At 37.4% G+C, this 288,358-nt stretch overlaps 2 protein-coding genes and 3 long non-coding RNA genes across 15 annotated transcripts; 1 reads left to right on the top strand and 4 right to left on the bottom strand.

The window, feature by feature from the left end:
• Positions 1 to 95,599: 95,599 nt before the first annotated feature.
• Positions 95,600 to 97,944, bottom strand: LOC139197028 (uncharacterized). Its single transcript, XR_011581994.1, has 4 exons — positions 97,682 to 97,944; positions 97,368 to 97,505; positions 96,691 to 96,748; positions 95,600 to 95,794 (listed from the first exon to the last, which is right to left on the bottom strand). It is a non-coding gene; the product is annotated as an uncharacterized lncRNA (long non-coding RNA).
• A 4,148-nt stretch (positions 97,945 to 102,092) lies between these two features.
• On the bottom strand, positions 102,093 to 202,135 carry LOC139197027 (uncharacterized). 3 transcript variants are annotated; one of them, XR_011581992.1, is made up of 5 exons: positions 201,996 to 202,135; positions 201,682 to 201,819; positions 201,017 to 201,074; positions 103,200 to 103,257; positions 102,093 to 102,287 (listed from the first exon to the last, which is right to left on the bottom strand). It is a non-coding gene; the product is annotated as an uncharacterized lncRNA (long non-coding RNA). The 3 variants fall into 3 exon arrangements; XR_011581991.1 differs by lacking the exons at positions 102,093 to 102,287; positions 103,200 to 103,257 and adding an exon at positions 199,990 to 200,116; XR_011581993.1 differs by lacking the exons at positions 102,093 to 102,287; positions 103,200 to 103,257 and having other exon boundaries at positions 200,904 to 201,074.
• Positions 160,466 to 164,850, bottom strand: LOC139196673 (uncharacterized). Of its 7 annotated transcripts, none has more exons than XR_011581772.1 (5): positions 163,284 to 164,850; positions 161,558 to 163,112; positions 161,209 to 161,298; positions 160,858 to 161,041; positions 160,466 to 160,765 (listed from the first exon to the last, which is right to left on the bottom strand). XR_011581772.1 is itself a non-coding variant. In XM_070823044.1 (5 exons), exons 2-4 carry the CDS (start codon positions 162,101 to 162,103, stop codon positions 161,031 to 161,033), a joined length of 642 nt encoding a protein of 213 aa, XP_070679145.1. In that variant the 5' UTR covers positions 162,104 to 163,112; positions 163,284 to 164,850; the 3' UTR covers positions 160,466 to 160,765; positions 160,858 to 161,030. The 7 variants fall into 7 exon arrangements, 5 of the variants coding, with proteins under 5 accessions (XP_070679145.1, XP_070679143.1, XP_070679141.1 ...); XM_070823044.1 differs by having other exon boundaries at positions 161,209 to 161,293; XR_011581771.1 differs by having other exon boundaries at positions 160,858 to 161,298.
• Positions 202,136 to 202,210: 75 nt separating the features above from the next.
• Positions 202,211 to 204,379, top strand: LOC139197025 (uncharacterized). 3 transcript variants are annotated; one of them, XR_011581990.1, is made up of 4 exons: positions 202,211 to 202,289; positions 202,466 to 202,603; positions 203,223 to 203,280; positions 204,181 to 204,379. It is a non-coding gene; the product is annotated as an uncharacterized lncRNA (long non-coding RNA). The 3 variants fall into 3 exon arrangements; XR_011581989.1 differs by lacking the exon at positions 203,223 to 203,280; XR_011581988.1 differs by lacking the exon at positions 204,181 to 204,379 and having other exon boundaries at positions 203,223 to 203,688.
• Positions 204,380 to 211,092: 6,713 nt separating this feature from the next.
• LOC139196827 (uncharacterized) lies at positions 211,093 to 212,851 on the bottom strand. The gene is made up of 5 exons (XM_070823171.1): positions 212,747 to 212,851; positions 212,554 to 212,586; positions 211,934 to 212,217; positions 211,669 to 211,840; positions 211,093 to 211,404 (listed from the first exon to the last, which is right to left on the bottom strand). The coding sequence occupies exons 1-5, from the start codon at positions 212,849 to 212,851 to the stop codon at positions 211,093 to 211,095; spliced, it is 906 nt and encodes a 301-aa protein (XP_070679272.1).
• Positions 212,852 to 288,358: the final 75,507 nt, after the last annotated feature.

Here is a 288,358-nt window from a genome sequence, read left to right as displayed (position 1 = left end):
TATTACCTCTTCATCCTTCAGAACTTGAGTGAGTTTCTCATTTATATGAGCCTCTAAATTGATTTTATCAATGAGAGTATTTGTGGCATTTGCAGTGCCATTAAAAGACATAATTTCCTGCTCAACTTGATTCAGCTCATTTAGAATCTTTTCTTTTCTTTCTTTGATCGAACCAAAAACCACACAATTCCAATTTTTTGCAAGGAAGGAGAACTTACTACAACTCCATGCACCCTTCACAAAATTTTTAAAATCCGGATGTAAGTTCCATATGGCCTCAAATTTGAAAGTCATCTTCCGTTGCCGACACCTAGAACCAATAGTGTCCAATAAAAGAGGACTTTGATCTGAACCTAGAATGGGATGATTATAGAGAAAGTAGTTAGGATGCATTTCAAGCCAATAGGAATTAGCAACCACTCTATCTAGTCTCTAAAAAATAAGAGTATTATCCTTGTGTTTATTAGTCCAAGTGAAAGGAACACCGGAAGATTGTAAATTGATAAGGCCAGCATCATTTAGGAAATTAACAAATTTTGTCATATAGATATTTCCACTCTGATTTCCTCCCCATTTTTCCTGAGTACTGGTAATATAATTAAAATCACCAAGCACCATCCAGGGTTTATTACTGGGGTTAAGACCTAATAACTCATCCCACATATTCTTTTGTAGAGATTTCTGGGGATAGACAAAAACAAAGGTCACAAAGAAGTCAATATTCAAGCACACATCTTTTACTAAAGCATGGATAGATCTAGAAGAAACAGACATCATAGTAACATTCATCATGCCAAAGTTCCAACAAAGAAAGACTCCCCTGAATCTCCCTTCGGGGTTATAACCAAAAAACTGATCAAAACACCTACTAAGGCAACTAACAGGGGCTTTTTCCTCATCCGATTTAGTTTCAACAAAACAAAAGAAGTCTAATTTAGCCAAACTACAAAGATAATTAAAATTACTCTTAAACTCTGGTCTTCCCATTCCCTTGCAGTTCCACGCAATCCCCTTCATCAGTCTATCTCGTCAAGATACACAGATGGTCCAACCTCATCGGCCTTCTCTTCTAGGACTCAGCATTCCCACTGTTGGCCTTGCACTTGCAGACATTGCTTATGCTGCAAGCATCGTAGCAACAAAACTCTCAAAGTGCTCCCTAGCTTCAATATCACCACTTTGAAGGAAGATTTGTGAAAAACATGTTCATTTAAGCAACATCTATAAGCATGCAATTAACATTTAAAGGCGGAATCATGCTTGCATGCACTTAAAAACAAAACATTAACCATGAAATTCAAAGCCTAGTAGATTGGTGAACCAAGACTCAACTCAAATCAAAGTGAGTTCAGAAATTATACCTTTGTAGATTCCTCTTTGCATAAGCAAAGGCTAATCACCCAAAGAGAGGGCCTTCATTCCTTGCATCTTAGATCTATGGATTTGGATGGATGAAATGGTTCTCCAAGTTCCCAAAATTGAGAACCTCTAAGTCTCCACACCAAGGTAAGATTGATGAAGAAATGAGTGACCTTGGAGGAGAAAGATTACTAGCTAATCCCTCCAAGGGGGCCGGCCTCTTTAGAGAGAAAGGGAGAGACATGTTCTCTCCAATTTTCTCCAAAAGAAACCCTTAATGAATTTTGGCTATAAAGTTCTTTATATAGTCACTTCTTTAAGTGACCTAAAGCACCAAAAACTCTAATTCATATCAAATGGCCGGCCACAAAAGGGATTTGGGCTTTTGGGCCCTTGTGAATCTTTATTCATTAAATTGTCATACAACTTAAGTCAATGGGCTTGACGTTCGAAGCCCATTGGGCCTTAAGGTCCAAAACTATCCCGAGGTCTTTAATGAATTTGTTCGTTTGATTAATTAACATATTAATTAATCCTTACCATAAACAATTAAACCATTTAATTATTCTTACTCATCTCCATTGTTTCTTCAATCTCCATCTTACATGGTGTACGATCCATTAGGTTCCTTTTAGCGAGGCAGTGGGCGATTAAAACCATTTCAAATCGATTGTGAATTGAAACTTACTTTCAATTCTCCCTTTAGTGATTATACACGTTTAGGGCTTCCACAAACCATGAGTGACACCTAGCAGCATATCATGGTTACCCAAGCTAATCAGAAGAGGTGGAGAACCTATTCAGTTTAGGATTACAAATGCAATACGGTCTTTCTCTAATACAATACTCTTGACCACATTGTTTGGTTTGATAGTTTATTCATGTCTATGTTGGAAATGTGCCCTAAAACCAATCATATGATGATACTTTACGGACATTTCACATGTTAAACTAATCTAGTTTAATATCAAGGGCAAAGATTATTGTTTGAGCCGTCTCATATAAATGTTATATGCTTAAACGATAAGTCCAAGGAATATGTGATTGGGAGAATGCAATCTAAAGAAGTTAGATTCATGAGACCATTCTTTCGTAGACACATCCTAAACGTTCTTGATCATAGGATTGCCAATTGGGCATTGACAGTCCGTTAAGATCAGTACGTGCTGTGTCTTCTCTCAGGGAGAGTGACTAGTCTCGAGTCATTGGTGTGTGTGACATCAAGACAAGTACGTAGGTGCTCAATAGAGAATGAGTTCATTGAACACGATCAACGAAGAGTTCTCATATTCATGTCACATGAGAACTCATGGTTGGGATAATGCAAAGTAGTCCTTTGACCTGAGGCATCACGTTTGACTTGTGGTTAAGTCCTTGATCTTTGATTATGTCAAAGTCACCCCATCCGCGGGTGTCCACGGCATCGTTGGGGTTAAGCCACTTAGCTATGGAGGCAAGTGAATGCGCAACAAGGGATCTCTAACCTTCAAACCGTTTGGGGGAGAATACTCTATGATATGATTTAGAATCTCTGGCCAGAGTATGAATGAGATTTAGGAAAGTCGTTCCAAATCACATTCAAGGTAATCGTATAAGCACACGAATCACATTGGATAGTAGACATGAATAAACTATCAAACCAAACAATGTGGTCAAGAGTATTGTATTAGAGAAAGACTGTATTGCATTTGTAATCCTAAACTGAATAGGTTCTCTACCTCTTCTGATTAGCTTGGGTAACCATGATATGCTGCTAGGTGTCACTCTTGGTTTGTGGAAGCCCTAAACATGTATAAACACTAAAGGGAGAATTGAAAGTAAGTTTCAATTCACAATCGATTTGAAAGAGTTCTAATTGCCCACTGCCTCGCTAAAAGGAACCTAATGGATCGTACACCGTGTAAGGTGGAGATTGAAGAAACAATGGAGATGAGTAAGAATAATTAAATGGTTTAATTATTTATGGCAAGGATTAATTAATATGTTAATTAATCAAACGAATAAGTTCGTTAAAGACTTCGGGATAGTTTTGGACCTTAAGGCCCAATGGGCTTCGAACGTCAAGCCCATTGACTTAAGTTGTATGACAATTTAATGAATAAAGATTCACAAAGGCCCAAAAGCCCAAATCCCTTATGTGGCCGGCCATGTGTGTTGAATTAGGGTTTTTGGTTCTTAAGTCATTTAAAGAAGTGACTATATAAAGAACTTTAGAGCCTAAAATTCATTATGGGTTCTTTTGGAGAAAATTGGAGAGAACATGTCTCTCATTTTCTCTCTAGGAGGCCGGCCCCCTTGGAGGGTGTATCTAGCAATTCTATTCCTCCAAGGTCACTCATTTCTATAGATCTAAGATGCAAGGAATGAAGGCCCTCTCTTTGGGTGATTAGCCTTTGCTTATGCAAAGAGGAATCTACAAAGGTATAAATTTCTCAACTCACTTTGATTTGAGTTGAGTCTTGGTTCACCAATCTACTAGGCTTTGAATTTCATGGGTAATGTTTTGTTTTTGAATGCATGCCAGCATGATTCCGCCTTTTAATTGTTAAATGCATGCTATAGATGTTATTCAAATGAACATGTTTTCACAAAATCATCCTTCAGTCTACTATCCAATGTGATTCGTGTGCTTATATGATTACCTTGAATGTGATTTGGAACGACTTCCTAAATCTCATTCATACTCTGGCCATAGATTCTTAATCATATCATAGAGTATTCTCCCTCAAATAGTTTGAAGGTTAGAGATCCCTTGTTGCGCATTCACTTGCCTCCATGGCTAAGTGGCTTAACCCCAACTATGCCGTGGACACCCTCCTTTTGGAGTGACCTTTGACATAATCAAAGATCAAGGACTTAACCACAAGACAACTATGATGCCTCAGGTCAAAGGACTACTTTGCATTATCCCAACCATGAGTTCTCATGTGACATGAATATGAGAACTCTTCGTTGATCGTGTTCAGTGAACTCATTCTCTATTGAGCACCTACGTACTTGTCTTGATGTCACACACACCAATGACTCGAGACTAGTCACTCTCCCTGAGAAAGACACAGCACGTACTGATCTTAACGGACTGTCAATGCCCAATTGGCAATCGTATGATCATGAACGTTTAGGATATGTATACGAAAGAATGGTCTCATGAATCTAACTTTTTTAGATTGCATTCTCCCAATCACATATTCCTTGGACTTATCGTTTAAGCATATAACATTTATATGAGACGGCTTAAAACAATAATCTTTGCCCTTTATATTTAAACTACATTAGTTTAACTTGTGAAATGTCCGTAAAGTATCATCATATGATTGGTTTTAGGGCACATTTCCAACACACTTCCCACATTTGACATAACAACATCCTGATTTTGTTTCAAAAAACACATGGCATCAAAGAAATTTTGACATGCCTTAACCTTGATATCCCCACATACCAGGGTGGGCATGTGCTGGTCGACACCCGAGGGTGACAAAGTCATTTAAAACTTGCATACAAATAAAATATATGCAATTAGAACGGTTAAACCATACCAAGAACGTGTTCAAAGCATACAACAACTAAGAATAATATGAAGGAATTATTAGGAAAATATACAAATAAAGGAATGATACATACATTGAGAAGACTCAAGGATACCTATGCCGTAAAGCCCTGACGCCTGGATCATGTACCTTGAATCCTAACTCATGAAGAGGGCGCAAAAACAGAAAACGTGAGTGGACCAGAGTTTATAATATTAGTACTAATAATAGGAAAACATTTTATTTTTGAACATAATAACCTCCTAATTTGAAAACATATATATAATACTACAGAGTAGGTTTTATGAAAACCCTAGCATGCAATGAAAAATGTTTGTAAAATCGATACGTGTAAAACCATGCTCAAAAATGCTAAAAACGTCGCCCGAAGGCAAATCCGTAAATCTCATCAGTAAAGTACTCAACTAGGGGTATCATAGTCACCCAAAGGCAGTACATGTCCATCACCTGAAGGTGAAGCTGAATGACCTGTCCATCACCCGAGGGTGAAGCTATATAACCTGTCCATCACCCGAAGGTGAAGTTGTATAAAATAGCATACATCCACACCAACACTAGCCATGGCTAGTGAAGCTGTCCGACACCGCTTTCAACGGTGAAGTTGGGGGTATATAATATATCATATCTCACTCCTCCATCATCTGTGTCCTATGGCCATAGACAATCCCCGTGGCGTGTAGATGTGCCGTATGACAACCCACTAGGTAAGTATCGAAAACATATCTCAAAACTCGTATCAAAGCTCGAACCATCTTCATAACCATAATAAATCCATATTCGTAAATCCACCATACTTGTGAATTTGTAATATAAATTATATTCAAAAACCATAGAAACCAATATATGCAAAACCAATAATTCATACTCTTTAGTAAAACATAATTTCGATAAATAGTAATTATAGAAGTCTGGAAAACATAATATAAAGCATATTCAATGCATCAAATTTGTAATGCATGCTAGGTTAATGATTTATAAAAATATAGTTAAGAAGGGGTCGACTCACATATTTTATTGCCCGAGAACCGCTCGATCTAGCGAGGATGACGTCGCTTCCCGCCAACGCGCCTGATGCGTAAAATAACTAAACACACAAATTAACCTTCTTGTTGACAATTGTAGTATGGATAAGTAGGGATCGTTCTTAAACCGGGGATTAGGAGGGATTGCTAAACACTCTAAACTGACTCAAATATGTAAAATAAAGTTTGAAACACTAAACTAGACTCAAAGAATGCAAATCTAAACTCTAAAACACTAAAACAAAACAAAAGACTCAAAACAGCACAAAGACATTCAAAACTGCCTTAAAAACACTTTTTGGGCAGTTTTGAACTCTAACACAAACTTGGACGAAATTGGGTTATAACTTGAATCAAAACACTTAAAAACACAAACTAAATTGATTTCTAACTAATCTAACACTTTAAAATAATGGGGGATTTGGTTTTGACGAATTTGAAAACAAAACAAAACAAATTTTAAACTAAGCAAAGTTTGAACAAATTTGAATAAAACTATGGATAAAAGGATAGCTAGGAGGTTCTTCTCCACACATGACACACTTGCATACAAAACGATTTCCAGTTGCTTTTCAATAAGCTATGAATTCTCAACGCCCCAGATTAACCGTGAATTGCACTAATTAACCCTCAAATATTCCAAAAGTTATTGAATTGGATGATTGCATACAACAACCCAAAGCATTCCCCACAAGTTCCCTACATGAATTGCATAATAGAGATACAAGTAAGAATCATTAAGTTCTATGAAAATCATAAGCATTGACGAAGCATTCGTTACTATGAATTGCATGAAACTTATGCCAAGAATTTACTTAAAGCGATTGTGACTAGCAACCTTCACTACTTGTGAATATAAGTTCATAACGATTAGGTGAAACTCCCTTATATTCTAGTGTCCAATTCATGCATGAAAATTAAGCGTGCACTCTCAACCTACATACACAAATCAGTTTTTATACGAACGGATAAGTAAATTGAATTCACAACTTACAAAACACAACTGGATGTAATCAAATCATATTGCAAGCATGAACATGGTTTCGAATCACCCCCTAACTAAGAGGGGTTTAGTTCCTCATACTCACAAAACAAAGATTATTGAATTGAAACATTGAAAGCAAAAGAAAGATTACACCTAAAACGTTCCAGCAATCCTCAATCGAATGACAAGCACGTCCAAGGGCTTTCCTCCTTCCTCTTTGCTGCGGCACAAGGGTTGGTGGTGAGTTTTTGGGGTTATGGATGGTGTAAAAGTATGGAATGGTGTTTAGGATGGTAGTATGGTGCGGCTAGAAGTGTTTCGGGTCAGAAACTATGGAGAATGGTGAAGTATGGATGCGTCTAGGAGTGGTGGATGATTTCTGGCGTGAATGGTTGATTGAATCGTCCTTTGTGGCTGCAACAAGGAATTTTATTTAAAGGATTTCAGGAAACAAAACCCTAGGTTATTTAGGTAATCAGAAATTCAGTCAAAAGCTTCTAGAAATAGGAAATCAAATCAGAAAACTAAAGGATATTGGCTAAGATATGCAGCAAGGGGACAAAACACAATAGGAATGTGTTTTAATGCAAGGAAATAGGAAATAACCCTCTCCCATGCACGGCAAGGAAGAGGAAAGGTCAAGGGAGGTGTGGCAAAGGTCCATAAGGGTTCTAAGGCCTTTGTTTTGTGTCTTAGAATGCATATGAAGTCTTCAAAGTGGCTGGAACATAGGACTTTTAGAATTAGGAAAGGTCAAACCAAAATAGGAAACCTTGGCTTAACTTTCCTACTTCAAATAGGAATCCTTGTTGGAGTAGGAATCCTTGTTCTTCTAGGAATCCTCATGTGAGTAGGAATCCATCTTCAATTAGGAATCCTTCGTTGATTAGGAATCCTTCGTCGATTAGGAATCCTTCGTTGATTAGGAATCCTAACTTCTTCAAATCTTCAATTACTTCCATTCCTTTTGCTCCAAGCATGTGATCATTATTCCAAGCCCAATTTTTCTCCGAAAGGCACCAAATTGCATAATTTGCCCTTAGAATTTGAAAACACACAAAAGTGACTTTAAACACTAAAATAACTAAGGAAACACAACGTAAATGCACGAGAACAAGCCAATTAAGTCGCATAAATATGCTCCTATCAGCGCCTAAACACAATTAGAGACCTTTTAGTAAAACTATACTAAAACGTTATAATTTGGGAAAATGGATGGTGGATTCGGATTTGGCATGTCGAGGAACCTCGGGTTTTTCCTCCATGCACCGTGGCGCGTGGCGATCGACCTTCCCAACTCACCGGAAAATCCAACAACTCCAAAAGTTCCCAAATTTTACAAGAATGAAGATCTCGATGAGAGAAACAACTTCCATACCTACGGCCAAGGACAATTTGGCCGGTAAAAGCCCCAATTTCACTAAAACTCGTCTGAAACCCTATAAAGGGTGTTTCTTGATTCGTCCTCAAATCAACTTTGACGCTCCAACCAATGATTGGGCATTGTTCCTGAGCTCAAGGGGAGGGTAATGGTTGTAGCGGTTAAAGGTTTACTTTCAGAAATGGCGGATTTCCACCGATCTCCCCCCACGATGTTGCCAACACCATCCCCACGAAAACAAGACCAAAAACCATCAGGTTTGGGGTGGAACTTGAAGAAGAATGGTCGTGGAGTCGTGTGCAGGTGGTGTGTAGAAATCGGGTCAGGTCGTTAGGGAGGAACCAAGTCAAGGGTGATCTGGTGCTCCTCCACTCTCTCATTTCCCATCCTTTCTTCTCTCCTCCATTGGACACTGTCTTCTCCTCTCCTGACTGGCCTTCCCCTATCCTTTATTTTACATCTCCACAAACCATTTCTCATTTCCTTTAATATGGGCCACACACGTGGCTTTCCAGATTTTGCTCCAAAAATCTGGAGCCTTCCATAAAATATTCAATTTACTAAAATGCCCCCGACTCTAAACGTTAATATCTCCTTCGTTATATAACTCCAAATCATGTTCCGTTTGCACCCACACGTTCGTAGAGACAAGTGCTATCTAATATATGCAAGAAAATGAGTCTTACATGACACGACAGTGCATTCAACAAAAGTCAATGTATTTGCCTAGAAAGGCATTTTCGTAAATTCACATTTTAAAATTATAAAAACTATAATTTTTAGGGACGGGTCGTTACAAATTTACTTAGCCTAACCTAAGATCACTAGCATAGTAAGACTCAAATCAAAAACTTAAATCAGACAAATCATCAAACACAACACAATAAGGGAAGACCTAATTATGAATGAATTTAACAACAAGACGAGACTTGAAGCTATCAGTGCCCCGATAGTCTAGAATCCCTACACTTACTTGCTGCACACGCTCCTTAGCTTTCCCAGGTCTCCTCCAGCCCTACACCAAGTCCGCCCTTACCACCTATTTTTGCTTCGGGCTAGCCACCACATCCTTATACGATTTATCTTCCCTAAAGCTTTCACCCGACTTTTTCTTATCCATTTTTCACCTCCACCTTGGAATTACCGTAGTCCAACCTTCCTCATTCAGGCCCCTATCCTCCACTCGTTGTCCCGACTCTTCATTCTCAGTAGATTCCTCATCCACAATTGTAGCATTTGGAAAACAGAGCATCGCATCCTTTTGTAAGCCAGCTTTGCCATCTTCATCCACGATCACATCCTCTGAGTAGATAGATGGCTCATCCTTAAAAAATTTATCAATCATAAAGCAGCCATCGTTTGCTTCCACTTCCAAACACACATGTCCTTCAACTCTTCTTCGCTCGCAATAGAAACAACTTTAAAGCGTTTTTCATAGCAATCAGGATTGGATAATCCATGGTTGACAATGAGCACTTGCTTGAGGGGAAAACGCAAATCCACCTCTAACAAAACCTTTACAAATAGGACATTCAACCCAGCATCACTTCATCCACTCTAATCACTCTCCCGATGGGTTGGGTAATATATTTGATGATCTTTTCCTGCTTATATTGCACTAGAACACGAGGTAATCTCGCTCAGACAATCAACTTGGTAATGACATCAGTATCCTTAAAGTTTGTTGTCCACCTTTCAAGATGGAAGACTTGGCCACGCACATACCACAACCTATTCTTGATGACAAACTTTAGATTATCTTCGTCAGTAAACTCGAGAGCAAACCATTTTTTGTCGAAGTGATCAAGGTAAAAAGTACTCTTCACCTCATTTTTCCATAAGAGTCTCAGCTTCCACTTAATCAAATGAGCATCAAGAGGTTGCCCAAATATCTTCCCCATAAAGAGCCTAGAAAGCTTGTGCTCAACATTGATAGATGAGCAAAGATGGGTATTACCCCTAGTCACACCACGCTTCATAGTGAAAGTGCTTATAGCTTTTTTAACAACCACCTGGTCTTGCCCAGGCTGAGGAACAGGAAAAGTGTTCTCCCAACTCGGGATATTACCCTCCGAGAAATTCTAGGCCTACGTGCATTGTTGGAAAAGGAAGCAGCCAACTAACGGTTTGTCATTATGCCAACACTAGGAAATAAGAGGATCGGAACCAGAGGGTTTTGTCGGGATAGCAATCACCCCAGGGGTTGGTATAAATAGCACCACTTCGAGGGAACCTAACTGTTGAACCCTACTAGCACAATGAAACTACGCAAGCAAACTAAAGCTAAATGACCTATAACATAGGTCATAATTACTAAAAACCACCAAAACCTAGGAAATAAATCCGCGTGCATAATGCTAAGACCTCAAAACTCTAGATGAAATAGTTTAGCTCCAATCAAATTAAAAGACTCCAGACTTGAAAAGATCAACCGTTTCTAGGGAGAGCAGACCCCAAGAGAAGTTAAACCATTCCAATACCCCAAGCAAAGCCAGTAATGATTTCGACTACAGACAAACACTTTCAACGTGAGGAAATAAGTTCTCCAGAGCACAGAATATAGAGAGTTGCGAAAAAAACTCAGCCAAAAAAGCAAGAAACACACAAACAGCCAATCACACATACCAATTAAGAAAAAGAAAATGCAGCAAGCAAAACTTAACCTAGTCGAGAAACCAAAAATCCATAACATAACATACCACTTCGCCAGGCACCACATAACCCTTCTAACACTTGGGACAAGATGATATATCAGTTCAAAGGTCTCCTTGGGGTTCCTTCCCCACTTCACTAACAACCAATTATCATACATTCTTACCCTATTCAAGTTCATGATTACCTTTTCCCAATTATCAAGAATCCAATTAGGTTTTCTATAAACTTACCCATCCCATAATCATCAAAACCCATCTTTGCCCTCAACTACTCAACCTCCTTCCACTTGATCTCGACATGGTATCTTGAAGATTAGCGTGATAGCGCTTGCAGCGCCTCGCACCTAGAAACCCTAGAGCCATGACTTTTGTAAGTCTCTTTGCCCATCAAAAAAGTAGACTAACGTAGCAAAACTACCCGCTGGTTCCCTTTCAAACAAAAAAGATTTGAGGAATAATGAGTTTGTCATGTATGTGCCCTGTCCCTTTGTTTGAGGCAAAGATTGGATCTAGTCGTTGGGATATTAGAGCTCACTTTTACTCTTTTAACGATAATTTATTTTCCACCTTTGCTCACTTCACCTCTACTTCATTTATATTCGATTAATCATCGGATGCTACGTGCAATCGCCCACAAACTACAAATGCTATATGCTAAATTTGTCATCATATTTTGAGAAATCCACGTTCTCAAAATTCAACAAACTAGAACTGCTTCCAAGTCACGCACAAAGAAATATCACTTTAAAAAGGAAATGGTTGGAATTCAATAATTAGCATTTTAATTTAAAAAAAATATAATAATGACATGTAATCTAAATAAATATAAAAAATGTTGTCGGGGATATTGTTTGAAGCAACTTAATCATATCTTAAAATAGAACCAATGTTTGATCTAAAAAGTGTTCAAAAAAATGCAGGCGATTTTAAATTTTCTCCATATTTATCCCATAATGTGGTTCTTAATCATAAATGTAACATCCCACATTGCCCAGGGATGTGGATCATGTAAACCTTATATGTATATTTCCATCTCTACCTAGCACGAGGCCTTTTGGAAGCTCATTGGCTTCGGGTTCCATCGGAACTCCGAAGTTAAGCGAGTTCGTGCGAGAGCAATCCCATAATGGGTAACCCACTGAGAAGTTCTCGTGTGAGTTCCCAAAAACAAAATCGTGAGGGCGTGGTCGGGATTCAAAGCAGACAATATCGTGCTACGGCGGAGTCGAGCCCGAAATGTGGTGGGGGCCTGGGCCGGGATGTGATAATAAAAGCTTACTTGCTACTTCTAAAAAATACTTATGTCCTAAGCACTATCATAAAAGAATGCTTTTTATTATAAGCATGTCGAAATTTTATTTAGAAGAGGACTTAAAATCATTTCACCCAAAAGTCCTTCTACCACCCCAAAATGATGTTTAAGTTTTTGTGTCTAATACAATAAAATGTTTTTACTTATTAAAAGTTTTTTTAGGACTTCCGGAACCAATACCAATCCCTTCTTATCGGAAAAATAAATTTCCAACTGCTACTTAGCTTGCTTCGAGTTATTAATACAGGATTGAATTGTTATTTTTCCCGCAAGAAAAATTTAGATGGATTTAACAAAAATGTTAGAACATTGTACGCCTCGATTTATTAACCAAGATAAAATTTTGCACGATTCTACATAAGATTGTTATATGATCTTATATTGAATTATTATTATTTTTTTTTTGACAAACAATATTATCTATACTAAGGAGAGAGGGTGGGTTAAGTCTCACAATAGGCTAGTAATAATGTGGTTCAAATTCGTCTTAGGCTAAGTTAGTCTAATAAAATAATATAAAAACACCAACAGCCAAAAAATAATAATATTCATGTGTATATTAATTACATTGCTTTGGTCTTACCGATTGCTACTGCTTCAATGGAGAGAGCCATTTCCGCTATGAATATTGTGAAGAGTCCATTGCGTAACCGAATGAGAGATCAATGGTTGAGTAATAGCATGGTGGTTTATATTGAGAGCAATGTTTTTTCTTCCGTTGATATGAAGCTATAATGGAGTGTTTTCAAAGTATGAGAACACATCATTGACTATTGTAACTTGTATTGTTATTTTTTAACAAAAGCTTGTATTATTATTTGTTCAATAAGTTATGAATAATGGAACTGTGGTTTAATTTTTAAGGTTATTATGTGTCTAAGAAATGTTTGTGAAATTTTACATGTGACCTTCGGAATAATTTTTCCTGAAACCGCCATTGGTAATGGTATTCCTTTTCACAACTAAAAGTCTCAAATGATTAATCACTTTAATTGTAATGGAGTCTTACATGATTAACCACATTATTTGTAATGGTTGGATTCAACATAAAGTCTCAGTTGTGGTGACAAATTACAACTGAAGTCTAAATCAAGTGATCCAAATATGGGCATCTCCTCACATGAAAATAATACCTTTTTTTTTTTTTTTTTCAAACTAGTGGTCAAATTAGTACTCCTAATCACATCAATTAGGTTAACACCCCATCACAAATTTATTTTTCTTTGTGCAAATTTGTCCCTTCAATTTCTAAAATTTTTCACTTTAGTTCTCAAACTCTTTTCGTCCCTAGTTGGTGTTTAAACTTTGAAAGAGTGCCCAATAATAATAATAAATAAATAAAATAAAAAATAAAAAAACTAGTGGCGTTCCATACAAAACTGAAATGCAACTGGTGAATTTTTTTAATGGTTAGAGTCTATCTCTTTGACCCATTATGTCATGGGTTTAAATCTTTCTTTTTAAGGCAAATTAATGAAAATGACTTGAAAACTTTGAATTTTAATGATAAGGACAAAATAAAGGGTAAAGTGAATAGTATTATGATTGACTTTTTAGTGTAAAAATGTGGTTTTTCGTTCAAGTGAACAGTACCAGGTGCTTTTCGTTAAAGTTCCCTTCTTTTTAGTGTAAATTAGTGTAGAATTTTGCTTATTCTAAGATAAAAACCAAAGTGAAATAATTGAGAGTTTCAGTGGGAAAGTTTATAATTAGTTGTAAAATATTCCATTAGGAACTAACTTATGCAACTTTTTTACTCCTTGTGCGCACATCTGCTTATTTCTAGTTTTTGAATCAAATATAGCAAACAATAATTGATAGACATAAATAAACAAATGTTTGCATAAAAGAAAAACAATGTGTGGAAATTATTTTTCTATCTAATTCCACACTAATGCTTTATTCTAATTTTTTTTCCCATATTATACTGGGTTTTTTTAGCAATTTCACTCACATTAATATATTTATGTTCATATATTACTCAATATAATAGGCCATCTCAAATGGACGGCCAAATGCCCAAATTAGCCCCCTTTTCTTCCCAAATTCCTCTCCATGAAGGCCAAGAGAAATCTTCCCAAAAAGATTCGGGGCGAAATCCTTGAGCACTTGGCCCTTTTGATGGCTACCAATCCATGGACTATGAAATAAAAAAATAAAAAAATAAAGCAGTCTGGACAACATAAGGCAGCGATTCGGTGCTGCGAGTTGCATGTTTTATCATGCAATCACAGCTTTGCATCCGCATGATTAGGTGACACACCCCGACCGGAGTCGAAGCATGCTGGCCGTCACCCAAAGATAACGTAACCAATAAGGAAAGTGAAGCATAAAAATATGGATAAATTTAAACCAAAACTAACATTTATTTAATTTAAAGTAGCGAGTGCGCAGTAGTGAGAAGAACCCATAAAATATCAGTGTTCAGAGCATAGATGACCTAAAAGTGTACAATCGAAACCAGATAAAGTACTTAATACACAACCGGGAAAAGTCCCCTACATTTATTTATGGATATGTCAGAACCGTTAGAGATTCCTCGTATACCACAGAGTAACATCTAACTAGGACTTGGAGGGGCGAAAAACAAAAGGGTGAGCGGGCAAAAACAAATGTTTATAAAACACATTTATTTTCTGAACATACTAACCCCTCAATGTAAAACACATTTATAATACACGTGAAAGACTGGCCCTGGTCCTGGACGAGCACTAACACCAAGTGCAGCAATGTATAATGAGCAGGTAAAATGTATATGAACATGCCATGATAGTATATAAATCTCAACCACATAATAACATTTCTAAAATTAAATAAAATATGGCTTGATAGGCATAAATCAATACAAAAGCACATGTGGAAACTATAAAACTTTATATATATATATATATATAAAATATATATAATATATAAAATAAATGCCCATTCACTGATATGTCGATGGATCATAGCCTCCTAGCCTTGTTAGTCCTCGTACCTTCTCAGGGTAAGTCTCACCTATATGTGAAATAACTGACGACGTCAGAATATTCCGTTAACTTTGACAGAATATTCTCCTTCTTCTCCAACGGTCATCCACCGCCGCCGGTGCTGCCGTCTTGTCATAGCCCGTCTCGAGATTCTATTTATCAAGGTTGTGAAATGACGAAATTGTCCTTGACGGATGCTAAGGTGTGTGTGTGTGACATATTATTGAATAATGCATATTTTCCTAGGTTTGGAAAATTTGAAATGGATTAAAAATTATTTGCAATTTGTGTGGTTAGGAAAAGAAGTTGGACTTGTTTTGGGATGGACCACATACACACACGGGATACCCTCACCCCGTGCCCTCTCTCTCTCTCCTCTTATCGGTTCACTCTTACTCTCTCCCTCTCGAAACTGTACAGACCAACACCAAAAACCCTTGACACTTCATGGATCGAAGTGGAGATTAGCACCATCGCGTTCGTGAGTGCCCTACGAACTCAAAGGTCCCATTTTCAGGTAAGGTTTTCCTCATTTTCACGTTGAAATCACAAGCACCGAGTTTCGCACTATTCATGAACTTTGTATTGGTTCGTTTTTAGGACAATCCAAGCTCATAATGAGCTCTAGGAAGTTCCCACGAAGCTTGGGGACGTTCGTTTGGAAGTTTTGGACGTCGGGAAACCCTAGTTTGAAGGTGGCCGATTTTGGTGAAATTTCCCAACGTGATTTCGAAGGATTGGGAGGTTTTTAAAGGTATAGCCTTCTTCCTCTCGGAATTTGTGAAGTTTTGGTGAAAATTTCATGGAAAATGGTTGAGAATCGAGCGAGAAAAGACCGATTACAGGTCTGCCCAGTTTCCGACGCCGGCGAGTTTTCCCGGCGACTGGAGGTAGGGGATTATTCGCGTGGAGGGCGCGTGGACCCGTGCCTATTCTGGCGTGTGGGGGCGCGTGCAACCTCGAATTTTTTTTCTAAAAATATGTCGACATCCGTGACGTCGAGTAGGTCACTGTGGTATATTCATATACCTAAATTGAGCACCGTATGAGAAGTTATTACGAATTGTCGGTTATGTGCTTTAATTAACATTTTTATAGTTGTTTCGCATATAGGTGATACCTATCCCGAGGACGAGCGCATCCAGGGTCGTCGCGGGGGTTACGACCCTTCGACTTATCAGTGAGGCGGCCGTATTTTCTGTATTTACCTATATACTATTGATTTTTCCCAGAAATTGAATTTAGAAGAAAGTATGTTTTTAAAATGCCATGCATGCATATTATGAATTATATGAATTAGCAATTGATGCATATATATATGAAATGGTGTTGTGGATGCACAAGTGAGTATCAGGTGAGTTTTATGTTATTCATATGATTTATTGTTGATGTGAATCGTGTTAAGAGCTCATAGCTTGCACCCCTGGTGTTAGTGCTTATAATATTCACCCGCACCGCACGCTCACCTTGGATCCAAGTAGGTGCATGTCGTACAGACCATGAGAGGGTTCCGACATGCTAGTCGTAAAGATCACTAGAGGTGGTTTCAACTGGTAGGTGACCTTATATTATGTGCACAGATGATTGATGAGAGAAGCACTAGAGAGTATTGTTACACCATTTTTGTCGTACAGACTACTTCAGGTAGTTCAGACTTATGTGCAGAGTAGTGCCGTACAGGTCACCGTGGTGACTCCGGTTGGTTTGGATATTGAGCTATGGAATTAACCGTACATGACCAACTGCAGGGTCTCCGGTTGATTCATTATGTCACCTGTTATATTGATGCATTCTTAATCTGTTATTGCATTTATGGCATGGCATATTTTCTGGGTTTTGATAAAGAATTGTGATTTGAGATATATGAAGATTATATGCATATTATGTTATTTTCTAGGAAAGTATACAGGTTTTACAGCGAGGGGTTAGAAATGTTTTAAATGAAATGTTTTTTGAAAAACTTTGGTTTTACTGACCCACTCAATTTTGTTTTGCGCCCCTCCAGGTTCTAGTTAGCAGCGTTGGTGGCCCACGAGGATTCCCACGGCATACTGACAGACTACATAAATGTAGGACTCACTTGCGGGTGTTGTAATTTAGTTATGGTCCTACTTGAATGCACCTAGTACTTATGCTCTGAATTTATGTGTTTCACACTTAAACTTACTCTAGCATGTTACTTGGTTATTATTGCTAGTATTTGGTTTTTGTTTGTTGATGCGAAAATTAACTTAACACTCAAATTAAACCCTCTTGTTGTCAAATTGTAGTATAAATGCAAGTAGGGATCATTCTAAACCGGGGATTAGGAGGGCATGCTAAAACCTCTAAACTGACTTAAAAACATATAAATAAAGTTAAAAACACTAAACTAGACTCAAAGAACTTAAAACAAACTCAAAGGACTCAAAACAAGCTAAAAACGCTCAAATCTGCCTAAAAACACAAATTGGGTAGATTTGGACTCTAACACACTTTTAGGACACCTAAAACACAAATCAAAACAGATTTTGACTAATAAAACACTTTAAAGTAAACGGGGTTTTGGTTTTGACGAATTTGAAAAAAAAACAAGTAAATTAAAGAACTAATGAAATCTGCATGATTTTAAGTAAATTGAATGGATGGAAGGTTAGCTAGGAGGTTCTTCTCCACACATGACATACTTGCACATAAACCAATTTTCAGTTGTTCTTTCGATCAATCATGAAACTCAACACCCCAGGTTAATTAAGTCCGATTAAATTAACCTTCAAGTTCTCCTTAAGTTATTGAATTGGATGGGAAATCGCATACAACAATTCAAGCATTCTTCAAAAGTTCTTTACGTGAATAACACAATAAAGATACAATCAAAGATCATTAAGCATTATGAAAACTATAAGTATTGACAAGGCATTCATTACTATGATGAGCATGAAACTGTTGGAAGTATGCCCACAAAGCCACTCATTTGATGTAATAGCTTTTTGGAATACTTAATGTATTAAACTTTTATATGTTTAATGGAGGGCAAATCTTATTGTTAATCACTATTTATTGTATCATGTGTTTAAGCAATAAGAGAATCCAAGGAATGTATTTGTTCTAAGAGATAAGTGATCTAAGTGAGTTAGATTATCGAGACCTTTCTCTTATGTTCATTCCTAAAACGTTCCTAGCCATAGGATTGCCAATTGGGCATTGACGATCCGCTAAGGTTAGTATGTGTTGTGTTGACTCAAGCGTGAGTATGACTAGTCTCAAGTCATTTGGTGTTGGACACTAAGACAAACACATAGGTGCTCGAAAGAGTAATCGAGTACACTGAACTACGATCAAAAGAGAGTTCGAACATACATGTCATGTATGAACTCTAAAGTTGCAATATGCAAAGTAGTCCTTTGACCTAAGGCATCATAGATGTCTAATGGTTAGGTCCTTGATCTTTGATCATGTCAAACGGCATTCCATCGGAATGTCCACGGCATTGTTGGGGTCAAGCTATCTAGTCATGTAGGCATATGAATGCACAACAAGGGATCTCTAACCTTCCAAGGTAGAAGGAGAATACTCTAAGATATGATTCTAAAGTCTTTGGCCAAAGCAAATGAATATGACTTAGGAAGTTTGTTCCAAATCATATTCAAGGGAATCATATAGGAAAGTATCACATTGGATAGTAGACATGAAACAAACTATCACTTAAACAATGATATTCTGCTAGGCGTCACTCATGGTTTGTGGAAGCCCTAATGATTAGCAAATACTAATCATCAAAGGGAGAATTGAAATGTGGTTTCAATTCACAATCGATCGTTAAGAGTAACATCGCCCACTGCCTCGCTAAATGGAACCTAATGGATCGTACACCGAGTAAGGATGTATGCGAAGAAATTAAATGAAATGGATAAGCAATTAAATGGTTTAATTGAAGAATGGTCAAGATTAATTAATTAGTTAATTAATTTTACGAAAGGTTCGTATTGGGCTTATATGTTGGTTTTGGGTTTCGGGGCCCAAAAGCGTTTTGGTCCAAAAGGCCCATTATGTTTAAGTTGTATGACAACTAAAACAAAATGAGCAACAAGCCCAACAACAATATGATGGCCGGCCATTAGGGTGGATGATGAAAGCTTGCTTAATTGCAAGTTTGCCACTCACCAAAGAAAAGGTTATAAAAGCAACTTTATAGCTATTTTTCTCTTTAGGGTTTTCTAGTTGAAATTGGGTGAAACATTTTCTCTCCATTTTCTTCCAAGAGGCCGGCCACTAAGGGAATGGACATCTAGCAATCTCTTCTTCCCTAAGTCATCCATATCATCTTCACAAGATACATCCTTGGTGAAGAGACTTAGAGACATCAAACTTTTGGTGTTTTGAAGAACTTATCCTCATTTCCTCAAATCTTCAAAGGAGCACTAAAGGGAGGAAAACACAAGGAGGATTCAAGGAGCTTGGAGGTGACTTGAAGGCCCTCCACTTGGGTGAATCCCTTGTGTAAACAAGGATGAGCTTCAAGGGTAAAGAAACTCTAAATCTTTACTTATCTTTAATGTTGTTAAAGAGTTTATTGGTTCACCATATACTAGGCTTTGAAAGTCATGAGTTTTATGAATTGTTTTTGGATGCATGTCTACTTTAAAGTGTTAATAGCTTGCATGTGTATTCAAATGTTCATACTTGTTCTTAGCTAGGACATAATTTTTCCTTCAGAAACTCCTGCCAAGAATTTATTTAACGCGATCGTTTATAAGCGACCTCCACTACTTGTGAATATAAGTTTGTAACTATTAGGTGAAACTCCCTTATACTCTAGCATCATATTCATGCATGCAAACTAAGTGTGCACTCTTAATAAACATACACGAATAAGTTATCAATCAAGCAGTTAAATAAATTGAATTCACAACTTATAAAATCACAACTGAAGGTAATCAAATCATATTGCAAGCATGAACATGGTTTCGAATTCCCCCCTAGCTAAGGGGGGTTTAGTTCCTCATAGTTGTCTTGTGGTTAAGTCCTTGATCTTTGACTATGTCAAAGTCACTCCATCAGAGGGTGTCCACGACATAGTTGGGGTTAAGCCAATTAGCCATGGATGCAAGTGAATGTGCAACAAGGGATCTCTAACCTTCAAACCGTTTGAAGGAGAATGCTCTATGATATGATTAAGAATCTCTGGCCAGAGTATGAATGAGATTTAGGAAGTCATTCCAAATCACATTCAAGGTAATCATATAAGTAAATGAATCACATTGGATAGTAAACATGAATAAACTATCAATCCAAACAATGTGGTTAAGAGTATTGTATTAGAGAAAGACCGTATTGCATTGTAATCCTAAACTGAATAGGTTCTCCACCTCTTTTGATTAGCTTGGGTAACCATGACATACTTCTAGGTGTCACTCATGGTTTGTGGAAGCCCTAAACATGTATAATCACTAAAGGGAGAATTGAAAGTAAGTTTCAATTCACAATCGATTTGAAAGAGTTCTAATCGCCCACTGCCTCGCTAAAAGGAACCTAATGGATCGTACATCGTGTAAGGTAAAGATTGAAGAAACAACGGAGATGAGTAAGAATAATTAAATGGTTTAATTATTTATGGCAAGGATTAATTAATATGTTAATTAATCAAACGAATAAAGTTCGTTAAAAGACCTAGGTTTAGTTTTGGGCCTTAAGGCCCAATGGGCTTTGAACGTCAAGCCCATTGACTTAAGTTGTATGACAACTTAATGACTAAATATTCACAAAGGCCCAAACAACCCAATAATACCCTATGGCCGGCCATATTGATAATGGAGTGGGTTTTGGACTTATAACAAGTTTGCCACTCCAATGAAGGTAGGTATAAATATGACTTTATAGCCTTTTCTTCATTAGGGTTTCTTTTGGGAGAAAAGATGAGAACGAAAGCTCTCTTTGCTCTCTAAGAGGCCGGCCACCCTAGAGGAACATAGCTAGCAATCTTACTTCCTCTAGGTCACTCATTTCTTCATCAATCCTTCCTTGGTGTGGAGACTTAGAGGTTCTCAACTTTGAGAACTTGGAGAAACCAATTCTTCCATCCAAATCCATGGAGCTAAGAAGCAAGGAATGAAGGCCCTATCTCTTGGGTGATTATCCTTTGCTTATGCAAAGACGAATCAACAAAGGTATAAATTTCTCAACTCACTTTGTTTTAAGTTGAGTCTTGTTTTGAGTGCATGCAAGCATGATTCCGCCTTTAATTTGTTAATTGCATGCTATAGATGTTGCTCAAATGAACATGTTTTTCACAAAATTTCCTTCATGGGGGTAATGGCTAACAAAGAAAGGATAGGAATAACAAACGTTCTTAAAGCGATAGCAAGCAAAGCAATGAAATAGACACTTGGAATTCTCTTTAGAATGTAGATTCAACTTTTACATACAAAGGGAAGATTCATGCTACACTTAGGGCCGAATTCAATGTTTTGGTCCCTTTTTTAACAAACAACACTTTAGAGCTCTTGCTCATACTCTTTTTTCTTTTCTCTACCCATGCCTTATTAAGGACTTTGGGACACACACACACAATAATCACTTCCCCCACACTTGTTTTTCTGCAGGAGTTCAACAAAAGGAAATCCTTCTAAATTATGCTTTACTATGCTTCAAGAACAAGGGTATGGATGGTCCTATTCTAGGCTAAGTGAGGCTAGTGTGGGTAACAAAGAACATAGGCTACACAAGGCTCAACTAGGTTAAACTTAAACACATAATGAACGGGATAGGCTTTTTGGCTCTTGGCTCACTAAACAACTTCATCTTGAATATGTGTTATGCAAATCAATAACATGCTTTGAATGAAATAGGCATAAGTTCTAGTATTTGGAACTAAATGATGAAACGCATTCTAAATAGCAACCAAGCAAAGAATAATGAGATCATGCAACGACTTTAGAAAACAACGATGCACAGATTATTAACTCTCCAAATAAACGTTTAGGCTCAAGTCTCACAAGGTTGTAGCGTTCATTTGAGTTTCTTCTTTCAAGCATGTTACAAAAACTGATTTTTTTTTCTTTATGATTGCATGTGAATTCATAAAATCTAACCACAACCAAGCATACACCAAAGAGTAAATCAAATTTTTTTCCAAGTTTATAACTCTCTTTAACAGTCATGTAATTAAAAACCAAATCCTCATCATTGTGTTGGAAGGTACCCTAAGACACAAATAAACATACAAAAACAACTCTTTTTGGGTTTTTCAAAACAATTTTTCAAATTTTTATGAGATTTTCGGATTTTTATATCAAAACACACTAAAACACTCCAAAACAGCTTAAAAAAACACTTAAAACAGCAAGGAACAACACTAGAAGTAATGGGTGATAAACTCCTACGAATTTCATGCAAAACAACTTGGTTACCCCCCCATACTTAAATCAAAACATTGTCCAATGTTTCAAGCATAAACTTACACAAAAACAAGCAAACAAACAAACAACGAATAAACATGACAAGTATGGCAATGTAAAAACCAGACTGAGTAGAGTTTAAGAACGCAAATCTGGTTTTGGAGATAGATGATCTTGTTGACTTTCCACAGCTTTGATCTCGAACTGGTTTGGAATTCTGAGCGAGGACTATGAGAGTTCCTTGGTTTCAAATCAAACTTCTTCTGCTGGGTTGATTTAATTGTGCAGTCTGCATTCTTCTCTGCTTGTTTCTTCTGCACGGCAGGCAGGCATGAAGTAGAGGTGTTGGTCTGTTTCTTTCTTCAATCTTTCCAAGTGCCCACCTCTTACTTTCTTTCTCTTTGTCCCTAGCTAAAGATGAATTGGCAAATTGTCTCCACATGCTTCGAGGTATCATTTTCACTTCCCTTATCTGTTCCCTAGGCAGATGTGGTAGACGAAGGGGAAGCATAAAATGATGAAGATGAGTACTCGAGAGCAAGGCTAGGTTAGCAATCAGGAAGGGGTTCCAGGCAGTCGGTTTCAGATCGGAAGATTGATAGCAAGTGCTGGCTGATTGCTCTCTTTCTCCTTGTCCCAAAATAATGACAAGGAGAAGGACATGGAGAAAGCATGATATGAGATACTCTTGCTTTCAACCTTCATGATATGAAATACTTTTTCTTTGGATGAGTCGTTTGCAGAGGTAAGGAATAAGGAACACTGAGTGACTTGAGAGGGTTTGTTGGAAAGGCATTCTCGGAGAAGAAGAAGAGTTATGTATATCTGCCTTGCAATGGAGGGTGAAGGGTGACATTTATAGGAATTAATAACCGGTACTATTCTTTCACTCTTGTCAGCAACCGTTGGATGATTTAATAGTGAACTTCACGTGCTTTCTACTTCACAAGAGATCTTCGACAGATTGCCAGTAATTTCCACAAGGCTGAGTGTGCATGTGACAGGCGCTGACACGTCTAGAAAAGCAAGTGCCTCTTCGATATCTGGAATCGGCGCTTTGAAAAACTGCCCGTGATTTCCGCAAAGCTGAGTTTACATGTGACAGATGCTGACACGTTTGGAAAAGCAGATGCCTCTCCGATTTCTGAGCTTGCCTCTTCGAGTTCTGAGTTCGCCTCTTCGATCTCTGAAATCCCGTCAAATGCAGAGGTTGCATGTGACAAGTGCGGAAAAATCTGGAAAAGAAGATTGGCCCCATGGTTTCTGAGCAAGCCCAGCTTTTGAGAAAGCTAGCGCCTCTTCGATTTTTGAGTTGGCTTCTTTGATTTCTGAGCACGCCTCTTCGATTTCTGAAATCCCGTTGAGTGCTGATTTTTATAGAGGTACGCAGGACATTCAAAGCACACTTGAATTTCTGCTTGTAGAAACTCCCTTCTTGCACTTCTACGATCTTGACTTGTCCAACCTCTTCTTTCTTTAACACCTTTGAAAATGTTTGGCCCATCCGACCGTCGTTTTGACTTGAACCTTGGTGAAGAGGTAGTCCCGCCTTCTCCAGACAACATATGGCGCCTATCCTTCATATCCTCTACTGGTCCCCTTACCGTTGGGAATTCAGTGATGAAGAATGATATGATAGCTGCGGTGGTGGCCAGGAACCTTGTCACTCCCAAAGATAACAGACTACTTACGAAACGGTCTGATGAGTTGGCTGTTAGGATTCTCTAGCTCTCAGTGTGCAGTTTGCAGGTTCTGTGTCTAATATGGCCCAACGCCTATTTGCTCGAACCCATCAAGTTGAATCGTTGGCGGTTGATGTGATGAGTCTCAAACAGGAGATGAGAGGGCTTAAGCATGAGAATAAATAGTTGCACAAGCTTGCACATAACTATGCTACAAACATGAAGAGGAAGATTAACCAGATGCAGGAATCTGATGGTCAGATTTTACTTGATCATCAGAGGTTTGTGGGTTTGTTCCAACAGCATTTGCCTTCGTCTTCTGGGGCTGTACCGCGTAATGAAACTCCAAATGATCAACCTCCGATGCCTCCTCCTTCTGGGGCTCCGCCGACTACTGAGACTTCTCCTAAGCAGCCTTTATGAAGGCTCCCTCTTGTATTTTTTTGCTTAATGTTCCTTTTTTTTTCATGAAAATGAATGTAAAAATACCTTGCATATCTGTCAGTGTTTCAAAAATAAACCCACACCAAAAACAATTAAACAAGCAACAAATAAAAATGATAATCATGGAAAAATAAAACTGCAGAAAAGGGAAGGTTTTTAGAAACGCAAAACTGCTTGTGGAGCGATTCAAAAAATTCCTTATTTGAATACATGGGTTGCCTCCCAAGAAGCGCTTGCTTTAACGTCTTCCAGCCGGACGAAACTTCCTTCTAAACTTGGATAGGGCCCATAGCATGGAATTGATCCTTGAATGGACGATGATACTTGACATGATTCGGCAATGGTTTAAATTCTAGTGTAGGTGCTTGAATCATCAAAATCAGCAAGTTATTATATAATAAAATTGAAGTTGGAGAAGATGACTTACTTGCTTGCCCCAACACAAACTCAATTACGAACACCACATCTTTGAAGGTTGCAAGGATATGGGACTTGGCCAGATTTGGTGTTTTGAGAGTTATGACTTGTCCCGTGTCATAAAATCCAACTTCTTTGGGAATTTTTGTCTCAAGTGTATCTTCTTTGATGAATTCTAGACATTCCCCATCCACTTCTTGCTCTTGATTCTTTGGAAAGGTTTCGAAGATGCCTTTCTCACCCGCTTCTTCCTTGGATTGCATGATCCTGCAAGGAATAAGGACATTTGGTGAAACGGGGTCTGGACAAATTGAATTTAGGCTTACCTTGGTTGTAGTGCACGGCATAGAGGGCATATGGGGCTGTGGCAATGGTGGTTCTTCCCTTGCCGTGGCCTTGTTATTCTCCTATTCTTCAAGCAGCAATTGTTCATCCATATTTTGGCTTGGTTTGGATGTCTTGGGTTTACCTCCAACCTCCATAGCACTTCCCAAAGTGATAGCATCATGGATTTCAAAATCTTCCTTCAAATTTTCAATAGTTGAGTTGGAGAATTCACTTTGCTCTTGAATTTGTGCCGTGAACTCCATAATTTGCCCAAATTGCTTTTCCAATTCGCCTGTCTTCTTGGCTTGATTTTTCACCTCTTTGTTTCGGTTTTCTACATCCTGGTTCAAAGAGGTGAGTAACTTATTAAACATATCATTATCCAAAGATGTACCTGAATTGAATTGGGCAGATTGTTGTGGTGGCTGTGATGGTTCATATGGCCAGTGATAGAACTCCTCTTCTTGCTGCCAATATCCATTTTGTTAGAATTGTTGTGGTTTTCCACACATGTAATCTGAATAATCTCTCCAATCCGAATGGTAAGCGTTGGAAAACATGTTGTCCCCTGATTGGCTATGGCCTTGATAACCCCAAGCATCTTCATTCGCAGCGAATTGAGAACATTGATGAGTTGGATATCCTTGCCCATAGGACACACCATCTGTAGGGACACTTTGCATTGTGGTGCTTTCGGCATATTGTGACAATTGAGAAGTAAGTTTCGCCAATTGAGCTTGAATGGTAGCAAAATCCATGTCTTACTTCTCTAGTACTTGAAATGAAGGAAACAAAACTAAATCAAATATTATAAGTAAAAATAAAAGACACAAATAGAAACAAAGTCAGTAACTAAAAAAAAAGGCATGAAAAAGAAACAACGGGGGATTAGCAAAGTTGCTAATCCCCGGCAACGACGCCAAAAATTTAATGCGAAAATTAACTTAAGACAGAAATTAAACCCTTTTGTTGTCAAATTGTAGTATAAATGCAAGTAGGGATCGTTCTAAACCGAGGATTATGAGGGCTTGCAAAAACCTCTAAACTGACTTAAAAACATATAAAGAAAGCTAAAAACACTAAACTAGACTCAAAGAACTTAAAACAAACTCAAATGACTCAAAACAAGCTAAAAACGCTCAAATCTGCCTAAAAACACAAACTAGGTAGATTTGGACTCTAACACACTTTTGGGACACCTAAAAACACAAATCAAAACAGATTTTGACTAATAAAACACTTTAAAGTAAAGGGGGTTTTGGTTTTGACGAATTTGAAAACAAAACAAGTAAATTAAAGAACTAATGAAATCTGCACGAATTTGAGTAAATTGAATGGATGGAAGGCTAGCTAGGAGGTTCTTCTCCACACATGACATACTTGCACATAAACAAATTTTCAGTTGTTCTTTCGATCAATCATGAAACTCAACACCCCAAGTTAATTAAGTCCGCTTAAATTAACCTTCAAGTTCTCCTTAAGTTATTGAATTGGATGGGAAAGCGCATACAACAATTCAAGCATTCTTCAAAAGTTCTTTACGTGAATAGCACAATAAAGATACAATCAAAGATCATTAAGCATTATGAAAACTATAAGTATTGACGAGGCATTCATTACTATGATGAGCATGAAACTCTTGCCAAGAATTTATTTAACGCAATCGTTTATAAGCGACCTCCACTACTTGTTGTTGGAAATGTGCCCTAAAGCCAATCATATGATGATACTTTACGGACATTTCACATGTTAAACTAATCTAGTTTAATATAAAGGGCAAAGATTATTGTTTGAGCCGTCTCATATAAATGTTATATGCTTAAACGATAAAGTCCAAGGAATATGTGATTGGGAGAATGTAATATAATGAAGTTAGATTCATGAGACCATTCTTTCCTAGACACATCCTAAATGTTCCTGATCATAGGATTGCCAATTGGGCATTGACAGTCCGTCAAGATCGGTACGTGCTATGTCTTCTCTCAGGGAGAGTGACTAGTCTCGAGTCATTGCTGTGTGTGACATCAAGACAAGTACGTAGGTGCTCAGTAGAGAATGAGTTCACTGAACGCGATCAACGAAGAGTTCTCATACTCATGTCACATGAGAACTCAAGGTTGGGATAATGCAAATTAGTCCTTTGACCTGAGGCATCACAGTTGTCTTGTGGTTAAGTACTTGATCTTTGATTATGTCAAAGTCTCCCCCTCGGGGTGTCCACGGCATCGTTGGGGTTAAGCCACTTAGTCATGGAGGCAAGTGAATGCGCAACAAGGGATCTCTAACCTTCAAACCGTTTGAGGGAGAATACTCTACGATATGATTTAGAATCTCTGGCCAGAGTATGAATGAGATTTGGGAATGCGTTCCGAATCACATTCAAGGAAATCATATAAGCACACGAATCACATTGGATAGTAGACATGAATAAATAAACTATCAAACCAAACAATGTGGTCAGGAGTATTAGATTAGAGAAAGACCGTATTGCATTTGTAATCCCAGACTGAATAGGTTTTCTCTACCTCTTCTGATTAGCTTGGGTAACCATGATATGCTGCAAGGTGTCACTCATGGTTTGTGGAAGCCCTAAACGTGTGTAATCACTAAAGGGAGAATTGAAAGTAAGTTTCAATTCACAATCGATGTAAAATGGTTTTAATCGCCCACTGCCTCGCTAAAAGGAACCTAATGGATCGCACACCGTGTAAGGAGGAGATTGAAGAAAAAATGGAGATGAGTAAGAATGATTAAATGGTTTAATCATTTATTTATGGCAAGGATTAATTAATATGTTAATTAATCAAACGAATAAGTTCGTTAAAGCCCTCGAGATAGTTTAGGACCTTAAGTCCCAATGGGCTTCGAACGTCAAGCCCATTAACTTAAGTTGTATGACAACTTAATGAATAATGATTCACAAAGGCCCAATTAGTCCAAAATATCCTAATGGCCGGCCATATTGTTTAGGGTAGTGAACTTGGACTTATTTACAAGTTTGCCACTCAAATGAATAAAGGTATAAATATGACTTTATAGCCAAAATTCATTAAGGGTTTGTTTTGGAGAAAATTGGAGAGAACATGTCTCTCCATTTCTCTCTAAAGAGGCCGGCCACCTTGGGGGGTGCATCTTGCAATCCCACTACTCCAAGGTCACTCATTTCTTCTCCAATCTCTCCTTGGTGAAGAGACTTAGAGGTTCTCAATTTTGGGAACTTGGAGAAACCTATTCATCCATCCAAATCCATAGATTTAAGATGCAAGGAATGAAGGCCCTCTCTTTGGGTGATTAGCCTTTGCTTATGCAAAGAGGAATCTACAAAGGTATAAATTTCAACTCACTTTGTTTTGAGTTGAGTTTTGGTTCACCAATCTACTAGGCTTTGAATTTCATGGGTAATGTTTTGTTTTTAAGTGCATGCAAGCATGATTCCGCCTTTAATTGTTAATTGCATGCTTATAGATGTTGCTTAAATGAACATGTTTTCACAAAATAATCCTTCAAGTGGTATCAGAGCCTAGGTCTAGTAGTTGGTGAATCCTTTTGGGTTTTGTAGTTCATAGTTTGTGATTTAAAAGTTGTAATATGTTACAAGCTTTATTCTTGTTTCTTTGAATGTAAATTTTGTTAGAAAATTTGCCATCTCAAATGTTGTGGATGTAGTTCATATGAGCATGAATATTGGAGCTAAAATTTGGTGCCATGACTTTGGGGATTTTCGGCCAAATCCAAAGGGTGGATTTTTGGGTTCTTGTTTGACTTGTTAAAAGTGTTTTCAAGTGACTTTTGGAACCCCTATGTACCCTAGTTTGGTTAGATGTTATTTCCCTAAAGCTTGAATGTTTTTGGAATGTTTTTGGGTGAAAAATGTTCATGGAAAATTTTGAGTTTTTTCATGAGTGTTCTTCATTGTTCTTGACATTTTTGCCAAGAACAAGAAGGTTTGTGTTTTGATTCAAAGTTTTGATTTATTTCATAAAGTTTATGTTTTATGTTTTTCAAATGATTTATTGCATAAGATATTTATTTGAATGGTGATGGAAATGGTGATGGAAATGGTGATGGGTGTGTAAGGATTAATTTCCTTTCACACACACCACTTGCACCACTTGTTGCTTTATGTCTAAAACTCACAAATCAACACACACATCACTCTATCCTCTTCCAAAACCGGCCACCCCCTAGTAGGGGTACTTTTGGGGCCTTTTATGCAAATACATAAAGTTTTGATACTTTTGTGTATTTGCACTTTGGCTTAAAAGTTTACGTTTTTACGTTTAGGTCCAAAAACGCTAAAGGACAAATTGTTTTGCTCCTTTAATGAAGTTTTTACATTGATTAAATTTTGGGTTCTAGTGTAATTACATGAAGTAGTGGACTTTTGTGTCTTTACAAAGTGACCCCAAAAGTTTTGCAATATAGCCCAAAAGTTGAGGTTAATTGCTTTATGGCCCAAAAGTTGTGGTTATTGCATATTGGCCCAAATTAGGTAGAGAACAAAATTGTTTTGTCTCTTTAAATGAGAATTGGATTTTCATTTTGTTTAGCTCCATTTAAATCAATTTTATGGATACAAAAACCAAATGAAAATGTTGCATTCAATTTAATTAGTTAAAGTGTTAATTAATTAAAGGGTGATTATGAACCTAAGCCTAATATAATTGAGCTATGTGAAAGGCCGTTTCAAATTTGTTTGAACCATGGGAATGTGTAGATTAGATTTTGGTTGTAATTTGATTTGATCAAATGTTGTAAAAGGGCATAAGCCCTTCTTTACTTTAAGGTAATTTGTTTTATGCAAATGTTGTAATGAGCATAAGCTCACCTTTACTTTGAAGTACTTCTTTCTTGCTTTATATGATATGCATGAAAATGAAGTAGTTGGATCCAACGCCCCTAAGCCAACACGCCTTAATGTGATTAAACGCGTAACTAAAATCAATCACCATTCCTAGACCGAGATTCAACACAAGGCTCGTGTTGAATCTAAACAAAGGTTCATAGTCATCCTAAGGCCCTAAGGCAACTATATAGTCCATCAAATGAATGCAAAGGTTATGTTAGTAGTATCATATACTCTTGCTTTAAAAACCATTTTATAAGCATAGTGGGAGTATTATATACAACTAAAAACAATCATATGGACCAATAGTTGTAATAGGACCAAAATTGTTTTAATAGAGATTAAAATGTATGTTTATATGTGATGAGACCTAAAACCCTCAACCAAACCATTATTAAGTTGATAAGCGTGAGAGTGCTTAGAACACTCTTTCGTAGGCCTTCCACCGTGGTGGGATCCAATCGTTTATGACTTGTACACCGGCTTCACCCTATCATGGGGGAGTACAAAGTGCATGCTTATACTCAGGAGGAATCCATAAACATATGATGAGGTGAGTGTAGGCAACGAGGATGGCCGACATCGTATCATCGTGAGGCTATTCTTGAACCCCTTCACGAACTAAGCATGGTGGGAATGACTTAACTAAGTTCAATGGAGCCAACATCATATCATTGTGAGGTGACATTCTCTATAGGCCAAATAAGATGGGTACTTGCATTAGTTGCAAATGAGTAAGTGTACTCTCTCATTATTATTAATGCTAGCCAACATCATATCATTGTGAGGTGGGCTTGGTAATAGTGAGCCTCCCATACCCTTGATAGACGCATATTTATGCGACTTAGTTAACTAGTTTTCTTGCATTTACGTTATTAGTTCTTAGTTATTTTAGTACTTTAAGCCATTTTCGTGTGTTTGTAGGTCCAAAGGGCTAAGGTAGCAAGAAAGTGCATTTTGGTGCATTTTGGAGCAGTTTTGAGCTTGGAATGGATTACATATGATATGAGCAAGATGGATGGACGAATTTGAAGACAAAAGAGGCTAAGAACATGCTAAAAATCTGGTGAAACAAATACAAGTTGCAAGAAGGGATAAATTTCTAGAAGGATTGGCCAAAACTTCACTCAAAACACATCAATGCCGTGGCTTTTACTTCCACCTCCACCAGAAATTTGAGTAATGATGCAATGCTTAACTCACCATGACATGTGAGTGGATGATGCAATGCTTAGCTCACCATGACATGTGAGTGGATGATGCAATGCTTAGCTAACCATGACATGTAAGTGGATGACTCAATACCTAACCCACCAACAATTCCCACTCTTTGCCATGCTCACCTACTCAATTCCACCAACATTTTGTGTTAAACAAGTCCATCCTCTTCCTATAAATACCATGGCATCAACCTCATTCAAATCATCCAGAAATTAACCATTCTCCAAGCCTTTCCTTGCCTCTCCTACATATCTAAACCCCTTCCCATCCATTCTTCCAAATAACCAACCCTTCAACATCATTCCAACCTTGTTGTTGCGGCAAAGAGAAGGAGAAAAGTCCTTAGACGCACTTGCTATCCAACTTGGATCGTTGGAACGTTTAGGTGCTTTCTTTCCTTTGTTTTTCAATGTTTAAATTTGTTTATCTTTGTTTTGTAATAATGAGGAACTAAACCCCCCCTTGGCTAGGGGGGGATTCGAAACCATGTTAATGCTTGCAATATGATTTGATTACTTTTAATTGCGTTTCATAAGTTATGAATTCGATTTACTTATCTATTTGATTGATAACATGTTTATGTATGTTGATTAGGGATGCATACTTAGTTTGCATGCATAAATATGATGCTAGAGTATAAGGGAATTTCACCTAATCGTTATGAACTTATATTCATGAGTAGTAAAAGTCGCTAGTCACGATTGTGTTAAGTAAATCCTTGGCATAAGTTTCATGCAAATCATAGTAACGAGTGCCTCGTCAATGCTTATGTTTTTCATAGAACTTAATGATTCTTGCTTGTATCTCTATTATGCAATTCATGTAGGGAACTTGTAGGGAATGTTTTGGGTTGTCGTATGCAATCATCCAACCCAATAACTTGTGGAAAAACTGAGGGTTAATTAGTGCAATTCACGGTTAATTTGGGGCGTTGAGAATTAATAAGTTATTGAAATGCAATTGGAAATCATTTTGTATGCAAGCAAGACATGTGTGGAGAAGAACCCCTTAGCTAGCCTTCCATTATCCATTCAACCCAAATTTGTTTAAAATCTATTTAAGTTTTTAGTTTATTCGTTTTTACTTTCAACTTCACCAAACTCAAATCCCCCTTTTACTTTCTTGTTTTAAAATCTTTTGTTTACATTTTTAACTTTGTTTTTATGTTTTTAAATTAGTTTTCAAGTGATTTAGCAATCCCTCCTAATCCCCGGTTTAGAACGATCCCTACTTACATCTATACTACAATTGTCAAAAAGAGGGTTAAATTTGTGTGCTTATATATTTCGCATCAAATTTTTGGCGCCGTTGCCGGGGATTAGCAACTTTGCTAATCCCTTTATTGTTTCTTTTTATTTCTTTTTTTTGTGTGTTTTAATTTTAGTTTTAATTTTATTTGATTTTGTTTATTTCAGGTACTAGTTTATGACTCGTAGTTCTCAACCAGTTCGTGCACATATATCGGAGTTTGACAACAATTTTGAACGAACTTTGAGAAGGAAAAGGAAAGTACCAGAACCTAGTCCACCTAGTTCTAGTTCTGAATCCGAATTTGAAGAAAAGGAGGAGACAGAAAAAGACATGGAAGTGGACAATCGAACAATCAAAGAACTTTCAGCCTCGGGATTGGACAATGCTGCGCCTCTATGCATCCAATACCCCGCAGCAGCCCAAGGAAAGACAGAAGAATTTGAATTGAAGTCAAGCTTGTTACACCACATTCCGAAGTACCATGGGTTGTCCATGGAAGATCCTAACAAACACTTGAAAGAATTTGAGGTGGTGTGTTCGAGCATGACCCCCGTCAATGTCGATGGGAGTATTTTGAAGATGAAAGCCTTCCCTTTTTCTCTCTTGGAAAAGGCGAAGGATTGGTTGTACGAATTGGCGCCCGGAACCGTCATATCATGGGAAAGCATGAAACGGGCCTTCTTGGAGAAGTTTTTCCCAACTTCTCGAGTCATCCTCCTACGGAAAAGGATAAGTGGAATTCAACAAGAGGAAGGTGAATCTTTTCCTACTTATTATGAACGTTTTAAATCTCTTGTTGCTTCTTGTCCACAGCATCAGATGAAGGAGGAACTTCTTTTGCAATACTTCTACGAGGGGCTACTACCTATCGAACGTCAAATGCTAGATGCCTCGGCAGGAGGAGCCTTGGTGGACAAGACCCCCACGGCAGCAAAGACTTTAATTTCCAACCGTGCGTTGAATGCTCAACAATACGAAGGCGTTGGACAAAGGAGTAACCCACGGCCACATCAAGTCAATGAGGTAAGTGCCATAACCGAACTTCAAAATCAAATGGCTAACCTTACTACTTTGCTTTCTCAGGTGGTGGAAGGTCCAAAAGTGAAAAACGTGGCAGCTTGTGGCGTGTGCTCCATGCAAGGCCACCTCACAGACAAGTGCCCACAGTTGATAGAAAATGGAGGGTGGGAGACCCTCAATGCCGTGGGATTTGGCAACCAATACCAACCAAGGAATGACCCCTTTTCCAATACTTACAATCCTGGTTGGCGTGATCATCCAAATTTCAAATGGCGAGAACCCCAACAAGGCCAACAACAAAGCGGATCTAGGCAACAACCCCCGGGTTTCTATCAAAAGCCGTTTGCACCAACTCAACCCCAAGCACAACCTGCCCAAAAGTCAGGTACTTCTAGTGATAATGATCAGATTTTGAATTTACTAACTTCTATGGCGCAAAGCATGCAAACTAGGGACAAGAAGGTGGATGAGTTGGAGAAGCAAGTGGGACAAATTGCCGAGTTTATGGGGCAGTTTCGTGAGCAAGGCAAGTTGCCTAGCTCAACCGTAGTGAATCCAAAGGGTGGATTTGAAACCGCCAAGGCCATCACATTGAGAAGTGGTAGGCAAGTTGGGGTTGATCCAAACTCATCAAAATCAAGTCAAATAGAGGATGAAAAGCTGCTGCAAGAAGAAAAACATGGAGCCCAACCCACGGCAAGGGTAGAACCACCCTTGCCACAACCACAACATGCCCCTAAACCATCTCAACCCGTCAAGGTAAGTCCAAATTTGAATTCTTCTAGTTCCTTTCCACTAAATATCCCTCATTTCTTTACTTTAAGGTAATTTGTTTTATGCAAATGTTGTAATGAGCATAAGCTCACCTTTACTTTGAAGTACTTCTTTCTTGCTTTATATGATATGCATGAAAATGAAGTAGTTGGGTCCAACGCCCCTAAGCCAACACGCCTTAATGTGATTAAACGCATAACTAAAATCAATCACCATTCCTAGACCGAGATTCAACACAAGGCTCGTGTTGAATCTAAACAAAGGTTCATAGTCATCCTAAGGCCCTAAGGCAACTATATAGTCCATCAAATGAATGCAAAGGTTATGTTAGTAGTATCATATACTCTTGCTTTAAAAACCATTTTATAAGCATAGTGGGAGTATTATATACAACTAAAAACAATCATATGGACCAATAGTTGTAATAGGACCAAAATTGTTTTAATAAAGATTAAAATGTATGTTTATATGTGATGAGACCTAAAACCCTCAACCAAACCATTATTAAGTTGATAAGCGTGAGAGTGCTTAGAACACTTTTTCGTAGGCCTTCCACCGTGGTGGGATCCAATCGTTTATGACTTGTACACCGGCTTCACCCTATCATGGGGGAGTACAAAGTGCATGCTTATACTCAGGAGGAATCCATAAACATATGATGAGGTGAGTGTAGGCAACGAGGATGGCCGACATCGTATCATCGTGAGGCTATTCTTGAACCCCTTCACGAACTAAGCATGGTGGGAATGACTTAACTAAGTTCAATGGAGCCAACATCATATCATTGTGAGGTGACATTCTCTAGAGGCCAAATAAGATGGGTACTTGCATTAGTTGCAAATGAGTAAGCGTACTCTCTCATTATTATTAATGCTAGCCAACATCATATCATTGTGAGGTGGGCTTGGTAATAGTGAGCCTCCCATACCCTACTAAGAGTTTCATCCAAAACTCTCGAATTCCAATGAGGGATATGGAATTTGCCAAAAATAGTGGGTGGTGCTATTTGATTTAAAGACCCGAATCAAATAGCTTAAAATCAATCAATTTATATTCGTTATGTATTTGTTTACCAATATATTTGCAAACCCTATCCAACACTTGACAAATAAAAGACGAAAGCTTTAGTTTCCGGACTTGGTACTACAAAACCATAGATTGTCTTTAATGGCTTGTAAATATACCCAAGTAGTCTTATCCTCACAATCTTCCTATTTGATAATGTATCATTAGAAGAATATGTTAGAAAAAGTCTATCATAAAGAGGACAACACTTTTAATGTCATAATTCTTCAATTACAAAATGTTGTATAAAGAAATAAGAGTTGTTTTGAACAACCCTTAATCAATGCAAACATTAGTGCTTGTTTCTTTGTTACATGAACAAGGAACTTTAGAAGAAAGCACAAAGGCATGGACACTTTATGTGCCATGATTCTTCACTTACAAATTGTTGTATGAAGAAATGAGAGTTGCCTTGAACAACTTTTGAAAGTTTGTAATTATGTTTAGAACATAATGGTTGGTTGACAAAAATAGTCCATCAACATGGACTTATGATGATTTTGAATCATTGAGTGTTGAAGTGTTAAACCACTTCTAGAAACGGAAACTAGGAAAGGACTTCACCTTTGTGTCCCCATCCAAATGGTTCACTAAGTTTATTGTAAATTATATAGTGAACAATAACCACACACTCTCCAAATCGTTTGATGTGTCTAACATAATTGAAATAAGTTTCAAGAGAGATAGTGGGAGTTTAGGGACCATGACTATTGTAGTCAAAGGAGAAGTCAAATGAAGAAAGCGAAATAAACTCCAAGGGAACAAACTTTCTTTATGAAAGGATGGACATTGGAAGGGGTATTTGCAAGAAATGTCTTGCAAGTGTCAAGAACACACCTTTCGAAGGTGTTGTAAATTGTTCTTGAAAAGTTCAAAACAGTTGGTTCTTCTACTTGAATGCTTGATTCCGTATTAGTAACTATGTTTTACAATCGTTGTAAAAGTGTGGCTAATAAGAAGTAGAAGATTAATGAGAGAAGAGAAAGTACTTCACATTCGAAACGTGAATAAAATGTAAATCTCTGCGAAAGCAGATGGTACTTACATCCTCATATGAACTACCAAAGAAATTGGAAAAACGTAGATTGTCTTTATATTCCAATTTTAAGGAACTAAATTCCGTCACTATGTGAAATGGATAAATGTTTTGTTTGACAAAACATTGTTCTTTATTAATGAATGATTAGATTATTGTAATCTAATTAATTATCTCTATAGTAGAGATAATATGGTAGTGTTAACTGTTTAGAAAATAATGATGCTTAAAACCCAAAAGGTTGCAAGGTAGTGACTAATCCCAACTAAAGTTGTGATACCTCTAAAACATAAATTACGAGTTGGTCATAGATGGACGCTTTGGATCGTTAGATCCGGATCCAATACCTTCTTGTTAAAATTGTATAGAGGCGAAATGTTTGAATCTTTATTCTTTTGGAAAGAAGAAAGAATCACAAAGTTGTTGAGGTTAATTCACTTAGATGTTAGTGGCACTTGTCCACAACATAATACTACTCATGTTGGATAACATTCACCGAAGATCACTCTCGGTTGGACTATAGTTTATTTTGAATAAACACAAGTCCGAATACTTTGCAAAATGTTTCAAAGAATTCAAGAAATGTAAGTAGATGAGTAAGACATCTAAAGTATTTACCTCCTTAGATTTGATCCAAGGAAAGGTAACACTTTAGATGAGTTTCCTTGAAAGATATCAAGGAAAATAGCATCATAAGATAATGTATTTCTCCATTAGGAGAAGAACGAACTCGAATAAGATTTAGTTCGTTAGATGTTATCTATTGCCCATATATAGGATATATACTTCTAAAACAATATGATTGTCAATGAGAAGATCTTCCAATATTTTCATGACTCCATAAGATGTAGTTGGAAAGAAAGACAAATCTTAAAACATGTTAAGATTTGGGGTTGTGTGCTAATAAACAATATTTGTTTGATAACAATCTTGTGGGATATCCTTAAATTAACTTTTGGATATCGCTTCTATAAACCAACTAACAAATGTTGTTTTGTTGGGTAGTTCATTGTAATCCTACAATGTGATTTGCCTAAGAGCAAATGAACGAGGGATAGAACTCAAAGAATGGTTCTTTGAGAGACAAGATAATAATCAACAAATATAACAACCTAGTTCCTATACCAAAAGCTCCAAGGTAGTCGAGAAGGATTTATAAACCGTCTCAGTTGAATGGTTTGAACTTTATGACTATGTCATAGAGTTGCACCTCTTAATTCGAAAGAAATAAGAATGAAAATCCTTATGACTACATTGAGTGTATATATGATATATACTCAAGAAAATGGTAAAGTACCATTTGACCCGAAATAATGAAACCTTCATAAGCTAATTGGTAGCTTAAGGTGACTACAATCAAAGAGAATGGTTGACTTTGAAGGAACCATTTTTGACGTAGTCTTAGTTTCAATTAATTCGAAGATTGCTAGCTACAATTAAATGGTGATTCAATGTTTGGACATAATATAGGTTTCCGAAACCATTATTAAGATAGTCTTGATAATATATGTCTAAAACTATGAATCACAAGACATGTAAGTTGTAGAGATCCATCCATCATGGATCTTAGCAAGCTAGTGGGAGCTATAAGCGTCTTATGAGAGAAAGGTCAAATCGTTTGATTTCTCATAAAGATGTAAATGAATCTTTTGTTTACTAGGTTTACAAAAGATTAGTGGGAGTTAATCATATTCCTAAATTTGTATATATATATATAAATATATATGTGATATATATGAATGTATATATGATATATTAATTTTGGAAATGAAAAGAATATTTCTTCGTTAAAGTTATGACTTTAAAACATTATATGAAGATAGAATGTATATGGGAGACATAGTCTATATACATGGGATGGAAATCTATAATGATAGATTTTAGGATATAATTTGATTATATCAATCCCTAATAATAGACAAGAGATGCTAGGAAGTTTCTCATATGATGATAAACTTCAATCAGGAGGACAACTTTAGTGAGACTAAGATGTTGCTCTTCTCAAAGAGAACGTACTCTTTGACTCCCAAAGAAATAATGCGTAAATAGAATCCTTTATGCATACACACAAAGGTGATTTATGTATTTCATATTGTATGAAAAACATTGATATGAGTTGTACCTAGAACGGTACAAGACGATATCAGTGCAAGCCCAGGATCAGAACCATGGCAACTGTCAAGTGAGTCCTTAAGTATTTAAGAAATACTAAAGGATAAATTCCTCAAAGATCGAGGAAGAATTAGAGTAACGTAATGGAAGCGTAAATGTATTAGATTATGAATCTAATCCATCATTGGATGTTTCTTCATTATGAATGAAGAGATAAACAAATATCTCTTTATTATGACTAAAGAGATATTTGGATGGAAACATTAAAGTAATGACTTTAGTGTGTTCCATTATGAATGCAAAATATATTGCCATATAGAAGCTTACAACAATGTTGTTTGGATGGGAAAGTTCATTTATGAACTCTCTATTCGGTTCCAACCAGAAAGTGTATGACACTAATGGGGCGATAGCTCAAGCCAGGGAATCAAGGTCTCATCAAGGTCCGAACTCATATGAGAGACTGAACCACATGATTAAGAATCATGTGGTGACGTCGTTATTCTCGAGATTGCTTCTATGGATAACATATAGATATCCATTGTCTAGGCCTACTACTCAGCCATTTATGAAATGACTAAAGAAGAGGTATCATCACTGATGAACAAGCTGATTGGCTCTAGTGCAAGTGGGAGATTGTTGGAAATGTGCCCTAAAGCCAATCATATGATGATACTTTACGGACATTTCACATGTTAAACTAATCTAGTTTAACTATAAAGGGCAAAGATTATTGTTTAAGCCGTCTCATATAAATGTTATATGCTTAAACGATAAAGTCCAAGGAATATGTGATTGGGAGAATGTAATCTAATGAAGTTAGATTCATGAGACCATTCTTTCATAGACACATCCTAAATGTTCCTGATCATAGGATTGCCAATTGGGCATTGACAGTCCGTCAAGATCGGTACGTGCTATGTCTTCTCTCAGGGAGAGTGACTAGTCTCGAGTCATTGCTGTGTGTGACATCAAGACAAGTACGTAGGTGCTCAGTAGAGAATGAGTTCACTGAACGCGATCAACGAAGAGTTCTCATACTCATGTCACATGAGAACTCAAGGTTGGGATAATGCAAATTAGTCCTTTGACCCGAGGCATCACAGTTATCTTGTGGTTAAGTACTTGATCTTTGATTATGTCAAAGTCTCCCCCTCGGGGTGTCCACGGCATCGTTGGGGTTAAGCCACTTAGTCATGGAGGCAAGTGAATGCACAACAAGGGATCTCTAACCTTCAAACCGTTTGAGGGAGAATACTCTATGATATGATTTAGAATCTCTGGCCAGAGTATGAATGAGATTTGGGAATGCGTTCCGAATCACATTCAAGGAAATCATATAAGCACACGAATCACATTGGATAGTAGACATGAATAAATAAACTATCAAACCAAACAATGTGGTCAGGAGTATTAGATTAGAGAAAGACCGTATTGCATTTGTAATCCCAGACTGAATAGGTTTTCTCTACCTCTTCTGATTAGCTTGGGTAACCATGATATGCTGCAAGGTGTCACTCATGGTTTGTGGAAGCCATAAACGTGTGTAATCACTAAAGGGAGAATTGAAAGTAAGTTTCAATTCACAATCGATGTAAAATGGTTTTAATCGCCCACTGCCTCGCTAAAAGGAACCTAATGGATCGCACACCGTGTAAGGAGGAGATTGAAGAAAAAATGGAGATGAGTAAGAATGATTAAATGGTTTAATCATTTATTTATGGCAAGGATTAATTAATATGTTAATTAATCAAACGAATAAGTTCGTTAAAGCCCTCGAGATAGTTTTGGACCTTAAGGCCCAATGGGCTTCGAACGTCAAGCCCATTAACTTAAGTTGTATGACAACTTAATGAATAATGATTCACAAAGGCCCAATTAGTCCAAAATATCCTAATGGCCGGCCATATTGTTTAGGGTAGTGAACTTGGACTTATTTACAAGTTTGCCACTCAAATGAATAAAGGTATAAATATGACTTTATAGCCAAAATTCATTAAGGGTTTGTTTTGGAGAAAATTGGAGAGAACATGTCTCTCCATTTCTCTCTAAAGAGGCCGGCCACCTTGGGGGGTGCATCTTGCAATCCCACTACTCCAAGGTCACTCATTTCTTCTCCAATCTCTCCTTGGTGAAGAGACTTAGAGGTTCTCAATTTTGGGAACTTGGAGAAACCTATTCATCCATCCAAATCCATAGATTTAAGATGCAAGGAATGAAGGCCCTCTCTTTGGGTGATTAGCCTTTGCTTATGCAAAGAGGAATCTACAAAGGTATAAATTTCAACTCACTTTGTTTTGAGTTGAGTTTTGGTTCACCAATCTACTAGGCTTTGAATTTCATGGGTAATGTTTTGTTTTTAAGTGCATGCAAGCATGATTCCGCCTTTAATTGTTAATTGCATGCTTATAGATGTTGCTTAAATGAATATAAGTTTGTAACTATTAGGTGAAACTCCCTTATACTCTAGCATCATATTCATGCATGCAAACTAAGTGTGTACTCTTAATAAACATACACGAATAAGTTATCAATCAAGCAGTTAAACAAATTGAATATACAACTTATAAAATCACAACTGAAGGTAATCAAATCATATTGAAGCATGTACATGGTTTCGAATTCCCCCCTAGCTAAGGGGGGTTTAGTTCCTCATACTCACAAAGCAAAGATAAACAACACCTAAAAACGCTCCAACAATCTAACTTGAATGGCAAGCACGTCCAAGGGTCCTCCTTCTTCTCTTTGTTGCGGCACAAGGTGTGGTTTTATGGATGAGTGGTAAATTATGGTGGTGGATGGATATAGGTGAGTTACGGTGAAGGGTCGATGGGTGGATTGTGTTCTCCCGGCCAAGGAATGAAAGTGTAAGTGTCTGGAGTTGTGAGATGTGAATGTAATGTCTTTTGATGGATCTTTTCTCTCTCCCTTGTTATGGTGAAGGGTGGATGTATTTATAGGCTAGGGAGAGGACCACCATCTAATTAAGGTGGTAGTGGTGTATGTTGTGGTAATGAGTGGATGTAATGGGTGTAGTGGATGGATGTTTGGTAATGAGTGGGATAGGAGCATATTTATGCAACTTAGTTAGCTTGTTTCTTGGCATTTACTTAGTTTAATTCTAGTTATTTTAGTACTTTAAGCTATTTTCGTGTGTTTGTATGTTAAAATAACAAATTTAGCAACAAAGTGCTATTTGGAGCATTTTGGAGCATTTTTGGGCCAAGATTGGATAGTGCAAGCGTGGAGACATGAGGATGGACGTTTTTGAAGATTTGAAGGCTAGAAATCAACATGTTTGTGTGCAAGTTTGTTGACCTACAATTACCAAACATCCATCCACTACACCCATTACATCCACTCATTACGAAACATTCACCCACTACACCTATTACATCCACTCATTACCACAACATACACCACTACCACCTTAATTAGATGGTAGTCCTCTCCCTAGCCTATAAATACATTCACCCTTCACCATAACAAGAGGAGGGGGGAAAAGATCCATCAAAAGACACTACATTCACATCTCACAACTCCTTACACTTACACTTTCATTCCTTGGCCGAGAGAACACAATCCACCCATCCACCCTTCACCATAACTCACCTATATTCATCCACCACCATAATTTACCACTCATCCATAAAACCACACCTTGTGCTGCAACAAAGAGAAGAAGGAGGACCCTTGGACGTCCTTGCCATTCAAGTTGGATTGTTGGAGCGTTTTCAGGTGTTTTCATTCTTTGTTTTCAATATCTAAATTTGTTTATCTTTGCTTTGTGAGTATGAGGAGCTAAACCGCCCTTAGCTAGGGGGGAATTCAAAGCCATGGACATACTTGCAATATGAATTGATTACCTTCAGTTGTGATTTCATAAGTTGTGAATTCAATTTGTTTAACTGCTTGATTGATAACTTATTCGTGTATGTTTATTAAGAGTGCACACTTAGTTTGCATGCATGAATATGATGCTAGAGTATAAGGGAGTTTCCCCTAATAGTTACAAACTTATATTCACAAGTAGTGGAGGTCGCTTATAAATGATCGTGTTAAATGAATTCTTGGCAGAAGTTTCATGCTCATCATAGTAACGAATGCCCCATCAATACTTATAGTTTTCATAATGCTTAATGATCTTTGATTGTATCTTTATTGTGCTGTTCACGTAAAGGACTTTTGAAGAATGCTTGAATTGTTGTATGCGCTTTCCCATCTAATTCAATAACTTAAGGAGAACTTGGAGGTTAATTTAAGCGGACTTAATTAACCTGGGGTGTTGAGTTTCATGATTTATCGAAAGAACAACTGAAAATTGGTTTATGTGCAAGTGTGTCATGTGTGGAGAAGAACCCTCTAGCTAGCCCATCATCCATAGTTTACCCAAATTCGTCCAAAATCTGTTTTAGTTTACAATCTGTTTGTTTTGTTTTCAAATTTGTCAAAATCAAATCCCCCTTTACTTTAAAGTGTTTTATTAGTCAAAATCTGTTTTGATTTGTGTTTTTAAGTGTCTTGAGTCAAGTTAGAACCTAATTTCGTCCAACACCATCCCTAGAGTCAGTTTAAAGTCTAATTCATTATTTTAAGCTGTTTGGAGTCTTTTAAACTAGTTTTGAGTCTTTTTAGTTTGTATTGCATCTTTTGAGTCTAGTTTGGTGTTTCAAACTTAATTTTACGTTTTTAAGTCAGTTCCAAGTGTTTTAGCAATCCCTCCTAATCCCCGGCCTAGAACGATCCCTACTTACATTCTTTACTACAATTGACAACAAGAGAGTTTAATTTGTGTGTTAAGATAATTTTCGCATCAAATTTTTGGCGCCGATGCCGGGGATTAGCAACTTTGCTAATCCCCCGTTGTTTATTTTTCATGCCTTTTGTTTTAGTTACTGACTTTGTTTCTATTTGTGTCTTTTATTTTTACTTATGATATTTGATTTAGTTTTGTTTCCTTGATTTCAGGTACTAGAGAAGTAAGACATGGACTTTGCTACCATTCAAGCTCAATTGGCGAAACTTACTTCTCAATTCTCACAATATGCCGAAGGGACCATAATGCAAAGTGTCCCTACATATGGTGTGTCCTATGGGCAAGGATATCCAACTTATCAATGTTCTCAATTCGCTGCGAATGAAGATGCTTAGGGTTATCAAGGCCATAGCCAATCATGGAACAACATGTTTTCCAACGCTTACAATTCGGATTGGAGAGATTATTCAGATTACATGTGGGGAGAACCTCAACAATTCCAACAAGATGGGTATTGGCAGCAAGAAGAGGAGTTCTATTCAAGACCTATGCAGCCACCACAACAATCTACCCAATTCAATTCAGGTACGTCTTTGGATAATGATATGTTTAATAAGTTACTCACCTCTTTGAACCAGGAAATAGAAAATGGAAACAAAGAGATGCAAATCAAGCCAAGAAGACGGGTGAATTGGAGAAGCAAATTGGGCAAATAATGGAGTTCATGGCACAAATTCAAGAGCAAAGTGAACTCTCCAACTCAACTATTGAAAATTTGAAGGAAGATTTTGAAATCCATGATGCTATCACTTTGGGAAGTGCTATGGAGGTTGAAGGTGAACCCAAGCCATCCAAACCAAGCCAAAACATGGATGAACAACTACTGCTCGAAGAAGAGGAGAATAACAAGGCCACGGCAACAGAAGAACCACCCTTGCTGCAGCCCCATATGCCCTCTATACCATCCACTACAACCAAGGTAAGCCTAAATTCAATTTGTCCTTACCCCGTTTCACCAAATGTCCTTATTCCTTGCAGGATCATGCAATCCAAGGAAGAAGCGGGTGAGAAAGGCATCTTCGAAACCTTTCCAAAGAATCAAGAGCAAGAAGTGGATGGGGAATGTCTAGAATTCATCAAAGAAGATACACTTGAGACAAAAATTCCCAAAGAAGTTGGATTTTATGACACGGGACAAGTCATAACTCTCAAAACACCAAATCTAGCCAAGTCCCATATCCCTGCAACCTTCAAAGATGTGGTGTTCGTAATTGAGTTTGTGTTGGAGCAAGCAAGTAAGCCATCTTCTCCAACTTCAATTTTATTATATACTAGAATTTCAACCATTGCCGGATCATGTCAAGTATCACCGTCCATTCAAGGATCAATTCCATGCTATGGGCCCTATCCAAGTTTAGAAGGAAGTTTCGTCCGGCTGAAAGACGTTAAAGCAAACACTTCTTGGGAGGCAACCCATGTATTCAAATAAGGAATTTTTTTGAATCGCTCTACAAGCAGTTTTGCGATTCTAAAAACCTTTCCTTTTCTGTAGTTTTATTTTGCCATGATTATCATTTTTATTTGTTGCTTGTTTAATTGTTTTTGGTGTGGGTTTATTTTTGAAACACTGACAGATATGCAAGGTATTTTTACATTCATTTTCATGAAAAAAAAGGAACATTAAGCAGAAAAATACAAGAAAGAGCCTTCACAAAGGCTGCTTAGGAGAAGTCTCAGTAGTCGGCGGAGCCCCAGAAGGAGGAGGCATCAGAGGTTGATCATTTGGAGCTTCATTATGCGGTACAGCCCCAGAAGACGAAGGCAAATGCTGTTGGAACAAACCGACAAACCTCTGATGATCAAGTAAAATCTGACCATCAGATTCCTGCATCTGGTCAATCTTCCTCTTCATGTTTGTAGCATAGTTATGTGCGAGCTTGTGCAACTGTTTATTCTTATGCTTGAGCCCTCTAATCTCCTGTTTGAGACTCATCACTTCAGCCGCCAACGATTTGAAGGAAGATTTGTGAAAACATGTTCATTTAAGCAATATCTATTAGCATGCAATTAACAATTAAAGGCGGAATCATGCTAGCATGCACTTAAAAAACAAAACATTAACCAAGAAATTCAAAGCCTAGTAGATTGGTGAACCAAGACTCAACTCAGATCAAAGTGAGTTGAGAAATTTATACCTTTGTAGATTCCTCTTTGCATAAGCAAAGGCTAATCACCCAAAGAGAGGGCCTTCATTCCTTGCATCTAAGATCTATAGATTTGGATGGATGAAAAGGTTTCTCCAAGTTCTCAAAATAGAGAACCTCTAAGTCTCCACACCAAGGTTAGATTGGAGAAGAAATGAGTGACCTTGGAGGAGTGACATTGCTAGCTAATCCCTCCAAGGGGGCCGGCCTCCTAGAGAGAAAAGGAGAGACATGTTCTCTCCAATTTTCTCCAAAAGAACCCTTAATGAATTTAGGCTATAAAGTCCTTTATATAGTCCCTTCAAATAAGTGACCTAAAGAACCAAAAAGCCATTCTCTCTAACATGGCCGGCCATAAGGGTTTTATTGGGCTTTTGGGCCTTTGTGAATTAAGTTGTCATACAACTTAAGTCAATGGGCTTGATGTTCGAAGCCCATTGGGCCTTGAGGCCCAAAACTAACCCGTGGTCTTTTACGAATTTATTCGTTTGATTAATTAACATATTAATTAATCCTTGCCATAAATAATTAAACCATTTAATTATTCTTACTCATCTCCATTGTTTCTTCAATCTCCACCTTACACGGTGTACGATCCATTAGGTTCCTTTTAGCGAGGCAGTGGGCCATTAAAACCATTTCAAATCGATTGTGAATTGAAACTTACTTTCAATTCTCCCTTTAGTGATTATACACATTTAGGGCTTCCACAAACCATGAGTGACACCAAGCAGCATATCATGGTTACCCAAGCTAATCAGAAGAGGTGGAGTGAAGGGAAATCTATGAGATTCATGTATGGGATTTCTAAATGACTATCATGCATATCCAAAACAATTATGATATACGAAAGCAGCGGAAGCATTTATAACATATTATCAAAGCTATAGTCATGCAAATCCCCTTCAAGGTTCATAGGTTTATATATAATGCATCAAAACAAATTATAGAATCAAGAACAAAGTGAAGGTTAGTCTTATACCTCTTGATCTAGACTTGAGACCAAGGATGGACCACCTCCAAGCCCTTTGCTCCTTGAAATCCTTGAGCCTAGCTTCCCTTCTTGCCTCCTCCACTTTGAAAGAATGAGTGCTCCTAGGTTCTCTTCAAGTTTCCAAAGTAGGAAACCTCTAAAGATCCTCACCCACTAGTGTAGTGAGAAGGATGAAGGAATAACCAAAAGGGTGAAAGATTGTTAGCTAAAACACCCCAATGGTGGCCGGCCCTATGATGTGTTAGAGAGCTTTTTTCTTTTGCCTCTTTGTTGTTTAAACACTTCAAAAAACCCTAATGAACTTTATCACTATAAAGTTCCTTATATAGACAAAAGAAAACCTAGTCAACACTTGACTAAATATCTCTCCTTCCCCACATAATATGGCCGGCCCTCTTTGTGTTGTTTGGGCTTTGGGCTTTCATTTATTTCAAGTCATCCAATGCTTGAATAAAAGCCCAATGGGTTTAGGCCCAATGGGCCCAATTAAACCCGAACGTTTCTTTAAGCCCAAAACGATCTTTATCGCTTTTATGATTTCTTTAGACTTTTCTAAATTAATCACAACACATAATTAATCCAATTAATTGTTTCCATCATCCATTAGTTACTCACCACAATAGTGTTTTGGTGAACAATCTTTTAGGTTCTAATTAGCAAGGCAGTGAGGTGATTGGCACCAATCCAATTTAATTCAATCACTTAGTGAATTAAAACTTCATTTTAATTCACCTTTCTTCTTTGACGACTACATTTAATCATCTAGAAGAACTCACAAGCTATGAGTGACATCTAACCATATGTCATAGCTACCCAAGCTAATGTAGAAGTTTATTCGAAGAACCTAGTCAGTTGGAATTACAATGTAATTCAATCCTTCTCTAATACAATACTCTCAATCACATCATTAGGGTATGGATATATCATGTCAAACCCCTAATGTGATTATTCCTTCATATATGATTCATTTGAGTCGTATAGGAACGCTTTCCATTCAATACGCTCGATACTTCGGCCGAAGATTCCCGAATCATATCTTAGAGTATTCTTCCTCTCTTATCGAGGATTGGAGATTCCTTGTTGCGCATACACTTGCCTTCATGACTAAGTGGCTTAACCCTAATTATGCCGTGGACACCCTCGAATGGGGAGACTTTGACATAATCAAAGATTAAGTACTTAACCACAAGACAACGACGATGCCTCAGGTCTAAGGATTACTTACATCTTTCCAACCATTAGAGTTACTTGCTTGACATGTGAGTAGACCTCCATGCAAGTACTCTCGTTCGATTGTGTTCAGTGAACTCATTCCCCTAATGAGCACCTACATACTTGTCTTAGTGTCACAACACGAATGGGATGAGACTTTCCATCCTTCCAATTGAAGCAGACATAGTATGTACCGGTCTACGCATTGTCAGTATCCCTCCGACAATCCAACGACCAGGAACCTTTTGGACACAATGGTTATGTGAAGAAGGTCTCTGTAGTCTAACATCATTAGATTACTTCTTCAATCGATCCATTGTCCATGGATACACTATTTAGGACATATGTCATTAATTGAGATAGTCCTAATTCGTGTCTTTGCCATTTGATGTATAAGAATCATCCATACATCGATTCATTTGTCCTGAAAGATTTCTTCCAAAGATTGACTTTCAGGGCATATTTCCAACAATCTCCCACTTGCACTAAAGTCAATCACTAGTGTATCTTATACATCTTGTCGAGAGAGTTTATGCTCGTAGGTTAACTTGGTTATGTATTAATCTCTTTTATATTTAAAAGGGATTTACTTATCAAATGTTTCCAAGACATTTGATGATGTCTCTTTAATGTGTTCGAATACTTTGATGATACCTTGATTCCATGGCTTGAGCTATCGCCCCATTACGTCGTAGTACTCTACTAACGACCTTATGGTTTGGATTCAATCATGGGTTCTAAAAGAACCCCTTTCATTCAAAACACCTTTTGAAGCAGTTTCTAAAACTATATATCTACATATATTTCGTTTGTATACTTTATACAAACTTTGCTCCAAGCTTGAGACCATTGTAGTACAATACTAACAATTCATTCATATGATTAGTACTTCATCCATTATGAAGTTCCATTTGTTAAAATGGCTTATTTTCACTTTGGTTAACAACCTAAGTGAATGCACGCTTCCAGAGTCCCACTCTGATGTTTCTTTCTTAAAGGCAATAATACTCTATCAGTTGCTTTGGTTCTGATCCTGGGATATAGTAATATCTTAAAGTGATAAACTCAGTGGTTTCTTCACCTTTGGATATCTACTTCACAAGTCAATACATGTGTCCCTTTTGTGATTTTATGACACATTCATTATAAGGGTTATGAAAGTGATTTCCTATCACATAGGAAAATGCTTTCTTAAATCTTCAACATTTGAGATTTAATTCCCATATAACATTATTGAGATAGCCTTGCTATATCAGTAAGTCCAATTTCAAGTCTGTACTTCAAAATTGACCGTGTCATGTTTTGTCATTTTTCGAGTAACATCTATGTTTCATCAAGTCTATCAAATAGACTTTATTCACATCTTGTTGCTCAAATTATGACATCACTCCCATTGGCCTTGTTGTAACTTAGCATTCATTCAAAATTAACAATTATATTTTCTTGATTTGAATGCATATTGCTCCCACTAATTTAAATGAATCATACATAGAAGAATTCCTTCTCAAGCAATTCCATGAAATGTGTGACTTGCTTTATCAAACCTATTCATTTAAATTATATGGTGTCATACACCATACTTTAAGTTTTAGTCATACTAAGACCTTTAATGTAGTCATATAAGAATTATCTAAGTCTTTAGTGGAAGCATGGCTCCTACTAAGGATATAGATACTCAACCATTCCTTCTAGGTGGTTGATATAATTCTTTATCAAAACTACATAGAGCAATATCGTTACATGAGATGTTGAATTTGGATTGTCTTGTTGTTAAACCATATGTTGTGACGCATTTTGAAACTTATTCCCTTTTGTTTCATCAACTTGTCCATATGCTTTGTTATTAGCATGTTCTCATAAAAGAGAATGATGGACAACTCCCAACATATAACCATTTTATGCTAGGTTGACGAAACCAACATTCAAAGACTATTCTTTAAATGTTACACAACATAGAATTTTAACATTTGAAGAGCTTGAGTCCTTTTAACAATTAAAATTACAAACTCTTAATAATAGTCAAGTACTATTATTCTTTAGACAACTATAAACCAATCACATTCAAGTTTATATCCATTTTCACACCTCCCACTATTTCTCATGACTTTAATGAGAAATGATTTCATACATTCAAAATGTATAAAAGTGGATTATATTGGTAGAAGACATTGTGTTGTAGCTTTGAAACATTTCAAGCTTATTTGTTTCAATCTTCACTAAGTTTAATGTCTTGTTATTTAAGTGACTAAAGTCTTTAAACTTTTTATAGATTTAGACACTTCTTTCTTGGTTTAATCACTAACACATTTGACATTTTAAAACAATTTTAAGAATGCCCAATTAATTGTTCAAAACTACTAATTGAATCAAGAGTGATCTTGATCATTGTGTTTCAAGTGATAACCATATAAGAAACGTTTTTCTTATTACTTATATCATTATAATGTGATCTTCCTTTTCTTCAAGAAATGATTCTCTAGACTTTTGTCAATTCATATAGAACTCATAAGTAGACAAATGGAACCAAATCTAAAGATTCATTGTATCCTTTTATGTCCTACATGTGAGATCTATCAATAATTGATAAATCTAAAGTTTGGTTTATCACATTACAATTAAGTGATATAACTCTTGTATCTCATCTAGGATACAACAAGACAATTTTCAATTCATAACACTTCTTTAAGGAAATAGTATATTAAAAAGGCATACTTCACATTACATTAATATGATAGTTCAAACATTCATAATGTTTAATACAAAAAGTATTAGCTCTATACATTTAGAGACTAATATAAATACCTTTATACATTTAGGCACTATATAGTGGTCTTCCATCACATGAAGCCACATAATAAGTTCTTATGAAAATAAGAAAGTTTAAAGACAATCTTTAATGCCTAACAAACTTCCTAAGTAGTGAGCAAAAAAACATAGTGGCCGAACCCTTCACCACCTTTTCTTTGCTTGTTCTTCTTCTACTTGGCTTCTCCACCTATATACAATTATACAAGTGATTAGCTCTTTATATCAAATATAAATATTTAGAAGATCTAACATTTAGAATTGAAGATAAGGACATAAACCATACCTTGTGGCTTGTCCTTAAGACTTGCAAGGTATAACTTGCAATTCCTTCTCCAATGCCCTTCCTTTCCACAGTGGTGGCAAGTCCCTTTGGGCTCCTTTGCCTTCTTTTTCCTCACTCCTCCTTTCGGCTTAGGAGTGGGTGACTTCTTCTCCTTCCCTTTGCCTTTGCCTTGCGGCATGGCCTTGGAAGAGGATGGCTTGTTGTAGGCTACTGCAACAGTCCCTACACCGCTCTCTTTCTTCATAGTCTTCTTAGCAGTTACTAACATGTTTAGTAACTCAGAGAGAGTACTATCCATCTTATTCATATTGTAGTTCATTACAAACTGAGCAAATGAATCAGAAAGAGAAGCCAATACGAAGTCTTGGGCCAATTCCCCGTCAAGTGGAGTACCAAGGTTCTCCAATTGTTCAATGAATCCTATCATCTTCAGTACATGTTGGTGTACTGGAGCCCCTTTGACCATCTTGGTCTTTACAAGTTCACAAACAGTGCTAAAGCGACGGTTGCGCGTTTCTTCGCCATATAACTTCGTAAGATGGAGTATTATGGAAAATGCACTATCCATGCCCTCGTGCTGTCTCTGTAGCTCCTCATTCATGGAAGCCAACAGATAGCACTTGGCTTGTATATCATCCTCAACGTGCTTGTCATACTTAGCACGTTCATCCTCAGTAGCCTCAGGGCTGAGAGGTATGTGAGGTGGAGGCTTATCTAGTACGTAAACAATCTTCTCCAATGTTAGGAGAATCTTGACATTACGATACCATGATGGGAAATTGTGCCCCTCTAGGCAATGTTTGTCGAGTATTTTCGCGAGTGTGCTTCCAACCATATCTATATACATAAACAAATAAAATAATTAGATTGATTGTTGTTTAAGTCAAACGATTCGGGTCTTTAAACCGAATGACACCACCTACCATTTTTGGCAAATTCCATATCCCCCATAATGGAATCCGGGAGATTTCAAAGAAAGCTCCTAGCGGGTTATGGGAGGCTCACTATTACCAAGCCCACCTCACGATGATACGATGTTTGGCTAGCAACAATAATAATGAGAGGGTACAATTACCCATTCACAACAACCTCTTGTGATTACCCATCTTTTTGGCCTCTAGAAAATAATACCTCACGATGATACGATGTTGGCATTATGTTTCTTAGTTAAGTTCTTTCCCACCATGCCGGTTTAGCTAGGGGTTCAAGCATGACCTCACGATGATACGATGTTGGCCATACTCGTTGCCTACCTTAACCTCATCAAATGTTTTAAATAAACTCCTCCTGAATATAAGCATGCACTTTGTCACTTCCCCATAATAGGGTGAAGGCGGTGTACAAGTCATAAACGCTTGGAGCCTACCACGGTGGAAGGCCACGAAAAAGTGTTCTAAGCACTCTTACGCTTTCAACTTAATATTTGTTTGGTTGAGGGATTTTAAGGTCTCATCAATTTTATTTATTTAATCACAATCAAATAAATAATGTCCTATTACAACTACTAGTCCAAAGTTAATGAAATTAGTAGCATATAATATCCCCACTATTCGTTTTCATAAAACAAATCAATATCAAAACATTTTTCAAAATATTGGAGATATATATAACTACTAATTGTATTCATTATAGTTTAGTAGCGTATGATACTCCCACTATTTGTTTTGAGAAAAACAAATCAATATCAAAAACGAATTTTTCAAATATTGGAAGTAACTACTACTACTAAGGTTTTTGCATTCCTTTGAAATTGGACTTTATAGTTATCTTAGGCTCTTGGATGACCATGGACTTATTAGGTTATTGCAACAACGAGCCATCATTGTTGAATATAAACTCGGGGAGGTTGTGTCAATTTAATTACATGCTTATCAATCCAATTAAAACCATTTTCATTGAGCCATTAGAAATGAAAGACAATCATTCATTGCTAATTTGGGCATTGGACCCTTTTAATCTTTAATCTCATGTCAAAACCCTCTTTTAGTTATGTCTCCTTTACCAATAGTTAAAGAAACTCTAGTCTAGCACTAGAGGGAATCCTCTAACGAATAGAGATTAAGAAGTAATAAGAATTACAAACCGATTTGTACAAATTCCTATAAATTACATATACTAAAAGGGGAGAGAAAGATTAACGTCAAACGTGACAAGGTCCAATTAAACAGTAATTAAAACACATTCCCAAGGTTCAAACAATTTGATTTTAGCGCCTTATCATATAGCTCAATTATCGTTTAAGGCATAAGTCCAAAGTCATCCATTTCATAACTACTTAAACACATTTAAATAATCATAAAGGAATGCAACATAAACATTTAGATTTAGTGCATATGGGCATAATAGTATTATGAGTTTAAACAACTAACAAAATTAAAATCAAATATTTTAACTTTCTAGTTAGTAGGGGCCTAAATGTAAATATGAAAAGTTAGGGGTAAAACCGTAAATATTTCAAAGTAAATATCAACTTTTCAAAGATTACAAAATAGCCCCACAAGTGGATAAATCCACTAGGGAGGCCGGCCACTTAATGGGGGAATGGGAAGTCTCACCCACATGCTTTAATTCAATGCAAAGTAGAAAAATCAAAATTTTGCTTGTCACTTGGTTTTGGCATTTAAAACTTAGGTGAAAAGGTTTGATGGAAATCTCCTAGTCAAGTCTAGGGTTTTATAAGTATATGATATGGTTATGGATGGTATGAACATCACCCAAAACCACAAAACAATGCATTAAAACCATTTTCATCAAAAACCAAACTATGAACACCAAGAACAAAACCATGAACACTTTTTCAAGATTTGTGTATTCTTGGTGATTTTTCAAACCCAAAAACAAAAGTGACAAGGTTTCTTCTTTCTAGCTTTAAAAGGATGTGAGAGTGGTTTACAATAAAACACAAACACAACCCAAAACCACCCCCAAAACCGTGCCATCCCTTTGGTTCAAAACCCCAAATTTTGTTCATGACTTATTCTTCATTCATGCATCTAAAACACCCTTTTACATGCATATCTTTTTCAACTCTTGATTTATATTTTTCAACCATTGAAAAACAAAAGATAAACATACTTTAAATGAAGAAATAATATGTCAAACTAGTTCTAAACTCATTTTTCATTCATGCATACAAAACATCTTTTGCATCCATACCTTTCTCAACTATTGACTAACATTTTTCAACTATTGAAAAACAAAAGATAAACATACTTTGAATGAAACAATAATATGTCATACATAACATTAATACCCATATGCATAAAATCCAAAAGGACACATTATACATAAACCTTTGGCTCTGATACCACTTGAAGGGAAATCTATGAGATTCATGTATGGGATTTCTAAATGACTATCATGCATATCCAAAACAATTATGATATACGAAAGCAGCGGAAGCATTTATAACATATTATCAAAGCTATAGTCATGCAAATCCCCTTCAAGGTTCATAGGTTTATATATAATGCATCAAAACAAATTATAGAATCAAGAACAAAGTGAAGGTTAGTCTTATACCTCTTGATCTAGACTTGAGACCAAGGATGGACCACCTCCAAGCCCTTTGCTCCTTGAAATCCTTGAGCCTAGCTTCCCTCCTTGCCTCCTCCACTTTGAAAGAATGAGTGCTCCTAGGTTCTCTTCAAGTTTCCAAAGTAGGAAACCTTTAAAGATCCTCACCCACTAGTGTAGTGAGAAGGATGAAGGAATAACCAAAAGGGTGAAAGATTGTTAGCTAAAACACCCCAATGGTGGCCGGCCCTATGATGTGTTAGAGAGCTTTTTTCTTTTGCCTCTTTGTTGTTTAAACACTTCAAAAACCCCTAATGAACTTTATCACTATAAAGTTCCTTATATAGACAAAAGAAAACCTAGTCAACACTTGACTAAATATCTCTCCTTCCCCACATAATATGGCCGGCCCTCTTTGTGTTGTTTGGGCTTTGGGCTTTCATTTATTTCAAGTCATCCAATGCTTGAATAAAAGCCCAATGGGTTTAGGCCCAATGGGCCCAATTAAACCCGAACGTTTCTTTAAGCCCAAAACGATCTTTATCGCTTTTATGATTTCTTTAGACTTTTCTAAATTAATCACAACACATAATTAATCCAATTAATTGTTTCCATCATCCATTAGTTACTCACCACAATAGTGTTTTGGTGAACAATCTTTTAGGTTCTAATTAGCAAGGCAGTGAGGTGATTGGCACCAATCCAATTTAATCCAATCACTTAGTGAATTAAAACTTCATTTTAATTCACCTTTCTTCTTTGACGACTACATTTAATCATCTAGAAGAACTCACAAGCTATGAGTGACATCTAACCATATGTCATAGCTACCCAAGCTAATGTAGAAGTTTATTCGAAGAACCTAGTCAGTTGGAATTACAATGTAATTCAATCCTTCTCTAATACAATACTCTCAATCACATCATTAGGGTATGGATATATCATGTCAAACCCCTAATGTGATTATTCCTTCATATATGATTCATTTGAGTCGTATAGGAACGCTTTCCATTCAATACGCTCGATACTTCGGCCGAAGATTCCCGAATCATATCTTAGAGTATTCTTCCTCTCTTATCGAGGATTGGAGATTCCTTGTTGCGCATACACTTGCCTTCATGACTAAGTGGCTTAACCCCAATTATGCTGTGGACACCCTCGAATGGGGAGACTTTGACATAATCAAAGATTAAGTACTTAACCACAAGACAACGACGATGCCTCAGGTCTAAGGATTACTTACATCTTTCCAACCATTAGAGTTACTTGCTTGACATGTGAGTAGACCTCCATGCAAGTACTCTCGTTCGATTGTGTTCAGTGAACTCATTCCCCTAATGAGCACCTACATACTTGTCTTAGTGTCACAACACGAATGGGATGAGACTTTCCATCCTTCCAATTGAAGCAGACATAGTATGTACCGGTCTACGCATTGTCAGTATCCCTCCGACAATCCAACGACCAGGAACCTTTTGGACACAATGGTTATGTGAAGAATGTCTCTGTAGTCTAACATCATTATATTACTTCTTCAATCGATCCATTGTCCATGGATACACTATTTAGGACATATGTCGTTAATTGAGATAGTCATAATTCGTGTCTTTGCCATTTGATGTATAAGAATCATCCATACATCGATTCATTTGTCCTGAAAGATTTCTTCCAAAGATTGACTTTCAGGGCATATTTCCAACATGGAGAACTTATTCAGTTTAGGATTACAAATGCAATACGGTCTTTCTCTAATACAATACTCTTGACCACATTGTTTGGTTTGATAGTTTATTCATGTCTACTATCCAATGTGATTCGTTTAGTTATATGATTACCTTGAATGTGATTTGGAACGCCTTCCTAAATCTAATTCATACTCTGATCAGAGATTTTCAATCATATCATAAAGTATTCTCCCCCAAACGGTTTGAAGGTTAGAGATCCCTTGTTGCGCATTCAATTGTCTCCATGGCTAAGTGGCTTAACCCCAACGATGCCGTGGACACCCACAGATGGGGTGACTTTGACATAATCAAAGATCAAGGACTTAACCACAAGACAACTGTGATGCCTCAGGTCAAAGGACTACTTTGCATTATCCTAACCACGAGTTCTCATGTGACATGAATATGAGAACTCTTCGTTGATCGTGTTCAGTGAACTCATTCTCTATTGAGCACCTACGTACTTGTTTTGATGTCACACACACCAATGACTCGAGACTAGTCACTCTCCCTAAGAGAAGACACAACACGTACTGATCTTAACGGACTGTTAATGCCCAATTGGCAATCCTATGATCAGGAACATTTAGGATGTGTCTACGAAAGAATGGTCTCATGAATCTAACTTCTTTAGTTGCATTCTCCCAATCACATATTCCTTGGACTTATCGTTTAAGTATATAACATTTATATGAGACGGCTCAAACAATAATCTTTGCCCTTTATATTTAAACTACATTAGTTTAACATGTGAAATGTCCGTAAAGTATCATCATATGATTGGTTTTAGGGCACATTTCCAACACGATTCAACTTGATGGGTTCGTGCAAATAGGCGTTGGGCCATATTATATACAGAACCTGCACACTGCACACTGAGAGCCAGAGAATCCTTAACAACCAACTCATCAAACCATTTGGCAAGTAGTCTATTATCTTTAGGAGTGACAAGGTTTCTGGCCACTACCGCAGCTGTCATATCATTCTTCATCACCGAATCCCTAACGGTAAGGGGCTAGCAGGGGATATGAAGGATGGGCGCCATATGTTGTCTGAAAAGGCGGGACTGCTTCTTCACCAAGGTTCAAGTCAAAACGACGGTCTGAGAGGCCAGACATTTTCAGAGGTGTTAAAGAAAGAAGAGGTCGGACAAGTCAAGATCGTAGAAGTGCAAGAAGGGAGTTTCTACAGGTAGAAATTCAAGTGTGTTTTGAACGTCCTGCGTACCTCTATAAAAATCAGCACTCGACGGGTTTCAGCGATCGAAGAGGCGTGCTCAGAAATCGAAGAGGCCAACTCAAAAAATCGAAGAGGCGCTAGCTTTCTCAAAAGCTGGGCTTGCTTAGAAACCACAACCAATCTTCTTTTTCAGATTTGTCCGCACTTGTCACATGCAACCTCTGCACTCGACCGGATTTCAGAGATCGAAGAGGCAAGCTCAGATATTGGAGAGGCATATGTTTTTCCAGACGTGTCAGCATCTGTCACATGCAGAGTCATCTTTGCAAAAGTCACGAGTAGTTTGTCGAAGCGCCAATTCCAGATATCGAAGAGGCATCTGCTTTTCCAGACGTGTCAGCATCTGTCACATGCAGAGTCAGCTTTGCGAAAATCACGAGTAGTTTGTCGAAGCGCCCATTCCAGATATCGATGAGGCACTTGGTTTTCCAGACATGTCAGAGCCTGTCACATGTACACTCAGCCTTGCAGAAATTACGGGCAATCTGTCGAAGATCACTTGTGAAGTAGAAAGCACGTGAAGTTTACTATTAAATCATCCAACGATTGCTGACAAGAGTGAAAGAATAGTACCGGTTATTAATTCTTATAAATGTCACCCTTCACCCTCCATTGCAAGACAGACATACATAACCCTTCTTCTTCTCCGAGAATGCCTTTCCAACAAACCCTCTTGAGTCACTCAGTGTTCCTTATTCCTTGGGGTACCTCTGCAAACAACTCATCGAAAGCAAAAGTATTTCATAACATGAAGGTTAAAAGCAAGAGTATCTCATATCATGCTTTAAAGTATTTCATAACATGAAGGTTGAAAGCAAGAGTATCTCATATCATGCTTTCTCCTTGTCTTTCTCCTTGTCATTATTTTGGGACAAGGAGAAAGAGAGCAATCAGCTAGCACTTGGTATTAATCTTCCAATCTGGAATCAACTGCCTGGAACCCCATCCTGATTGCTTACCTAGCCTTGCTCTCGAGTACTTATCCTCATCTTCTTATGCTTCCTCTTCGTCTACCACATCTGCCTGGGGAACAGATAAGGGAAGTGAAAATGATACCTCGAAGCATGTGGAGACAATTTGCCAATTCATCCTCAGCTAGGGACAAGGAGAAAGAAAGCAAGAGGTGGGCACTTAGAAAGATTGAAGAAAGAAACAGACCAACACTTCTACCTCATGCCTGCCTGCCGTGCAGAAGAAACAAGCAGAGAAGAATGCAGACTGCACAATCAAATCAACCCAGCAGAAGGAGTTTGATTTGAAACCAAGGAACTCTCATATTCCTCGCTCAGAATTCCAAACCAGTTTGAGATCAAAGTTGTGGAACGACAACAAGATCATCTATCTCCAAAACCAGATTTGCGTTCTTAAACTCTACTATGTCTGGTTTTTACTTTACCATACTTGTCATGTTTATTCGTTGGTTGTTTGTTTGCTTGTTTTTGTGTGAGTTTATGCTTGAAACATTGAGGACAATGTTTGATTTAAGTGTGGGGGGGGGGTAACCAAGTTGTTTTGCATGAAATTCGTAGGAGTTTATCACCCATCACTTCTAGTGTTGTTCCTTGCTGTTTTTAAGTGTTTTTAAGCTGTTTTGGTGTGTTTTAGTGTGTTTTGACATAAAAATCTGAAAATCTCATAAAAATTTGAAAAATTGTTTTGAAAAACCCAAAAAGAGTTGTTTTTGTGTGTTTATTTGTGTCTTAGGGTGCCTTCCAACACAATGATGATGATTTGGTTTTTAATTACATGACTGTTAAAGAGAGTTATAAACATGGATGAAAATTTGATTTCCTCTTTGGTGTATGCTTGGTTGTGGTTATAATTTATGAATTCACATGCAATCATAAAGGAAAAATCAGTTTTTGTAATATGCTTGAAGGAAGGAACTCAAATGAACGCTACAACCTTGTGAAACTTGAGCCTAAACGTTTATTTGGAGAGTTAATAATCTGTGCATCATTGTTTTCTAAAGTCGTTACATGATCTCATTATTCTTTGCTTGGTTGCTACTTAGAAGGTGTTTCATCATTTAGTTCCAAATGCTAGAACTCATGCCTATTTCATTCAAAGCATGCTATTGATTTGCATAACACATATTCAAGATGAAGTTGTGTAGTAACCACCAAAGCCAAATTGCCATGCCCCTATTTCATTATGTGTTTAAGTTTAACCCCGTTGAGCTTTGTTAAGCCTATGTTCTTTGTTAACCCACACTATCCTTACCTAGCCTAGTTTTAGGACCATCCATACCCTTGTTCTTGAAGCATAGTAAAGCATGACCTAAAATGAACTCCTCTTTGATCAATGTATTGCAGAAAGCAAGTGTGGGGGGAAGTGATTCTTCTATGTGCGTGTGCCAAAGTCCTTAATAAGGCATGGGTAGAGAAAAGAAAAAAAAAGAAAAAAAAAGAAAAAAAAGAAAAAAAAAGAATGGAAAAGAGCTCTAAAAGTGTTGTTTGTTAAAAAAGGGTCCAAAGCATTGAATTCGACCCTAAGTCTTGCATGAATCTTCCCTTTGTGTTTAAAAGTTGATTTTTGCATTCTAAAGTGAATTCCAAGTGTCGATTTCATTACTTTGCTTGCTATCGCTTGAAGAACGTTTGTTATCCCTATCCTTTCTTTGTTAGTCATTATCCCCAAGCCCCATTACAACCCTTAACTTCATCTTGAGTGTTATTTGTTTCAATTTGTGGAGTTTGAATTTGGTATGAGCATATGGTGTCACTGGTTCTCACATCTAAGTAGTAGCATACCATTCATGAGATCATATCTAAACATGCTTATTAACTCCAGAAATTGCTTTCTTTGTTATAACATATGTGAGTACTAGTCTTCCATGTTTACATCAATCTTCTCACATATAACTAGTGTAGGGTGTGTAGTCAGAAAATGTGTGTGAAAATAGAGAGTATCTAGTAAGGAATTGAGGGAATTCTCTAAGGCATGTTACTACATTCAAAATATTGTTTTAATTGATTAAATGTGAGCTAGTGAATGGTGACTATGATTAAGTATGCTCGAGGGTAAGGAAAGCTTAAATCTATGTAAGTGGTGATCTTTGGCATGTCATGTTTCATTGAAAATCCCTGAGGCAAATGTTGGAAGGTCTAGGTTATGTTTTGTTTGTTTCGTTTGTTTTGTTTTGCTTGAGGACTAGCAAAGGCTAAGTGTGGGGGAATTTGATAGGAGCATATTTATGCAACTTAGTTAGCTTGTTTCTTGGCATTTACTTAGTTTAATTCTAGTTATTTTAGTACTTTAAGCTATTTTCGTGTGTTTGTAGGTTCAAATAACAAAGGTAGCAACAAAGTGCTATTTGGAGCATTTTGGAGCATTTTTGGGCCAAGATTGGATAGTGCAAGCGTGGAGACATGAGGATGGACGTTTTTGAAGATTTGAAGGCTAGAAATCATCATGTTTGTGTGCAAGTGTGTTGACCTAAAATTACCAAACCTCCATCCACTACACCCATTACATCTACTCATTACCAAACATTCACCCACTACACCCATTACATCCACTCATTACCACAACATACACCACTAACACCTTAATTAGATGGTAGTCCTCTCCCTAGCCTATAAATACATTCACCCTTCACCATAACAAGAGGAGAGGGGGAAAAAGATCCATCAAAAGACACTACATTTACATCTCACAACTCCTTACACTTACACTTTCATTCCTTGGCCGAGAGAACACAATCCACCCATCCACCCTTCACCATAACTCACCTATATCCATCCACCACCATAATTTACCACTCATCCATAAAACCACACCTTGTGCCGCAACAAAGAGAAGAAGGAGGACCCTTGGACGTGCTTGCCATTCAAGTCGGATCGTTGGAGCGTTTTTAGGTGTTTTCATTCTTTGTTTTCAATATCTAAATTTGTTTATCTTTGCTTTGTGAGTATGAGGAGCTAAACCCCCCTTAGCTAGGGGGAATTCAAAGCCATGAACATACTTGCAATATGAATTGATTACCTTCAGTTGTGATTTCATAAGTTGTGAATTCAATTTGTTTAACTGCTTGATTGATAACTTATTCATGTATGTTTATTAAGAGTGCACACTTAGTTTTCATGCATGAATATGATGCTAGGGTATAAGGGAGTTTCACCTAATAGTTACAAACTTATATTCACAAGTAGTGGAGGTCGCTTATAAACGATCGCGTTAAATGAATGCTTGGCAGGAGTTTCATGCTCATCATAGTAATGAGTGCCTCGTCAATACTTATCGTTTTCATAATGCTTAATGATCTTTGATTGTATCTTTACTGTGCTGTTCACGTAAAGGACTTTTGAAGAATGCTTGAATTGTTGTATGCGCTTTCCCATCCAATTCAATAACTTAAGGAGAACTTGAAGGTTAATTTAAGCGGACTTAATTAACCTGGGGTGTTGAGTTTCATGATTTATCGAAAGAACAACTGAAAATTGGTTTATGTGCAAGTGTGTCATGTGTGGAGAAGAACCCTCTAGCTAGCCCATCATCCATAGTTTACCCAAATTCGTCCAAAATCTGTTTTAGTTTACAATCTGTTTGTTTTGTTTTCAAATTTGTCAAAATCAAATCCCCCTTTACTTTAAAGTGTTTTATTAGTCAAAATCTGTTTTGATTTGTGTTTTTAAGTGTCTTGAGTCAAGTTAGAACCTAATTTCGTCCAAAACCATCCCTAGAGTCAGTTTAAAGTCTAATTCATTGTTTTAAGCTGTTTGGAGTCTTTTAAACTAGTTTTGAGTCTTTTTAGTTTGTATTGCATCTTTTGAGTCTAGTTTGGTGTTTCAAACTTAATTTTACGTTTTTAAGTCAGTTCCAAGTGTTTTAGCAATCCCTCCTAATCCCCGGCCTAGAACGATCCCTACTTACATTCTTTACTACAATTGACAACAAGAGGGTTTAATTTGTGTGTTAAGATAATTTTCGCATCAATGGATATAGATCAGTTATGGTGAAGGGTGGATGGGTGGATTGTGTTCTCCCGGCCAAGGAATGAAAGTGTAAGTGTATGGAGTTGTGAGATGTGAATGTAGTGTCTTTTGATGGATGTTTTCTCCTCTCCCTTGTTATGGTGAAGGGTGTATGTATTTATAGGCTAGGGAGAGGACCACCATCTAATTAAGGTGGTAGTGGTGTATGTTGTGGTAATGAGTGGATGTAATGGGTGTAGTGGATGGATGTTTGGTAATGAGTGGATTTAATGGGTGTAGTGGATGAGTGTTTGGTAATGAGTGGATGTAATGGGTATAGTGGATGAGTGTTTGGTAATGAGTGGATGTAATGGGTGTAGTGGGTTGATGTTTGGTAATGAGTGGATGTAATGGGTGTAGTGGATGGATGTTTGGGAATGAGTGGATGTAATGGGTGTAGTGGGTGGATGTTTGGTAATGAGTGGATGTAATGGGTGTAGTGGATTGGTGTTTGGTAATGAGTGGATGTAATGGGTGTAGTGGATGGATGTTTGGTAATGAGTGGATGTAATAGGTGTAGTGGATAGATGTTTGGAGTTGTAGGTCAACACACTTGCACACACACATGCTGATTTCTAGCCTTCAAATCTTCAAAAACGTCCATCCTCGTGTCTCCATGCTTGCACTATCCAATCTTGGCCCAAAAATGCTCCAAAATGCTCTAAATAGCACTTTGTTGCTAACTTTATTATTTGAACCTACAAACACACGAGAATAGTTTAAAATACATAATTGACTAAGAAATAACAACATAAATGCACAAGAACAAGCTAACTAAGTCGCATAAATATGCTTCTATCATTTGTTAGTATTTCTCTTATCTATTGCTTTCGCGTCGCACTTTTGGTTACGTCACGCCCACGTGACAGCCAGCACGCCTTGATTCTAGGATCGGGGTGTGTTAGTTTGGTATCAGAGCCTAGGTTGCAGTCCTGTATAAATTGTTAATGCTCTAATGATCTTTTGGTGTCTTCTGTCAGAACTATGCCTCCTCGTAGGGAATCACGTCGTGCTTCTGAGTCTAATTTCCCTGATATAACTCAATTAGGGGAAGCGATGGCCCATGCCTTTCAGAATGCAATCCGTCCTCCTCCTCCTCAGAGAACACCCCTAGAGACTATGTATAATCTAAAATTGGACCGTTTCATGGGTAATGAAGGTCATGAAGGGGCAGAAAAGTGGCTAGACCATATTGAGAAGACTTTTCAGGTGATGAAGAGTTAAGGGAATCTTCCTGTTAATAGATGGGTTGAGACCACTACTTGGTTTTTGGGGAAAGAGCCAGTAGCTTGGTGGGTAAATCAGACTCAGTTTATGTCACCTGAGATGGCAGCTGATTGGGAAGTATTCAAAGAGAATTTTAAGAAAAGATTTGTCCCTCCGGAGTACATTGATCGTAAGAAGCAGGAGTTCACTCAATTGAAGCAAAAGAATATGTCGACGCATGAGTATTACAGGAAGTTTACAGACTTGTCTTGTTATGACCCTGATACAGCTGGTAATAAGGCAGAGATGCTTCACCGTTTTAAGCTGGGAACTAAGAGGAAAATGAGGACTTTTGCTAGTGCGCTTCCTTGCACCACTTATCATGAGTTTTTTGAGATTTTGGTTCGGGTGGAGGATTCCGACAACCTTCCTAGTAACAGTAAGGATGATAAAGATAAGAATGATAATCAAAAGAAAGATGATAGGGGTAAAGGTATCTCCACTCAAGGACCCCGTAAGACACAGAATTTGAAGAAAAGTGGAGCGAGCTCGAGTTTTTCTAGTGGAGGATTTAGTGTCACAGGCCCGAGAAGAGGTGGAAGATTTGCTGGTGGACCCAGGTTTCAGAGACAGAGAGATTTTGGTGGTGCTGGTGGTTCTGGTGCTCCGTTGTGCCGCCGCCGTTGTAACTTCAGACATCATGGAGAGTGTAAGAGAAGTAGTGGTGCTTGCTACACTTGTGGACAGATGGGACATAGGCCTACTCAGTGTCCCTAGAGTCAGCAGAGATCTCAGCAATCTGCTATGCCACCTCTAGCGCCGATTCAGCAGAGCTTTGGATCAGGTAGTTATGGTCAGACGAGTCGTGGTGGTGCTTACCACTATCAGGGTGATGCTGCTCCCTATACTTCCGGACAGTATCAATATTCCCAGGATCCTTATTCTCAGACTGGGTATTCCCAAGACCCTGGAGGTTATACTTCTTATTCTTCCATGCCAGCTAGGGGATCTCAGTGGCATCAGAGAGGTCAGCCCCGACAGGGAAAGGTTGCTGCTAGCGGTGCAGGACCATCTAGGCAGTCTAATCAGTCAGGACTGGGACGTACTTCTCAGGGGCGAGGTAACCAAGGCAACAGAGGTCGTGGTGGACGACAGCAAGCTCAGGGACGTGTTAATCACATCTCACTGCAAAATGCTCAGAATCATCCGGATTTAATTATGGGTACGTTCAATATTCTTGGTCATTTTGCTAGGGTTTTGATTGATTGTGGTGCTACGCATTCTGTGATTTCTCATACGTTTGCTTGACTGACTCAACCTCACCCTACACCTCTAGGATTTGATTTAGAGTTTGCTATGCCTAGAGGGGACAAATGTTATGTTGATAGTGTTTATCCAGGGTGTCCAGTGATGGTAGATGGTGTAGTTATGCCAGCTAATCTTATCCCGTTAGATATCGTGGATTTTGATGTGATTTTAGGGGCAAATTGGTTTCATTATAATCGTGCCCATATAGATTGTTACGGGAAGTCAGTTACTTTTCATCATCCTGGATTACCAGAGGTTACTTTTGTGGGTGAAAGCAATGGGGTGAGACATGGTGTTATTTCTGCCATGAGAGCAAAGAAGTTGTTATTGAAAGGTTGTCAAGGATACTTAGCACATGTGGTGTTAAATGATGTTGTTCCTAGCAGTGTGGAGGAAGTTGGAGTAGTCAGGCACTATCCTGATGTATTCCCAGACGTTTTGCCTGGATTGCCGCCAGACAGAGATGTGGAGTTTTCGATTGATTTGCTTCCAGGTACGGATCCTATATCTTTGACTCCATATAGAATGGCTCCAGCTGAATTGAGAGAATTGAAAATTCAGTTACAGGAATTAACTGATAAAGGTTTCATTCAACCTAGTACTTCACCTTGGGGAGCTCCGGTGTTATTTGTAAGAAAGAAAGATGGAACCTTGAGATTATGTATTGATTACAGGCAATTGAATCGGGTGACGATTAAAAACCGTTATCCATTGCTTCGTATCGATGATTTATTTGATCAGCTTAAAGGTGCGTGTGTGTTCTCTAAGATTGATTTGAGATCTGGCTATTATCAGTTGAAGATTAAAGATGATGATGTACCTAAAACGGCTTTCAGGACCCGTTATGGACATTATGAGTTTTTGGTGATGCCATTTGGATTGACTAATGCACTGCAGCTTTCATGAGGCTAATGAATGAGGTATTCCAGCAATATCTTGATAGATTTGTCATTGTTTTTATCGATGATATTCTGGTATACTCTAAGTCGAAAGCAGATCATATTCGACATCTTAACTTTGTATTAAAGAAATTTAGGGGGCATCGGTTGTATGCTAAGTTCAGTAAATGTCAGTTTTGGTTTAATGAAGTGGCATTTTTGGGGCATGTAGTGTCGGCACAAGGAATTCAAGTAGATCCTCAAAAGATAGCAGTAGTGGAGAATTAGGAACAACCACGAACCGTCACTGAGGTACGGAGTTTTCTGGGTCTAGCAAGTTATTATCGACGGTTTGTTCAAGATTTTTCTATGATTGCTTTGCCACTAACGAAATTAACCAGGAAGGATGTTAAGTTTGAGTGGGACGAGAATTGTGAGCAAAGTTTCCAACAGCTGAAATATTGCCTCACTCATGCTCCAGTATTGGTACTTCCTGATGATAGCGGTAACTTTGAGATTTACAGTGATGCTTCTTTGAATGGTTTGGGATGTGTTTTGATGCAGCATAATAGAGTGATTGCTTATGCTTCTCGACAGTTGAAAATTCATGAAAGGAATTATCCTACTTACAGAAGGAAATATTGTGAAAAACATGTTCATTTGAGCAACATCTATAGCATGCAATTAACAATTAAAAGGCGGAATCATGCTTGCATGCACTCAAAAACAAAACATTAACCATGAAATTCAAAGCCTAGTAGATTGGTGAACCTTGACTCAACTTAAAACAACATTTGTTAGTTGAGAAATTATACCTTTGCAGATTCCTCTTTGCATAAGCAAAGGCTAATCACCCAAAGAGAGGGCCTTCATTCCTTGCATCTTAGATCTATGGATTTGGATGGATGAAATGGTTCTCCAAGTTCCCAAAATTGAGAACCTCTAAGTCTCTTCACCAAGGTTAGATTGGAGAAGAAATGAGTGACCTTGGAGTAGTAGGATTGCTAGCTAAACCCTCCAAGGTGGCCAGCCACTTTAGAGAGAAAGGAGAGCTTATGTTCTCATCCTTTCCCCAAAAGAAAACCCTAAATGAATTTTGGCTATAAAGTCATATTTATACCTTAATTCATTGGAGTGGCAAACTTGTAAATAAGTCCAAAACTCACTCCATCTCTAAATGGCCGGCCTTAGGGTATTATTGGGCTAATTGGGCCTTTGTGAATCATTATTCATTAAGTTGTCATACAACTTAACTCAATGGGCTTGACGTTCGAAGCCCATTGGGCCTTAAGGTTCAAACTATCCCGAGGTCTTTAACGAACTTATTTGTTTGATTAATTAACATATTAATTAATCCTTCCCATAAATAATTAAACCATTTAATTATTCTTACTCATCTCCATTGTTTCTTCAATCTCCACCTTACACGGTGTACGATCCATTAGGTTCCTTTTAGCGAGGCCGTGGGCGATTAAAACCATTTCAAATCGATTGTGAATTGAAACTTACTTTCAATTCTCCCTTTAGTGATTATACACATTTAGATCTTCCACAAACCATGAGTGACACCTAGCAGTATGTCATGGTTACCCAAGCTAATCAGAAGAGGTGGAGAACCTATTCAGTTTAGGATTACAATGCAATACGGTCTTTCTCTAATACAATACTCTTGACCACATTGTTTGGTTTGATAGTTTATTCATATCTACTATCCAATGTGATTCATTTGCTTATATGATTACCTTGAATGTGATTTGAAACGACTTCCTAAATCTCATTCATACTCTGGCCAGAGATTCTTACTCATATCATAAAGTATTCTCCCCCAAACAGATTGTCAATGCCCAATTGGCAATCCTATGATCAGGAACGTTTAGGATGTGTCTATGAAAGAATGGTCTCATGAATCTAACTTCTTTAGATCTCATTCTCCCAATCGCATATTCCTTGGACTTATCGTTTAAGCGTATAACATTTGTATGAGACGGCTCAAACAATAATCTTTGCCCTTGATATTAAACTAGATTAGTTTAACATGTGTAATGTCCGTAAAGTATCATCATATGATTGGTTTTAGGGCACATTTCCAACAGTCTCCCACTTGCACTACAACCAATCAGCTTGGTCATCAGTGATGATACCACTTCTGTAGTCATTTCATAAATGGCTGAGTAGTAGGCCTAGACAATGGATATCTATATGTTATCCATAGAAGCAACCTTGAGAATAACGACGTCACCATTATACATGATTCTTAATCATGTGGTTCAGTCTCTCATTTGAGTTCGGATCGTGATGAGACCTTGATTCCCTGGCTTGAGCTATCGCCCCATTAGTGTCAGACACTTTCTGGTTGGAACCGAATAGAGAGTTCATAAATGAACTTTCCCATCCAAACAACATTGTTGTAAACTTCTATATGACAATATATTTTGCATTCATAATGGAACACACTAAAGTCAAAGAGTACGTTCTCTTTTAGAAGAGAAACTTCTTAGTCTCACTAGAGTTGTCCTTTTTTATTGAAGTTCATCATCATATGAGAAACTTCCTATCATCTTTTGTCTATATTTAGGGCTTGGTATAATCCAATTATATCCTAAAATCTATCAATATAGATTTCCATCCCATGTATATAGACTATGTCTCCCATAGACATTCTATCTTCATATAATGTTCTAAAGTCATAACTTTAACAAAGAAGTATTCTTTTCATTTCCAAAATTAATACATCATATATTTGTATATATATATTCAAATTTAGGAACATGATTAACTCCCACTAATCTTTTGTAAACCTGGTAAACAAAAGATTCATTTACATCTTTATGAGAAATCAAACGATTTGATCTTTCTCTCATAAGACATTTATAGCTCCCACTAGCTTGCTAAGATCCATGATGGTTGGATCTCTACAACTTACATGTCTTGTGATTCATAGTTTTAAACATATATTATCAAGACTATCTTAATAATGGTTTCGGAAACCCATATTATGTCCAAACATTGAATCACCATTTAGTTGTAGCTAGCAATCTTCGAATTAATTGAAACTAAGACTACGTCAAAGATGGTTTCTTCAAAGTCAACCATTCTCTTTGATTGTAGTCACCTTAAGCTACCAATTAGCTATGGAGGTTTCATTATTTCGGGTTAAATGGTACTTTACCATTTCCTTGAGTATATATCGTATATACACTCAATGTAGTCATAAGGATTTTCATTCTTATTTCTTTCGAATTAAGATGTGTAACTCTATGACATAGTCATAAAGTTCAAACCATTCAACTGAGACGGTTTATAAATCCTTCTCGACTACCTTGGAGCTTGTGGTGTAGGAACTAGGTTGTTATATTTGTTTATCACTATCTTGTTTCTCAAAGAACCCATTCTTTGAGTTCTATCTCTCGTTCATTTGCTCTATCTTAGGCAAATCCTGGTGTAGGATTACAATGAACTACCCAACAAACAACATTTGTTAGTTGGTTTATAGAAGTGATATCCAAATGTTAATTTAAGGATACCCAAAAGATAATTCTCAAACAAATATTGCTTATTAGCACACAACCCCAAATCTTAACATGATTAAGATTTGACTTTCTTTCCAACTACATCTTATGGAGTCATGAAAATTTTGGAAGATCTTCTAATTGACAATCATATTGTCTTAGAAGCATATATCCTATATATGGGTAATTGATAACATCCAAGGAACTAAATCTTATTCAAGTTCGTTCTTCTCCTAATGGAGAAATCCATTATCTTTTGATGCTTCTTTCCTTGATATTATTCAAGAAAACTGTTCTAAAGTGTTATCTTTCCTTGGATCAAATCTAAGGAGGCAAATACTTTAGACGTCTTACTCATCAACTTACATTTCTTGAATTCTTTGAAACCTTTTGCAAAGTATTCGGACTTGTGTTTATTCAAAATAAACTATAGTCCAACCGAGAGTGATCTTCGGTGAATGTCATACAACATGAGTAGTATTATGTTGTGGACAAGTGCCACTAACATCTAAGTGAATTAACCTCAACAACTTTGTGATTCTTTCTTCTTTCCAAAAGAATAAAGATTCGAACATTTCGCCTCTATACAATTTTAATAAGAAGGTGTTGGATCCGGATCTAACGATCCAAAGCATCCATCTATGACCAACTGGTATTTTATGTTTTTGAGGTATCACAACTCAGTTGGGATTAGTGTTAGAAATGTGGCCTAAAACCAATCATATGATGATACTTTACGGACATTTCACATGTTAAACTAATCTAGTTTAAAGTCAAGGGCAAAGATTATTGTTTTAAGCCGTCTCATATAAATGTTATATGATTAAACGATAAGTCCAAGGAATATGTAATTGGGAGAATGCAATTTAAACAAGTTAGATTAATGAGACCATTCTCTTTCGTATACATATCCTAAACGTTCCTGATCATAGGATTGCCAATTGGGCATTGACAGTCCGTTAAGATCAGTACATGCTATGTCTTCTCTTTGGGAGAGTAACTAGTCTCGAGTCATTGGTGTGATTGACACCAAGACAAGCATGTAGGTACTCAATAATGAATGAGTCCACTGAACACGATCAACGAGGAGTTCTCATACTCATGTCACATGAGAACTCAAGGTTGGGATAATGCAAAGTAGTCTTTTGACCTGAGGCATCATAGTTGTCTTGTGGTTAGGTCCTTGATCTTTGACTATGTCAAAGTCACCCCGTCAGAGGATGTCCACGGCATAGTTGGGGTTAAGCCACTTAGCCATGGAGGCAAGTGAATGCGTAACAAGGGATCTCTAACCTTCAAACCGTTTGAGGGAGAATACTCTATGATATGATTAAGAATCTCTGGCCAGAGTATGAATGAGATTTAGGAAGTCATTCCAAATCACATTCAAGGTAATCATATAAGTAAATGAATCACATTGGATAGTAGACATGAATAAACTATCAAACCAAACAATGTGATCAAGAGTATTGTATTAGAGAAAGACCGTATTGCATTGTAATCCTAAACTGAATAGGTTCTCCACCTCTTTTGATTAGCTTGGGTAACCATGACATACTGCTAGGTGTCACTCATGGTTTGGGGAAGCCCTAAACGTGTATAATCACTAAAGGGAGAATTGAAAGTAAGTTTCAATTCACAATCGATTTGAAAGAGTTCTAATCGCCCACTGCCTCGCTAAAAGGAACCTAATGGATTGTACACCGTGTAAGGTAGAGATTGAAGAAACAAAGGAGAAGAGTAAGAATAATTAAATGGTTTGATCATTTATTTATGGCAAGGATTAATTAATATGTTAATTAATCAAACAAATAAAGTTCGTTAAAAGACCACGGGTTAGTTTTGGGCCTCAAGGCCCAATGGGCTTCGAACGTCAAGCCCATTAACTTAAGTTGTATGACAACTTAATTCACAAAGGCCCAAAAAGCCCAATAGAACCCTATGGCCGGCCATTTAGAGGAAGGGTAGTGAACTAGCTTTAATTACAAGTTTGCCACTCCAATGAATAAAGGTATAAATATGACTTTATATCCAAAATTCATTTAGGGTTTTTCTTTTAGGGAAAGGATGAGAACATAAGCTCTCTTTTCTCTCTAAAGAGGCCGGCCACTCTTGGAGGGATTAGCTAGTAATCTTTCTCCTCCAAGGTCACTCATCTCTTCTTCACATCTCACCTTGGTGTGGAGACTTAGAGGTTCTCAATTTTGGGAACTTGGAGAAACCTATTCTTCCATCCAAATCCATGGATCTAAGAAGCAAGGAATGAAGGCCCTCTCCTTGGGTGATTAGCCTTTGCTTATGCAAAGAGGACTCTACAAAGGTATAAATTTCTCAACTCACTTTGATTTGAGTTGAGTCTTGGTTCACAATCTACTAGGCTTTGAATTTCATGGTTAATGTTTTGTTTTTAAGTGCATACAAGCATGATTCCGCCTTTTAATTGTTAATTGCATGCTATGTTGGAAATGTTCCCTAAAACCAATCATATGATGATACTTTACGGACATTTCACATGTTAAACTAATCTAGTTTAATATCAAGGGCAAAGATTATTGTTTGAGCTGTCTCATATAAATGTTATACGCTTAAACGATAAGTCCAAGGAATATGTGATTGGGAGAATGCGATCTAAAGAAGTTAGATTCATGAGACCATTCTTTGGTAGACACATCCTAAACGTTCCTTATCATAGGATTGCCAATTGGGCATTGACAGTCCGTTAAGATCAGTACGTGCTGTGTCTTCTCTTAGGGAGGGTGACTAGTCTCGAGTCATTGGTGTGTGTGACATCAAGACACGCATGTAGGTGCTCAATAATGAATGAGTCCACTGAACACGATCAACGAGGAGTTCTCATACTCATGTCACATGAGAACTCATGGTTGGGATAATGCAAAGTAGTCTTTTGACCTGAGGCATCATAGTTGTCTTGTGGTTAGGTCCTTGATCTTTGACTATGTCAAAGTCACCCCGTCAGAGGATGTCCACGGCATAGTTGGGGTTAAGCCACTTAGCCATGGAGGCAAGTGAATGCGCAACAAGGGATCTCTAACCTTCAAACCGTTTGGGGGAGAATACTCTATGATATGATTAAGAATCTCTGGCCAGAGTATGAATGAGATTTAGGAAGTCGTTCCAAATCACATTCAAGGTAATCATATAAGCACACGAATCACATTGGATAGTAGACATGAATAAACTATCAAACCAAACAATGTGGTCAAGAGTATTGTATTAGAGAAAGACCGTATTGCATTTGTAATCCTAAACTAAATAGGTTCTCCACCTCTTCTGATTAGCTTGGGTAACCATGATATGCTGCAAGGTGTCACTCATGGTTTGTGGAAGCCCTAAACATGTATAATCACTAAAGGAAGAATTGAAAGTAAGTTTCAATTCACAATCAATTTGAAATGGTTTTAATCGCCCACTGCCTCGCTAAAAGGAACCTAATGGATCGTACACCGTGTAAGGTGGAGATTGAAGAAACAATGGTGATGAGTAAGAATAATTAAATGGTTTAATTATTTATGGCAAGGATTAATTAATATGTTAATTAATCAAACGAATAAGTTCATTAAAGACCTCGGGATAGTTTTGGACCTTAAGGCCCAATGGACTTCGAACATCAAGCCCATTGACTAAAGTTGTATGACAACTTAATGAATAATGATTCACAAAGGCCCAATTAGCCCAATAATACCCTAAGGCCGGCCATTTAGAGATGGAGTGAGTGGTGGACTTATTTACAAGTTTGCCACTCCAATGAATTAAGGTATAAATATGACTTTATAGCCAAAATTCATTTAGGGTTTCTTTTAGAGAATTGGAGAGAACATATCTCTCTCTTTTCTCTCTAAGAGGCCGGCCTCCTTGGAGGGTTTAGCTAGCAATCCTACTACTCCAAGGCCACTCATTTCTTCTCCAATCTAACCTTGGTGAAGAGACTTAGAGGTTCTCAATTGTGGGAACTTGGAGAACCATTTCATCCATCCAAATCCATGGATCTAAGAAGCAAGGAATGAAGGCCCTCTCCTTGGGTGATTAGCCTTTGCTTATGCAAAGAGGAATCTACAAAGGTATAAATTTCTCAACTAACAAATGTTGTTTTAAGTTGAGTCAAGGTTCACCAATCTACTAGGATTTGAATTTAATGGGTAATGTTTTGTTTTGAGTGCATGCAAGCATGATTCCGCCTTTAATTTGTTAATTGCATGCTATAGATGTTGCTCAAATGAACATGTTTTTCACAAAATTTCCTTCAAGTGGTATCAGAGCCTAGGTCTAGTAGTTGGTGAATCCTTTTGGGTTTTGTAGTTCATAGTCTTTGATTTAAATGTTGTAATATGTTACAAGCTTTATTCTTGTTTCTTTGAATGTAAGTTTTGTTAGAAAATTTGCCATCTCAAATGTTGTAGATGTAGTTCATATGATCATGAATTTTGGAGCTAAAATTTGGTGCCATGTTTTTGGGGATTTTCGGCCAAATCCAAAGGGTGATTTTTTGGGTTCTTGTTTGACTTGTTAAAAGTGTTTTAAGGTGACTTTTGGAACCCCTAAGTACCCTAGGATGTTAACCCCATTTTGAGTAGTGAAAATTTGAGTTTTATTGCTTGAAAATGTTCATGGAACTCTTATGGGTTTTCATGGATGTTCTTCATTGTTCTTGAAGTTCTTACCAAGAACAAAAAGGTTTCGTGTTTTGATTCAAAGTTTTGGATGATTTCATAAAGTCTTTGTTTTGTGTTGGTGGGTGTGACTTATCTATCAACAAAACATTTATTGAAATTTTGAAAGGTGATAGAAATGGTGATGGGTGTGTAAGAAGTACTTCTCTTGCACACACACCACTTGCATGGCTTTATTCACACCAACCTATTTCCACTTGCATGGCTTTATGACTTTCTTGAAAATTTTTCAAAATTTTGTGGCTTCAATCTCTCCAAAACCGGCCACCCTACAAGTGGGGTGCTTTTGGGGCTTTTATGCAATTACATAAAGTTTTGGTACTTTTGTGTAATTTGTAGTTTGACCCAAAAGTTTACGTATTTACGTAAAGGCCCAAAATCATTAAAGGACAAATTGTTTTGTTCCTTTAATGATGTTTTTCAATTTGTTGAAATTTTTGGGTTCTAGTTGTAATTACATGAAGTAATGGACTTTTGTGTTTTTACAAAATGAGCTCAAAAGTTTAAGTTTAGCAACATAGCCCAAAAAGTTGAGGTTATTGCATTTTGGCCCAGATTAGGTTGAGAACAAAATGGTTTTGTCTCTTTAAATGAGAATTGGATTTTCATTTCATTTAGCTCCATTTAAATCAATTTTATGGATACAAAAACCAAATGAAAATGTTGCATTCAATTTAATTAGTTAAAGTGTTAATTAATTAAAGGGTGATTATGAACCTAAGCCTACGATAATTGAGCTATGTGAAAGGCCGTTTCAAATTTGTTTAAACCATGGGAATGTGTAGATTAGATTTTGGTTGTAATTTGATTTGATCAAATGTTGTAAAAGAGCATAAGCTCTTCTTTACTTTAAAGTAATTTGTTTTATTCAAATGTTGTAAAGAGCATAAACTCATCTTTACTTTGAAGTACTCCTTTCTTGTATTATTTGATATGCATGAAAATGGAGTAGAGGGTCCAACGCCCCTAAGACAACACGCCTTAATGAGATTAAACGCATAACTAAAATCAATTACCATCCCTAGACCGAGATTCAACACTAGGCTCGTGTTGAATCTAAACAAAGGTTCATAGTCATCGTAAGGCCCTAAGGCAACTATATAGTCCATCAAATGAATGCAAAGTTTATGTTAGTAGTGAAGGATTATTTTGTGAAAACATGTTCATTTGAATAACATCTATAGCATGCATTTAACAATTAAAATGCTAAATCATGCTTGCATACAGTCAAAAACAAAACATTACCCATGAAATTCAAAGCCTAGTAGATTGGTGAACCAAGACTCAACTCAAATCAAAGTGAGTTGAGAAATATATACCTTTGTAGATTCCTCTTTGCATAAGCAAAGGCTAATCACCCAAAGAGAGGGCCTTCATTCCTTGCATCTAAAATCTATGGATTTGGATGGAAGAATAGGTTTCTCCAAGTTCCCAAAATTGAGAACCTCTAAGTATCTTCACCAAGGTTAGATTGGAGAAGAAATGAGTGACCTTGGAGTGGTAGGATTGCTAGATACACCCTCCAAGGGGGCCGGCCTCCTAGAGAGAAAAGGAGAGACATGTTCTCTCCAATTTTCTCCAAAAGGAACCTTTAATGAATTTTAGGCTATAAAGTTCTTTATATAGTCACTTCTTTAAATGACTTAAGAACCAAAAACCCTAATTCAACATACATGGCCGGCCACATAAGGGATTTGGGCTTTTGGGCCTTTGTGAATCTTTATTCATTAAATTGTCATACAACTTATGTCAATGGCCTTGACGTTCGAAGCCCATTGGGCCTTAAGGTCAAAAACTATCCCGAGGACTTTAACGAACTTATTCGTTTGATTAATTAACATATTAATTAATCCTTGCCATAAATAATTAAACCATTTAATTATTCTTACTCATCTCCATTGTTTCTTCAATCTCCACCTTACACGGTGTACGATCCATTAGGTTCCTTTTAGCGAGGCAGTGGGCGATTAAAACTCTTTCAAATCGATTGTGTATTGAAACTTACTTTCAATTCTCCCTTTAGTGTTTATACACGTTTAGGGCTTCCACAAACCAAGAGTGACACCTAGCAGCGATTGTGTATTGAAGGTTAGAGATCCCTTATTGCGCATTCACTTGCCTCCATAGCTAAGTGGCTTAACCCCAACGATGCCGTGGACACCCGCGGATGGGGTGACTTTGACATAATCAAAGATCAAGGACTTAACCACAAGACAACTGTGATGCCTCAGGTCAAAAGACTACTTTGCATTATCCCAACCATGAGTTCTCATGTGACATGAATATGAGAACTCTTCGTTGATCGTGTTCAATGAACTCATTCTCTATTGAGCACCTACGTACTTGCCTTGATGTCACACACACCAATGACTCAAGACTAGTCACTCTCCCTGAGAGAAGACACAGCACGTACTAATCTTAACGGACTGTCAATGCCCAATTGGCAATCCTATGATCGGGAACGTTTAGGATGTGTCTACGAAAGAATGGTCTCATGAATCTAAGTTCTTTAGATCGCATTCTCCCAATCACATATTCCTTGGACTTATCGTTTAAGCATATAACATTTATATGAGACGGCTCAAACAATAATCTTTGCCCTTGATATTAAACTAGATTAGTTTAACATGTGAAATGTCCGTAAAGTATCATGATATGATTGGTTTTAGGGCATGATAGGAGCATATTTATGCGACTTAGTTGGCTTGTTCTTGTGCATTTATGTCGTGTTTCCTTAGTTATTTTAATGTTTAAAGTCATTTTCGTGTGTTTTCAGATTTTATGGACAAAGTAGGCAAGAAGATGCATTTTGGAGGCCTTTGGAGCATGTTTCGGGCTTGGAATGGATAGCAAATGCATGGGCCAAGTGGATGGACGAATTTGAGAACTAAAGAGGCCAAGAATATGAAGAATTATGGTCCAAAAGATGAAGAAAACAGCCCAAAAATCTGTCACCCCAACTTGCATTCCTTGCCATGCAAACCACATAGAATTCCCTTTGGATTCCATGCCATGCTTGATCACTCTTGTCCCCTACATAATTTCTGATTTCATGCTTCAATTCATTTAATTATTACACTCAATTGCTTGATACCTCTTGTTCCCTTCACTCATTAGATTTTAGACAACATTTGCATCCATTACATGCACCAATTGATGCTCCATCATTCACATTTAGAATCCAATGCCATGTGCAACACATGTTGTTGCACCTTTGACCCATTTGTTGACACATTTCACCTCCCTTTCCATCTCTATGCAATGTACACAATCATTCAAAGCTCCCTAGCTACAACACCACTCCATTTTACCCTTCACACTTTGCATCATTACTTCATTTTCATCCTTGGACCATTGCACACCACACACACAAATTGCCATGCATTTCATCCTTAACCTAACATGATTTTCTAAGGTTTTTGGGGGCCTATAAATACATGTTTACACCCCTTGGCCAAAGGAAAATCCCCCATATTCATCATTTTATCACAAAAATTCGTCCATACACACCCTAGGAAGCAAAACACCCCAAAAACACCATTCTAGTGCCTAGAAAACATAACAGCCACTCCACCTTCTTCCACCCTCTTTGCCTAGTTCTCCACCACCCTCCAACCATCAAACACTCCTCCACACTCACCCTAAACCCTTCCATACCATTCCCCATCCATTCTACATCATAAAACTACCCAAAATCTGTCCATAACCCAATCTGCCGCAAGCAAGGGAAAGGAGGAATCTTGGATGCACTTGCTACCAAGTTGGAGCATTTTAGGTGTTTTCTTTCCTTTGATTTTAATGTCTAATTTTATGTATCTTTGCTTTGTGAGTATGAGGAACTAAACCCCTCTTAGTTAGTGGGTGATTCGAAACTATGTTCATACTTGCAATATGATTTGATTACATCCAGTTGTGATTCATAAGTTGTGAATTCAATTTACTTATCCGTTCATATAAAAACTAATTTGTGTATGTTGATTAAGAGTGCACGCTTAATTTTCATGCATGAATTTGACGCTAGAATATAAGGGAGTTTCACCTAATCGTTATAAACTTATATTCACAAGTAGTGAAGGTTGCTAGTCACAATCACGTTAAGTAAACTCTTGGCATAAGTTTCATGCAAATCATAGTAACGAGTGCCTCGTCAATGCTTATGTTTTTCATAGAACTTAATGATTCTTGCTTGTATCTCTATTATGCAATTCATGTAGGGAACTTGTAGGGAATGTTTTGGGTTGTCGTATGCAATCATCCAACCTAATAACTTGTGGAAAAAACTGAGGGTTAATTAGTGCAATTCACGGTTAATTTGGGGCGTTGAGTATTCATAGCTTATCGAAAAGCAACTGGAAATCGTTTTGTATGCAAGTGTGACATATGTGGAGAAGAACCTCCTAGCTAATCTTCCATCCATAAGTTTCATTCAAATTCACTTACAATCTGTTTTGTTTTACAAAGTTTGTTTTGTTTTCAAATTCATTAAAACCAAAATCCCCCTTTTACTTTATTGTTTCAAAGTGTTTAATTTCTGTTGTGGTTGTGTGTTAGAGTGTTTTGATTCACCCAAATTTGTCTAAGAATTTGTTTACTTTGTTCTTGTCTTAATTTAATTATTTTCGTCAAAAATCAACCCCATCTTATTTCTTTGAGTCATATTAATTAGAACTTGTCTTAGATTATGTTTTTAAGTGTTTTAGTTCATTAGAAAACCAAAATTTGTCCAAGTTTGTGTGAGAGTCCCAAAATTGCCCAGATTGTGTTTTTAAGGTAGTTTTGGTGTTTAAGGGCTGTTTTGAGTCTTTTGGTTTGTTTTAGTGTTTTAAAGTATAGTTTTGCATTCTTTGAGTCTAGTTAGTGTTTTAAACTTTGTTTTCACGTTTTCAAGTCAGTTTCCAAGTGATTTAGCAATCCCTCCTAATCCCCGGCCTAGAACGATCCCTACTTACATACTTTACTACAATTGATAAAAAGAGGGTTTAATTTGTGTGTTTAGTTATTTTACGCATCAATGAATATGAGAACTCTTCGTTGATCGTGTTCAATGAACTCATTCTCTATTGAGCACCTACGTACTTGCCTTGATGTCACACACACCAATGACTCAAGACTAGTCACTCTCCCTGAGAGAAGACACAGCACGTACTAATCTTAACGGATTGTCAATGCCCAATTGGCAATCCTATGATCAGGAACGTTTAGGATGTGTCTACGAAAGAATGGTCTCATGAATCTAACTTCTTTAGATCGCATTCTCCCAATCACATATTCCTTGGACTTATCGTTTAAGCATATAACATTTATATGAGACGGCTCAAACAATAATCTTTGCCCTTGATATTAAACTAGATTAGTTTAACATGTGAAATGTCCGTAAAGTATCATGATATGATTGGTTTTAGGGCACATTTCCAACAATCTCCCACTTGTACTAGAGCCAATCAGCTTGGTCATCAGTGATGATACCTCTTCTGTAGTCATTTCATAAATGGCTGAATAGTAGGCCTAGACAATGGATATCTATATGTTATCCATAGAAGCAACCTTGAGAATAACGATGTCACCATTATACATGATTCTCAATCATGTGGTTCAGTCTCTCATTTGAGTTCGGATCTTGATGAGACCTTGATTCCCTGGCTTGAGCTATCGCCCCATTAGTGTCGTAGTGTCGGTACACTAGAGACACTTTCTGGTTGGAACCGAATAGAGAGTTCATAAATGAACTTTCCCATCCAAACAACAATGTTGTAAGCTTCTATGTGGCAATATATTTTGCATTCATAATGGAACATACTAAAGTCATTACTTTTAATGTTTCCATCCAAATATCTCTTTAGTCATAATAAAGAGATATATGATTATCTCTTCATTCATAATGAAGAAACATCCAATGATGGATTAGATTCATAATCTAATGCATTTACGTTACTCTAATTCTTCCTCATTCTTTGAGGAATCTATCCTTTAGTATTTCTTAAATACTTAAGGACTCACTTGACAGTTGCCATGGTTCTGATCCTGGACTTGCACTGATATCATCTTGTACCGTTCTAGGTACAACTCATATCAATGTTTTTCATACAATATGAAATACATAAATCACCTTTATGCGTATGCATAAAGGATTCTATTTACGCATTATTTCTTTGGGAGTCAAAGAGTACGTTCTCTTTGAGAAGAGCAACTTCTTAGTCTCACTAGAGTTGTCCTTCTAATTGAAGTTTATCATCATATGAGAAACTTCCTAGCATCTATTGTCTATTATTAGGGATTGATATAATCCAATTATATCATGAAATATATCATTATAGATTTCCATCCCATGTATATAGACTATATCGCCCATATACATTCTATCTTCATATAATGTTTTAAAGTCATAACTTTAACGAAGAAGTATTCTTTTCATTTCCAAAATTAATATATCATATATATTTTAATTTTTAGGAACATGATTAACTCCCATATACATTCTATCTTCATGTAATGTTTTAAAGTTATAACTTTAATGAAGAAGTATTCTTTTCATTTCCAAAATTAATATATCATATATATTTAAATTTTAGGAACATGATTAACTCCCACTAACCTTTTGTAAACCTAGTAAACAAAAGATTCATTTACATCTTTATGAGAAATCAAACGATTTGATCCTTTTCTCATAAGATGCTTATAGCTCCCACTAGCTTGCTAAGATTCATGATGGTTGGATCTCTACAACTTATATGTCTTGTGATTCATAGTTTTAGACATATATTATCAAGACTATCTTAATAATGGTTCCGGAAACCCATATTATGTCCAAACATTGAATCACCATTTAGTTGTAGCTAGCTATCTTCGAATTAATTGAAACCAAGACTACGTCAAAATTGGTTTCTTCAAAGTCAACCATCCTTTTGATTGTAGTTACCTTAAGCTACCAATTAGCTTATGAAGGTTTCATTATTTCGGGTCAAATGGTACTTTACCATTTACTTGAGTATATATCATATATATACACTCAATGTAGTCATAAGGATTTTCATTCTTATTTCTTTCGAATTAAGAGGTGTAACTCTATGACATAGTCATAAAGTTCAAACCATTCAACTGAGACGGTTTATAAATCCTTCTTGACTACCTTGGTGTTTGTGGTATAGGAACTAGGTTGTTATATTTGTTGATCACTATCTTGTTTCTTAAAGAACCATTCTTTGAGTTCTATCCCTCGTTCATTTGCCCTTAGGCAAATCACATTGTAGGATTACAATGAACTGCCCAACAAAACAACATTTGTTAGTTGGTTTATAGAAGCGATATCCAAAAGTTAATTTAAGGATATCCCACAAGATTGTTATCAAACAAATATTGCTTATTAGCACACAACCCCAAATCTTAACATGCTTAAGATTTGTCTTTCTTTCCAACTACATCTTATGGAGTCATGAAAAATTTGGAAGATCTTCTAATTGACAATCATATTGTTTTTAGAAGTGTATATATATATATCCTATATATGGGTAATAGATAACATCCAACGAACTAAATCTTATTTAAGTTTGTTCTTCTCCTTATGTAGAAATCTATTATCTTATGATGCTTATTTCCTTGATATCTTTCAAGGAAACTGTTCTAAAGTGTTACCTTATCTTGGATCAAATCTAAGGAGGTAAATACTTTAGACGTCTTACTCATCAACTTACATTACTTGAATTCTTTGAAACATTTTGCAAAGTATTCGGATTTGTGTTTATTCAAAATAAACTATAGTCCAACCGAGAGTGATCTTCGGTGAATGTCATATAGCATGAGTAGTATTATGTTGTGGATAAGTGCCACTAACATCTAAGTGAATTAACCTCAACAACTTTGTGATTCTTTCTTCTTTCCAAAAGATTAAAGATTCGAACAATTCACCTCTATACAATTTTAACAAGAAGGTATTGGATCCGGATCTAACGATCCAAAGCATCCATCTATGACCAACTCGTAATTTATGATTTAGAGGTATCACAATTTAGTTGAGATTAGTCACTACCTTGCAACCTTTTGGGTTTTAAGCATCATTATATTCTAAACAGTTAACACTACCATATCATCTCTACTATAGAGACAATCAATTAGATTACTATAATCCAATCATTGATTAATAAAGAAGAATGTTTTGTCAAACAAAACATTCATCCATTGATGCGAGAATTACTTGACACACAAATTAAACCCTCTTTTTGACAATTGTAGTATAGATGTAAGTAGGGTATCGTTCTAGGCCGGGGATTAGGAGGGATTGCTAATCTATTCTAAATTAATTTAAAAATATTAAACAAGACTCAAGGACACAAAACTAGGCTAAAAACTCTAATACCTCGAAACACACTTAGAAAGACTCAAAATAATGAAAACAATCAAATTAGACACTAGGAATTGAAATGGACGGAAATTGAATTAAAAGACTAAAAACAATGAAAACTAACTAAATAATATAATTTAATAATGAGGGGGTTTGGTTTTGACGAGACGTAAATTAAACTTAAATAAATTACAGAATTGACAAAAGCATGAAATTAAGGTGAAATGATAAGTGACGGATTAGCTAGAGGGTTCTTCTCCACACATGACACATATGCAACCTAAATTGATTATCAGTTGTTCTTTCAATAAATTGTAAATCTCAACGCCCCAAATTAACCGTGAATTGCACTAATTAACCCTTAATTTTTCCACAAGTTATTGGGTTGGATGATTGCATACGACAACCCAAAACATTCCCTACAAGTTCCCTACATGAATTGCATAATAGAGATACAAGCAAGAATCATTAAGTTCTATGAAAAACATAAGCATTGACGAGGCACTCGTTACTATGATTTGCATGAAACTTATGCCAAGAATTTACTTAACGTGATTGTGACTAGCAACCTTCACTACTTGTGAATATAAGTTCATAACGATTAGGTGAAATTCACTTATATTCTAGCATCAAATTCATGCATGTAAATTAAGTATGCATCCTTAATCGACATACAAAAATAAGTTATCAATCAAGCAGTTAAGCAAATTAAATCACAACTCAGAAATCACAACTGAAGGTAATCAATTCATATTACAAATATATTCATGGCTTTGAATTAACCTCTAGCCAAAATAAAATTAGTTACACATTATTAAAACATTTAACCAAAAGTAAAATATAAGTTGGAAAGTTTTAACCGAAAGAGGAGAAACTTGCTGCTTCTGTTTCTGTCCGTGCTCTCGCTTCTTTTTCTGTGCCGAGGTTGCAAGGGCAACCTTTTCTCGGTTTCAAAGCTGCACAAGAAGCCCCTTTCTTTTATTTTTTTTCCTTCTTTTCTCAGCTGCCCCAAGCAGCCTTCTTCCTCTGTTTCACACGCTGCCCTTCTCACGCTGCCCAAAGGCAGCCTTTTCTTCAGCTCCAAGACAGCCTTCTCCTGCTTCTTCCCGTGCGCTGCCAAGGGCAGCTTTTTCTTTCCCAGCTGCTGTCCGTCTCCTCTGTCCCCGCACTCCCCTCTTATTATTCTTCTTCTATCTCACCTAACTCTGTCCACTTCATCTTATTTTCTGCCATTCTTTTTGTTCCACTACCTTCCCACTGTCTTCTTTCCTCGTCTATGCTATTATTCCCCCTTTTGTTTGTCCCTTGCTGACCTGCTTTCCTCCAGCTGCAAAGGCAGCTCCTTTTAATTTTTTATTCCTTCTTTCTGTTTATTATTTAAAACTCATTTGTGCTATTTTTATTTTCTTTGCATAACAAATCCTATAAACACAAAAATAACGTAAATAGCTCAAAAATATAAGGAACTAACTAAGAAAAGACGAGTGAATTTGAAGTAAAAATATATATAAATATGATCCGATCATCCATCTCTACTATAGTGACGGAATTAAATTCCTTATAATTGGAATGTAAAGACAATCTTTAGTTTTTCCAATTTCTTTGGTAGTTTATATGAGGAAGTAAGTACTATCTGCTTTTGCAGAGATTTATATTTTATTCACGTTCCGAATGTGAAGCACCTTTTCTTCTCTCATATATCTTCTACTTCTTATTAGTCACACTTTTACAACGATTGTAAAACATAGTTGCTAATACGGAATCAAGCATTCAAGTAGAAGAACCAACTGTTTTCAACTATTCAAGAACAATTTACAACACCTTCGAAAGGTGTGTTCTTGATACTTGCAAGACATTTCTTGCATATACCCCTTCCAATGTCCATCCTTTCATAAAGAAAGTTTGTTCCCTTGGAGTTAATTTTATCTTCTTCATTTGACTTCTCCTTTTACTACAATAGTCATGGTCCCTAAACTCCCACTATCTCTCTTGAAACCTTTTTCAATTGTGTTATACACATCAAACATTTTTAAGAGCATGTGTTTATTGTTCACTACATAGTTTACAATAAACTTAGTGAACCATTAGGATAGGGACATAAAGGTGAAGTCCTAGCCTAGTTTCCGTCTCGTTAAGTGGTTTATCACTTCAACACTCAATGATTCAAAATCATCATAAGTCCATGTTAATGGACTATTTTTGTCAACCAACCATTATGTTCTAAACATAATTACAAACTTTCAAGAGTTGTACAAGGCAACTCTTATTTCTTCATACAACAAATTGTAAGTGAAGAATCATGGCACATTAAGTGAAGGATGATTTTGTGAAAACATGTTCATTTGAATAACATCTATAGCATGCATTTAACAATTAAAAGGTGGAATCATGCTTACATGCACTCAAAAACAAAACATTACCCATGAAATTCAATGCCTAGTAGATTGGTGAACCAAGACTCAACTCAAATCAAAGTGAGTTGAAATTTATACCTTTGTAGATTCCTCTTTGCATAAGCAAAGGGTAATCACCCAAAGAGAGGGCCTTCATTCCTTGCTTCTTAGATCCATGGATTTGGATGGAAGAATATGGTTCTCCAAGTTCCCAAAATTGAGAACCTCTAAGTATCTTCACCAAGGTTAGATTGGAGAAGAAAATGAGTGACCTTGGAGTGGTAGGATTGCTAGATACACCCTCCAAGGGGGCCGGCCTCCTAGAGAGAAAAGGAGAGACATGTTCTCTCCAATTTTCTCCAAAAGGAACCCTTAATGAATTTTAGGCTATAAAGTTCTTTATATAGTCACTTCATTAAATGACTGAAGAACCAAAAACCCTAATTCAACACACATGGCCGGCCACATAAAGGATTTGGGCTTTTGGGCCTTTGTGAATCTTTATTCATTAAATTGTCATACAACTTAAGTCAATGGGCTTGACGTTCGAAGCCCATTGGGCCTTAAGGTCCAAAACTATCCCGAGGTCTTCAACGAACTGATTCGTTTGATTAATTAACATATTAATTAATCCTTGCCATAAATAATTAAACCATTTAATTATTCTTACTCATCTCCATTGTTTCTTCAATCTCCACCTTACACGGTGTACGATCCATTAGGTTCCTTTTAGCGAGGCAGTGGGCGATTAAAACTCTTTCAAATCGATTGTGAATTGAAACTTACTTTCAATTCTCCCTTTAGTGTTTATACACGTTTAGGGCTTCCACAAACCAAGAGTGACACCTAGCAGCATATCATGATTACCCAAGCTAATCAGAAGAGGTAGAGAACCTATTCAGTTTAGGATTACAAATGCAATACGGTCTTTCTCTAATACAATACTCTTGACCACATTATTTGGTTTGATAGTTTATTCATGTCTACTATCCAATGTGATTCGTGTGCTTATATGATTACCTTGAATGTGATTTGGAACGACTTTCCTAAATCTCATTCATACTCTGGCCAGAGATTCTAAATCATATCATAGAGTATTCTCCCCCAAACGGTTTGAAGTTTAGAGATCCCTTGTTGCGCATTCACTTGCCTCCATAGCTAAGTGGCTTAACCCTAACTATGTCGTGGACACCCTCCTGATGGAGTGACTTTGACATAATCAAAGATCAAGGACTTAACCACAAGACAACTATGATGCCTCAGGTCAAAGGACTACTTTGCATTATCCCAACCATGAGTTCTCATGTGACATGAATATGAGAACTCTTCGTTGATCATGTTCAGTGAACTCATTCTCTATTGAGCACCTACATACTTGTCTTGATGTCACACACACCAATGACTCGAGACTAGTCACTCTCCCTGAGAGAAGACACAGCACGTACTGATCTTAACGGACTGTCAATGCCCAATTGGCAAACCTATGATCAGGAACGTTTAGGATGTGTCTACGAAAGAATGGTCTCATGAATCTAACTTCTTTAGATTGTGTTCTCCCAATCACATATTTCTTGGACTTATCGTTTAAGCATATAACATTTATATGAGACGGCTCAAACAATAATCTTTGCCCTTGATATTAAACTAGATTAGTTTAACATGTGAAATGTCCGTAAAGTATTATCATATGATTGGTTTTAGGGCACATTTCCAACATTAAGTGTCCATGCCTTTGTGCTTTCTTCCCAAGTTCCTTGTTCATGTAACAAAGAAACAAGCACTAAGTGTTTGCATTGACTAAGAGTTGTTCAAAGCAACTCCTATTTCTTCATACAACAAATTGTAATTGAAGAATTATGACATTAAAAGTGTTGTCCTCTTTATGATAGACCTTTTCTAACTTATTCTTCTAATGATACATTATCAATAGGAAGATTGCGAGGATGAGACTACGTAGGTACATTTACAAGCCATTAAAGACAATCTATGGTTTTGTAGTACCAAGTACGGAAACTAAAGCTTTCGGCTTTTATTTGTCAAGTGTTGGATAGCGTTTGCAAATATATTGGTAAACAAATACATAACGAATATAAATTGATTGATTTTAAGCCATTTGATCCGGGTCTTTAAATCAAATAGCACCACCCACTATTTTTGGTAAATTCCATATCCCTCATTGGAATTCGAGAGTTTTGGATGAAACTCTTAGTAGGGTATGGGAGACTCACTACTACCAAGCCCACCTCACAATGATATGATGTTGGCTAGCATTAATAATAATGAGAGAGTACGCTTACTCATTTGCATCTCTTGCAAGTACCCATCTTATTTGGCCTCTAGAGAATGTCACCTCACAATGACATGATGTTGGCTCCATTGCACTTAGTTAAGTCATTCCCACCATGCTTAGTTCGTGAAGGGGTTCAAGAATAGCCTCACGATGATACGATGTCGGCCATCCTCGTTGCCTACACTCACCTCATCAAGTATGTATATAGACTCCTCCTGAGTGTAAGCACGCACTTTGTACTCCCCCATGATAGGGTGAAGCCGGTGTACGAGTCACAAACGATCGAAGCTACCACGGTGGAAGGCTACGAAAGAGTGTTCAAAGCACTCTCACGCTTATCAACTTAATAATGGTTTGGTTGAGGGTTTTAGGTCTCATCACATATAAACATACATTTTAATCTCTATTAAAACAATTTTGGTCCTATTACAACTATTGGTCCATATGATTGTTTTTAGTTGTATATAATACTCCAACTATGTTTATAAAACGTTTTTAAAGCAAGAGTATATGATACTACTAACATAACCTTTGCATTCATTTGATGGACTATATAGTTGCCTTAGGGCCTTAGGATGATTATGAACCTTTGTTTAGATTTAACACGAGCCTTGTGTTGAATCTCGGTCTAGGGATGGTGATTGATTTTAGTTACGCGTTTAATCACATTAAGCCGTGTTGTCTTAGGGTCGTTGGACCCACCTACTTCATTTTCATGCATATCAAATAAAGCAAGAAAGAAGTACTTCAAAGTAAAGGTGAGCTTATGCTCATTACAACATTTGCATAAATCAAATTACTTTAAAGTAAAGAAGAGCTTATGCTCTTTTACAACATTTGATCAAATCAAATTACAACCAAAATCTAATCTACACATTCCCATGGTTCAAACAAATTTGAAACGGCCTTTCACATAGCTCAATTATCGTCGGCTTAGGTTCATAATCACCCTTTAATTAATTAACACTTTAACTAATTAAATTGAATGCAACATTTTCATTTGGTTTTTGTATCCATAAGATTGATTTAAATGGAGCTAAATGAAATGAAAATCCAATTCTCATTTAAAGAGACAAAACAATTTTGTTCTCTACCTAATTTGGGCCAATATGCAATTACCACAACATTTGGGCTATATTGCAAAAACACAAACTTTTGGGGTCATTTTGTAAAAACACAAAAGTCCACTACTTCATGTAATTACAACTAGAACCCAAAATTTAAACAATGCAAAAACTTCATTAAAGGAGCAAAACAATTTGCCCTTTAGCGTTTTTGGACCTAAACGTAAAAACGTAAACTTTTGGGCCAAGTGCAAATACACAAAAGTATCAAAACTTTATGTAATTGCATAAAAGCCCCAAAAGTACTCCCACTTGAGGGAGGGCCGGTTTTGGAGAAGGATTAGAGTGATGTGTGTGTTGATTTGTGAGTTTTGACATAAAGCATGCAAGTGGTGCAAGTGGTGTGTGTGAAAGGGAATTAATCCTTTCACACCCACCATTACTTCTACCACCATTTAAACAAATATCTAACACATTAAATCATTTGAAAAACATAAAACATAAACTTTATGAAATAAATCAAAACTTTGAATCAAAACACAAAACTTTTTGTTCTTGGCAAAAATGTCAAGAACAATGAAGAACATTCATGAAAAACCCAAAAAATTTCCATGAACATTTTTACTCCAAAAACATCCCAAAACCATTCAAACTTTAGGGAAATAACATATAACCAAACTAGGGTACATAGGGGTTCCAAAAGTTACTTGAAAACACTTTTAACAAGTCAAACAAGAACCCAAAAATCCACCCTTTGGATTTGGCCGAAAATTCCCAAAAGCATGGCACCAAATTTTAGCTCCAATATTCATGCTCATATGAACTACATCTACAACATTTGAGATGGCAAATTTTCTAACAAAATTTACATTCAAAGAAACAAGAATAAAGCTTGTAACATATTACAACTTTTAAATCAAAACTATGAAATACAAAACCCAAAAGGATTCACCAACTACTAGACCTAGGCTCTGATACCACTTGAAGGATTATTTTGTGAAAACATGTTCATTTGAATAACATCTATAACATGCATTTAACAATTAAAAGGCAGAATCATGCTTGCATGCATTCAAAAACAAAACATTACCCATGAAATTCAAAGCCTAGTAGATTGGTGAACCAAGACTCAACTCAAATCAAAGTGAGTTGAGAAATATATACCTTTGTTGATTCCTCTTTGCATAAGCAAAGGCTAATCACCCAAAGAGAGGGCCTTCATTCCTTGCATCTAAAATCTATGGATTTGGATGGAAGAATAGGTTTCTCCAAGTTCCCAAAATTGAGAACCTCTAAGTATCTTCACCAAGGTTAGATTGGAGAACAAATGAGTGACTTTGGAGTGGTAGGATTGCTAGATACACCCTCCAAGGGGGCCGGCCTCCTAGAGAGAAAAGGAGAGACATGTTCTCTCCAATTTTCTCCAAAAGGAACCCTTAATGAATTTTAGGCTATAAAGTTCTTTATATAGTCACTTCTTTAAATGACTTAAGAACCAAAAACCCTAATTCAACACACAATGCCGGCCACATAAGGGATTTGGGCTTTTGGGCCTTTGTGAATCTTTATTCATTAAATTGTCATACAACTTAAGTCAATGGGCTTGACGTTCGAAACCCATTGGGCCTTAAGGTCCAAAACTATCTCGAGGTCTTTAACGAACTTATTCGTTTGATTAATTAACATATTAATTAATCCTTGCCATAAATAATTAAACCATTTAATTATTCTTACTCATCTCCATTGTTTCTTCAATCTCCACCTTACACGGTGTACGATCCATTAGGTTCCTTTTAGCGAGGCAGTGGGCGATTAAAACTCTTTCAAATCGATTGTGTATTGAAACTTACTTTCAATTCTCCCTTTAGTGTTTATACACGTTTAGGGCTTCAACAAACCAAGAGTGACACCTAGCAGCATATCATGGTTACCCAAGCTAATCAAAAGAGGTAGAGAACCTATTCAGTTTAGGATTACAAATGCAATACGGTCTTTCTCTAATACAATACTCTTGACCACATTGTTTGGTTTGATAGTTTATTCATGTCTACTATCCAATGTGATTCGTGTGCTTATATGATTACCTTGAATGTGATTTGGAACGACTTTCCTAAATCTCATTCATACTCTGGCCAGAGATTCTAAATCATATTATAGAGTATTCTCCCCCAAACGGTTTGAAGGTTAGAGATCCCTTGTTGCGCATTCACTTACCTCCATAGCTAAGTGGCTTAACCCCAACGATGTCGTGGACACCCGCGGATGGGGTGACTTTGACATAATCAAAGATCAAGGACTTAACCACAAGACAACTGTGATGCCTCAGGTCAAAGGACTACTTTGCATTATCCCAACCATGAGTTCTCATGTGACATGAATATGAGAACTCTTCGTTGATCGTGTTCAATGAACTCATTTTCTATTGAGCACCTACGTACTGGCCTTGATGTCACACACACCAATGACTCGAGACTAGTCACTCGCCCTGAGAGAAAACACAGCACGTACTGATCTTAACGGACTGTCAATGCCCAATTGGCAATCCTATGATCAGGAACATTTAGGATGTGTCTACGAAAGAATGGTCTCATGAATCTAACTTCTTTAGATCGCATTCTCCCAATCACATATTCTTTGGACTTATCGTTTAAGCATATAACATTTATATGAGACGGCTCAAACAATAATCTTTGCCCTTGATATTAAACTAGATTAGTTTAACATGTGAAATGTCCGTAAAGTATCATGATATGATTGGTTTTAGGGCACATTTCCAACAAGTAGTATCATATACTCTTGCTTTAAAAACCGTTTTATAAGCATAGTGGGAGTATTATATACAACTAAATTCAATCAAATGGACCAATAGTTGTAATAGGACCAAAATTGTTTTAATAAAGATTAAAATGAATATTTATATGTGATGAGACCTAAAAACCCTCAACCAAACCATTATTAAGTTGAGAAGCGTGAGAGTGCTTTGAACACTCTTTCGTGGCCTTCCACTGTGGTAGGCTCCTATCGTTTGTGACTCGTACACCGGCTTCACCCTATCATGGGGGAGTACATAGTGCGTGCTTACACTCAGGAGGAGTCTATATGCATACTTGATGTTGTGAAAGGTAGGCAATGAGAATAGGCAACATCATATCATTGTGAGGTTGTTCTTGAACCCCTACCCGAACTTGCATGGTGGGAATGACTTAACTAAGTGCAATGGAGCCAACATCATATCATTGTGAGGCTACATTCTCTAGAGGCCAAATAAGATGGGTACTTGCAAGAGATGCAAATGAGTAAGTGTACTCTCTCATTATTATTAATGCTAGCCAACATCATATCATTGGGAGGTGGGCTTGGTAATAGTGAGTCTCCCATACCCTACTAAGAATTTCCTCCAAAACTCTCGAATTCCAAAGAGGGATATGGAATTTGCCAAAAATAGTGGGTGGTACTATTTGATTTAAAGACCCGGATCAAATGGCTTAAAATCAATCAATTTATATTCGTTATGTATATGTTTACCAATATATTTGCAAACGCTATCCAAAACTTGACTAAGAAAAGCCGAATGCTTTAGTTTCCGGACTTGGTACCACAATCCCAAAGATTGTCTTAAATGGATTGTATATGTACCAAAGTAGTCTAATCCTCACAATCTTCCTATTGATAATGTATCATTGGAATCACATGTTAGATAAGTCTATCATAAAGAGGACAACGATTTTAATGTCATAGTTCTTCACTTACAAATCGTTGTATGAAGAAATAAGAGTTGCTTTGAACAACCCTTAGCTGATGCAAACACTAGTGCTTGTTTCTTTGTTAAATGAACAAAGAACTTGAGAAGAAAGCACAAGGGCATGGACACTTTATGTGCCATGATTCTTCACTTACAAATTGTTGTATGAAGAAAAGAGAGTTGCCTTGAACAACTCTTGAAAGTTTGTAATTATGTTTAGAACATAATGGTTGGTTGACAAAAATAGTCCATCAACATGGACTTATGATGATTTTGAATCATTGAGTGTTGAAGTGTTAAACCACTTCTAGAAACGGAAACTAGGAAAAGACTTCACCTTTGTGTCCCCATCCAAATGGTTCACTAAGTTTATTGTAAATTATATAGTGAACAATAACCACACACTCTCCAAATCGTTTGATGTGTATAACATAATTGAAATAAGTTTCAAGAGAGATAGTGGGAGTTTAGGGACCATGACTATTGTAGTCAAAGGAGAAGTCAAATGAAGAAAGCGAAATAAACTCCAAGGGAACAAACTTTCTTTATGAAAGGATGGACATTGGAAGGGGTATTTGCAAGAAATGTCTTGCAAGTGTCAAGAACACACCTTTCGAAGGTGTTGTAAATTGTTCTTGAATAGTTCAAAACAGTTGGTTCTTCTACTTGAATGCTTGATTCCATATTAGTAACTATGTTTTACAATCGTTGTAAAAGTGTGACTAATAAGAAGTAGAAGATATATGAGAGAAGAAAAAGGTGCTTCACATTCGGAACGTGAATTAAATAAAGATCTCTGCGAAAGCAGATAGTACTTACTTCCTCATATGAACTACCAAAGAAATTGGAAAAACCAAAGATTGTCTTTACATTCCAATTTTAAGGAACTTAATTCCGTCACTATAGTAGAAATGGATAAATGTTTTGTTTGACAAAACATTGTTCTTTATTAATGAATGATTAGATTATTGTAATCTAATTGATTGTCTCTATAGTAGAGATGATATGGTAGTGTTAACTTTTTAGAATATAACGATGCTTAAAACCCAAAAGGTTGCAAGGTAGTAACTAATCCCAACTGAGTTGTGATACCTCAAAAACATAAAATACAAGTTGGTCATAGATGGATGCTTTAGATCGTTAGATCCGGATCGAACACCTTCTTATTAAAATTGTATAGAGGCGAAATGTTCGAATCTTTATTCTTTTGGAAAGAAGAAAGAATCACAAAGTTGTTGAGGTTAATTCACTTAGATGTTAGTGGCACTTGTCCACAACATAATACTACTCATGTTGTATGACATTCACCGAAGATCACTCTCGGTTGGACTATAGTTTATTTTGAATAAACACAAGTCCGAATACTTTGCAAAAGGTTTCAAAGAATTCAAGAAATGTAAGTTGATGAGTAAGACGTCTAAAGTATTTGCCTCCTTAGATTTGATCCAAGGAAAGATAACACTTTAGCACAGTTTCCTTGAAAAATATCAAGGAAAGAAGCATCAAAAGATAATGGATTTCTCCATTAGGAGAAGAACAAACTTGAATAAGATTTAGTTCGTTGGATGTTATCAATTACCCATATATAGGATATATGCTTCTAAGACAATATGATTGTCAATTAGAAGATCTTCCAAATTTTTCATGACTCCATAAGATGTAGTTGGAAAGAAAGACAAATCTTAATCATATTAAGATTTGGGGTGGTGTGCTAATCAGCAATATTTGTTTAAAAATTATCTTGTGGGTGTCCTTAAATTAACATTTGGATATCACTTCAATAAACCAACTAACAAATGTTGTTTCTTGGGTAGTTCATTGTAATCCTACACTAGGATTTGCCCAAGATAGAGCAAATGAACGAGGGATAGAACTCAAAGAATGGTTCTTTAAGAAACAAGATAGTGATCAACAAATATAACAACCTAGATCCTATACCACAAGCTCCAAGGTAGTCGAGAAGGATTTATAAACCGTCTCAGTTGAATGGTTTGAACTTTATGACTATGTCATAGAGTTACACCTCTTAATTCGAAAGAAATAAGAATGAAAATCCTTATGACTACATTGAGTGTATATACGATATATACTCAAGGAAATGGTACAGTACCATTTAACCCGAAATAATGAAACCTTAAATAGCTAATTGGTAGCTTAAGGTGACTACAATCAAAGAGAATGGTTGACTTTGAAGAAACCATCTTTGACGTAGTCTTGTTTTCAATTAATTTCAAGATTGCTAGCTACAACTAAATGGTGATTCAATGTTTGGACATAATATAGGTTTCCGAAACCATTATTAAGATAGTCTTGATAATATATGTCTAAAACTATGAATCACAAGACATATAAGTTGTAGAGATCCAACCATCATGGATCTTAGCAAGCTAGTGGGAGCTGTAAACGTCTTATGAGAGAAAGATCAAAACGTTTGATTTCTCATAAAGATGTAAATGAATCTTTTGTTTACTAGATTTACAAAAGATTAGTGGGAGTTAATCATGTTCCTAAATTTGAATATATATATATATATATACAAATATATGATATATTGATTTTGGAAATGAAAAGAATACTTCTTCGTTAAAGTTATGACTTTAAAACATTATATGAAGATAGAATGTATATGGGAGACATAATCTATATACATGGGATGGAAATCTATATTGATAGATTTTAGGATATAATTGGATTATATCAAGCCCTAATAATAGACAAGAGATGCTAGGAAGTTTCTCATATGATGATAAACTTCAATTAGAAGGACGACTCTAGTGAGACTAGCAAGTTGCCCTTCTCAAAGGGAACGTACCCTTTGACTCCCAAAGAAATAATGCGTAAATAGAATCCTTTATGCATACGTAGAGAGGTGATTTATGTATTTTATATTGTATGAAAAACATTGATATGAGTTGTACCTAGAAAGGTACAAGACGAAATTAGTGCAAGCCCAGGATCAGAACCACGGCAACTGTCAAGTGAGTCCTTAAGTATTTAAGAAATACTAAAGGATAAATTCCTCAAAGATCGAGGAAGAATTAGAGTAACGTAATAGAAGCGTAAAGGTATTAGATTATGAATCTAATCCATCATTGGATGTTTCTTCATTATGAATGAAGAGATAAACATATATCTCTTTATTATGACTAAAGAGATATTTGGATGGAAACATTAAAAGTAATGACTTTAGTGTGTTCCATTATGAATGCAAAATATATTGCCATATAGAAGCTTACAACAATGTTGTTTGGATGGGAAAGTTCATTTATGAACTCTCTATTCGGTTCCGACCAGAAAGTGTCTCTAGTGTACCGACACTACGACACTGATGCGAAATATATAAGCACACAAATTAAACCCTATTTGTGACAATTGTAGTAATGATGTAAGTAGGGATCGTTCTAACCGGGGATTAACTAGGGGTGCTAAACACTTGACTCAAATAAATAAAACTAACTTTTAAAACACTAAGACAAACCAAAAGACTCAAAACAAGTTCAAAAGACTCCAAATACTTAAAAGCATAAAATAAGATAGATTTGAACGACTAAGACTTTAACAAAATATGGGGAGGGGGAATTGAGTTGTTTTTGACAAGATTAAATTAAATGGACAGATTATAATTAAGGGCAAAATGTAAATATGAATGCGATGAAAAATATGGATGATGGAATGACACACCCCGTCCCGAAGGAGGGCGTGCTGGCCGTCACGTGAGAGTGACGTAACCATTTACACAGTTCGGAAGCTTTAAAAAAAAAAATTCCAATTACTAAGATAACACACCCGAGGGTGAGTCCTACTTTTGTGAATTCTGTCAGAACACCGTTGGATTCCTCGTGGCCACCAAAGCTCTGCTAACTTGAACCTGGAGGGGTGCAAAACAAAATTGAGTGGGTCAGTAAAACAAAGTTTTTCGAAGACTTTTCATTTAAAACATTTATAACCCCTCACCGTAAAACCTGTATACTTTCCCAGAAAATAGCATATATATTACATATATATAAGCAAAAAGCTCAAATCTCAAACCTTTAACACTTTTCAGAAATATATATATATATATATATAGATATATAACCATATGAAATCTCAAAGCTTGAATCCCAAATCTTTAACATTTTTCAAGAAAAACATGCCATGCCATAAATCAAAATATAAATCAGGTGAAATAAGGAATCAATCGGAGACCCTACAGTTGGTCCTATACGATTAATTCAATAGCTCAATATCTCACTAAGCCGGAGTCACCACAGTGACCTATACGGCCCTACTCTGCACATCACTCGGAACTACGTAAGGTAGTCTATACGATGAAAGGTGTAAAAATACGCTCTAGTGCTTCTCTCATCATATCATCAGCGCGCATATCTAAGGTCACCCACCAGTCGGAACCCCTCTAATGGTCTGTACGACTGGCATGTCGGAACCCTCACATGGTCTGTACGACATCCACCTACTTGGATCCAAGGCGAGCGTGCGGTGTGGTGAATAATATAAGCACTAACACCTAGGGTGCAGATTATGAGCTCAAACATCTCAACAACAACAATTCAATGAATAAACGAACTCACCTGACTTACCTGTGCCTCCACAGCACCATGCAACATGTATGCATCATATATCAATCATATAACTCATATGAAATTCACATTTTCCAAATAATTCTATGCATGGCATTTTCAAAACATAATTTTGCATAAAAGCATTTTTTTCTGGGAAAAACAATAGTAAATAGGTAATACGAAAACAAAACTGCCCACTCACCTGGAGTTCGCCCACAACTCCCTAGCACCGTACATCAAGGCGTCATGACGATTAGCGCCTAGAACAACAATCAAATCCAACCTCAGAAATTCTGCCGATAGAATACATAACTTATATAAGACACGTCACTATGTAGTTCGATCCGGATGATCTGCAATTCAGATTTCAAATCCGTAACTTCCAGAGGTCCACAATATACCTCTAGGACAACATCCTAAAATTTCATTACCATCCAACGGTCGGATCTTCGTCAATTTCCAAAACTAAGTGACGGTTAACATTCTATTTTATGAACTTACAACTTCAATTCCAGAAGATCCGTAAATCGGATTCCCAATCCGTAAGTTCCTATAATCCTCAAATATTACGTATTACAACGTATCAAAGTTTGGTGACGATCCAACGGTCAGATCGTCAATTCACATTTTCACCTAACCACGAATCGTAACCAACCTAGGTTCAATTATTCAATTTACGTCCATCAATTAACAAAACTGAACCTAGAACCTTAATCACATGCTAATAATGACATTGGCGGGCCATTGGCCACGCGCCGCCGCGCGGGCCGCCGCGGGTGGCGGTTGGCCGCCCCCGGCTCGCCGGAAAATTCAACTATTTCCAAAAATTACCAAAATTTTCAAATTTGAAGATCTCAATGAGTAGAACAACTTTCATACCTGAGGCCAAGGCCAATTTGGCCTGGAAGTGCTTCAATTTCACCAAAACCGTGAAGAACCCTAGAATTTGGGTGTTTCCAATTCGACCTTCAAACTTGTTCCAACGCCTCAATTACCTCTTGGGCTTTGTTCTAGGTCCTAAAGGAATGCTAAAGGTGTTAGTAATTGAAAGAAAACATTTCAAAATTTGGAGAATTTAAACAAAAGGGTCGCGGCACCCGTAGGGGTGTTCTTCGCGAAATCACAACGAAATTCAATGATTCTTGGGGTGAAACGTAAAGAGGGAAGGCCTAGATGATGATTAGGAGTGGTACCTTGACTCAATTCGTCGGAAATTTGGACGAAATCCATCGAATTTGGGCGTGGGCACCGCCGGGTCGAAACGACCCACGGGTTCTCCCCAACCCATTTCATCTTTTCCTCCGCTTCTCACCCTCTCTCCCTTCCTCCTTTCCCTGTTCCGATTGGTCAGTTTCTTCCCCTCTCTGCCTCTGATTCGCTCTCTCTCCTTCTTCTCCGATTGGGCAGTTTTTGCCTAATCTCTCTTCCTCTTTTCTGTTTTCTGGTTCTTCCCACGCACACACCCACACAAAACTTTCATTTTTCTCATCCCAGCCATCCATTTCAAAATCCTTTAATCTGGGCCATCCAAATTTTAATAAAAGAATTTCTATATTTTACTAAAATTATAATTCCTTAAAATTCCAAATTTCAAACGTTAATAACTTCTTCGATATAACTCCAAATCACGAACCGTCTGCGCCCACACGTCCGTAACGACGAGTACTACGAGGATATGTCAAGAAAACAAATCTTAGATGGCACGACACAACGATTAACCTCGAATGATGTGCGTGCCTCGAAGGGCATTTTTGTAAAATCCTTTATTAAAACTTTAAAAATTCTTAAAATTAGGGACGGGCTGTCACAATCTACCCACCTTACAGAAATTTCGTCCTCGAAATTTACACAATCTTTACAATCCGTCAATATCCATGAAACAGCCCGAAACACATCTCTCTCATTCGATTCTTTGATTTCTAAGTAGCTTCTTCCACTGAAAGATTCCTCCATAAACTTTCACCAAACTCATAGTCTTATTTCTCAGTACATCATCTTTCTAATACAAGATAGGCACTGGCTCCTCATCATACGTCAAATCCATATTGACTTCCAAAGGTTGAGAAGGTATCACTCGTGAAGGATATGAGGTTTAATGTCGAAGTATCGAAACATAAAACATATCATGCCCTTTCATCGGCTCTGGAGGCAACTCAGCCCGTACGTAACTTCACTGACTCGTTCAATGATCACAGATGGTCTGACGTATCTAGGACTTACTTGTTTTTCTTTTTTAAAACGAATCATACTTTTCCAAGGTGATAATTTCAAAATCATTCGATCACCTACATATACATCCGGTCAGTGGCATGTTTGTCTGCTAAGCTCTTCAGCCGATCCTGGCCCACTTCCAGGTTAGACTTAATTACTTGAATATTCCGAATAGTCTCATCCACTAACTCAGGGCCTTGAATACTATCCGTCCCCAATTCTAACAATTTCGAAACACAAGACATAGCTTTACACGGCCTTATGGCGTTACTCTAGGGAACAAACTGAAGGGACCAACATACCCAAGAAGTTTAACAGATCCCAAATCTCTTTTTCCATAAAACAAACAAATAAATGTTGCGCTTGTCTGGAAAGGTTGGTGTTCTCATACTGAAGTAACATACGTTGACGTCACCAGCCGATCAATTATTATTCAAATTCCAACCTAACTATTTTGTATACGAGGAAGCTTGTCCACGAAATCCATAGTAATATTCTCCCATTTCCACCGTGGAATGGGAAATGACTACATTATTCCAAAAGACTTATTTCTTTCTGCTTTAACCTGATGACTGATGATACGCCTACTAACATACTTCGCCATTCCTCTTTTCATACCCGTCAATAGTACATGAACGAATGGTATGATAAATCTTAGTACTTTTGGGATGCATTGTAGAAGTGGAATAATGTACATCGTCAAAATTGCTTTCTTTAATTCCACACCATTAGGCATAAACACTTTGTTCTTTTGCATAGGCTTGCCATCTGATTCTCTAACTCTAAGGTCCTTCTTTTTCCCGTTATTCCTTGCTTTAAATAAATTCTTGAATTTCTTCGTCAAACGCTCGAGTATCGAGTACGATCTACCAAATGGGTCCAACTTAGAAATTAGCAAGTAAGGCTTCTTCTCGATTTTTGATACTCAACTTTACTCCAGTAGATTTCAAATCCACAAGAAGATGAACATAGCAAGCGTACCAAGCATTAATTCTCACTGGGGTCTTCCTACTAAATGCATCAGCCACAACATTAGCTTGACCACCCTCGTCACACAATCATAATCACTAAGCAACTCATTCCACCTTTGTTGCCTAAGATTAAGATACCTCTGAATAAACAGATATTGGGTACTCTTTTGATTTGTAACAATCATGCACTTTTCTTCCCATAAAGACAATGTCTCCAAATTCTCAAAGCAAAGATGATAGCTGCTAATTCCAAATTATAATTAGGGTAATTCATCTTATGAGATCCCAATGGCCATGAAGCATAGGCAATCATCCTACCATGTTGCATCAACACGCATCCAAGTACATTCAAAGAAGTATTATTATAGACCACATAATTACCACTATCGTCTGGGAGTGCGAAAACAGATGCATGAGTGAGGGAATACTTTACTTGCTGAAGCTCTACTCACAATTTTTTTTTTTTTTTTCCCACTCAAACTTAACCTCTTTTCTCATCAATCTCGCCAAGGGCGAAGCAATAATTAAAATCTTGGACGAACTATCGATAATATCCTGCTAATCCGAGAAAACTCTGAACCTCAGTCACAGTTCGCAATTGTTCCAAATTCTCAATCGTTGCTACTCTTTTAAGAATCCATTTGAATACCTTAAGTAGATATAATTAATTTATCCAACATTAGCATTTGCTAAACTTAGCATACATCAACGTTCCCTCAATCTTTGCAACACCAACTTTAAATATCTAGCATGCACTGCTCTAATCTTATCAATCTCGTCAATGGCAAACAATAACAACCCGGTCCAGATATCACTGGAATACTTCCTTCAGCAAACTCATAAAAGTAGCAGGTGCATTCGTCACTCCGTATGGCCTCCCAACTTGAAATGACCATAACGAGTCCTGGATTCAGTCTTATGAACATCCCCACTGTTAATCTTCAACTAATATCATTCAGACCTCAAGTCAATCTCAGAAAGTACCCAGGCGCCTCAGAGCTGATCAAATAATCATCAATACACAACAATGGATAACAACTCTCAATCGTTACCCGATTCAATTACATAATATCAATGCCTAGCCTTAATGTCCATTTTCTTCCTCACAAATAACCCGGAGCTTTTCCAATGTGATATAATAAGTTGAATGGAACTTTTAACTCAACCTGAACCAATCTCTAACATAGGATTTGTACCTAAAAACAATTCAATAATAAAACCCACATCTCTGCCTGGCGGCAATCTAGGTAAGGCATCTGGGAATACACCAAGAAAATGTCTAACCATCTTTACATCTTCCATACTATTAGGATCAACATCATTTAGCACCATATGAACTCAATATCTTGGCAGCCTTTTGATAACAATCTTCTTTGCTCTCTCAACAGGAATAATGGCATAACTCACTCCACTTTACTTACCCCCAAAAGTAACCTCTGGTCATCCAGGTCAACAAAAATTAACTGATTCCCCATAGTAATCTAGCTTGACACAATTATACATTTCCTCTACCAGAGTCATCTTGTCTCAGAAATCTGGGATCACTAGTAAATCTATCACTTCGCCTCTGACCAATGGCAGTAAAACTTAAGCTGGGAAAATTAGCTCTAATTTCACTTCCTTTGAAGCTCTGAGTCCTCCGAGGTCTTTGATATGACGAATCTTTAACTTTATCGTCTTATTCTGATTCTCATTCCTTTCTTATTCCTCTTTACTCTCGCTGATCATATTCTCAAAGTCTTCAAAGCCCAACAGCATCCCGTAAACTCTTGGTAAAAAGTACAATGGATAGTGATCGCCAAAGAACGCAACTTCTTCTTATCATCCAGCCAAAAACGACATAACACCTCGACCGAATTAACAACATCATCAGAATGGAAATAAGGCAAGTCTGTAAGCTTTCTATAATATTCATCCGTCGTCATTTTCCTCGTCTCACATTTGCAATTTCTTGTTTACTACCATCACAATATGCCGGGGGAATGAACTTTTCTTAAACAATTCTTTAAACAACTTCCAAACAGTTGTCCTTCCGATATTGTCGGATAACATTCCTATCTCCATCAAAATGCAGATTCATCACTCAAAAAACTAGGTAATCATCTCGACCTACCTATCGGGAGGAAAATTCCCTTAACCTTGCATAATCTGAAACGCCTTTTCCCAATTGATTAAGCCATCAATCTGCTCCCTTAGGTCCTTCTATCCCTAAGGGATTCAAATTTAACTTATAACCAGTCTCAAAAGGTCCCTTTAGATAATAGACTGAATCACAATGGCAATAGTTTCCCCCAAACTACTATATCAGGGAAATTAGGCTCATCCGAACTACGTGGCTCGCTACGAGGCGGTATAGTTCTGACAGAAGACACTAGGAAATTATCAAGATGTCCAGAATTGCAACCTAGGCTCTGATACCAACTGACACACCCCGTCCCGAAGGAGGGCGTGCTGGCCGTCACGTGAGAGTGACGTAACCATTTACACAGTTCGGAAGCTTTAAAAAAAAAAATTCCAATTACTAAGATAACACACCCGAGGGTGAGTCCTACTTTTGTGAATTCTGTCAGAACACCGTTGGATTCCTCGTGGCCACCAAAGCTCTGCTAACTTGAACCTGGAGGGGCGCAAAACAAAATTGAGTGGGTCAGTAAAACAAAGTTTTTTGAAGACTTTTCATTTAAAACATTTATAACCCCTCACCGTAAAACCTGTATACTTTCCCAGAAAATAGCATATATATTACATATATATAAGCAAAAAGCTCAAATCTCAAACCTTTAACACTTTTCAGAAATATATATATATATATATATATATATATATATATATAGATATATAACCATATGAAATCTCAAAGCTTGAATCCCAAATCTTTAACATTTTTCAAGAAAAACATGCCATGCCATAAATCAAAATATAAATCAGGTGAAATAAGGAATCAATCGGAGACCCTACAGTTGGTCCTATACGATTAATTCAATAGCTCAATATCTCACTAAGCCGGAGTCACCACAGTGACCTATACGGCCCTACTCTGCACATCACTCGGAACTACGTAAGGTAGTCTATACGATGAAAGGTGTAAAAATACGCTCTAGTGCTTCTCTCATCATATCATCAGCGCGCATATCTAAGGTCACCCACCAGTCGGAACCCCTCTAATGGTTTGTACGACTGGCATGTCGGAACCCTCACATGGTCTGTACGACATCCACCTACTTGGATCCAAGGCGAGCGTGCGGTGTGGTGAATAATATAAGCACTAACACCTAGGGTGCAGATTATGAGCTCAAACATCTCAACAACAACAATTCAATGAATAAACGAACTCACCTGACTTACCTGTGCCTCCACAGCACCATGCAACATGTATGCATCATATATCAATCATATAACTCATATGAAATTCACATTTTCCAAATAATTCTATGCATGGCATTTTCAAAACATAATTTTGCATAAAAGCATTTTTTTCTGGGAAAAACAATAGTAAATAGGTAATACGAAAACAAAACTGCCCACTCACCTGGAGTTCGCCCACAACTCCCTAGCACCGTACATCAAGGCGTCATGACGATTAGCGCCTAGAACAACAATCAAATCCAACCTCAGAAATTCTGCTGATAGAATACATAACTTATATAAGACACGTCACTACGTAGTTCGATCCGGATGATCTGCAATTCAGATTTCAAATCCGTAACTTCCAGAGGTCCACAATATACCTCTAGGACAACATCCTAAAATTTCATTACCATCCAACGGTCGGATCTTCGTCAATTTCCAAAACTAAGTGACGGTTAACATTCTATTTTATGAACTTACAACTTCAATTCCAGAAGATCCGTAAATCGGATTCCCAATCCGTAAGTTCCTATAATCCTCAAATATTACGTATTACAACGTATCAAAGTTTGGTGACGATCCAACGGTCGGATCGTCAATTCACATTTTCACCTAACCACGAATCGTAACCAACCTAGGTTCAATTATTCAATTTACGTCCATCAATTAACAAAACTGAACCTAGAACCTTAATCACATGCTAATAATGACATTGGCGGGCCATTGGCCACGCGCCGCCGCGCGGGCCGCCGCGGGTGGCGGTTGGCCGCCCCCGGCTCGCCGGAAAATTCAACTATTTCCAAAAATTACCAAAATTTTCAAATTTGAAGATCTCAATGAGTAGAACAACTTTCATACCTGAGGCCAAGGCCAATTTGGCCTGGAAGTGCTTCAATTTCACCAAAACCGTGAAGAACCCTAGAATTTGGGTGTTTCCAATTCGACCTTCAAACTTGTTCCAACGCCTCAATTACCTCTTGGTCTTTGTTCTAGGTCCTAAAGGAATGCTAAAGGTGTTAGTAATTGAAAGAAAACATTTCAAAATTTGGAGAATTTAAACAAAAGGGTCGCGGCACCCGTAGGGGTGTTCTTCGCGAAATCACAACGAAATTCAATGATTCTTGGGGTGAAACGTAAAGAGGGAAGGCCTAGATGATGATTAGGAGTGGTACCTTGACTCAATTCGTCGGAAATTTGGACGAAATCCATCGAATTTGGGCGTGGGCACCGCCGGGTCGAAACGACCCACGGGTTCTCCCCAACCCATTTCATCTTTTCCTCCGCTTCTCACCCTCTCTCCCTTCCTCCTTTCCCTGTTCCGATTGGTCAGTTTCTTCCCCTCTCTGCCTCTGATTCGCTCTCTCTCCTTCTTCTCCGATTGGGCAGTTTTTGCCTAATCTCTCTTCCTCTTTTCTGTTTTCTGGTTCTTCCCACGCACACACCCACACAAAACTTTCATTTTTCTCATCCCAGCCATCCATTTCAAAATCCTTTAATCTGGGCCATCCAAATTTTAATAAAAGAATTTCTATATTTTACTAAAATTATAATTCCTTAAAATTCCAAATTTCAAACGTTAATAACTTCTTCGATATAACTCCAAATCACGAACCGTCTGCGCCCACACGTCCGTAACGACGAGTACTACGAGGATATGTCAAGAAAACAAATCTTAGATGGCACGACACAACGATTAACCTCGAATGATGTGCGTGCCTCGAAGGGCATTTTTGTAAAATCCTTTATTAAAACTTTAAAAATTCTTAAAATTAGGGACGGGCTGTCACATGGAATAGCTTAAGGGGTTCTTCTCCACACATGTCACACTTGCAATACAAGATCGATTCTCAGTCGGTCTTTCGATAAATTATGAAACTCAACACCCTAGGTTAATTAGGTCCGCTTAAATTAACCGTCAAGTTCTCCTTAAGTTAATGAATTGGATGGGTTTGCGCAACGCAATTCACAACATTCTCCAAAAGTCCTTTACGTGAAAAGCACAATAAAGATACAATCAAAAGATCATTAAGCATCATGAAAACTATAAGTGTTGACGAGGCATTCGTTACTATGAAAAGCATGAAACTAGTGCCAAGAATTCATTTAACGCGATTGTTTATAAGCAACCTCCACTACTTGTGAATATAAGTTCATAACGATTAGGTGAAACTCACTTATATTCTAGCGTCATATTTATGCATGAAAATTAAGCGTGCACTCTCAATAAACATACATAAATAAGTTATCAATCAAACGGTTAAACAAATTGAATCCACAACTTATGAAATTCCAACCAAAGGTAATAAATTCATATTGCAAGCATAAACATAGTTTCGAATCACCCCCTAGCTAAAGGGGGGTTTAGTTCCTCATACTTATAAGACAAAGAGAATTGAATTTAAACATTGAAATCAAAGAAACACCTAAACATTCCAACAACTCAAACTTGAATTGTATGAACGTTTAGACCCTCTTCTCTTCCTCTTTGTTGTAGCACAAGGTCTAAGGAAATGTTTAGGGCTTTAGGTGTATGTGGAATGGAGTGGGGAATGATTGCAATGAAGAGAAAATATGCAGAAAATGGAAGAGATATGCACGGCAGAGAATGGGATTTTGTGATGGTTTGTTGTGTGATTGTTTTGTGGTGAATTTCTTTGTTTGTATGAATGCATTGCATGGTTTTATAGGGAGAGAATGGATGGGTGAGCATGTTAATGGCAGCTAGGATGAATGATTTAAAGGGGTTGCTAGGTTGGAAATGATTAAAGAGTGAGGGGATGCATGTGAAAAACAGCTAGGAAAAATTGGTGGAATGCTGGAATTGTTAAGGGATGCACGGCAATGGGGGGTTAGGTGTGCATGTGGCTGATTTGTTTGTTGGGAAAGCTTGTGAGTGAATGATTAAAGATGCATGTGGATGAATTATACAATGGGAAAGTATGTGATTGACAACTAGGGTGAATGGTGGCTGCAATGATGAAGTGTGATGGCTAAAAATGGCAAGGGAAGGCACGGCAATGGGTGGTTTGGTGTGGCTGTTTTATGTTGTGAATTATGATGAATGCATGTGGATTAAAGAAGAATATGGAAGTGAATAAATCATAATAGGGCTGCAAGTTTAAAGGGCTAGGGTTTAAGTACATAAAATGGGCCTAAAATAGGGTGGTTTGCATGGCAAGGAAATGGTGTTATATGGTTAAGCCCATGGCAAGGTTGTGTAATTGGGTTAGGGCCATTGTTTTGTGTCCTCAAGTGCATACAAGGCCTTCAAATTCATCCAACATTTTGGCTCCAAGCCTAAGCTATCCATCCTTAGCCCAATAGTGCTCCACAAAGGCCTCTAAAAGCACTTCTTTGCTCCTTAAGCCCTTAGAACCTGAAAACACACAAAAGAAGCATAAAGGACTAAAAAAACTAAAGAAACATAACGTAAAAGTACGAGAACAAGCCATTTAAGTCGCATGAATATGCTCCTATCAGACACTAATGGGGCTATAGCTCAAGCCAGGGAATCAAGGTCTCATCAAGATCCGAACTCAAATGAGAGACTGAACCACATGATTAAGAATCATGTATAATGGTGACGTCGTTATTCTCAAGGTTGCTTCGATGGATAACATAATATCCATTGTCTAGGCCTACTACTCAGCCATTTATGAAATGACTACAGAAGAGGTATCATCATTGATGACCAAGCTGATTGGCTCTAGTGCAAGTGGGAGATTGTTGGAAATGTGCCCTAAAACCAATCATATGATGATACTTTACGGACACTTCACATGTTAAACTAATCTAGTATAATATCAAGGGTAAAGATTATTCTTTGAGCTGTCTCATATAAATGTTATACGCTTAAACGATAAGTCCAAGGAATATGTGATTGGGAGAATGCGATCTAAAGAAGTTAGATTCATGAGACCGTTCTTTCGTAGACACATCCTAAACGTTCCTGATCATAGGATTGCCAATTGGGCATTGACAGTCCGTTAAGATCAGTACGTGTTGTGTCTTCTCTCAGGGAGAGTGACTAGTCTCGAGTCATTGGTGTGTGTGACAACAAGACAAGCATGTAGGTGCTCAATAATGAATGAGTCCACTAAACACGATCAACGAGGAGTTGTCATACTCATGTAACATGAGAACTCATGGTTGGGATAATGCAAAGTAGTCCTTTGACCTGAGGCATCATAGTTGTCTTGTGGTTAAGTCCTTGATCTTTGATTATGTCAAAGTCACTCCATCAGGAGGGTGTCCACGGCATCGTCGGGGTTAAGCCACTTAGCCATGGAGGCAAGTGAATGCGCAACAAGGGATCTTTAACCTTCAAACCGTTTGGGGGAGAATACTCTATGATATGATTAAGAATCTCTGGCCAGAGTATGAATGAGATTTAGGAAGTCGTTCCAAATCACATTCAAGGTAATCATATAAGCACACGAATCACATTGGATAGTAGACATGAATAAACTATCAAACCAAACAATGTGGTTAAGAGTATTGTATTAGAGAAAGACCGTATTGCATTTGTAATCCTAAACTATATAGGTTCTCCACCTCTTCTGATAAGCTTGGGTAACCATGATATGCTGCTAGGTGTCACTCATGGTTTGTGGAAGCCCTAAACGTGTATAATCACTAAAGGGAGAATTGAAAGTAAGTTTCAATTCACAATCGATTTGAAATGGTTTTAATCGCCCACTGCCTCGCTAAAAGGAACCTAAGGGATCGTACACCGTGTAAGGTGGAGATTGAAGAAACAATGGAGATGAGTAAGAATAATTAAATGGTTTAATTATTTATGGCAAGGATTAATTAATATGTTAATTAATCAAATGAATAAGTTCGTTAAAGACCTCGGGATAGTTTTGGACCTTAAGGCCCAATGGGCTTCGAACGTCAAGCCCATTGACTTAAGTTGTATGACAACTTAATGAATAATGATTCACAAAGGCCCAATTAGCCCAATAATACCCTAAGGCCGGCCATTTAGAGATGGAGTGAGTTTTGGACTTATTTACAAGTTTGCCACTCCAATGAATTAAGGTATAAATATGACTTTATAGCCAAAATTCATTTAGGGTTTCTGTTAGAGAATTGGAGAGAACATATCTCTCTCTTTTCTCTCTAAGAGGCCGGCCTCCTTGTAGGTTTTAGCTAGCAATCCTACTACTCCAAGGTCACTCATTTCTTCTCCAATCTAACCTTGGTGAAGAGACTTAAAGGTTCTCAATTTTGGGAACTTGGAGAACCATTTCATCCATCCAAATCCATGGATCTAAGAAGCAAGGAATGAAGGCCCTCTCCTTGGGTGATTAGCCTTTGCTTATGCAAAGAGGAATCTACAAAGGTATAAATTTCTCGACTAACAAATGTTGTTTTAAGTTGAGTCAAGGTTCACCAATCTACTAGGCTTTAAATTTAATGGGTAATGTTTTGTTTTGAGTGCATGCAAGCATGATTCCACCTTTAATTTATTAATTGCATGCTATAGATGTTGCTCAAATGAACATGTTTTTCACAAAATTTCCTTCATGCTATAGATGTTGCTTAAATGAACATGTTTTTCACAAAATTTCCTTCAAGTGGTATCAGACCCTAGGTCTAGTAGTTGGTGAATCCTTTTGGGTTTTGTAGTTCATAGTCTTTGATTTAAATGTTGTAATATGTTACAATCTTTATTCTTGCTTCTTTGAATGTAAATTTTGTTAGAAAATTTGCCATCTCAAATGTTGTAGATGTAGTTCACATGAGCATGAATATTGGAGCTAAAATTTGGTGCCATGTTTTTGGGAATTTTCGGCCAAATCCAAAGGGTGGATTTTTGGGTTCATGTTTGACTTGTTAAAAGTGTTTTCAAGTAACTTTTGGAACCTCTATGTACCCTAGTTTGGTTATATGTTATTTCCCTTAAATTTGAGTGGATTTGGGATGTCTTTGGGTGAAAAATGTTCATGGAGATTTTTTGAGTTTTTCATGAATGTTCTTCATTGTTCTTGATATTTTAGCCAAGAACAAAAAGTTTGGTGTTTTTGATTCAAAGTTTTGATTTATTTCATAAAGTTTTTGTTTTGTGCTTTTCAAATATTTAAATGTGTTAGATATTTATTTTGAAAGGTGAAAGAAATATTGGTGAGTGTGTAAGGATTAATTCCCTTTCACACACACCACTTGCATGACATTTATGTCATGCACCACTTGCATGACTTTATGTCTAAAACTACAAATCAACACACACATCACTCCCTTCTCTCCAAAACCAGCCACCCTACAAATGGGGTGTTTTTGGCGCTTTTATGCAATTACATAAAGTTTTGGTACTTTTGTGTATTTGCACTTTGGCCCAAAAGTTTACATTTTTACATAAAGGCCCAAAATCATTAAAGGACAAATTGTTTTGTTCCTTTAAAGAAGTTTTTGTATTTGTTGAAATTTTTGTGTTCTAGTTGTAATTACATGAAGTAGTGGACTTTTGTGTTTTTACAAAGTGACCCCAAAAGTTTATGTTTTGCAATATAGCCCAAAAAGTTGTGGTAATTGCATTTTAGCCCAAATTAGGTTGAGAACAAAATTGTTTTGTCTCATTAAATGAGAATTGGATTTTCATTTCATTTAGCTCCATTTAAATCAATTCTATGGATACAAAAACCAAATGACAATGTTGCATTCAATTTAATTAGTTAAAGTGTTAATTAATTAAAGGGTGATTATGAACCTAAGCCTACGATAATTGAGCTATGTGAAAGGCCGTTTCAAATTTGTTTGAACCATGGGAATGTGTAGATTAGATTTTGGTTGTAATTTGATTTGATCAAATATTGTAAAAGAGCATAAGCTCTTCTTTACTTTAAAGTAATTTGTATTATTCAAATGTTGTAAAAGAGCATAAGCTCTTCTTTACTTTGAAGTACTCCTTTTCTTGTTTTATTTGATATGCATGAAATTGGAGTAGCGGGTCCAACGCCCAATAAGACAACACGCCTTAATGTGTTTAACGCGTAACTAAAATCAATCACCATCCCTAGACCGAGATTCAACACTAGGCTCGTGTTGGATCTAATCAAAGGTTCATAGTCATCCTAAGGCCCTAAGGCAACTATATAGTCCATCAATGAATGCAAACCTTATGTAAGTAGTACCATATACTCTTGCTTTAAAAAACCGTTTTACAAGCTTAGTGGGAGTATTATATACAACTAAATCAATCACATGGACCAATAGTTGTAATAGGACCAAATTGTTTTAATAAGATTAAAATGTATGTTTGTATGTGATGAGACCTAAAACCCTCAACCAAACCATTATTAAGTTGATAAGCGTGAGAGTGCTTTTGAACACTCTTTTGTGGCCTTCCACCATGGTAGGCTCGATCGTTTGTGACTCGTACACCAGCTTCACCCTATCATGGGGGAGTACAAAGTGCGTGCTTACACTCAGGATGAATCCTATACGCATACATGATGTTGTGAAGGAAGGCAACGAGAATGAATAACATCATATCATTGTGAGGTTGTTCTTGAACCCCTACCCGAACTTGCATGGTGGGAATGACTTAACTAAGTGCAATGGAGCCAACATCATATCATTGTGAGGCTTCATTCTCTAGAGGCCAAATACGATGGGTACTTGCAAGAGATGCAAATGAGTAAGTGTACTCTCTCATTATTATTGATGCTAGCCAACATCATATCATTGTGAGGTGGGCTTGGTAATGATGAGTCTCTCATACCCTACTAAGAGTTTCCTCCAAAATTCTCGAATTCCGATGAGGGATATGGAATTTGCCAAAAATAGTGGGTGGTGCTATTTGATTTAAAGACCCGAATCAAATGGCTTAAAATCAATCAATTTATATTCGTTATGTATTTATTTACCAATATATTTCCAAACGCTATCCAAAACTTGACAAAGAAAAGCTGAATGCTTTAGTTTCCGGACTTGGTACCAAAATCCCAAAGAATGTCTTAAATGGATTGTATATGTACCTAAGTAGTCTCATCCTCACAATCTTCCTATTCATAATGTATCATTGGAAGAACATGTTAGATAAGTCTATCATGAAGAGGACAACACAAACAACCAATGCTTATTCCTTCGTTATATGACAAAGGAACTTACGAAGATTAGCATAAAGACAAGGACACTTTTAGTGTTGTTAGTTCTTCACTTACAAATCGTTGTATGAAGAAATAAGAGTTGTTTTGAACAACCCTTAGTCAATGCAAACACTAGTGCTTGATTCTTTGTTAAATGAACGAAGAACTTGAGAAAGAAAGCACAAGGGCATGGACACTTTATGTGCCATGATTCTTCACTTACAAATTGTTGTATGAAGAAATGAGAGTTGCCTTGAACAACTCTTGAAATTTGTTATTATGTTTAGAACATAATGGTTGTTTGACAAAAATAGTCCATCAACATGGACTTATGATGATTTTGAATCATTGAGTGTTGAAGTGATAAACCACTTAACGACATGGAAACTAGGCTAGGACTTCACCTTTATGTCCCTATCCTAATGGTTCACTAAGTTTATTGTAAACTATGTAGTGAACAATAAACACATGCTCTCCAAAATGTTTGATGTGTATAACACAATTGAAATAAGTTTCAAGAGAGATAGTGGGAGTTTAGGGACCATGACTATTGTAGTCAAAGGAGAAGTCAAATGAAGAAGATAAAATTAACTCCAAGGGAACAAACTTTCTTTATGAAAGAATGGACATTGGAAGGAGTATTTGCAAGAAATGTCTTGCAAGTGTCAAGAACACACCTTTCAAAGGTGTTGTAAATTGTTCTTGAATTGTTCAAAACAGTTGGTTCTTCTACTTGAATGCTTGATTCCATATTAGTAACTATGTTTTACAATCGTTGCAAAAGTGTGACTAATAAGAAGTAGAAGATATATGAGAGAAGAAAAAGGTGCTTCACATTCGGAACGTGAATAAAATAAAGATCTCTGCGAAAGCACTGCGAAAGCAGATAGTACTTACTTCCTCATATGAACTACCAAAGAAATTGGAAAAACCAAAGATTGTCTTTACATTCCAATTTTAAGGAACTTAATTCCGTCACTATAGTAGAGATGGATGAATGTTTTGTTTGACAAAACATTGTTCTTTATTAGTCAATGATTGGATTATAGTAATCTAATTGATTGTCTCTATAGTAGAGATGATATGGTAGTGTTAACTGTTTAGAATATAACGATGCTTAAAACCCAAAAGGTTGCAAGGTAGTGACTAATCTCAACTGAGTTGTGATACCTCTAAAACATAAATTACGAGTTGGTCATAGATGGATGCTTTGGATCGTTAGATCCGGATCCAATACCTTCTTATTAAAATTGTATAGAGGCGAAATGTTCAAATCTTTATTCTTTTGGAAAGGAAGAAAGAATCACAAAGTTGTTGAGGTTAATTCACTTAGATGTTAGTGGCACTTGTCCACAACATAAAATTACTCATGTTGTATGACATTCACCGAAGATCACTCTCGGTTGGACTATAGTTTATTTTAAATAAACACAAGTCCGAATACTTTGCAAAAGGTTTCAAAGAATTCAAGAAATGTAAGTTGATGAGTAAGAAGTCTAAAGTATTTACCTCCTTAGATTTGATCCAAGGAAAGGTAACACTTTAGAACAGTTTTTTTGAAAGATATCAAGGAAAGAAGCATCATAAGATAATGGATTTCTCCATTAAGAGAAGAACGAACTTGAATAAGATTTAGTTCGTTGGATATTATCAATTACCCATATATAGGATATATACTTCTAAGACAATATAATTTTCAATTAGAAGATCTTCCAAAATTTTCATAACTCCATAGGATGTAGTTGGAAAGAAAGACAAGTCTTAATTGTATTAAGATTTGGGGTTGGGTGCTAATAAGCAATATTTGTTTGAAAATTATCTTGTGGGTATCCTTAAATTAACATTTGGATATCACTTCTATAAACCAACTAACAAATGTTGTTTGTTGGATAGTTCATTATAATCCTACCATAGGATTTGCCTCAGATAGAGCAAAATGAACGAGGGATAGAACTCAAAGAATGGGTTCTTTGAGAGACAAGATGATAACCAACAAATATAACAACCTAGTTCCTATACCACAAGCTCGAAGGTAGTCGAGAAGGATTTATAAACTGTCTCAGTTGAATGGTTTGAACTTTATGACTATGTCATAGAGTTACACCTCTTAATTCGAAAGAAATAAGAATGAAAATCCTTATGACTACATTGAGTGTATATGCGACATATACTCAAGGAAATGGTAAAGTACCATTTGACCCGAAATAATGAAACCTTTATAGCTAATTGGTAGCTTAAGGTGACTACAATCAAAGAGATTGGTTGACTTTGAAGAAACCATCTTTGACGTAGTCTTGGTTTCAATTAATTCGAAGATTGCTAGCTACAACTAAATGGTGATTCAATGTTTGGACATAATATGGGTTTCCGAAACCATTATTAAGATAGTCTTGATAATATATATCTAAAACTATGAATCACAAGACATGTAAGTTGTAGAGATCCATCCATCATGGATCTTAGCAAGCTAGTGGGAGCAATAAGCGTCTTATGAGAGAAAGATCAAATCGTTTGATTTCTCATAAAGATGTAAATGAATCTTTTGTTTACTAGGTTTACAAAAGATTAGCGGGAGTTAATCATGTTCCTAAATTTGAATATATGTATATACACATATATGATATATTAATTTTGGAAATGAAAAGAATACTTCTTCGTTAAAGTTATGACTTTAAACATTCTATAATGATAGAATGTATATGGGAGATATAGTCTATATACATGGGATGGAAATCTATAATGATATATTTCAAGATATAATTGGATTATATCAATCCCTAATAATAGACAATAGATGCTAGGAAGTTTCTCATATGATGATAAACTTCAATTAGAAGGACGACTCTAGTGAGACTAGCAAGTTGCCCTTCTCAAAGGGAACGCGCCCTTTGACTCCCAAAGAAATAATGTGTAAATAGAATCCTTTATGCATACGCAGAAAGGTGATTTATGAATTTCATATTGTATGAAAACATTGATATGAGTTGTACCTAGATAGGCACAAGACGATATCAGTGCAAGCCCAGGATCAGAACCACGGCAACTGTTAAGTGAATCCTTAAGTATTTAAGAAATACTAAAGGATAAATTCCTCAAAGAATGAGGAAGAATTAGAGTAACGTAAAGGAAGCGTAAATGTATTAGATTATGAATCTAATCCATCATTGGATGTTTCTTCATTATGAATGAAGAGATAATCAGATATCTCTTTATTATGACTAAAGAGATATTTGGATGGAAACATTAAAAGTAATGACTTTAGTGTGTTCCATTATGAATGCAAATATATTGCCATATAAAAGCTTACAAACAATGTTGTTTGGATGGGAAAGTTCATTCATGAACTCTCTATTCGGTTCCAACCAGAAAGTGTCTCTAGTGTACTGACACTACGACACAAATGGGGCGATAACTCAAGCCAGGGAATCAAGGTCTCATCAAGATCCGAACTCAAATGAGTGACTGAACCACATAATTGAGAATCATGTATAATGGTGACGTCGTTATTCTCAAGGTTGCTTCTATGGATAACATATAGATATCCATTGTCTAGGCCCACTACTCAACCATTTTTGAAATGACAACAGAAGAGGTATCATCACTGATGACCAAACTCATTGGCTCTAGTGCAAGTGGGAGATTGTTGGAAATGTGCCCTAAAACCAATCATATGATGATACTTTACAGACATTTCGCATGTTAAACTAATCTAGTTTAATGTCAAGGGCAAAGATTATTGTTTTAAGCCGTGTCATATAAATGCTATATGCTTAAACGATAAGTCCAAGGAATATGTAATTGGGAGAATGCAATTTAAACAATTTAGATTAATGAGACCATTCTCTTTCGTATACATATCCTAAACGTTGCTAATCATAGGATTGCCAATTGGGCATTGACAGTCCGTTAAGATCAGTACATGCTATGTCCTCTCTTAGGGAGAGTGACTAGTCTCGAGTCATTGGTGTGATTGACACCAAGACAAGCATGTAGGTGCTCAATAACGAATGAGTCCACTGAACACGATCAACGAGGAGTTCTCATACTCATGTCACATGAGAACTCATGGTTGGGATAATGCAAAGTAGTCCTTTAACCTGAGGCATCATAGTTGTCTTGTGGTTAGGTCCTTGATCTTTGACTATGTCAAAGTCACCCCGTCAGAGGGTGTCGACGGCATAGTTGGGGTTAAGCCACTTAGCCATGGAGGCAAGTGAATGCACAACAAGGGATCTCTAACCTTCAAACCGTTTGAGGGAGAATACTCTATGATATGATTAAGAATCGCTGGCTAGAGTATGAATGAGATTTAGGAAGTCGTTCCAAATCACATTCAAGGTAATCATATAAGTAAATGAATCACATTGGATAGTAGACATGAATAAACTATCAAACCAAACAATGTGATCAAGAGTATTGTATTAGAGAAAGACCGTATTGCATTGTAATCCTAAACTGAATTGGTTTTCCACCTCTTCTGATTAGCTTGGGTAACCATGACATACTGCTAGGTGTCACTCATGGTTTGTGGAAGCCCTAAACATGTATAATCACTAAAGGGTGAATTGAAAGTAAGTTTCAATTCACAATCGATTTGAAAGAGTTCTAATCCCCCACTGCCTCGCTAAAAGGAACCTAATGGATCGTACACCGTGTAAGGTAGAGATTGAAGAAATAAAGGAGATGAGTAAGAATAATTAAATGGTTTGATTATTTATTTATGGCAAGGATTAATTAATATGTTAATTAATCAAACGAATAAAGTTCGTTAAAAGACCACGGGTTAGTTTTGGGCCTCAAGGCCCAATGGGCTTCGAATGTCAAGCCCATTAACTTAAGTTGTATGACAACTTAATTCACAAAGGCCCAAAAAGCCCAATAGAACCCTATGGCCGGCCATTTAGACGAAGGGTAGTGAACTTGCTTTAATTACAAGTTTGCCACTCCAATGAATAAAGGTATAAATATGACTTTATAGCCAAAATTCATTTAGGGTTTTTCTTTTGGGGAAAGGATGAGAACATAAGCTCTATTTTCTCTCTAAAGAGGCCGGCCAACCTTGGACGGATTAGCTAGTAATCTTTCTCCTCCAAGGTCACTCATCTCTTCTTCACATCTCACCTTGGTGTGGAGACTTAGAGGTTCTCAATTTTGGGAACTTGGAGAAACCTATTCTTCCATCCAAATCCATGGATCTAAGAAGCAAGGAATGAAGGCCCTCTCCTTGGGTGATTAGCCTTTGCTTATGCAAAGAGGAATCTACAAAGGTATAAATTTCTCAACTCACTTTGATTTGAGTTGAGTCTTGGTTCACCTAACTACTAGGCTTTGAATTTCATGGGTAATGTTTTGTTTTGAGTGCATGCAAGCATGATTCCGCCTTTAATTTGTTAATTGCATGCTATAGATGTTGCTCAAATGAACATGTTTTTCACAAAATTTCCTTCAATTAGTCACTACCTTGCAACCTTTTGGGTTTTAAGCATCGTTATATTCTAAACAGTTAACACTACCATATCATCTCTACTATAGAGACAATCAATTAGATTACTATAATCCAATCATTGACTAATAAAGAACAATGTTTTGTCAAACAAAACATTCATCCATCTCTACTATAGTGACGGAATTAAGTTCCTTAAAATTGGAATGTAAAGACAATCTTTGGTTTTCCAATTTCTTTGGTAGTTCATATGAGGAAGTAAGTACTATCTGCTTTCGCAGAGATCTTTATTTTATTCACGTTCCGAATGTGAAGCACCTTTTTCTTCTCTCATATATCTTCTACTTCTTATTAGTCACACTTTTACAACGATTGTAAAACATAGTTACTAATACAGAATCAAGCATTCAAGTAGAAGAACCAACTATTTTGAACTATTCAAGAACAATTTACAACACCTTCGAAAGGTGTGTTCTTGACACTTGCAAGACATTTCTTGCAAATACCCCTTCCAATGTCCATTCTTTCATAAAGAAAGTTTGTTCCCTTGGAGTTAATTTTATCTTCTTCATTTGACTTCTCCTTTGACTACAATAGTCATGGTCCCTAAACTCCCACTATCTCTCTTGAAACTTATTTCAATTGTGTTATACACATCAAACATTTTGGAGAGCATGTGTTTATTGTTCACTACATAGTTTACAATAAACTTAGTGAACCATTAGGATAGGGACATAAAGGTGAAGTCCTAGCCTAGTTTCCGTCTCGTTAAGTGGTTTATCACTTCAACACTCAATGATTCAAAATCATCATAAGTCCATGTTGATGGACTATTTTTGTCAAACAACCGTTATGTTCTAAACATAATAACAAACTTTCAAGAGTTGTTCAAGGCAACTCTCATTTCTTCATACAACAATTTGTAAGTGAAGAATCACGGCACATAAAGTGTCCATGCCCTTGTGCTTACTTCTAAAGTTCCTTGTTCATGTAACAAAGAAACAAGCACTAATGTTTGCATTTAACTAAGAGTTGTTCAAAGCAACTCTTATTTCTTCATACAACAAATTGTAATTGAAGAATTATGACATTAAAAGTGTTGTCCTCTTTATGATAGACTTTTTCTAACATATTCTTCTAATGATACATTATCAATAGGAAGATTGTGAGGATGAGACTACTTAGGTACATTTACAAGCCATTAGAGACAATCTATGGTTTTGTAGTACCAAGTCCGGAAACTAAAGCTTTCGGCTTTTATTTTTCAAGTGTTGGATAGCGTTTGCAAATATATTGGTAAATAAATACATAACGAATATAAATCGATTGATTTTAAGCCATTTGATCCGGGTCTTTAAATCAAATAGCACCACCCACTATTTTTGGTAAATTCCATATCCCTTATTGGAATTCGAGAGTTTTGGAGGAAACTCGTAGTAGGGTATGGGAGACTCACTACTACCAAGCCCACCTCACAATGATATGATATTGGCTAGCATTAATAATAATGAGAGAGTACGCTTACTCATTTGCATCTCTTGCAAGTACCCATCTTATTTGGCCTCTAGAGAATGTAACCTCACAATGATATGATATTGGCTCCATTGCACTTAGTTAAGTCATTCCCACCATGCAAGTTCAGGTAGGGGTTCAAGAACAACCTCACAATGATATGATATTGATCATTCTCGTTGCCTACCTTTCACAACATCAAGTATGCATATAGACTCCTCCTGAGTGTAAGCACGCACTTTGTACTCCCCCATGATAGGGTGAAGCCGGTGTACGAGTCACAAACGATCGGAGCCTACCACGGTGGAAGGCCCCGAAAGGGTGTTCAAAGCACTCTCACGCTTCTCAACTTAATAATGGTTTGGTTGAGGGTTTTTAGGTCTCATCACATGTAAATATTCATTTTAATCTTTATTAAAACAATTTTGATCCTATTACAACTATTGGTCCATTTGATTGAATTTAGTTGTATATAATACTCCCACTATGCTTATAAAACGGTTTTTAAAGCAAGAGTATATGATACTACTAACATAAACTTTGCATTCATTTGATGGACTATATAGTTGCCTTAGGGCCTTAGGATGACTATGAACCTTTGTTTAGATTCAACACGAGCCTAGTGTTGAATCTCGGTCTAGGGATGGTGATTGATTTTAGTTACGCGTTTAATCACATTAAGCCGTGTTGTCTTAGGGGCGTTGGACCCTCTACTCCATTTTCATGCATATCAAATAATACAAGAAAGGAGTACTTCAAAGTAAAGATGAGCTTATGCTCTTTACAACATTTGATCAAATCAAATTACAACCAAAATCTAATCTACACATTCCCATGGTTCAAACAAATTTGAAACGGCCTTTCACATAGCTCAATTATCGTAGGCTTAGGTTCATAATCACCCTTTAATTAATTAACACTTTAACTAATTAATTTTGAATGCAACATTTTCATTTGGTTTTTGTATCCATAAAATTGATTTAAATGGAGCTAAATGAAATGAAAATCCAATTCTCATTTAAAGAGACAAAACAATTTTGTTCTCAACTTAATTTGGGCCAAAATGCAATAACCTCAACTTTTGGGCTATATTGCAAAAACATAAACTTTTGGGGTCACTTTGTAAAAACACAAAAGTCCACTACTTCATGTAATTACAACTAGAACCCAAAAATTTTAACAAATGCAAAAACTTCATTAAAGGAGCAAAACAATTTGTCCTTTAGCGTTTTTGGACCTAAACGTAAAAACGTAAACTTTTGGGCCAAAGTGCAAATACACAAAAGTATCAAAACTTTATGTAATTGTATAAAAGCCCCAAAAGTACTCCCATTGAGGGAGTGGCCGGTTTTGGAGAGGTGAAAGGAGTGATGTGTTTGTTGATTGGTAAGTTTGACATAAAGCATGCAAGTGGTGCAAGTGGTGTGTGTGAAAGGGAATTAATCCTTACACACCCACCAATAATTCCATCACCTTTCTAAACAAATATCTAATACATTTAAACATATGAAAAACATAAAACATAAACTTTATGAAATAAATCAAAACTTTGAATCAAAACACCAAACTTTTTGTTCTTGGCAAAAATGTCAAGAACAATGAAGAACACTCATGAAAAACTCAAAAATTTCCATGAACATTTTTCACCCAAAAACATCCCAAAACCATTCAAACTTAAGGGAAATAACATATAACCAAACTAGGGTACATAGGGGTTCCAAAAGTCACTTGAAAACATTTTTAACAAGACAAACAAGAACCCAAAAATCCACCCTTTGGATTTGGCCGAAAATCCCCAAAAACATGGCACCAAATTTTAGCTCCAAAATTCATGCTCATATGAACTACATCTACAACATTTGAGATGGCAAATTTTCAAACAAAATTTACATTCAAAAAAGCAAGAATAAAGCTTGTAACATATTACAACATTTAAATCAAAGACTATGAACTACAAAACCCAAAAGGATTCACCAACTACTAGACCTAGGCTCTGATACCACTTGAAGGAAATATTGTGAAAAACATGTTCATTTGAGCAACATCTATAGCATGCAATTAACAATTAAAAGGCGGAATCATGCTTGCATGCACTCAAAAACAAAACATTAACCATGAAATTCAAAGCCTAGTAGATTGGTGAACCTTGACTCAACTTAAAACAACATTTGTTAGTTGAGAAATTATACCTTTGTAGATTCCTCTTTGCATAAGCAAAGGCTAATCACCCAAAGAGAGGGCCTTTATTCCTTGCATCTTAGATCTATGGATTTGGATGGATGAAATGGTTCTCCAAGTTCCCAAAATTGAGAACCTCTAAGTCTCTTAACCAAGGTTAGATTGGAGAAGAAATGAGTGACCTTGGAGTAGTAAGATTGCTAGCTAAACCCTCCAAGGAGGCCGGCCACTTTAGAGAGAAAGGAGAGCTTATGTTCTCATCCTTTCCCCAATAGAAAACCTAAATGAATTTTGGCTATAAAGTCATATTTATACCTTAATTCATTGGAGTGGCAAACTTGTAAATAAGTCCAAAACTCACTCCATCTCTAAATGGCCGGCCTTAGGGTATTATTGGGCTAATTGGGCCTTTGTGAATCATTATTCATTAAGTTGTCATACAACTTAAGTCAATGGGCTTGACGTTCGAAGCCCATTGGGCCTTAAGGTCCAAAACTATCCCGAGGTCTTTAACGAACTTATTCGTTTGATTAATTAACATATTAATTAATCCTTGCCATAAATAATTAAACCATTTAATTATTCTTACTCATCTCCATTGTTTCTTCAATCTCCACCTTACACGGTGTACGATCCATTAGGTTCCTTTTAGCGAGGCAGTGGGCGATTAAAACCATTTCAAATCGATTGTGAATTGAAACTTACTTTCAATTCTCCCTTTAGTGATTATACACGTTTAGGGCTTCCACAAACCATGAGTGACACCTAGCAGTATGTCATGGTTACCCAAGCTAATCAGAAGAGGTGGAGAATGTTGGAAATGTGCCCTAAAACCAATCATGTGATGATGCTTTACGGACATTTCACATGTTAAACTAATCTAGTTTAATATAAAGGGCAAAGATTATTGTTTGAGCCGTCTCATATAAATGTTATATGCTTAAACGATAAAGTCCAAGGAATATGTGATTGGGAGAATGTAATCTAATGAAGTTAGATTCATGAGACCATTCTTTCGTAGACACATCCTAAATGTTCCTGATCATAGGATTGCCAATTGGGCATTGACAGTCCGTCAAGATCGGTACGTGCTATGTCTTCTCTCAGGGAGAGTGACTAGTCTCAAGTCATTGGTGTGTGTGACATCAAGACAAGTACGTAGGTGCTCAATAGAGAATGAGTTCACTGAACGCGATCGACGAAGAGTTCTCATACTCATGTCACATGAGAACTCATGGTTGGGATAATGCAAAGTAGTCCTTTGACCTGAGGCATCATAGTTGTCTTGTGGTTAAGTCCTTGATCTTTGATTATGCCAAAGTCACTCCATCAGGAGGGTGTCCACGGCATCGTTGGGGTTAAGCTACTTAGCCATGGAGGCAAGTGAATGCGCAACAAGGGATCTCTAACCTTCAAACTGTTTGAGGGAGAATACTCTATGATATGATTTTGAATCTCTGGCCAGAGTATGAATGAGATTTAGAAAAGTCGTTCTAAATCACATTCAAGGTAATCATATAAGCACACGAATCACATTGGATAGTAGACATGAATAAATAAACTATCAAACCAGACAATGTGGTCAAGAGTATTGTATTAGAGAAAGACCGTATTGCATTTGTAATCCCAAACTGAATAGGTTTTCTCTACCTCTTCTGATTAGCTTGGGTAACCATGATATGCGGCAAGGTGTCACTCATGGTTTGTGGAAGCCCTAAACGTGTGTAATCACTAAAGGGAGAATTGAAAGTAAGTTTCAATTCACAATCGATATAAAATGGTTTTAATCGCCCACTGCCTCGCTAAAAGGAACCTAATGGATCGTACACCATAAGAGGTGGAGATTGGAGATTAAACGGAGATGAGTAAGAATGATTAAATGGTTTAATCATTTATTTATGGCAAGGATTAATTAATATGTTAATTAATCAAACGAATAAGTTCGTTAAAAGACCTCGGGATAGTTTTGGACATTAAGGCCCAATGGGCTTCGAACGTCAAGCCCATTGACTTAAGTTGTATGACAACTTAATGAATAATGATTCACAAAGGCCTAATTAGCCCAAAAATACCCTAGGGCCGGCCATGATGCTAAGGGTAGTGAACTTGGACTTATTTACAAGTTTGCCACTCAAATGAATAAAGGTATAAATATGACTTTATAGCCTAAAATTCATTAGGGTTTGTTTTGGAGAAAATTGGAGAGAACATGTCTCTCCATTTCTCTCTAAAGAGGCCGGCCACCTTGGGGGGTGCAACTTGCAATCCCACTACTCCAAGGTCACTCATTTCTTCTCCAATCTCTCCTTGGTGAAGAGACTTAGAGGTTCCCTATTTTGGGAACTTGGAGAAACCTATTCTTCCATCCAAATCCATAGATTTTAGATGCAAGGAATGAAGGCCCTCTCTTTGGGTGATTAGCCTTTGCTTATGCAAAGAGGAATCTTCAAAGGTATAAATTTCAACTCACTTTGTTTTGAGTTGATTAATGGTTCACCAATCTACTAGGCTTTGAATTTCTTGGTTAATGTTTTGTTTTTAAGTGCATGCTAGCATGATTCCGCCTTTAATTGTTAATTGCATGCTATATGATGTTGCTTAAATGAACATGTTTTCACAAAATAATCCTTCAGAGAACCTATTCAGTTTAGGATTACAATGCAATACAGTCTTTCTCTAATACAATACTCTTGACCACATTGTTTGGTTTGATAGTTTATTCATGTCTACTATCCAATGTGATTCATTTGCTTATATGATTACCTTGAATGTGATTTGGAACGACTTCCTAAATCTCATTCATACTCTGGCCAGAGATTCTTAATCATATCATAGAGTATTCTCCCCCAAACGGTTTGAAGGTTAAAGATCCCTTGTTGCGCATTCACTTGCCTCCATGGCTAAGTGGCTTCACCCCGACGATGCCGTGGACACCCGCGGATGGGGTGACTTTGACATAATCAAAGATCAAGGACCTAACCACAAGACAACTATGATGCCTCAGGTCAAATGACTAGTTTGCATTATCCTAACCATGAGTTCTCATGTGACATGAGTATGAAAACTCTTCGTTGATCGTGTTTAGTGAACCTACGTACTTGTCTTGATGTCACACACACCAATGACTCGAGACTAGTCACTCTCCCTGAGAGAAAACACAGCACGTACTGATCTTAACAGATTGTCAATGCCCAATTGGCAATCCTATGATCAGGAACGTTTAGGATGTGTCTACGAAAGAATGGTCTCATGTATCTAACTTCTTTAGATCGCATTCTCCCAATCACATATTCCTTGGACTTATCATTTAAGCGTATAACATTTATATGAGACGGCTCAAACAATAATCTTTACCCTTGATATTAAACTAGATTAGTTTAACATGTGAAATGTCCGTAAAGTATCATCACATGATTGGGTTTAGGGCACATTTCCAACACTTACGATCTTGAGTTAGCAGCCATTCTCTTTGCTTTGAAGATTTGGAGGCATTATCTCTATGGTGAGAAGTGTAAGATCTTCACAGATCATAAGAGTCTTCAGTATCTTTTCACTCAGCCTGATCTTAATCTTTGTCAACGAAGGTGGATGGAGTTACTAAGTGATTATGACTGCACTATTGAGTATCATCCGAGTCGTCCAAATGTGGTAGCTGATGCACTGAGGAGGAAACCTCAAGGTCGACTCAATGCTTTGTATGCTTGTCGTGTTCCTCTTCTTGCAGATTTGAGAGCTACTGGAGTAAAGTTGGAGATCGAAGAATGAAGAGAAGCTTTTCTTGCTAGTTTCCAAGTCAGGCCAGTTTTAGTCGATCGTGTACTTGAAGCTCAGATGGTTGATGAAGAAATTTAAGAAATGATTCAATTGAGAAGTGAAGGGAAAAAGAAAGACCTCAGGATTCGAGAATCAGATGGCATGCTTATGTGGGAGAACAGAATGCATGTGCCGAATAATGAGGAATTAAAGAAGGAAATTTTGGATGAAGCACATTGTTCGGCTTATGTGATGCATCCAGGAGGGACTAAGATGTACCATACCATTCGACCATTTTATTATTGGCCGGGTATGAAGAGGGAAATTGCCGAGTATGTAAGTAGGTGTATTGTTTGCCAACAAGTCAAAGCAGAAAGAAAGAAGCCTTTTGGTCGGATGCAACCACTTCTTGTTCCTCAGTGGAAATGGGAAAATATAACTATGGATTTTGTGTATAAGCTTCTGCGCACACATAATGGATTTGATGGTGTTTGGGTGATTGTAGATCGACTTACCAAGTCAGCACACTTCATTCCCATGAGGGAAAAGTATCCCCTTAATAAATTGGCTAAGTTGTTCATCACGAAGATTGTGAAATATCATGGAGTTCCAATGAATATTATTTCTGATCGATATCCAAGATTTACTTGTACGTTTTGGATAGCTTTTCAGGAAGCTCTTGGTACAAAACTACTTTACAGCACTACTTATCATCCTTAGACCGATGGGCAATCAGAGAGGACTATTCAGACGTTAGAGGATATGCTGAGATCTTCAGTGTTACAGTTTAGTGATTCTTGGCATGATCGCCTAGACTTGATGGAATTTGCCTACAATAATAGTTTTCATTCGAGCATTGGTATGTCACCATTTGAGGCACTTTATGGTAGAGCTTGTCGTACGCCATTGTGTTGGTCAGAGGTTGGCGAAAGAGTGTTAGAAGGCCTAGAGATTGTGGATGAGACTACTCAAAATGTTCAGGTGATTAAGTCTAACCTGAAAGCGACCCAGGATCGACAAAAGAGTTTAGCAGATAGACATGCTACTGATCGAGTATATATGATATGGGTAATTTGGTATTCTTGAAGTTGTCACCTTGGAGAGGTATAGTGCGGTTTGGAAAGAAAGGCAAGCTAAGTCCTAGGTACATAGGACCTTATGAGATCACTAAGAGGATTGGTGAAGTCGCTTACAGATTGGAGTTGCCTCCGGAGTTATCTAAAGTACATAATGTGTTTCATGTTTCGATGCTTCGACATTATGTTTCAGACCATTCACATGTGATTCCTTCTCAACCTTTGGAGATTAATCCGGATTTGACATATGATGAAGAACCAGTGACTATCTTGGATTGGAAAGACAAAGTTCTAAGGAATAAGACAGTGAGCTTGGTAAAAGAATTATCGAGGAACCACTCAGTAGAAGAAGCTACTTGGGAGACAAAAGATCGAATGAGAGAAATATATCCGAGGTTGTTTTATGAGTATTAGTGTGGTGACTGATTGTATGAATTTCGAGGATGAAATTCTATAAGAAGGGTAGATTGTCACAGCCCATCTCGAGATTCTATTTATCGAGGTTGTGAAATGACAAAATTGTCCTTGACGGATGCTAAGGTGTGTGTGTAACATATTATTGAATAATGCATATTTTCCTAAGTTTGGAAAATTTGAAATGGATTAAAAAGTATTTGCAATTTGTGTGGTTAGGGAAAGAAGTTGGACTTGTTTTGGGATGGACCACACACACACACGGGATACCCTCACCCCGTGCCCTCTCTTTCTCTCCTCTTCTCGGTTCACTCTCACTCTCTCCCTCTTGAAACTGTACGGACCAACACCAAAAACCCTTGAAACTTCATGGATCGAAGTGGAGATTAGCACCATCGCGTTCGTGGGTGCCCTATGAACTCAAAGGTGCCATTTTCAGGTAAGGTTTTCCTCATTTTCACGTCGAAATCACAAGCACCGAGTTTGGCACTATTCATGAACTTTGTATTGGTTCGTTTTTAGGACAATCCAAGCTCATAGTGAGCTCTAGGAAGTTCCCACGAAGCTCAGGGACGTTCGTTTGGAAGTTTTGGACGTCGGGAAACCCTAGTTCGAAGGTGACCGGTTTTAGTGAAATCTCCCGACGTGATTTCGAAGGATTGGGAGGTTTTTAAAGGTATAGCCTTCTTCCTCTTGTAATTTGTGAAGTTTTGGTGAAAATTTCATGGAAAATGGTTGAGAATCTAGCGAGAAAAGACCGATTGTAGGTCTGCCCAGTTTCTAGCTTCAACGAGTTTTCCCGACGACTGAAGGTAGGGGATGATACGCGTGGGGGGCGCGTGGACCCGTGCCTATTCTAGCACGTGGGGGCGCGTGCAGCCTCAAATTTTTTTTCTAAAAATATGTCGACGTCCGTGACATCGAGTAGGTCACTGTGGTATATTCATATACCCAAATTGAGCACCGTATGAGAAGTTATTACGAATTGTCGGTTATGTGCTTTAATTAACGTTTTTATAGTTGTTTCGCATATAGGTGATACCTATCCTGAGGACGAGTGCATCCAAGGTCGTCACAGGGGTTACAACCCTTCGACTTATCAGTGAGTGGGCAGTATTTTCTGTATTTACCTATATACTATTGATTTTTCCCAGAAATTGAATTTAAAAGAAAGTATGTTTTTAAAATGCCATGCATGCATATTTTGAATTATATGAATTAGCAATTGATGCATATATATATATGAAATGGTGCTGTGGATGCACAGGTGAGTATCAGGTGAGTTTTATGTTATTCATATGATTTATTGTTGATGTGAATCGTGTTGAGAGCTCATAACCTGCACCCCTGGTGTTAGTGCTTATAATATTCACCCGCACCGCACGCTCACCTTGGATCCAAGTAGGTGCATGTCGTACAGACCATGAGAGGGTTCCGACATGCTAGTCGTACAGATCACTAGAGGTGGTTCCGACTGGTAGGTGACCTTAGATTATGTGCACAGATGATTGATGAGAGAAGCACTAGAGCGTATTATTACACCATTCTTGTCGTACAGACTACTTCAGGTAGTTCCGACTTATGTGCAAGTAGTGCCGTACAGGTCACCGTGGTGACTCCGATTGGTTTGGATATTGAGCTATGGAATTAACCATACAGGACCAACTGCAGGGTCTCCGGTTGATTCATTATGTCACCTGTTATATTGATGCATTCTTAATCTGTTATTAACATTTATGGCATAGCATATTTTCTGGGTTTTGATAAAGAATTGTGATTTGAGATATATGAAGATTATATGCATATTATGTTATTTTCTGGGAAAGTATACGGGTTTTACAGCGAGGGGTTAGAAATGTTTTAAATGAAATGCTTTTTGAAAAACTTTGGTTTTACTGACCCACTCAATTTTGTTTTGCGCCTCTCCAAGTTCTAGTTAGCAGCGTTGGTGGCCCACGAGGATTCCCACGGCGTACTGACAGACTAAATAAATGTAGGACTCACCTGTGGGTGTTGTAATTTAGTTGTGGTCGTACTTGACTGCACCTAGTACTTATGCTCTGAATTTGTGTGTTTCACACTTAAATTTACTCTAGCATGTTACTTGGTTATTATTGCTAGTATTTGGTTTTTGTTTGTTCGTATTTCTCTTATCTATTGCTTCCGCGTCGCACTTTTGGTTACGTCACGCCCACGTGACGGCCAGCACGCCTTGATTCTAGGATCGGGGTGTGTCACGTCTGGTTCGCCAAATTCTTGAAAACGTTACCGGTTTCTTTCAAAAGTCCAAAAAGTAGACGGAAATGGACTGAAATTAGCTCGATAGTCTCGGAGCTAAACTCGACTTCTCAAAGCTGTGGGTTCCCTTGTCAGCTCCATTTCAAAACTAGGCTAGTGGCCTCAGGGAGTTGCCTTGATGCTTCCAAAACTCCCAAAATCTTGTAACTCGAACAGAAAAAAAACTCTACCCAAGTCGAAGCTCCGAGTTGCTCCGGGTTGGATACTCAAAACTTGTCCATTTTTTGATCAGTTGGTACGAATGGGTTCGTGAGAATGAGATAAGCACGATGGTGGTGGTTTGAGTCTCGATTTGTGAAGTTTTAAAGATAATCCTTGTTGTTGTAGAGAAGAGAAAGTTACGGGTGAGGAGAGAAGAAGAAGAAGAAAAAGATGAGAGAGAGAGAGAGAAAGAGAAAACTTTCTAATTGGCTGGGAAGAAGAGAGAGACAGTGATGTCTGATTGGGTGAGAAGAAATGGGAAAGTGATTGATTGGTTGGTAAGGGTGAATAAGGCACGGGACAGATTTTAAAGAGAAAAAAAAGATAGGATTTGTACAATTTAGATTACACAAAATATGTCCCCTTATAAAAAATAGTAGCTTCCTACACTGAAAAATTAACACACACGAGTACAAATTTACCCGTTGTTAATGCACTTTAACTAAATGTAACTTTTTCATTACAACTCCGATTCAGGTCTAACTTACGCTCACACGACCGTAACAACGATGATGTGAAATATTCTAACACTCAAATTAAAACCCTATGATTGTAGTATATGTAAGCAGGGATCGTTTTAGGCCAGGGATTAGAAGGGAAGCTAATCAACACAAATACGACTCAAAAACACTAAACTAGACTCTATAGACTCAAAACTGACTCAAAACACTCAAAACAGCAACAAACAATCAAAAAGACTCAAAACAGACTCTAGGGAGTTATTTGGACGAATTTAAGACTAGTAAGACTCAAAACACTAAATTGGAGAGATTTAAACACTTTTCTAACTAATCTAAGACACTTAATTAAAATGGGGATTGATTTGGACGAAATTTAACTAAACTAAACAGATTGCAAAACAAAGTAAATTAGGTGATTTGAATGGTGAAAACTTAACCAGAGGATCCTTCTCCACACATGACATATGCATATAAAACAATTTCCAGCATTGTTCCCTTAGACCATGAATGACAACACCCCAAGTTAACTGTGACAGCACAAATTAACCATTAGATTTTCCTTAACTCATTAAATTAGACGGGATACGCATCACAACCAAATTATCCTTATCAAGTTCCCTAACTATGAAAAGCATGATAGAGAGACATATCAAAGGTCGTAACTATGAAAAGCATGATACTCCTGCCAAGGATTCACTTAACACAATTATGACTAGTGACTTTCACTACTTGTGAATATAAGTTCATAACGATTAGGTGAAACTCTCTTATACTCTTGCATCAAGTTCATGCATGCAAACTAAGTATGCATCCTCAATCAACATACATAAACAAGTTTTAATAACTCAGATAAGCAAATCACATTCAAGACTCAAGAAACAATAACTGGATGCAATCGATTCATATAAAGCATATAATCATGGCTTTGAATTCACCTCCAACTATAAAGAAATTAGTTCCTCATGTCTTTGAAAACATAAAACCAAATTAAAACAAATATTGAACTAAAACTAAGGATAGAAAGAACCAGGAACGACCCAGCAACTCCAATGGCAGATTTAGAACCTTTCTTGGATTGCAAGCCACGATACAAAGCTCCTTCCTTCCTTCCTTGCAAGCACACCTTCGAAACTCTCTCAATTGTATCTGAATAAATGGGTGTGTGGTGTAGAAATATATGGTAGAGGGTGGTGTTTTGAATTATTGTAAGAAAATATGTATTTATAGGCTAGGGTTTGGGCATAAAGTAGTGGAGGAGAAGGATTACACAATCCTAGAGGAATAGGACTAGGAAATTCAGCACAAAGCTTCTAGAACTTCAAATTCGTCCATTCCTTGTGCTCCATATGTAAGTTATCCATACCAGCCCAAAACTGCTCCAAAATGCACTTTCTTGCCAACTTTGTCATTTGGACCTACAAACACATGAAAATAGCTTAAATCACTATAATAAACAGAAACTAACTATGAAAATGCAAGAAAACAAGCTAACTAAATCGCATAAATATGCTCCTATCAAACGAGTACTAATGAATTACGATAATGAGATAAATAAATTAAAAGCCGAATAACTAAGTCCACGTCAGGTTCCCCTTTTGCCAAAAAAGGCATAAACATCAATTTACACACTTAGGGAGAAAATTACATAGCAAATTTAGGGACGGGTCATCACAATCTACCTCCCCTTAAGAAAATTTTTTCCTTGAAATTTCAACACTACTAAAGATCAGTCAAAGACCAAATGTGGATAAAGATCTCACATACACTCCTCTGTCTCCTAAGTAGCTTCCTCAACATAGTGGTTTCTCCATAAGACCTTCACCATACGAACTATTTTGTTCCTAAGAACTTTGTCTTTCCAGTCAAGAATCGTCATTGGAACCTCATCATAAGTCAAGTATGGGTTAATCTCGAGCAGTTGAGGAGGAATCACATGTGATGGATCAGAGATGTATCTCAATAATCTGATATGGTCCGATGTAACGAGGACTTAGCTTTCCTTGCTTCCCGAAACATACCACACCTTTCCATGGTGACAGCTTTAAGAATACCCAATCTCTAACCTTATATACTTTGTCGGTCAAATGTCTGTCTGCTATACTCTTTTGTCGATCATGTGTTGTTTTCAGGTTAGCCTTTATCACTTGAATAGTTTGTGTCGTCTTATCCATTATTTCAGGGCTCATAAAACTCCTTCGTCGACTTCGGACCAACACAACGGGGTACGACAAGGTTTCCCATAATGCGCCTCAAATGGTGACATAACAATGCTGGAGTGAAAGCTGTTGTTAGAGGCAAATTCTATCAAGGCTAAGCTTTTGTGCCATGCGTCTCCGAACTGTAGGACTAAAGATCTCAGCATGTCTTCCCGCATCTGAATAGTTCTTTTTGATTGCCCACCGGTCTTAGGATGATAAGCGGTGCTGTAAAGTAATTTTGAACCTAAAGCTTCTTGAAAAGCTACCCAGAATTTCAAAGTAAAATTTGGGGTCCCAATCATAAATAATACTAACTGGAACACCATGATACTTGACAATTTCATAGATGAAAAGTTTGGCCAACCAACTCAAAGGGTAGCTTTCACGAACAGGTAGGAAATGCACTGACTTGGTAAGTCAATCTACAATCACCCAGATGTTGGAAGTATGCCCACAAAGCCACTCATTTGATGTAATAGCTTTTGGTATACTTATTGTATTAAACTTTTATATGTTTAATGAAGGGCAAAGCTTATTGTTAATCACTATTTATTGTATCATGTGTTTAAGCAATAAGGGAATCCAAAGAATGTATTTGATCTAAGAGATAAGTGATTTAAGTAAGTTAGATTAACGAGACCTTTCTCTTATGTTCATTCCTAAAACGTTCCTAGCCATAGGATTGCCAATTGGGCATTGACAATCCGCTAAGGTTAGTATGTGTTATGTTGACTAAAGCGTGAGTATGACAAGTCTCAAGTCATTTAGTGTTGGACACTAAGACAAACACATAGGTGCTCGAAAGAGTAATCGAGTACACCGAACAACGATCAAAAGAGAGTTCAAACATACATGTCATGTAAGAACTCGATAGTTGCAATATGCAAAGTAGTCCTTTGACCTGAGGCATCATAGATGTCTAATGGTTAGGTCCTTGATCTTTGATCATGTTAAATGGCATTCCATTGGAGTGTCCACGGCATTGTTGGGATCAAGCTATCTAGTCATGTAGGCATATGAATGCACAACAAGGGATCTCTAACCTTCTATGGTGGAAGGAGAATACTCTAAGATATGATTTGGGAGTCTTTGGCCAAAGCATATGAATATGACTTAGGAAATTTGTTCCAAATCATATTCAATCGAATCATATAGAGAAGTATCACATTGGATAGTAGACATGAAACAAACCATCACTCAAACAATATGATTAAGAGTATTGTATTAGAGAAGGACCGTATTGCATTGTAGTTGTAACTGGATAGGTTCTCCAACCACTTCTACTTAGCTTGGGTAACCATGATATGCTGCTAGGTGTCACTCATGGTTTGTGGAAGCCTTGAAGATTAGCCAACACTAATTAAAGGGAGAATTGAAATGTGGTTTCAATTCACAATCGATCGTTAAGAGTAACAATCGCCCACTACCTCGCTAATTGGAACCTAATGGATCGTACACCGAGTAAGGGTGAAAGTGAAGAAATATAAATGAGATGGATAAGCAATTAAATGGTTTAATTGAGAATAGTCAAGATTAATTAATTAGTTAATTAATTTTACGAAAGGTTCGTATTGGGCTTTTAAGTTGGTTTTGGGCTTCAGGGCTCAAAAGCGTTTTGGTCCACAAGGCCCATTATGTTTAAGTTGTATGACAACTAAAACAAAATGGGCAATTAGCCCAATAACAAAGGTAAGACCGGCCATAAGGGTGAGGGTAGCAAACTTGGATTAATTACAAGTTTGCCACTCACTTGAAATGAAGTATAAATCAACTTTATAGCTTTATTTCTCATTAGGGTTTTTTCTTGGTGAAATGAGGTGAAACACTTTCTCTCATTTTCTCTAAAGAGGCCGGCCACTTAGAGGGGAATTAGCTAGCAATCTTTTCTTCTCTAAGTCATCCATTTCATCTTCACACTTCATCCTTGGTGTGGAGACTTAGAGACATCAAGCTTTTGATGTTTTTGGAGAACTTATCCTCAAATCCTCAAAGAAGCAAAGGAGCACTAAAAGGAGGAAAATCACAAGCAAAATCCAAGGAGCAAGGAGGTGACTTGAAGGCCCTCCACTTGGGTGAATCCCTTGTGTAAACAAGGATGAGCTTCAAGGGTAAAGAAACTCTAAAACTTTACTTCTCTTTAATGTTGTTAAAGAGTTTATTGGTTCACCATATACTAGGCTTTGAAAGTCATGGGTTTTATGAATTTTTTTTGAATGTATGCCTACTTTAAAGTGTTAATAGTTTGCATATGTATTCAAATGTTCTTACTTGTTCTTAGCTAGGACTAAATTTTTCCTTCACCAGATACCATCATAGCCATTTCGTGTACGAGGCAGCTTGTACACGAAATTCATTGTGATATTTTCCCATTTCCACTAGGGTATAGGAAATGGTTGTAGCAACCCGAATGGTTTCTTTCTTTCCACTTTGACTTGCTAACAGACCAGACAACGACTAACGTACTCCGTAATTTCTCTTTTCACTCCTAGCCAGTAGTAGAAAGGTAGAATATTATGATATATTTTAGTACTCCTAGGATGCATCGCATAAGCTGAGATATGCGCTTCATTGAGTATTTCTTTCTTCAGCTCCTCCACATTCGGTACATATATTCAATTGCCCTACATAAGCATACCATCAGGTCTTCGAATCTCGAGATCTCCCTTATTGCCGATCAACACTACTTGCTTTAATTCCTGGGATTTTGAGTCATTCGTTTGAACCTCGAGAACGCGATCCAACAAAACTGGTCTGACTTGAAAGTTGGCAAGTAAAACTCCCTGGTGATCCACTCCCAAAGTGGCTCTAGTAGATCTTAGGTCGGTGACAAGAGAACACGATTAGCTGGCATTACGACATTCTCGATAAGAACGGGACATCCTTGGTACTCCCAACTAACATAGCAAATTTCATCCCTAGGCATATTGAACTCCAACTCATAACCAAAGGGAGTGGGGTGAGGTTGAGTCTTTTTAGAGAACATATGGAAAATAACTGAATGAGTAGCACCCAAGTCAATTAAAATTCTAGCAAGATGACCAAGAACATTCAACGTATCCATGATCAAATCAAGGTTACTTTGAGCATCCTATAAGGTGATGTTGTTGACGCGACCCTGCATTTGCTGTCTACCTCCACGACCCCTATTTGCTTGATTGATATGTCCCTAATTACCTCGACCCTGGTTGGTTTGATTAGGCTACCTAGCCAAGCCGCCGCTGCTAGAAGCTACATCAAGATTCTAGTACTGCCCTCCATCATACCACTATGATCTGCCATCATGATACAGCGTATAACTTCCTTAGTACTGCGGATAGCCACCCTGGTAATAAGGATCAGGTGGGTATTGATATGCTTATCCCGGATACTAGGATATGTTGCCCTTGTAGTGAAAAACACCACCATAACCTATTAGCGTGTAGGTACTAAGTCCTGGAATCTGCTGTAGAGGAAATGCAGGTGGTAGTGTAGGAGGTTGAGGTTTTTGATTCCGAGGGCATTGATTATCTTTGTGCCCCATGTGACTATATGTATAGCATCCATTACCTCCCCTCTTACATTCACCATAATGGCGATTATTGCATCTGCGATAGATTTCAGCACTAGAATTGTTGAAGTTTTTTTTACTCTGAAAGCGTGAATTGCCTATGGACTTACCGCCCCTTCGAAGCGTATTAGAATTTGATCCATTGCTAAATGGTCCAGAACTATTACCGTTTCTCTTAAAACTCTGAGTCTTTCGAGGGCCAAATGATGATTGCCCCATGTTATTATTCTTCTGGTCATTATTATTATCCTCATCATCATCATCATCATCATCATCATCAGGAGCATTCTCGAAATCTTCGATAAGAAGCAGAACCTTAAAGAATTCTTGGTAGGTAGAGTATGGAGTAGAAGTCGCTTAGAACGCAGTCATTTACGAGTCCCCCTTTTAAAATAACAGAGCATCTCTTTGGGATTCCCAGTGATCTCGGGAGAATAACAGGATAAGTCAGTGAACTTCCGATGGTACTCTGTGACTGACATTTTACCTTGCTTTAACTTCGTGAATTCATTTTTATTCCGATCCTTATATTCTGGATGTGTGAATCTAGCCTCAAATAGGCGTCTGAAAACATCCCAATTCATGGCATCTTGAGCAGACAACGGGCATGACTCTAAGCTGACCATGATTCCGCTCCCATACGGAGGAACCAAGTCGTTGTCTCGACCCATCTCTCCACTGGAAGATTCCCCTGTCATTGCATAACGCGAAAGGTCTTTCAATATGATCGATCCAAACCTCAGATTTCTCGGGCCCCTCATTGCGAAAGAGATTATTTATCTGATAGTGGGATACGATCTCTATGGTAGTCCCTTAGGAAAGACGAAGTGTGGACAAAATGGCACTAGCGATAGCCTCACCGAGTTGCCCAAAATCAGGAAAATTAGTCTCAAAAGAGACGGGTGACACTCTACGAGGTGGCATGATTCTTACATAAGAGATAAAAAATTATTAGGACCTATAACACATACGAGAAATGTAAAACTGCCAAACCTATGCTCTGATACCAAAAAGACACACCCCGACTAGAGTCGAGGCATGCTGGCCATCACCAGAAGGTGACATGATAAAAAAGGGAAGTAAAGCATAAAAATATGGATAAATTTAAACCAAAACTAACATTTATTTAATCTAAAGTAGCGAGTGCAAAGTAGTGGGAAGAACCCATAAAACATCAATGTTCAGAGCATAGATGACCTAAAAGTGTGCAGTCGAAACTAGATAAAGTACTTAATACACACAACCGGGAAAAGTCCCCTACATTTATTTATGGATATGTCAGAACCGCCAAAGATTCCTCGTACATCATAGAGTAACAACTAACTAGGACCAGGAGGGACAAAAAACAAAAGGGTGAGTGGGCAAAAACAAAGGTTTATAAAACACATTTATTTTCTGAACATACTAACCTTTCGCCGTAAAACATGTATAGTTTCCAGAAAATCATATTACGTATAAGTATGAAATCAAATGTAAATCAACAATAAATCTAGAAATATGCCAAATCACAATATCACAACAGTAGCATAATAAAATCATGTGCTCATCAATCTATGCTAGCACACGAGTATGCAGAGGGAATCTGACATGAACAGGACTGGGTGTAATAATAATATACGCTCTAGTGCTACAATCATGTGAAGACTGGCGCTATTCGCAGTCACATACAAGTTGGAGTTGCTTATTGCTACCTGTACGATAGAACTGTCACCTACTTGGATCCAAGGCGAGCGTGCGGTGCAGATGTGAACATACACGTGAAAGATTGGCCCTGGCCCTGGGCGAGCACTAACACCGGGTGCAGCAATGTATGATGAGTAGGTAAAATGTATATGAACATGCCATGATAGTATATAAATCTCAACCACGTAATAACATTTCTAAAATTAAATAAAACATGGCATGAGAGACATAAATCAATACAAAAGCACATGTGGAAGCTATAAAACTTTATATATATATATATATATATATATAAACAAATGCCCACTCACTGATACATCGATGGGTCGTAGCCTCCTAGCCTCATTAGTCCTTGTACCTTATCAGGGTAAATCTCACCTATAACTGACGACGTCAGAATATTCCGTCAACTTTGATGGAATATTCTCCTTCTTCTCTGATGGTCCTCCACCATCCGTTGTTGTCGGCACCGCCGTCTAGTTCACCGGATTCGGGAAAAAGTCGTCGGTTTCTTTCAAAAGTCCGAAAAGTGGATGGAAATGGACTGAAATTGGCTCGAAAGTCTTAGAGCTAAACTCGACTTCTCAAACTCGTGGGTTTCCTTGTTGGCTCCACTTTAAAACTAGGTTAATGGCCTCGGGGAGTTGCCTCGATGCTTCCAAAACTCCTAAAATCTTGTAACTCAAACTGAAAACGTCAGGGAAAGCTCCACCCATGTCAAAGCTCGGAGTTGCTCCAGGTTGGACACTCAAAACTCGTCCATTTCGTGATCGGTTGGTACGGATGGGTTCGTGAGAATGAGAGGAGCACGATGGTTGTTGTTTGAGTCTCAATATGTGATGTTTTAAAGGTGATCCTTGTTGTTGTAGAGAAGAGAAAGTTATGAGTGAAGAGAGAAGAAGAAGAAGAAGAAGATGAGAGAGAGAGAGAGAGAGAGAGAGAGAGAGAGAGAGAGAGAGAGAGAGTGAGTGAGTGAGTGATGTTTGATTGGGTGAAAAGAAATGGGAAAGTGATTGATTGGTTGGTGAGGGTGAATAAGGCACAGGACGGATTTTAAAGAGAAAATGGGATAGAACTTGTACAATTTCATAGTACACAAAATATGTCCCCTTAACAATAGCTTCCTACATTGAAAAATTAACGCACACAAGTACAAATTTACCCGTTGTTAATGCACTTTAACTAAATGTAACTTTTTTCGTTACAATTCCGATTCAGGTCTAACTCGTGCTCACGCGATCGTAACAACGAGTACTAATTAATTATGATAATGAGAAAAATAAATTAAAAACCGAATAACCATGTCCACGTCAGGTTCCACTTTTGCCAAAAAGGACAGAAACGTCAATTTACACATTGGGGAAGAAAATTACATAAAAAATTTAGAGACGGGTCGTCACATTAGGCGCACTATTAAATTCAATGGTCTAGATAAAAAGGTAGGCTGACGTCAGATAGCCATTAGAATTTTTTTTTTAATTTTTAAAAAGGGAAAAATAGGTTTTAAAAAAATTGTTCCATAAAATATAATTACATAGGCGTAAATAGTAGTTTATAAACAATATATAGTAGATGATGTGTAAGGGTTGTACCATAATATTTCTCAACGATAAAAAGTAATAAGATACATTGAGAGGAATAAAATATAGCTCATGCCTCATTTGAGTGAAAAATTATAGATCTGCATTATTCATTTAAACTATATTTTTTGTGTGCTATATATAGAAATGGCGTAGAATTACACTTATACTAAAATAAAAACCAAAGTGAAATACATTGAAAGTTTCAATGGGAAAATTTGTAATTAGTTGTAAAATATTCAATTAGGAACCACTTTATGCAACTTTTTTTCTCCTTATATGCACACCTGCTTATTTATAGTTTTTGAATCAAATAAAGCAAACAATAATCAATAAACTGTTGTAAATATGGTGGATGTCCACGCTGGCCACTAATCCACTAAGCTACAAGTGGGAATAAGGGATGTCTTCCACTGTCTGTAGAAGCTTGCTTCCTACAACTCCTGTTTTCTATATAAATGCAACACACACCAAACATAATGGTGATAAGAAGAAAAGAGAAACAAAAGGAAGAGAGAAAAAAGAGGAAGAAGAGAGAAAAGAATAGAAAGAGTTATCTTTGTACTCCTATTATTTCATATTATAAAATAAAGCATCACGGCTGCCTTGAAGACGTACTCTAGTTACACTGATTGCAGAGGAATCTCTTAAATTTTGTGTCTTGTTTTTTTTATTCCACTGCACACTCGCAATAATTTTATTATCATATATCTACAATATATTAAAAGGCAAAGGAGGGGCAGGGATCTCCACAAAAACAAAGGGTAAGTAGAATCTACACAACTAATGATTGATCAATCCTATTTTCTTTGCCACCACTAGAAAACAATCATTGGGTATTTTTTGTCTCTTCCCATGTCCACCACAAACCACAAGTTTATTTAGGCAACCAGAATTGAATTTTACATGGCGTTAGTCCATAATTGAAAATAAAATAAAGTAAGCGCAATATATTATTGTAAAAAATGTATCGACAACTTATGGTTCGTGATCCTGTACCATTTTTTGTTTTCAAATTTAAGAGCCTTTTTTTATTGATTTTAAAAAAATGTACATAAAATGACATTTATTTTCTCACTTGCTAATGATTTGTGCTTGTACTTTTTTTATTGATCAGACTTTAAATCTTTTGACAATATTTTCTCACTTAATAATGATTTTATTAAGTTTGATCGCATGACTTGTACGATCCATTTTTTTGTGGTCAATGTCGTCAATTCACTAGCATAATGAAAGTGGAAAACAAATGGTAAATTTCTGAAAATGGGTGGAATATTTGAGGACCGAAGGTGTTTGTTTTTCCGTGAAGCTTGAATTAACGAAGTATAATTAAATTAGATATAGATTTTTTATTTTTTCCATTTTGTGTACCTATGTGTTGACCTTAAAAACTACCAAGCCTACGTGGCGCGCAGGCCGAGTAATTAATAAGTTAACTACCTCCTTCAGTTGTGTGCAGGGCATGCCAACTCATTGGCCGAGCTCGGCCAAGGAGTTAAATGTGTTGATGTCGCGTTGGCCGCGCTGCTGACTTCTTGATATTGCGACTGCGACCAAGGAAGAAACACGTCCCGGCCTTCGGGTTCTAGTGTCTGAAGACAAGACTGCTAATTCTGCGAAGTTCAATATCAAATTTGGCTTTCAATGTGCCAAATGTAGTAACCCGTAACACCTCACTTCGCCTAGAAGGCTAATGAGATGACATTTGCCAATAAGGATTTGAAAATCCTTCTCGACCGAGACTTGGATAAATAACTAGTTGGCCTCGACACAGTGCTATTTATCCAACTAAAGGTGCTTCGGGGTCGGCTGATTCTACGGCAACAGTGATGTTTATCCAAACTGAAGATGTCACCGGTTGCCTTCACAATGTGGTTTATCCAAACTGAAGATATGTTGGCGGAAAAAGAAAATTAAAAATCTCAAGGTTGTTGAGAGGTTTCGCGTAGAGCGAGAGTTTGCGCAGAGCAGTTTGTGTGTTGAATTGGAGAAATCCTGAATGATGCACTCCCTCCTCTGTTTATAGAACTAACTTAGCGCAAAATCCAGCCATGACCATCAATCACCACAAATAATAATCGTTATGCGGAGATGATTATCCAATGAGAGTCGTGGCACTCAACGTCTTTGGTACTAACCACGCATTTCAACCAAAACCACGTAACAAATCATGGCATCCCAATTCCGTCTTTGCTAAATATAAGCATTGTCATTCAAACTTCATTTCCAAAGCCCTGGCATATCAAGCTTTATCCACTTCATTTGGAAGCCTTGAGTTTGCTAATAATTATCCCATGCATGCATCACATTGGCTTACTTCACGTAATTAATCTTTCAAGTTGGACTCCACCTTGGTTACCAACTGATGCCACCACATGCTAGGACTCTTCTCATAATGCATGATGCTCAATCCCCGGGATGAATGCTAAGAATCCCAAATTAAATTGAACTGTTCTGCTTGCTTCACATTTCTCTCGTATAAGAAAAGTGTCAAGATAATTCATTATTAAAAGATAATTATCATGATTAAAAATCATAATATTATCCCCTAACAACAACAAAATTATCTTAACTTTCTTATCTGACGGTGTAGAGCTATACTCACTCAACAGTTTTTATTGCACTGGGCGATTGTGTAATTTTCGGTCCAAACACTATGTCAAGTACTTTTTTTTTATTGTGAAAATTCTCAATAGTATGAGAGAAATTTTATTGATAACGAAAAAAAAAATTACACCTAAATTTCGCGTGAAATTGTTTTCCCATTGAATATCTCCATACTTATGTGCTACATCACACTATTGAGTTGAATTAGGTGCAGAAAATTCCACATAGTTTTGGCATCTAGTGATCGACGTACATGTTTGAGTAGGGATGGAAAAAATACCCACAGTTACCCGCCCATTTAAACTTCACGGTTACGATTATAGGTTTAGATAAATAAACGGTTATGGGTATAACCGTTTACCCCTGAAATTTAAATGAGTGGTTATGGATATTAACCGCGGTTATAAACGGGTAACCATTTACCCATTTATTTTATATATGTAAAATTTGGTGAGGAAGGGGAACTGGGAAAGGCTTTCGTGTGGGGAACATTTTTCCTACCCGGCTTAAACTTTGGTGTACATAACTCCCTACCTACTGTGCTACTATGTGTCCCATAAGATTCCCAAAGTTAACCATCAATAATTAATAATCTAAATTATCTATTAGTACATTTCTTTTTCTTATGCCAACGATAGTTGGCTCAGTTGGCTCAATTAACCATCAATAATTAATAATCTAAATTATCTATTAATAATCTAAATTATCCATTTATTTATTTCAAAAGGAGTTATGTAACCCAAGAATACTTAGCAAATATTATATTACCTTCATTGGTAACCGTTAAAAATATTGTCCGTAAACTATTATTTTAATTATTGGAATGATATAAGGACTTAAAAAATTAAAATACGGAAATGTATGATGAATAAACCTATAACGGTGTTTAATTGTCAAAAAAAAAGGAAAATTATGAAATTTTTTATTTTAATTTTCAAGTTGTTAAAAAACATGTAGACAGGTGAAAAAGGGGTAATGGTAAAAGAAAAAAAACAAAGGTGGATGAAGTGTCTTCCCTTCTTTTTTCTTGCTACGGCACAAAGGTCTTCCCTTCTTTCTTCTTGCTACGGCACAAAGGTGGATGAAGTGTATGAGATGTGTTCTGGGGTCGGGAATGTGGTTTTGGTTGAATGGGGCTGCGGCAAGGATGTATGGTGGTGGAGAATGACGTAGAATGGTGTATAGGGTTTTGTAGAAAAAGGCTAGGGTTTTGTAGAAAAAGGCTTGGCCCAATCCAAGGGGGAAAAGAACTAGGGTTTCTGCAGATTTTAGGGCTTCTAGAAGTATAAGGTGCGGCACCTATTTAGGTTTTCTAGAAAGGAAGTCTTGTGGCAGGTTCTTGAGCTTCTACAAAGCTTTGGGGCGCCACCTTTCTAGGGCTTCTAGAAAGGGTGGTGTGGCATGTGTTTAAGTGAAGGGATAGGCCTTCTAGAAGGGATTTAGGTGCCCTTACAGCTAAATATTCATCTTCCCAGTCTTGAATTGATTTCTTCATCTCTTTAGCACGTTCCTAGCTTCATTTGATCTTCAAAAACGTCCATTCTTTGTGCTCCACATGCGTGCAATCCAATTCAGCCCAAAAGTGCTTCAAAATGCATCAAATTACACTTTCTTGCCAACTTTGCCAATTAGACCTACAAACACACGAAAATAGCTTAAAACAGTATAATAAGTAGAAACCAGCTATGAAAATGCAAGAAAATAAGCTAACTAAGACGCATAAATATGCTCCTATCAAATTCCCCCATACTTAGCTTTTGCCAGTCCTCGAGCAAAACAAAGAAAACAAAACAAACAAAACAAAACCTAAACCTTCCAACGTTCGTCTCAGAGTTTTCAATGACACATGACATATTAAAAATCACTACTCACATGGATTTTAGTTATCCTTACCCTCGAGCGCATACTTAATCACAATCACCACTCACTAGCTCGCATTTAATCAATTAAAACATGATTTTGGTGGTAGTAACATGCCTTAAAGCATTCCCTCAATTTCTCACCGGGTATACACTCTATTTTCACACAGAATTTCTGACTACACTCCCTATACTAGGAATATGTGAAAAGATTGATGTAAACATGTAGACTAACACTCACATATGTTATAAGCGAAGAAAGCACTTTCTGGAATTATTAATGCATGTATATATATATATATATTTATATGATCTCATGAATGGAATGCCACTACTTAGACGCGAGAACCAGGGATACCATATGCTCATACCAATCCCAAACTCCACATATTGAGACACATAACACCCAAGACTACCGTCCAAGGGTTGTAACGGGGCTAAGGGTATTGGCTAACAAAGAAAGGTTAAGGATAAACAAAGGTTCTTAAAGCAATAGTAAGCAAAGCAATGAAATCAACTTAGAGTTTACTTTTGAATGCAGCAAAGAACTTGAAACACTAAGGGGATTTCGTACACTTTAGGGTCATATTCAAACTTTTTGAACCCTTTCTTCAACAACCAATTCTTGTGAGTTCTTTCTCACTTATTCACAACTTTTCTTTCTTTTTCCACTTTTTCTTCTTTTTCACGTTTTGTTTCTCCTTTTTTTATTCTACCCGTTTACATATCCTTCCCCCACACTTGATTTCTACAATATGTTTGATCTAAAGGAATTCCCTCTAAGTCATGCTCCACTATACTTTAAGAACAAGGGTATGGATAGTCCTATTCTAGGCTAGGTATGGATAATGTGGGTAACAAAAAAAATAGGCTAAATAAGGCTCAAAGGGATTAAACCTACAAAATAAATGCATAGGACGAAGGCTTTTTGCATGGGTTAAACCCATCATTTATGTATTGAGGAGCGAGCCCTTATTTTACAAAAGGGACTCCAAGCTCCGTCGTTCGCCGCTAGCATTTCGTCCTTCGTCTCTCCTTTCAAGCGCTCCACGCGCCGCCCTATAATCATAGCTAAAGCGGAGCCGTCAGATAAGTCTATTGAAATCATGAGGAAGTTCTCCGAGCGGTAAGGGAGTCACTTTTGTTGTTATCAAGGGGTTAGCAGACCATAAAGATTCGTTGGGTGCACCACTCTACCCTTGTCGGCAATATGATGATAAACCTGCCGAGGAAAGCCAAGGCTTTTAGAACTGCCCATGTGTTCTCGACGAACACCTTCCCTCACTCTTACTCCAACATCGGCAAGACCAAGCTCCCCTCCAAGCTTTTTCCGACTTACAACGGTGTGGAGTTGTTGCTGTTTGGCGGTAGCGAAAGCTAGGCGGGTCTGCCGGAAGGAAGAGAGAAGGCTAAGCAGAACATGGTGGGATCAGATCAAGGTCGGACCTATTCCTAAATCCCTTATATCCAAGCTAAGCCCACCTTAAGATATTGCAAAGAGAGTTGTCGTGCTGCTTGTCTTGCTGCGCCACTTCCACCTGTGGCTTGTGCGACTCTGTGGCCTTTGGGATTTCCAGCAAATCAGCTAGGCTTGCATACTGTGGTCTCTTCAGGCTTTCCCTGATCGTGTCTTGGATTCTCAGAGAAGTTTGAGCTCCTCTCTTAGAGAAAATTCCATGGATAAGCTCTTTTGAGACTCACACCAAGGAGTGGTATCATACAAAAACGATTCTTCCTCAGTACAATGTCCTGCAAGTGACAAAGCAAGAGTATGTGCAGTGCGGTACGGTGGTCATGTGCAAGGGGACCGAAGATCTGCACGTGAGGGAGGTGAGTATGCATGTGGAGGCCATGGATGAGAATCATTTGAATGTGCAATCTATTAGATACCCTGCGCATGTTAGCTTCTTAGCCACTGTGCCCACGTGGAAAGGCCAAAAGATTTTTATTGCACATGTTAGCTTCTTAGCCATTGTGCCCACGTGGAAAGGCCAGAAGATTTCTATTAAAGTTAACGAGTGCCCTTGCCCACTACCAAGTCCACCTCCGTCTTCCTCGCCTCCCGCTTCTCCAATTCCTGTTTCTCCGTCTTCACCACCACTCATATCGACTCCTCCGCCATCTCCAAGCAGCCCTAACGGGTCCCAACCTCCTTATGTGCAGGTTACAAATCCAGCATCGTCGCCAGTTCACTTCTAAAAGAAGAAGCACACCGGTGTAGAAGAGCAAGATGGAGTCTTCACCTCATCCTCAAGCATGAACAGTCACCACAGCAACAGCCCTCTTCTTAGCAGCTGGGCCTACTATCGACGAGGCCACCCATTCTAACTCTATCAGAGCCACTTTAGCTGAATTCGTTTCCACTTTCATTATCGTCTTTGCCGGGGAAGTGCTTTTGCTCTTAGGGAAGATCTACAAGGATTTTCTATCATTAACTATGTTATTATTGTCTGCCATTTTCTAAAAGACAGCAACAGCAAGCAGAAAGGGAAAAGAAAAAAAGCAAAAGAAAGAAAAAGAAAAATGAGGAGGATAAAGAGAAATCATGACCATCAACTTTTGAAAAAGAAAACTTTCATTAAGCATGTTCCCACCATTCTGAAGAAGCCACTAGAATACGCACATGAAACACATCTGCAACAACTCAGTATGCACCAACGATCTGCAACTGTCGAAACCTTTATTTTTTGAATGTTGTAATTTATTTTTCTTATCTTTCGGAGACATTTGTATAAACCCCATCATAGGGTAATCAAAACAAAAACAAAAAAAAAACAAAAAAAAAAACAAAAAAAAAAAAAGCAAGCCCAAAGTAATGGGCTGGAATGTTATGTGAAGGGCGAATGCCCATATGCCCAAAAGAGCCAGGCCCTCTATTATCACCAACCAGGTGATCAAAAGTACGTCCAATACTACAAAAAATTAGTCGGCAGCCTACCGCTATTATCACCAACCAGGTGATCAAAATTACGCCCAGTACTCTAAAATTATTCAGCAGCCTGCAGCTATTATCACCAACCAGGTGATCAAAAGTACGTCTAGTACTCCAAAATTATACATGAGCATCACTCATGTCATTCATACATAAACATTCATGAGCATTACTCATGACAATCATACATAAACATTCATGACCATCATTCATGTCAACATTCATGAGCATCACTCATGTCAACATCCATGAGCATCACTCATGTCAATCAACATAAACATTCATGAGCATCACTCATGTCAATCTAGCTTCAAAAGCTTCATTTACAGAGCTCTAACTTCAAAAGCTTCATTTACAGAGCTCTAGCTTCAAAGCTTCACTTGCAAAGCTTCACCTACAAAGCTTCAGTGCAGGGTATACAAATACCGCCTCCGAACAACCGCCATTTCGACCCATACATGGATTCAATTTGAAGTCTCCAGCCAACAGACTCTATTGACCGAAGACTTGGGGGACTATATTATGTACCATATATTCGGCCTCAACTGAACCTCATGAAAAATACTTGGGGAGCTTAGCCAATTATTTATGTACTGAGGAGCGAGCCCTTATTTTAGAAAAGCAACTTCCTCACCCTCATTAGAGAGTATCGCCGCCAGCTGAGCATCTGCCTCGCCGCAAGCATCACTCCTAACCCATTATTTATGTACTGAGGAGCAAGCCTTTATTTTATGAAAGGGACTCCCTCACCCTCATTAGAGAGCATCATCGTTAGCTGAGCAACCGCATCGTCGCAAGTATCACTCCTAACCCATTATTCATGTACTGAAGAGCGAGCCCTTATTTTATAAAAGGGACTCCCTCACCCTTATTAGAGAGCATCGCCGCCAACTGAGCAACCGCCTGCCACGAGCATCACTCCTAACCCATTATTTATGTATTGAGCAGCGAACCCTTATTCTATAAAAGGGACTCCCTCACCATCATTAGAGAGCATCGCCGCCTACTGAGCAACCGCCTCGCCACGAGCATCAACTCTAGCCCATCATTTATGTATTGAGGAGCGAGCCCTTATTCTATAAAAGGGACTCTCTCACCTTCAACGCCACAAGCCGAGCCAACCAAGGCAACATAAGCCACAAACCGAGCAGCTTCGCAACATGTGCTACTTCTAGTTGAGCATCACTTTAGATTGAGCACCGCCTCATATCGAGCATCAGTTCAAGAAAACATCTAGTTACTTCGGCCCATACATGGACTGAATTTCAAGTCTCCAGTCAAAAGACTCTCTTGACTAAAAACTTAGGGGACTACTGTTTGTACCATACTTAGGGCCTCCGTATTTGGATCTCGTATAAATACTCTGAAGACTCAAATGTAATTATGTAATAAATGAAGGGGAAAATATGTAAAAAGGGGAGGAGCCCTTAGTCTATAAAAAGGCCTCCTCACCCTCACAATAAGGAAGGCCAATTCTTAAGCCTCCTCACCTTCTCAAAGCCTCACTCTCATTACAGAGGCTCTCTCACTCCCTCACAATCGTCTCAATGAAATACAATAATCAGTGTGGACGTAGCCATAACATTGGGGTGAACCATGATACATCTTGTGTTATTGACTTTCTTGCAGATTCACAGTTGGATTTACGTTGTTCCAAGATCCCTCCAGTTTTGTGCATCAACATACTTCTTGAGCAAAGCCTTAATGGTTAGATTACAAAAGTGGGAACCTCCATCACTGATGAGAACTCTAGGCATTCCAAACCTAGCAAAAATGTTAGTTTTCACAAAATATGCAACCACCTTAGAATCATTAGTACATGTGGCTTTTGCTTCCACCCATTTCGAAACATAATCAACAGCTAGCAAGATATAAGTGAAACCTTAAGATTGAGGGAAAATCTGAGCGTTCGTTTTCATATCTACATCAATCTTCTCACATATAACTAGTATAGGGTGTGTAGTTAGAAAATCTGAGTGAAAATTGAGTGCATATCTTGTAAGGAATTGAGTGATTTCTCTAAGGCATGTTACTACATCAAAAACATTGTTTTAATTGATTAATTGTGAACTAGTAAGTGGTGACTATGATTAAGTATGTGCTTAAGTGTAAAGATGACTCAAATCTGTGGGGATAATGATTTTTAACATGTCATGTGCATTGGAAATCCCTGAGGCAAATGTTGGAAGGTTTAGGTTGTGTTTTATTTGTTTTGTTTCCTTTTATCTCTTTGTTTTGCTCGAGGACTAGCAAAAGCTAAGTGTGGGGGAATTTGATAGGAGCATATTTATGCGACTTAGTTGGCTTGTTCTTGTGCATTTATGTCGTGTTTCCTTAGTTATTTTAATGTTTAAAGTCATTTTCGTGTGTTTTCAGACTCTAAGTACAAAGTATGCAAGAAGATGCATTTTGGAGGCCTTTGGAGCATGTTTCGGGCTTGGAATGGATAGCAAATGCATGGGCCAAGTGGATGGACGAATTTGAGAACTAAAGAGGCCAAGAATATGAAGAATTATGGTCCAAAAGATGAAGAAAACAGCCCAAAAATCTGTCACCCCAACTTGCATTCCTTGCCATGCAAACCACATAGAATTCCCTTTGGATTCCATGCCATGCTTGATCACTCTTGTCCCCTACATAATTTCTAATTTCATGCTTCAATTCATTTAATTATTACACTCAATTGCTTGATACCTCTTGTTCCCTTCACTCATTAGATTTTAGACAACATTTACATCCATTACATGCACCAATTGATGCTTCATCATTCACATTTGGAATCCCATGCCTTGTGTACCACATGTTGCTGCACCTTTGACCCATTTATTGACACATTTTCACCTCCCTTTCCATCTCTATGCAATGTACACAATCATTCATGCTCCCTAGCTTCAAGACCACTCCATTTTACCCTTCACACTTTGCATCATCACTTCATTTTCACCCTTGGACCATTGCACACCACACACACAAATTACCATGCATTTCATCCTTAACCTAACCTGATTTTCTAAGGTTTTTGGGGGCCTATAAATACATGTTTACACCCCTTGGCCAAAGAACAATCCCCCATATTCATCATTTTATCACAGAAATTCGTCCATACACACCCTAGGAAGCAAAACACCCCAAAAACACCATTCTAGTGCCTAGAAAACATAATCGCCACTCCACCTTCTTCCACCCTCTTTGCCTAGTTCTCCACCACCTTCCAACCATCAAACACTCTTCCACACTCACCCTAAACCCCTCCATATCATTCCCCATCCATTCTACACCATAAATCCACCCAAAAATCTGTCCACAAGCTTCATGCCGCAACAAGGAGGAAGGGAGATCCATTGATGCACTTGCTTTCCAAGTTGGAGCATTTTAGGTGTTTTCTTACCTTTGATTTTAATGTCTAATTTTATGTATCTTTGTATTGCAAGAATGAGGAACTAAACCCCCTTAGTTGGGGGGTGATTCGAAACCATGTACATGCTTGCAATATGATTTGATTACATTCAGTTGTTATTTCATAAGTTGCGGATTCAATTCGTTCATCTACTTGATTGATAACTTATTTGTGTATGTTGATTGAGAGTGCACGCTTAGTTTTCATGCATGAATATGATGCTAGATTATGAGGGAGTTTCACCTAATAGTTACAATCTTATAATTACAAGTAGTGAAGGTCGCTTGAAAACGATCGCGCTGAATGAATTCTTGGCACTAGTTTCATGCTCATCATAGTAACGAATGCCTCGTCAACACTTATAGTTCTCATTGTGCTTCATGATTCTTGATTGTATCTTTATTGTGCTCATCACGTAAGGAACCTTTGAGGAATGCTTTGAATTGTTGTATGCGCTTTTCCATCCAATTCATTAACTTAAGGAGAACTTGAAGGTTAATTTAAGCGTATTTAATTAACTTGGGGTGTTGAGTTTCATAATTTATTGAAAGAACAACTGAAAATCATTTTGTTTGCAAGTGTGTCATGTGTGGAGAAGAACCTCCTAACTAGCCTTTTATCCATCCTTTTCATCCAAAAAACGTTTTACAATCTGTTTTGTTTTAAAGTTTCTGTTTTGTTTTCAATTTTCGTCCAAAACAAATCCCCCTTTATTTTGAAGTCTTAGATTAGTTAGAAAGTGTTTTGATTTGTGTTTCTAAGTGTTTTGATTCAAGTTTTCATCCAACTTCGTCCAAGTTCTTGTTAGGTTCTCAAAACTACCCAGAAAGTGGTTTTTAGGCAGTTTTGAGTCATTAGGTTGCTGTTTTGAGTTTTATGTTTGTTTAAGTATTTTAAAGTATAGTTTTGCATTCTTTGAGTCTAGTTTAGTGTTTTAAATTTTGTTTTTATGTTTTTAAGTCAGTTTTCAAGTGTTTAGCAATCCCTCCTAATCCCCGGCCTAGAACGATCCCTACTTACATACTTTACTACATTTGATAAAAAGAGGGTTTAATTTTGTGTGTTAACTTATTTTACGCATCAAATTTTGGCGCCGTTGCCGGGGATTAGCAACTTTGCTAATCTCTTGGATTGTTTTCTTTCGAATTATTGTATTTTGTTTAAGTTTCTGTTTAAGTTGCTGATTTGTTTTGTTTTCTTTGTTTTTAGGTACTAGTTTATGACCCGTAGCTCACAACCTGTTCGTGAGCATATCTCCGACTTTGACGGTGATTTTGAGAGGACTTTGAGAAGGAAAAAGAAATTACAAGAGTCTAATCCTCCTAGTCCCGAGCCTGAATTAGAAGAGCAAGAAGTTGAGGTTGAAGAGAAGGCCACGGCACAAGTGGGTGGAGAAGAGCAAGGTATAGCCATGGACAACCGTACGCTCAAGGAGCTTGCCGCCTCAGGTTTGGATAATGCCGCACCATTGTGTATCCAATATCCCATGGCTGCTCAAGGTAAAACCGAAGAGTTCGAGTTAAAGTCAAGTTTGCTCCACCACATTCCAAAGTTCCATGGGCTTTCCATGGAGGATCCGAACAAACATTTGAAGGAATTTGAAGTGGTGTGCTCAAGTATGACTCCGGTTACCGTTGACGGAAGTATTTTAAAGATGAAGGCTTTTCCATTCTCTTTAATGGACAAAGCCAAGGATTGGTTATACGAGTTGGCTCCCGGTACAGTTACATCTTGGGAGAGTATGAAGAGGGCGTTTCTGGAGAAGTTTTTCCCAACTTCTCGCATCATTCTTCTTCGTAAAAAAATAAGTGGAATTCAGCAAAGCCAAGGTGAATCTTTCCCATCTTATTATGAACGATTTAAATCACTTGTTGCTTCTTGTCCACAGCATCAGATGAAGGAGGAGCTACTTCTTCAATACTTTTACGAAGGTCTTTTACCACTTGAACGGCAAATGTTGGATGCTTCCGCGGGAGGAGCTCTAGTGGATAAGACACCTAGGGATGCCAAAACCCTCATTGCGAATCGAGCACTCAATGCACAACAATATGAAGGTGTTGGGCAAAGAGACACCCCACGGCCACATCATGTCAATGAGGTAAGTTCTATTTCTGAGTTATAGTCCCAAATGGCTAACCTTACGTCTATGTTATCGCAGTTGGTTGAAGGCCCCAAAACGCAAGGAACTACAATCTGTGGTGTATGCTCCATTCAAGGACACCAATCTGATCAATGCCCTCAATTAATTGAGAATGGAGGATGGGAATCGGCCAATGCTGTAGGTTATGGGAATCAAAACCAACCAAGGAATGATCCTTTCTCCAATACATACAACCCGGGATGGCGTGATCACCCCAATTTCAGATGGAGAGATGCACCACAATATGGCCAACAAAGTGGATTCCGACAACCCCCGGGTTTCTTTCCAAGGCCAATGGAACCACAACCACCTCCTCAGGCACAATCTTCCCAAACTAACCCAGGTACGTCTATGAATGATGATAAAACATATCAGTTACTAACCACCATGGCGCAGGGAATGCAGAACCAAGCAAAGGAGGTTAATGAGCTGAAGAAGCAAATGGGCCAAATGGCCGAATTTTTGGGGCAATTCCGTGAAAATGGTAAGTTACCAAGCACTACAGTGGTCAATCCAAAGGGTGGCTTCGAATCTGCAAAGGCTATCACATTACGAAGTGGAAAAGAGGTGAGAAACAAGGAAGATGAGAAGATACAACTCAAGGAAGATGAGAACACCTACCCCACGGCAAGGGTACCATCACCCATGCCGCAGCCATCTAAGACATCTCATCCGTCCACCTCAGGTAAGAATGTTCCAAATGTTGTGATTTCGAACACTAATCTGCCCAATGTTCCTTTCCCTCACAGATTTGCACAATCGAAGAAAGAAGAAAGCGAAAAGGACATTTTGGATACCTTTCGAAAAGTCCAAGTGAACATTCCTTTACTTGATGCTATTAAGCAAGTGCCCAGGTACGCAAAGTTTTTAAAAGAATTATGCACAACTAGGAAAAGAATTTCAAACAAAGAAGTTGTGAAGGTAAGTGAAAATGTATCCGTGGTTTTGCAACGGAAGTTACCTCCAAAGTGTAAGGATCCAGGGAGCTTTACTATCCCATGTGTAATTGGAAACACTAGATTTGAAAAATGCATGTTAGATTTAGGTGCTTCTATTAATGTTATGCCATATTCCATTTATGCATCAATGAACCTTGGTGAGTTAAAACAGGATGGCGTGATAATTCAATTGGCCGATCGTTCTAACGCTTATCCCAAGGGAGTCCTTGAGGATGTTTTAGTGCAGGTCAATCATCTTATCTTTCCTGCAGATTTTTATGTCTTAGAAATGGAGGATTCAAGCCATGCTCCATCATTGCCAATCTTGCTAGGCCGACCATTCATGAAAACAGCGAGAACAAAAATAGATGTGTTTATGGGAACATTAACCATGGAGTTTGATGGAGACATTATTCGTTTTAATCTTTCTGAAACCATTAAATATCCAATGGAGGACCATTCTTGTTTCGCTATTGACATTGTTGATTCTTTGGCACAGGTACATTTGGATCGAATGAACGACGATGCACTTGAAATAGCCTTAGTGCACGGCATAGGAGCAAGAAACAAGTGTGGGGGAATCCAAGCAACCCACAGCATGGAATCTGACCATATTGCCGTGCCTCCTTGTGGTGAAGTGTTTGAAATGGTCGCGGCCCTCGAGTCATTGCCATCACATTCTGGTAAGTCTTCATTCTCAATTTTAGATTCGGTTTTGGCTAACAAGTTACTTCCATCCATTGTGCAGCCACCTACACTTGAGTTGAAGCCATTACCTAGTCACTTGAAGTATGTTTTCTTGGGAGAAGATCAAACACTACCCGTCATCATATCTAGCTCACTCACGGCCCAAGAAGAAGACAAGTTGATAAGGGTGTTAAAGGAGCACAAATCTGCCATTGGATGGACCTTGGCGGATATCAAAGGCATTAGTCCCACCACGTGCATGCATCGCATCCTTTTGGAGGAGGGAGCTAAGCCATCTCGGGAGGCTCAACGTCGCCTTAATCCACCCATGTTGGAAGTAGTAAAGAAGGAGGTTATAAAATTGCTTGACTGTGGTGTTATATACCCTATTTCTGATAGTCGTTGGGTGTCTCCCGTGCAGGTTGTTCCAAAGAAGTCCGGGATCACGGTGGTGAAGAATGAAGAACAAGAGCTTGTACCCACTCGTGTGGTGACTGGTTGGCGTGTTTGTATTGATTACAGGAAGTTAAATGCCATGACAAGGAAGGATCACTTTCCGTTGCCATTCCTGGACCAAATGTTAGAAAGGTTAGCCGGTTATAAATTTTATTGCTTTCTTGATGGATATTCCGGATATAACCAAATTGTGATAGCTCCGGAGGACCAAGAAAAGACAACGTTCACGTGCCCCTTTGGCACCTTTGCATACAGGCGCATGCCATTTGGTTTGTGCAATGCCCCTGCGACATTTCAACGATGCATGGTGAGTATCTTTTCTGATTATGTGGAGAAAATTATTGAGATATTCATGGATGATTTCAGCGTGTTTGGTAATTCATTCGATCATTGCTTGAGTAATCTGACCTTAATTTTGAAACGTTGTGTTGAAACGAATCTTGTGCTTAATTGGGAAAAATGTCACTTCATGGTTAAGCAAGGTATTGTTCTAGGACATATTATTTCTGAAGAAGGCATTGAAGTGGATAAATCTAAGGTAGACCTTGTTCGTCACTTACCCTCTCCAACTTCGGTTAGAGAGGTTCGTTCGTTTCTTGGTCACGCAGGTTTTTATAGGCGTTTCATAAAGGATTTCTCCAAGATTTCACAACCACTATGCCGATTGCTTCAAAAAGAGGTGGCTTTCGAGTTTGATGATGCATGCTCCACGGCATTCAAGCAATTAAAAGAAGCTCTTACTTCGGCTCCCATTATCACACCTCCAGATTGGAGCCTTCCATTCGAGTTGATGTGCGATGCTTCGGATTATGCGATTGGTGCTGTTTTGGGGCAACGAAAGAACAAACAACCTCATGTTATTTATTATGCCTCTAGGACATTAAATGATGCTCAATTAAATTACTCCACCACTGAAAAAGAATTACTTGCTGTGGTATTTGCATTAGATAAGTTCCGATCATACTTACTTGGTACTAAAGTTATTATTTTTACTGATCATGCAGCTCTCAAGTATTTACTCACAAAAAAAGAGGCCAAGCCTAGACTAATTCGATGGATGTTGCTTCTACAAGAGTTTGACATTGAGATTCGGGATAAGAAGGGCGTGGAGAATGTGGTGGCTGACCACCTAAGTCGAATGGTGCATAAGGAAGCATCGCCAATTTCTGAAACCTTCCCCGATGAGCAACTAATGTCTATCCAGGTAAGTGAGCCTTGGTACGCGGATTTGGTGAATTATTTGGTGACTAAACAAGTTCCTAGCACCCTAAACAAATTCCAACGTGATAAACTTAAAAGGATGCTAGATTTTATGTTTGGGATGACCCATACTTGTGGAAATATTGTTCAGATCAGGTTATAAGAAGATGTGTGCATGAATCAGATTTTCACTCAATTTTAAGTTTTTGTCACACATATGCATGTGGGGGTCACTTTGGCACCCAAAGGACAGCTTTTAAGGTTCTTGAATGTGGTTTTTATTGGCCTACTTTGTTTAAAGATGCTAGAACCTTCTGTTTAACATGTGATCGCTGCCAAAGGACAGGTAATATTAGCCAAAAAGATCAAATGCCGCAGGTACCCATCTTTGTTGTTGAAATCTTTGATGTTTGGGGTATCGATTTTATGGGTCCTTTTCCTTCATCTTTTGGTTTCACCTACATATTACTTGCCGTTGATTATGTTTCAAAGTGGGTGGAAGCGAAAGCCACTCGAACTAACGATTCTAAAGTTGTGGCAGATTTTGTGAAAACTAATATCTTTTCTAGATTTGGGATGCCTAGGGTGCTAATCAGTGATGGAGGGTCTCATTTTTGCAACCGTACCATTGGGGCATTACTCAAGAAGTATCATGTGACGCATAAGGTTTCCACACCTTACCACCCCTAAACCAATGGCCAAGCCGAGGTATCTAATCGTGAGATTAAACAGATTTTGGAGAAGACCGTTGGGCCAAATAGAAAAGATTGGAGCTTACGGCTGGATGATGCACTATGGGCGTATCGAACGGCTTACAAGACCCCCATTGGTATGTCTCCTTTTCGACTTGTGTATGGCAAGCCTTGCCATCTTCCCGTGGAATTAGAACATAGAGCTCATTGGGCCATCAAGACCTTCAATTTGAATGTGGACCAAGCTGGAATTCATCGAAAGCTTCAATTGAGTGAACTTGATGAGATAAGGCATGAAGCTTATGAGAATGCTAGAATTTACAAAGAGAAGACCACGGCATTCCATGATAAGATGCTTCGAGGCAAGACTTTCGAAATTGGGCAGAAAGTGTTGTTGTTCAACTCCCGCCTTCGTCTATTCCCTGGTAAGTTACGTTCCAAATGGGTTGGCCCGTTTGTTGTTACTAATCTTTTTGTGCATGGTGCAGTCCAAATTAAGAGCTTGAGAACCGGGCAAGAATTCAAAGTGAATGGACATCGCTTGAAGCCATACTACGAGAACTTTGTGGAGCATGTTGTGGAGGAGATCCCACTGCATGCCGTGGGTTCCAAGGAGAAGTGAAGGTGTTCATCGTCCGGCTGGAAGACGTTAAAGCAAGCGCTTTAAGGGAGGCAACCCATTTATTCTGCTTGATTGTCAATTTTCTTACTTGTTTAATTATTTTTGGTTATGACTTTCTATTTTGAAACATTAACAAATATGCAAAGGATTTTAACATTAAACTTCGTGGAAATGAACAGCAAACTGGGAAATAAAGAAACATAGCATAATACAAGAGGGAGCCTTCACAAAGGCTGCTTGGGAGAGATTGCAGTAGTCGGCGGAGTCTCAACAGTCGGTGGGGCCACGGAAGGAGTCTGAAATGAAGAACTAGAGAAGCTGCCACATCTGCTTGGAGAACAAATAAGGAATTGGAACATCGCCAAAGAGAAAAGCTTCGCCGTACAATTCCAATCCAGTTCAAGATCAAAGCTGTGGAAAGTCAACAAGATCAACTATCTCCAAAACCAGATTTGCGTTCTTAAACTCTACTCTGTCTGGTTTTTACTTTGCCATATTTGTCATGTTTATTTGTCGTTTATTATTTGCTTGTTTTTGGTGTGAGTATATGCTTGAAACATTGAGGACAATGTTTGATTTAAGTGTGGGGGGGTAACCATTGTTTTGCATGAAATTCGTAGAAATTTATCACCCATTACTTCTTGTGTTGTTCCTTGTTGTTTTAAGTATTTTTTTTTTAAGCTGTTTTGGAGTGTTTCAGTGTGTTTTGACATAAAAAATCCGAAAATTCATAAAAATTTGAAAAATTGTTTTTGAAAATTCAAAAAAAAAAAAAGAGTTGTTTTTGTGCGCTTATCTGTGTCTTAGGGTACCTTCCAACACAATGATGAGGATTCGGTTTGTAATTACATGACTGTTAAAGAGAGTTATAAACATGGATGAAAGTTTGATTTACTCTTTATTTATGCGTGGTTGTGGTTATAACTTATGAAATCACATGTAATCATAAAAGAAAAAATTAGTTTTTGTAACATGCTTGAAGGAAAGAACTCAAACTAACGCTATAACCTTGTGAGACTTGAGCTTAAACGTTTATTTGGAGAGTTAAAATCTGTGCATTCTTGTTTTCTAAAGTCGTTGCATGATCTCATTATTCTTTGCTTGGCTATTACTTAGAAGGCGTTTCATCATTTAGTTCCAAATGCTAGAACTCATGCCTATTTCATTCAAAGCATGCTATTGATTTGCATAAAACATATTCAAGATGAAGTTGTGTAGTTACCACCACCAAAGCCAAACTGCCATGTATCCCATATCGTTATATGTTTAAGTTAACCCCATTGAGCCTTGATAGGCTACATTCTTTGTTAAACCACATTATCCTTACCTAGCCTAGTTTAGGACCATCCATACCCTTGTTCTTGAAGCATAGTAAAACATGATTCAAATTGAATTTCTTTTGATTAATGTATGACAGAAAACAAGTGTGGGGGAAGTGTGAGTTATTATGCTTGTTGAAAAGAAAAGAAGAGTAAAAAAAAAAAAAAAAAAAAAAAAAAAAGAGTTTTAAAGTCCTGCTTGTTGAAGAAAGGGTCCAAAACATAGAATTCGGCCCTAATTATTGCTTGAATTTTCCCTTCGTGTCTAAAAGCTGATTTCTGCAATCTAAGTGAATTCTAAGTTTCAATTTCATTACTTTACTTGCTATTGCTTTAAGAACGATTGTTATCCTTATCCTTCATTTGTTAGCCATCACCCCAAGCCCCGCTACAACCCTTAACTTCATCTTGAGTGTCATGCGTTTCAATATGTGGAGTTTGAATTTGGTATGAGCATATGGTGTCACTGGTTCTCGCATTTAAGTAGTAGCATTCCATTCATGAGATCATATCTAAACATGCTTATTAACTCCAGAAATTGCTTTCTTTGTGATACATATATGTGAGCGTTCGTTTTCATATCTACATCAATCTTCTCACATATAACTAGTATAGGGTGTGTAGTTAGAAAATCTGAGTGAAAATTGAGTGCATATCTTGTAAGGAATTGAGTGATTTCTCTAAGGCATGTTACTACATCAAAAACATTGTTTTAATTGATTAATTGTGAACTAGTAAGTGGTGACTATGATTAAGTATGTGCTTAAGTGTAAAGATGACTCAAATCTGTGGGGATAATGATTTTTAACATGTCATGTGCATTGGAAATCCCTGAGGCAAATGTTGGAAGGTTTAGGTTGTGTTTTATTTGTTTTGTTTCCTTTTATCTCTTTGTTTTGCTCGAGGACTAGCAAAAGCTAAGTGTGGGGGAATTTGATAGGAGCATATTTATGCGACTTAGTTGGCTTGTTCTTGTGCATTTATGTCGTGTTTCCTTAGTTATTTTAATGTTTAAAGTCATTTTCGTGTGTTTTCAGACTCTAAGTACAAAGTATGCAAGAAGATGCATTTTGGAGGCCTTTGGAGCATGTTTCGGGCTTGGAATGGATAGCAAATGCATGGGCCAAGTGGATGGACGAATTTGAGAACTAAAGAGGCCAAGAATATGAAGAATTATGGTCCAAAAGATGAAGAAAACAGCCCAAAAATCTGTCACCCCAACTTGCATTCCTTGCCATGCAAACCACATAGAATTCCCTTTGGATTCCATGCCATGCTTGATCACTCTTGTCCCCTACATAATTTCTAATTTCATGCTTCAATTCATTTAATTATTACACTCAATTGCTTGATACCTCTTGTTCCCTTCACTCATTAGATTTTAGACAACATTTACATCCATTACATGCACCAATTGATGCTTCATCATTCACATTTGGAATCCCATGCCTTGTGTACCACATGTTGCTGCACCTTTGACCCATTTATTGACACATTTTCACCTCCCTTTCCATCTCTATGCAATGTACACAATCATTCATGCTCCCTATCTTCAAGACCACTCCATTTTACCCTTCACACTTTGCATCATCACTTCATTTTCACCCTTGGACCATTGCACACCACACACACAAATTACCATGCATTTCATCCTTAACCTAACCTGATTTTCTAAGGTTTTTGGGGGCCTATAAATACATGTTTACACCCCTTGGCCAAAGAACAATCCCCCATATTCATCATTTTATCACAGAAATTCGTCCATACACACCCTAGGAAGCAAAACACCCCAAAAACACCATTCTAGTGCCTAGAAAACATAATCGCCACTCCACCTTCTTCCACCCTCTTTGCCTAGTTCTCCACCACCTTCCAACCATCAAACACTCTTCCACACTCACCCTAAACCCCTCCATATCATTCCCCATCCATTCTACACCATAAATCCACCCAAAAATCTGTCCACAAGCTTCATGCCGCAACAAGGAGGAAGGGAGATCCATTGATGCACTTGCTTTCCAAGTTGGAGCATTTTAGGTGTTTTCTTACCTTTGATTTTAATGTCTAATTTTATGTATCTTTGTATTGCAAGAATGAGGAACTAAACCCCCTTAGTTGGGGGGTGATTCGAAACCATGTACATGTTTGCAATATGATTTGATTACATTCAGTTGTTATTTCATAAGTTGCGGATTCAATTCGTTCATCTACTTGATTGATAACTTATTTGTGTATGTTGATTGAGAGTGCACGCTTAGTTTTCATGCATGAATATGATGCTAGATTATGAGGGAGTTTCACCTAATAGTTACAATCTTATAATTACAAGTAGTGAAGGTCGCTTGAAAACGATCGCGCTGAATGAATTCTTGGCACTAGTTTCATGCTCATCATAGTAACGAATGCCTCGTCAACACTTATAGTTCTCATTGTGCTTCATGATTCTTGATTGTATCTTTATTGTGCTCATCACGTAAGGAACCTTTGAGGAATGCTTTGAATTGTTGTATGCGCTTTTCCATCCAATTCATTAACTTAAGGAGAACTTGAAGGTTAATTTAAGCGTATTTAATTAACTTGGGGTGTTGAGTTTCATAATTTATTGAAAGAACAACTGAAAATCATTTTGTTTGCAAGTGTGTCATGTGTGGAGAAGAACCTCCTAACTAGCCTTTTATCCATCCTTTTCATCCAAAAAACGTTTTACAATCTGTTTTGTTTTAAAGTTTCTGTTTTGTTTTCAATTTTCGTCCAAAACAAATCCCCCTTTATTTTGAAGTCTTAGATTAGTTAGAAAGTGTTTTGATTTGTGTTTCTAAGTGTTTTGATTCAAGTTTTCATCCAACTTCGTCCAAGTTCTTGTTAGGTTCTCAAAACTACCCAGAAAGTGGTTTTTAGGCAGTTTTGAGTCATTAGGTTGCTGTTTTGAGTTTTATGTTTGTTTAAGTATTTTAAAGTATAGTTTTGCATTCTTTGAGTCTAGTTTAGTGTTTTAAATTTTGTTTTTATGTTTTTAAGTCAGTTTTCAAGTGTTTAGCAATCCCTCCTAATCCCCGGCCTAGAACGATCCCTACTTACATACTTTACTACATTTGATAAAAAGAGGGTTTAATTTTGTGTGTTAACTTATTTTACGCATCACGAAACTTATCTAAAGCAAAGACAATAGCAAGAAGTTCTTTTTCCATTGTGGAGTAGTTCAATTAGGCATCATTAAGACTCCGAGAGGCGTAGTAAATGACATATGACTGCTTGCTTTTTCTTTGCCCCAAAACAACGCCTAGTGCATAGTCGGATGCATCGCACATAAGCTCGAAAGGAAGGCTTTAATCGAGAGGAACAATTATAGGGGCTGCAGTTAGCTTCACCTTGAGTTACTTAAATGCCGATTCACACTCCTCATCAAACTTGAAAGGCACATCTTTCTGAAGCAATCGGCAAAGGGGGTTGGAGATCTTGGAAAAATCCTTAATGAAGTGCCTATAGAACCTTGCTTGGCCAAGAAAAGAACGAACCTCTTTAACCGAAGTAGGAGAGGGTAAGTGACGTACAAGGTCTATTTTCGATTTATCTATTTCAATTCCTTTTTCTGAAATGATATGGCCTAAAACTATACCTTGTTTAACCATAAAATGACATTTTTCCCAATTCAAAACAAGGTTAGTTTCAACAAATCATTTCAAGATCAAGGTTAGATTATCCAAACAATTATCAAAAGAATCCCCAAACACACTGAAATCATCCATAAACACCTCAATAATCTTCTCAACAAAATCGGAGAATATACTTACCATACACCTTTGGAAAGTGGCAGGTGCGTTGCATAGGCCGAATGGCATGCGACGATAAGCAAAAATTCCAAAGGGACACGTGAATGTGGTCTTCTCTTGGTCATCTGAGGCTATCACAATTTGATTATATCCAGAATATCCATCAAGAAAACAATAAAACACATGACCGGCTAACCTTTCAAGCATTTGGTCGATGAATGGCAAAGGGAAATGATCTTTCCTTGTTGTGGCGTTAAGCTTCCTATAGTCGATGCAAACTCGCCATCCAGTTTGAACTCGTGTAGGCACAAGCTCGTTTTCTTCATTTTTCACAACAGTGACTCCAGACTTCTTGGGAACGACTTGAATTAGTGAAACTCATTGGCTATCAGAAATGGGATAGATTACTCCACAATCTAGGAGCTTGATTATCTCCTTTTTCACAACTTCCATCATGGGAGGGTTGAGACGACGTTGAGCCTCTCGAGATGGTTTAGCCCCCTCTTCAAGAAGTATGCAGTGCATGCAAGTGGTAGGGCTAATTCCCCTAATATCAGCCAAGGTCCACTCTATGGCTGTTTTGTATTCCTGCAACACCCTCACAAGCTTCTCTTCCTCTTGTGCCATGAAGTGAAGAAACAATGACGGGCAAGGTTTCGTCATCTCCCAAAAACACATACTTTAAATGGTCCTGCAACGGCTTAAGTTTAAGAGAAGGTGCCTGAATAACAGAAGGTAACAACTTAGTAGAATCTGAACTTGAAATTGGGATCGAAATCTTACCACATTGTTGTGGTAATGACTCAAAGGCAGCCACAACCTCTGCAACTTCTTCATTAAAGGGCACGGCAATAGTTCCCATAATCTGGCCGTGGGGGTGCAAGGTTCCAATGTCTTGGTTGCTGAGTTATATGCTCTTCGTAATGGTTGTTTCAAGGGCATCCTCGTTCAATTCCTCAAGGAATTCCTGCGTCAAAGAGTCAATTACATCAATAGAGAAACAAGAATGGTCATCATAAGGATATCTCATAGCATTAGAAATATTGAAATCAATAACTTCCCCATCAAATTTCATGGTCAATGTTCCTTTGAATACATCTATCTTTGTGCGGGCTGTCTTCAGGAATGGCCTACCTAGGAGAATAGGCAAAGATGTGGAATGGGCTGAATCTTCCATGTCAAGAACGTAAAAATCAGCCAGGAAGATCAAATGGTTCACCTGCACTAAAACATCATCCAATACTCATTTTAGATAAGGGTTAAAATGATCAGCCAATTGTATGATCACACCATCATTTTTCAATTCACCCAAGTTCATAGATGCATAAATAGAATAAGGTATGACATTTATAGATGCACCTAAGTCGAGCATTGCATGTTCAAACTGATTAGTGCCAATTACACAAGGAATCATAAAACTACCTGGGTCTTTGCATTTAGTGGGCAGTTTACGTTGCAAGACGGCTGAAACATTTTCACTTACCTTAACCACCTTTTTGTTTGACATTCTTCTCTTGGTTGTGCACAGCTCCTTGAGAAATTTGGCATATTTCGGGACTTGTTTAATTGCCTCAAGGAGTGGAATGTTTACTTGCACTTTCTGGAATGTTTCAAGAATGTCCTTCTCATTCTCATCCTTCTTTGATTGTATGAACCTACGAGGAAAAGGAACATGGGTCAGATTAATATTAACTAAATTTGAACCCAACTTACCTTGTTTGGCTGAATTAGGAGTGATAGGGGCCTGCGGCAAAAGGGGGTTCACTCTTGTCATGGGTGTGTTAGTGCTTTCTTCCTCATTTTGCCGCTTTTCATCTTCTTTCGGGGCAGGTTTGGGAATATCGGACTTAATTCCAACTTCTTTTCCACTACGCAAAGTGATGGCTTTGGCAGATTCGAATCCTCCATTCGAAGTCACATTTGTTGAACTAGGTAACTTACCTTGTTCTCTACTGAATTGCCCCATGAATTCAATCGTTTGTCCCACTTGTTTCTTCAAGTCTTCCACCTCCTTGGCTTGATTTTGCATGCCCTGTGCCACATTGGTTAATAATTGAACAAGTTAATCATTATCCATGGACGAACCTGTTCTAGATTGGGCCGGGGGTGGTTGATTTTGTTGATAGGGCCGTGGAAACCCAGGGGGGTTTTAACGAAATCCCCCTTGTTGTGTAGGTTGTTGGGGTTCTCTCCACTTCATATTAGAGTGATCTCTCCATCTGGGGTTGTATGTGTTTGAGTCTGGATTATATTTGGTTTGGTTTTGGCCTTGGAATCCAATAGCAGTGGTAGATTCCCATCCTCCATTCTCGATCAACTGAGCGCACTTCTAGGATAGATGCCCTTGGATGGAGCACACGGTGCAAACCTGATTTTCTTGTGCTTTTGACCCAACTACAACCTAAGACACAAGAGAGGTAAGATTAGCTAATTGTGATTGAATTTCAGAAATTGCATTTACCTCATTCACACTATGTTGTCGTGGGCCTTCTCTTTGTCCAACACTCTCATATTGTTTGTGCATTATGGGCTCTGTTTGTAATTAAAGTCTTGGCAGCCACCAGAGTCTTGTACACTAATGCGCCACCCGCTAAGGCATCTAGCATTTGGCGTTCAATGGGGAGGAGTCCTTCGTAGAAGTACTGAATGAGCAGCTCCTCCTTCATTTGGTGTTGTGGACATGAAGCTACAAAAGTTTTAAAACATTCATAATAAGTTGGAAACGATTCACCTTGATTTTGTTAGATGCCACTAATCTGTTTCCTCAAAAGAATGACTCTTGAGGTTCGAAAGAACTTCTCTAAGAACGCTCATTTCATGCTTTCCCAAGATGTAACCGTCCCAAGTGCTAGTTCATACAACCAATCTTTAGCTTTATCCATTAGAGAGAATGGAAAATCCTTCATCTTCAAGATGCTGCCATCGACATTCACCGGGGTCATGCTTGAACAAACTACTTCAAACTCCTTCAAGTGCTTGTTTGGATCCTCCATGGACAGCCCATGATACTTTGGAATGAAGAAAAAATTTTGTCCTAGCTAAGAACAAGTAAGAACATTTGAATACATATGCAAACTATTAACAAATTAAAGTAGGCATGCATTCAAAAACAATTCATAAAACCCATGACTTTCAAAGCCTAGTATATGGTGAACCAATAAACTCTTTAACAACATTTAAAGAGAAGGTAAGATTTAGAGTTTCTTTACCCTTGAAGCTCATCCTTGTTTACACAAGGGATTCACCCAAGTGGAGGGCCTTCAAGTCACCTTCTTGCTCCTTGGATCTTCCTTGTGATTTTCCTCCTTTTAGTGCTCCTTTGCTTATTTGAGGATTTGAGGATTTGTTCTCCAAAAACACCAAAAGTTTGATGTCTCTAAGTCTCTTCACCAAGGATGTGATTGTGAAGATGAAATGGATGACTTAGAGAAGAATAGATTGCTAGCTAAAACTCCTCTAAGTGGCCGGCCTCTTTAGAGAAAATGAGAGAAAGTGTTTCACCTCATTTCACCAAGAAAAACCCTAAATGAAAATAAAGCTATAAAGTTGAATTTATACTTCATCACATGTGAGTGGCAAACTTGTAATTAATCCAAATTTGCAACCCCTCACCCTATGGCCGGCCTTACCTTGTTATTGGGCTAATTTGCCCATTTTGTTTTAGTTGTCATACAACTTAAACATAATGGGCCTTGTGGACCAAAACGCTTTTGGGCCCCGAAACCCAAAACCAACATATAAGCCCAATACGAACATTTCGTATAATTAATTAACTAATTAATTAATCTTGACCATTCTTCAATTAAACCATTTAATTGCTTATCCATTTCATTTAATTTCTTCACCAACATCCTTATTCGGTGTATGATCCATTAGGTTCCATTTAGAAAGGTAGTGGGCGATTGTTACTCTTAACGATCGATTGCGAATTGAAACCACATTTCAATTCTCCCTTAAAATTAGTGTTTGCTAATCTTTAGGGCTTCCACAAACCATGAGTGACACCTAGCAGCATATCATGGTTACCCAAGCTAAGTAGAAGTGGTTGGAGAACCTATCCAGTTACAACTACAATGCAATACGGTCCTTCTCTAATACAATACTCTTAATCACATTGTTTGAGTGATAGTTTGTTTCATGTCTACTATCCAATGTGATACTTATCTATATGATTCAATTGAATATGATTTGGAACAAACTTCCTAAGTCATATTCATATGCTTTGGCCAAAGATTTTCGAATCATATCTTAGAGTATTCTCCTTCCACCATGGAAGGTTAGAGATCCCTTGTTGTGCATTCATATGCCTACACGACTAGATAGCTTGACCCCAACAATGCCGTGGACATTCCAATGGAATGCCTTTAACATGATCAAAGATCAAGGACCTAACCATTAGACATCTATGATGCCTCAGGTCAAAGGACCGATTTGCATATTGCAACTCTCGAGTTCGTACATGACATGTATGTTCGAACTCTCTTTTGATCGTTGTTCAGTGTACTCGATCACTCTTTTGAGCACCTATGTGTTTGCCTTAGTGTCCAACACTAAATGACTTGAGACTTGTCATACTCGCGCTTGAGTCGACATAACACATACTAACCTTAGCGGATTGTCAATGCCCAATTGGCAATCCTATAGCTAGGAACGTTTTAGGAATGAGCATAAGAGAAAGGTCTCGTTAATCTAACTTACTTAAATCACTTATCTCTTAGATCAAATACATTCCTTGGATTCCCTTATTGCTTAAACACAAGATACAATAAATAGTGATTAACAATAAGCTTTGCCCTTCATTAAACATATAAAAGTTTAATACAATAAGTATTCCAAAAGCTATTACATCAAATGAGTGGCTTTGTGGGCATACTTCCAACACGGAATGTGATGTAACAAGCTTGACTTCAATTCGAACTCGTCTGTCTTCCCTTGGGCTGCCGTGGGGTATTGGATGCATAAAGGCATTGCATTGTCCACACCCGAGGCAGAAAGCTCTTTGATGGTTTGATTATCCGCTGCCATGTCTTGCACTTCCTCCACAACCTATGCCGTGGGGTCTTCTTCCTCCTCTACTACTTGTTCTTCAAACTCAGGTTCAAGGCTAGGTGGATTAGATGCTTGCTGATTCCTCTTCCTTCTCAAAGTCCTCTCAAAATCGTCGTCAAAGTTAAATATGTGCTCACGAATAAGTTGAGAACTTCGAGTCATACACTAGTACCTAAAAACAAGAAAACAAAACAAGTCAGCAACTAAAATAAAAACGCATGAAAATAAATAAAAAGAAGCAATAAAGGATTAGCAAAGTTGCTAAACCCCGACAACGGCGCCAAAATTTGATGTGAAAATTAACTTGACACACAAATTAAACCCTCTTATTGACAACTGTAGTAAAGATGTAAGTAGGGATCATTCTGGACTAGGGATTAGGAGGGATTGCAATCTATGCTAAACTGACTTTAAAACACAAAACTAGGCTTGAAAATACTTAACTAGACTTAAAGAATGGAAATCTAGACTCTAAGGGGGCGTTTGTTTGCCCTCACTAAGTGAGACTTGACTGGACTGGACTAGCTGTTAGTCCAATACTGTGTTTGTTCCATGCTGGGACTAACATTAATGAGACTAAAGGGGACTAGCATGGACAAAACCCTTCACTAAAAGGTCTTAGTGAGACCCCCTAATAACCATGGGACTAGCTAAGACTATCCTTTCTTGTCCTCGTCATGCTCAACAACCACTCCCGATAGACTCCTCGTCATCTCCGGTCACCTAGATCATAATAAAATATTAATAATTTATATATTAAATAATATAATATTAGAATTTGTTATTATCCAGCTTCTTAGTCCAACACTGCACCAAACGCTTCACTAAGTTAGTCCAGCTTAGTCTAGTCTAAGCCAGTCCAACTTAGTCCTTGAAGCTAGTCCAATCCAAGATAGTCCGGTGCAACAAACGCTCCCTAATACACTAAAACAACTCAAATGACTCAAACAGCACAAAACAAGCTAATTAGACTCAAACTAGACACTAGGACTGAATTTGGTCGAAAATTGGTTTTACCTTGACTCAAAACACTTAAAAACACAAACTAAAACAGTTTCTAACTAATATGACTCAACAAAGTAAAGGGGGATTTGGTTTTGACGAATTTTAAGTAAAAACAAATAACTAAAGATTTAGAACAGATTGTAAATGAATTTGGGAAATAAGATGGTTGATAGATTAGCTGGAGGTCCATTCTTCACACATGACACACTTGTATATGAATCAATTTCCAATTGCTTTTTAATAAATTATGAAGCTCAACACCCCAGATTAACCATGATGCACTAAATAACCCTCAGATTTTCCTTTACTTATTGAATTGGATGAATGCATGCAACAACCCAAATCATTCTCCAAAAGGACCCCTACATGAATGCATAATAGAGATACAATCAAACATCTTTACGTTCCATGAAAATCATAAGTGTTGACAAGACATTCATAACTATGAATGCATGATACATTTGCCAAGAATTCAATTAACGCGATTGTGACTAGCAACCTTCACTACTCATAAATATAAATTTGTAACGATTAGGTGAAACTCATTTATATTCTAGCATCAAATTCATGCATGAAAACTAAGTATGCATCCCTAATCAACATACAAGAATCAGTTTTGAAGAAAACAGTTAATTGAATTGCATTCACAACTTATCAAATCACAATTGGAAGAAATCAATTCATATCTTAAGGATGTTCATGGCTTCGAATTTCCCCTAGCTAAGTAGGGGTTTAGCCACTTATGTTCATAGCAAAACAAAAGAAAAAGAAATTAAACATTGTAAATATAGAACGAATTACACCTAGAATGCTCCAACAATCAAGATCAAACATCCAAGAGTCTTCCCTTCTTTCTTCTTGTTTTGGCACAAAGGTGGATGAAGTGTATGAGATGTGTTTTGGGGTCCGGAATGATGGTTTTGGTTGAATGGGGCTGAGGCAAAGATGTATGGTGGTGGAGAATGATGTAGAATGGTGTATAGGGTGCGGCAGATTATGTTTCTGAATGATATGGGGGGAGGTGACGAATTTTGGCTAAAAAACTTATATTTATAGGCTAGGGTTTTGTAGAAAAAGGCTTGGCCCAATCCAAGGGGGAAAAGAACTAGGGTTTCTGCAAATTTTAGGGCTTCTAGAAGTATAAGGTGCGGCACCTATTTAGGTTTTCTAGAAAGGAAGTCTTGTGGCAGGTTCTTGAACTTCTAGAAAGCTTTGGGGCGCCACCTTTCTAGGGCTTCTAGAAAGGGTGGTGCGGCATGTGTTTAAGTGAAGGGATAGGCCTTCTAGAAGGGATTTAGGTGCCCTTACAGCTGAATATTCATCTTCCAAGTCTTGAATTGATTTCTCCATCTCTTTAGCACGTTCCTAGCTTCATTTGATCTTCAAAAACGTCCATTCCTTATGCTCCACATGCTTGCAATCCAATTCAGCCCAAAAGTGCTTCAAAATGCATCAAATTACACTTTCTTGCCAACTTTGCCAATTAGACCTACAAACACACGAAAATAGCTTAAAACACTATAATAAGTAGAAACGAGCTATGAAAATGCAAGAAAACAAGCTAACTAAGATGCTTAAATATGCTCCTATCAAATTCCCCCACACTTAGCTTTTGCCAGTCCTCGAGTGAAACAAACAAAACAAAACCTAAACCTTCCAACATTCATCTCAGAGATTTCCAATGACGCATGACATATTAAAAATCACTACTCACATGGATTTTAGTTATCCTTACCCTCGAGCGCATACTTAATCACAATCACCACTCACTAGCTCGCATTTAATCAATTAAAACATGGTTTTGATGGTAGTAGCATGCCTTAGAGAATTCCCTCAATTCCTCACCAGGTATACACTCTATTTTCACACAGAATTTCTGACTACACTTTCTATACTAGGTATATGTGACAAGATTGATGTAAACATGTAGGCTAACACTCACATATGTTATAAGCGAAGAAAGCACTTTCTGGAATTTATTAATGCATGTATATATATATGATCTCATAAATGGAATGACACTACTTAGACGCAAGAACTAGGGATACCATATGCTCATACCAATCCCAAACTCCACATATTGAGACACATAACACCCAAGATTACCGTCCAAGGGTTGTAACGGGGCTAAGTGTATTGGCTAATGATAGACGCATATTTATGCGACTTAGTTAACTAGTTTTCTTGCATTTACATTATTAGTTCTTAGTTATTTTAGTACTTTAAGCCATTTTCGTGTGTTTGTAGGTCCAAAGGGCTAAGGTAACAAGAAAGTGCATTTTGGTGCATTTTGGAGCAGTTTTGAGCTTGGAATGGATTACATATGATATGAGCAAGATGGATGGACGAATTTGAAGACAAAAGAGGCTAAGAACATGCTAAAAATCTGGTGAAACAAATACAAGTTGCAAGAAGGGATAAATTTCTAGAAGGATTGGCCAAAACTTCACTCAAAACACATCAATGTCGTGGCTTTTACTTCCACCTCCACCAGAAATTTGAGTAATGATGCAATGCTTAACTCACCATGACATGTGAGTGGATGATGCAATGCTTAGCTCACCATGACATGTGAGTGGATGATGCAATGCTTAGCTAACCATGACATGTGAGTGGATGACTCAATACCTAACCCACCAACAATTCCCACTCTTTGCCATGCTCACCTACTCAATTCCACCAACATTTTGTGTTAAACAAGTCCATCCTCTTCCTATAAATACCATGGCATCAACCTCATTCAAATCATCCAGAAATTAACCATTCTCCAAGCCTTTCCTTGCCTCTCCTACATATCTAAACCCCTTCCCATCCATTCCTCCAAATAACCAACCCTTCAACATCATTCCAACCTTGTTGTTGCGGCAAAGAGAAGGAGAAAAGTCCTTAGACGCACTTGCTATCCAACATGGATCGTTGGAACGTTTAGGTGCTTTCTTTCCTTTGTTTCTCAATGTTTAAATTTGTTTATCTCTGTTTTGTAATAATGAGGAACTAAACCCCCCTTGGCTAGGGGGGGATTCGAAACCATGTTAATGCTTGCAATATGATTTGATTACTTTTAATTGCGTTTCATAAGTTATGAATTCGATTTACTTATCTATTTGATTGATAACATGTTTATGTATGTTGATTAGGGATGCATACTTAGTTTGCATGCATAAATATGATGCTAGAGTATAAGGGAATTTCACCTAATCGTTATGAACTTATATTCATGAGTAGTAAAAGTCGCTAGTCACGATTGTGTTAAGTAAATCCTTGGCATAAGTTTCATGCAAATCATAGTAACGAGTGCCTCGTCAATGCTTATGTTTTTCATAGAACTTAATGATTCTTGCTTGTATCTCTATTATGCAATTCATGTAGGGAACTTGTAGGGAATGTTTTGGGTTGTCGTATGCAATCATCCAACCCAATAACTTGTGGAAAAACTGAGGGTTAATTAGTGCAATTCACGGTTAATTTGGGGCGTTGAGAATTAATAAGTTATTGAAATGCAATTGGAAATCATTTTGTATGCAAGCAAGACATGTGTGGAGAAGAACCCCTTAGCTAGCCTTCCATTATCCATTCAACCCAAATTTGTTTAAAATCTATTTAAGTTTTTAGTTTATTCGTTTTTACTTTCAACTTCACCAAACTCAAATCCCCCTTTTACTTTCTTGTTTTAAAATCTTTTGTTTACATTTTTAACTTTGTTTCTTTTTGTTTTTGAGTCAGTTTAGAGGTTTTAGCAAGCCCTCCTAATCCCCGGTTTAGAACGATCCCTACTTACATACTTTGCTACAATTGTCAAAAAGATGGTTTAATTTGTGTGCTTATTTTATTCGCATCAAATTTTGGCGCCGTTGCCGGGGATTAGCAACTTTGCTAATCCCTTGGTTCTTTTCTTTTTGTTTAGTTTGTTTTTGTTTTAGTTTCTGACTTAGTTTTGTTTTCCTTATTTTGTGTTACTTTTGATATTTGATTTAGTTTTCTTTCTTTGATTTTAGGTACTAGAGAAGTAAGACATGGATTTTGCTAGCATTCAAGCTCAATTGGCAAATCTTACTTCTCAAATGTCGCAGTATGCCGAACGGACCACAATGCCAAGTGTCCCTACACTTGATGTGCCCTATGGGCAAGGATATCAAAGTCCTCAATTTTCTGCCAATGAAGATGCTTGGGGTTATCAAGGCTATGATCAACCAAGCAACAACATGTTTTCCAACGCTTACAATTCGGCTTGGAGAGATCATTCAAATTATATGTGGGGGGAACCTCAACAATTCCAACAAGAGGGATATTGGCAGCAAGAGGAGGAGTTCTATTCAAAACCTATGCAATATGCTCAATCAAACTCAGGTTCGTCAATAAATTATAATCAAATTCTTAATGAATTAAATTGTTTGGTGCAGGGCTCACAAAATCAAGCCAAGGAGGCTCAACAAGATGCATATTGGCAGCCATATGAGGAGTTCTACACCACACCTATACAGCCACCACCGCATACCCCACAACAATTCCAATCAAATTCAAGTATGTCCATGGATAGTGATCAAATTCTTCAAGTACTAACCTCTTTGACGCAGGACCAACAAAATCAAGACAAGAAGTTGGATAAATTGAAGAGTCAAATGGGAGAGATTATGGAATTCATGGTACAAATTCAAGAGCAAAGTGAACTCTCCAACTCAACTGTTGAAAATTCGAAGGAAGATTTTGAAATCCACGATGCTATCACTTTGGGAAGTGCTATGAAGGATGAAGCTGTCCCAGAACCATCCAAACACAGCCCGAACATGGATGAATTGCTGCTGCAAGCAGAAGAGGAGGAGGACGACCTGGGCAGTTTAGAAGAATTCTTGCTGCAAGCTCCTCAAATCCCTATGTCATCCAACTCAGGTGAGGAAGTTCTAAATTCACTTCATTCTAACATTATTCCACCGAATGTCCTTTGTCCTTGCAGGTTTTTGATTCCAAATATCAAAGAGAGTGAAAAAGACATTGTGGAAGCTCTTCCAAAGGTGCAAAGTGATATCCAAATTCTTGGTGCACCAAAACAAGTTCCCGATGGTATTGAAACGTTCAAAGAACCTTGCACACCAAGAAAAGGGATTCAAGAGAATGAAATGGTTGAAGCATATCAAGAATACATCCAAGAGGTTGTGCATGAGACAATCAAGCCCAAAGCAGTTGAGTTTGATGACACGGGACAAGCCACAACCATCATAGTAAACCTGGCCAAGTTCAAAGTCCCGGAAATGTTCAAAAATGTGGTGTTTGTCATTGAGTTTGTGTCGGAAAAAGAAAGTAAGCCATCTTCTCCAATTTTAATTTTTATTTATACTAACATTTTTCTGATTTTGATGATTCAGGCACCCACTCTTGAATTTAAACCATTGCCGAATCATTTCAAGTATCACCTCCCATTAAAAGATAAAATCCATGCTTTGGAGCTGAGGGGAGTTTAAAGGAAAGATTCGTCCGGCTGTACGACGTTAAAGCAAGCGCTACTTGGGAGGCAACCCATGCAATTCAACAAAGGAAGCTCGAGGAATCACTCCAATTCCAGATTTGCACTCCTAAACCCTTCTCTTTGTTGAATCTTTCTAATCTGCCTATTTAGTTGTTGTAGTTGCTGTTTGTGTGTTTCTTTTTGTTTAGTGTGATTTTATGCTTGAAACATTGAGGACAATGTTTGATTTAAGTGTGGGGGGGGTAACTAAGTGTTTTTGATGCAAATTCGTGGGATTTTATCACCCTTAACTTAAAGACTTGTTCCTTGCTGTTTTTAAGTGTTTTTAAGTTGTTTTGATGTGTTTTAGTGTGTTTTGAAGTAAAAATCCGAAAATCACATAAAAATTTGAAAAATTTGTTTTAAAAACCCAAAAAGGGTTGTTTTTGTGTGTTTGTTTGCGTCTTAGGGTACCTTCCAACACAATAATGAGGATTCGGTTTGTAATTGCATAACTGTTGAAGTAAGTTCCAAACATGGATGAAAGTTTGACATGCTCTTTGGTTTATGCTTAGTTGTAATTATAGTTCATGAATTCACATGTAGTCAAAAGAAAAATTAGTTTTTGTAACATGCTTGAAGGAAGAAACTCAAACTAACGCTACAACCCTGAGAGACTTGAGCTTTTAACGTTCTTTGGAGAGTTAATAATCTGTGCATTTGTTGTCTTCTAAAGTCGTTGCATGATCTCATTATTCTTTGATTGGTCACTACTTAGAAGGCGTTTTATCATGTAGTTCCAAATGCTAGAACTCATGCTCATTTCATTCAAAGCATGCTATTGATTTGCATAACACATATTCAAGATGAAGTTGTGTAGTGACCACCACCAAAGCCAAATTGTCGTGTATCCTATTTCATTATGTGTTTAAATTTAACCCCATTGAACCTTGTTTAGCCTTTTCTTTGTTAACCCACATCATCCTCACCTGGCCTAGATTAGGACTATCCATACCCTCGTTCTTAAAGTATAGTAAGCATGATTCAAATTGAATTCCTTTTGATTAATGTGGGCAGAAAATAAGTGTGGGGGAAGTGTTTATCATGTGAGTTTGTGTGCCATAGGCACGAGTAAAAAAAAAAAAAAAAAGAAAAAAAAGAGTTCCAAAATATTGTTTGTTGAAGAAAGGGTCCAAAACAATGAATTCGGCCCTAAGAAGTTGTTTAAATCTTCCCTTTGTGTTTTAAAGTTAATTTCTGCAATCTAAGTGAATTCTAAGTCTCAAATTTACTACTTTGCTTACTAATGCTTGAAGAACGTTTGTTTTCCCTATCCTTTCTTTGTTAACCATTCCCCAAGCCCAGTTACAACCCTTAATTTCTATCTTGAGTGTTATGTATTTCAATATGTGGAGTTTGGGATTGGTTTGAGCATATGGTGTCCCTGGTTCTCGCATCTAAGTAGTAGCGTTCCATTCATGAGATCATATCTATAAATGCTTAATCATTCCAGAAAATTGCTTCTTTTATAACATGTGTGAGTGTTCGTTTCCATGTTTACATCAATCTTCTCACATATACTTAGTATAGGGAGAGTAGTTAGAAAATCTGTGTGAAAATAAGAGTGTATCCAGTAAGGAATTGAGTGGATTCTCTAAGGCATGTTACTACGTCCATAATGTTGTTTTAAACGATTAAATGTGAGCTAGTGAATGGTAACTATGATTAAGTATATGCTCAAGAGTAGGGATGACTAAAATCTGTGGGAATAATGATCTTTGGCATGTTATGTATCGTTGGAAATCCCTGTAGCAAATGTTGGAAGGTTAGGTTATGTTTTGTTTGTTTTATTTTGCTCGAGGACTAGCAAAAGCTAAGTGTGGGGGAATTTGATAGACGCATATTTATGCGACTTAGTTAACTAGTTTTCTTGCATTTACGTTATTAGTTCTTAGTTATTTTAGTACTTTAAGCCATTTTCGTGTGTTTGTAGGTCCAAAGGGCTAAGGTAACAAGAAAGTGCATTTTGGTGCATTTTGGAGCAGTTTTGAGCTTGGAATGGATTACATATGATATGAGCAAGATGGATGGACGAATTTGAAGACAAAAGAGGCTAAGAACATGCTAAAAATCTGGTGAAACAAATACAAGTTGCAAGAAGGGATAAATTTCTAGAAGGATTGGCCAAAACTTCACTCAAAACACATTAATGTCGTGGCTTTTACTTCCACCTCCACCAGAAATTTGAGTAATGATGCAATGCTTAACTCACCATGACATGTGAGTGGATGATGCAATGCTTAGCTCACCATGACATGTGAGTGGATGATGCAATGATTAGCTAACCATGACATGTGAGTGGATGACTCAATACCTAACCCACCAACAATTCCCACTCTTTGCCATGCTCACCTACTCAATTCCACCAACATTTTGTGTTAAACAAGTCCATCCTCTTCCTATAAATACCATGGCATCAACCTCATTCAAATCATCCAGAAATTAACCATTCTCCAAGCCTTTCCTTGCCTCTCCTACATATCTAAACCCCTTCCCATCCATTCCTCCAAATAACCAACCCTTCAACATCATTCCAACCTTGTTGTTGCGGCAAAGAGAAGGAGAAAAGTCCTTAGACGCACTTGCTATCCAACATGGATCGTTGGAACGTTTAGGTGCTTTCTTTCCTTTGTTTCTCAATGTTTAAATTTGTTTATCTCTGTTTTGTAATAATGAGGAACTAAACCCCCCTTGGCTAGGGGGGGATTCGAAACCATGTTAATGCTTGCAATATGATTTGATTACTTTTAATTGCGTTTCATAAGTTATGAATTCGATTTACTTATCTATTTGATTGATAACATGTTTATGTATGTTGATTAGGGATGCATACTTAGTTTGCATGCATAAATATGATGCTAGAGTATAAGGGAATTTCACCTAATCGTTATGAACTTATATTCATGAGTAGTAAAAGTCGCTAGTCACGATTGTGTTAAGTAAATCCTTGGCATAAGTTTCATGCAAATCATAGTAACGAGTGCCTCGTCAATGCTTATGTTTTTCATAGAACTTAATGATTCTTGCTTGTATCTCTATTATGCAATTCATGTAGGGAACTTGTAGGGAATGTTTTGGGTTGTCGTATGCAATCATCCAACCCAATAACTTGTGGAAAAACTGAGGGTTAATTAGTGCAATTCACGGTTAATTTGGGGCGTTGAGAATTAATAAGTTATTGAAATGCAATTCGAAATCATTTTGTATGCAAGCAAGACATGTGTGGAGAAGAACCCCTTAGCTAGCCTTCCACTATCCATTCAACCCAAATTTGTTTAAAATCTATTTAAGTTTTTAGTTTATTCGTTTTTACTTTCAACTTCACCAAACTCAAATCCCCCTTTTACTTTCTTGTTTTAAAATCTTTTGTTTACATTTTTAACTTTGTTTCTTTTTGTTTTTGAGTCAGTTTAGAGGTTTTAGCAAGCCCTCCTAATCCCCGGTTTAGAACGATCCCTACTTACATACTTTGCTACAATTGTCAAAAAGAGGGTTTAATTTGTGTGCTTATTTTATTCGCATCAGCTAACAAAGAAAGGTTAAGGATAAACAAAGGTTCTTAAAGCAATAGTAAGCAAAGCAATGAAATCAACTTAGAATTCACTCTTGAATGCAGCAATGAACTTGAAACACTAAGTGGATTTCGTACACTTTAGGGTCATATTCAAACTTTTTGAACCCTTTTTTCAACAACCAATTCTTGTGAGTTCTTTCTCACTTATTTCACAACTTTTCTTTCTTTTTCCACTTTTTCTTCTTTTTCACGTTTTGTTTCTCCTTTTTTTTTTCTACCTGTGTGCATATCCTTCCCCCACACTTGATTTCTGCAATATGTTTGATCAAAAGGAATTCCCTCTAAGTCATGCTCCACTATACTTTAAGAACAAGGGTATAGATAGTCCTATTCTAGGCTAGGTAGGGATAATGTGGCTAACAAAGAAAATAGGCTAAATAAGGCTCAAAGGGGTTAAACCTACAAAACAAATGCATGGGACGAAGGCTTTTTGCTCTGGTGGTAACTACTAAACAACTTCATCTTGTTATATGTTATGTACTCAATTTTAAGCTTTGAATGAAACAAGCATGAGTTCTTGTAATTGGAACTAAAATGATGAAACGCCTTCTAAGTAGCAACCAAGCAAAGAATAATGAGATCATGCAACGACTTTAGAAAACAAGAATACACAGATTAATAACTCTCCAAATAAAAGTCTTGATCAAGAGTGTGTGAAGCTTTTGAGAATTGTGGTTGAACTCCTTTGATGAAGCTCTTGTTGGCACCATAAATTGGTTTTTCTTCAGACTGTCTTGATCAAGAGTATGTGAAGCTTTTTACGAGTTGTGGAGTTTGCATTGTTACAGAGGGGAAATGTTTGAAGCAGATGCAAGAAGGCTGAATAGCTTGATCATCGTATGCCATACACTGAAGTTGTTGTTGGCTTGCAATAAGACTTTGTTAGTGACTATAACTCTTGTTGGGCATAAGTTCTCCCCTAGTTGAGTTGTCAAGCTTGAGGGTTTTTGATTATTTGTGAATGCTAGGAGTTCACATGCACAAGTTGTGCCACTCGTCTTCTGGTAGGTGGAATGAATGCTGAGTTGCTTTCATCACTTGGTTGGTCGTACAAAGGTGAGTTCCTTCATCACCTTTCATCACATTTTATCACCTGGTTGGTGGCACGAGGATGAGTTCCTTCTTCACCTAGTTGGTGGCATGAATGGCAAGTTTCCAAATGATATTAGAGTACGAGTTATACATTTCATCACCTGGTTTGTGGCATGAAGGAGAGTACGGGTTGTACATTTCATCACCTGGTTAGTGGCATGAAGATGAGTTCCTTCTTCACCTGGTTGGTGGCATGAGTGGCAAGTTGCCAAATAATATTAGAGTACGGGTTGTACATTTCATCACCTGGTTGGTGGCATGAAGGAGAGTACGGGTTGTACATTTCATCACCTGGTTTGTGGCATGAAGGAGAGTACGGGTTGTACATTTCATCACCTGGTTAATGGCATGAAGATAAGTTCCTTCTTCACATTTCATCACCTGGTTGGTGAGAATAAGGGCAAGGTGTCGAGGCTGAAGGATGATTTTGTGAAAACATGTTCATTTGAGCAACATCATATAGCATGCAATTAACAATTAAACGCGGAATCATGCTTGCATGCACTCAAAAAACAAAACATTACCCATGAAATTCAAAGCCTAGTAGATTGGTGAACCAAGACTCAACTCAAATCAAAGTGAGTTGAGAAATATATACCTTTGTAGATTCCTCTTTGCATAAGCAAAGGCTAATCACTCAAAGAGAGGGCCTTCATTCCTTGCATCTAAAATCTATGGATTTGGATGGAAGAATAGGTTTCTCCAAGTTCCCAAAATTGAGAACCTCTAAGTATCTTCACCAAGGTTAGATTGGAGAAGAAATGAGTGACCTTGGAGTGGTAGGATTGCTAGATACACCCTCCAAGGGGGCCGGCCTCCTAGAGAGAAAAGGAGAGACATGTTCTCTCCAATTTTCTCCAAAAAGAACCCTTTTTCAATTTTAGGCTATAAAGTTCTTTATATAGTCACTTCTTTAAATGACCTAAAGAACCAAAAACCCTAATTCAACACACATGGCCGGCCACATAAGGCCTTTGTGAATCTTTATTCATTAAATTGTCATACAACTTAAGTCAATGGGCTTGACGTTCGAAGCCCATTGGGCCTGAAGGTCCAAAACTATCCCGAGGTCTTTAACGAACTTATTCGTTTGATTAATTAACATATTAATTAATCCTTGCCATAAATAATTAAACCATTTAATTATTCTTACTCATCTCCATTGTTTCTTCAATCTCCACCTTACACGGTGTACGATCCATTAGGTTCCTTTTAGCGAGGCAGTGGGCGATTAAAACTCTTTCAAATCGATTGTGAATTGAAACTTACTTTCAATTCCCCCTTTAGTGTTTATACACGTTTAGGGCTTCCACAAACCAAGAGTGACACCTTGCAGTATATCATGGTTACCCAAGCTAATCAGAAGAGGTAGAGAACCTATTCAGTTTAGGATTACAAATGCAATACGGTCTTTCTCTAATACAATACTCTTGACCACATTATTTGGTTTGATAGTTTATTCATGTCTACTATCCAATGTGATTCGTGTGCTTATATGATTACCTTGAATGCGATTTGGAACGACTTTCCTAAATCTCATTCATACTCTGGCCAGAGATTCTTAATCATATCATAGAGTATTCTCCCTCAAACGGTTTGAAGGTTAGAGATCCCTTGTTGCGCATTCACTTACCTCCATAGCTAAGTGGCTTAACCCCAACTATGTCGTGGACACTCTCCTGATGGAGTGACTTTGACATAATCAAAGATCAAGGACTTAACCACAAGACAACTATGATGCCTCAGGTCAAATGACTACTTTGCATTATCCCAACCATGAGTTCTCATGTGACATGAATATGAGAACTCTTCGTTGATCGTGTTCAGTGAACTCATTCTCTATTAAGCACCTACGTACTTGTCTTGATGTCACACACACCAATGACTCGAGACTAGTCACTCTCCCTGAGAGAAGACACAGCACGTACTGATCTTAACGGACTGTCAATGCCCAATTGGCAATCCTATGATCAGGAACGTTTAGGATGTGTCTACGAAAGAATGGTCTCATGAATCTAACTTCTTTAGATCGCATTCTCCCAATCACATATTCCTTGGACTTATCGTTTAAGCATATAACATTTATATGAGATGGCTTAAAACAATAATCTTTGCCCTTTATATTTAAACTACATTAGTTTAACTTGTGAAATGTCCGTAAAGTATCATCATATGATTGGTTTTAGGGCACATCTCCAACAGAGGCACATTGTAGCAAGTGTCGAATGACACAAAGTATGTTGAACCCTTTCGAAGCACAGTTGGCTTATGTATGAATGTGTTGGAATGTATGATTGAACGATTATACTGTAAAGCTGTTCGTTTATTTGTATAATCTTATTGACATAGACTTTGGTTCATGTTGGAAGCATTCATGTTGAAGCTTTGAACACGAGTGTTTCTTTGCTAGGAATGTAAGAGGATTAGGACCGAGTTGTCTAAATCACCTCTTTATTGAATTCATGCCAAATAGTCTTCTTTACATAGGATGTCGAACGGCTGAAGCTTAACACTTGTACAATGTGAGTTTACTTGTAAAAGTACTTTAAGTGATCAGCGTTCCATGGATAGCCAAGGGTCTTGTCATCGGAGCTTCTAAGCTTGTAGGAGCCAGGGCGACTGATGCCAACAACTTCAAACGGTCTATCCCAGTTTGGACTAAGTGTTCCTTCACTCGGGACTCTGTCGTAGAGTAATCTTTTCTTCAATACCCAGTCCCCCACTTTGAAAGAATGAGGTTTGACCCTTGAGTCATAGTAGTTGGAGATGCGCTGCTTGTAGACGACATTCCTCAAGTGAGCTTGGTTTCTGTGTTCCTCGACTAGATCTAAGTTGAGGGTAAGTTGCTTGTCATTTTTGCTTTCCAAGTAATTCTGGACTCGGAACGTTGCTTGCTCAAACTCAACTGGGACAACTGCCTCTGTACCAAAGGCAAGTAAGAATGGGGTTTCTCCTGTTGATGTTCGATACGAAGTGCAGTATGACCAAAAAACTTAAGTTACAAATTCTGGCCAACAAACTTTAGCCTTGTCCAAGCTGGTTTTCAAAGTTCACTTGATTATTTTGTTGATGGCTTCAATTTGTCCATTAGACTGGGGATGAGCTGGGGAGCCAAAACATAAGTTGATGTTGAACTTAGAGCAGAACATCCTGAACTTATTGTTGTTGAACTGTCGCTCGTTGTCAGTGACTATCCCATTGGCAATGCCGAATCTACAAAGGATGTTCTTCTATACGAAATCTTCTATTTTTGCCTCAGTAATGGTTGCCAAGGGTTCTACTTCAGCCTACTTTATGAAGTAGTCAACTGCAACGATTACATAGCAGACCTTACCCTTCCCTACAGGCATTGGGCCGATCAAATCAAGTCCTCATTGAGCGAAGGGCCAAGGGCTGATCATAGGAGTGAGCGACTCGGGAGGGGAGTGAGGAATAGTTGCATAGCGTTGACACTTATCACATGAGCGAGATATTTTGATGGCATCTTGGTGGAGTGTTGGCTAGTAATATCCTTGACGAAAAGCCTTGTGTGCTAAGGATCGAGATCCAGCATGATCTCCGCAGACTCCTTCATGTATTTCCCGAAGGACAATTTTCACCTCTGCGAACGTAAGGCATCTTAGGTATAGTAGGTTAAAACCCCGCTTGTAGAGTTGGTCATTAATGATCAAGTAACGGGTAGCCTTGTATGGAATCTGCTTAGCTTGGGCTTTGTCATTTGGAAGGGTACCATGAGTAAGGAATCTATAAATCGGGGTAATTAACACAAAAAGTAAACCCTCTTGTATCAATTGTAGTAAAGAATGTAAGTAGGGATCGTTGTGGACCGGGGATTAGGAGGGCTTGCTAATAACCTCTAAACTAACTTAAAAACATAAAATTAAATTTAAAACACCAAACTAGACTCAAAAGATGCAATACAAACTAAAAAGCCTCAAAACTAGTTTAAAAGACTCAAAATAGCTTAAAACAATGAATTAGACTCTAAACTGACTCTAGGGATGGTTTTGGACAAAATTAGGTTCTAACTTGACTCAAGACACTTAAAAACACAAATCAAAATAGATTTTGACTAATAAAACACTTTAAAGTAAAGGGGGATTTGATTTTGACAAATTTGAAAACAAAACAAACAGATTGTAAACTAAAACAGATTTTCGACGAATTTGGGTAAACTAAGGATGATGGGCTAGCTAGAGGGTTCTTTTCCATACATGACACACTTGCACATAAACCAATTTTCAGTTGTTCTTTCGATAAATCATGAAACTCAACACCCCAGGTTAATTAAGTCCGCTTAAATTAACCTTCAAGTTCTCCTTAAGTTATTGAATTGGATGGGAAAGCGCATACAACAATTCAAGCATTCTTCAAAAGTCCCTTTCGCATAATAAAGATACAATCAAAGATCATTAAGCATTATGAAAACTATAAGTATTGACGAGGCATTCGTTACTATGATGAGCATGAAACTCCTGCCAAGAATTCATTTAACGCGATCGTTTATAAGCGACCTTCACAACTTATGAAATCACAACTGAAGGTAATCAATTCATATTGCAAGTATGTTCATGGCTTTGAATTCCCCCCTAGCTAAGGGGGGGTTTAGTTCGTCACACTCACAAAGCAAAGATAAACAAATTTAGACATTGAAAACAAAATAATGAAAACACCTAAAAACACTCCAACAATCCAACTTGAATGGCAAGCACGTTCAAGGGTCCTCCTTCTTCTCTTTGTTGCGGCACAAGGTGTGGTTTGATGGATGCATATGGATATATGGAAGGGAATGGCTGAATGTGTTTAGGTTGGATGGAGGTCAAGGCAAGGAAAGGGAAATGAAGGTGCATGGAATTGTGTTTTTGTTGTAGGAATGTGTAGAATGGTTAAGAAGAAAAGACTCTGCCTTGCGGCAGAATGTGTCTTCCTCCCTTCTCCCTAAACTGTCCCCCCTAGATATGTCTTTGGATGGATATATTTATAGGCCAGGGAGAGGATGTAGTGGGTGGTGGTAATGAGTGGATGTAGTGGTAGGTGAACGTGTTGGGTGGTTGAAATGAGTGGATGTGTTGGGTGAAATGAGTGGATGTAGTGGTAGGTGAATGGAAGTGTTGGGTGAAATGAGTGGATGTACTGGTAGGTGAATGTGTTGGGTGGTTGTAATGAGTGGATGTGTTGGGTGAAATGAGTGGATGTAGTGGTAGGTGAATGTGTTGGGTGGTTGTAATAAGTGGATGTGTTGGGTGAAATGAGTGGATGTAGTGGTAGGTGAATGGATGTGTTGGGTGAAATGAGTGGATATAGTGGTAGGTGAATGTGTTGGGTGGTTGTAATGAGTGGCTGTGTTGGGTGAAATGTTGGAAGTATGCCCGCAAAGCCACTCATTTGATGTAATAGCTTTTGGAATACTTAATGTATTAAACTATTATATGTTTAATGAAGGGCAAAGCTTATTGTTAATCACTATTTATTGTATCATGTGTTTAAGCAATAAGGGAATCCAAGGAATGTATTTGATCTAAGAGAGAAGTGATTTAAGTAAGTTAAATTAACGAGACCTTTCTCTTATGTTCATTCCTAAAACGTTCCTAGCCATAGAATTGCCAATTGGGCATTGACAATCCACTAAGGTTAGTATGTGTTATGTCAACTCAAGCGTGAGTATGACTAGTCTCAAGTCATTTAGTGTTGGACACTAAGACAAACACATAGGTGCATGAAAGATTAATCAAATACACTGAACAACGATCAAAAGAGAGTTCGAACATACATGTCATGTAAGAACTCGTAAGTTGCAATATGCAAATTAGTCCTTTGACCTGAGGCATCATAGATGTCTAATGGTTAGGTCCTTGATCTTTGATCATGTCAAAGGCATTCCATCGAGATTGTCCACGGCATTGTTGGAGTCAAGCTATCTAGTCATGTAGGCATATGAATGCACAACAAGGGATCTCTAACCTTCCATGGTGGAAGAAGAATACTCTAAGATATGATTCGGGAGTCCTTGGCCAAAGCATACAAATATGACTTAGGAAGTATGTTCCAAATCATATTCAATTGAATCATATAGAGAAGTATTACATTGGATAGTAGACATGAAACAAACTATCACTCAAACAATGTGATTAAGAGTATTGAATTAGAGAAGGATCGTATTGCATTGTGATTGTAACTGGATAGGTTCTCCAACCAATTCTACTTAGCTTGGGTAGGCATGACATACTGCTAGGTGTCACTCATGGTTTGTGGAAGCCCTGAAGATTAGCAAACACTAATCTTCAACAAAGGGAGAATTGAAATGTTGTTTAAATTCACAATCGATCGTTAAGAGTAACAATCGCCCACTGCCTCGCTAATTGGAACCTAGTGGATCGTACACCGAGTAAGGATGAAAGTGAAGAAATATAAATGAGATGGATAAGCAATTAAATGGTTTAATTGAGAATGGTCAAGATTAATTAATTAGTTAATTAATTTTACGAAAGGTTCGTATTGGGCTTTTAAGTTAGTTTTGGGCTTCGGGGTCCAAAAGGGTTTGGTCCACTAGGCCCATTATGTTTAAGTTGTATGACAACTAAAACAAATATGGGCAAATAGCCCAATCACTTAAGATGGCCGGCCATAGCAAGGGTAGTGGGAAGTTTTGCTTAATTGCAAGTTTGCCACTCACCTAAGAAAAGAGATATAAAAGCATCTTTGTAGCTTTTACCTCATTAGGGTTTCCGTGAGGCAAAGAGGTGAAAAATTTTCTCTCTTTTTCTCTACAAGGAGGCCGGCCACATAGGGAAGAAATAGCTAGCAATCTTTTCTTCTCTAAGTCATCCATTTCATCTTCACACCTCATCCTTGGTGTGGAGACTTAGAGACACCAAACCTTTGGTGTTTTTGGAGATCCTTTCCTCACATCCTTAAGGAGCAAAGGAGCATCAAAAGGAAGGAAATCACAAGGAAGGTCCAAGGAGCTAGGAGGTGACTTGAAGGCCCTCCACTTGGGTGAATCCCTTGTGTAAACAAGGATGAGCTTCAAGGGTAATGAATATCTAAAACCTTCCTTCTCTTTAATGTTGTTAAAGAGTCTCTTGGTTCACCATTCACTAGGCTTTGAAAGTCATGGGTTTTAGAATTGTTTTGAATGTATGCCTACTTTAATGTGTTAATAGTTTGCATATGTGTTCAAATATTCTCACATGTTCTTAGCTAGGACAAAATTTTTCCTTCATGAAATGAGTGTGCTAAAATGGTTATTTATAGGGAGAGGATGATACACAAACTTCAAATTTCGTCCATTCCTTTTGCTCCAAGCATATGCTATCCATTCCATGACCAAAAATGCTCCAAAATGCTCCAAAATGCACTTCTTTGCCACATTAACACTTTGGACCTACAAACACACGAAAATAGCTTAAAATACTAAAATAACTACGAACTAACAACATAAATGCCAAGAAACAAGCTAACTAAGTCGCATAAATATGCTCCTATCAAATTCCCCCACACTTAGCTTTTGCTAGTCCTCGAGCAAAACAAAACAAACAAAACAAAACAAAACAAAACACAACCTAGACCTTCCAACAATTGCCTCAAGGATTTTTAATGAAACATGACGTGTTAAAAATCATCATTCCCACAGAATTTGGTCATCCTTACACTTGAGCACATACACAAAAATCATCATTCCCACAATTAACCAATTAAAACGATGTTTTCAATGTAGTAACATGCCTTAGAGAATTTGCTCAATTCCTTACAAGATACTCTCTATTTTCACACACATTTTCTGACTACACACCCTACACTAGTATATGTGAGAAGATTATTGTAAACACCAAAGATTAGGACTCACATATGTTATAACAAAGAAAGCAATTTTCTGGAGTTATTAAGCATGTTTAGATATGATCTCATGAATGGAATGCTACTACTTAGATGCGAGAACTAGTGACACTATATGCTCATACCAATTTCGAACTCCACAAATTGAAACACATAACACTCAAGATTGAAGTCAAGGGTTGTAACAGGGCTTGAGGGTAATGGCTAACAAAGAAAGGATAGGGATAACAAACGTTCTTAAAGCGATAGCAAGCAAACCAATGAAATAGACACTTGGAAATCACTTTAGAATGCAGAATCAACTTTTAATTACAAAGGGAAGATTTATGCAACACATAGGGCCGAATTCAATGTTTTGAACCCTTTCTTTAACAAACAACACTTTAGAGCTCTTTTTCATACCTTTTTTTTTCAATTCTTTTTTTTTTCCTACCCGTGCCTTATTAAGGACTTTGGCATACACACACACACACACAAGAATCACTTCCCCCACACTTGCTTTCTGCAATACGTTGATAAAAAAGGAGTTCATTTTAAGTCAAGCTTTACTATGCTTCAAGAACAAGGGTATGGATGGTCCTAACACTAGGCTAGGTAAGGATAGTGTGGGTTAACAAAGAACATAGGCTTAACAAGGCTCAACGGGGTTAAACTTAAACACATAATGAAATAGGGGCACGGCAATTTGGCTTTGGTGGTCACTACACAACTTCATCTTGAATATGTGTTATGCAAATCAATAGCATGCTTTGAATGAAATAGGCATGAGTTCTAGCATTTGGAACTAAATGATGAAACGCCTTCTAAGTAGCAACCAAGCAAAGAATAATGAGATCATGCAACGACTTTAGAAAACAATGATGCACAGATTATTAACTCTCCAAATAAACGTTTAGGCTCAAGTCTCACAAGGTTGTAGCGTTCGTTTGAGTTCTTTCTTTCAAGCATGTTACAAAAACTGATTTTTCCTTTATGATTGCATGTGAATTCATAAATTATAACCACAACCAAGCATACACCAAAGAGTAAATCAAATTTTCATCCATGTTTATAACTCTCTTTAACAATCATGTAATTAAAAACCAAATCCTCATCATTGTGTTGGAAGGTACCCTATGACACATACAAACACACAAAAACAACTCTTTTTGGGTTTTTCAAAACAATTTTTCAAATTTTTATGAGATTTTCGGATTTTTATGTCAAAACACACTAAAACACTCCAAAACAGCATAAAAACACTTAAAAACAGCAAGGAATAACACTAGAAGTAATGGGTGATAAACTCCCACGAATTTCATGCAAAACAACTTGGTTACCCTTCCACACTTAAATCGAACATTGTCCTCAATGTTTCAAGCATAAACTCACACAAAACACAAGCAAACAATAAAAAAAACAATGAATAAACATGACAAGTATGGCAAAGTAAAAACCAGACAGAGTAGAGTTTAAGAACACAAATCTGGTTTTGGAGATAGATGATCTTGTTGTCTTTCCACAACTTTGATCTCGAACTGGTTCAGAATTCTGAGCGAGAGTTCCTTGGTTTCCAATTAGACTGTTTCTGCTAGGTTGATTTGATTGTGCAGTCTGCATTCTTCTCCGCTTGTTTCTTCTGCACGGTAGGCAGGCATGACGTAGAGGTGATGGTCTGTTTCTTTCTACAATCTTTCCAAGTGCCCACCTCTTGCTTTCTTTCTCCTTCTCCCTAGCTGAGGATGAATTAGCACATTGTCTCCACATGCTTCGAGGTATCATTTTCACTTCCCTTATCTGTTCCCCAGGCAGATGTGGTAGATGAAGAGGAAGCATAAGATGTTGAAGATAAGTACTTGAGAGCAGGGCTAGGTAAGCAATCAGGAAGGGGTTCCAGGCAGTCGGTTCCAGATCGGAAGATTAATACCAAGTGCTGGCTGATTGCTCTCTTTCTCCTTGTCTCGCAGATGAAAACAACGACAAAGAGAAGGACAGGGAGAAAGCATGATATGAGATACTCTTGCTTTCAACCTGAAGGAAATCTTTTGGGAAAACATGTTCATTTGAGCAACATCATATAGCATGCAATTAACAATTAAAGGCGGAATCATGCTTGTATGCACTCAAAAACAAAACATTACCATGAAATTCAAAGCCTAGTAGATTGGTGAACCAATTAATCAACTCAAAACAAAGTGAGTTGAAAATAATACCTTTGTAGATTCCTCTTTGCATAAGCAAAGGCTAATCACCCAAAGAGATAGGGCCTTCATTCCTTGCTTCTTAGATCCATGGATTTGGATGGAAGAATAGGTTCTCCAAGTTCCCAAAATTGAGAACCTCTAAGTCTCTTCACCAAGGTTAGATTGTAGAAGAAATGAGTGACCTTGGAGTAGTAGGATTGCTAGATGTACCCTCCAAGGTGTTGGCCTCTTTAGAGAGAAAATTGAGAGACAATTCTCACCAATTTTCCCCCAAAATAAACCCTTTTAATCCTTAATGAATATTTGGCTATAAAGTCATTTATATAGTCACTTCTTTAAGTGACCTAAATAACCAAAACCCTAATTCATTCCATATGGCTGGCCATTTAGGGATTTTTGGGCTTTTGGGCTTTAATGAATCTTTATTCATTAAATTGTCATACAACTTAAGTTAATGGGCTTGACGTTCGAAGCCCATTGGGCCTTAAGGTCCAAAACTATCCCGAAGTCATTTAACGAACTTATTCGTTTGATTAATTAACATATTAATTAATCCTTGCCATAAATAAATGATTAAACCATTTAATCATTCTTACTCATTTCCGTTTAATCTCCAATCTCTACCTTTTATGGTGTGCGATCCATTAGGTTCCTTTTAGCGAGGTAGTGGGCGATTAAAACCATTTTACATCGATTGTGAATTGAAACTATTTTCAATTCTCCCTTTAGTGATTACACACGTTTAGGGCTTCCACAAACCATGAGTGACACCTAGCAGCATATCATGGTTATCCAAGCTAATCAGAAGAGGTGGAGAACCTATTCAGTTCGAGATTACAAATGCAATACGGTCTTTCTCTAATCTAATACTCTTGACCACATTGTTTGGTTTGATAGTTTATTTTCTCATGTCTACTATCCAATGTGTGTCTTGTGCTTATATGATTACCTTGAATGTGATTCGGAGCGCATTCCCTAATCTCATTCATACTCTGGCCAGAGATTCAAATCATATCAGAGAGTATTCTCCCTCAAACGGTTTGAAGGTTAGAGATCCCTTGTTGCGCATTCACTTGTCTCCATAGATAAGTGGCTTGACCCCAACGATGTCGTGGACACCCTCCTGATGGAGTGACTTTGACATAATCAAAGATCAAGGACTTAACCACAAGACAACTATGATGCCTCAGGTCAGAGGACTACTTTGCATTATCCCAACCATGAGTTCTCATGTGACATGGAATATGAGAACTCTTCGTTGATCGCGTTCAGTGAACTCATTCTCTATTGAGCACCTACCGTACTTGTCTTGATGTCACATACACCAATGATTCGAGACTAATCACTCTCCCTGAGAGAAGACATAGTACGTACTGATCTTAACGGACTGTCAACGCCCAATTGGCAATCCTATGATCAGGAACGTTTAGGATGTGTCTACGAAAGAATGGTCTCATGAATCTAACTTCATTAGATTACATTCTCCCAATCACATATTCCTTGGACTTTATCGTTTAAGCATATAACATTTATATGAGACGGCTCAAACAATAATCTTTGCCCTTTATATGTAAAACTAGATTAGTTTAACATGTGAAATGTCCGTAAAGTATCATCACATGATTGGCTTTAGGGCACATTTCCAACAATCTCCCACTTGCACTAGAGCCAATCAGCTTGGTCATCTTGATGATACCTCTTCTGTAGTCATTTCATAAATGGCTGAATAGTAGGCCTAGACAGTGGATATCTATATGTGTTATCCATAGAAGCAACCTTGAGAATAACGACGTCACCATTATACATGATTCTCAATCATGTGGTTCAGTCTCTCATTTGAGTTCGGATCTTGATGAGACCTTGATTCCCAGGCTTGAGCTATCGCCCCATTAGTGTCAAACACTTTCTGGTTGGAACCGAATAGAGAGTTCATAAATGAACTTTCCCATCCAAACAACATTGTTGTAAACTTCTATATGGCAATATATCTTGCATTCATAATGGAACACACTAAAGTCATTACTTTAATGTTTCCATCCAAATATCTCTTTAGTCATAATAAAGAGATATTCGTTTATCTCTTCATTCATAATGGAGAAACATCCAATGATGGATTAGATTCATAATCTAATACATTTACGCTTCCTTTTCGTTACTTTGATTCTTCCTTGTTCTTTGAGGAATTTATCCTTTAGTATTTCTTAAATACTTAAGGACTCACTTGACAGTTGCCATGGTTCTGATCCTGGGCTTGCACTGATATCGTCTTGTACCGTTCTAGGTACAACTCATATCAATGTTTTTCATACAATATGAAATACATAAATCACCTTTCTGCGTATGCATAAAGGATTCAATTTACGCATTATTTCTTTGGGAGTCAAAGGGTACGTTCCCTTTGAGAAGGGCAACTTGCTAGTCTCACTAGAATCGTCCTTCTTATTGAAGTTTATCATCATATGAGAAACTTCCTAGCATCCATTGTCTATTATTAGGGATTGATATAATCCAATTATATCAAGAAATATATCATTATAGATTTCCATCCCATGTATATAGACTATATCTCCCATATACATTCTATCTTCATATAATGTATTAAAGTCATAACTTTAACGAAGAAGTATTCTTTTCATTTCCAAAATTAATATATCATATATACTTAAATTTTAGGAACATGATTAACTCCCACTAATCTTTTGTAAAACTAGTAAACAAAAGATTCATTTACATCTTTATGAGAAATCAAACGATTTGATCCTTTTTCCTCATAAAATGCAAATAGCTCCCACTAACTTGCTAAGATCCATGATGGATGGATCTCTACAACTTACATGTCTTGTGATTTATAGTTTTAGACATATATTATCAAGACTATCTTAATAATGGTTTCGGAAACCCATATTATGTCAAAACATTGAATCACCATTTAGTTGTAGCTAGCAATCTTCGAATTAATTGAAACTAAGACTACGTCAAAAATGGTTCCTTTAAAGTCAACCATTCTCTTTGATTGTAGTCACCTTAAGCTACCAATTAGCTATGAAGGTTTCATTATTTCGAGTCAAATGGTACTTTACCATTTTCTTGAGTATATATCGTATATGCACTCAATGTAGTCATAAAGTTCAAAACCATTCAACTGAGACGGTTTATAAATCCTTCTCGACTACCTTGGAGCTTGTGGTATAGGAACTAGGTTGTTATATTTGTTGATTACTATCTTGTCTCTCAAAGAACCCATTCTTTGAGTTCTATCTCTCGTTCATTTGCTTTTAGGCAAATCACATTGTAGAATTACAATGAACTACCCAACAAAACAACATTTGTTAGTTGGTTTATAGAAGCGATATCCAAAAGTTAATTTAAGGATATCCCACAAGATTGTTATCACACAAATATTGCTTGTTAGCACACAACCCCAAATCTTTAACATGCTTAAGATTTGTCTTTCTTTCCAACTACATCTTATGGAGTCATGAAAATATTGGAAGATCTTCTCATTGACAATCATATTGTTTTTAGAAGTATATATCCTATATATGGGTAATAGATAACATCTAACGAACTAAAACTTATTCGAGTTCGTTCTTCTCCTAATGGAGAAATACATTATCTTATGATGCTTATTTCCTTGATATCTTTCAAGGAAACTCATCTAAAGTGTTACCTTTCCTTGGATCAAATCTAAGGAGGTAAATACTTTAGATGTCTTACTCATCAACTTACATTACTTGAATTCTTTGAAACATTTTGCAAAGTATTCGGACTTGTGTTTATTCAAAATAAACTATAGTCCAACCGAGAGTTATCTTCGGTGAATGTTATCCAACATGAGTAATATTATGTTTGTGGACAAGTGCCACTAACATTTAAGTGAATTAACCTCAACAACTTTGTGATTCTTTCTTCTTTCCAAAAGAATAAAGATTCGAACATTTCGCCTCCATACAATTTTAACAAGAAGGTATTGGATCCGGATCTAACGATCCAAAGCGTCCATTTATGACCAACTCGTAATTTATGTTTTAGAGGTATCACAACTTTAGTTGGGATTAGTCACTACCTTGCAACCTTTTGGGTTTTAAGCATCATTATTTTCTAGACAGTTAACACTACCATATTATCTCTACCTTAGAGATAATTAATTAGATTACCATAATCCAATCATTGATTAATAAAGAACATTGTTTTGTCAAACAAAACATTTATCCATTTCACATAGTGACGGAATTTAGTTCCTTAAAATTGGAATATAAAGACAATCTATGTTTTTCCAATTTCTTTGGTAGTTCATATGAGGAAGTAAGTACCATCTGCTTTCGCAGAGATCTATATTTGATTCACGTTTCCGAATGTGAAGCACCTTTTCTTCACTCATATATCTTCTACTTCTTATTAGTCACACTTTTACAACGATTTGTAAAACATAGTTACTAATACGGAATCAAGCATTCAAGTAGAAGAACCAACTGTTTTGAACTATTCAAGAACAATTTACAACACCTTCGAAAGGTGTGTTCTTGACACTTGCAAGACATTTCTTGCAAATACCCCTTCCAATATCCATCCTTTCATAAAGAAAGTTTGTTCACTTGGAGTTATTTATCTTCTTTATCTGACTTCTCCTTTTGACTACAATAGTCATGGTCCCTAAACTCCCACTATCTCTCGTGAAACCTTTTTCAATTGTGTTATACACATCAAACATTTTGGAGAGCATGTGGTTATTTTTCACTACATAGTTTACTAATAAACTTAGTGAACGATTAGTATAGGGAAACAAAGGTGAAGTCCTTGCCTAGTTTCCGTCTCATTAAGTGGTTTTATCACTTCAACACTTAATGATTCAAAATCATTATAAATCCATGTTAATGGACTATTTTTGTCAACCAACCATTATGTTCTAAACATAATTACAAACTTTAAAGAGTTGTACAAGGCAACTCTTATTTCTTCACACAACAAATTGTAAGTGAAGAATCATGGCACATAAAGTGTCCATGCCTTTGTGCTTTCTTCTCAAGTTCCTTGTTCATGTAACAAAGAAACAAGCACTAAGTGTTTGCATTGACTAAGGGTTGTTCAAAGCAACTCCTATTTCTTCATACAACAATTTGTAATTGAAGAATTATGACATTAAAAGTGTTGTCCTCTTTATGATAGACCTTTTCTAACATATTCTTCTAATGATACATTATCAATAGGAAGATTGTGAGGATGAGACTACTTTGGTACTTTTACAAGCCATTAAAGACAATCTATGGTTTTGTAGTACCAAGTCCGGAAACTAAAACATTCGGTTTTGTCAAGTGTTGGATAGCGTTTGCAAATATATTGGTAAACAAATACATAACGAATATAAATTGATTGATTTTAAGCCATTCGATTCGGGTCTTTAAATCAAATAGCACCACCCACTATTTTTGGCAAATTCCATATCCCTCATTGGAATTCGAGAGTTTTGGATGAAACTCCTAGTAGGTTATGGGAGGCTCACTATTACCAAGCCCACCTCACGATGATACGATGTATGGCTAGCAACAATAATAATGAGAGAGTACGCTTACTCATTTGCAACTAATGCAAGTACCCATCTTATTTGGCCTCTAGAGAATGTCACCTTACAATGATATGATGTTGGCTCCATTTCACTTAGTTAAGTCATTCCCACCATGCTTAGTTCGTGAAGGGGTTCAAGAATAGCCTCACGATGATACGATGTCGGCCATCCTCGTTGCCTACACCAACCTCATCATATGTATATGGATTCCTCCTGAGTATAAGCATGCACTTTGTACTCCCCCATGATAGGGTGAAGCCGGTGTACAAGTCATAAACGATTGGATCCCACCACGGTGGAAGGCCACGAAGAGATATTCTAAACATCTCTCGCTTATCAACTTAATATTGGTTTGGTTGAGGGTTTTAGGTCTCATCACATATAAATATTCATTTTAATCTCTATTAAAACAATTTTGGTCCTCTTACAACTATTGGTCCATTTGATTGTTTTAGTTGTATATAATACTCCCACTATGCTTATAAAACGATTTTTAAAGCAAGAGTATATGATACTACTAACATAAACTTTGCATTCATTTGATGGACTATATAGTTGCCTTAGGGCCTTAGGATGATTATGAACCTTTGTTTAGATTCAACACGAGCCTTGTGTTGAATCTCGGTCTAGGAATGGTGATTGATTTTAGTTACGCGTTTAATCACATTAAGGCGTGTTGTCTTAGGGGCGTTGGACCCAACTACTTCATTTTCATGCATATCATATAAAGCAAGAAAGAAGTACTTCAAAGTAAAGGTGAGCTTATGCTCATTACAACATTTGCATATAACAAATTACTTTAAAGTAAAGAAGAGCTTAAGCCCTTTTACAACATTTGATCAAATCAAATTACAACCAAAATCTAATCTACACATTCCCATGGTTCAAACAAATTTGAAACGCCTTTCACATAGCTCAATTATATTAGGCTTAGGTTCATAATCACCCTTTAATTAATTAACACTTTAACTAATTAAATGAATGCAACATTTTCATTTGGTTTTTGTATCCATAAAATTGATTTAAATGGAGCTAAACAAAATGAAAATCCAATTCTCATTTAAAGAGACAAAACAATTTTGTTCTCATCCTATTTGGGCCATCATGCAATTAACCTCAACTTTTGGGCTATATTGCAATAACAAAAACTTTTGGGGTCACTTTGTACAATACACAAAAGTCACTACTTCATGTAAATACAACTAGAACCCAAACTTTTAATAATGCAAAAACTTCATTAAAGGAACAAAACAATTTGTCCTTTAGCGTTTTTGGACCTAAACGTAAAAACGTAAACTTTTGGGCCAAAGTGCAAATACACAAAAGTATCAAAACTTTATGTAATTGCATAAAGCCCCAAAAGTACTCCCTTTGAGGGAGTGGCTGGTTTTGGGGAGGGATAAGATTGGTGTGTGTGTTGATTTGTGAGTTTTGTCAAAAACAATCAAGTGGTGTAAGATAAGAAATTCTTATCACCATTATTTCTATCACCTTTCATAAAAATAATATAAGTTTTGATGATAGATTTTTCTATTGCCATTTAATCAAATATTTAACACTTTAAATACATGATAAATCATTTGAAAAACATATCACATAAACTTTATGAAATAAATCAAAACTTTGAATCAAAACACCAAACCTTTTTGTTCTTGGCAAGAACATCAAGAACAATGAAGAACATCCATGAAAAACCCAAATTTTTCCATGAACCTTTTTCACCCAAAAACATTCCAAAACCATTCTTACTTAAGGGAAATAACATCTAACCAAACTAGGGTACTTAGGGGTTCCAAAGAACACATTAAAACACTTTTAACAAGTCAAACAAGAACCCAAAAATCCACCCTTTGGTTTTGGCCGAATTTTCCCAAAAGCATGGCACCAAATTTTAGCTCCAATATTCATGCTCATATGAACAACATCTACAACATTTGAGATAGCAAATTTTCCAACAAAATTTACTTTCAAAGAAGCAAGAATAAAGCTTGTAACAATTACAACTTTTAGATCACATACTATGAACTACAAAACCCAAAAGGATTCACCAACTACTAGACCTAGGCTCTGATACCACTTGAAGGAAATCTTTTGGGAAAACATGTTCATTTGAGCAACATCATATAGCATGCAATTAACAATTAAAGGCGGAATCATGCTTGTATGCACTCAAAAACAAAACATTACCATGAAATTCAAAGCCTAGTAGATTGGTGAACCAATTAATCAACTCAAAACAAAGTGAGTTGAAAATAATACCTTTGTAGATTCCTCTTTGCATAAGCAAAGGCTAATCACCCAAAGAGATAGGGCCTTCATTCCTTGCTTCTTAGATCCATGGATTTGGATGGAAGAATAGGTTCTCCAAGTTCCCAAAATTGAGAACCTCTAAGTCTCTTCACCAAGGTTAGATTGTAGAAGAAATGAGTGACCTTGGAGTAGTAGGATTGCTAGATGTACCCTCCAAGGTGTTGGCCTCTTTAGAGAGAAAATGGAGAGACAATTCTCACCAATTTTCCCCCAAAATAAACCCTTTTAATCCTTAATGAATATTTGGCTATAAAGTCATTTATATAGTCACTTCTTTAAGTGACCTAAATAACCAAAACCCTAATTCATTCCATATGGCTGGCCATTTAGGGATTTTTGGGCTTTTGGGCTTTAATGAATCTTTATTCATTAAATTGTCATACAACTTAAGTTAATGGGCTTGACGTTCGAAGCCCATTGGGCCTTAAGGTCCAAAACTATCCCGAAGTCATTTAACGAACTTATTCGTTTGATTAATTAACATATTAATTAATCCTTGCCATAAATAAATGATTAAACCATTTAATCATTCTTACTCATTTCCGTTTAATCTCCAATCTCTACCTTTTATGGTGTGCGATCCATTAGGTTCCTTTTAGCGAGGTAGTGGGCGATTAAAACCATTTTACATCGATTGTGAATTGAAACTATTTTCAATTCTCCCTTTAGTGATTACACACGTTTAGGGCTTCCACAAACCATGAGTGACACCTAGCAGCATATCATGGTTATCCAAGCTAATCAGAAGAGGTGGAGAACCTATTCAGTTCGAGATTACAAATGCAATACGGTCTTTCTCTAATCTAATACTCTTGACCACATTGTTTGGTTTGATAGTTTATTTTCTCATGTCTACTATCCAATGTGTGTCTTGTGCTTATATGATTACCTTGAATGTGATTCGGAACGCATTCCCTAATCTCATTCATACTCTGGCCAGAGATTCAAATCATATCAGAGAGTATTCTCCCTCAAACGGTTTGAAGGTTAGAGATCCCTTGTTGCGCATTCACTTGTCTCCATAGATAAGTGGCTTGACCCCAACGATGCCGTGGACACCCTCCTGATGGAGTGACTTTGACATAATCAAAGATCAAGGACTTAACCACAAGACAACTATGATGCCTCAGGTCAGAGGACTACTTTGCATTATCCCAACCATGAGTTCTCATGTGACATGGAATATGAGAACTCTTCGTTGATCGCGTTCAGTGAACTCATTCTCTATTGAGCACCTACCGTACTTGTCTTGATGTCACATACACCAATGATTCGAGACTAATCACTCTCCCTGAGAGAAGACATAGTACGTACTGATCTTAACGGACTGTCAACGCCCAATTGGCAATCCTATGATCAGGAACGTTTAGGATGTGTCTACGAAAGAATGGTCTCATGAATCTAACTTCATTAGATTACATTCTCCCAATCACATATTCCTTGGACTTTATCGTTTAAGCATATAACATTTATATGAGACGGCTCAAACAATAATCTTTGCCCTTTATATGTAAAACTAGATTAGTTTAACATGTGAAATATCCGTAAAGTATCATCACATGATTGGCTTTAGGGCACATTTCCAACACAACCTTCATGATATGAAATACTTTTGCTTTGGATGAGTTGTTTGCAGAGGTACCCCAAGGAATAAAGAACACTGAGTGACTCGAGAGGCTTTGTTGGGAAGGCATTCTCGGAGATGATGGAAGGTTATGTATGTCTGCCTTGCTATCGAGGGTGAAGGTTGACATTTATAGGAAATAATAACCGGTACTATTCTTTCACTCTTGTCAGCAACCTTTGGATGATTAAACAGTAAACTTCACGTGCTTTCTACTTCACCAAAAATCTTCGACAGATTGCCCGTAATTTCCGCAAGGTTGAGTGTGTGTATGACAGATGCTGACACGTCTGGATAAAGCTGATGCCTCTTTGATATCTGGAATCGGCTCTTCGACAAACTACCCATGATTTCTACAAAGCTGGGTGTGTATTTGACAGGCCCTGACACGTCTAGAAAAACAGATGCCTCTCCGATTTTTGAGCTTGCCTCTTTGAGTTCTGAGCTCGCCTCTTCGAGTTCTGAACTCCGTCGAGTGTAGAGGTTGCATGTGACAAGTGCGGACAAATCTGGAAAAGAAGATTGGCCCGTGGTTTCTGAGCAAGCCTAGCTTTTGAGAAAGCTAGAGCCTCTTCGATTTTTGAATTGGCCTCTTCGATTTCTGAGCTCGCCTCTTCGATCTCTGAAATCTCGTCGAGTGCTGATTTTTATAGAGGTATGCACGTTTCAAAGCACACTTAAATTTCTGCTTGTAAAAACTCCCTTCTTGCACTTCTACGATCTTGACTTGTCCGTCCTCTTTTTTCTTCAACACCTTTGAAAATGTCTGTCCTTTCCAACCGTCGTTTTGACTTGAACCTTGGTGAAGAAGCATCCATGCCTTCTCCAGACAACATATGACGCTCATCCTTCATATCCCCTACTGGTCCTCTTACCGTTGGGGATTCGGTAATGAAGAATGATATGACCGTTGCAGTGGTGGCCCGGAACCTTGTCATTCCCAAAGATAATAGACTACTTTCCAAACGATCTTATGAGTTGGCTGTTAAGGATTCTCTGACTCTCAGTGTGCAGTGTGCAGGTTCTGTGTCCAATATGGCCCAACGCCTATTTGCTTGAACCCATCAAGTTGAATCATTGGCGGCTGAAGTGATGAGTCTCAAATAGGAGATTAGAGGGCTCAAGCATGAGAATAAACAGTTGCACAGGCTCGTACATAACTAAGCTACAAACATGAAGAGGAAGATTGACCAGATGCAGGAATCTGATGGTCAGATTTTACTTGATCATCAGAGGTTTGTGGGTTTGTTCCAACAGCATTTGCCTTCCTCTTCTGGGGCTGTACCGCGTAATGAAGCTCCAAATGATCAACCTCAGATGCCTCCTCCTTCTGGGGCTCCGCCGACTACTGAGACTTCTCCTAAGCAGCCTTTGTGAAGGCTCTCTCTTATATTTTTCTGCTTAATGTTCCTTTTTTTTTTTATGAAAATGAATGTAAAATACCTTGCATATCTGTCAATGTTTCAAAAATAAACCCACACCAAAAACCATTAAACAAGCAACAAATAAAAATGACAATCATGGCAAAAAAAACTGCAGAAAAGAGAAGGTTTTTAGGAACGCAAAACCAATCATGGAGTAATTCAAAAATCTTCCTTATTTGAATACATGGGTTGCCTCCCAAGAAGCGCTTGCTTTAACGTCTTCCAGCCGGATGAAACTTCCTTCTAAACTTGGATAGGGCCCAGAGCATGGAATTGATCCTTGAATGGAAGGTGATACTTGACGTGATCCGGCAATGGTTTAAATTCTAGTGTAGGTGCCTGAATCATCAAAATCAGCAAGTTAGTATATAATAAAATCGAAGTTGGAGAAGATGGCTTACTTGCTTGCTCCAACACAAACTCAATTACGAACACCACATCAAGGATATGGGACTTGGCCAGATTTGGTGTTTTGAGAGTTATGACTTTTCCTGTGTCATAAAATCCAACTTCTTTGGGAATTTTCGTCTCAAGTGTATCTTCTTTGATGAATTCTAGACACTCCCCATCCACTTCTTGCTCTTGATTCTTTGGAAAGGTTTCGAATATGCCTTTCTCATCCTCTTCTTCCTTGGATTGCATGATCCTGCAAGGAATATGGATATTTGGTGAAACGGGGTCAGGACAAATTGAATTTAGGCTTACCTTGGTTGTAGTGGATAGCATAGAGGGCATATGGGGCTGCAGCAAGGGTGGTTCTTCCCTTGCCGTGGCCTTGCTATTCTCCTCTTCTTTGAGCAGCAGTTGTTCATCCATGTTTTGGCTTGGTTTGGATGTCTTGGGTTCACCTCCAACCTCCATAGCACTTCCCAAAGTGATAGCATCATAGATTTCAAAATCTTCCTTCAAATTTTCAATAGTTGAGTTGGAGAGTTCACTTTGCTCTTGAATTTGTGCGATGAACTTCATAATCTACCCAATTTGCTTCTCCAATTCACCCGTCTTCTTGGCTTAATTTTGCATCTCTTTGTTTCGATTTTTTACTTCCTAGTTCAAAGAGGTGAGTAACTTATTAAACATATCATTATCCAAAAACGTACCTGAATTGAATTGGGCAGATTGTTGTGGTTGCTATGATGGTTCATATGGCCAGTGATAGAACTCATCCGATGGCGGCAAATATTCTTCTTGTTGTGAGCCCTGCGTCAACGAGGTTAGTACATCAAGAATTTCATCATAACTCATAGGCATACTTGAATTTGATTGGAATTGTTGTGGAGGAGGTTGTGGTGGTTGCATAGGTCTTAAATAGAACTCATCTTCTTGCTGCCAATATTCATCTTGTTGGAATTGTTGAGGTTCTCCCCACATGTAATCTGAATAATCTCTCAAATCCGAATTGTAAGCGTTGGAAAACATGTTGTCCCATGATTGGCTATGGCCTTGATAACCCCAAGCATCTTCATTCGCAGCGAATTGAAAACATTAATGAGTTGGATATCCTTGCCCATAGGACACACCATATGTAGGGACACTTTGCATTGTGATCCTTTCGGGATATTGTGACAATTGACAAGTAAGTTTCGCCAATTGAGCTTGAATGGTAGCAAAATCCATGTCTTACTTCTCTAGTACCTGAAATCAAGGAAACAAAACTAAATCAAATATCAAAAGTAAAACAAACAAAAAAAAAAACACAAACAGAAACAAAGTCAGTAACTAAAATCAAAAGACACAAAAATATACAAAAAGAAATAATAAGGGATTAGCAAAGTTGCTAATCCCCAGCAACGGCGCCAAAAATTTGATGCGAATTTTACTTAACACACAAAATCAATTGTAGTAAAGAATGTAAGTAGGGATTGTTCTGGACCGAGGATTAGGAGGGCTTGCTAATAACTTCTAAACTGACTTAAAAACATAAAATTAAGTTTAAAACACCAAACTAGACTCAAAAGATGCAACACAAACTAAAAAGACTCAAAACTAGTTTAAAAGACTCAAAACAGCTTAAAACAATGAATTAGACTCTAAACTGACTCTAGGGATGGTTTTGGACAAAATTAGGTTCTAACTTGACTCAAGACACTTAAAAACACAAATCAAAACAGATTTTGACTAATAAAACACTTTAAAGTAAAGGGGGATTTGATTTTGACGAATTTGAAAACAAAACAAACAGATTGTAAACTAAAACAGATTTTCGACGAATTTGGGTAAACTATGGATGATGGGCTAGCTAGAGGGTTCTTCTCCACACATGACACTTGCACATAAACCAATTTTCAGTTGTTCTTTCGATAAATCATGAAACTCAACACCCCAGGTTAATTAAGTCCACTTAAATTAACCTTTAAGTTCTCCTTAAGTTATTGAATTGGATGGAAAAGCGCATACAACAATTCAAGCATTCTTCAAAAGTCCCTTTCGCACAATAAAGATACAATCAAAGATCATTAAGCATTATGAAAACTATAAGTATTGACGAGGCATTCGTTACTATGATGAGCATGAAACTCCTACCAAGAATTCATTTAACGCGATCGTTTATAAGCGACCTCCACTACTTGTGAATATAAGTTTGTAACTATTAGGTAAAACTCCCTTATACTCTAGCATCACATTCATGCATGCAAACTAAGTGTGCACTCTTAATAAACATACACGAATAAGTTATGACACACCCCGTCCCGAAGGAGGGCGTGCTGGCCGTCACGTGAGAGTGACGTAACCATTTACACAGTTCGGAAGCTTTAAAAAAAAAAAAAAAAAAAAAATTCCAATTACTAAGATAACACACCCGAGGGTGAGTCCTACTTTTGTGAATTCTGTCAGAACACCGTTGGATTCCTCGTGGCCACCAAAGCTCTGCTAACTTGAACCTGGAGGGGCGCAAAACAAAATTGAGTGGGTCAGTAAAACAAAGTTTTTCGAAGACTTTTCATTTAAAACATTTATAACCCCTCACCGTAAAACCTGTATACTTTCCCAGAAAATAGCATATATATAACATATATATAAGCAAAAAGCTCAAATCTCAAACCTTTAACACTTTTCAGAAATATATATATATATATATATATATATAGATATATAACCATATGAAATCTCAAAGCTTGAATCCCAAATCTTTAACATTTTTCAAGAAAAACATGCCATGCCATAAATCAAAATATAAATCAGGTGAAATAAGGAATCAATCGGAGACCCTGCAGTTGGTCCTATACGATTAATTCAATAGCTCAATATCTCACTAAGCCGGAGTCACCACAGTGACCTATACGACCCTACTCTGCACATCACTCGGAACTACGTAAGGTAGTCTATACGATGAAAGGTGTAAAATACGCTCTAGTGCTTCTCTCATCATATCATCAGCGCGCATATCTAAGGTCACCCACCAGTCGGAACCCCTCTAATGGTCTGTACGACTGGCATGTCGGAACCCTCACATGGTCTGTACGACATCCACCTACTTGGATCCAAGGCGAGCGTGCGGTGTGGTGAATAATATAAGCACTAACACCTAGGGTGCAGATTATGAGCTCAAACATCTCAACAACAACAATTCAATGAATAAACGAACTCACCTGACTTAGCTGTGCCTCCACAGCACCATGCAACATGTATGCATCATATATCAATCATATAACTCATATGAAATTCACATTTTCCAAATAATTCTATGCATGGCATTTTCAAAACATAATTTCGCATAAAAGCATTTTTTCTGGGAAAAACAATAGTATATAGGTAATACGAAAACAAAACTGCCCACTCACCTGGAGTTCGCCCACAACTCCCTAGCACCGTACATCAAGGCGTCATGACGATTAGCGCCTAGAACAACAATCAAATCCAACCTCAGAAATTCTGCCGATAGAATACATAACTTATATAAGACACGTCACTACGTAGTTCGATCCGGATGATCTGCAATTCAGATTTCAAATCCGTAACTTCCAGAGGTCCACAATATACCTCTAGGACAACATCCTAAAATTTCATTACCATCCAACGGTCGGATCTTCGTCAATTTCCAAAACTAAGTGACGGTTAACATTCTATTTTATGAACTTACAACTTCAATTCCAGAAGATCCGTAAATCGGATTCCCAATCCGTAAGTTCCTATAATCCTCAAATATTACGTATTACAACGTATCAAAGTTTGGTGACGATCCAACGGTCGGATCGTCAATTCACATTTTCACCTAACCACGAATCGTAACCAACCTAGGTTCAATTATTCAATTTACGTCCATCAATTAACAAAACTGAACCTAGAACCTTAATCACATGCTAATAATGACATTGGCGGGCCATTGGCCACGCGCCGCCGCGGGTGGCGGTTGGCCGCCCCCGGCTCGCCGGAAAATTCAACTATTTCCAAAAATTACCAAAATTTTCAGATTTGAAGATCTCAATGAGTAGAACAACTTTCATACCTGAGGCCAAGGCCAATTTGGCCTGGAAGTGCTTCAATTTCACCAAAACCGTGAAGAACCCTAGAATTTGGGTGTTTCCAATTCGACCTTCAAACTTGTTCCAACGCCTCAATTACCTCTTGGGCTTTGTTCTAGGTCCTACAGGAATGCTAAAGGTGTTAGTAATTGAAAGAAAACATTTCAAAATTTGGAGAATTTAAACAAAAGGGTCGCGGCACCCGTAGGGGTGTTCTTCGCGAAATCACAACGAAATTCAATGATTCTTGGGGTGAAACGTAAAGAGGGAAGGCCTAGATGATGATTAGGAGTGGTACCTTGACTCAATTCGTCGGAAATTTGGACGAAATCCATCGAATTTGGGCGTGGGCACCGCCGGGTCGAAACGACCCACGGGTTCTCCCCAACCCATTTCCTCTTTTCCTCCGCTTCTCACCCTCTCTCCCTTCCTCCTTTCGCTGTTCCGATTGGTCAGTTTCTTCCCCTCTCTGCCTCTGATTCGCTCTCTCTCCTTCTTCTCCGATTGGGCAGTCCGTGGGTCGTTTCGACCCGGCGGTGCCCACGCCCAAATTCGATGGATTTCGTCCAAATTTCCGACGAATTGAGTCAAGGTACCACTCCTAATCATCATCTAGGCCTTCCCTCTTTACGTTTCACCCCAATAATCATTGAATTTCGTTGTGATTTCGCGAAGAACACCCCTACGGGTGCCGCGACCCTTTTGTTTAAATTCTCCAAATTTTGAAATGTTTTCTTTCAATTACTAACACCTTTAGCATTCCTTTAGGACCTAGAACAAAGCCCAAGAGGTAATTGAGGCGTTGGAACAAGTTTGAAGGTCGAATTGGAAACACCCAAATTCTAGGGTTCTTCACGGTTTTGGTGAAATTGAAGCACTTCCAGGCCAAATTGGCCTTGGCCTCAGGTATGAAAGTTGTTCTACTCATTGAGATCTTCAAATCTGAAAATTTTGGTAATTTTTGGAAATAGTTGAATTTTCCGGCGAGCCGGGGGCGGCCAACCGCCACCCGCGGTGGCCCGCGCGGCGGCGCGTGGCCAATGGCCCGCCAATGTTATTATTAGCATGTGATTAAGGTTCTAGGTTCAGTTTTGTTAATTGATGGACGTAAATTGAATAATTGAACCTAGGTTGGTTACGATTCGTGGTTAGGTGAAAATGTGAATTGACGATCCGACCGTTGGATCGTCACCAAACTTTGATACGTTGTAATACGTAATATTTGAGGATTATAGGAACTTACGGATTGGGAATCCGATTTACGGATCTTCTGGAATTGAAGTTGTAAGTTCATAAAATAGAATGTTAACCGTCACTTAGTTTTGGAAATTGACGAAGATCCGACCGTTGGATGGTAATGAAATTTTAGGATGTTGTCCTAGAGGTATATTGTGGACCTCTGGAAGTTACGGATTTGAAATCTGAATTGCAGATCATCCGGATCGAACTACGTAGTGACGTGTCTTATATAAGTTATGTATTCTATCGGCAGAATTTCTGAGGTTGGATTTGATTGTTGTTCTAGGCGCTAATCGTCATGACGCCTTGATGTACTGTGCTAGGGAGTTGTGGGCGAACTCCAGGTGAGTGGGCAGTTTTGTTTTCGTATTACCTATATACTATTGTTTTTCCCAGAAAAAATGCTTTTATGCGAAATTATGTTTTGAAAATGCCATGCATAGAATTATTTGGAAAATGTGAATTTCATATGAGTTATATGATTGATATATGATGCATACATGTTGCATGGTGCTGTGGAGGCACAGGTAAGTCAGGTGAGTTCGTTTATTCATTGAATTGTTGTTGTTGAGATGTTTGAGCTCATAATCTGCACCCTAGGTGTTAGTGCTTATATTATTCACCACACCGCACGCTCGCCTTGGATCCAAGTAGGTGGATGTCGTACAGACCATGTGAGGGTTCCGACATGCCAGTCGTACAGACCATTAGAGGGGTTCCGACTGGTGGGTGACCTTAGATATGCGCGCTGATGATATGATGAGAGAAGCACTAGAGCGTATTTTACACCTTTCATCGTATAGACTACCTTACGTAGTTCCGAGTGATGTGCAGAGTAGGGCCGTATAGGTCACTGTGGTGACTCCGGCTTAGTGAGATATTGAGCTATTGAATTAATCGTATAGGACCAACTGCAGGGTCTCCGATTGATTCCTTATTTCACCTGATTTATATTTTGATTTATGGCATGGCATGTTTTTCTTGAAAAATGTTAAAGATTTGGGATTCAAGCTTTGAGATTTCATATGGTTATATATCTATATATATATATATATATATATATATTTCTGAAAAGTGTTAAAGGTTTGAGATTTGAGCTTTTTGCTTATATATATGTTATATATATGCTATTTTCTGGGAAAGTATACAGGTTTTACGGTGAGGGGTTATAAATGTTTTAAATGAAAAGTCTTCGAAAAACTTTGTTTTACTGACCCACTCAATTTTGTTTTGCGCCCCTCCAGGTTCAAGTTAGCAGAGCTTTGGTGGCCACGAGGAATCCAACGGTGTTCTGACAGAATTCACAAAAGTAGGACTCACCCTCGGGTGTGTTATCTTAGTAATTGGAATTTTTTTTTTTTTTTTTTTTAAAGCTTCCGAACTGTGTAAATGGTTACGTCACTCTCACGTGACGGCCAGCACGCCCTCCTTCGGGACGGGGTGTGTCAAGTTATCAATCAAGCAGTTAAACAAATTGAATTCACAACTTATGAAATCACAACTGAAGGTAATCAATTCATATTGCAAGTATGTTCATGGCTTTGAATTCCCCCCTAGCTAAGGGGGGTTTAGTTCCTCATACTCACAAAGCAAAGATAAACAAATTTAGACATTGAAAACAAAAGAATGAAAACACCTAAAAACGCTCCAACAATCCAACTTGAATGGCAAGCACGTCCAAGGGTCCTCCTTCTTCCCTTTGTTGTATCACAAGGTGTGGTTTGATGGATGCATATGGATATATGGAAGGGAATGGCTGAATGTGTTTAGGTTGGATGGAGGTCACGGCAAGGAAAGGGAAATGAAGGTGCATGGAATTGTGTTTTTGTTGTGGGAATGTGTAGAATGGTTAAGAAGAAAAGACTCTGCCTTGCAGCAGAATGTGTCTTCCTCTTTTCTCCCTAAACTGTCCCTCCTGGATGTGTCTTTGGATGGATATATTTATAGGCTAGGGAGAGGATGTAGTGGGTGATGGTAATGAGTGGATGTAGTGGTAGGTGAATGTGTTGGGTGGTTGAAATGAGTGGATGTAGTGGTAGGTGAATGGATGTGTTGGGTGAAATGAGTGGATGTGTTAGGTGAAATGAGTAGATGTAGTGGTAGGTGAATGGATGTGTTGGGTGAAATAAGTGGATGTAGTGGTAGGTGAATGTGTTGGGTGGTTGTAATGAGTGGCTGTGTTGGGTGAAATGAGTGTGCTAAAATGGTTATTTATAGGGAGAGGATGGTGCACAAACTTCAAATTTCGTCCATTCCTTTTGCTCCAAGCATATGTTATCCATTCCATGCCCAAAAATGCCCCAAAATGCACTTCTTTGCCACATTAACCCTTTGGACCTACAAACACACGAAAATAGCTTAAAATACTAAAATAACTATGAACTAACAACATAAATGCCAAGAAACAAGCTAACTAAGTTGCATAAATATGCTCCTATCAGTAATCCAAGTATCCCCCTGTTGTAAGTTGCACACTTCCGCAGCCATGGTGCTTGGTGCTGCCAACAATTCGACCTGAATTTTTCTCCCAATCTTGTTTTCCACCACTGAGGCGAGGCGAGTCAAAACATCTGCATGGCTATTTGCCGCTTGAGGAATTTGGGTGATCTGGTAGTGGAAATGCTTGAGCAACAATTGTGTTTGTGCCAGATATGCCGCCATGGAGCTATCCTTAGCGTCAAAGTTGTTGGCGACCTGGTTAACCACCAATTGGGAGTAACTGAAGATATCAATTCGTTTAACCCCAAGGTGTTTGGCCAAACGTAAGCCTGCTAAAAGGGCTTCATATTCGGCTTCATTGTTCGACGCCTTGAATTTGAAACAAAAAGCATACTCCATCACCACTTTGTCAAGGGTCGTAAAGACTAGTCCTGCTCCACAACCCTGTTGGTTGGACAAGCCATCAACATATAGACTCCATGCTGGGGATGTTGGTTCTTTTTTCTGAGCTTTCGATGGTAATGAAACCACTTCTTTAGGCGTATAAACAATGTCAACAGGATATGTGAAGTCAGTGATGAAGTCTACCACTGTTTGGCCCTTCTCAGCTGGCTTTGGTTGGTAGGAGATGTCAAACTCACCTAATGCTATCACCCATTTTATCATTCACCCCGAAGTGTCAGGACTTTGGAGTATCTGTCGAAAATGATGATTAGTAAGCACGATAATGGAGTGTGCTTGGAAATAAGGGCGAAGTTTTCGAGCAGACATGACCAATGCTAAAGCCAATTTCTCAATGTTGGAATATCGTGTCTTTATATCTTGTAAGGCCTTGCTAGCATAGTAGACTGGCCGTTTAACATTACCATCCTTTCGAATGAGAACGGAACTTACTGCTGAAGCCGATACCGACAGATAGATAATAAGAGTGTCACCAACCTCAGGTTTGGAAAGCAGATGGGCTTTACTCATGTAGCCTTTGAGGTTCTTGAATGCCTCGGCATATTCATCAGTCCAAGTAATGTACTTCTTACTTCCTTTAAGTGCTTTGAAGAAATGAACACATCTGTCTGTGGCCTTAGAGATGAACCTAGTTAAGGCTACCACCTTGCCAGTAAGGCTCTAGATGTCTTTTGAAGTTACCGGTTCCTTCATGTCGATGATTACTTTGATTTTCCCGAGATTAGCCTCAATGCCTCGTTGGGTTATCATGAAGCCTAAGAATTTTCCAGAGCCTACACCGAAGGCATATTTGTTAGGGGTCAACTGTTGGAAGTATGCCCACAAAGCCACTCATTTGATGTAATAGCTTTTGGAATACTTATTGTATTAAACTATTATATGTTTAATGAAGGGCAAAGCTTATTGTTAATCACTATTTATTGTATCATGTGTTTAAGCAATAAGGGAATCCAAGGAATGTATTTGATCTAAGAGAGAAGTGATTTAAATAAGTTAGATTAACGAGACCTTTCTCTTATGTTCATTCCTAAAACATTCCTAGCCATAGGATTGCCAATTGGGCATTGACAATCCGCTAAGGTTAGTATGTGTTATGTCAACTCAAGCGTGAGTATGACTAGTCTAAAGTCATTTAGTGTTGGACACTAAGACAAACAAATAGGTGCTTGAAAGAGTAATCGAGTTAGGGTTTTCTTGAGGCAAAGATGAGAAACATTTTCTCTCTTTTTCTCTAAAGGAGGCCGGCCACTTAGAGAAGATATAGCTAGCAATCTTTTCTTCTCTAAGTCATCCATTTCATCTTCACACCTCATCCTTGGTGTGGAGACTTAGAGACCCCAAATCTTTGGTGTTTTTGGAGATCCTTTCCTCACATCCTCAAGGAGCAAAGGAGCATCAAAAGGAAGAAAATCACAAGGAAGATCCAAGGAGCTAGGAGGTGACTTGAAGGCCCTCCACTTGGGTGAATCCCTTGTTTAAACAAGGATGAGCTTCAAGGGTAATGAATCTCTAAAACCTTCTTTCTCTTTAATGTTGTTAAAGAGTCTTGTGGTTCACCATTCACTAGGCTTTGAAAGTCATGGGTTTTGGAATTGTTTTTGAATGCATGCCTACTTTAATGTGTTAATAGTTTGCATATGTGTTCAAATATTCTCACATGTTCTTAGCTAGCACAAAATTGTTCCTTCAAGTGGTATCAAGAGCCTAGGTCTAGTTTATGGTGAATCCTTTTGGGTTATGTTATAAATGTTACAAGCTTTGTTCTTGCTTTTGAATATAAATTTTGCTTGAAAATTTAGCATCTCAAATGTTGTAGATGTAGTTCATTTAAGCATGAATATTGGAACCAAAATTTGGTGCCATGTATGTTGGGAAATTCGGCCAAATCCAAAGGGTGGATTTTTTGGTTCATGTTTGTCTTGTTAAAAGAGTTTTAAAGTGACTTTTGGAACCCCTAAGTACCCTAGGATGTTAACCCTCTTTTGTGTAGTGAAAATTTGAGTTTTATTGTGTGAAAACATTCATGGAGCTCTTATGAGTTTTCATGTGTGTTCTTCAATATTCTTGATGTTCTTACCAAGAACAAAAAGGTTTGGAGTTTTGATTCAAAATGTTTGGTGTTTTTCATAAAGTTTTGGTTTATAATTAATTGGTGATGGATGATTGGTGATGGATGATTTATGTCTTTATTGTTTGACAAAACATTTTCTTACAACCTATACCAATCAACTTTTCCTCACCTACCTATCCACTTGCACAAAACACTTTCAAATTTTGAATTTTTCACCAAAACCTTTCCCCCCTCCTTTTTCACTACCAAAACCGGCCACCCCTTAATGGGGGTACTTTTGGGGCCTTTTATGCAATTACATAAAGTTTTGATACTTTTGTGTATTTGTACTTTGGCCCAAAAGTTTACGTTTTTTCGTTAAGGCCCAAAAACGCTAAAGGACAAATTGTTTTGCTCCTTTAATGAAGTTTTTCCTATTGTTGAAATTTTTTGGTTCTAGTTGTAATTACATGAAGTTGTGGACTCTTGTGTTTTTACAAAGTGACCCCAAAAGTTTATGTTTTAACCTTATGGCCCAATTGTTGTGGTCATTGTTTTTCGGCCCAAAAGATGATGAGAACAAAATGGTTTTGTCTCTTTAATGAGAATTGGATTTTCATTTCATTTAGTTCCATTTAAATCAATTCTATGAATCCGAAAACCAATTGTTTAAGTTGCTTTCTTAGTTAATTTGATTGATTAAGAAAAGGGTGATTATGAACCAAAGGCCTCGATAATTGAGTTATGTGATTGGCCGCTTTACATTGTGAATGTTTGGGTTAAGTAGTTTAGATTTGAATGTAATTTGATTAGTTCAAATTTGTTGTAAAAGGACATAAGTCCTTCTAATTTGTTGTAAAGGGGCATAAGCCCTTCTCTTTATTTCATGTATTCCTTTTTGTTTATATGTATACAAATTGGAATAGTTGGGTCCAACGCCCAATAGGAAATAACGGTTTAATTAGATTAAACGCGTAACTAAAATCAACAACTATCTACCTTAAACCCAAGGTCCAACACAAGGCTCATGTTGGATCAAATCAAACGGTTCATAATCATCCTAAGACCTAATATGACTATATAGTCCATATAAGGATGCAATGCATTCGTTAGTAGTTCCATATAGTCTCGCTTGTTTCATCGAAATAGTGGGAGTATTATATACTACTAATTCATATTAACTTGGACCAATGGTTGTGATAGGCCCAAGTTCTTTTAATAAGATTAAAATAAAATTGATGTAGCCCAACACAACTCCCTCAACAAAACGAATATTAAGTTGATAAGTGAGAGATGCTTTGAACATCTCTTCGTAGGCCTTCCACCATGGTGGGCTCCAATCGTTTGTGACTCCTACACCTACGTCACCCTATCATGGGGAAGTTCAATGTACGTGCTTACATTCAGTAGGAGTCCATATGTACATACATGATGTGGTGAGGTAGGCAACGAGGATGGCCGACATCATATCATTGTGAGGCTATTCTTGAACCCCTACACGAACTAGCATGGTGGGAATAACTTAACTAAGTGCAATGGTGCCAACATCATATCATTGTGAGGCATCATTCTCTAGAGGCCAAACTAGATGGGTAATTACAAGAGTTGTAAATGACTAAAGCGTTATTCTCTCATCATTATTTTTGCTAACCAACATCGTATCATCGTGAGGTGGGCTTGGTAATGGTGAGCCTCCCATACCCCGCTAAGAGTTCAACATAACTCTCGAATTCCATTGAGGGATGTAGAATTTGCCAAAAATAGTGGGTGGTACTATTTGATTTAAGAGCCAATCAAGTAGTTTTAAAATCAACAATCTAATATGATTTCTGTTATGTTATGTAGTTAACGACATGCCTAAAATTACACCCACCATTATACTTGACAAAAGGGGCCTTAGGGGCCAACGTTTCCTTGCTTGGTATCGCCACATTGAGATTGTCTCAAAGGTGAAAGACATATTGTTTGTGGTTAAGCAATCCCCTCCTCATGTACCTCCTACGAAACTAGCTTCAAAGGAGGAGTGTCAAAATTATGATAGACACTATGAGGATGACTTACAAGCCAAATACTTAATCATCACTTCACTTAGTGAGGAGCTTATGAAGCTACATAAGCACATGGACACTTCTTGTGCCATGGTTGAAAGTTTGCATAAGATGCATGACATTGAGACTAGTAATGTACGATTCTCAAATATTTGTAGTCTATTGAATGCCAAAATGGCAAAGGGGACATCGATTCATAAACATGGACAAAAGATGGAAAGGATCTTTCAAGATCTTGAGAGTTTAGGAACTTCCATCGATGGGAAAATGGCCCAAGACTTTTTCCTTGCATCTCTCCAGGATGATTTCACTAAGTTTATTGTAAACTATAAAGTGAATAGATTCGATCATACTTTTACCGAGATGATTGACATGTGTTGTAAGTTTGAACAAGGTTTCAAAAGGGACAGTGGGAGTGAGAATGCAATCACAAGGAAAAGGTTACATAAGAAGAAGGCAATAAAATCCAAAGGAACATGCTTTCATTGTGGAAAGGATGAACGTTGGAAGAAGAAATACAGGGTGCGCATTACGAGCCTTATGACACGAACTTTAGAAGGGACTATTTCTGTCATAGAGAGTGATTTTACAGTGAGCTCCAATTCTTGGATATTTGATTCAGGCGCTAGTCAACATATCTGCTATTCATTGGAGAGACTAACAGGGAGCAGAACATTGCGCAATGGGAAGATCATTGTGCGAGTTGGGAACGGTACTAAGATCTCTGCTAAAGCAATAGGCACCTACATTCTTAAACTACCCTCTGGGGAAGTCTTGAAACTTAAAAATTGTTTATATTTTCCTTCATGTATAAAGAATTTGATTTCTATCTCTAAGCTTTTACGAGATGGGCATTTAAAATTGTTTGACAAAATGAGTTGCACTTTATACTTGAACGGTCATATTATCTCTCATGGTAATATGATAGAGGGACTTTTTCATCTAGAGATAAGTAGTGGGATGCACTGTATTGAAAGCGGGAATACCTCAAAACCCAAAAGGGCTAGAGAAGAAGTTAACCGAGAAAAGATGTGGCATCTTAAACTTGGACATGTGAACCTTGATACAACCTCTGCAACTTCTTCATTAAAGGGCACGACAATAGTTCCCATAATCTGGCCGTGGGGGTGCAAGGCTCCAATGTATTGGTTGCTGAGTTATATGCTCTTCGTAATGGTTGTTTCAAGGGCATCCTCGTTCAATTCCTCAAGGAATTCCTGCGTCAAAGAGTCAATTACATCAATAGAGAAACAAGAGTGGTCATCATAAGGATATCTCATAGCATTAGAAATATTGAAATCAATAACTTCCCCATCAAATTTCATGGTCAATGTTCCTTTGAATACATCTATCTTTGTGCGGGCTGTCTTCATGAATGGCCTACCTAGGAGAATAGGCAAAGATGTGGAATGGGCTGAATCTTCCATGTCAAGAACGTAAAAATCAGCCAGGAAGATCAAATGGTTCACCTGCACTAAAACATCATCCAATACTCATTTTAGATAAGCGTTAAAATGATCAGCCAATTGTATGATCACACCATCATTTTTCAATTCACCCAAGTTCATAGATGCATAAATAGAATAAGGCATGACATTTATAGATGCACCTAAGTCGAGCATTGCATGTTCAAACTGATTAGTGCCAATTACACAAGGAATCATAAAACTACCTGGGTCTTTGCATTTAGTGGGCAGTTTACGTTGCAAGACGGCTGAAACATTTTCACTTACCATAACCACCTTTTTGTTTGACATTCTTCTCTTGGTTGTGCACAGCTCCTTGAGAAATTTGGCATATTTCGGGACTTGTTTAATTGCCTCAAGGAGTGGAATGTTTACTTGCACTTTCTGGAATGTTTCAAGAATGTCCTTCTCATTCTCATCCTTCTTTGATTGTATGAACCTACGAGGAAAAGGAACATGGGTCAGATTAATATTAACTAAATTTGAACCCAACTTACCTTGTTTGGCTGAATTAGGAGTGATAGGGACCTACGGCAAAAGGGGGTTCACTTTTGTCATGGGTGTGTTAGTGCTTTCTTCCTCATTTTGCAGCTTTTCATCTTCTTTCGGGGCAGATTTGGGAATATCGGACTTAATTCCAACTTCTTTTCCACTAAGCAAAGTGATGGCTTTGGCAGATTCGAATCCTCCATTCGAAGTCACATTTGTTGAACTAGGTAACTTACCTTGTTCTCTACTGAATTGCCCCATGAATTCAATCGTTTGTCCCACTTGTTTCTTCAAGTCTTCCACCTCATTGGCTTGATTTTGCATGCCCTGTGCCACATTGGTTAATAATTGAACAAGTTAATCATTATCCATGGACGAACCTGTTCTAGATTGGGCCGGGGGTGGTTGATTTTGTTGATAGGGCCGTGGAAACCCAGGGGGGTTTTAACGAAATCCCCCTTGTTGTGTAGGTTGTTGGGGTTCTCTCCACTTCATATTAGAGTGATCTCTCTATCTGGGGTTGTATGTGTTTGAGTATGGATCATATTTGGTTTGGTTTTGGCCTTGGAATCCAATAGCATTGGTAGATTCCCATCCTCCATTGTCGATCAACTGAGCGCACTTCTCGGATAGATGCCCTTGGATGGAGCACACGGTGCAAACCTGATTTTCTTGTGCTTTTGACCCAACTACAACCTGAGACACAAGAGAGGTAAGATTAGCTAATTGTGATTGAATTTCAGAAATTGCATTTACCTCATTCACACTATGTTGTCGTGGGCCTTCTCTTTGTCCAACACTCTCATATTGTTTGTGCATTATGGGCTCGATTTGTAATTAAAGTCTTGGCAGCCACCAGAGTCTTGTCCACTAATGCGCCACCCGCTAAGGCATCTAGCATTTGGCGTTCAATGGGGAGGAGTCCTTCGTAGAAGTACTGAATGAGCAGCTCCTCCTTCATTTGGTGTTGTGGACTGAAGGAATATTTTGTGAAAACAAGTTCATTTAAGCAACATCAATAAGCATGCAATTAACAATTAAAGGCGGAATCATGCTTGCATGCACTTAAAAACAAAACATTAACCATGAAATTCAAAGCCTAGTAGATTGGTGAACCAAAACTCAACTCAAAACAAAGTGAGTTGAAATTGTACCTTTGTAGATTCCTCTTTGCATAAGCAAAGGCTAATCACCCAAAGAGAGGGCCTTCATTCCTTGCATCTAAAATCTATGGATTTGGATGGATGAATAGGTTTCTCCAAGTTCCCAAAATAGGGAACCTCTAAGTCTCTTCACCAAGGAGAGATTGGAGAAGATATGAGTGACCTTGGAGTAGTAGGATTGCTAGATGTACCCTCCAAGGTGACCTTCCTCCTAGAGAGAAAAGGAGAGACATGTTCTCACCAATTTTCTCCAAAAAGAAGCCTTAATGAATTTTTAGCTATAAAGTCCTTTATATAGTCTCTTCAAATAAGTGACCTAAAGAACCAAAACCAATTTTCTCCTTCATGGCCGGCCACCTAAAGGGATTTGGGCTTTTGGGCCTTTTTGAATCTTTATTCATTAAATTGTCATACAACTTAAGTTAATGGGCTTGACGTTCAAAGCCCATTGGGCCTTAAGGTCCAAAACTATCCCGAGGTTTTTAACGAACTTATTCGTTTGATTAATTAACATATTAATTAATCCTTGCCATAAATAAATGATTAAACCATTTAATCATTCTTACTCATCTCCGTTTAATCTCCAATCTCCACCTCTTATGGTGTGCGATCCATTAGGTTCCTTTTAGCGAGGCAGTGGGCGATTAAAACCATTTTACATCGATTGTGAATTGAAACTTACTTTCAATTCTCCCTTTAGTGATTACACACGTTTAGGGCTTCCACAAACCATGAGTGACACCTAGCAGCATATCATGGTTACCCAAGCTAATCAGAAGAGGTTAGAGAACCTATTCAGTTTGGGATTACAAATGCAATACGGTCTTTCTCTAATCTAATACTCTTGACCACATTGTTTGGTTTGATAGTTTATATGTTCATGTCTACTATCCAATGTGATTCGTGTGCTTATATGATTTCCTTGAATGTGATTTAGAACGACTTTTCTAAATCTCATTCATACTCTGGCCAGAGATTCTAAATCATATCATAGAGTATTCTCCCTCAAACAGTTTGAAGGTTAGAGATCCCTTGTTGCGCATTCACTTGCCTCCATGGCTAAGTGGCTTAACCCCAACGATGCCGTGGACACCCTCCTGATGGAGTGACTTTGACATAATCAAAGATCAAGGACTTAACCACAAGACAACTATGATGCCTCAGGTCAAAGGACTACTTTGCATTATCCCAAGCATGAGTTCTCATGTGACATGAGTATGAGAACTCTTCGTCGATCACGTTCAGTGAACTCATTCTCTATTGAGCACCTACGTACTTGTCTTGATGTCACACACACCAATGACTCGAGACTAGTCACTCTCCCTGAGAGAAGACATAGCACGTACCGATCTTGACGGACTGTCAATGCCCAATTGGCAATCCTATGATCAGGAACATTTAGGATGTGTCTACGAAAGAATGGTCTCACGAATCTAACTTCATTAGATTACATTCTCCCAATCACATATTCCTTGGACTTTATCGTTTAAGCATATAACATTTATATGAGACGGCTCAAACAATAATCTTTGCCCTTTATATTAAACTAGATTAGTTTAACATGTGAAATGTACGTAAAGTATCATCATATGATTGGCTTTAGGGCACATTTCCAACAATCTCCCACTTGCACTAGAGCCAATCAGCTTAGTCATCAGTGATGATACCTCTTATGTAGACATTTCATAAATGGCTGAATAGTAGGCCTAGGCAATGGATATCTATATGTTATCCATAGAAGCAACCTTGAGAATAACGACGTCACCATTATACATGATTCTCAATCATGTGGTTCGGTCTCTCATATGAGTTCGGATCTTGATGAGACCTTGATTCCCTGGCTTGAGCTATCGCCCCATTAGTGTCATAGTGTCGATACACTAGATACACTTTCTGGTTGGAACCGAATAGAGAGTTCATAAATGAACTTTCCCATCCAAACAACATTGTTGCAAACTTCTATATGGCAATATACCTTGCATTCATAATGGAACATACTAAAGTCATTACTTTAATGTTTCCATCCAAATATCTCTTTAGTCATAATAAAGAGATATCTGTTTATCTCTTCATTCATAATGAAGAAACATCCAATGATGGATTAGATTCATAATCTAATACATTTACGCTTCCATTACGTTACTCTAATTCTTCCTCATTCTTTGAGGAATCTTTCCTTTAGTATTTCTTAAATACTTAAGGACTCACTTGACAGTTGTCATGGTTCTGATCCTGGGCTTGCACTGATATCGTCTTGTACCGTTCTAGGTACAACTCATATCAATGTTTTTCATACAATATGAAATACATAAATCACCTTTATGCGTATGCATAAAGGATTCTATTTACGCATTATTTCTTTGGGAGTTAAAGGGTACGTTCCCTTTGAGAAGGGCAACTTGCTAGTCACACTAAAGTCATCCTTCTAATTGAAGTTTATCATCACATGAGAAACTTCCTAGAATCTTTTGTCTATTATTAGGGATTGATATAATCAAATTATATCTTGAAATCTATCATTATAGATTTACTTCCCATGTTTATAGACAATGCCTCCCATATACATTCTATCGTTTATAGAATGTTTAAAGTCATAACTTTAACGAAGAAATATTCTTTTCATTTCCAAAATTAATATATCATATATACATTCATATATATCACATATATATTTATATATATATATACAAATTTAGGAATATGATTAACTCCCACTAATCTTTTGTAAACCTAGTAAACAAAAGATTCATTTACATCTTTATGAGAAAGCAAACGATTTGACCTTTCTCTCATAAGACGTTTATAGCTCCCACTAGCTTGCTAAGATCCATGATGGATGGATCTCTACAACTTACATGTCTTGTGATTCATAGTTTTAGACATATATTATCAAGACTATCTTAATAATGGTTTCGGAAACCTATATTATGTCCAAACATTAAATCACCATTTAGTTGTAGCTAGCATTCTTCGAATTAATTGAAACTAAGACTACGTCAAAATTGGTTCCTTCAAAGTCAACCAATCTCTTTGATTGTAGTCACCTTAAGCTACCAATTAGCTTATGAAGGTTTCATTATTTCGGGTTAAATGGTACTTTACCATTTCCTTGAGTATATATCATATATACACTCAATGTAGTCATAAGGATTTTCATTCTTATTTCTTTCGAATTAAGAGGTGCAACTCTATGACATAGTCATAAAGTTCAAACCATTCAACTGAGACGGTTTATAAATCCTTCTCGACTACCTTGGAGCTTGTGGTATAGGAACTAGGTTGTTATATTTGTTGATTACTTTCTTGTCACTCAAAGAACCCATTCTTTGAGTTCTATCTCTCGTTCATTTGCTCTTAGGCAAATCACATTGTAGGATTACAATGAACTACCCAACAAAACAACATTTGTTAGTTGGTTTATAGAAGCGATATCCAAAAGTTAATTTAAGGATATCCTACAAGATTGTTATCAAACAAATATTGCTTATAAGCACACAACCCCAAATCTTAACATGCTTAAGATTTGTCTTTCTTTCCAACTACATCTTATGGAGTCATGAAAAATTTGGAAGATCTTCTAATTGACAATCATATTGTCTTAGAAGCATATATATCCTATATATGGGTAATAGATAACATCTAACGAACTAAATCTTATTCGAGTTCGTTCTTCTCCTTATGGAGAAATCTATTATCTTATGATGCTTATTTCCTTGATATCTTTCAAGGAAACTGTTTTAAAGTGTTACCTTATCTTGGATCAAATCTAAGGAGGTAATTACTTTAGACGTCTTACTCATCAACTTACATTACTTGAATTCTTTGAAACATTTTGCAAAGTATTCGGACTTGTGTTTATTCAAAATAAACTATAGTCCAACCGAGAGTGATCTTCGGTGAATGTCATACAACATGAGTAGTATTATGTTTGTGGACAAGTGCCACTAACATCTAAGTGAATTAACCTCCACAACTTTGTGATTCTTTCTTCTTTCCAAAAGAATAAAGATTCAAACATTTCGCCTCTATACAATTTTAACAAGAAGGTATTGGATCCGGATCTAACGATCCAAAGCATCCATCTATGACCAACTCGTAATTTATGTTTTAGAGGTATCACAACTTTAGTTGGGATTAGTCACTACCTTGCAACCTTTTGGGTTTTAAGCATCATTATTTTCTAAACAGTTAACACTACCATATTATCTCTACTATAGAGATAATTAATTAGATTACCATAATCCAATCATTGATTAATAAAGAACAATGTTTTGTCAAACAAAACATTTATCCCTTTCACATAGTGACGGAATTTAGTTCCTTAAAATTGGAATGTAAAGATAATCTTTGGTTTTTCCAATTTCTTTGGTAGTTCATATGAGGAAGTAAGTACCATCTGCTTTCGCAGAGATCTACATTTGATTCACGTTTCGAATGTGAAGTATTTTCTCTTCTCTCATTAATCTTCTACTTCTTATTAGCCACACTTTTACAACGATTGTAAAACATAGTTACTAATACGGAATCAAGCATTCAAGTAGAAGAACCAACTGTTTTGAACTATTCAAGAACAATTTACAACACCTTCGAAAGGTGTGTTCTTGACACTTGCAAGACATTTCTTTGCAAATACCCCTTCCAATGTCCATCCTTTCATAAAGAAAGTTTGTTCCCTTGGAGTTAATTTTATCTTCTTCATTTGACTTCTCCTTTGACTACAATAGTCATGGTCCCTAAACTCCCACTATCTCTCTTGAAACTTATTTCAATTGTGTTGTACACATCAAACATTTTGGAGAGCATGTGGTCATTGTTCACTACATAGTTTACAATAAACTTAGTGAACCATTAGGATAGGGACACATAGGTGAAGTCTTTGCCTAGTTTCCGTCTCGTTAAGTGGTTTATCACTTCAACACTCAATGATTCAAAATCATCATAAGTCCATGTTAATGGACTATTTTTGTCAACCAACCATTATGTTCTAAACATAATTACAAACCTTCAAGAGTTGTACAAGGCAACTCTCATTTCTTCATACAACAATTTGTAAGTGAAGAATCATGGCACATAAAGTGTCCATGCCTTTGTGCTTTCTTCTCAAGTTCTTTGTTCATTTAACAAAGAAACAAGCACTAGTGTTTGCATTGACTAAGGGTTGTTCAAAGCAACTATTATTTCTTCATACAACGATTTGTAAGTGAAGAACTTAATAACACTAAAAGTGTCCTTGTCATTATGCTAATCTTCGTAAGTTCCTTTGTTCATTTAACAAAGGATTAAGCATTGGTTGTTTGTGTTGTCCTCTTCATGATAGACTTTTCTAACATGTTCTTCCAATGATACATTATCATTAGGAAGATTGTGAGGATGAGACTACTTAGATACATATGCAATCTTTATAAGACATTCTTCGGGATTGTGGTACTAAGTCCGGAAACTAAAACATTCGGTTTTATTTGTCAAGTGTTGGATAGCGTTTGCAAATATATTGGTAAACAAATACATAACGAATATAAATTGATTGATTTTAAGCCATTTGATTCGGGTCTTTAAATCAAATTAGCACCACCCACTATTTTTGGCAAATTCCATATCCCTCATTGGAATTCGAGAGTTTTGGTGGAAACTCTTAGTAGGTTATGGGAGGCTCACTATTACCAAGCCCACCTCAGAAGAACTCCATATTGGCTAGCAACAATAATAATGAGATAGTACGCTTACTCATTTGCAACTAATGCAAGTACCTATCTTATTTGGCCTCTAGAGAATGATGCCTCAGAAGAACTCCATATTGGCACCATTGCACTTAGTTAAGTCATTCCCACCATGCTAGTTCAAGTAGGGGTTCAAGAATGGCCTCAGAAGAACTCCATATTGGCCATACTCGTTGCCTACTTTCACTTCATCATATGTTTATAGGCTTCTCCTGAATGTAAGCACATACTTTGCAACCCCAGAACTGGACGAATACATTGTATGAGTCACAAACGATTGAAGCCTACCACGGTGGAAGGCCACGAAAGAGTGTTCAAAGCACTCTCACGCTTTTCAACTTAATATTGGTTTGGTTGAGGGTTTTAGGTCTCATCACACATAAACATACATTTTAATCTCTATTAAAACTATTTTGGTCCTATTACAACTATTGGTCCATATGATTGTTTTTAGTTGTATATAATACTCCCACTATGCTTATAAAACGGTTTTTAAAGCAAGAGTATATGATACTACTAACATAACCTTTGCATTCATTTGATGGACTATATAGTTGCCTTAGGGCCTTAGGATGATTATGAACCTTTGTTTAGATTCAACACGAGCCTTGTGTTGAATCTTGGTCTAGGGATGGTGATTGATTTTAGTTACGCGTTTAATCACATTAAGGCGTGTTGTCTTAGGGGCGTTGGACCCAACTACTTCATTTTCATGCATATCAAATAAAGCAAGAAAGAAGTACTTCAAAGTAAAGGTGAGCTTATGCTCATTACAACATTTGCATATAACAAATTACTTTAAAGTAAAGAAGAGCTTAAGCCCTTTTACAACATTTGATCAAATCAAATTACAACCAAAATCTAATCTACACATTCCCATGGTTCAAACAAATTTGAAACGGCCTTTCACATAGCTCAATTATATTAGGCTTAGGTTCATAATCACCCTTTAATTAATTAACACTTTAACTAATTAAATTGAATGCAACATTTTCATTTGGTTTTTGTATCCATAAAATTGATTTAAATGGAGCTAAACAAAATGAAAATCCAATTCTCATTTAAAGAGACAAAACAATTTTGTTCTCTACCTAATTTGGGCCAATATGCAATAACCACAACTTTTGGGCCATAAAGCAATTAACCTCAACTTTTGGGCTATATTGCAAAACTTTTGGGTTCACTTTGTAAAGACACAAAAGTCCACTACTTCATGTAATTACAATAGAACCCAAAATTTAATCAATGCAAAAACTTCATTAAAGGATCAAAACAATTTGTCCTTTAGCGTTTTTGGACCTTAACGTAAAAACGTAAACTTTTGGGCCAAAGTGCAAATACACAAAAGTATCAAAACTTTATGTAATTGCATAAAAGACCCAAAAGTACTCCCATTGAGGGAGGGCCGGTTTTTAGAGAGGGAAAGGGAGTGGAGATAAGTCCACAAAAATTTGGAAATTTTTTCAACAATTTCATAAAGCCTTGCAAGTGGTTTTTGGTTGGTGTAAATCATAAAACCATGCATGTGGTGTGTAAGGTGTGTAAGGTGTGTAAGTCTTACACACCCATCACAATTTCTATCACCTTTAAAAAATATAAATGTTTTGATGATAGATATTTCACACCAATCAACACAAAACAAAGACTTTATGAAATTAATCAAAACTTTGAATCAAAACACCAAACTTTTTGTTCTTGGCAAAAATGTCAAGAACAATGAAGAACATTCATGAAAAACACAAAATTTTTCCATGAACTTTTTTCACCCAAAAACATCCCAAAACCATTCAAACTTTAGGGAAATAACATCTAACCAAACTAGGGTACATAGGGGTTCCAAAAGTCACTTGAAAACACTTTTAACAAGTCAAACAAGAACCCAAAAATCCACCCTTTGGATTTGGCCGAAAATCCCCAAAGTCATGGCACCAAATTTTAGCTCCAATATTCATGCTCATATGAACTACATCTACAACATTTGAGATGGCAAATTTTCTAACAAAATTTACATTCAAAGAAACAAGAATAAAGCTTGGAACATATTACAACTTTTAAATCACAAACTATGAACTACAAAACCCAAAAGGATTCACCAACTACTAGACCTAGGCTCTGATACCACTTGAAGGAATATTTTGTGAAAACAAGTTCATTTAAGCAACATCAATAAGCATGCAATTAACAATTAAAGGCGGAGTCATGCTTGCATGCACTTAAAAACAAAACATTAACCATGAAATTCAAAGCCTAGTAGATTGGTGAACCAAAACTCAACTCAAAACAAAGTGAGTTGAAATTGTACCTTTGTAGATTCCTCTTTGCATAAGCAAAGGCTAATCACCCAAAGAGAGGGCCTTCATTCCTTGCATCTAAAATCTATGGATTTGGATGGATGAATAGGTTTCTCCAAGTTCCCAAAATAGGGAACCTCTAAGTCTCTTCACCAAGGAGAGATTGGAGAAGATATGAGTGACCTTGGAGTAGTAGGATTGCTAGATGTACCCTCCAAGGTGACCTTCCTCCTAGAGAGAAAAGGAGAGACATGTTCTCACCAATTTTCTCCAAAAAGAAGCCTTAATGAATTTTTAGCTATAAAGTCCTTTATATAGTCTCTTCAAATAAGTGACCTAAAGAACCAAAACCAATTTTCTCCTTCATGGCCGGCCACCTAAAGGGATTTGGGCTTTTGGGCCTTTTTGAATCTTTATTCATTAAATTGTCATACAACTTAAGTTAATGGGCTTGACGATCAAAGCCCATTGGGCCTTAAGGTCCAAAACTATCCCGAGGTTTTTAACGAACTTATTCGTTTGATTAATTAACATATTAATTAATCCTTGCCATAAATAAATGATTAAACCATTTAATCATTCTTACTCATCTCCGTTTAATCTCCAATCTCCACCTCTTATGGTGTGCGATCCATTAGGTTCCTTTTAGCGAGGCAGTGGGCGATTAAAACCATTTTACATCGATTGTGAATTGAAACTTACTTTCAATTCTCCCTTTAGTGATTACACACGTTTAGGGCTTCCACAAACCATGAGTGACACCTAGCAGCATATCATGGTTACCCAAGCTAATCAGAAGAGGTTAGAGAACCTATTCAGTTTGGGATTACAAATGCAATACGGTCTTTCTCTAATCTAATACTCTTGACCACATTGTTTGCTTTGATAGTTTATATGTTCATGTCTACTATCCAATGTGATTCGTGTGCTTATATGATTTCCTTGAATGTGATTTAGAACGACTTTTCTAAATCTCATTCATACTCTGGCCAGAGATTCTAAATCATATCATAGAGTATTCTCCCTCAAACAGTTTGAAGGTTAGAGATCCCTTGTTGCGCATTCACTTGCCTCCATGGCTAAGTGGCTTAACCCCAACGATGCTGTGGACACCCTCCTGATGGAGTGACTTTGACATAATCAAAGATCAAGGACTTAACCACAAGACAACTATGATGCCTCAGGTCAAAGGACTACTTTGCATTATCCCAACCATGAGTTCTCATGTGACATGAGTATGAGAACTCTTCGTCGATCACGTTCAGTGAACTCATTCTCTATTGAGCACCTACGTACTTGTCTTGATGTCACACACACCAATGACTCGAGACTAGTCACTCTCCCTGAGAGAAGACATAGTACGTACCGATCTTGACGGACTGTCAATGCCCAATTGGCAATCCTATGATCAGGAACATTTAGGATGTGTCTACGAAAGAATGGTCTCACGAATCTAACTTCATTAGATTACATTCTCCCAATCACATATTCCTTGGACTTTATCGTTTAAGCATATAACATTTATATGAGACGGCTCAAACAATAATCTTTGCCCTTTATATTAAACTAGATTAGTTTAACATGTGAAATGTACGTAAAGTATCATCATATGATTGGCTTTAGGGCACATTTCCAACATGGACATGAAGCTACAAAACTTTTAAAACATTCATAATAAGTTGGAAACGATTCACCTTGATTTTGCTAGATGCCACTAATCTGTTTCCTCAAAAGAATGACTCTTGAGGTTCGAAAGAACTTCTCTAAGAACGCTCATTTCATGCTTTCCCAAGATGTAACCGTCCCAAGTGCTAGTTCATACAACCAATCTTTAGCTTTGTCCATTAGAGAGAATGGAAAATCCTTCATCTTCAAGATGCTGCCATCGACATTCACCGGGGTCATGCTTGAACAAACTACTTCAAACTCCTTCAAGTGCTTGTTTGGATCCTCCATGGACAGCCCATGATACTTCGGAATGAAGGAAAAATTTTGTCCTAGCTAAGAACAAGTAAGAACATTTGAATACATATGCAAACTATTAACAAATTAAAGTAGGCATGCATTAAAAAATAATTCATAAAACCCATGACTTTCAAAGCCTAGTATATGGTGAACCAATAAACTCTTTAACAACATTTAAAGAGAAGGTAAGATTTAGAGTTTCTTTACCCTTGAAGCTCATCCTTGTTTACACAAGGGATTCACCCAAGTGGAGGGCCTTCAAGTCACCTCCTTGCTCCTTGGATCTTCCTTGTGATTTTCCTCCTTTTAGTGCTCCTTTGCTTATTTGAGGATTTGAGGATTTGTTCTCCAAAAACACCAAAAGTTTGATGTCTCTAAGTCTCTTCACCAAGGATGTGATTGTGAAGATGAAATGGATGACTTAGAGAAGAATAGATTGCTAGCTAAAACTCCTCTAAGTGGCCGGCCTCTTTAGAGAAAATGAGAGAAAGTGTTTCACCTCATTTCACCAAGAAAAACCCTAAATGAAAATAAAGCTATAAAGTTGAATTTATACTTCATCACATGTGAGTGGCAAACTTGTAATTAATCCAAATTTGCAACACCTCACCCTATGGCCGGCCTTACCTTGTTATTGGGCTAATTTGCCCATTTTGTTTTAGTTGTCATACAACTTAAACATAATGGGCCTTGTGGACCAAAACGCTTTTGGGCCCCGAAACCCAAAACCAACATATAAGCCCAATACGAACATTTCGTATAATTAATTAACTAATTAATTAATCTTGACCATTCTTCAATTAAACCATTTAATTGCTTATCCATTTCATTTAATTTCTTCACCAACATCCTTATTCGGTGTACGATCCATTAGGTTCCATTTAGCAAGGTAGTGGGCGATTGTTACTCTTAACGATCGATTGCGAATTGAAACCACATTTCAATTCTCCCTTAAAATTAGTGTTTGCTAATCTTTAGGGCTTCCACAAACCATGAGTGACACCTAGCAGCATATCATGGTTACCCAAGCTAAGTAGAAGTGGTTGGAGAACCTATCCAGTTACAACTACAATGCAATACGGTCCTTCTCTAATACAATACTCTTAATCACATTGTTTGAGTGATAGTTTGTTTCATGTCTACTATCCAATGTGATACTTATCTATATGATTCAATTGAATATGATTTGGAACAAACTTCCTAAGTCATATTCATATGCTTTGGCCAAAGACTTTCGAATCATATCTTAGAGTATTCTCCTTCCACCATGGAAGGTTAGAGATCCCTTGTTGTGCATTCATATGCCTACACGACTAGATAGCTTGACCCCAACAATGCCGTGGACATTCCAATGGAATGCCTTTAACATGATCAAAGATCAAGGACCTAACCATTAGACATCTATGATGCCTCAGGTCAAAGGACTACTTTGCATATTGCAACTCTCGAGTTCATACATGACATGTATGTTCGAACTCTCTTTTGATCGTTGTTCAGTGTACTCGATCACTCTTTCGAGCACCTATGTGTTTGCCTTAGTGTCCAACACTAAATGACTTGAGACTTGTCATACTCGCGCTTGAGTCGACATAACACATACTAACCTTAGCGGATTGTCAATGCCCAATTGGCAATCCTATAGCTAGGAACGTTTTAGGAATGAACATAAGAGAAAGGTCTCGTTAATCTAACTTACTTAAATCACTTATCTCTTAGATCAAATACATTCCTTGGATTCCCTTATTGCTTAAACACAAGATACAATAAATAGTGATTAACAATAAGCTTTGCCCTTCATTAAACATATAAAAGTTTAATACAATAAGTATTCCAAAAGCTATTACATCAAATGAGTGGCTTTGTGGGCATACTTCCAACACAGAATGTGATGTAACAAGCTTGACTTCAATTCGAACTCGTCTGTCTTCCCTTGGGTTGCCGTGGGGTATTGGATGCATAAAGGCATTGCATTGTCCACACCCGAGGTAGAAAGCTCTTTGATGGTTCGATTATCCGCTGCCATGTCTTGCACTTCCTCCACAACCTATGCCGTGGGGTCTTCTTCCTCCTCTACTACTTGTTCTTCAAACTCAGGTTCAAGGCTAGGTGGATTAGATGCTTGCTGATTCCTCTTCCTTCTCAAAGTCCTCTCAAAATCGTCGTCAAAGTTAAATATGTGCTCACGAATAAGTTGAGAACTTCGAGTCATACACTAGTACCTAAAAACAAGAAAACAAAACAAGTCAGCAACTAAAATAAAAACACATGAAAATAAATAAAAAGAAACAATAAGGGATTAGCAAAGTTGCTAAACCCCGACAACGGCGCCAAAATTTGATGTGAAAATTAACTTGACACACAAATTAAACCCTCTTATTGACAACTGTAGTAAAGATGTAAGTAGGGATCATTCTGGACTAGGGATTAGGAGGGATTGCAATCTATGCTAAACTGACTTTAAAACACAAAACTAGGCTTGAAAATACTTAACTAGACTCAAAGAATGGAAATCTAGACTCTAATACACTAAAACAACTCAAATGACTCAAACAGCACAAAACAAGCTAATTAGACTCAAACTAGACACTAGGACTGAATTTGGTCGAAAATTGGTTTTACCTTGACTCAAAACACTTAAAAACACAAACTAAAACAGTTTCTAACTAATATGACTCAACAAAGTAAAGGGGGATTTGGTTTTGACGAATTTTAAGTAAAAACAAATAACTAAAGACTTAGAACAGATTGTAAATGAATTTGGGAAATAAGATGGTTGATAGATTAGCTGGAGGTCCATTTTTCACACATGAATCAATTTCCAATTGCTTTTTAATAAATTATGAAGCTCAACACCCCAGATTAACCATGATGCACTAAATAACCCTCAGATTTTCCTTTACTCATTGAATTGGATGAATGCATGCAACAACCCAAATCATTCTCCAAAAGGACCCCTACATGAATGCATAATAGAGATACAATCAAACATCTTTACGTTCCATGAAAATCATAAGTGTTAACATGACATTCGTAACTATGAATGCATGATACGTTTGCCAAGAATTCAATTAACGCGATTGTGACTAGCAACCTTCACTACTCATGAATATAAATTTGTAACGATTAGGTGAAACTCATTTATATTCTAGCATCAAATTCATGCATGAAAACTAAGTATGCATCCCTAATCAACATACAAGAATCAGTTTTGAAGAAAACAGTTAATTGAATTGCATTCACAACTTATCAAATCACAATTGGAAGAAATCAATTCATATCTTAAGGATGTTCATGGCTTCGAATTTCCCCCTAGCTAAGTAGGGGTTTAGCCACTTATGTTCATAGCAAAACAAAAGAAAAAGAAATTAAACATTGTAAATATAGAACGAATTACACCTAGAATGCTCCAACAATCAAGCTTTAACATCCAAGAGTCTTCCCTTCTTTCTTCTTGTTTTGGCACAAAGGTGGATGAAGTGTACGAGATGTGTTTTGGGGTCCGGAATGATGGTTTTGGTTGAATGGGGCTGAGGCAAAGATGTATGGGTGTGGAGAATGATGTAGAATGGTGTATAGGGTGCGGCAGATTATGTTTCTGAATGATATGGGGGGAGGTGACGAATTTTGGCTAAAAAACTTATATTTATAGGCTAGGGTTTTGTAGAAAAAGGCTTGGCCCAATCCAAGGGGGAAAAGAACTAGGGTTTCTGCAAATTTTAGGGCTTCTAGAAGTATAAGGTGCGGCACCTATTTAGGTTTTCTAGAAAGGAAGTCTTGTGGCAGGTTCTTGAACTTCTAGAAAGCTTTGGGGCGCCACCTTTCTAGGGCTTCTAGAAAGGGTGGTGCGGCATGTGTTTAAGTGAAGGGATAGGCCTTCTAGAAGGGATTTAGGTGCCCTTACAGCTGAATATTCATCTTCCAAGTCTTGAATTGATTTCTCCATCTCTTTAGCACGTTCCTAGCTTCATTTGATCTTCAAAAACGTCCATTCCTTATGCTCCACATGCTGGCAATCCAATTCAGCCCAAAAGTGCTTCAAAATGCATCAAATTACACTTTCTTGCCAACTTTGCCAATTAGACCTACAAACACACGAAAATAGCTTAAAACACTATAATAAGTAGAAACGAGCTATGAAAATGCAAGAAAACAAGCTAACTAAGATGCTTAAATATGCTCCTATCAAATTCCCCCACACTTAGCTTTTGCCAGTCCTCGAGTGAAACAAACAAAACAAAACAAACAAAACAAAACCTAAGTATCTTCACCAAGGTTAGATTGGAGAAGAAATGAGTGACCTTGGAGTGGTAGGATTGCTAGATACACCCTCTAAGGGGGCCGGCCTCCTAGAGAGAAAATGAGAGACATGTTCTCTCCAATTTTCTCCAAAAAGAACCCTTTTTCAATTTTAGGCTATAAAGTTCTTTATATAGTCACTTCTTTAAATGACCTAAAGAACCAAAAACCCTAATTCAACACACATGGCCGGCCACATAAGGCCTTTGTGAATCTTTATTCATTAAATTGTCATACAACTTAAGTCAATGGGCTTGACGTTCGAAGCCCATTGGGCCTTAAGGTCCAAAACTATCCCGAGGTCTTTAACGAACTTATTCGTTTGATTAATTAACATATTAATTAATCCTTGCCATAAATAATTAAACCATTTAATTATTCTTACTCATCTCCATTGTTTCTTCAATCTCCACCTTACACGGTGTACGATCCATTAGGTTCCTTTTAGCGAGGCAGTGGGCGATTACATTCATGGAGCTCTTATGAGTTTTCATGTGTGTTCTTCAATATTCTTGATGTTCTTACCAAGAACAAAAAGGTTTGGAGTTTTGATTCAAAATGTTTGGTGTTTTTCATAAAGTTTTGGTTTATAATTAATTGGTGATGGATGATTTATGTCTTTATTGTTTGACAAAACATTTTCTTACAACCTATACCAATCAACTTTTCCTCACCTACCTATCCACTTGCACAAAACACTTTCAAATTTTGAATTTTTCACCAAAACCTTTCCCCCCTCCTTTTTCACTACCAAAACCGGCCACCCCTTAATGGGGGTACTTTTGGGGCCTTTTATGCAATTACATAAAGTTTTGATACTTTTGTGTATTTGTACTTTGGCCCAAAAGTTTACGTTTTTTCGTTAAGGCCCAAAAACGCTAAAGGACAAATTGTTTTGCTCCTTTAATGAAGTTTTTGCTATTGTTGAAATTTTTTGGTTCTAATTGTAATTACATGAAGTTGTGGACTCTTGTGTTTTTACAAAGTGACCCCAAAAGTTTATGTTTTAACCTTATGGCCCAAAGTTTATGTTTTAACCTTATGGCCCAATTGTTGTGGTCATTGTTTTTTGGCCCAAAAGATGATGAGAACAAAATGGTTTTGTCTCTTTAATGAGAATTGGATTTTCATTCATTTAGTTCCATTTAAATCAATTCTATGAATCCGAAAACCAATTGTTTAAGTTGCTTTCTTAGTTAATTTGATTGATTAAGAAAAGGGTGATTATGAACCAAAGGCCTCGATAATTGAGTTATGTGATTGGCCGCTTTACATTGTGAATGTTTGGGTTAAGTAGTTTAGATTTGAATGTAATTTGATTAGTTCAAATTTGTTGTAAAAGGACATAAGTCCTTCTAATTTGTTGTAAAGGGGCATAAGCCCTTCTCTTTATTTCATGTATTCCTTTTTGTTTATATGTATGCAAATTGGAATAGTTGGGTCCAACGCCCAATAGGAAATAACGGTTTAATTAGATTAAACGCGTAACTAAAATCAACAACTATCTACCTTAAACCCAAGGTCCAACACAAGGCTCGTGTTGGATCAAATCAAACGGTTCATAATCATCCTAAGACCTAATATGACTATATAGTCCATATAAGGATGCAATGCATTCGTTAGTAGTTCCATATAGTCTCGCGTGTTTCATCGAAATAGTGGGAGTATTATATACTACTAATTCATATTAACTTGGACCAATGGTTGTGATAGGCCCAAGTTCTTTTAATAAGATTAAAATAAAATTGATGTAGCCCAACACAACTCCCTCAACAAAACGAATATTAAGTTGATAAGTGAGAGATGCTTTGAACATCTCTTCGTAGGCCTTCCACCATGGTGGGCTCCAATCGTTTGTGACTCCTACACCTACGTCACCCTATCATGGGGAAGTTCAATGTACGTGCTTACATTCAGTAGGAGTCCATATGTACATACATGATGTGGTGAGGTAGGCAATGAGGATGGCCGACATCATATCATTGTGAGGCTATTCTTGAACCCCTACACGAACTAGCATGGTGGGAATAACTTAACTAAGTGCAATGGTGCCAACATCATATCATTGTGAGGCATCATTCTCTAGAGGCCAAACTAGATGGGTAATTACAAGAGTTGTAAATGACTAAAGCGTTATTCTCTCATCATTATTTTTGCTAACCAACATCGTATCATCGTGAGGTGGGCTTGGTAATGGTGAGCCTCCCATACCCCGCTAAGAGTTCAACATAACTCTCGAATTCCATTGAGGGATGTAGAATTTGCCAAAAATAGTGGGTGGTACTATTTGATTTAAGAGCCAATCAAGTAGTTTTAAAATCAACAATCTAATATGATTTCTGTTATGTTATGTAGTTAACGACATGCCTAAAATTACACCCACCATTATACTTGACAAAAGGGGCCTTAGGGGCCAACGTTTCCTTGCTTGGTATCGCCACATTGAGAATGTCTCAAAGGTGAAAGACATATTGTTTGTGGTTAAGCAATCCCCTCCTCATGTACCTCCTACGAAACTAGCTTCAAAGGAGGAGTGTCAAAATTATGATAGACACTATGAGGATGACTTACAAGCCAAATACTTAATCATCACTTTACTTAGTGAGGAGCTTATGAAGCTACATAAGCACATGGACACTTCTTGTGCCATGGTTGAAAGTTTGCATAAGATGCATGACATTGAGACTAGTAATGTACGATTCTCAAATATTTGTAGTCTATTGAATGCCAAAATGGCAAAGGGGACATCGATTCATAAACATGGACAAAAGATGGAAAGGATCTTTCAAGATCTTGAGAGTTTAGGAACTTCCATCGATGGGAAAATGGCCCAAGACTTTTTCCTTGCATCTCTCTCGGATGATTTCACTAAGTTTATTGTAAACTATAAAGTGAATAGATTCGATCATACTTTTACCGAGATGATTGACATGTGTTGTAAGTTTGAACAAGGTTTCAAAAGGGACAGTGGGAGTGAGAATGCAATCACAAGGAAAAGGTTACATAAGAAGAAGGCAATAAAATCCAAAGGAACATGCTTTCATTGTGGAAAGGATAAACGTTGGAAGAAGAAATACAGGGTGCGCATTACGAGCCTTATGACACGAACTTTAGAAGGGACTATTTCTGTCATAGAGAGTGATTTTACAGTGAGCTCCAATTCCTGGATATTTGATTCAGGCGCTAGTCAACATATCTGCTATTCATTGCAGAGACTAACAGGGAGCAGAACATTGCGCAATGGGAAGATCATTGTACGAGTTGGGAACGGCACTAAGATCTCTGCTAAAGCAATAGGCACCTACATTCTTAAACTACCCTCTGGGGAAGTCTTGAAACTTAAAAATTGTTTATATTTTCCTTCATGTATAAAGAATTTGATTTCTATCTCTAAGCTTTTACGAGATGGGCATTTAATATTGTTTGACAAAATGAGTTGCACTTTATACTTGAACGGTCATATTATCTCTCATGGTAATATGATAGAGGGACTTTTTCATCTAGAGATAAGTAGTGGGATGCACTGTATTGAAAGCGGGAATACCTCAAAACCCAAAAGGGCTAGAGAAGAAGTTAACCGAGAAAAGATGTGGCATCTTAAACTTGGACATGTGAACCTTGATACAACCTCTGCAACTTCTTCATTAAAGGGCACGGCAATAGTTCCCATAATCTGGCCGTGGGGGTGCAAGGCTCCAATGTCTTGGTTGCTGAGTTATATGCTCTTCGTAATGGTTGTTTCAAGGGCATCCTCGTTCAATTCCTCAAGGAATTCCTGCGTCAAAGAGTCAATTACATCAATAGAGAAACAAGAGTGGTCATCATAAGGATATCTCATAGCATTAGAAATATTGAAATCAATAACTTCCCCATCAAATTTCATGGTCAATGTTCCTTTGAATACATCTATCTTTGTGCGGGCTGTCTTCATGAATGGCCTACCTAGGAGAATAGGCAAAGATGTGGAATGGGCTGAATCTTCCATTTCAAGAACGTAAAAATCAGCCAGGAAGATCAAATGGTTCACCTGCACTAAAACATCATCCAATACTCATTTTAGATAAGCGTTAAAATGATCAGCCAATTGTATGATCACACCATCATTTTTCAATTCACCCAAGTTCATAGATGCATAAATAGAATAAGGCATGACATTTATAGATGCACCTAAGTCGAGCATTGCATGTTCAAACTGATTAGTGCCAATTACACAAGGAATCATAAAACTACCTGGGTCTTTGCATTTAGTGGGCAGTTTACGTTGCAAGACGGCTGAAACATTTTCACTTACCATAACCACCTTTTTGTTTGACATTCTTCTCTTGGTTGTGCACAGCTCCTTGAGAAATTTGGCATATTTCGGGACTTGTTTAATTGCCTCAAGGAGTGGAATGTTTACTTGCACTTTCTGGAATGTTTCAAGAATGTCCTTCTCATTCTCATCCTTCTTTGATTGTATGAACCTACGAGGAAAAGGAACATGGGTCAGATTAATATTAACTAAATTTGAACCCAACTTACCTTGTTTGGCTGAATTAGGAGTGATAGGGGCCTACGGCAAAAGGGGGTTCACTCTTGTCATGGGTGTGTTAGTGCTTTCTTCCTCATTTTGCAGCTTTTCATCTTCTTTCGGGGCAGATTTGGGAATATCAGACTTAATTCCAACTTCTTTTCCACTACGCAAAGTGATGGCTTTGGCAGATTCGAATCCTCCATTCGAAATCACATTTGTTGAACTAGGTAACTTACCTTGTTCTCTACTGAATTGCCTCATGAATTCAATCGTTTGTCCCACTTGTTTCTTCAAGTCTTCCACCTCCTTGGCTTGATTTTGCATGCCCTGTGCCACATTGGTTAATAATTGAACAAGTTAATCATTATCCATGGACGAACCTGTTCTAGATTGGGCCGGGGGTGGTTGATTTTGTTGATAGGGCCGTGGAAACCCAGGGGGGTTTTAACGAAATCCCCCTTGTTGTGTAGGTTGTTGGGGTTCTCTCCACTTCATATTAGAGTGATCTCTCTATCTGGGGTTGTATGTGTTTGAGTATAGATCATATTTGGTTTGGTTTTGGCCTTGGAATCCAATAGCATTGGTAGATTCCCATCCTCCATTGTCGATCAACTGAGCGCACTTCTCGGATAGATGCCCTTGGATGGAGCACACGGTGCAAACCTGATTTTCTTATGCTTTTGACCCAACTACAACCTGAGACACAAGAGAGGTAAGATTAGCTAATTGTGATTGAATTTCAGAAATTGCATTTACCTCATTCACACTATGTTGTCGTGGGCCTTCTCTTTGTCCAACACTCTCATATTGTTTGTGCATTATGGGCTCGGTTTGTAATTAAAGTCTTGGCAGCCACCAGAGTCTTGTCCACTAATGCGCCACCCGCTAAGGCATCTAGCATTTGGCGTTCAATGGGAAGGAGTCCTTCGTAGAAGTACTGAATGAGCAGCTCCTCCTTCATTTGGTGTTGTGGACATGAAGCTACAAAAGTTTTAAAACATTCATAATAAGTTGGAAACGATTCACCTTGATTTTGTTAGATGCCACTAATCTGTTTCCTCAAAAGAATGACTCTTGAGGTTCGAAAGAACTTCTCTAAGAACGCTCATTTCATGCTTTCCCAAGATGTAACCGTCCCAAGTGCTAGTTCATACAACCAATCTTTAGCTTTGTCCATTAGAGAGAATGGAAAATCCTTCATCTTCAAGATGCTGCCATCGACATTCACCGGGGTCATGCTTGAACAAACTACTTCAAACTCCTTCAAGTGCTTGTTTGGATCCTCCATGGACAGCCCATGATACTTCGGAATGAAGGAAAAATTTTGTCCTAGCTAAGAACAAGTAAGAACATTTGAATACATATGCAAACTATTAACAAATTAAAGTAGGCATGCATTCAAAAACAATTCATAAAACCCATGACTTTCAAAGCCTAGTATATGGTGAACCAATAAACTCTTTAACAACATTTAAAGAGAAGGTAAGATTTAGAGTTTCTTTACCCTTGAAGCTCATCCTTGTTTACACAAGGGATTCACCCAAGTGGAGGGCCTTCAAGTCACCTCCTTGCTCCTTGGATCTTCCTTGTGATTTTCCTCCTTTTAGTGCTCCTTTGCTTATTTGAGGATTTGAGGATTTGTTCTCCAAAAACACCAAAAGTTTGATGTCTCTAAGTCTCTTCACCAAGGATGTGATTGTGAAGATGAAATGGATGACTTAGAGAAGAATAGATTGCTAGCTAAAACTCCTCTAAGTGGCCGGCCTCTTTAGAGAAAATGAGAGAAAGTGTTTCACCTCATTTCACCAAGAAAAACCCTAAATGAAAATAAAGCTATAAAGTTGAATTTATACTTCATCACATGTGAGTGGCAAACTTGTAATTAATCCAAATTTGCAACACCTCACCCTTTGGCCGGCCTTACCTTGTTATTGGGCTAATTTGCCCATTTTGTTTTAGTTGTCATACAACTTAAACATAATGGGCCTTGTGGACCAAAACGCTTTTGGGCCCCGAAACCCAAAACCAACATATAAGCCCAATACGAACATTTCGTATAATTAATTAACTAATTAATTAATCTTGACCATTCTTCAATTAAACCATTTAATTGCTTATCCATTTCATTTAATTTCTTCACCAACATCCTTATTCGGTGTACGATCCATTAGGTTCCATTTAGCAAGGTAGTGGGCGATTGTTACTCTTAACGATCGATTGCGAATTGAAACCACATTTCAATTCTCCCTTAAAATTAGTGTTTGCTAATCTTTAGGGCTTCCACAAACCATGAGTGACACCTAGCAGCATATCATGGTTACCCAAGCTAAGTAGAAGTGGTTGGAGAACCTATCCAGTTACAACTACAATGCAATACGGTCCTTCTCTAATACAATACTCTTAATCACATTGTTTGAGTGATAGTTTGTTTCATGTCTACTATCCAATGTGATACTTATCTATATGATTCAATTGAATATGATTTGGAACAAACTTCCTAAGTCATATTCATATGCTTTGGCCAAAGACTTTCGAATCATATCTTAGAGTATTCTCCTTCCACCATGGAAGGTTAGAGATCCCTTGTTGTGCATTCATATGCCTACATGACTAGATAGCTTGACCCCAACAATGCCGTGGACATTCCAATGGAATGCCTTTAACATGATCAAAGATCAAGGACCTAACCATTAGACATCTATGATGCCTCAGGTCAAAGGACTACTTTGCATATTGCAACTCTCGAGTTCATACATGACATGTATGTTCGAACTCTCTTTTGATCGTTGTTCAGTGTACTCGATCACTCTTTCGAGCACCTATGTGTTTGCCTTAGTGTCCAACACTAAATGACTTGAGACTTGTCATACTCGCGCTTGAGTCGACATAACACATACTAACCTTAGCGGATTGTCAATGCCCAATTGGCAATCCTATAGCTAGGAACGTTTTAGGAATGAACATAAGAGAAAGGTCTCGTTAATCTAACTTACTTAAATCACTTATCTCTTAGATCAAATACATTCCTTGGATTCCCTTATTGCTTAAACACAAGATACAATAAATAGTGATTAACAATAAGCTTTGCCCTTCATTAAACATATAAAAGTTTAATACAATAAGTATTCCAAAAGCTATTACATCAAATGAGTGGCTTTGTGGGCATACTTCCAACACGGAATGTGATGTAACAAGCTTGACTTCAATTCGAACTCGTCTGTCTTCCCTTGGGTTGCCGTGGGGTATTGGATGCATAAAGGCATTGCATTGTCCACACCCGAGGTAGAAAGCTCTTTGATGGTTCGATTATCCGCTGCCATGTCTTGCACTTCCTCCACAACCTATGCCGTGGGGTCTTCTTCCTCCTCTACTACTTGTTCTTCAAACTCAGGTTCAAGGCTAGGTGGATTAGATGCTTGCTAATTCCTCTTCCTTCTCAAAGTCCTCTCAAAATCGTCGTCAAAGTTAAATATGTGCTCACGAATAAGTTGAGAACTTCGAGTCATACACTAGTACCTAAAAACAAGAAAACAAAACAAGTCAGCAACTAAAATAAAAACACATGAAAATAAATAAAAAGAAACAATAAGGGATTAGCAAAGTTGCTAAACCCCGACAACGGCGCCAAAATTTGATGTGAAAATTAACTTGACACACAAATTAAACCCTCTTATTGACAACTGTAGTAAAGATGTAAGTAGGGATCATTCTGGACTAGGGATTAGGAGGGATTGCAATCTATGCTAAACTGACTTTAAAACACAAAACTAGGCTTGAAAATACTTAACTAGACTCAAAGAATGGAAATCTAGACTCTAATACACTAAAACAACTCAAATGACTCAAACAGCACAAAACAAGCTAATTAGACTCAAACTAGACACTAGGACTGAATTTGGTCGAAAATTGGTTTTACCTTGACTCAAAACACTTAAAAACACAAACTAAAACAGTTTCTAACTAATATGACTCAACAAAGTAAAGGGGGATTTGGTTTTGACGAATTTTAAGTAAAAACAAATAACTAAAGACTTAGAACAGATTGTAAATGAATTTGGGAAATAAGATGGTTGATAGATTAGCTGGAGGTCCATTTTTCACACATGAATCAATTTCCAATTGCTTTTTAATAAATTATGAAGCTCAACACCCCAGATTAACCATGATGCACTAAATAACCCTCAGATTTTCCTTTACTCATTGAATTGGATGAATGCATGCAACAACCCAAATCATTCTCCAAAAGGACCCCTACATGAATGCATAATAGAGATACAATCAAACATCTTTACGTTCCATGAAAATCATAAGTGTTAACATGACATTCGTAACTATGAATGCATGATACGTTTGCCAAGAATTCAATTAACACGATTGTGACTAGCAACCTTCACTACTCATGAATATAAATTTGTAACGATTAGGTGAAACTCATTTATATTCTAGCATCAAATTCATGCATGAAAACTAAGTATGCATCCCTAATCAACATACAAGAATCAGTTTTGAAGAAAACAGTTAATTGAATTGCATTCACAACTTATCAAATCACAATTGGAAGAAATCAATTCATATCTTAAGGATGTTCATGGCTTCGAATTTCCCCCTAGCTAAGTAGGGGTTTAGCCACTTATGTTCATAGCAAAACAAAAGAAAAAGAAATTAAACATTGTAAATATAGAACGAATTACACCTAGAATGCTCCAACAATCAAGCTTTAACATCCAAGAGTCTTCCCTTCTTTCTTCTTGTTTTGGCACAAAGGTGGATGAAGTGTACGAGATGTGTTTTGGGGTCCGGAATGATGGTTTTGGTTGAATGGGGCTGAGGCAAAGATGTATGGGTGTGGAGAATGATGTAGAATGGTGTATAGGGTGCGGCAGATTATGTTTCTGAATGATATGGGGGGAGGTGACGAATTTTGGCTAAAAAACTTATATTTATAGGCTAGGGTTTTGTAGAAAAAGGCTTGGCCCAATCCAAGGGGGAAAAGAACTAGGGTTTCTGCAAATTTTAGGGCTTCTAGAAGTATAAGGTGCGGCACCTATTTAGGTTTTCTAGAAAGGAAGTCTTGTGGCAGGTTCTTGAACTTCTAGAAAGCTTTGGGGCGCCACCTTTCTAGGGCTTCTAGAAAGGGTGGTGCGGCATGTGTTTAAGTGAAGGGATAGGCCTTCTAGAAGGGATTTAGGTGCCCTTACAGCTGAATATTCATCTTCCAAGTCTTGAATTGATTTCTCCATCTCTTTAGCACGTTCCTAGCTTCATTTGATCTTCAAAAACGTCCATTCCTTATGCTCCACATGCTGGCAATCCAATTCAGCCCAAAAGTGCTTCAAAATGCATCAAATTACACTTTCTTGCCAACTTTGCCAATTAGACCTACAAACACACGAAAATAGCTTAAAACACTATAATAAGTAGAAACGAGCTATGAAAATGCAAGAAAACAAGCTAACTAAGATGCTTAAATATGCTCCTATCAAATTCCCCCACACTTAGCTTTTGCCAGTCCTCGAGTGAAACAAACAAAACAAAACAAACAAAACAAAACCTAAACCTTCCAACATTCATCTCAGAGATTTCCAATGACACATGACATATTAAAAATCACTACTCACATGGATTTTAGTTATCCTTACCCTCGAGCGCATACTTAATCACAATCACCACTCACTAGCTCGCATTTAATCAATTAAAACATGGTTTTGATGGTAGTAGCATGCCTTAGAGAATTCCCTCAATTCCTCACAAGGTATACACTCTATTTTCACACAGAATTTCTGACTACACTCTCTATACTAGGTATATGTGACAAGATTGATGTAAACATGTAAACTAACACTCACATATGTTATAAGCGAAGAAAGCACTCTCTGGAATTATTAATGCATGTATATATATATGATCTCATAAATGGAATGACACTACTTAGACGCAAGAACTAGGGATACCATATGCTCATACCAATCCCAAACTCCACATATTGAGACACATAACACCCAAGATTACCGTCCAAGGGTTGTAACGGGGCTAACTGTATTGGCTAACAAAGAAAGGTTAAGGATAAACAAAGGTTCTTAAAGCAATAGTAAGCAAAGCAATGAAATCAACTTAGAATTCACTCTTGAATGCAGCAATGAACTTGAAACACTAAGTGGATTTCGTACACTTTAGGGTCATATTCAAACTTTTTGAACCCTTTTTTCAACAACCAATTCTTGTGAGTTCTTTCTGTTGGAAATGTGCCCTAAAGCCAATCATGTGATGATACTTTACGGATATTTCACATGTTAAACTAATTTAGTTTTACATATAAAGGGCAAAGATTATTGTTTGAGCCGTCTCATATAAATGTTATATGCTTAAACGATAAAGTCCAAGGAATATGTGATTGGGAGAATGTAATCTAATGAAGTTAGATTCATGAGACCATTCTTTCGTAGACACATCCTAAACGTTCCTGATCATAGGATTGCCAATTGGGCATTGACAGTCCGTTAAGATCAGTACGTACTATGTCTTCTCTCAGGGAGAGTGATTAGTCTCGAGTCATTGGTGTGTGTGACATCAAGACAAGTACGGTAGGTGCTCAATAGAGAATGAGTTCACTGAACGCGATCAACGAAGGGTTCTCATATTCCATGTCACATGAGAACTCATGGTTGGGATAATGCAAAGTAGTCCTTTGACCTGAGGTATCATAGTTGTCTTGTGGTTAAGTCCTTGATCTTTGATTATGTCAAAGTCACTCCATCAGGAGGGTGTCCACGACATCGTTGGGGTCAAGCCACTTAGCTATGGAGACAAGTGAATGCGCAACAAGGGATCTCTAACCTTCAAACCGTTTAAGGGAGAATACTCTCTGATATGATTTGAATCTCTGGCCAGAGTATGAATGAGATTAGGGAATGCGTTCCGAATCACATTCAAGGTAATCATATAAGCACAAGACACACATTGGATAGTAGACATGAGAAAATAAACTATCAAACCAAACAATGTGGTCAAGAGTATTAGATTAGAGAAAGACCGTATTGCATTTGTAATCTCGAACTGAATAGGTTCTCCACCTCTTCTGATTAGCTTGGATAACCATGATATGCTGCTAGGTGTCACTCATGGTTTGTGGAAGCCCTAAACGTGTGTAATCACTAAAGGGAGAATTGAAAATAGTTTCAATTCACAATCGATGTAAAATGGTTTTAATCGCCCACTACCTCGCTAAAAGGAACCTAATGGATCGCACACCATAAAAGGTAGAGATTGGAGATTAAACGGAAATGAGTAAGAATGATTAAATGGTTTAATCATTTATTTATGGCAAGGATTAATTAATATGTTAATTAATCAAACGAATAAGTTCGTTAAATGACTTCGGGATAGTTTTGGACCTTAAGGCCCAATGGGCTTCGAACGTCAAGCCCATTAACTTAAGTTGTATGACAATTTAATGAATAAAGATTCATTAAAGCCCAAAAGCCCAAAAATCCCTAAATGGCCGGCCATAGTGTATGAATTAGGGTTTTGGTTGTTTAGGTCACTTAAAGAAGTGACTATATAAATGACTTTATAGCCAAATATTCATTAAGGATTAAAAGGGTTAATTTGGGGGAAAATTGGTGAGAATTGTCTCTCCATTTCTCTCTAAAGAGGCCAACACCTTGGAGGGTACATCTAGCAATCCTACTACTCCAAGGTCACTCATTTCTTCTACAATCTAACCTTGGTGAAGAGACTTAGAGGTTCTCAATTTTGGGAACTTGGAGAACCTATTCTTCCATCCAAATCCATGGATCTAAGAAGCAAGGAATGAAGGCCCTATCTCTTTGGGTGATTAGCCTTTGCTTATGCAAAGAGGAATCTACAAAGGTATTAATTTCAACTCACTTTGTTTTGAGTTGATTAATTGGTTCACCAATCTACTAGGCTTTGAATTTCATGGTAATGTTTTGTTTTTGAGTGCATACAAGCATGATTCCGCCTTTAATTGTTAATTGCATGCTATATGATGTTGCTCAAATGAACATGTTTTCCCAAAAGATTTCCTTCAAGTGGTATCAGAGCCTAGGTCTAGTAGTTGGTGAATCCTTTTGGGTTTTTGTAGTTCATAGTTTGTGATTTAAAAGTTGTAATTGTTACAAGCTTTATTCTTGCTTCTTTGAAAGTAAATTTTGTTGGAAAATTTGCTATCTCAAATGTTGTAGATGTTGTTCATATGAGCATGAATATTGGAGCTAAAATTTGGTGCCATGCTTTTGGGAAAATTCGGCCAAAACCAAAGGGTGGATTTTTGGGTTCTTGTTTGACTTGTTGAAAGTGTTTTAATGTGTTCTTTGGAACCCCTAAGTACCCTAGTTTGGTTAGATGTTATTTCCCTTAAGTAAGAATGGTTTTGGAATGTTTTTGGGTGAAAAAAGTTCATGGAAAAATTTGGGTTTTTCATGGATGTTCTTCATTGTTCTTGATGTTCTTGCCAAGAACACAAAGGTTTGGTGTTTTGATTCAAAGTTTTGATTTATTTCATAAAGTTTATGTGATATGTTTTTAAATGATTTATCATGTATTTAAAGTGTTAGATATTTGTATAAATGATGATTGAAATAATTGTGATTGAATTATTTCATAAACATATCCTTTCACATACACTTGCATGCTTTTGACAAAACTCACAAATCAACACACACACCAACCTTATCTCTCCCCTAAAACCGGCCACTCCCTCAAAGGGAGTACTTTTGGGGCTTTTATGCAATTACATAAAGTTTTGATACTTTTGTGTATTTGCACTTTGGCCCAAAAGTTTACGTTTTGACGTTTAGGTCCAAAAACGCTAAAGGACAAATTGTTTTGTTCCTTTAATGAAGTTTTTGCATTATTAAAAGTTTGGGTTCTAGTTGTATTTACATGAAGTAGTGACTTTTGTGTATTGTACAAAGTGACCCCAAAAGTTTTTGTTTTTGCAATATGGCCCAAAAGTTGAGGTTAATTGCATGATGGCCCAAATAGGATGAGAACAAAATTGTTTTGTCTCTTTAAATGAGAATTGGATTTTCATTTTGTTTAGCTCCATTTAAATCAATTTTATGGATACAAAAACCAAATGAAAATGTTGCATTCAATTTAATTAGTTAAAGTGTTAATTAATTAAAGGGTGATTATGAACCTAAGCCTAATATAATTGAGCTATGTGAAAGGCCGTTTCAAATTTGTTTGAACCATGGGAATGTGTAGATTAGATTTTGGTTGTAATTTGATTTGATCAAATGTTGTAAAAGGGCTTAAGCTCTTCTTTACTTTAAAGTAATTTGTTATATGCAAATGTTGTAATGAGCATAAGCTCACCTTTACTTTGAAGTACTTCTTTCTTGCTTTATATGATATGCATGAAAATGAAGTAGTTGGGTCCAACGCCCCTAAGACAACACGCCTTAATGTGATTAAACGCGTAACTAAAATCAATCACCATTCCTAGACCGAGATTCAACACAAGGCTCGTGTTGAATCTAAACAAAGGTTCATAATCATCCTAAGGCCCTAAGGCAACTATGTAGTCCGTCAAATGAATGCAAAGTTTATGTTAGTAGTATCATATACTCTTGCTTTAAAAATAGTTTTAAAAGCATAGTGGGAGTATTATGTACAACTAAAACAATGAGATGGACCAATAGTTGTAATAGGACCAAAATTGTTTTAATAGAGATTAAAATAAATGTTTATATGTGATGAGACCTAAAACCCTCAACCAAACCAATATTAAGTTGATAAGCGAGAGATGTTTAGAATATCTCTTCGTGGCCTTCCACCGTGGTGGGATCCAATCGTTTATGACTTGTACACCGGCTTCACCCTATCATGGGGGAGTACAAAGTGCATGCTTATACTCAGGAGGAATCCATACACATATGATGAGGTGAGTGTAGGCAACAAGGATGGCCAATATCATATCATTGTGAGGCTATTCTTGAACCCCTTCATGAACTAAGCATGGTGGGAATGACTTAACTAAGTGCAATGGAACCAATATCATATCATTGTGAGGTTACATTCTCTAGAGGCCAAATAAGATGGGTACTTGCATTAGTTGCAAATGAGTAAGCGTACTCTCTCATTATTATTAATGCTAGCCAATATCATATCATTGTGAGGTGGGCTTGGTAGTAGTGAGCCTCCCATAACCTACTAGGAGTTTCATCCAAAACTCTCGAATTCCAATGAGGGATATGGAATTTGCCAAAAATAGTGGGTGGTGCTATTTTGATTTAAAGACCCGAATCAAATGGCTTAAAATCAATCAATCTATATTCGTTATGTATTTGATTACCAATATATTTGCAAACGCTATCCAACACTTGACAAAACCGAATGTTTTAGTTTCCGGACTTGGTACCACAATCCCAAAGAATGTCTTAAATGGATTGTATATGTATCTAAGTAGTCTCATCCTCACAATCTTCCTAATGATAATGTATCATTAGAAGAATATGTTAGAAAAGGTCTATCATAAAGAGGACAACACTTTTAATGTCATAATTCTTCAATTACAAATTGTTGTATGAAGAAATAGGAGTTGCTTTGAACAACCCTTAGTCAATGCAAACACTTAGTGCTTGTTTCTTTGTTACATGAACAAGGAACTTGAGAAGAAAGCACAAAGGCATGGACACTTTATGTGCCATGATTCTTCACTTACAATTTGTTGTGTGAAGAAATAATAGTTGCCTTGTACAACTCTTTAAAGTTTGTAATTATGTTTAGAACATAATGGTTGGTTGACAAAAATAGTCCATTAACATGGATTTATAATGATTTTGAATCATTAAGTGTTGAAGTGATAAAACCACTTAATGAGACGGAAACTAGGCAAGGACTTCACCTTTGTTTCCCTATACTAATCGTTCACTAAGTTTATTGTAAACTGTGTAGTGAACAATAACCGCACTCTCTCCAAAATGTTTGATGTGTATAACACAATTGAAAAAGGTTTCAAGAGAGATAGTGGGAGTTTAGGGACCATGACTATTGTAGTCAAAAGGAGAAGTCAGATAAAGAAGATAAATAACTCCAAGGGAACAAACTTTCTTTATGAAAGGATGGACATTGGAAGGGGTATTTGCAAGAAATGTCTTGCAAGTGTCAAGGACACACCTTTCGAAGGTGTTGTAAAATGTTCTTGAAAAGTTCAAAACAGTTGGTTCTTCTACTTGAATGCTTGATTCCGTATTAGTGACTATGTTTTACAATCGTTGTAAAAGTGTGGCTAATAAGAAGTAGAAGATTAATGAGAGAAGAGAAAGTACTTCACATTCGAAACGTGAATCAAATGTAGATCTCTGCGAAAGCAGATGGTACTTACTTCCTCATATGAACTACCAAAGAAATTGGAAAAACATAGATTGTCTTTATATTCCAATTTTAAAGAACTAAATTCCGTCACTATGTGAAATGGATAAATGTTTTGTTTGACAAAACAATGTTCTTTATTAATCAATGATTGGATTATGGTAATCTAATTAATTGTCTCTATAGTAGAGATAATATGGTAGTGTTAACTGTTTAGAAAATAATGATGCTTAAAACCCAAAAGGTTGCAAGGTAGTGACTAATCCCAACTAAAGTTGTGATACCTCTAAAACATAAATTACGAGTTGGTCATAAATGGACGCTTTGGATCGTTAGATCCGGATCCAATACCTTCTTGTTAAAATTGTATGGAGGCGAAATGTTCGAATCTTTATTCTTTTGGAAAGAAGAAAGAATCACAAAGTTGTTGAGGTTAATTCACTTAAATGTTAGTGGCATTTGTCCACAAACATAATACTACTCATGTTGTATGACATTCACCGAAGAACACTCTCGGTTGGACTATAGTTTATTTTGAATAAACACAAGTCCGAATACTTTGCAAAATGTTTCAAAGAATTCAAGTAATGTAAGTTGATGAGTAAGACATCTAAAGTATTTACCTCCTTAGATTTGATCCAAGAAAGGTAACACTTTAGATAAGTTTCCTTGAAAGATATCAAGGAAAATAACATCATAAGATAATGTATTTCTCCATTAGGAGAAGAACGAACTCGAATAAGTTTTAGTTCGTTAGATGTTATCTATTACCCATATATAGGATATATACTTCTAAAAACAATATGATTGTCAATGAGAAGATCTTCCAATATTTTCATGACTCCATAAGATGTAGTTGGAAAGAAAGACAAATCTTAAGCATGTTAAAGATTTGGGGTTGTGTGCTAATAAGCAATATTTGTTTGATAACAATCTTGTAGGATATCCTTAAAATAACTTTTGGATATCGCTTCTATAAACCAACTAACAAATGTTGTTTTGTTGGGTAGTTCATTGTAATTCTACAATGTGATTTGCCTAAAAGCAAATGAACGAGAGATAGAACTCAAAGAATGGGTTCTTTGAGAGACAAGATAGTAATCAACAAATATAACAACCTAGTTCCTATACCTCAAGCTCCAAGGTAGTCGATAAGGATTTATAAACCGTCTCAGTTGAATGGTTTTGAACTTTATGACTATGTCATAGAGTTGCACCTCTTAATTCGAAAGAAATAAGAATGAAAATCCTTATGACTACATTGAGTGCATATACGATATATACTCAAGGAAATGGTAAAATACCATTTGACTCGAAATAATGAAACCTTCATAAGCTAATTGGTAGCTTAAGGTGACTACAATCAAAGAGAATGGTTGACTTTAAAGGAACCATTTTTGACGTAGTCTTAGTTTCAATTAATTCGAAGATTGCTAGCTACAACTAAATGGTCATTCAATGTTTTGACATAATATGGGTTTCCGAAACCATTATTAAGATAGTCTTGATAATATATGTCTAAAACTATAAATCACAAGACATGTAAGTTGTAGAGATCCATCCATCATGGATCTTAGCAAGTTAGTGGGAGCTATTTGCATTTTATGAGAAAAAGGATCAAATCGTTTGATTTTTCATAAAGATGTAAATGAATCTTTTGTTTACTAGTTTTACAAAAGATTAGTGGGAGTTAATCATGTTCCTAAAAATTTAAATATATATGATATATTAATTTTGGAAATGAAAAGAATACTTCTTCGTTAAAGTTATGACTTTAATACATTATATGAAGATAGAATGTATATGGGAGATATAGTCTATATACATGGGATGGAAATCTATAATGATATATTTCATGATATAATTGGATTATATCAATCCCTAATAATAGACAATGGATGCTAGGAAGTTTCTCATATGATGATAAACTTCAATAAGAAGGACGATTCTAGTGAGACTAGCAAGTTGCCCTTCTCAAAGGGAACGTACCCTTTGACTCCCAAAGAAATAATGCGTAAATTGAATCCTTTATGCATACGCAGAAAGGTTATTTATGTATTTCATATTGTATGAAAAACATTGATATGAGTTGTACCTAGAACGGTACAAGACGAAATCAGTGCAAGCCCAGGATCAGAACCATGGCAACTGTCAAGTGAGTCCTTAAGTATTTAAGAAATACTAAAGGATAAATTCCTCAAAGATCGAGGAAGAATCAAAGTAATGTAATGGAAGCGTAAATGTATTAGATTATGAATCTAATCCATCATTGGATGTTTCTTCATTATGAATGAAGAGATAAACGAATATCTCTTTATTATGACTAAAGTGATATTTGGATGGAAACATTAAAGTAATGACTTTAGTGTGTTCCATTATGAATGCAAGATATATTGCCATATAGAAGTTTACAACAATGTTGTTTGGATGGGAAAGTTCATTTATGAACTCTCTATTCGATTCCAACCAGAAAGTGTATGACACTAATGGGGCGATAGCTCAAGCCTGGGAATCAAGGTCTCATCAAGATCCGAACTCAAATGAGAGACTGAACCACATGATTGAGAATCATGTATAATGGTGACGTCGTTATTCTCAAGGTTGCTTCTATGGATAACACATATAGATATCCACTGTCTAGGCCTACAATTCAGCCATTTATGAAATGACTACAGAAGAGGTATCATCAAGATGACCAAGCTGATTGGCTCTAGTGCAAGTGGGAGATTGTTGGAAATGTGCCCTAAAGCCAATCATGTGATGATACTTTACGGACATTTCACATGTTAAACTAATTTAGTTTTACATATAAAGGGCAAAGATTATTTTTTGAGCCGTCTCATATAAATGTTATATGCTTAAACGATAAAGTCCAAGGAATATGTGATTGGGAGAATGTAATCTAATGAAGTTAGATTCATGAGACCATTCTTTCGTAGACACATCCTAAACGTTCCTGATCATAGGATTGCCAATTGGGCATTGACAGTCCGTTAAGATCAGTACGTACTATGTCTTCTCTCAGGGAGAGTGATTAGTCTCGAGTCATTGGTGTGTGTGACATCAAGACAAGTACGGTAGGTGCTCAATAGAGAATGAGTTCACTGAACGCGATCAACGAAGGGTTCTCATATTCCATGTCACATGAGAACTCATGGTTGGGATAATGCAAAGTAGTCATTTGACCTGAGGTATCATAGTTGTCTTGTGGTTAAGTCCTTGATCTTTGATTATGTCAAAGTCACTCCATCAGGAGGGTGTCCACGGCATCGTTGGGGTCAAGCCACTTAGCTATGGAGACAAGTGAATGCGCAACAAGGGATCTCTAACCTTCAAACCGTTTGAGGGAGAATACTCTCTGATATGATTTGAATCTCTGGCCAGAGTATGAATAAGATTAGGGAATGCGTTCCGAATCACATTCAAGGTAATCATATAAGCACAAGACACACATTGGATAGTAGACATGAGAAAATAAACTATCAAACCAAACAATGTGGTCAAGAGTATTAGATTAGAGAAAGACCGTATTGCATTTGTAATCTCGAACTGAATAGGTTCTCCACCTCTTCTGATTAGCTTGGATAACCATGATATGCTGCTAGGTGTCACTCATGGTTTGTGGAAGCCCTAAACGTGTGTAATCACTAAAGGGAGAATTGAAAATAGTTTCAATTCACAATCGATGTAAAATGGTTTTAATCGCCCACTACCTCGCTAAAAGGAACCTAATGGATCGCACACCATAAAAGGTAGAGATTGGAGATTAAACGGAAATGAGTAAGAATGATTAAATGGTTTAATCATTTATTTATGGCAAGGATTAATTAATATGTTAATTAATCAAACGAATAAGTTCGTTAAATGACTTCGGGATAGTTTTGGACCTTAAGGCCCAATGGGCTTCGAACGTCAAGCCCATTAACTTAAGTTGTATGACAATTTAATGAATAAAGATTCATTAAAGCCCAAAAGCCCAAAAATCCCTAAATGGCCGGCCATAGTGTATGAATTAGGGTTTTGGTTGTTTAGGTCACTTAAAGAAGTGACTATATAAATGACTTTATAGCCAAATATTCATTAAGGATTAAAAGGGTTAATTTTGGGGAAAATTGGTGAGAATTGTCTCTCCATTTCTCTCTAAAGAGGCCAACACCTTGGAGGGTACATCTAGCAATCCTACTACTCCAAGGTCACTCATTTCTTCTACAATCTAACCTTGGTGAGTAGACTTAGAGGTTCTCAATTTTGGGAACTTGGAGAACCTATTCTTCCATCCAAATCCATGGATCTAAGAAGCAAGGAATGAAGGCCCTATCTCTTTGGGTGATTAGCCTTTGCTTATGCAAAGAGGAATCTACAAAGGTATTAATTTCAACTCACTTTGTTTTGAGTTGATTAATTGGTTCACCAATCTACTAGGCTTTGAATTTCATGGTAATGTTTTGTTTTTGAGTGCATACAAGCATGATTCCGCCTTTAATTGTTAATTGCATGCTATATGATGTTGCTCAAATGAACCTGTTTTCCCAAAAGATTTCCTTCACTTTCTCACTTATTTCACAACTTTTCTTTCTTTTTCCACTTTTTCTTCTTTTTCACGTTTTGTTTCTCCTTTTTTCTTTCTACCTGTGTGCATATCCTTCCCCCACACTTGATTTCTGCAATATGTTTGATCAAAAGGAATTCCCTCTAAGTCATGCTCCACTATACTTTAAGAACAAGGGTATAGATAGTCCTATTCTAGGCTAGGTAGGGATAATGTGGCTAACAAAGAAAATAGGCTAAATAAGGCTCAAAGGGGTTAAACCTACAAAACAAATGCATGGGACGAAGGCTTTTTGCTCTGGTGGTAACTACTAAACAACTTCATCTTGTTATATGTTATGTACTCAATTTTAAGCTTTGAATGAAACAAGCATGAGTTCTTGTAATTGGAACTAAAATAATGAAACGCCTTCTAAGTAGCAACCAAGCAAAGAATAATGAGATCATGCAACGACTTTAGAAAACAAGAATACACAGATTAATAACTCTCCAAATAAACGTCTTGATCAAGAGTGTGTGAAGCTTTTGAGAATTGTGGTTGAACTCCTTTGATGAAGCTCTTGTTGGCACCATAAATTGGTTTTTCTTCAGACTGTCTTGATCAAGAGTATGTGAAGCTTTTTACGAGTTGTGGAGTTTGCATTATTACAGAGGGGAAATGTCTGAAGCAGATGCAAGAAGGCTGAATAGCTTGATCTTCGTATGCCATACACTGAAGTTGTTGTTGGCTTGCAATAAGACTTTGTTAGTGACTATAACTCTTGTTAGGCATAAGTTCTCCCCTAGTTAAGTTGTCAAGCTTGAGGGTTTTTGATTATTTGTGAATGCTAGGAGTTCACATGCACAAGTTGTACCACTCGTCTTCTGGTAGGTGGAATGAATGCTGAGTTGCTTTCATCACTTGGTTGGTCGTACAAAGGTGAGTTCCTTCATCACCTTTCATCACATTTTATCACCTGGTTGGTGGCACTAGGATGAGTTCCTTCTTCACCTAGTTGGTGGCATGAATGGCAAGTTGCCAAATGATATTAGAGTACGAGTTATACATTTCATCACCTGGTTTGTGGCATGAAGGAGAGTACGGGTTGTACATTTCATCACCTGGTTAGTGGCATGAAGATGAGTTCCTTCTTCACCTGGTTGGTGGCATGAGTGGCAAGTTGCCAAATAATATTAGAGTACGGGTTGTACATTTCATCACCTGGTTGGTGGCATGAAGGAGAGTACGGGTTGTACATTTCATCACCTGGTTAATGGCATGAAGATGAGTTCCTTCTTCACATTTCATCACCTGGTTGGTAAGAATAAGGGCAAGGTGTCGAGGCTGAAGGATGATTTTGTGAAAACATGTTCATTTGAGCAACATCATATAGCATGAAATTAACAATTAAACGCGGAATCATGCTTCCATGCACTCAAAAACAAAACATTACCTATGAAATTCAAAGCCTAGTAGATTGGTGAACCAAGACTCAACTCAAATCAAAGTGAGTTAAGAAATATATACCTTTGTAGATTCCTCTTTGCATAAGCAAAGGCTAATCACTCAAAGAGAGGGCCTTCATTCCTTGCATCTAAAATCTATGGATTTGGATGGAAGAATAGGTTTCTCCAAGTTCCCAAAATTGAGAACCTCTAAGTATCTTCACCAAGGTTAGATTGGAGAAGAAATGAGTGACCTTGGAGTGGTAGGATTGCTAGATACACCCTCCAAGGGGGCCGGCCTCCTAGAGAGAAAATGAGAGACATGTTCTCTCCAATTTTCTCCAAAAAGAACCATTTTTCAATTTTAGGCTATAAAGTTCTTTATATAGTCACTTCTTTAAATGACCTAAAGAACCAAAAACCCTAATTCAACACACATGGCCGGCCACATAAGGCCTTTGTGAATCTTTATTCATTAAATTGTCATACAACTTAAGTCAATGGGCTTGACGTTCGAAGCCCATTGGGCCTTAAGGTCCAAAACTATCCCGAGGTCTTTAACGAACTTATTCGTTGGATTAATTAACATATTAATTAATCCTTGCCATAAATAATTAAACCATTTAATTATTCTTACTCATCTCCATTGTTTCTTCAATCTCCACCTTACACGGTGTACGATCCATTAGGTTCCTTTTAGCGAGGCAGTGGGCGATTAAAACTCTTTCAAATCGATTGTGAATTGAAACTTACTTTCAATTCCCCCTTTAGTGTTTATACACGTTTAGGGCTTCCACAAACCAAGAGTGACACCTAGCAGCATATCATGGTTACCCAAGCTAATCAGAAGAGGTAGAGAACCTATTCAGTTTAGGATTACAAATGCAATACGGTCTTTCTCTAATACAATACTCTTGACCACATTGTTTGGTTTGATAGTTTATTCATGTCTACTATCCAATGTGATTCGTGTGCTTATATGATTACCTTGAATGCGATTTGGAACGACTTTCCTAAATCTCATTCATACTCTGGCCAGAGATTCTTAATCATATCATAGAGTATTCTCCCTCAAACGGTTTGAAGGTTAGAGATCCCTTGTTGCGCATTCACTTACCTCCATAGCTAAGTGGCTTAACCCCAACTATGTCGTGGACACCCTCCTGATGGAGTGACTTTGACATAATCAAAGATCAAGGACTTAACCACAAGACAACTATGATGCCTCAGGTCAAATGACTACTTTGCATTATCCCAACCATGAGTTCTCATGTGACATGAATATGAGAACTCTTCGTTGATCATGTTCAGTGAACTCATTCTCTATTAAGCACCTACGTACTTGTCTTGATGTCACACACACCAATGACTCGAGACTAGTCCCTCTCCCTGAGAGAAGATACAGCACGTACTGATCTTAACGGACTGTCAATGCCCAATTGGCAATCCTATGATCAGGAACGTTGAGGATGTGTCTATGAAAGAATGGTCTCATGAATCTAACTTCTTTAGATCGCATTCTCCCAATCACATATTCCTTGGACTTATCGTTTAAGCATATAACATTTATATGAGACGGCTTAAAACAATAATCTTTGCCCTTTATATTTAAACTACATTAGTTTAACTTGTGAAATGTCCGTAAAGTATCATCATATGATTGGTTTTAGGGCACATCTCCAACAGAGGCACATTGTAGCAAGTGTCGAATGACACAAAGTATGTTGAACCCTTTCGAAGCACAGTTGGCTTATGTATGAATGTGTTGGAATGTATGATTGAACGATTATACTGTAAAGCTGTTCGTTTATTTGTATAATCTTATTGACATAGACTTTGTTTCATGTTGGAAGCATTCATGTTGAAGCTTTGAACCCGAGTGTTTCTTTGCTAGGAATGTAAGAGGATTAGGACCGAGTTGTCTAAATCACCTCTTTATTGAATTCATGCCAAATAGTCTTCGTTACATAGGATGTCGAACGGCTGAAGCTTAATACTTGTACAATGTGAGTTTACTTGTAAAAGTACTTTAAGTGATCAGCGTTCCATGGATAGCCAAGGGTCTTGTCATCGGAGCTTCTAAGCTTGTAGGAGCCAGGGCGACTGATGCCAACAACTTCAAACGGTCTATCCCAGTTTGGACTAAGTGTTCCTTCACTCGGGACTTTGTCGTAGAGTAATATTTTCTTCAATACCCAGTCCCCCACTTTGAAAGAATGAGGTTTGACCCTTGAGTCATAGTAGTTGGAGATGCGCTGCTTGTAGACGACATTCCTCAAGTGAGCTTGGTTTCTGCGTTCCTCGACTAGATCTAAGTTGAGGGTAAGTTGCTTGTCATTTTTGCTTTCCAAGTAATTCTGGACTCGGAACGTTGCTTGCTCAAACTCAACTAGGACAACTGCCTCTGTACCAAAGGCAAGTAAGAATGGGGTTTCTCCTGTTGATGTCCGATACGAAGTGCAGTATGACCAAAGAACTTAAGTTACAAATTCTGGCCAACAACCTTTAGCCTTGTCCAAGCTGGTTTTCAAAGTTCACTTGATTATTTTGTTGATGGCTTCAATTTGTCCATTAAACTGGGGATGAGCTGGGGAGCCAAAACATAAGTTGATGTTGAACTTAGAGCAGAACATCCTAAACTTATTGTTGTCGAACTGTCGCTCGTTGTCAGTGACTATCCCATTGGCAATGCCGAATCTACAAAGGATGTTCTTCTATACGAAGTCTTCTATTTTTGCCTCAGTAATGGTTGCCAAGGGTTCTACTTCAGCCTACTTTATGAAGTAGTCAACTGCAACGATTGCATAGCAGACCTTACCCTTCCCTACAGGCATTGGGCCGATCAAATCAAGTCCTCATTGAGCGAAGGGCCAAGGGCTGATCATAGGAGTGAGCGACTCGGGAGGGGAGTGAGGAATAGTTGCATAGCGTTGACACTTATCACATGAGCGAGATATTTTGATGGCATCTTGGTGGAGTGTTGGCTAGTAATATCCTTGACGAAAAGCCTTATGTGCTAAGGATCGAGATCCAGCATGATCTCCACAGACTCCTTCATGTATTTCCCGAAGGACAATTTTCACCTCTGCGAACGTAAGGCATCTTAGGTATAGTAGGTTAAAACCCCGCTTGTAGAGTTGGTCATTAATGATCAAGTAACGGGTAGCCTTGTATCGAATCTGCTTAGCTTGGGCTTTGTCATTTGGAAGGGTACCATGAGTAAGGAATCTATAAATTGGGGTAATTAACACAAAAAGTAAACCCTCTTGTATCAATTGTAGTAAAGAATGTAAGTAGGGATCGTTGTGGACCGGGGATTAGGAGGGCTTGCTAATAACCTCTAAACTAACTTAAAAACATAAAATTAAATTTAAAACACCAAACTAGACTCAAAAGATGCAATACAAGCTAAAAAGCCTCAAAACTAGTTTAAAAGACTCAAAATAGCTTAAAACAATGAATTAGACTCTAAACTGACTCTAGGGATGGTTTTGGACAAAATTAGGTTCTAACTTGACTCAAGACACTTAAAAACACAAATCAAAATAGATTTTGACTAATAAAACACTTTAAAGTAAAGGGGGATTTGATTTTGACAAATTTGAAAACAAAACAAACAGATTGTAAACTAAAATAGATTTTCGACGAATTTGGGTAAACTAAGGATGATGGGCTAGCTAGAGGGTTCTTCTCCATACATGACACACTTGCACATAAACCAATTTTCAGTTGTTCTTTCGATAAATCATGAAACTCAACACCCCAGGTTAATTAAGTCCGCTTAAATTAACCTTCAAGTTCTCCTTAAGTTATTGAATTGGATGGGAAAGCGCATACAACAATTCAAGCATTCTTCAAAAGTCCCTTTCGCATAATAAAGATACAATCAAAGATCATTAAGCATTATGAAAACTATAAGTATTGACGAGGCATTCGTTACTATGATGAGCATGAAACTCCTGCCAAGAATTCATTTAACGCGATCGTTTATAAGCGACCTCTACTACTTGTGAATATAAGTTTGTAACTATTAGGTGAAACTCCCTTATACTCTAGCATCATATTCATGCATGCAAACTAAGTGTGCACTCTTAATAAACATACACGAATAAGTTATCAATCAAGCAATTAAACAAATTGAATTCACAACTTATGAAATCACAACCGAAGGTAATCAATTCATATTGCAAGTATGTTCATGGCTTTGAATTCCCCCCTAGCTAAGGGGGGGTTTAGTTCATCACACTCACAAAGCAAAGATAAACAAATTTAGACATTGAAAACAAAATAATGAAAACACCTAAAAACACTCCAACAATCCAACTTGAATGGCAAACACGTTCAAGGGTCCTCCTTCTTCTCTTTGTTGCGGCACAAGGTGTGGTTTGATGGATGCATATGGATACATGGAAGGGAATGGCTGAATGTGTTTAGGTTGGATGGAGGTCAAGGCAAGGAAAGGGAAATGAAGGTGCATGGAATTGTGTTTTTGTTGTAGGAATGTGTAGAATGGTTAAGAAGAAAAGACTCTGCCTTGCGGCAGAATGTGTCTTCCTCCCTTCTCCCTAAACTGTCCCCCCTAGATATGTCTTTGGATGGATATATTTATAGGCTAGGGAGAGGATGTAGTGGGTGGTGGTAATGAGTGGATGTAGTGGTAGGTGAACGTGTTGGGTGGTTGAAATGAGTGGATGTGTTGGGTGAAATGAGTGGATGTAGTGGTAGGTGAATGGAAGTGTTGGGTGAAATGAGTGGATGTACTGGTAGGTGAATGTGTTGGGTGGTTGTAATGAGTGGATGTGTTGGGTGAAATGAGTGGATGTAGTGGTAGGTGAATGTGTTGGGTGGTTGTAATGAGTGGATGTGTTGGGTGAAATGAGTGGATGTAGTGGTAGGTGAATGGATGTGTTGGGTGAAATGAGTGGATGTAGTGGTAGGTGAATGTGTTGGGTGGTTGTAATGAGTGGCTGTGTTGGGTGAAATGTTGGAAGTATGCCCGCAAAGCCACTCATTTGATGTAATAGCCTTTGGAATACTTAATGTATTAAACTATTATATGTTTAATGAAGGGCAAAGCTTATTGTTAATCACTATTTATTGTATCATGTGTTTAAGCAATAAGGGAATCCAAGGAATGTATTTGATCTAAGAGAGAAGTGATTTAAGTAAGTTAAATTAACGAGACCTTTCTCTTATGTTCATTCCTAAAACGTTCCTAGCCATAGGATTGCCAATTGGGCATTGACAATCCACTAAGGTTAGTATGTGTTATGTCAACTCAAGCGTGAGTATGACTAGTCTCAAGTCATTTAGTGTTGGACACTAAGACAAACACATAGGTGCATGAAAGAGTAATCAAGTACACTGAACAACGATCAAAAGAGAGTTCGAACATACATGTCATGTAAGAACTCATAAGTTGCAATATGCAAATTAGTCCTTTGACCTGAGGCATCATAGATGTCTAATGGTTAGGTCCTTGATCTTTGATCATGTCAAAGGCATTCCATCGAGATTGTCCACGGCATTGTTGGAGTCAAGCTATCTAGTCATGTAGGCATATGAATGCACAACAAGGGATCTCTAACCTTCCATGGTGGAAGAAGAATACTCTAAGATATGATTCGGGAGTCTTTGGCCAAAGCATACAAATATGACTTAGGAAGTATGTTCCAAATCATATTCAATTGAATCATATAGAGAAGTATTACATTGGATAGTAGACATGAAACAAACTATCACTCAAACAATGTGATTAAGAGTATTGAATTAGAGAAGGACCGTATTGCATTGTGATTGTAACTGGATAGGTTCTCCAACCAATTCTACTTAGCTTGGGTAGCCATGACATACTGCTAGGTGTCACTCATGGTTTGTGGAAGCCCTGAAGATTAGCAAACACTAATCTTCAACAAAGGGAGAATTGAAATGTTGTTTCAATTCACAATCGATCGTTAAGAGTAACAATCGCCCACTGCCTCGCTAATTGGAACCTAATGGATCGTACACCGAGTAAGGATGAAAGTGAAGAAATATAAATGAGATGGATAAGCAATTAAATGGTTTAATTGAGAATGGTCAAGATTAATTAATTAGTTAATTAATTTTACGAAAGGTTCGTATTGGGCTTTTAAGTTAGTTTTGGGCTTCGGGGTCCAAAAGGGTTTGGTCCACTAGGCCCATTATGTTTAAGTTGTATGACAACTAAAACAAATATGGGCAAATAGCCCAATCACTTAAGATGGCCGGCCATAGCAAGGGTAGTGGGAAGTTTTGCTTAATTGCAAGTTTGCCACTCACCTAAGAAAAGAGATATAAAAGCATCTTTGTAGCTTTTACCTCATTAGGGTTTCCGTGAGGCAAAGAGGTGAAAAATTTTCTCTCTTTTTCTCTACAAGGAGGCCGGCCGCATAGGGAAGAAATAGCTAGCAATCTTTTCTTCTCTAAGTCATCCATTTCATCTTCACACCTCATCCTTGGTGTGGAGACTTAGAGACACCAAACCTTTGGTGTTTTTGGAGATCCTTTCCTCACATCCTTAAGGAGCAAAGGAGCATCAAAAGGAAGGAAATCACAAGGAAGGTCCAAGGAGCTAGGAGGTGACTTGAAGGCCCTCCACTTGGGTGAATCCCTTGTGTAAACAAGGATGAGCTTCAAGGGTCATGAATATCTAAAACCTTCCTTCTCTTTAATGTTGTTAAAGAGTCTCTTGGTTCACCATTCACTAGGCTTTGAAAGTCATGGGTTTTAGAATTGTTTTGAATGTATGCCTACTTTAATGTGTTAATAGTTTGCATATGTGTTCAAATATTCTCACATGTTCTTAGCTAGGACAAAATTTTTCCTTCATGAAATGAGTGTGCTAAAATGGTTATTTATAGGGAGAGGATGATGCACAAACTTCAAATTTCGTCCATTCCTTTTGCTCCAAGCATATGCTATCCATTCCATGACCAAAAATGCTCCAAAATGCTCCAAAATGCACTTCTTTGCCACATTAACACTTTGGACCTACAAACACACGAAAATAGCTTAAAATACTAAAATAACTACGAACTAACAACATAAATGCCAAGAAACAAGCTAACTAAGTCGCATAAATATGCTCCTATCAAATTCCCCCACACTTAGCTTTTGCTAGTCCTCGAGCAAAACAAAACAAACAAAACAAAACAAAACAAAACACAACCTAGACCTTCCAACAATTGCCTCAAGGATTTTTAATGAAACATGACGTGTTAAAAATCATCATTCCCACAGAATTTGGTCATCCTTACACTTGAGCACATACTTAATCACGGTCACCACGTACTAGTTCACAATTAACCAATTAAAACGATGTTTTCAATGTAGTAACATGCCTTAGAGAATTTGCTCAATTCCTTACAAGATACTCTCTATTTTCACACACATTTTCTGACTACACACCCTACACTAGTATATGTGAGAAGATTATTGTAAACACCAAAGATTAGGACTCACATATGTTATAACAAAGAAAGCAATTTTCTGGAGTTATTAAGCATGTTTAGATATGATCTCATGAATGGAATGCTACTACTTAGATGCGAGAACTAGTGACACTATATGCTCATACCAATTTCGAACTCCACAAATTGAAACACATAACACTCAAGATTGAAGTCAAGGGTTGTAACAGGGCTTGGGGGTAATGGCTAACAAAGAAAGGATAGGGATAACAAACGTTCTTAAAGCGATAGCAAGCAAACCAATGAAATAGACACTTGGAAATCACTTTAGAATGCAGAATCAACTTTTAATTACAAAGGGAAGATTTATGCAACACATAGGGCCGAATTCAATGTTTTGAACCCTTTCTTTAACAAATAACACTTTAGAGCTCTTTTTCATACCTTTTTTTTTTCAATTCTTTTTTTTTTCCCTACCCGTGCCTTATTAAGGACTTTGGCACACACACACACACACACAAGAATCACTTCCCCCACACTTGCTTTCTGCAATACGTTGATAAAAAAGGAGTTCATTTTAAGTCAAGCTTTACTATGCTTCAAGAACAAGGGTATGGATGGTCCTAACACTAGGCTAGGTAAGGATAGTGTGGGTTAACAAAGAACATAGGCTTAACAAGGCTCAACGGGGTTAAACTTAAACACATAATGAAATAGGGGCACGGCAATTTGGCTTTGGTGGTCACTACACAACTTCGTCTTGAATATGTGTTATGCAAATCAATAGCATGCTTTGAATGAAATAGGCATGAGTTCTAGCATTTGGAACTAAATGATGAAACGCCTTCTAAGTAGCAACCAAGCAAAGAATAATGAGATCATGCAACGACTTTAGAAAACAATGATGCACAGATTATTAACTCTCCAAATAAACGTTTAGGCTCAAGTCTCACAAGGTTGTAGCGTTCATTTGAGTTCTTTCTTTCAAGCATGTTACAAAAACTGATTTTTCCTTTATGATTGCATGTGAATTCATAAATTATAACCACAACCAAGCATACACCAAAGAGTAAATCAAATTTTCATCCATGTTTATAACTCTCTTTAACAATCATGTAATTAAAAACCAAATCCTCATCATTGTGTTGGAAGGTACCCTATGACACATACAAACACACAAAAACAACTCTTTTTGGGTTTTTCAAAACAATTTTTCAAATTTTTATGAGATTTTCGGATTTTTATGTCAAAACACACTAAAACACTCCAAAACAGCATAAAAACACTTAAAAACAGCAAGGAATAACACTAGAAGTAATGGGTGATAAACTCTCACGAATTTCATGCAAAACAACTTGGTTACCCTTCCACACTTAAATCGAACATTGTCCTCAATGTTTCAAGCATAAACTCACACAAACACAAGCAAACAATAAAAAAAACAATGAATAAACATGACAAGTATGGCAAAGTAAAAACCAGACAGAGTAGAGTTTAAGAACACAAATCTGGTTTTGGAGATAGATGATCTTGTTGTCTTTCCACAACTTTGATCTCGAACTGGTTCAGAATTCTGAGCGAGAGTTCCTTGGTTTCAAATCAGACTCTTTCTGCTAGGTTGATTTGATTGTGCAGTCTGCATTCTTCTCCGCTTGTTTCTTCTGCACGGTAGGCAGGCACGAGGTAGAGGTGATGGTCTGTTTCTTTCTACAATCTTTCCAAGTGCCCACCTCTTGCTTTCTTTCTCCTTCTCCCTAGCTGAGGATGAATTAGCACATTGTCTCCACATGCTTCGAGGTATCATTTTCACTTCCCTTATCTGTTCCCGAGGCAGATGTGGTAGATGAAGAGGAAGCATAAGATGTTGAAGATAAGTACTTGAGAGCAGGGCTAGGTAAGCAATCAGGAAGGGGTTCCAGGCAGTCGGTTCCAGATCGGAAGATTAATACCAAGTGCTGGCTGATTGCTCTTTTTCTCCTTGTCTCGCAGATGAAAACAACGACAAAGAGAAGGACAGGGAGAAAGCATGATATGAGATACTCTTGCTTTCAACCTTCATGATATGAAATACTTTTTCTTTGGATGAGTTGTTTGCAGAGGTACCCCAAGGAATAAAGAACACTGAGTGACTCGAGAGGCTTTGTTGGGAAGGCATTCTCGAAGATGATGGAAGGTTATGTATGTCTGCCTTGCTATCGAGGGTGAAGGTTGACATTTATAGGAAATAATAACCGGTACTATTCTTTCACTCTTGTCAGCAACCGTTGGATGATTAAACAGTAAACTTCACGTGCTTTCTACTTCACCAGAAATCTTCGACAGATTGCCCGTAATTTCCGCAAGGTTGAGTGTGTGTATGACAGATGCTGACACGTCTGGATAAAGCTGATGCCTCTTTGATATCTGGAATCGGCTCTTCGACAAACTACCCATGATTTCTACAAAGCTGAGTGTGTATGTGACAGGCCCTGACAAGTCTGGAAAAACAGATGCCTCTCCGATTTTTGAGCTTGCCTCTTCGAGTTCTGAGCTCGCCTCTTCGAGTTCTGAACTCCGTCGAGTGTAGAGGTTGCATGTGACAAGTGCGGACAAATCTGGAAAAGAAGATTGGCCCGTGGTTTCTGAGCAAGCCTAGCTTTTGAGAAAGCTAGAGCCTCTTCGATTTTTGAATTGGCCTCTTCAATTTCTGAGCTCGCCTCTTCGATCTCTGAAATCTCTTCGAGTGCTGATTTTTATAGAGGTATGCACGTTTCAAAGCACACTTAAATTTCTGCTTGTAAAAACTCCCTTCTTGCACTTCTACGATCTTGACTTGTCCGACCTCTTTTTTCTTCAACACCTTTGAAAATGTATGTCCCTTCCAACCGTCGTTTTGACTTGAACCTTGGTGAAGAAGCATCCATGCCTTCTCCAGACAACATATGACGCTCATCCTTCATAACCCCTACTAGTTATCTTACCGTTGGGGATTCGGTAATGAAGAATGATATGACCGTTGCAGTGGTGGCCCGGAACCTTGTCATTCCCAAAGATAATAGACTACTTTCCAAACGATCTGATGAGTTGGCTGTTAAGGATTCTCTGACTCTCAGTGTGCAGTGTGCAGGTTCTGTGTCCAATATGGCCCAACGCCTATTTGCTTGAACCCATCAAGTTGAATCATTGGCGGCTGAAGTGATGAGTCTCAAACAGGAGATTAGAGGGCTCAAGCATGAGAATAAATAGTTGCACAGGCTCGCACATAACTAAGCTACAAACATGAAGAGGAAGATTGACCAGATGCAGGAATCTGATGGTCAGATTTTACTTGATCATCAGAGGTTTGTGGGTTTGTTCCAACAGCATTTGCCTTCCTCTTCTAGGGCTGTACCGCGTAATGAAGCTCCAAATGATCAACCTCAGATGCCTCCTCCTTCTGGGGCTCCGCCGACTACTGAGACTTCTCCTAAGCAGCCTTTGTGAAGGCTCTCTCTTGTATTTTTCTGCTTAATGTTCCTTTTTTTTTATGAAAATGAATGTAAAATACCTTGCATATCTGTCAATGTTTCAAAAATAAACCCACACCATAAACCATTAAACAAGCAACAAATAAAAATGACAATCATGGCAAAAAAAACTGCAGAAAAGAGAAGGTTTTTAGGAACGCAAAACCAATCATGGAGTAATTCAAAAATCTTCCTTATTTGAATACATGGGTTGCCTCCCAAGAAGCGCTTGCTTTAACGTCTTCCAGCCGGATGAAACTTCCTTCTAAACTTGGACAGGGCCCAGAGCATGGAATTGATCCTTGAATGGAAGGTGATACTTGACGTGATCCGGCAATGGTTTAAATTCTAGTGTAGGTGCCTGAATCATCAAAATCAGCAAGTTAGTATATAATAAAATCGAAGTTGGAGAAGATGGCTTACTTGCTTGCTCCAACACAAACTCAATTACGAACACCACATCAAGGATATGGGACTTGGCCAGATTTGGTGTTTTGAGAGTTATGACTTTTCCTGTGTCATAAAATCCAACTTCTTTGGGAATTTTCGTCTCAAGTATATCTTCTTTGATGAATTCTAGACACTCCCCATCCACTTCTTGCTCTTGATTCTTTGGAAAGGTTTCGAATATGCCTTTCTCACCCTCTTCTTCCTTGGATTGCATGATCCTGCAAGGAATATGGATATTTGGTGAAACGGGGTCAGGACAAATTGAATTTAGGCTTACCTTGGTTGTAGTGGATAGCATAGAGGGCATATGGGGCTGCGGCAAGGGTGGTTCTTCCCTTGCCGTGGCCTTGCTATTCTCCTCTTCTTTGAGCAGCAGTTGTTCATCCATGTTTTGGCTTGGTTTGGATGTCTTGGGTTCACCTCCAACCTCCATAGCACTTCCCAAAGTGATAGCATCATAGATTTCAAAATCTTCCTTCAAATTTTCAATAGTTGAGTTGGAGAGTTCACTTTGCTCTTGAATTTGTGCGATGAACTTCATAATCTACCCAATTTGCTTCTCCAATTCACCCGTCTTCTTGGCTTAATTTTGCATCTCTTTGTTTCGATTTTTTACTTCCTAGTTCAAAGAGGTGAGTAACTTATTAAACATATCATTATCCAAAAACGTACCTGAATTGAATTGGGCAGATTGTTGTGGTTACTATGATGGTTCATATGGCCAGTGATAGAACTCATCTGATGGCGGCAAATATTCTTCTTGTTGTGAGCCCTGCGTCAACGAGGTTAGTACATCAAGAATATCATCATAACTCATAGGCATACTTGAATTTGATTGGAATTGTTGTGGAGGAGGTTGTGGTGGTTGCATAGGTCTTAAATAGAACTCCTCTTCTTGCTGCCAATATTCATCTTGTTGGAATTGTTTTGGTTCTCCCCACATGTAATCTGAATAATCTCTCAAATCCGAATTGTAAGCGTTGGAAAACATGTTGTCCCATGATTGGCTATGGCCTTGATAACCCCAAGCATCTTCATTCGCAGCGAATTGAAAACATTAATGAGTTGGATATCCTTGCCCATAGGACACACCATATGTAGGGACACTTTGCATTGTGATCCTTTCGGGATATTGTGACAATTGACAAGTAAGTTTCGCCAATTGAGCTTGAATGGTAGCAAAATCCATGTCTTACTTCTCTAGTACCTGAAATCAAGGAAACAAAACTAAATCAAATATCAAAAATAAAATAAACAAAAAAAAAACACAAACAGAAACAAAGTCAGTAACTAAAAACAAAAGACACAAAAATATACAAAAAGAAATAACAAGGGATTAGCAAAGTTGCTAATCCCCAGCAACGGCGCCAAAAATTTGATGCGAATTTTACTTAACACACAAAATCAATTGTAGTAAAGAATGTAAGTAGGGATTGTTCTGGACCGGGGATTAGGAGGGCTTGCTAATAACTTCTAAACTGACTTAAAAACATAAAATTAAGTTTAAAACACCAAACTAGACTCAAAAGATGCAACACAAACTAAAAAGACTCAAAACTAGTTTAAAAGACTCAAAACAGCTTAAAACAATGAATTAGACTCTAAACTGACTCTAGGGATGGTTTTGGACAAAATTAGGTTCTAACTTGACTCAAGACACTTAAAAACACAAATCAAAACAGATTTTGACTAATAAAACACTTTAAAGTAAAGGGGGATTTGATTTTGACGAATTTGAAAACAAAACAAACAAATTGTAAACTAAAACAGATTTTCGACGAATTTGGGTAAACTATGGATGATGGGCTAGCTAGAGGGTTCTTCTCCACACATGACACTTGCACATAAACCAATTTTCAGTTGTTCTTTCGATAAATCATGAAACTCAACACCCCAGGTTAATTAAGTCCGCTTAAATTAACCTTTAAGTTCTTCTTAAGTTATTGAATTGGATAGAAAAGCGCATACAACAATTCAAGCATTCTTCAAAAGTCCCTTTCGCACAATAAAGATACAATCAAAGATCATTAAGCATTATGAAAACTATAAGTATTGACGAGGCATTCGTTACTATGATGAGCATGAAACTCCTACCAAGAATTCATTTAACGCGATCGTTTATAAGCGACCTCCACTACTTGTGAATATAAGTTTGTAACTATTAGGTAAAACTCCCTTATACTCTAGCATCACATTCATGCATGCAAACTAAGTGTGCACTCTTAATAAACATACACGAATAAGTTATCAATCAAGCAGTTAAACAAATTGAATTCACAACTTATGAAATCACAACTGAAGGTAATCAATTCATATTGCAAGTATGTTCATGGCTTTGAATTCCCCCCTAGCTAAGGGGGGTTTAGTTCCTCATACTCACAAAGCAAAGATAAACAAATTTAGACATTGAAAACAAAAGAATGAAAACACCTAAAAACGCTCCAACAATCCAACTTCAATGGCAAGCACGTCCAAGGGTCCTCATTCTTCCCTTTGTTGTATCACAAGGTGTGGTTTGATGGATGCATATGGATATATGGAAGGGAATGGCTGAATGTGTTTAGGTTGGATGGAGGTCACGGCAAGGAAAGGGAAATGAAGGTGCATGGAATTGTGTTTTTGTTGTGGGAATGTGTCTTCCTCTTTTCTCCCTAAACTGTTGAAGGAATATTTTGCGAAAACATGTTCATTTAAGCAACATCATATAGCATGCAATTAACAATTAAAGGCGGAATCATGCTAGCATGCACTTAAAAACAAAACATTAACCAAGAAATTCAAAGCCTAGTAGATTGGTGAACCATTAATCAACTCAAAACAAAGTGAGTTGAAATTTATACCTTTGAAGATTCCTCTTTGCATAAGCAAAGGCTAATCACCCAAAGAGAGGGCCTTCATTCCTTGCATCTTAAATCTATGGATTTGGATGGAAGAATAGGTTTCTCCAAGTTCCCAAAATAGGGAACCTCTAAGTCTCTTCACCAAGGAGAGATTGGAGAAGATATGAGTGACCTTGGAGTAGTAGGATTGCTAGATGTACCCCCCAAGGTGGCCGGCCTCTTTAGAGAGAAATGGAGAGACATGTTCTCTCCAATTTTCCCCAAACCAAACCCTAATGAATTTTAGGCTATAAAGTCATATTTATACCTTTATTCATTTGAGTGGCAAACTTGTAATTAAGTCCAAGTTCACTACCCTTAGCATCATGGCCGGCCTTGGGTTATTTTTGGGTTGTTTGGGCCTTTGTGAATCATTATTCATTAAGTTGTCATACAACTTAAGTTAATGGGCTTGACGTTCGAAGCCCATTGGGCCTTAAGGTCCAAAACTATCCCGAGGTCTTTAACGAACTTATTCGTTTGATTAATTAACATATTAATTAATCCTTGCCATAAATAAATGATTAAACCATTTAATCATTCTTACTCATCTCCGTTTAATCTCCAATTTCCACCTCTTATGGTGTGCGATCCATTAGGTTCCTTTTAGCGAGGCAGTGGGCGATTAAAACCATTTTACATCGATTGTGAATTGAAACTTACTTTCAATTCTCCCTTTAGTGATTACACACGTTTAGGGCTTCCACAAACCATGAGTGACACCTAGCAGCATATCATGGTTACCCAAGCTAATCAGAAGAGGTTAGAGAACCTATTCAGTTTGGGATTACAAATGCAATACGGTCTTTCTCTAATCTAATACTCTTGACCACATTGTTTGGTTTGATAGTTTATATGTTCATGTCTACTATCCAATGTGATTCGTGTGCTTATATGATTTCCTTGAATGTGATTTAGAACGATTTTTCTAAATCTCATTCATACTCTGGCCAGAGATTCTAAATCATATCATAGAGTATTCTCCCTCAAACAGTTTGAAGGTTAGAGATCCCTTGTTGCGCATTCACTTGCCTCCATGGCTAAGTGGCTTAACCCCAACGATGCCGTGGACACCCTCCTGATGGAGTGACTTTGACATAATCAAAGATCAAAGACTTAACCACAAGACAACTATGATGCCTCAGGTCAAAGGACTACTTTGCATTATCCCAACCATGAGTTCTCATGTGACATGAGTATGAGAACTCTTCGTCGATCACGTTCAGTGAACTCATTCTCTATTGAGCACCTACGTACTTGTCTTGATGTCACACACACCAATGACTCGAGACTAGTCACTCTCCCTGAGAGAAGACATAGCACGTACCGATCTTGATGGACTGTCAATGCCCAATTGGCAATCCTATGATCAGGAACATTTAGGATGTGTCTACGAAAGAATGGTCTCATGAATCTAACTTCATTAGATTACATTCTCCCAATCACATATTCCTTGGACTTTATCGTTTAAGCATATAACATTTATATGAGACGGCTCAAACAATAATCTTTGCCCTTTATATTAAACTAGATTAGTTTAACATGTGAAATGTACGTAAAGTATCATCATATGATTGGCTTTAGGGCACATTTCCAACAATCTCCCACTTGCACTAGAGCCAATCAGCTTAGTCATCAGTGATGATACCTCTTTTGTAGTCATTTCATAAATGGCTGAATAGTAGGCCTAGGCAATGGATATCTATATGTTATCCATAGAAGCAACCTTGAGAATAACGACGTCACCATTATACATGATTCTCAATCATGTGGCTCAGTCTCTCATATGAGTTCGGACCTTGATGAGACCTTGATTCCCTGGCTTGAGCTATCGCCCCATTAGTGTCATAGTGTCGATACACTAGATACACTTTCTGGTTGGAACCGAATAGAGAGTTCATAAATGAACTTTCCCATCCAAACAACATTGTTGCAAACTTCTATATGGCAATATACCTTGCATTCATAATGGAACACACTAAAGTCATTACTTTAATATTTCCATCCAAATATCTCTTTAGTCATAATAAAGAGATATCTGTTTATCTCTTCATTCATAATGAAGAAACATCCAATGATGGATTAGATTCATAATCTAATACATTTACGCTTCCATTACGTTACTCTAATTCTTCCTCGATCTTTGAGGAATTTATGCTTTAGTATTTCTTAAATACTTAAGGACTCACTTGACAGTTGCCATGGTTCTGATCCTGGGCTTGCACTGATATCGTCTTGTACCGTTCTAGGTACAACTCATATCAATGTTTTTCATACAATATGAAATACATAAATCACCTTTATGCGTATGCATAAAGGATTCTATTTACGCATTATTTCTTTGGGAGTCAAAGGGTACGTTCCCTTTGAGAAGGGCAACTTGCTAGTCACACTAGAGTCATCCTTCTAATTGAAGTTTATCGTCATATGAGAAACTTCCTAGCAACTCTTGTCTATTATTTAGGGCTTGATATAATCCAATTATATCCTAAAATCTATCATTATAGATTTCCATCCCATGTTTATAGACTATGTCTCCCATATACATTATATCGTTATAGAATGCTTAAAGTCATAACTTTAACGAAGAAGTATTCTTTTCATTTCCAAAATTAATATATCATATATATATTTATATTTTAGGAACATGATTAACTCCCATAAACATTCTATCTTCATATAATGTTTTAAAGTCATAACTTTAACGAAGAAGTATTTATTTCATTTCCAAAATTAATATATCATATATATATTTAAATTTTAGGAACATGATTAACTCCCACTAATCTTTTGTAAACCTAGTAAACAAAAGATTCATTTACATCTTTATGAGAAATCAAACGATTTGATCCTTTTTCTCATAAGATGCTTATAGCTCCCACTAGCTTGCTAAGATCCATGATGGATGGATCTCTACAACTTACATGTCTTGTGATTCATAGTTTTAGACATATATTATCAAGACTATCTTAATAATGGTTTCGGAAACCTATATTATGTCCAAACATTAAATCACCATTTAGTTGTAGCTAGCAATCTTCGAATTAATTGAAACTAAGACTACGTCAAAAATGGTTCCTTCAAAGTCAACCATTCTCTTTGATTGTAGTCACCTTAAGCTACCAATTAGCTATGAAGGTTTCATTATTTCGGGTTAAATGGTACTTTACCATTTCCTTGAGTATATATCATATATACACTCAATGTAGTCATAAGGATTTTCATTCTTATTTCTTTCGAATTAAGAGGTGCAACTCTATGACATAGTCATAAAGTTCAAACCATTCAACTGAGACGGTTTATAAATCCTTATCGACTACCTTGGAGCTTGAGGTATAGGAACTAGGTTGTTATATTTGTTGATTACTTTCTTGTCTCTCAAAGAACCATTCTTTGAGTTCTATCCCTCGTTCATTTGCTCTTAGGCAAATCACATTGTAGGATTACAATGAACTACCCAACAAAACAACATTTGTTAGTTGGTTTATAGAAGCGATATCCAAAAGTTAATTTAAGGATATCCCACAAGATTGTTATCTAACAAATATTGCTTATTAGCACATAACCCCAAATCTTAACATGCTTAAGATTTGTCTTTCTTTCCAACTACATCTTATGGAGTCATGAAAATATTGGAAGATCTTCTCATTGACAATCATATTGTTTTAGAAGTATATATCCTATATATGGGTAATAGATAACATCTAACGAACTAAATCTTATTCGAGTTCGTTCTTCTCCTAATGGAGAAATACATTATCTTATGATGCTTATTTCCTTGATATCTTTCAAGGAAACTGTTCTAAAGTGTTACCTTATCTTGGATCAAATCTAAGGAGGTAAATACTTTAGACGTCTTACTCATCAACTTACATTTCTTGAATTCTTTGAAACCTTTTGCAAAGTATTCGAACTTGTGTTTATTCAAAACAAACTATAGTCCAACCGAGAGTGATCTTCGGTGAATGTCATATAACATGAGTATGATTATGTTGTGGACAAGTGCCATTAACATCTAAGTGAATTAACCTCAACAACTTTGTGATTCTTTCTTCTTTCCAAAAGAATAAAGATTCGAACATTTCGCCTCTATACAATTTTAATAAGAAGGTATTGGATCCGGATCTAACAATCCAAAGCATCCATTTTTCACCAACTCATAACTTATGTTTTAGAGGTATCACAACTCAGTTGGGATTAGTCACTACCTTGCAACCTTTTGGGTTTTAAGCATCATTATATTCTAAACAGTTAACACTACCATATCATCTCTACTATAGAGACAATCAATTAGATTACCATAATCCAATCATTGATTAATAAAGAACAATGTTTTGTCAAACAAAACATTCATCCATCTCTACTATAGTGACGGAATTAAATTCCTTAAAATTGGAATGTAAAGACAATCTTTGGTTTTTCCAATTTCTTTGGTAGTTCATATGAGGAAGTAAGTACTATCTGCTTTCGCAGAGATCTTTATTTTATTCACGTTCCGAATGTGAAGCACCTTTTTCTTCTCTCATATATCTTTTACTTCTTATTAGTCACACTTTTACAACGATTGTAAAACATAGTTACTAATACGGAATCAAGCATTCAAGTAGAAGAACCAACTGTTTTGAACTATTCAAGAACAATTTACAACACCTTCGAAAGGTGTGTTCTTGACACTTGCAAGACATTTCTTGCAAATACCCCTTCCAATGTCCATCCGTTCATAAAGAAAGTTTGTTCCCTTGGAGTTAATTTTATCTTCTTCATTTGACTTCTCCTTTGACTACAATAGTCATGGTCCCTAAACTCCCACTATCTCTCTTGAAACTTTTTTCAATTGTGTTATACACATCAAACATTTTTGGAGAGCATGTGGTTATTGTTCACTACATAGTTTACAATAAACTTAGTGAACCATAAGGATAGGGACACAAAGGTGAAGTCCTTGGCTAGTTTCCGTCTCATTAAGTGGTTTATCACTTCAACACTTAATGATTCAAAATCATTATAAGTCCATGTTAATGAACTATTTTTGTCAACCAACCATTATGTTCTAAACATAATTACAAACCTTCAAGAGTTGTACAAGGCAACTCTCATTTCTTCATACAACAATTTGTAAGTGAAGAATCATGGCACATAAAGTGTCCATGCCTTTGTGCTTTCTTCTCAAGTTCTTTGTTCATTTTTCAAAGAAACAAGCACTAGTGTTTGCATTGACTAAGGGTTGTTCAAAGCAACTATTATTTCTTCATACAGCGATTTGTAAGTGAAGAACTAATAACACTAAAAGTGTCCTTGTCATTATGCTAATCTTCGTAAGTTCCTTTGTTCATTTAACAAAGGATTAAGCATTGGTTGTTTGTGTTGTCCTCTTCATGATAGACCTTTCTAACATGTTCTTCCAATGATACATTATCATTAGGAAGATTGTGAGGATGAGACTACTTAGGTACATATACAATCCATTTAAGACAATCTTTGGGATTGTGTTACCAAGTCCGGAAACTAAAGCATTCGGCTTTTCTTTGTCAAGTTTTGGATAGCGTTTGCAAATATATTGGTAAACAAATACATAACGAATATAAATTGATTGATTTTAAGCCATTTGATTCGGGTCTTTAAATCAAATAGCACCACCCACTATTTTTGGCAAATTCCATATCCCTCATTGGAATTCGAGAGTTTTGGAGGAAACTCTTAGTAGGTTATGGGAGGCTCACTATTACCAAGCCCACCTCAGAATTATATCATGTTGGCTAGCGTTAATAATAATGAGAGAGTACGCTTACTCATTTGCATCTAATGCAAGTACCCATCTTATTTGGCCTCTAGAGAATGATTGCCTCAGAATTATATCATGTTGGCGTCATTGCACTTAGTTAAGTCATTCCCACCATGCCTAGTTCGTGTAGGGGTTCAAGCATAGCCTCAGAATTATATCATGTTGGCTAAACTCGTTGCCTACCTCACTTCATCATGTATGTATATAGAACTCCTCCTGAGTGTAAGCACGCACTTTGTACTCCCCCATTATAGGGTGAAGCCGGTGTATGAGTCACAAACAATTGGAGCCTACCACGGTGGAAGGCCACGAAAGAGTGTTCAAAGCACTCTCCGCTTATCAACTTAATAATGGTTTGGTTGAGGGTTTTAGGTCTCATCACATATAAACATACATTTTAATCTCTATTAAAACAATTTTGGTCCTATTACAACTATTGGTCCATATGATTGTTTTTAGTTGTACATAATACTCCCACTATGCTTATAAAACGGTTTTTAAAGCAAGAGTATATGATACTACTAACATAACCTTTGCATTCATTTGATGGACTATATAGTTGCCTTAGGGCCTTAGGATGATTATGAACCTTTGTTTAGATTCAACACGAGCCTTGTGTTGAATCTCGGTCTAGGAATGGTGATTGATTTTAGTTACGCGTTTAATCACATTAAGGCATGTTGTCTTAGGGGCGTTGGACCCAACTACTTCATTTTCATGCATATCAAATAAAGCAAGAAAGAAGTACTTCAAAGTAAAGGTGAGCTTATGCTCATTACAACATTTGCATAAAACAAGTTACTTTAAAGTAAAGAAGAGCTTAAGCCCTTTTACAACATTTGATCAAATCAAATTACAACCAAAATTAATCTACACATTCCCATGGTTCAAACAAATTTGAAACGGCCTTTCACATAGCTCAATTATATTAGGCTTAGGTTCATAATCACCCTTTAATTAATTAACACTTTAACTAATTAAATTGAATGCAACATTTTCATTTGGTTTTTGTATCCATAAAATTGATTTAAATGGAGCTAAACAAAATGAAAATCCAATTCTCATTTAAAGAGACAAAACAATTTTGTTCTCAATCTAATTTGGGCCATCATGCAATAACCACAACTTATTTGGGTCATAAAGCAATTAACCTCAACAATTGGGCTATATTGCAAAACTTTTGGGGTCACTTTGTAAAGACACAAAAGTCCACTACTTCATGTAATTACACTAGAACCCAAAATTTAATCATGCAAAAACTTCATTAAAGGAGCAAAACAATTTGTCCTTTAGCGTTTTTGGACCTAAACGTAAAAACGTAAACTTTTGGGCCAAAAAGTACCCCCACTAGGGGGTGGCCGGTTTTGGAAGAGGATAGAGTGATGTGTGTGTTGATTTGTGAGTTTTGACATAAAGCATGCAAGTGGTGCAAGTGGTGTGTGTGAAAGGGAATTAATCCTTACACACCCATCACCATTTCCATCACCTTTCATATAAATGTCTAATGCATTAAAACATTTGAAAAACAAAAAACATAAACTTTTATGAAATAAATCAAAACTTTGAATCAAAACACAAACCTTTTTGTTCTTGGCAAAAATGTCAAGAACAATGAAGAACATTCATGAAAAACCCAAAATTTTTCCATGAACTTTTTCCACCCAAAAACATTCCAAAACCATTCAAACTTCAGGGAAATAACATCTAACCAAACTAGGGTACATAGGGGTTCCAAAAGTCACTTGAAAACACTTTTAACAAGTCAAACAAGAACCCAAAAATCCACCCTTTGGATTTGGCCGAAAATCCCCAAAGTCATGGCACCAAATTTTAGCTCCAATATTCATGCTCATATGAACTACATCTACAACATTTGAGATGGCAAATTTTCTAACAAAATTTACATTCAAAGAAACAAGAATAAAGCTTGTAACAATTACAACTTTTAAATCACAAACTATGAACCACAAAACCCAAAAGGATTCACCAACTACTAGACCTAGGCTCTGATACCACTTGAAGGAATATTTTGCGAAAACATGTTCATTTAAGCAACATCATATAGCATGCAATTAACAATTAAAGGCGGAATCATGCTAGCATGCACTTAAAAACAAAACATTAACCAAGAAATTCAAAGCCTAGTAGATTGGTGAACCATTAATCAACTCAAAACAAAGTGAGTTGAAATTTATACCTTTGAAGATTCCTCTTTGCATAAGCAAAGGCTAATCACCCAAAGAGAGGGCCTTCATTCCTTGCATCTTAAATCTATGGATTTGGATGGAAGAATAGGTTTCTCCAAGTTCCCAAAATAGGGAACCTCTAAGTCTCTTCACCAAGGAGAGATTGGAGAAGATATGAGTGACCTTGGAGTAGTAGGATTGCTAGATGTACCCCCCAAGGTGGCCGGCCTCTTTAGAGAGAAATGGAGAGACATGTTCTCTCCAATTTTCCCCAAACCAAACCCTAATGAATTTTAGGCTATAAAGTCATATTTATACCTTTATTCATTTGAGTGGCAAACTTGTAATTAAGTCCAAGTTCACTACCCTTAGCATCATGGCCGGCCTTGGGTTATTTTTGGGTTGTTTGGGCCTTTGTGAATCATTATTCATTAAGTTGTCATACAACTTAAGTTAATGGGCTTGACGTTCGAAGCCCATTGGGCCTTAAGGTCCAAAACTATCCCGAGGTCTTTAACGAACTTATTCGTTTGATTAATTAACATATTAATTAATCCTTGCCATAAATAAATGATTAAACCATTTAATCATTCTTACTCATCTCCGTTTAATCTCCAATTTCCACCTCTTATGGTGTGCGATCCATTAGGTTCCTTTTAGCGAGGCAGTGGGCGATTAAAACCATTTTACATCGATTGTGAATTGAAACTTACTTTCAATTCTCCCTTTAGTGATTACACACGTTTAGGGCTTCCACAAACCATGAGTGACACCTAGCAGCATATCATGGTTACCCAAGCTAATCAGAAGAGGTTAGAGAACCTATTCAGTTTGGGATTACAAATGCAATGTGATTCGTGTGCTTATATGATTTCCTTGAATGTGATTTAGAACGACTTTTCTAAATCTCATTCATACTCTGGCCAGAGATTCTAAATCATATCATAGAGTATTCTCCCTCAAACAGTTTGAAGGTTAGAGATCCCTTGTTGCGCATTCACTTGCCTCCATGGCTAAGTGGCTTAACCCCAACGATGCCGTGGACACCCTCATGATGGAGTGACTTTGACATAATCAAAGATCAAGGACTTAACCACAAGACAACTATGATGCCTCAGGTCAAAGGACTACTTTGCATTATCCCAACCATGAGTTCTCATGTGACATGAGTATGAGAACTCTTCGTCGATCTCGTTCAGTGAACTCATTCTCTATTGAGCACCTACGTACTTGTCTTGATGTCACACACACCAATGACTCGAGACTAGTCACTCTCCCTGAGAGAAGACATAGCACGTACCGATCTTGATGGACTGTCTTTGGATGGATATATTTATAGGCTAGGGAGAGGATGTAGTGGGTGATGGTAATGAATGGATGTAGTGGTAGGTGAATGTGTTGGGTGGTTGAAATGAGTGGATGTAGTGGTAGGTGAATGGATGTGTTGGGTGAAATGAGTGGATGTGTTAGGTGAAATGAGTAGATGTAGTGGTAGGTGAATGGATGTGTTGGGTGAAATAAGTGGATGTAGTGGTAGGTGAATGTGTTGGGTGGTTGTAATGAGTGGCTGTGTTGGGTGAAATGAGTGTGCTAAAATGGTTATTTATAGGGAGAGGATGGTGCACAAACTTCAAATTTCGTCCATTCCTTTTGCTCCAAGCATATGTTATCCATTCCATGCCCAAAAATGCCCCAAAATGCACTTCTTTGCCACATTAACCCTTTGGACCTACAAACACACGAAAATAGCTTAAAATACTAAAATAACTATGAACTAACAACATAAATGCCAAGAAACAAGCTAACTAAGTCGCATAAATATGCTCCTATCAGTAATCCAAGTATCCCCCTGTTGTAAGTTGCACACTTCCGCAGCCATGGTGCTTGGTGCTGCCAACAATTCGACCTGAATTTTTCTCCCAATCTTGTTTTCCACCACTGAGGCGAGGCGAGTCAAAACATCTGCATGGCTATTTGCCGCTTGAGGAATTTGGGTGATCTGGTAGTGGAAATGCTTGAGCAACAATTGTGTTTGTGCCAGATATGCTGCCATGGAGCTATCCTTAGCGTCAAAGTTGTTGGCGACCTGGTTAACCACCAATTGGGAGTAACTGAAGATATCAATTCGTTTAACCCCAAGGTGTTTGGCCAAACGTAAGCCTGCTAGAAGGGCTTCATATTCAGCTTCATTGTTCGACGCCTTGAATTTGAAACAAAGAGCATACTCCATCACCACTTTGTCAAGGGTCGTAAAGACTAGTCCTGCTCCACAACCCTGTTGGTTGGACAAGCCATCAACATATAGACTCCATGCTAGGGATGTTGGTTCTTTTTTCTGAGCTTTCGATGGTAATGAAACCACTTCTTTAGGCGTATAAACAATGTCAACAGGATATGTGAAGTCAGTGATGAAGTCTACCACTGTTTGGCCCTTCTCAGCTGGCTTTGGTTGGTAGGAGATGTCAAACTCACCCAATGCTATCACCCATTTTATCATTCACCCCGAAGTGTCAGGACTTTGGAGTATCTGTCGAAAATGATGATTAGTAAGCACGATAATGGAGTGTGCTTGGAAATAAGGGCGAAGTTTTCGAGCAGACATGACCAATGCTAAAGCCAATTTCTCAATGTTGGAATATCGTGTCTTTATATCTTGTAAGGCCTTGCTAGCATAGTAGACTGGTCGTTCAACATTACCATCCTTTCGAATGAGAACGGAACTTACTGCTGAAGCCGATACCGACAGATAGATAATAAGAGTGTCACCAACCTCAGGTTTGGAAAGCAGATGGGCTTTACTCATGTAGCCTTTGAGGTTCTTGAATGCCTCGGCATATTCATCAGTCCAAGTAATGTACTTCTTACTTCCTTTAAGTGCTTTGAAGAAATGAACACATCTGTCTGTGTGGCTTTAGAGATGAACCTAGTTAAGGCTACCACCTTGCCAGTAAGGCTCTGGATGTCTTTTGAAGTTACCGGTTCCTTCATGTCGATGATTACTTTGATTTTCCCGAGATTAGCCTCAATGCCTCGTTGGGTTATCATGAAGCCTAAGAATTTTCCAGAGCCTACACTGAAGGCATATTTGTTAGGGTTCAACTGTTGGAAGTATGCCCACAAAGCCACTCATTTGATGTAATAGCTTTTGGAATACTTATTGTATTAAACTATTATATGTTTAATGAAGGGCAAAGCTTATTGTTAATCACTATTTATTGTATCATGTGTTTAAGCAATAAGGGAATCCAAGGAATGTATTTGATCTAAGAGAGAAGTGATTTAAATAAGTTAGATTAACGAGACCTTTCTCTTATGTTCATTCCTAAAACATTCCTAACCATAGGATTGCCAATTGGGCATTGACAATCCGCTAAGGTTAGTATGTGTTATGTCAACTCAAGCGTGAGTATGACTAGTCTTAAGTTATTTAGTGTCGGACACTAAGACAAACAAATAGGTGCTTGAAAGAGTAATCGAGTTAGGGTTTTCTTGAGGCAAAGATGAGAAACATTTTCTCTCTTTTTCTCTAAGGGAGGCCGGCCACTTAGAGAAGATATAGCTAGCAATCTTTTCTTCTCTAAGTCATCCATTTCATCTTCACACCTCATCCTTGGTGTGGAGACTTAGAGACACCAAATCTTTGGTGTTTTTGGAGATCCTTTCCTCACATCCTCAAGGAGCAAAGGAGCATCAAAAGGAAGAAAATCACAAGGAAGATCCAAGGAGCTAGGAGGTGACTTGAAGGCCCTCCACTTGGGTGAATCCCTTGTTTAAACAAGGATGAGCTTCAAGGGTAATGAATCTCTAAAACCTTCTTTCTCTTTAATGTTGTTAAAGAGTCTTGTGGTTCACCATTCACTAGGCTTTGAAAGTCATGGGTTTTGGAATTGTTTTTGAATGCATGCCTACTTTAATGTGTTAATAGTTTGCATATGTGTTCAAATATTCTCACATGTTCTTAGCTAGCACAAAATTTTTCCTTCAAGTGGTATCAAGAGCCTAGGTCTAGTTTATGGTGAATCCTTTTGGGTTTTGTGTTTTTCATGGTTTGTGATTTAAATGTTATAAATGTTACAAGCTTTGTTCTTGCTTTTGAATATAAATTTTGCTTGAAAATTTAGCATCTCAAATGTTGTAGATGTAGTTCATTTAAGCATGAATATTGGAACTAAAATTTGGTGCCATGTATGTTGGGAAATTCGGCCAAATCCAAAGGGTGGATTTTTTGGTTCATGTTTGTCTTGTTAAAAGAGTTTTAAAGTGACTTTTGGAACCCCTAAGTACCCTAGGATGTTAACCCTCTTTTGTGTAGTGAAAATTTGAGTTTTATTGTGGGAAAACATTCATGGAGCTCTTATGAGTTTTCATGTGTGTTCTTCAATATTCTTGATGTTCTTACCAAGAACAAAAAGGTTTGGAGTTTTGATTCAAAATGTTTGGTGTTTTTCATAAAGTTTTGGTTTATAATTAATTGGTGATGGATGATTGGTGATGGATGATTTATGTCTTTATTGTTTGACAAAACATTTTCTTACAACCTATACCAATCAACTTTTCCTCACCTACCTATCCACTTGCACAAAACACTTTCAAATTTTGAATTTTTCACCAAAACCTTTCCCCCCTCCTTTTTCACTACCAAAACCGGCCACCCCTTAATGGGGGTACTTTTGGGGCCTTTTATGCAATTACATAAAGTTTTGATACTTTTGTGTATTTGTACTTTGGCCCAAAAGTTTACGTTTTTTCGTTAAGGCCCAAAAACGCTAAAGGACAAATTGTTTTGCTCCTTTAATGAAGTTTTTGCTATTGTTGAAATTTTTTGGTTCTAGTTGTAATTACATGAAGTTGTGGACTCTTGTGTTTTTACAAAGTGACCCCAAAAGTTTATGTTTTAACCTTATGGCCCAATTGTTGTGGTCATTGTTTTTCGGCCCAAAAGATGATGAGAACAAAATGGTTTTGTCTCTTTAATGAGAATTGGATTTTCATTCATTTAGTTCCATTTAAATCAATTCTATGAATCCGAAAACCAATTGTTTAAGTTGCTTTCTTAGTTAATTTGATTGATTAAGAAAAGGGTGATTATGAACCAAAGGCCTCGATAATTGAGTTATGTGATTGGCCGCTTTACATTGTGAATGTTTGGGTTAAGTAGTTTAGATTTGAATGTAATTTGATTAGTTCAAATTTGTTGTAAAAGGACATAAGTCCTTCTAATTTGTTGTAAAGGGGCATAAGCCCTTCTCTTTATTTCATGTATTCCTTTTTGTTTATATGTATGCAAATTGGAATAGTTGGGTCCAACGCCCAATAGGAAATAACGGTTTAATTAGATTAAACGCGTAACTAAAATCAACAACTATCTACCTTAAACCCAAGGTCCAACACAAGGCTCGTGTTGGATCAAATCAAACGGTTCATAATCATCCTAAGACCTAATATGACTATATAGTCCATATAAGGATGCAATGCATTCGTTAGTAGTTCCATATAGTCTCGCTTGTTTCATCGAAATAGTGGGAATATTATATACTACTAATTCATATTAACTTGGACCAATGGTTGTGATAGGACCAAGTTCTTTTAATAAGATTAAAATAAAATTGATGTAGCCCAACACAACTCCCTCAACAAAACGAATATTAAGTTGATAAGTGAGAGATGCTTTGAACATCTCTTCGTAGGCCTTCCACCATGGTGGGCTCCAATCGTTTGTGACTCCTACACCTACGTCACCCTATCATGGGGAAGTTCAATGTACGTGCTTACATTCAGTAGGAGTCCATATGTACATACATGATGTGGTGAGGTAGGCAACGAGGATGGCCGACATCATATCATTGTGAGGCTATTCTTGAACCCCTACACGAACTAGCATGGTGGGAATAACTTAACTAAGTGCAATGGTGCCAACATCATATCATTGTGAGGCATCATTCTCTAGAGGCCAAACTAGATGGGTAATTACAAGAGTTGTAAATGACTAAAGCGTTATTCTCTCATCATTATTTTTACTAACCAACATCGTATCATCGTGAGGTGGGCTTGGTAATGGTGAGCCTCCCATACCCCGCTAAGAGTTCAACATAACTCTCGAATTCCATTGAGGGATGTAGAATTTGCCAAAAATAGTGGGTGGTACTATTTGATTTAAGAGCCAATCAAGTAGTTTTAAAATCAACAATCTAATATGATTTCTGTTATGTTATGTAGTTAACGACATGCCTAAAATTACACCCACCATTATACTTGACAAAAGGGGCCTTAGGGGCCAACGTTTCCTTGCTTGGTATCGCCACATTGAGAATGTCTCAAAGGTGAAAGACATATTGTTTGTGGTTAAGCAATCCCCTCCTCATGTACCTCCTACGAAACTAGCTTCAAAGGAGGAGTGTCAAAATTATGATAGACACTATGAGGATGACTTACAAGCCAAATACTTAATCATCACTTCACTTAGTGAGGAGCTTATGAAGCTACATAAGCACATGGACACTTCTTGTGCCATGGTTGAAAGTTTGCATAAGATGCATGACATTGAGACTAGTAATGTACGATTCTCAAATATTTGTAGTCTATTGAATGCCAAAATGGCAAAGGGGACATTGATTCATAAACATGGACAAAAGATGGAAAGGATCTTTCAAGATCTTGAGAGTTTAGGAACTTCCATCGATGGGAAAATGGCCCAAGACTTTTTCCTTGCATCTCTCTCGGATGATTTCACTAAGTTTATTGTAAACTATAAAGTGAATAGATTCGATCATACTTTTACCGAGATGATTGACATGTGTTGTAAGTTTGAACAAGGTTTCAAAAGGGACAGTGGGAGTGAGAATGCAATCACAAGGAAAAGGTTACATAAGAAGAAGGCAATAAAATCCAAAGGAACATGCTTTCATTGTGGAAAGGATGAACGTTGGAAGAAGAAATACAGGGTGCGCATTACGAGCCTTATGACACGAACTTTAGAAGGGACTATTTCTATCATAAAGAGTGATTTTACAGTGAGCTCCAATTCCTGGATATTTGATTTAGGCGCTAGTCAACATATCTGCTATTCATTGCAGAGACTAACAGGGAGCAGAACATTGCGCAATGGGAAGATCATTGTGCGAGTTGGGAACGGCACTAAGATCTCTGCTAAAGCAATAGGCACCTACATTCTTAAACTACCCTCTAGGGAAGTCTTGAAACTTAAAAATTGTTTATATTTTCCTTCATGTATAAAGAATTTGATTTCTATCTCTAAGCTTTTACGAGATGGGCATTTAATATTGTTTGACAAAATGAGTTGCACTTTATACTTGAACGGTCATAATATCTCTCATGGTAATATGATAGAGGGACTTTTTCATCTAGAGATAAGTAGTGGGATGCACTGTATTGAAAGCGGGAATACCTCAAAACCCAAAAGGGCTAGAGAAGAAGTTAACCGAGAAAAGATGTGGCATCTTAAACTTGGACATGTGAACCTTGATACAACCTCTGCAACTTCTTCATTAAAGGGCACGGCAATAGTTCCCATAATCTGGCCGTGGGGGTGCAAGGCTCCAATGTCTTGGTTGCTGAGTTATATGCTCTTCGTAATGGTTGTTTCAAGGGCATCCTCGTTCAATTCCTCAAGGAATTCCTGCGTCAAAGAGTCAATTACATCAATAGAGAAACAAGAGTGGTCATCATAAGGATATCTCATAGCATTAGAAATATTGAAATCAATAACTTCCCCATCAAATTTCATGGTCAATGTTCCCTTGAATACATCTATCTTTGTGCGGGCTGTCTTCATGAATGGCCTACCTAGGAGAATAGGCAAAGATGTGGAATGGGCTGAATCTTCCATGTCAAGAACGTAAAAATCAGCCAGGAAGATCAAATGGTTCACCTGCACTAAAACATCATCCAATACTCATTTTAGATAAGCGTTAAAATGATCAGCCAATTGTATGATCACACCATCATTTTTCAATTCACCCAAGTTCATAGATGCATAAATAGAATAAGGCATGACATTTATAGATGCACCTAAGTCGAGCATTGCATGTTCAAACTGATTAGTGCCAATTACACAAGGAATCATAAAACTACCTGGGTCTTTGCATTTAGTGGGCAGTTTACGTTGCAAGACGGCTGAAACATTTTTCACTTACCATAACCACCTTTTTGTTTGACATTCTTCTCTTGGTTGTGCACAGCTCCTTGAGAAATTTGGCATATTTCGGGACTTGTTTAATTGCCTCAAGGAGTGGAATGTTTACTTGCACTTTCTGGAATGTTTCAAGAATGTCCTTCTCATTCTCATCCTTCTTTGACTGTATGAACCTACGAGGAAAAGGAACATGGGTCAGATTAATATTAACTAAATTTGAACCCAACTTACCTTGTTTGGCTGAATTAGGAGTGATAGGGGCATACGGCAAAAGGGGGTTCACTCTTGTCATGGGTGTGTTAGTGCTTTCTTCCTCATTTTGCAGCTTTTCATCTTCTTTCGGGGCAGATTTGGGAATATCGGACTTAATTCCAACTTCTTTTCCACTACGCAAAGTGATGGCTTTGGCAGATTCGAATCCTCCATTCGAAGTCACATTTGTTGAACTAGGTAACTTACCTTGTTCTCTACTGAATTGCCCCATGAATTCAATCGTTTGTCCCACTTGTTTCTTCAAGTCTTCCACCTCCTTGGCTTGATTTTGCATGCCCTGTGCCACATTGGTTAATAATTGAACAAGTTAATCATTATCCATGGACGAACCTGTTCTAGATTGGGCCGGGGGTGGTTGATTTTGTTGATAGGGCCGTGGAAACCCATGGGGGTTTTAACGAAATCCCCCTTGTTGTGTAGGTTGTTGGGGTTCTCTCCACTTCATATTAGAGTGATCTCTCTATCTGGGGTTGTATGTGTTTGAGTATGGATCATATTTGGTTTGGTTTTGGCCTTGGAATCCAATAGCATTGGTAGATTCCCATCCTCCATTGTCGATCAACTGAGCGCACTTCTCGGATAGATGCCCTTGGATGGAGCACACGGTGCAAACCTGATTTTCTTGTGCTTTTGACCCAACTACAACCTGAGACACAAGAGAGGTAAGATTAGCTAATTGTGATTGAATTTCAGAAATTGCATTTACCTCATTCACACTATGTTGTCGTGGGCCTTCTCTTTGTCCAACACTCTCATATTGTTTGTGCATTATGGGCTCGGTTTGTAATTAAAGTCTTGGCAGCCACCAGAGTCTTGTCCACTAATGCGCCACCCGCTAAGGCATCTAGCATTTGGCGTTCAATGGGGAGGAGTCCTTCGTAGAAGTACTGAATGAGCAGCTCCTCCTTCATTTGGTGTTGTGGACATGAAGCTACAAAAGTTTTAAAACATTCATAATAAGTTGGAAACGATTCACCTTGATTTTGTTAGATGCCACTAATCTGTTTCCTCAAAAGAATGACTCTTGAGGTTCGAAAGAACTTCTCTAAGAACGCTCATTTCATGCTTTCCCAAGATGTAACCGTCCCAAGTGCTAGTTCATACAACCAATCTTTAGCTTTGTCCATTAGAGAGAATGGAAAATCCTTCATCTTCAAGATGCTGCCATCGACATTCATCGGGGTCATGCTTGAACAAACTACTTCAAACTCCTTCAAGTGCTTGTTTGGATCCTCCATGGACAGCCCATGATACTTCGGAATGAAGGAAAAATTTTGTCCTAGCTAAGAACAAGTAAGAACATTTGAATACATATGCAAACTATTAACAAATTAAAGTAGGCATGCATTAAAAAACAATTCATAAAACCCATGACTTTCAAAGCCTAGTATATGGTGAACCAATAAACTCTTTAACAACATTTAAAGAGAAGGTAAGATTTAGAGTTTCTTTACCCTTGAAGCTCATCCTTGTTTACACAAGGGATTCACCCAAGTGGAGGGCCTTCAAGTCACCTCCTTGCTCCTTGGATCTTCCTTGTGATTTTCCTCCTTTTAGTGCTCCTTTGCTTATTTGAGGATTTGAGGATTTGTTCTCCAAAAACACCAAAAGTTTGATGTCTCTAAGTCTCTTCACCAAGGATGTGATTGTGAAGATGAAATGGATGACTTAGAGAAGAATAGATTGCTAGCTAAAACTCCTCTAAGTGGCCGGCCTCTTTAGAGAAAATGAGAGAAAGTGTTTCACCTCATTTCACCAAGAAAAACCCTAAATGAAAATAAAGCTATAAAGTTGAATTTATACTTCATCACATGTGAGTGGCAAACTTGTAATTAATCCAAATTTGCAACACCTCACCCTATGGCCGGCCTTACCTTGTTATTGGGCTAATTTGCCCATTTTGTTTTAGTTGTCATACAACTTAAACATAATGGGCCTTGTGGACCAAAACGCTTTTGGGCCCCGAAACCCAAAACCAACATATAAGCCCAATACGAACATTTCGTATAATTAATTAACTAATTAATTAATCTTGACCATTCTTCAATTAAACCATTTAATTGCTTATCCATTTCATTTAATTTCTTCACCAACATCCTTATTCGGTGTACGATCCATTAGGTTCCATTTAGCAAGGTAGTGGGCGATTGTTACTCTTAACGATCGATTGCGAATTGAAACCACATTTCAATTCTCCCTTAAAATTAGTGTTTGCTAATCTTTAGGGCTTCCACAAACCATGAGTGACACCTAGCAGCATATCATGGTTACCCAAGCTAAGTAGAAGTGGTTGGAGAACCTATCCAGTTACAACTACAATGCAATACGGTCCTTCTCTAATACAATACTCTTAATCACATTGTTTGAGTGATAGTTTGTTTCATGTCTACTATCCAATGTGATACTTATCTATATGATTCAATTGAATATGATTTGGAACAAACTTCCTAAGTCATATTCATATGCTTTGGCCAAAGACTTTCGAATCATATCTTAGAGTATTCTCCTTCCACCATGGAAGGTTAGAGATCCCTTGTTGTGCATTCATATGCCTACACGACTAGATAGCTTGACCCCAACAATGCCGTGGACATTCCAATGGAATGCCTTTAACATGATCAAAGATCAAGGACCTAACCATTAGACATCTATGATGCCTCAGGTCAAAGGACTACTTTGCATATTGCAACTCTCGAGTTCATACATGACATGTATGTTCGAACTCTCTTTTGATCGTTGTTCAGTGTACTCGATCACTCTTTCGAGCACCTATGTGTTTGCCTTAGTGTCCAACACTAAATGACTTGAGACTTGTCATACTCACGCTTGAGTCGACATAACACATACTAACCTTAGCGGATTGTCAATGCCTAATTGGCAATCCTATAGCTAGGAACGTTTTAGGAATGAACATAAGAGAAAGGTCTCGTTAATCTAACTTACTTAAATCACTTATCTCTTAGATCAAATACATTCCTTGGATTCCCTTATTGCTTAAACACAAGATACAATAAATAGTGATTAACAATAAGCTTTGCCCTTCATTAAACATATAAAAGTTTAATACAATAAGTATTCCAAAAGCTATTACATCAAATGAGTGGCTTTGTGGGCATACTTCCAACACGGAATGTGATGTAACAAGCTTGACTTCAATTCGAACTCGTCTGTCTTCGCTTGGGTTGCCGTGGGGTATTAGATGCATAAAGGCATTGCATTGTCCACGCCCGAGGTAGAAAGCTCTTTGATGGTTCGATTATCCGCTGCCATGTCTTGCACTTCCTCCACAACCTATGCCGTGGGGTCTTCTTCCTCCTCTACTACTTGTTCTTCAAACTCAGGTTCAAGGCTAGGTGGATTAGATGCTTGCTGATTCCTCTTCCTTCTCAAAGTCCTCTCAAAATCGTCGTCAAAGTTAAATATGTGCTCACGAATAAGTTGAGAACTTCGAGTCATACACTAGTACCTAAAAACAAGAAAACAAAACAAGTCAGCAACTAAAATAAAAACACATGAAAATAAATAAAAAGAAACAATAAGGGATTAGCAAAGTTGCTAAACCCCGACAACGACGCCAAAATTTGATGTGAAAATTAACTTGACACACAAATTAAACCCTCTTATTGACAACTGTAGTAAAGATGTAAGTAAGGATCATTCTGGACTAGGGATTAGGAGGGATTGCAATCTATGCTAAACTGACTTTAAAACACAAAACTAGGCTTGAAAATACTTAACTAGACTCAAAGAATGGAAATCTAGACTCTAATACACTAAAACAACTCAAATGACTCAAACAGCACAAAACAAGCTAATTAGACTCAAACTAGACACTAGGACTGAATTTGGTCGAAAATTGGTTTTACCTTGACTCAAAACACTTAAAAACACAAACTAAAACAGTTTCTAACTAATATGACTCAACAAAGTAAAGGGGGATTTGGTTTTGACGAATTTTAAGTAAAAACAAATAACTAAAGACTTAGAACAGATTGTAAATGAATTTGGGAAATAAGATGGTTGATAGATTAGCTGGAGGTCCATTCTTCACACATGACACACTTGTATATGAATCAATTTCCAATTGCTTTTTAATAAATTATGAAGCTCAACACCCCAGATTAACCATGATGCACTAAATAACCCTCAGATTTTCCTTTACTCATTGAATTGGATGAATGCATGCAACAACCCAAATCATTCTCCAAAAGGACCCCTACATGAATGCATAATAGAGATACAATCAAACATCTTTACGTTCCATGAAAATCATAAGTGTTAACATGACATTCGTAACTATGAATGCATGATACGTTTGCCAAGAATTCAATTAACGCGATTGTGACTAGCAACCTTCACTACTCATGAATATAAATTTGTAACGATTAGGTGAAACTCATTTATATTCTAGCATCAAATTCATGCATGAAAACTAAGTATGCATCCCTAATCAACATACAAGAATCAGTTTTGAAGAAAACAGTTAATTGAATTGCATTCACAACTTATCAAATCACAATTGGAAGAAATCAATTCATATCTTAAGGATGTTCATGGCTTCGAATTTCCCCCTAGCTAAGTAGGGGTTTAGCCACTTATGTTCATAGCAAAACAAAAGAAAAAGAAATTAAACATTGTAAATATAGAACGAATTACACCTAGAATGCTCCAACAATCAAGCTCAAACATCCAAGAGTCTTCCCTTCTTTCTTCTTGTTTTGGCACAAAGGTGGATGAAGTGTATGAGATGTGTTTTGGGGTCCGGAATGATGGTTTTGGTTGAATGGGGCTGAGGCAAAGATGTATGGGTGTGGAGAATGATGTAGAATGGTGTATAGGGTGCGGCAGATTATGTTTCTGAATGATATGGGGGGAGGTGACGAATTTTGGCTAAAAAACTTATATTTATAGGCTAGGGTTTTGTAGAAAAAGGCTTGGCCCAATCCAAGGGGGAAAAGAACTAGGGTTTCTGCAAATTTTAGGGCTTCTAGAAGTATAAGGTGCGGCACCTATTTAGGTTTTCTAGAAAGGAAGTCTTGTGGCAGGTTCTTGAACTTCTAGAAAGCTTTGGGGCGCCACCTTTCTAGGGCTTCTAGAAAGGGTGGTGCGGCATGTGTTTAAGTGAAGGGATAGGCCTTCTAGAAGGGATTTAGGTGCCCTTACAGCTGAATATTCATCTTCCAAGTCTTGAATTGATTTCTCCATCTCTTTAGCACGTTCCTAGCTTCATTTGATCTTCAAAAACGTCCATTCCTTATGCTCCACATGCTGGCAATCCAATTCAGCCCAAAAGTGCTTCAAAATGCATCAAATTACACTTTCTTGCCAACTTTGCCAATTAGACCTACAAACACACGAAAATAGCTTAAAACACTATAATAAGTAGAAACGAGCTATGAAAATGCAAGAAAACAAGCTAACTAAGATGCTTAAATATGCTCCTATCAAATTCCCCCACACTTAGCTTTTGCCAGTCCTCGAGTGAAACAAACAAAACAAAACAAACAAAACAAAACCTAAACCTTCCAACATTCATCTTAGAGATTTCCAATGACACATGACATATTAAAAATCACTACTCACATGGATTTTAGTTATCCTTACCCTCGAGCGCATACTTAATCACAATCACCACTCACTAGCTCGCATTTAATCAATTAAAACATGGTTTTGATGGTAGTAGCATGCCTTAGAGAATTCCCTCAATTCCTCGAAAGGTATACACTCTATTTTCACACAGAATTTCTGACTACACTCTCTATACTAGGTATATGTGACAAGATTGATGTAAACATGTAGACTAACACTCACATATGTTATAAGCGAAGAAAGCACTTTCTGGAATTATTAATGCATGTATATATATATGATCTCATAAATGGAATGACACTACTTAGACGCAAGAACTAGGGATACCATATGCTCATACCAATCCCAAACTCCACATATTGAGACACATAACACCCAAGATTACCGTCCAAGGGTTGTAACGGGGCTAAGTGTATTGGCTAACAAAGAAAGGTTAAGGATAAACAAAGGTTCTTAAAGCAATAGTAAGCAAAGCAATGAAATCAACTTAGAATTCACTCTTGAATGCAGCAATGAACTTGAAACACTAAGTGGATTTCGTACACTTTAGGGTCATATTCAAACTTTTTGAACCCTTTTTTCAACAACCAATTCTTGTGAGTTCTTTCTCACTTATTTCACAACTTTTCTTTCTTTTTCCACTTTTTCTTCTTTTTCACGTTTTGTTTCTCCTTTTTTTTTTCTACCTGTGTGCATATCCTTCCCCCACACTTGATTTCTGCAATATGTTTGATCAAAAGGAATTCCCTCTAAGTCATGCTCCACTATACTTTAAGAACAAGGGTATAGATAGTCCTATTCTAGGCTAGGTAGGGATAATGTGGCTAACAAAGAAAATAGGCTAAATAAGGCTCAAAGGGGTTAAACCTACAAAACAAATGCATGGGACGAAGGCTTTTTGCTCTGGTGGTAACTACTAAACAACTTCATCTTGTTATATGTTATGTACTCAATTTTAAGCTTTGAATGAAACAAGCATGAGTTCTTGTAATTGGAACTAAAATGATGAAACGCCTTCTAAGTAGCAACCAAGCAAAGAATAATGAGATCATGCAACAACTTTAGAAAACAAGAATACACAGATTAATAACTCTCCAAATAAACGTCTTGATCAAGAGTGTGTGAAGCTTTTGAGAATTGTGGTTGAACTCCTTTGATGAAGCTCTTGTTGGCACCATAAATTGGTTTTTCTTCAGACTGTCTTGATCAAGAGTATGTGAAGCTTTTTACGAGTTGTGGAGTTTGCATTGTTACAGAGGGGAAATGTCTGAAGCAGATGCAAGAAGGCTGAATAGCTTGATCTTCGTATACCATACACTGAAGTTGTTGTTGGCTTGCAATAAGACTTTGTTAGTGACTATAACTCTTGTTGGGCATAAGTTCTCCCCTAGTTAAGTTGTCAAGCTTGAAGGTTTTTGATTATTTGTGAATGCTAGGAGTTCACATGCACAAGTTGTACCACTCGTCTTCTGGTAGGTGGAATGAATGCTGAGTTGCTTTCATCACTTGGTTGGTCGTACAAAGGTGAGTTCCTTCATCACCTTTCATCACATTTTATCACCTGGTTGGTGGCACTAGGATGAGTTCCTTCTTCACCTAGTTGGTGGCATGAATAGCAAGTTGCCAAATGATATTAGAGTACGAGTTATACATTTCATCACCTGGTTTGTGGCATGAAGGAAAGTACGGGTTGTACATTTCATCACCTGGTTAGTGGCATGAAGATGAGTTCCTTCTTCACCTGGTTGGTGGCATGAGTGGCAAGTTGCCAAATAATATTAGAGTACAGGTTGTACATTTCATCACCTGGTTGGTGGCATGAAGGAGAGTACGGGTTGTACATTTCATCACCTGGTTTGTGGCATGAAGGAGAGTACGGGTTGTACATTTCATCACCTGGTTAATGGCATGAAGATGAGTTCCTTCTTCACATTTCATCACCTGGTTGGTAAGAATAAGGGCAAGGTGTCGAGGCTGAAGGATGATTTTGTGAAAACATGTTCATTTGGGCAACTTCATATAGCATGCAATTAACAATTAAACGCGGAATCATGCTTCCATGCACTCAAAAACAAAACATTACCCATGAAATTCAAAGCCTAGTAGATTGGTGAACCAAGACTCAACTCAAATCAAAGTGAGTTAAGAAATATATACCTTTGTAGATTCCTCTTTGCATAAGCAAAGGCTAATCACTCAAAGAGAGGGCCTTCATTCCTTGCATCTAAAATCTATGGATTTGGATGGAAGAATAGGTTTCTCCAAGTTCCCAAAATTGAGAACCTCTAAGTATCTTCACCAAGGTTAGATTGGAGAAGAAATGAGTGACCTTGGAGTGGTAGGATTGCTAGATACACCCTCCAAGGGGGCCGGCCTCCTAGAGAGAAAAGGAGAGACATGTTCTCTCCAATTTTCTCCAAAAAGAACCCTTTTTCAATTTTAGGCTATAAAGTTCTTTATATAGTCACTTCTTTAAATGACCTAAAGAACCAAAAACCCTAATTCAACACACATGGCCGGCCACATAAGGCCTTTGTGAATCTTTATTCATTAAATTGTCATACAACTTAAGTCAATGGGCTTGACGTTCGAAGCCCATTGGGCCTTAAGGTCCAAAACTATCCCGAGGTCTTTAACGAACTTATTCGTTTGATTAATTAACATATTAATTAATCCTTGCCATAAATAATTAAACCATTTAATTATTGTTACTCATCTCCATTGTTTCTTCAATCTCCACCTTACACGGTGTACGATCCATTAGGTTCCTTTTAGCGAGGCAGTGGGCGATTAAAACTCTTTCAAATCGATTGTGAATTGAAACTTACTTTCAATTCCCCCTTTAGTGTTTATACACGTTTAGGGCTTCCACAAACCAAGAGTGACACCTAGCAGCATATCATGGTTACCCAAGCTAATCAGAAGAGGTAGAGAACCTATTCAGTTTAGGATTACAAATGCAATACGGTCTTTCTCTAATACAA

This window comes from Malus domestica, chromosome 06, assembly GCF_042453785.1.
Source record: "Malus domestica chromosome 06, GDT2T_hap1".
Classification (NCBI taxonomy): domain Eukaryota; kingdom Viridiplantae; phylum Streptophyta; class Magnoliopsida; order Rosales; family Rosaceae; genus Malus; species Malus domestica.
Note: the sequence above shows the minus strand (reverse complement) of the source record. Positions and strands in the feature narration are given on the sequence as shown.

Coding starts and splice junctions, on each gene's coding strand:
- LOC139196673 (XM_070823041.1), bottom strand. CDS start 162,103: ATGCAAAATCAAGCCAAGGAGGTGGAAGACTTGAAGAAACAAGTGGGA. Junction 161,294..161,557: donor CAAACAAAAAGGTGGTTAAG/GTAAGTGAAAAT, acceptor GTTTTAGTGCAG/GTGAACCATTTGATCTTCCT.
- LOC139196827 (XM_070823171.1), bottom strand. CDS start 212,851: ATGAAGGAGGAGCTGCTCATTCAGTACTTCTACGAAGGACTCCTCCCC. Junction 212,587..212,746: donor CATTAGTGGACAAGACTCTG/GTGGCTGCCAAG, acceptor CTTGTGTCTCAG/GTTGTAGTTGGGTCAAAAGC. Junction 212,218..212,553: donor CAAAAGCACAAGAAAATCAG/GTTTGCACCGTG, acceptor AATGTGGCACAG/GGCATGCAAAATCAAGCCAA.